We start from the raw sequence: 232,832 nt of genomic DNA, 5'->3' as shown, positions 1-232,832 counted from the left end.
ACCTTATAAATGTCTCATTAGCTTTGATGCTTGGTCTGTCTCTATCCTGAAGTCTCATCTCACACACTTCAGACTCTCTTCTATGCATAAGGAATTGAGGACGCTAGCCAACAACCATTCTAACAAGCCCTCTTGGCAGATCTTCTAACTCCTTCCAAAGACTATCGCCCCAACCAACATTTCCACTGCCACTGCCTGAAAACCCCTGAGGCAGAAGCTCCCAGCTGTGCCACGCCTGCACACTGAGGCTCAGATAGTTCCAGGACCGTGAATGGTTATAGTTTTCAGCTGCAAAATGTGTGGATGATTGGATTTGCTGCAATCAATAATTCAGATGTTTTTAGAATAAGATAGTAAAGTTAATCACAATCATACTGTGGATTCTAAGAGCATAAAGGTGAATGCCATGCTGCATCCATGCCTGACTTAGGATTCTTTTATCTAGAGTTGAGAAACAATAATAGTAGGGCCCAGCATGGTGGCCTAGCAGCTAAAGTTCTCACCTTGCACCTGAATGAGAGACCCAGAAGAAGCTCCTGGCTCCTGGCTTCAGATCAGCTCAGCTCTAGCTGTTGTAGCCACTTGGGGAGTATATCAATGGACAGAGATCTTCCTCTCTGTCTCTCCTCCTCTCTGAATTTCCAACAAAAATAAGCAATTTTTAAAAAGAAGTAATAGCAAAACAATTATCTACCTATATTAGAGGCTAATAAGAAACTGTCAGATTTTAAGAGAAGACATCAAATTTGTCTGTAAACCAAGGGTTCTGGAGAGACTCTGCATTGGGTCTTTGGCTGACCCCCAAGCACTCATTTTCAGATCTCATGTTCCACTGCTACTGCAACAGCAAGGGGACACTCCCCTGCAAACCGGAAAGACCTTTGATCTGGCATTCTGCAGCCCGGATATGAACAAACACAACCCTGCTGCCCGGCTCCGCTTACACCTAGAGGCGATAGGAAGGAAAAGCATGTGCTTCCAAACAGAACAAAAACCAGAGAGCAGCAGCGTTTGCCGTTCTGAGTCACTGCTCCTGGGGAGGTGGGAGAGGCAGAGTGAGGGAGAGGGAGAAAGATGAGCAGGACAGAAACGAAACACGGACTCTGCAGATACCAAGGGAACACTCCAGAACCAGGTGTCAGAAAGATGCAGAGCAGGCTGATCAAGCAGGCTTGACGGGGAACAAGAAGCTCTCTGCTGCACACCGCTGGGGCAGCCTGGGAGGCAGCCAACAGCCCAAACCAGCAGAGTCTGGGGGGGCGGGGGGTGCTTGTGCAGCTCCGGAGGCCCCCCAGACTTTCTGAAGCCAGAAACAGCAGCATCCCCCTCCCCTTCAGGACAGGAACTAATTGCTCACCAGGAAGCCACGTGAGCTGCTGGTGGACACAAACCTGAGGGAGGCTCACCAAGAAACAGTCACATAAAAAGAATTTGGGTCAATGATATACAGTTAGCCCCTCCTACCCACGAATTCTATATCCAGCTTTCAAGCAACATAGATCAAAAATACCTGAAAAAAAATTGCATGTGATGTGAACGTACAGCCATTTTCAGCATAGGTCAAAAATGGGTAAACAGCACCTTTCCAAAAACAGAAACCCTACAGTATGAGCCAGGAGCAGGAGACAACTGAGGGCAAAGTCTGCATGTGGTATTTGAAAAAGTTCATGGAAAGTCAGACAAAAAGTTCATTTTTGGTGGACAACATGAGGTGCCTGCTTAGCATTTCCATAGTACACATTTTCCGTTAATTTCTTGAAAACTGCATGTAGCTGTGGAATGTGAAAAGGGGTAAGCGCCAGTAGCTGTAAAATCAGTCAGCCAAGAACTGAAGTGATAGATAAATGCTGCACTACGAAAATGCCTCTGGGCCCTGGGGTGTGCCGAGCTTAGAGCTCCTCTGCTCCCTGGGTGCTTTTATTTTATCACAAAGAAACAGAAATTGCCAGGCAGCGTGAGATAAACTGGCAAATGATTTCATTCTCGCCTCAAAAGCAATAGTGTCTCCCAGTAATTTGTGGGTAGGATTCTCCTGGTTGGTCAACTCCCAGGAGATCACAGGAATGTCCCCAGAGCAGCAGAATTTCTGCTGCTACCTCCTGCCACCCATGCCAACCACCAGCCATGGGTGCTGTTTTCTGCATCATGATTTTCTTACTTGTGACTTCACCCCGCCCCCCCAGGCCTTTAATAGCATCCTCCGTAATTTTTAGCCTTATTTGGGACAAGAAGGGACACGCATTTTAATTTTTTTCTAGAGTTTTTGTTTTTGAATTGGAAAGTCAGATTTATAGAGAGACAGAGAGACAGATCTTCCATCCGCTGGTTCACTCCCCAAGTGGCCACGACTACCAGAGCTTAGCTGATCTGAAGCCAGCAGCCAAGAGCTTCTTCCCAGTCTCCAATACAGGTGCAGGGTCCCAAGGCTTTGGGCCATCTTCGACTGCTTTCCTAGGCCACAAGTAGGGATCTGGATGGGAAGTGGAGCAGCTGGGACACAAACCGGCACCCATATGGGATCCTGGTTCATGCCAGATAAGGACTTTAGCCACTATGCTACCGTGCCAAACCCGCCCACATTTTCTTAATTTTTGAGAAACGTAAATAGTAAAAACAAAGTTGACCAGATGTTCAAACAAACAAGGGCTTTCAGCAGAAAGCCCTCAGCTGCAGCCTGGCACTCCCCATCACTGCAGAGCTGTAACCTGTCTCCAGGAAAGGACAGGAAACCTAGGGATTCCCTCCTCAAGAACAGAAGTCACGGTCTAGCGGTGCCAGCTGCTTTCTTTAACAACTCGTAATGCTGCGACCCCAGGCAATGCAGCTTTCCAGGGGTCTCTGACGTGGCTCAAGCAGCAGTTCTCTTACATGTGACCTTGGAATTGTGGTAGGACGGGGCAGACAGCTGGATGCACTGACTACGTTGGCACAGGATGCAAATGAAAAGGTACCATCTGTGCTACTGCTGAAAAATGATGATGCATAGCTGTGACTTGTTAAATGTTTCATCTGGGTATAATTGAGTTGCCTCCTTAAAATAAAAAATAACCGTATTTGACATACATCCTTTATTGTAATGATCTCCATATATTTTTTTTGTTATTTCTACATAATATTCACTTCACTGGAAGCATAACATAAACTATTTTACAAACTAAGAACCTTGGATGATAACCGGGATATTTTTGTTTCGCTGGCTGCCTTGATCGTGGCTTTTTTGTGATTTCAGTAGCAATTGCCATCTGTAAAATTCCATCGCACCTCGCGAAAGGAGAACGCCCTGACTGAGCACATGTGTACACAGGCAGAAGGAGGAAAGGGGGACATGAAATTGCCAGAATAACAAGTTGCCCACATTTCCAAACCAAGGAAAGCTACAATCAGTTTTCATTCCTAAAATCTCAGAGCATTCTGAGAATATGAAAAAGGGTAATTATAGGCACAACTTGAATTCAGAGTGACTGGCTTCTGATGCGTTAAAAGCATGAGAACAAAAATACACCAAGGGGACTCTAACCTGCCTCTCTCCATGTGCAATTATAAATGGGAACTCTGCTGGTACCTTTCCATGGCAACCTTCTTACCTAATTCCCTGAGTGTTGAATTTCTGTCATCCCACTCCTTTGGAGGAACCCTTCAACTACTGTTTTTGCTTGAATTTATGCTATTTCGTTGTCTTCAATATTTAATAAGCCTTCGAGCACATGCAAGGAGCAAACTTACTTCCCCAGGCCTAGAATACCAGACACCAGAAGGATTTGACTATGCCCCCCAGCAAAGTATTTAGATGTGATCTTTTTCATTGGCGGAAACCAGCTATTGCATGACCACCTAATCTCTGAGTCAGGTTCAAAAGCAATCCACTGGCCTTTGTTCTATTTAGTTTTAATTAAATATGTATTAATTCTCTTCTGAGAGCTTTGAGTTACAAGGCATGGGCAAAAGTCCTCACCTTGCACACACTGGGATGCCATATGGGTGCCAGTTCGTGTCCCAGTTGCCCCATTCCCATCCAGCTCCCTGCTCGTGGCCTGGGGAAGCAGCCTAGGACAGCCCAAAGCCTTGGGACCCTGCAACCGCATGAGAGACCCAGAAGAAGCTCCTGGTTGCTGGCTTTGGGTTGGCTCAGCTCCAGCCATTGTGACCACTTGGGGAGTGAATCAGCAGATTGAAGATCTTCTTCTCTGTAAATCTGACTTTCCAATAAAAATAATCTTTTAGAAAATGATTCAAATAAACAGTATTGTCTAATCCCACCAAGTTTATAATACAGTGGAGGAATGAGCTCGAAGTAATTACAAAGCATTTCTCAGTGTTTTCTCCTGGTCAGCAACATCTATGTCACTTGGGAACCTGTGAGAAATGTTGATTCTCGGGCTCCATGGCACAGCTTCTGAATCGGGGTCTCTGAGAACACAGCCCAGCAAAAACTGTGGGGAGCTTCTGATCCTGCGTAAAATTGGGGAGTTGCTGTGAAAGCAATAGAGCACACACGAGGATAGAAAAGATGGCATCCATTTGGGACGCACCCCACGGAGTGATAGTATTTACATGAAGCTTTGTAAGCTAGCTAAGATACTGAAATATAGGGAGCGAAGAGAAAATGAGAATGTTCTTGTTGACAAAAGCCTTACCCACCAAACACAATGAAGAAAGCAGAAGGAAAATCGGATGATCTAGATTCAGCAGCAGAAAAAGAGATAAAGATTAAAGTCAGAAGATAGGGTACTGCCTCATGTATCAAGACCCAGCAACGACACTACCTACATCAGAGGATGAGGCCATGCCACCAAGCCTTAGCAGCTGAGGAACCAGAGCAGGGCTCTTGGAAGATTTTCCTCGAGATTTCTACAGCATATGTTCGAGCAGGGGAAGTAAAGAAAACAACTGAGTTGGTCATTGAAATTGAGCAGGTGACAAGAAAAGTTTGAAGTAGATAATCTGTAGGAGAAACATAAAGAGAAGAAAAATGGAGACATTTGTGAGGACTAGATTAGAGGATTCAGCAATGGTCCAGAGGAAATGATGGGGAGAATCAATACTGGTAAATAATCAGATTGGTTATATTATAAATCAGAAAATAAGGAAATTAGAAGTTGGCTTTTTGAGGTGTTTGCTGTGGACATCATTGATTTTATCCAATTAGATGCGCACTGTCATTATGAATGCAATCATAGAGTTTATAACAATAATATTATTGTTTTTACTGGATAAGCTATGCCTGGCATGGAGATACATTCACAATCTACATTTTATCATGTAATCTTACACTATAACCTTTTTAACAAATTATATTCTGTTGCATGTAATCAAAATTCAAAGTAAAATTGGTTCAACACCCAGAGTTCATTCTAGTATATGGAAGACAGCAGGAGATACAGTCAGGCGGAGCACACGAGTCCTCCTGGGCCGTGTTTCCCACAGCATCCTTCTTCAGAACTCACCCCCAGTGAATGCCATCTCCAAGGCTCACTCAGGGCTGCTGCTGGAGCTCCAGCCTTCAAGGAAAGGGTAGCTGCGGATACGGCAATGGTTGTTTGTTGCCAGAAGGAATATAAAGAACAGGAGTGTGGAAGAAAGAAACTTGCAGAGTGACCACAAAGAAGGGTCTAGAAGGTTGATAGGAAAGATAGCAGAAGAAACGTCCAGGAGCATGTCAACCAAAGGAGATAAAAGCATTGGTTCAAGTGTCACATGACATGCCAACATCCCATACTGGACTCCCGGACTTTAAGTCCCCACTCAACTTACTACTGCAAGGCAGTACATGCTGGCTTCAGTATTCAGGTTTCTACTACTCATGTAGGAGACCCGAACGGGGCTCCTGGCCCCTGTCTTTGGACTGTCCCCAACTGTCATGGACATTTAGGGGAGTGAATTAGTAAGAGAATGAGAGTGAATTAGAGAGAACTTTTGTCTCTGAGTCTGTGTCTGCCTTTCAAATAGAAAATTGCTTAGAACTTGAGAGTGGAAGGTGAGGTTGATAAATCACGTCAGATGCTGCAGTCCTTTATGAATGAAAAAGGCTTGTTGGGCAATAGAACGTGAAGTCCTTGCTGAGCTTCCGAAGAGCAGCACCGATCCAATGTTCTGTGCAACAGCTCTTGCGGTTTAGAAGTTTCAGATGGCAGAGCCATAGGGGCCATGGTTTCTCTCCTGTGAAATTCGGTGATATAGGGAAACCAGAAAAGCGTGGTAACAAGTGAGCTTAGTCATATTGAGGTAATGATTTCACAGACTAGAAAATCTAAATACGCTTTCCCTTCATGATGTCAGGTCTCTCCAGAGACTAGATTTCAATCAGCTAGTGTGTGGCCTGGGATAGCACTTCTTCCATGGTCAGCAGTTCAAGGCCAGGCCCTCACAAGGAAAGAGAAACAAGTGTTGGGTGATACCATGTTTAGAAACTGATATTAATGTTTTAAAAGGATGTCTGATAAGATTCATTACTGCATTTTTTTTTAAACTTTGCCTTCTGAAAGTTGGATGGAAACTCATCCAGCTCTGGCTTGGGTTCTTCAAGAAAAACGATATTGTCAATCTGAGGCTATTTCATTAGCCTTGTGCACCCCCAAGGGCAGCCAAGTCTCCTCAGGTGTTGTGTGAGGCTGCGTAGTCAGAGATGGCAGGACCAGTGCGCCACATTGCAGCAAAAGCCAATATCAGATTACAACACAGTGTTTTTGCAGCTGCCTGAGGTTTTAGCATCATGGGTCTTTCATTCTGCAGTAAATGGAGAAGTTGTTGGCAGGGCAAAGTGTGGTGTTTGCACCATTCCTAAATGAAGCCATTTTGTCCCCTCACAGAGAGATCTCCAGAGGGTTTTGAGTGCCTGACACTCTTGCAGTGTCAGTATGCCTGACTAATTCTGGAATCTGTTAAAATAGATAGTTGGATAGGTTTTCTTAATATTTTCATCCCTTTTTCCCTAACTTTCTGTGTCCACTGGTTCACTGCTCCCAAGTGGCTGTGACAGCCAGAACTGAGCTGATCTGAAGCTTTGGATCGTACTCAACTGCTTTGCCATCCCACAAGCAGGGAACTGGATGGGAAGTGGAGCTACTGGGATACGAACCCACACCCATATGGAATGCTGGGTACATAGAAGGCAAGAACTTCAGCCACTCAGCTACCGCAATGAGCTCAGGCCTGTTCAAATTAAATGTTTTTCATTTTTTAGGTGTGAGAATATATTAATAAAAGTACGCATTCTTAATTTTCATGTTTTTAAAATTTTTTGTATTAGTATTATTAATTTCCACAATACAGTTTTATAAGGGGTCTTCCTCCTCCTCCCTCTCACCTTCCTCTTCCTACTGTTTTCCCCATATATTCACAGTAGGATAGCCCTTAGATAGCAGTTACAAGTTCAACTTTCTGCTATTTAACATCTTTTTCCTTCTGGAAAGAAAGCGTGTTTGAGGGATGCTTATTTTCCATGTCCTAAATTAACAAAGAAATTTGAATGCCAACGTAGATACTAACTTAATCTGATTATATTTTCTATCTATTGATTAGGATTCATCCCACTTAAGACTTATTTTTTCTTTATTTGAAAGGCAGAGTGGTGGGAAAAAAAAGAGTGAGAAAGAGATCTTTCTACCATTGGTTCATTTTCCCAAGTGGCCACAATAACGAAAGCTGATCCAAGCTGAACTCAGCAGCCTGGAACTGCCTCCTGGCCTCCCATAAGGCTGGAGGGGATGCAAGGACTTGGGCCACCTTCTGCTGCCTTGCTAGAGAGCCGAGTTAGAAGCTGGAAGAGCTAGCTCTTGAACCACTGCTCTGAAATGGAATGCTGATGTTGCTTAAATCTGCCTTTTGGCCTGCAGGTAGAGTGCTGCTAATCCAGAATGTTTGGAATCAAAAGTATCTCTGATTTGGGAGTTATTTTGTAAGGCAGGTAATTTTGGAAAAAAAAAAATTTTTTTTAAAGATTTATTTTTATTATTTTTTCATTGGAAAGGCGGATATACAGAGAGGAGAGACAGAGAGGAAGATCTTCCGTCTGATGATTCACTCCCCAAGTGAGCGCAACAACGGCCGATGCTATGCCGATCCGAAGCCAGGAGCCTCTTCCGGGTCTCCCACGCAGGTGCAGGTTCCCAAAGCTTTGGGCCATCCTCGACTGCTTTCCCAGGCCACAGGCAGGGAGCTGGAAGGGAAGCGGAGCTGCCGGGATTAGAACCGGCGCCCATATGGGATCCCGGGGCGTGCAAGCTGAGGCCTTTAACCACTTGCGCCACCGCGTCGGGCCCATTTTGGAAAATTTTTTTAAGTTTTATTTTTATTGGAAAGGTAGATTTACAGAGAATGGGAGACAGAGAGGTCTTTTGTCTGCTAGTTCACTTCACAAGTGGTTGCAATGGCTAGAGCTGAGCCAATCTGAAACCAGGAGCCAGGAGCTTCTCACAGGTCTTCCATGTGGGTGCAGGGTCCCAAGGCTTTGGGTCACCCTCAACTGTTGTCCCAGGCCACAAGCAGAAAGCTGGATGGAAAGTGGAGCAGCCAGGACACCAACTAGTGCCCACATGGGATCCGGTACATGCAAGGCAAGAATTTAGCCACTAGGCTATGAAGCAGAGCCCAGAATTTTTTTATATACATAATAAAATACCTTAGGAGTGAGACATAAATCTAAACATGAAAGTCATTTATACTTCATATATGTATTTTATATACTACTCTGAAGGTACTGTTATAGTACAATATTTTTAGAGCACCTACATTTTGTACAGATTGCCACATGAGACTGTGTTGGGTTTCCACTCAAGGTATCATTCCGGTGCTCATAAAGTTATGCATTTTGGAGCATCTTAAGTCTCAGATTAAGGATGCTCAACCTGTACTGATCAGGGGAGAGAAGGAAGTCTTATTCAAAAACACCTACTGTGGCAGCTGTTGATCTCACTGAAGACCTCCAGGAGATAGTTTAGAGCTTGCAAGGACATGTCCCACCTGAAGGCTAAAAAAGCCTGCACAGTACCAACCAGTCTGAATCAGCCTTCAACAGACAACTCTAGCCAGACACATCCGTCCTTCCCAACCTCATCCATCGATTCAACACCAGCCAAACCTTAGCAATTATTTGATAAATATCAAAGAGCAATCGCAAAGGAAAACACATTCCAAAGAAGTTTGAAATGAGTAACACACCACCAAGAATGAGAACAGAGTTGGAGAATACAAAGTGTCTGATTTCAAACCTTAGTGTAAAGCTACAATGATTAAGACAACATGGTATCCAGTGGGGGAAAAAGATGGTCACTGAGTCAATGTCATAAAATAGAGATCCCAAAAATAAACTCATAAAATAGGATCAATTTACATACTTTCACAAAGGCTGCAAGGTAATTCAATGAAAATGTGTCATTTTTGTTCTCAAAAAACAGTGCTGGAGCTTAAATGTACACCTTAACTCTTTTACAAAAATGAACTGAAAATGGATTATATACTAAGTTATAAAGTGTTATAGAACTTGTACAAGAAAAAAAATGAGAGAACATTTATTTAAATTTGGGTTGGTGATGAGTTTGATATAATGCCAAAAATATAACCTTTAAAAGTGGAATTTATATACAACTGTTAAAATTAAATGCTTCTAATCTACAAAAGATGCTGTTAAGAAGATGAAAGATTAAGGCTGCTAGATAAAGCCACACTACCTGCAATGCTAGCTTCTCATATGGTTGCTGGTTCCAGCCACTTCATTTCTGATCCAGCTCCCTGCTAATGCACCAGGGAAAACAGTGGGATGACTCAAGTCCTTGGGCCTCTGTACCCATATAAGAGACCCGGAAGGAGCTCCTTGCTCCTGGCTTCAGGCAGTCAGGCCCAGCTCCAGCCTTTGTGAACATTTGGGGAGTGAACCTGAGAATGGAATCTCTCTCTCTCTTTGCCTTCCCTCCCTCCCTCTCTCTATAAAACTGCCTTTCAAATGAAAATGTTGTAATGGAAGATTGGCTAGGAGGAAATAATTGCAAAACACATATGTACTAAAAGGCTTGTATGCAAAATATTACAGAGGATTTGTAAAATTCAACAATGAAAGAAAAAGATTCATTTGCAGAATATAAAGATCACCAGATTGAATAACAGCAGCCATAGAACATGATCCTAAACTTCTAAATCATAATCATTTTTAAAATTAAGAAAACAGGGCCTAGCGCAATGACTAAATCCTTGCCTTCATGCACAGGATCCCAGATGGGCACCGGTTCGTGTCCTGGCTGCTCTACTTCTTATCCAGCACCCTGCTTGTGACGTGGGAAAGCAGGGGAAGATGGGCCAAAGCCTTGAGATCTTGCACTCATGTGAGAGCCTAGAAGGGGCTCCTGACTCCTGGCTTTGGATTGGCTCAGATCCAGCTGTTGTGGCCACTTAGGGGGTGAATCAGCAGATAGAAGAGCTTTCTCTCTGCCTCTCCTCCTCTTTGTATACCTACCTTTTCAATAAAATGAATAACTCTTAGAAGAAAATAACATTTCGATTGCCAACACCCTTTTTCCTCCCAGTAAAAAAAAACAAAACTAGACATTCCACTTCCTGGTTCTTGTTTGTTTTGTTAACTTGAGCAGAGGATTATATTATGTGAAAAGCAATCATGGGACAGGAAGAGCAATAGGCAGATAAAGAAAAAAAGATTCCCCGATTGAAGGGCAATTCTCCGTGACAGGGAACCCAGGGCCTGTGACCCAGCACCTTGGACCGACTGAGACTTTCCCACCATGAGCAAAGCTGTCTGGGCCCTGAATCGGTAGAGTCTCCAGTTTCCCGAAGCTCTGAACATCAGGCAGTGATGACGTTTACTTTGCTGTGTTAAAGATGAAAGGTCTTGGGCCTGGCGCAGTGGTGCAGTGGTTAAAGTCCTCGCCTTGCACGCCCGGGATCCCATATGGGCGCCGGTTCTAATCCCAGCAGCCCCGCTTCCCATCCAGCTCCCTGCCTGTGGCCCGGGAAAGCAGTCGAGGACGACCCAAAGCTTTGGGACCCTGCACCCGCGCGGGAGACCCTAAAGAGGCTCCTGGCTTTGGATTGGCATAGCATCGGCCGTTGTTGCGCTCACTTGGGGAGTGAATCATCGGACGGAAGATCTTCCTCTCTGTCTCTCCTCTCTGTATATCCGCCTTTCCAATAAAAAAAAAAAATGATAAAAATAAGTCTTAAAAAAAAAAAGATGAAAGGTCTTCATCCGTCTTCTAAGCAACACATACATCCCCATTTTCCTCTTTGACCCTAGGGAAGGACAGGAGCCCTAACACAAGAATACCCATAACTTAACAACCTCATAGACTTGACTACACAGAGAAATTTAATTTTATTTATTGGAAGAAAATAGAGAAGTGTGGCATTTCTTGTACAACTGAGTTTGTTTATGAACTTATGCTCTGCCTGAACCAAATCTATACATCCCTCAAAATTCCCAGGTGGAGGAGCAGGTGTTCTGTGTGACAGGTAAGATGGCCACATGCAGTAGTAGAGTGCCTGGCATTGAGGCCCAACTCCACTCCTCATTCCCGCTTCCCACTCCCACAGACCCCGCTCCAGTAGGCAGGCTCCTGCCACCTGCGTGAGGTCTGAACTGAGAGCTCAGCTCCTGGTCATTTGAAAAAGGAGCCAGTGGATGGGGGTCTCTCCCCCTTACTTCTCTCCCTTCTCTTCCTCTCTCTTCTCTTGCTTCTCAAATCCAGTCATTGATTACCATTAAATGTTTCTATATGTTGAAAAAGGTTGTAAAATGAAAACAGAGTAACAGATAGTCCAGGTCATTTAGTATTTTTTTCCTAAAATTGTTCATGGTGTAAAATGCAAAATAACATGTTGTAAGGAACATGATTAAGCAAAGGGCACTTGAAAGTTGCCTTTTCCTTCCATTTGATTTTCCAGCTTTCCAGGGTCTGCTGCTCAGTCCATCTGTGGCTCTGTTTTGATTGCTTTTGGCCAACAGTTGGAAGAGGAGCGCTATTACTGTTTCTGATTTACATAACCATAGAGATACAGACATAATTTTAAATGAGTGTTCTTTTTCAGGGAAAAATTACAGAGATTGAAATTCATCCAAAAAAAAATTCCTGGATATTTTTAGTGTGGAACGTAGATGTTTACTAACATATCAGATTATCTAACTCAACGAGTTTTTTTTTTTTACAATTCTATAAACTGTAAATAACTATAAAAAATGCAGATGACTCAAAGGTATGCAAATATCATTACTTAAATCTGAGCACTTATCACTTTATGTGCATGGGGCAGCCACTGATTTCTGCCTTTCTCCAAGCCTTTCACATCCATTGATCTAATTTTTCCCTTTATGGATTTGTCTAACCTGCGAAATGCAGAGAGAGTCATGCAAGGTGTGGCCTATTGTGACTGCACCCTTGGATGGAGCACGATGTTTGCAAAATTCATGCCTATTGTGGTATGAGTGAACCCTCATCCCTTGCATGGCAGAGGAGTATTCCATTGTGTAGAGATACTACCTTTTGTTTTTGCATTGATCAGTTGGTAAACATTTGTACTGTTTACATGTTTGGATTATCACGAATAATGCTGCTATGGAATAAAAGAGAAATGCAAGTGATTCTTATCCACAAATCTGCAAGACAATTTATTGGAGGTTCAATTCATTTTTCCCTCCTGTATTTGTGGAAGAGGTCCTTTTGGTGACAATTAAGCAAGTTCAAATTCGTTTCAATATTTCTGATAGTCTACCCATTTGTTTTCCCTGGAGTCTCCTTCAAACCACTTGCGAAAGGTTCTTACTGATTCTGTCTGCAGCTAGTGGCTTCAAAAAAACGTTGACATGTGTTCATTTTATCATAAGAGTTTTGAAGTTACTTTCCCTTTTATGAAAGCAGCCTTTAACACTTTCTTAAGTTGGTTATTTGAAGCTTGTAGGAGACCCAGATAAATTTGATTCTTCCCAGAGTTTCCACTGGATACAATAAAGTGGATTACTCCTCTGGAGTGAGAAGCAGCAGTGGTAGAGAGCAAGGTGGGAGCCACAGAGCTGAATTGACCTGCGGAAACCTCACTCAAGAGTCTGTTCTGTGCTCACCTCCAGCAAACCCAGGGGGACCTAGTCAGGATCTATGTGACATTTTTACCTTTGACGTTCAGTTTGACTTTCAAGTGTCACACTTGAAAAATATCAACAGGAATCTAAAATGAAACTGATAATATTTTCCAGCATGACTCTGCACCATCCAGTCTAAAGTGAAAGACAATCTGTGTCGGCACAGCACTTGCCTGCTGATGGGCGTGAACTCAGCTGTGCTTCAAAGGTTCACCTCTCTGAAAAGCAGGTGCAGTTCTAGTTGTGAGCCAAAGGCAGATGGAAGGGTTAGAATTGTCAAACTGTGTGTGTGTGTGTGAGTGAGAAAGGGGCAAATTTTTAATGCATGGATTTAACATACTCTGAACAAATACTTTAATATTCATATGTGAAGGTAAAGGGAATATCAGAGAAGTGTGCTGGCCATTTTCAGTGGGCAAAACACCTGCCATCTGTGATGGATTTTGCTAAAGGTCCATCCTATCAGAATTAGAAGCACAGGATGGGCCCGGCATGGTGACCCAGCAAGCTAATCCTCAGTCCTGTGAAACCCATACGGGTGCTGGTTCTTGCCCCCCAGACACCCCACTGCTCCTTTTTTACGGCCTGGGAAAACAGCAGAGGATGGCCCAAGTCCTTGGGACCCTGCACCCACTTGGAAGACACAGAAGAAGCTCCTGACTCACAACTGGATCAGCTCAGCTCTGACCATTGGGGCTATCGTGCCATTTGCTAGGGTGACACAGCAGATGGAGAACTTCTCTTTCTAGTGCCCCCTCTCTGTCTGTAAAGCCTGACTTTCAAACAAAATTAAATAAGTCTAAAAAGAAAGAAACACCTGGCATATGAGTTCTACTATTGCCGATCTTGAAGCCATAATCGCTTTCAAGTAGCTTGCAATTTTACCTTGAGATTCTCACATACAAATGTAGATAAATTTATACAATCAATTAATGCTTAGAAAATACATAAGCACGAGTTTTAAACTACAAGTCTAGTACAATCCAGTCCGTAATATTTCTTTAGAGGGTCCATCTCCTGTAGTTATCTAAGAGGATGCGTGTGAACTGCAGTCACTTGGGAACTTTGCTCCCTGGTTCCCAGCTGCAAAAGTGGGAGTAGGCAAAATGTCATCTTAAACCCAATTCAAAGAAGTCGACTTTGATCAGATTTTATACAGACTTTGATCAGATTTTATAGGTTATACACAGGGCTGAACTGCAGCCAGTGCTCACAGTTTGTTGTGTAAGTACCGTGCGCTAACCGATTGTCTCACTGGAGCCCCTGGTGCTCACAGTTTAAGACAGCTGTGTCACCGAGCCACTTAGCTTTATAAGCCTCAGGTTAACCCAGCCTCCTCCCTCCAGAGCCCCCAGGATCAGTCACCACAGGAGAGTCTCAGGCAGAGGGGAGAGCCAACACCGTGTGGAGGGTCCGCAGTGACTGGCTAGTGCCCAGAGCACCGAGTAACTCAGATTCAGTCATGCTGGAGTTCCTGGCCGGTGGTGTTGCATCTTTTTGTGTGTTTGCTTTGCTTTCTGGCTATCTCTTTTCTATGCTCATTTAGGATCAAGTGTCATAGGAACACACATTAAAAAAAAAAAAGTAACTCTAGCCTTAGGGATTTTTCAACAAGAGGGGAAACCCACTGATGGGGCTGGGCAAGCGCCAACGATACACTTTTCAGCACCTCTCCAGGTGAAGCATGAGAGGGTTTGACTGCTTTTCCCCTTCAAATCTCATGTTGAAAGTTCTCGGGCAGCATTAACAGGTGGAACCTTTAAGAAGTAATCAGACCCTAAAGGCTTCTGCGGTCCTGCGGGAAGAGGATGCTCACTGACAGGAAACAGTTGGCGCCTCTCTCTTTCCCTTCTGCTGTGTGATGGCTGCTGTGAGATTGGGACCCCGCAAAAAAGCTCTCAACTCATGCGGCGTGCTGCTCATGGACTTCCTGACCTCCAGAACTGTAAGTCAGCAGGTTTCTGCTCATTTCTAATAACCCCGTCTGCGTGATTCTGCTAACACGATGTAAGATGAATTAACACACATCAATGGCCTGCTACTCTGACAACTCCCTGCCCCAACTTCTGATAATAACTGCTTTCCTTTCAGCTCAGTTTTAGAATTCTAATTTTGTAGGCTTATAGATCGTTAGTAATAAGGCCAAAGTTGATGTTCTTACAGAGTATCAGTCACCAATGTTTTGAGGAAAGAAATGCCTTGTGCTTACTTATATTCTTAATTGGTCAAAGGTTGGGCATAATCAGAACTGTTCAAGAATACAGTGAGCCGAACAACAGATTTCTACTTGGAGTACTTTAGGGAAGTTAAACAGAATTGGGAAATATTGGGGTGTGCGTGAAGTTAGGGAATTGAAGTAAGAACAACGGCTGCTTGGTTTGCTTTTTCTCCTGAGTTTCTGGTTTGCCCTGGTATGTTTTTCCACCCGCAGGCAGTGGGAACAGCTGATTAAGTTAGTGGACTAATGAGAAAATTGAAGCTATTTTCTACTACAGGCCATAGTACCTTCTAACACCGTCTTTAAGATCAGCCAAATGCTATAGAATATTCTATTAGAAAAGGCTTTGTCCATCACTTGATACTGCACTGAGCAACTTAAGAACTTGGCAGGGGAATTGGGGGTGGGGAGGGACACAGGGAAGGAGCAATGGAGGGTCACCTGTTACAGTGGAGCTAAGATAAACTTCTGGAACCAACAACCCAGGTCATTCGTTCAGATCCCAGCTGCACCAGTGACTGGTCTCAGGTGCCATCTGGAAGATAAAGAAAATGACACCTCCCTCATTACTGGCATCAAAGAATATGAGGTGGGCATCATCCATAAATGGCATTGGTCCAACTTTGAGCTTTGCAGCTCTCCTCCCTTCCTACGTTTCTTCCTTTGATTGTTCAGACTTCTCTAATAATCCATCCAGATTTCCCAAAAAAGTCCTTTTCACACTTCCCCAAAGCAGGAAATTTTATTTGGAAGCCAATAATTTCTTGAGTCGAGTATGTGCTGTCCTCCCGCGATCAGGAATGCAATGTTTTATGTGTGTTTCTTAACATTATTTGGTTCACTAGTGACTGTCTGTGATGGTGTTTCTCATATTTCGATTTTTTTTCCATGTCTCTCCCATATCAATTTCAATATATTCAAAGATAGTGTATTTTCATTAAAATTATAATGCCAGTTGTATTCATCATCTATGGTTACACAACGAATTTGCTCCAAACTGCGTATGTTTAAGAAAGCAAACTTATTTGTGCATTTCTGGGTCTGTCATGAGATAACTGTCCAGCTATTTGCTAGGGCTACTGTTATAATTTTTTCCTATTCTTGGCTCTTACAATGTTTAACCTACTCCTCTCTCACTTTGAGTTTAGCTTAACCCTAAAACAAATGCCAGAGCCAACTTACTTTTGAAACACTGCCTCCCACCCCCTGAAAATGACCCTAAAGAGGCAGTCCGTGTTCCTTTCAAGAAATGTGACACAGTTAAAGGCCTATTCAAAAGCTAGAAGGGGCCAGGTATGATAACCTGGGGACTAAATGCTTGCCTTGCAACTGCTGGGCTCCCATATGGGCACCAGTTCATGTCCCCACTGCTCCACTTCCCATCCAGCTCCCTGCTTGTGGCCTGGGAAAGCAGTGAAGGATGGCCCAAAGCCTTGGTACCCTGCACCTGCAAGGGAGACCTGGAGGAAGCTTCTGGCTTTGGATCAGCTCAGCTCCAGTCATTGCAGCCACTTGGGGAGTGAACCAGTAGATGGAAGATATTTTTCTCTGTCCTCTCTGTAAGTCTGATTTTCCAATAAAAAAGTAAATCTTTAAAAAAAGACTAGTGATGATTTTGGGCTTCAAATAAGAGATGTTGTGTCAAAAATTATATAGATTTACAGCACAAGAATTATATTCAACTCATCCCCATAGACTCCATTACTCGCAAGAAGCAGTCCCACCTGACGTTGACCAAATAACTCACTCTCCATTAGTGTTACGGCAGGGGCCACTTTGAGAGCTTGTTTTTCCATTAATTTACTGTTGCCAGATCAAATTTGTATTTGTGGAACTTAAATACATTTGTGATTTGACACTAGCATGTTGGAATGTAAGGCAGTTTTCTGATTCATCTGTAAGCACCACAGTATTCTTTAGGAGCTGTTTTACTACCTGAGACTTTATCCACTTAAGAGCCTTGCTCTGCTTACTGATTGATGCTAACTCGGCAGGTTCTGATATCAGAGCACCTGGAAGTGGCTTTTCTCAGTATGGTGGAAATCAATTCTGTAGTACAAAACCATGGCTGTCGTAAGATTGTATCAGCTAGGATTATTAAATTTAACGAAACTAGTACAGCATGGAAGGCCATAAACGAGCAATCACAAGAATATAAGCTCCAATGCATGCATACTTTTTTGAAAGAAAATATTTATTTAACTTGAAAGTCAGAGTCACGGAGAGAAATAGAGAAACAGAAATTCTTCATCTGCTGGTTTACTTTTCAAATGGTTGCAGTGGCCACAGCTGGGCCTGCCTGAAGGTAGAACCAGGAGCCATTTATTGGTCTCTTACCTGGGTGCAGGGACCCAGGTGTTTGGGCCATCTGCTGCTGCTTTTCCCAGGCCGTAAGTTTGGAGCTGGATTGGAAGTGGAGCAGCTGGGACTAGAACCAGCATTCATGTGCAATGCCAGCAACGATGGTGGAGGCTTAGCGTTCTACATGCACACTTTTGAATGAAGTTATTTCTATTTTTTAAAAAAAGATTTATTTTTATCGGGAAGGCAGATATACAGAAAGAAGGAGAGACAGAGACAAAGATCTTCCATCTACTGTTTACTCCTCAAGTGGCCGCAATGGCTGGGACTGAGCCGATCTGAAACCCAGGAGCCAAGAGCCCATATGGGATCTGGGTGAGACGAGACTTTAGCTACTGATCTGTTGCGCTGGGCCCTGAATCAACCTATTCCTTACATGATGCTTTCTCAATGACATCCTTAGTGTGAGCTGTGTCTAGCGCATGGTTCTGTGGTGGGCATAGGTACAAATGCAATAGGATGAAGGAGAAAGCCCTGAGGAAGCTGGCATGGTCTCTGCCCAGAGGCAGCTGGGATGCAAGGCCCTGGGATCAGGGACTTCTGGCATGCTCCTTCCTGTGTGCCTTGAGAAGTGCCTGACCCATAATTGATGACCACTGAATATTTGCCAAGTTGTTATGACCGAAGCAAGCGCTTCTGTCCCATGAGCTTTAATGTATGTTTTCATGCCTGTACCTGTGAGGCTGTCTGCCAGGGCTGCTGTCAAAACAAGAGGAATGCATTCTCTCACAGTTCTGGAGGCCAAATATATAAAAAAAAAAAGGGGTGTCGATAGGACCACCCCCCTTCCAAAGGCTTGAGGGGAGACGTTTCCTTGCCCCTTCCATTTCAGAGGAGGAGGGGGGGGGGAGCGATGTGGAGAGGGTTCCAGGAGTCTCCAGGCTCAGATTCATAATCCCTACCTTCGTCTGGCTTTGTTCCATGTCTGTTTTTTCTCTTCCTGTGAGGACATTAGCTACAGGATTTAGGGCCACAATGACTGTGCGTCCAAGTAAGATTATGTTCATGCACACCCTGAACTGAACTTTGGATATATACTTTTGGTGGCCACAATTCAAACCACTGACATCACCAATTCTAAAACAGCTACAATCTAGTCCCTTAACACACTTTGATACGGATCTGTGACTTTCCAGGTACCCAAAGTTAAAAATGAAGCAGTATGATATCGCTCCTGGCCTGCCTTATTCAGTCAACACCATATCAAAGGTTTTTATTGTAAATCTCTCAGCAGTAAGATAGATCTTAAACTCCTACAAGAGGAGAGCTTATCTACTCAAATATCCTCACATTAATTTTTCAAAAGTTGCCAATGAACTGTCTTCATTGATGTTGATTTTTTAGTTACCCTATTATTCATCATTTCAGATCTTATTCGTTCAAGGTCATTCCTTTCAGAAAAAAATTCCATGATGGGAACCAATTTTCATTAGCTTCAACATATCTTCTTTCACCATAACTCAGGGTTGCCTGGGAACATTAATCCAGTGAGAGCCCATTTATCCCTGTGCCACTGCATCAATGGGGTCCAGCTGAAGCTCACAGTATTTGTCTTAGCCAAGTAAGAAAATGCAGAGTTCATTTCTGAATTCGCTCCAGAGAGTAGAAATAGGAGAGCGGGCATCGGGACAAAAAAAAACAAAAACAGAAATAGCACTGTTGAAAGAGCCACCACTACACAAAACTTAGCCTTTTGTCAGATTTTCTGACAAGGCCTGTGAAAATAACTTAGCAGGGGATAAAAGGTAGCATTTAATCACTTATTGGCTCCATCCATCACTAGTCGATGGTCTGGTCCATGCCTCACTCAGAGAAGTTCCTGAAGGAATCCACAAAAGGGCTGTGGCTGTTGTGAGTGAGGTGTGGCTCTTCAAAACTGGCCTAGGTGTATTCTGAACTGGCCACTATGCCAATACGCAAAGCAGGAGATGGGCCAGAAGTATTCATTATGATTAGAAGTAGTGCCTGATGTGCTTTTACTTCCCCATTAGGATTTCTTCAGTCTTTTCCACTGGGTTACTCCTAGTTTATGAGCTTCTATGCACTTCAGAATAGTACAAGGGTACCTCTGAAAGTTCATGGATATTAAAAAGTACATTTATTTAGAAGCAAAAGGGTCTCAAAATCCATGTACCTGGGGGTTGGAGGATCTTCAAAGAAAACAGAAAAATGTATAGTAAAAAAAAAAAGTATGCATGGATTTAAATTTTTTTGCACCAGATACTTTCTTTCTTAAAGATATATTTATTTTTTTATGAGAAAGGCAGATATACAGAGAGGAGAGACAAAGAATTTCCATCCACTGGCTCATTCCTCCGGTGGCCAGCCACAAAGCCAGATCTGAGCCAATCCAAAGCCAGGAGCCAAGAGCTTCCTCAGGGTCTCCCACTTGGGTGCAGGATCCCAAAGCTTTGGGCCATTCTCTGCTGCTTTCCCAGGCCACAGGCAAGGAACTGAATGGGAAGTGGAACAGCCGGGACACCAACTAGCCCATATGGGATCCCGGTGCAAGCAAGGTGAGACTTTAAGCCTTGAGCCATTGTGCCGGGCCCCAGATAAGTATCTTTTAATTCAATTTTCTCATGAACTTGTTGTCATCATGTCATAAGTCAAATCATTGGATTTTGAAGTGAAGAAATTAGGCTTCTGACTCAGGAGAAACCAACTCCTATGTCTTTGAGTTTTTTAATTTTATTTTTGACGATTTTTACATAGCTGATTAGTGTGCGAAGGGTCAAGGGCTAAAGGAAGGTGAGTGAGCCCATTCTTTTCACATTCTCTTTTTTATCTCCTGTACTTGGGGGAAGGAGGAAGATAAAGGGAGAAGCCCCACCCAGCCTCCCAACCATCCCAGGGTCCCCGATGTGGGACATACTCCGAGGGCGCTGCTCAAGTGATTTTCATAGGACAGCAGTTCTAAATTGCTGCCCATCTCACCACTCCAAGCATGATGAGATCGCTCCAGAATCTACTGGTTACGTAGTCCACCTTAGAGTCTCCCTTTGCCCAGATATTCACTTGGCTAGAATAGTTGATCTTTTAATTTCTTAATTCATATAAAAGGATATTGATAATCATGCTTCCTTCATAGGCAAAGTATAAGAAAATAAACAATGTGTTTAGCCCTGGGGACGGATGGTCTGATATCAGATTTCTATTACCAATGCCAACTGTAAGTCTTCCATGTCCCCAAACCATGCATGCCTCTGCTCAGCAGGCTACAAACTGGGAACTTCCCAAAAAAACTAGATTTAGTGATTCATAAGTATGTCTCACAGAAATTTTCTAATAAGAAATACAACTGCAGGTGGACAGCCTATATTCCATATCAGACTATCCAAGTTGGAATCAAAACTTCGCTCTCCGGCCTAGATTCCTGTTACTGCACATCCTGGGAGGAATCAATGCATGGTTCCAGGATGTGAGTCGGTCACCCCTATGGCAGACTCAAGTTCTCGATTCCTGGCTTTAACCTGGCCCAACCTTGACTATTATGGATGTTTGGAGAATGCCCCAGCAAGTAGAATCCGTCTGTCTCTCCTACCTCTCCTTGCCTTTCAGGGAAATAAAATATTTTTAAAATATTTTAAAATGAAATGAAAGATATAAATGGAATCTTCAGAAGGAGAAATCTAAGTGGGCAAGGTTGCAGAGGTTGCTCAGCATCAGCTTCTGCCTCCTGCCGGACTGGTAAGATCACCCACACTGGCTCTCTGCTCCCTTCCCCTCCTAAGCTGTGGGGTGGCGCCTGGAGTTCTGACCTGCAATCACGTGAGTGGTCTTTCTAGTCACCAGCATGCATTTTGAAGCTATCCAGGGGTGCTGCCTTAGTGTACCTGCTCAGCACAATGAGATTCGTCATGATTTACAAAAAATGCTTTCATCACTGAGGAAATCCCAAAGGCTCCTGACATTCTGTGCCAGGAACTAAGGACAAAGTTCAAACACGTTTATATTATAGCAAGATAGGAAAGAAATGCTCCCTGAAGTTGCCAATTAGCATGCCCAACTATGGAAACTCCTATCTGCCTGTTGACAAATGTCTTTGTCAGAGTGAGAAGACGGAGTGAGACATACAAGAATAGTCCACATTCACTGGTTTGTTCTCCAGATGCATTCAGTAGACAAGGCTAGCCCAGGCTAAAGCTCTAAGTCTCTCTCAAGGATGGCCACGATCCAACCACTTGAGCCATCACCTCATGCCACCCACAATGCTTAACAATAAGCAGCTGGAATTGGGAGTGGAGCCAGAACTCAGACTTGCCCTTTCAGATAACAGGATGTAGGCATCCCAAGTGGGAGCTTACTGGCCATACCAATGGTTGCTTTACTGTAAAAGTAATTTTTTAACAAAGCATTTTGTGGGCCCCGTGTGGTAGCCTAATGGCTAAAGTGCTTGCCCTGCAAGTGCTGGGATCCCATGAGGGCTGGTTCATGTACCAGCTGCTCTACTTCCCTTTCAGCTCCCTACTTATGGGCTGGGAAAGCAGTGGAGGACAGCCCAGGGCCTTGGGACCCTGTACCCATGTGGGAGACCAGAAGGAGGCTCCTGGCTCCTGGCTCCTGGCTCCTGGCTCCTGGCTCCTGGCTCCTGGCTCCTGGCTCCTGGCTCCTGGCTTTGGATTTGGCTCAGTTCCAGACATTGCAGCCACTTGGTGAAACAGCAGATGGAAGATCTTTCTGTTTTTCTTCTCTGTAGAAATCTTTCCAATAAAAAGAAATAAATCTTTTTTTAAAAAAAGTATTTGTGTAGAAGAGTTAGAAATGATTGAAGAAGTCGAAGATTAACAAGATTAACTTTCTTAAAAAAAAAAAAAACTTTCAGAAGTAACTATGTTCAACCAATGTGTAAAACAAAAATTAAGAGCAACTATTCTTTGGTGGTCTCCTAAAGTAGCCTGAGTAGAGTGGGATACTGAAAGGTATAACCAATAATTACTATCCAGGAACTACAATATTCTAGGCAGGGAGAAATAACATTGCTATTACACTGTGCTGAATGAGAAATAACTAAGTGTTCAAGAGAACAAGCAATGTAATGCTGCAAGGTAGCTGCTGAGTAAATACACGAATTCCACAAATAATAAATGCCGGTGAACAGTGACTCTACACCTGGAATATTAAGGTGTTTCAGGCAAGTTGTAATACCAGGATTGATAGAATTTAGAGCTTGGTTGAGAAGATGAAAAGACATTAAAAAGAGAGTAATATAGGAAAGAGAATCTGAAGACAAGAAAAAAAAAAAAGCTTTGCTCCTGGGGCTATTAGTTCAGCCTTGCCCCATTTTTAGGCTTGGAATGAGCATCACAAATCTAACAATAGCAGTATCAAGTCTATAAAAGAGCTCATGTTTATTCATGATCTTTTCACTATGAGCAGGTTGATGCAGATCTGTCAGGGAGTGCATCGTAACGAAGGAGGGAAAGCTATTGAGGTCAGTGTATAAATGCAATGTGTGGAGTCATGAATTCAGGTCACCAAGACCTTATGAAGAAATAAATAATAAACTGAGCAAAAATTACAGGTAGAGCTAATACTGGTTCTCCAGCTCCGCTTTGGAACCAAGATCATAAAGAAGAAAATTGAAAGGAAAGCATTATTTAAAGATTTATTGATTTTGATTTATGACGTGAAGGAGAGACAGAAATATCTTCCAACCACTGGTTCACTCCCCAGAATGACCATAATGCCTGGAGCTGAGCCAGTACAAAGCCAGGGGCCGGCAACTTCCTCTGGGTCTCCCATGTGGGTACAGGGCCCAGGGATTTAGCATCCTCCACTGCATTCACAGCCCATAAGCGATGGTACTTCGGAACTGGAGCAGCTGGGACTCGAACCAGCTCCTTGCAGGGTGGGGGTGGAATGGGAGATGCCAGCACTAGCATGAAAAACCATTGCACTGGTCAGAAAAAAAAAATTATTTATAAAAGAGCTAAACCTAATTGCTTGAAAGTCCCTGGACCCAAGAGACCTTGGTCAGAAGTAATCAATAATGAATCAAATATTGGCATATCTCCATGTCTGGCTTGTTTTCCCACTGCCATTGCTTCCTGGGAAGGTTAAAGCTGGGAACTGGCAAGCTTATTCATCTCTGCTGGAAAGGCTGACTTAGGATCGCGGCTTCTGTACCAACCTCTTACTCAGGAAGGTTTTGTCTGTTCAAGGTGGGATGGTGGGACTAGTGCAAGAGTCAATACCAGTGACTTTCATTCCACCACCACAACCTCAAGAGATAAGAATTGACATTGGGCCCGATGCAGTAGCCTAGTGGCTAAAGTCCTCGCCTTGCATGTGCCAGGATTCCATATAGGCACTGGTTTGTATTCTGGCTGCTCCACTTTTCTTCCAACTTCTTGCTTGTAGCCTGGGAAAGCAGTGGAGGACGGCCTGAGGCCTTGGGACCCTGCACCCATGTGGGAGACCCAGAAGTTCCTGGCCCCTGGCTTCGGATTGGCTCAGCTCAGCTCCAACCGTTGTGGCTGCTTGGGAGTGACCAGCACATGGAAGACCTCTCTGTCTCCCCTTCCCTCTGCGAATCTGACTTTCCAATAAAGATAAATAAATCTGACAGAAAAATAATTGCCTTTAATCCTCAGAAAACAAACCCAAAGCCCCAGAAAGATTACACAATTTTTGGTAGTGAAATTCATTCTAAAAGTTATAATACAACAGGTGTTTTGACTATAAGAAGCAACTCAATGAACCTAAGAATTCAGGTTCTGCATTCAATCCATGAAGAATTTCTGCCACATGTTCTGTTTTCTGTATTTAATGTGTTACAGACTTGAACAGAGGCCAGACCATCTCTCAGAAAGCCCACTGCATTTTTCACTCCCCTAAGTAATATTTCATTTCATTCTGTCTGATCAATAGTTCATTTCTCATTTCTAATTGAATAAAACAGAACTCTTCTGCCCAGACAATGGGAATTCTGAATCAACAATAACAATTTTATGAGCAGAGATTCCACAGAGGGATTCGGGCTATGAAATTGCTTTGAGAAAGCTCAAGCTTTATAAGGTTCTGGCAATCTACGGAGAAAGAAGAAAAAAAAAAGCTGGTGCAGGGATCGGAAGCAGGAATAATGGCTTTACACTGTACATGGTTTTCTGCAGTTAAGCTCCATTCTAACAGAGAAAGCTCTGGATAGAGACGGTGTCCCAAAACCTTAAACAGAAGCCTTGCCTTGAGTCCTGTTTCTTTTCTTGACTAGCCGTGCGATGATGGATGGGCCTCTGAGCTTTAGTTTCATCTTTAATAAGCTTGAGGATGATAAATAGTAACAGTTTCTTTGAAAGGTGCCAGAATTATACCAGATTCGTCAGTTTCACCCGAGCTTGACAACATCACCAGCAACAGGTCATAATGAAGAGCAGGGTAAAATATTTTCAAAACAATACTGTGATCATCTCAAATATTTAATTTTTTTTACCCCATCAAATTTTCCTCTGATTCATTTATATGTATTTTACAATACTATGAATCAAGTATGTGGTATCTGTTGGAAAGGTTCTTGCGTTCTAAGTTAGTGATAACTTTCATTGTGAAACAGAAGCACTGGGGATAACTATAAAAATCAAAGGAAATAAATAGATGTAGTTTTGTGGTCCTTTTTGCTTCTGCTTTACAAAGTGGATTGCATGGTCGATGTGAAATGGAACCATTGAGCAAACAAATGATAAGTAGAAGCTTGAGAAGCAAACTAGCTTTGCCGAGGGAGAAACGCATTCGTCCTCACGCTAACTCCAAAGTATATAACATCCCTGGAAAGCCATGTGACCATCCTGGGCATTTCGTTTAGAATAATTAAATACCTGCAAAGTCACAGAAATTTGGAACCAAGTAATTTGGTATCTACTTAATTTAGACAGTCTGGGTGACATTTGAATCAAGAAGTATAAAACCCAGCCAATATGTCTTTAGTGAAGGAAAAAGTATTTGTTCCAACTTGATTCCAGAAATTCTTTTCCCGAACTGAAATGTAGACAAGAATGAAGGAATTCATTAAATGAAGATGTTTACTTATATCTGTGGCACTTGGTCATCTAATTTGCTTCTTTTGTTTAAAAAAAAAATCTCAGGACCAGAGTTGTGGCACAGTGCATTAAACCACCTCTCCTATAGCCAGCACCCCATACGTGAGCCAGTTTTAGTCCTGGCACTTTTACTTCCAATCTAGTGCCCTGCTAAGGCTCCTGCAAAAGCAACAGGAGGTGGTCCAAGTACTTGGGTCCCTGCCACTGAATGGGAGACCCAGATGGATCTCCTGGCACCTGCCTGAGCCAGCCCAGCTATGGTAGTCATTTTGGTAATTAACCAGCAGCTGGAGGACTTTTCTCTGTCTCTCCATCTGTCTGTGTAACTCTTCCTCCAAATAAACATTAAAATAAATCTTAAAAGAGGAAGGGCTCAGTAAGGACTGACGATTATAAGAGAATATAATCTCTTGGTTGCAGGTGGTAAAATTGCCTTTTTAGAGTCAAAAGGAGCAGCAGCTTTGCAAATAAGCTCCGATCTTGGTATTTCGCAAATTCCTCAGGTGACAAGTCTGAAAACCCTGATGATTTGGACTGAAATACCTTAGAATAATACTCCTGAGCTTCGTCACGTTGCCACAAAGATTGGCCTGATGCTGACTAAGCCCTTTCTTTCTCTGGGCACATGTGACATTAATTTTCCAGCAATTCTCAACCTGAAGCTGGAGCCGTGTGATGGACTCTAATCCACAGACTATATGGGTAGAGGTGATGTCATGTGGCAATTGTACAATCTCTTCATCAGCCATGGAAACCATGGAAGACACAGCTTATAACACATAAAAAAGGAACAATTGACTGGATCACTGCTCAAAGCGGACCATCCCAGGAGCGAACAGTTAACTCTAAGGCTGGGATGAGAAGCAGATCTTTGTTGTTAATCACTGAATTTGGAAAGAATGGATTTTAGCAGTTAATGTCATTTATTCTCAGTATGGATGAACTCCATATAATGAAGGTCTCCTGATTTGTAAATAAAATTTGTATTACACGTTGTGATGGTTGCTGTCATGACCCTCAAAGCCCACAATACTTATTACTTGATCTTTGAGAGAAACATTTTCTGCTGCTTAATCTAATAAACAGGTGAAGTATAATTTAGTCCCAAATTATACAACTGGTTCTTGTAAGTTTAAATTTACATAAAGGTATAACTTAAATCATTCATCAGACTATTCAGACAACTTACGAAAAAGGAAAAAATCAAGTAATAACCACATGTTGGCAAGAGGGTAAAACAACCCTAAATGAAATAACTTGGGGAGATCAATTAGGTAATGGCAAGCAGGTGAGTAAATCATGATATTCCGTGAAGTTAATGGTATACAACTGGTGAAAGAAATGGCTAGAGCAAGAGGCATGCACAGAGATGAATCTCACAAATACATTGAATAAATACTGCAAATTGCAAAGGGTTCCATAAAGTATCACCATGTAAGTAAAAATGTCTTGAATCTTGAAATACCAAGCAGATGTCACATATAGAACATAAATGCATAGAAAGGTCAATCATGAAATTCAAGACATTGCTTCTTGCCAGGAGGAAGCATTGCAATTCTGGAAGAGCGCACAAAGGTTTCAAATGTGAAGGTACATTATATTACTTCGGCTGGGCCATGGGTATTTGTTACAGTTGTGTGTCTTGGAATGTCATGATTTTTTTTCTAAAGATTCACTTATTTGAAAGAGTTTACGGAAAGAGAGAAAGACACAGAGCAATGAGATCTTCCAGCCAGTGTGCTCATTCTTCAAATGACCTCTCAACAAACCAGTGAAGGTTGGGCTAAAGCTAGGAGCCAGAATCTTCCTCTAAGTTTCCCACAAGGGTGTAGGGTTCCAAACACTTGGGTTACCGGCTGCTGCTTTCCCAAGCACATTAGCAGGGAGAGGATTGGAAGTTGACATACTGGGACATGCACTGTCTCCTAAACTTACTCACTTGGTTGGTTTTGTTATCTTCAGTAGCTCATGGACTCATTCAATGTTTTAAAACCAAATGTATTCATAGAATTTTTTGTGTTTAACAAAAAGTGCTGCTATTTTGATCTTAGATTTCTTTTTTCCCAAATATTTGTAAATTGGACAATTGTCTTGAGGTTCTGTGTCTTCATTCACGGTAAAGAGAATATTTTGTAAAAATATTAAGGTAACTGTGTGATAGCTCAACTATATATTTATACTATACAAGTTACTCAAATAGTTTGCACTTGAAAGCCAACCACTCCGTTGCCATAGTGCAGAAAGGTCTGCACTTTGCTTGATGTTTCATTGCTAACTCTGAAATCTACTTTAGTCATCTAACTATATTCACTGTTGTTGGTTCTGAACAGCAGTCTAGAAAATACAGATGTAAACAAAGCCTAGAAAATACAGATATAAAAATAAATCTTGAGATTTCCAACTTGGTAGGTAATGAGAATGACACATGACTGGATGCTCTTCTGCATATCCTACGTGCAGATGAAGATGTCTATGGCTCATACGCATTGATGTACTGACACCTTCCATGGTAAAAATTCTAACAATAGGTTTATAGAATTTTACGGAAACAGTAACTAACAGATGTTGGCATTTTAGTTTCTATTGATGCCTTGTTTTGATTTTAGGAAGACCTAAAAATAGTTTCTGAGCTAAATTATTTAAATATAGTACTTAATATGAGAAAACCAATGAATAAAACATCCAACTGTCAAGATGTGAAAACTCAAGCCACAACTAATTTGGCTAGTCAGGGCTTTCCTCTTTGCTTACCTATTTTCTGCCCCTAGTCATGCAATGCAGAGAAGGATGGCAAGTGGGTTTTTTTAGACCTCCAAGTTGCTTCCGTAATGACAAAAATGGGAGGTAGAAGTGATAAGAATATCCTTCCCCTGATACTACTAGTACTCTATTTTGCAGAAAGCATGCCTTTTTAGCTTAATAAAGTGGTTGTTTTCTTCCTCTTGCGACAAATAAAGGTGAATAATGACATATTTCTTCCACAGTAACTTTAGTATCTGGAGGTGAAGCAAACTTTTAGATAAACAAAAACAAAATAATGCTGTTAAATGGAATACAAATATGTGTAACCGTGCGAACAGAGAATATGTGTAGCAGTACAAAGCCTTCCAATGTTTGTCAAATCAATTCTTCAACTCATTGTACATTTAGACATTTAGAGGGTTTCTGCTTTAAACATTCTCCCATTTCCCAGACATCTTCAGCACTTTGGCAGGGATTTCAGGTGTCTAAGTCTTCTCTGGGTGCCCTTCACACAGCTTGATAATACAGCTCAAATGTGGGCTACACTACCACGTGTCACTGAGATGATGCTGGAATTGCCAAAGCTGGGAGAGGATTACAGTATTTTGGGGAGAAGACATTCCTGCAGGCTTCAAAACCACAGTCCTTTCATTATTATTACTATAATTTTATAATATAGTTTCTTAGGTCCTGGGATTTCCCTTGTCCTTATCAACAAACCTTTTCCCCTGACACATTGATTTTTCCTCTATTATTACAATAGTATAGTTCTTTATAAGTAGTTATAAGTCCATCATTGTGGACATGGACAGAGGCAGAGAGTCAGGCATCCCAAAGTGAAGATAAATTTAACAGTTTCATTGGGAGTCCATCTTTGATCTGGAAGTAGAGATGCATCCTACATTGTATCCTCACATCTGGATATGATAGTCTCCATTACACAGTTACTGTACATCCCCTTAAATGAAAAGCCACAAAACAAAAATCACTAACAGGAAGAAAAATAGAAATTTACAATGCTATGAAGTTAGTTAACATGCTAATGAATGACTAATGTGTTGCTGAAAAAATAAAAATCAAGAACCTTCTTGAAGAAAATGAGACTACTGTATGATCTATGAGTCAGTGAAGAATTTAATGAGGAAAAACAACTATTTTGAAGAAATAAAAATAGAAACAAAAACATCAAAATCCATGAGATACGATTTCTGCTGTCCTTTGTTGGTGAGATATGTCTCCTCTAGGTGACAGATGGGTTTTGTTTTTTTTTTAATCCAGTCTACTAATACATGGCATTTGATTGATGGGTTTAAGCTATTTATAATCAGGATTAATATGAATAGGTGGTTATTCAGTCCTGTCATATTGGCAATGGGTTGTTCATTGTTTGATTTAGTCTTCTGTTATTGTTGTACTGGGTTGTGCTTCACATTTGCCTTGGGTTTTGAAGGATGCTCTTCCTTTTCTCAGTCAAGAGAACATCTTTAAGTATCATTTGTAAGGCAAGTGTGGAAAAGGCATATTCCTTGATCTTTCCTTTAAACTGTGGAAGAATTTTATTTCATTGTTGGTGACAAGGGAAGGTTTTGCTGGGTACATTATTCTGGGTGGACAAATTTTTGTTTTTAGAATCTGGAATATGTCACTCCATTCTCTTCTTGCAGAGTTTCTTCTGAGAGGTCAGCTGTGAGTGAGTGCCATTCCTCTTTGGTCAACTTTTTTTTTTTTTTCATGTGCACATTTAAGATTCTTTTTCTTATGTTCAATTGAAGAGAGCCTGGTTATCATGTGTCGTGGTGAAGAGTGCTTTTGGTCAACCCTGTTGGGAGTTTTATACCCCTCCTGAACGTTGCTTCCCAAATCTTTCTCCAGATTAGGAAAGTTTTCATTGAATATAGCTTTAAACCCAACTTCTATTTCTGCGACTTCTGCAACACCTAAAACTCTTATTTTTGGCCTTTTAATAGTGTCTCTTAATTCTTGAACACTTTTTTTAGCTTCACACAGCTCTGCTTCCAGCTTTTTGATTGTTTCCCCATTGTGACAGGAAATATCTTCCAATTCTGAGATTCTTTCTTCTACCTCTTTCACTCTGTTATGGAGACATTCCACTGAGTTTTTAATTTGTTCCTTTATTGCATCCTTCATTTCCAATAATTTGGCTTGATTTTGTTTCAGTGTCGCTATTTCCTGTGTGACATATTCCTTAAATTTCTTGAACTCCTGTGGGTGCTTCTTGTTTAGAAGAATCTTTTTGGGGGGTGGGGGACTGACTCTTCATTTATAAGATACTGTAAGATACAAAATTCCACAGAAATAAGAAACCCAAACTTCATATAGTATGTAGAGTTTGGAATTGTTCAAGTATAGCTTTGTTGTACAAGTGCTACAGCAACAAACCATATTTAGAAAGAGGTCTTAATAGAGAAACAAAAGACAAGCTTTTACCAAACATAGTGCACAATAAAACAACATATGCCTCAGCTGTAAAACTTAAAGTTCAATGTGCCTGGTGTAATTAATAAGTGTAACCTTCAGAGGTAGCTTCTGATACAACATTTTGAGCTTCCTCTACAGAGAAATACACATGCAGATTCAGCAAGGGACTGTTTAAGGCAGCACTACACTATCAAAGCCCTAGCTGCTGACAGGTGAGAGGCCCATGCATTGCGGAATGCTGAAGTGACCTATGTTGCAATAGGGAACTGCGAGGCAACGGAAACAGTTGAACTGCAACTTATGGCAATGAAGTAGATGGATGGTCCAAATGCAGTGTTAACCAAAAGAAGCAAAACAAACAAATTAAAAACAAACAAAATGCATGTGTGGTCTTAGAAGTTTGAAGGTGTCCATCCTTGGGGTGGGACCACAAGGAAGGGCTCCTGTTGTGTTTCATTTCCTGGCCCTACAGCTGGCTTTACTGTCAAGTAGCAGGTTTGTCCCTTCTGAGCCCTGGCACATAATAGCTAAAACCAGCAACAGAATCATTTGGAAGAGAGAACTTCTTGTACAAGGTAGCCATATAAAGAGATAGGAGACCAAAATCCATCTGCCTGTTTGAAAAGTCATTTGAGGATTTGTGGAGTTGGGATAAATGGGACCCAGCAAGTGAAAGGGACGTGGGAAGACCCCCAGACAGGCTCATTAGCAGACATTGCTTCTATGTTTGTCCCCTCTTCAAGAAGGCCTAGGAAATGTTATTGGGGAGGGGGTGGCAATATACTGAACTCTAAGATAACTCTCCCACATACGCCATGTGCAGTGGAGGCTGTAGCCTATTCCATCCATTTTTGTCAGAAGCTCTCCTAAAGATTCAGTGAAAGTTTAGCAAGAACTATTACGGGATAACAGATTAATAGGCCCCATGCTGGCAGATGACTAATACGTACTGCTATTATGCTAAGCAGCAAGGAAGCTTACTGTTAAGCAAGGGGGAGGAGAATGTTTTTACTGTCCACAATTTCAGTTACAGAAAAGGTGAACTCTGAAAAGTCACTGAAAAAAGAAAACAGCAAAAATACCTACTATGAGGCCAGCAAGGTGGCCTAATGGCTGAAGTCTTCACCTTGCGCGTGCCAGGATCTATATGGACACCAGGTCTAATCCTGGCAGCTCTACTTCCCATCCAACTCCCTCCTTGTGGCCTGGGAGAACAGTCAAGGACGGCCCAAAGCCTTGGGACCCTGCACCCAAGTGGGAGACCCGGAAAGAAGTTTCTGGCTCCTGGCTTCGGACTAGTGCAGCACTGGCCATTGTGGTCACTTGGGGGAGTCAACCAGTAGACGGAAGATCTTCCTCTCTGTCTCTCCTCCTCTCTGTATCTGACTTTCCAATATAATAAATAAATCTTCAAAAAAAAAATACCTGTTGTTCTAAATAATAAGAGCATGACTGATACTAAATGTGTGGATTTTCCACACCAAACAATTCACTGATTTGGATACAAGTTTGGTGTCCTCCAACTAAACTCCGCTGCTAACTACCCAGAGTCAGCAGTAGAACCACAGGACTCCCTCCCAGCCAAGTCCCTGGTTCTGCCCTGTGCTTACGACCAACCTGCTAACACTGGATTGGCTCCTCCAGCAACCAGCCCCAGGCTGAAGCTATGAATGGACTTTTAACCACCAGTCATCTTATTAACTTATAAAAGGATATTGTCTTCATTTCAGATATTCCAAAACCTTACAGTCCTTGTGTCAAGACACTGGGACTAAGTTCAAATAGTATAAGCACCCCTCCCTATCTCTCCCCAAATTATAAGAGCTTTAGAAGCTCTAGAAGCAGGAACTAAGGAACCAAATATGTGTGAATTATACAACAGTATCTATTGTTTTTTTTTCCTTATTTATTTATTTGAAAGAATATACAATCTAAATTAATCATCTGTATGCTGACTCACTCCTCAAATGTCCATAACGTCCAGCACTAGGCTGGGTTAAGGGAGCCAGGAACTACATCCAGGTCTCTCATTTCATCTAAGCACTTGAGCCATTATGTGCTACTTCTGGGTTCTGCATTAGGGCGTGGATAGGAACCTCAGAAAGATGGACCCAGCATGGTAGCCTAGCAGCTAGGGTCCTCACCTTGCATTATCCAGGATCCCATACAGGCCCTGGTTCTAATCCTGGCAGCCCCGCTTCCCATCCGGCTTCTGGGAAAGCAGGCAAGGATGGGCCAAAGTCTTGTTATCTTGTACCCACATGGGAGAACTGAAAGAGGCTCCTGGCTTTGAATTGGCACAGCTCTGGCCTTTGTAGCCACTTGAAGAGTTAATCAATGGATGGAAAGTCTTCTCTGTCTCTCCTTTCTGTATATCTGACTTTCCAATTAAAGAAATAGCCAAATAAATAAATCTTAAAAAGAAGAAGAAAAGAAAGAGAAAACAAACAAGCACAGAAAGATGTTAGGCACCCCAGGCACTCAAATCTGACCCAGGCTGTGGGGGAGGGTCCCAGGTGTCCTGTGATGCTCTTGGGCCATGTGTCTTCCACTATGGATTTCCCACAATGTGTGTTTTTCTCGGTAGCTATACTACATTGATCAAATTTATATTACAAAATCCCATACCTCTCTTAAGCTTCTAAGATGCTTTGTTTTTCTATTTGGTGAAGCAGAAATAATTTGCATAGGAACATTTAGCTCCTGTTTGATCTGACTCATTGCAGCTTTCGTTGTCTCGAGGACGAGATCCAGAGGAAAACCCTTGGGAACAGGCTGAGAAAGCAGGCCGCAGTGACCCGTTTCCTGACTTTGTGTTTACCTGCTGGGATCCTGGAGCAAATAATTCAGCTTCAGAGGACCCCCAAGAGATGCTTACTTGCCTCTGTAAGGAGGCACAGTCAAGGAGCCTAAAAAATATACAAGGACTTTGGGTGCAGAATTTAGAGGAGAGAGCAGGAGATTTCTAAAAGGCTGTAAAGAACAATGGGCTCTCGGGGGTGGGCCAAAATGTCCAGAACCACCCACTACCAAACTGGTTGGTGCAGATGAATTAAAAGAACAGGGACTATAAAAGGGAGCCAGCCAGCTGTAAACTGCTTGGGGAATGAGTCAGAGTGGGAAAATGAGCCCACACGTAGGAGGCCAGCTCTAGGTGCTCCCAACACTCGCTCCTCGTGCTTGCCTTTGTTCCTTCCCTTTCTGTCACTCCATCTCTTGTATTGCACAGGCTGCTGGTTGGGGTCCTGAGCCTGCGCATGGAGGGCCAGTTTTCACCCAGATGCCGAACTTTCTAGAATGCGCACCCCTGCTGTTGTTCATTGCTTCCCTTCAGTTTCTCCCAGTCGAAGCTCCTCCTCTTTTGTTTTTACACAGCTACTTGCACAGGGTGTCCATAATCTCCTGTCCACACTACCCAAAGAGAAAAGCTCTGCAAACTAGATGTGACTCTTACATGTAGTGGCAAAACCGGTCCTCACGCAAGAGTTACTGATGATAACTAAGCATCTGGTCAGCAGTGAATTTTTTTGTGTTTGAGATTGAAGCTTTTTCAGTACTTTCAGGTAGCAGCGTGGTTTGTCGTTGTTTTCTTTGTCAGCAGATTGGTTCCATGGGTCTAGTCTGTCTCAGTTGGTTTTGGTTGAGAGGGTGTGGGAAAATGATTTCCACTTGTTTTTGTTTGAATTTGAGACACAAAGAGACAGAGTTGCAAGCTGCTTATTCACTCAGGACTACAGAAGCTGAAAAGCAGATCTGCATATCCTGCACTGGGGACTTGGTGACACAACGACTTGACCCAGTTCCTTGGTCATACTTGTTAGCTCCCAGGGTCTGCACCAGCAGGAAGCCAGCATCTGAAGCTGGCACCAAGCTGAGGTGGTACCCTGACATTTTAAGCAGCATCTGAACCTCTAAGCCTGACATTTTAAAGATTTATTTCATTTTTATTGGCAAGTCAGGTATACAGAGAGGAGGAGAGAGAGAGAAAAAGATCTTACATCTGTTGATTCACTTCCCAAATGACCTCATTGGCTGGAGCTGAGCCAATCCAAAGCCAGGAACCCGAAACTTCTTTGAGGTCTCCCATGCAGGTGCAGGGTCTTGACTGTCTTCCCAAGCCACAAGTAGGGAGCTGGATGGGAAGCGGGGCTGTGGGATTAGAATTGTGCCCGTATGGGATCCCCGCACATGCAAGGCGAGGACTTTAGCTGCTAGGCTATCGTGCCGGGCCCCACCCTGCTTTTTGATAGGAGTAGTGTTAATGCCACATTGTGAGCTGCTTGCATAGCACTGAGGGGGAGTAATGGAGCCATTTTTCTAAGAAGCTGTCACTGTATGGTGAGACTCTAAGGTACCGTAAGGCACTTTTCAGGTCTCTGCAATTTGCTACTGAGGCTTAACGTCAGAGGCTAATGGTTTCCATTCACCGCTTGTTGCAAAAGTTCACTTTGTTGAACTATTTTACCTTTCACTGGGAACTACAATTCTCCTTTCCAGTCTTCTCAACCCCAAGACTTTAGATCATGTGACGTGAAGGAAGCTGGTTATTCCAGTAACTCCTGGGGTTCCCAGTGGAGCTCCCCTCCTACTATCCCTCCAGTAATAGCTTTGACACTACAAGGTGCCCTCCACAATTAATATCTACTCATCCTGGCAAAACCTAATTTTATATCTGTCAAGAGACAGAAGCAAGGTAAAATGTGACAGGGGCTATAGAAACTGTGAGACCCATCCCTATTTAACTGTTCAGATACCATGTCACCTTTGCAGTTTCTCCAGCAAAGAACAAATAAGGGGGAAAAAAAAGTATGTGAGGTGTCATGGATGGCCTGAGCTACCAGCACCACCTCACGCTGAGTCCTCAAAGAAGACAAATGACCCAGCTCCCCAACTTCCCTGTTGCACAAAAGTCTCCGTTTGACCTTTGTCAAAGAACAAAACAAAGATAAGCAGAGCTTTATATTTAAAAAAACAAAAGTTTTAAAAGCAAATGTGTGGTTTTTAACCTGGGCTTGGGAATATGAAAACATTCAGAGTAGCTGTCATGGGGGGTAACCTAGTACTAAGAGTAAATGGGAAGTAGGTGGTTTTCTGTGGTTGTTACACTAGCTAAGGCCTCAAGGGGATCACGGTGGGTAGAACGGAAGGAGGGCAGCAGATCAATGTCATTGGTCAGGAGAGTCTGGAATCAGGTGCAGTTCAGGCACAGGATCCCTCGAAGACCCTATGGGTCCAACTGGCAAAAGACAATTAGAATGAAACACTGCTTTCAGTCTTGGAATCTTCTAGAACAGGGCAACTTGGACTTCAAAATAGGTGTGTTACCTGGGCATCTTACTGAAATAAAAGTCCTGATTCCTCAGCTCTGGGACCAGACATTCCTAACCTGCTGTTGGGTATTTTTTTGCAAGGCCAGGATTTGTAAACTTCACCTCGAGGGCTAAGCTCCTGGTCGGCGTTCTGATTCTGCAGTTCTGCCTGAAAAATCTATGGATGGATTTAAAAAATTTTTGTACCAAAGTCAACTTATATTTTAATTCTATTTTCCATAGACTTTTTGAAGTCCTCACGTATAAATTCATGCTTATTACTGTAAGAGTTTAAAATACAATTGTGAAAGTGATCAGATTGTGCAAATGAATGATTGCAAACTTTCATGTAGCTAAATCAGTAAGGAAATAGATTATCAGCTAACAGGCATATATTAAGAGGATGTCCCTGGTAGATAACTTTAATAAAACATCTGTCCTTTATGAGCCAGCAAATGCTTAAACAATTTTCAGTAGCAGTGGAAATAAGACTAAAAGCCGTAACACATTATAAATATTTTCGTCTTTGTGGAATTATTAGGTTATTATCATTCATGATATTAAATAACTTTTAAAACCAGGTTTATGTTGCTATTGCTATGTATTCAGGCTGTGAGGTTTGTTTTAAAGCTCTAGTTTTTATTTGAAAGGCTGTTACAGAGAGAGAAGAAAGTGAGACTCCCATCCACTGGTTCACTTGCAAACGGTTGCAGTGACTGGAGCTGAGCTGATCCAAAGCTGGAAGCAAGGAGCATCCTTTGGGTTTCCAAAGTGGGTGCAGGAGCCCAGGGGTTTTGAATCATCCTCCACTTCTTTCCTAGGCCATAATCAGGGAGCCGGATTACAAGTTGAACAGCCAGGACAGGAATTGTCCCCCATATGGGACCGTTGCTGCCACAGGTAGAGGCTTAGCCCACTAGACCACAGTGCCACTCCAATACTTTATAAATGTAATGCTCTGCAACTTCCTAATATTCATACTATTATAATGCCAAGTAAGTAGATGAGCATACAAGACACAAGAGAGTTGGGCATTTTGCCCAAGGACACTCAGATACTAGGCTGTGAGGGTTTGCTGCTGCTGTTAAAGATTTATTTATTTTTATTGGAAAGGCAGATTCTACTGAGAGGAGAGACAGAGAAGGTCGTCCATCTGCTGGTTCACTCTCCAGATGGCCACAATGCCAGAGCTGAGCTGATCCGAAGCTGGGAGTTAGAAGCTTCTTTCAAGTCTTCCATAAGTACACTGGAGCCCAAGTGGAGCTACCAGGACATGAACTGGTGCCCCTATGGAATGCTGTCACCATACGGTGGAGGATTAACCTAGTATTCCTACATGCCAACCCCTGGCTGTGAGTTTTTCAAGTTAACAGCCTACCCGAGAAGTTCATTCCAAGTTGATGGTTATGGCTTTAATGTAATGTAATATATTAACACTGGTCCAGTTGTCCAGAATGAGTTGTTGTTAGACCTGCAGCGTGGATCTTGAGAGCTGAAGCAGGGACACTCTGGAGTGCTAGGCCATGCCATGTCCAGGGCACTTGTAGCCCCAGTGAATGGTCAGCTCACATCCCCCTGCCCAGTTCTTCCCTGGCCCTCTGGTGTCTGGGAATCCGTGCCAAGTAGGAACCTGTGTGCTACGCCTGATTTCCATTTTCCCCTAAGAATTAGATGAAGTTAGGGTTGTCATGTTGAATGCAGGATGCCCTTCTAAATTTGAATTTTAAATAAACAATATATTATTTTGCAGACTAAATATGTCTTGGGCAATGTAGGAGATGTTTCTGTAGTATTATTGGCTATATCAGGCAATATTAGGTAATGTTCTGGCTGCAAGAAATTTGTCACAGAATGTTCCCAACACTCAAAATTTCTTCCAACTAACATCAGATGGGTAGCATATGGAAAAGATGGACCAGTTTCTTTGAATCTACAAGGCATAGTTTAAATCAATCAGAGAAGGTCTCTGTTTATTTTTAAGAGAAAATGGCACCAATTATTAAAATAACTGGTTAAAACTGTGTGAGCCTTATTCCTGTCCAAGGATTCACTCCCCAAGTGACCGCAATGGCCAGTACTGCGCTGATCCAAAGCCAGGACCAGGAACTTCTTCCAGGTCTCCCACGCAGGTGCAGGCTCCCAAGGCTTTGGGCCATACTCGACTGCTTTCCCAGGCCACAAGCACGGAGCAGAATGGGAAGCAGAGTTGCCGGGATTAGAACTGGTGCCCATATGCCATACTGGTGCATGCAAGGCGAGGACTCTAGCTGCTAGGCTACTACGCTGGGCCCAAGTGGTTAACCATTTTAAAAGACTGGAAGCTACTAATGATTTTTTAAGTGTTATTTTATTTGTGAATTTAAAATGTCTTCCTATTGAATAAGCATTTTTATGGTTACAGTTCACCAGCCTCCACTGTTATTTTAACAGAAAGCACCTAGCTCTATGAATTTATACTATCCATCCATCTTTCTGTGCATCAACTTACCCATCCATTCCATCTATGCATCCAATAATCCACTCAACATATATTGAATATTCTATGCCATGTACTGGGATAAACTTGTGAGAACATAGGGATAAGGTGAAGAAAAGAAGAGGAAGGAGAGGGGAAGAGAAGTGTGCTTTATCACTGTCTTTGCTCATAAAATCCAAACACATAATGCAATGTTGCCTTACATGTCTTTTTTTATGGTTTATTTATTTTACTTGGAAAGGTAGATTTTATAGAGGAGAGACAGGGAGAAAGATCTTTCATCCACTGGTTTACTCCCAAAATGGCCACAAAGACTGGAGTTGGACCGATTTGAAACCAGAAGCCAGGATCTTCTTCTGGGTCTTCCATGTGTGTGCAGGGTCCCAAAGACTTTAAACACAGAGCTGGATGGGAAATGGAGCGGCCTGGATATGAACTGGCACCCATATGCAATACCAGTGCACACAGGCTGACTAAGCCATGGTGTGGCCTCCACCTTACATCCCTTTAAACAAACCTTGAAGTAATACCTAACTGAGTAGCATGCCCTGATCACCAAGCTGCTACCATCCAAAGCAGCGGATCTCAAACTTGAGCTTACACTTGCATCACCTGGATAATTTATTGTAGGCACCCTGGGCTCCACATCCAAAAATGCTGATATAGAAAGCATGAGATGAACCCGACACCATGGCTTAGTGGCTAGAGTCCTCGCCTTGAATGCACCAGGATCCCATGTGGGCACCAGTTCTAATCCTGGCAGCCCCGCTTCCCATCCAGTTCCCTTCTTGTGGCCTGGGAAAGCAGCCGAGGACAGCCCAAAGCCTTGGACCCTGCACCCGTGTGGGAGACCTGGAAGAAGCTCCTGGCTCCTGGCTTCGGATTGGTGCAGCACTGGTTGTTGCGATCACTTGGGGAGTGAATCACTGGACAAAAGGTCTTCCTCTATGTCTCTCCTCCTCTCTGAATATCTGACTTTGCAATAAATATAAATAAATCCTTTTTTTTAAAAAAAAGAACCTAGGTTTATTGTCCCATGAATTGTATTGCAGTACCAAATCATTTCTAGTGAATAGTATTGGACAAACAACTTCTCTGGGCCTTGGTTTTCTCATCTGTTAGATGGGAGTCACAGTGGCTACCCCAAAGGAGTGCTGTGAAGACTGAGTGAATGATGTGTGTAAGCTGCTGTACCAGCTTCAAATGCAGGAAGAACTCAAATATTTCTTGTTAGCACTATTAATAATATAGCAATATAATTCCATTTCAGAGTTGATTTCTGATGGGACTCAGAATTTAATGGATATATTGCTTTTTCTCTTTACAAAGAAACTTTAACAACAAACAGGAGTCCTAACAGAATTATGTGATTTTCATAGTAGAGCCATCTAGTTGCATCTTTATTCTGCAGTGTGTCTCTTCAACAAACAGCACCAGGGAGGAAAGGTTGGGAAGTCGGAAGTCCACTGATTTAAAAGGGATTTCGGAGCTACAGCAATCAAAGACAACTTAGAACTATGGTTGGATTTTGAATCAAAAAAAAAAAAAACTAAAAATAAAACAAGAAAATGAGGAAAATTATAGTATCCCCTATTTGATGATATTAAATAATGTTCACTACATTACACTGGTGGTACCATGGCATTTAAAAACCTTCTATAAAAAGTGTGTGTTTTGAGTGTGTGTGCGTGTACATTGAAGTTATTTACAGGTGAACCATGTCTGGGATTTGCTCTAAAACCATCTAGTGGTTGGAGAGAGAAAGCACGTAGAATATGGCTGAACGAAAAATCAACCACGGTTGTTGATACTGTATCATGGGGACATGAGAGTTTATTTAACTATATCTTTCTTTTAAAAAAAAAGATGTATTTATTTTTATTTGAAAGATTTACAGAGAGAAGGAAAGATAGATCTTCCACCCATTAGTTTACTCCCCAACTGGCTGCAAAAGCCAGAGCTGAGCCAATCTGAAGCCAGGTGCCAGGTCTTCTACATAAACCACAATCAGGGATCCGGATAGGAAGTGGAGCAGCCAGGACATGAACTGGCATATGGGATGCCAGCAGTTGTAGGTGGAGGATTAGGCTCTTGATCCAGAGCATCAGCCCCTATATCTATTTATGTATGTTTGCATAATGTACTTTGTTATAAGAGAACAGTAGTAGTTTATGAAGTTCCCATGACTTAGTATTAGATAAGTTCTATTTTTGTTATTGAAGTCCATGTTAATTTCCGACAATAACTTTGGAATGAACATTTTAATACAGCACACAGTAATATCTCTTACGAAGTGCATTTATAACCTCATGAAGTTCCAAAGAACATTTTTGGGCACTTCAGCTCAATGCAGGTGGAGAAAACATTGAAAAGTGGAGTCCTGATTAAGAAATCTTCAAAAGGTCTTAGCATGATGAGGCTCTCAAATGAACATAATTTAATTGAATTTTGCACCTCTTGATTGGAGAGTCAGAAAATGAAAGGGGATTTCAGAAGAGGCTCACATTGAGAACATTGAAATTCTGAAATGTCATCAATAATATTCATCTCATCAAAGGATTTGCCTCAGTCTTCCTTTGATAGCTGCTTCCACTTGAGCACTTAAATTATCTAAATTTGATTAGCACACTCATTTTGAAGAACTCACCCATTAGGCAGGATACCTACACACTACTGCATTGCTTAAGACTGAGACACCTTCTGAGAAATGCACTTGCTGACTTCACTTATCAGCGGTCAAACCAATGGGGCCACTACAACTGGCACTTGGATTTTCCAAACTATGAGCTAATTAAATCATTTCCCTTCATAAGCTATTGCCTCAGGTGTTTTGTTGTAGTAATACATCTATCAGTCATGATCAATGCATACAACAACCATATGTAATGCAATCAGTTTATCAGCTACCACTTACTCAAAAGACCATTTCTTTTTTTTTTTAATCTCCCTGAAATACACTATATGTCCATGGTTATTGTCATAGATCAGGTGACCAAATGTATCTGTGAGCAGAATTAATTTGGGGTTATGTTGCATACAACCTGAGCCTCTTCCCAAGAAGGGCAAGCCAGACAACTCTGTTGAGCAGCAAAGTTTATTGAGGAGGCAGACAAACCAACCGGCTGGGGTCAGCTCTCCTTTCTTTTGGGGTGACCCTGAGCTGAGAGTTAGATGAGTTTTTACAGAAAGTATGAGTTACACTGCCACTGGAACTAGGTGAGTTGGTCAGCCACAGGAGGTTGCCATGGGGACAATGGGTGGACAAAGGGTGGGCTATAGCAACCACAGGAGGCTGCCATGGGGACAGTGGGTGGACAATGGATGGGCTTGAGCAGCCATAAGAGTCTGCCATGGGAACAATGGGTGGGCTCAGGCAGCCACAGGAGACAGTCATAAATAAGGAACAATAAGTGAATAAATCACACAATATTGATTCCTGGAACCGAGGGTTGCAAGCAGGGCATATTAGCCTAATGCTCTGACCCCAAAAGCAGGAAACTGACAAAACATTTTGTACAGAAGCATAAAGAGCAGACTAGCAAACTTACACAGGCCTGAACCAAAGTCATTCCACCCAGAGTCTGTCATGCAGCTGCAATCACATTGCAGCCAGGTCCAAGCTCTCCTGCAGTCTTCCCCATTCACATGTCTGATCATTGATGCCGCTGCCCTCCACCACCTCAGCGTAAGACTGAGCCCTTTCAGGAGAGAGAGAGAGAATGAGAGACAGATGGCTCTTCCATGAACTGCTTTACTCCCCAGTGCCTGAAAGACCTGAAGCTAGGCCAGCCTGAAGCCAGGCGACCAGAACCCAAGTAGGTGGCAGGATCCAATGACTTGGGCCATCAGCTGCTCCTTCCCAGAGTACGTTTGGCAGGAAGCTGGAATCAGAAACAGAGCTGAAAACTTGAACCCGGACACTAAAATGAGGCATGTGGACACTTCAGACACTTGATCTGGCTGCTGTGCCACATGACTGCCCGCCCCTCCATCACGCTTTCTCATGGATGTATACATGGAAAAGGCATCGCAAGCTGTGTCCCCTCTCCACACAGACCCTGCCCCATATGTGGCTGCATTTGACTGATCCTGATCTGCATCCTTTATAGTAAAGCTGTAATTAATCATTCTAACAATCTACCAGACTTGAGCAGGTCATGGGAACTCCTGATTTGATAAATAGCTGTTTAGAAGTGCAGCTGTCTGGCAACCCCACTTGCAATCAGCATATGAAGAGGGACAGTGTCAGAGAAGAGTAGCCCTTGGTTTGTGCTGTCTGTTCCAACTCTGGGTGGGTGATTTAAGGACTGAATTGCACAACTCCTAGCAGAATAGGTATCAGAACAGTAACATCTATGATACCAGTTCTTATTAACCACCAACTTTCATTTTTAAGATTCTTCTAATTTGTCTTAAAGGGGGATTTTATGTAGGTGCCACCTTCCCACATGCTGGAAATGGCTTACAGTTAGCACAGAAAGCTCATAGAGCATTCTATTTTTATTACCACATCTCTTTCTTACTTTCTCCTAAATTCCCAAGACAGCCAGTGCACATTTGTAATTTCCACTCCAGAGGTTCTCCTATCCTGTCTTAGGTTTTAAGGATCATAAAAGCTCGGGAAGCATGTCTTTCTGACAGGTTAGAACATTCTGCTCTGCTAGAGATAATTACAACAACAGCATTTTCAGGACTCAGTTCCTGGTTCTTTTCCACTTTGATTCTTTTTGGTTGATTTCTGCCTGTATCCTGACTTTAAATTCCAACTGCCTGCTCCTATCCAGCCATCTCTCCAGATGCTTCTATCTAGCTGCCTAGTCAATTTACATTCATCTCTAACTCAGCATATGCCAAACTTAGCTTACAGGGATTCCCCCAAACCCTGCCCACCCCCGTTTTCCTAGTCCCAGTTAATGACACCTCTATTGACCCAGCTGCCATCCTTGACCCTTCCTGTTATACCACTTGCCTGATCAATGACTGTTCTTGAAGGACTACACTATTGTAATAATATAGGGGAAGCCAGTGTGGAAAAGGGATTTAGACAAGGGGAGGTGAAATCCCAGAACCTATGGAACTATATCATAAAATAAATAAACTAATTAAAGACAGTCATAAAAACACAAACTTCTCTCCCCCTCTCCTTCCTCTTCTTTTCCTCCTTTCTTTTATGTGCCCTCTCTTTTCCTCTCCTTCCCAGGCCCTCTCTCTTACCGCGTGCTGTGGTGTAGCATGGAACCCCTGCACAGTGAGAAGTGAGCCCTCCATGTGATGGACATGCTCTCAGCACGTCTGTCTAACGCTGATCAAACAATGAGTGGTTCAACTCCAGGACCCAGCCCAATGGGTGACTTGGCCTGGATCTCCCACCCCCCACCATTTTTCCCCAGCAGGAGTTGGTCACAGCCTCGTTTCTGTCCTCCTGGTGGAATATGCCCACACTCCAGACCTTCACACAAGCACTTACCACAGGGCACTACTCTACCTGGTATGCCAGTGCCTGTTCCCTGAACCCCACCAAGGCTCCTGGATTTTGAAAGTCTATCATGTTTTGGTCTGTCCCTTTATCCTGGGACTCCTATGTCTTAGCACACATGGGTAAAAAACAACTGAACGATTGAAATGAACACTTACAGGCCAAGGCTGTGGGATACCAGGGTAAAGCAGATAAATGGTGTGTGGGCTGTGGACAGCTAACGGCAAAGCTCCCTCTGTGTGAGACAGCGGGACCTGATCATTCGGGCAGACTAGGCCATAGGAGAGTGGCCACACGGGAGGCAGGCTGGTCAAGACAGGAAGCAGCACAGGCGCTTCTGCAAGATGCGCTAAAGATTCCACCAGGGGAGTTACTCTGCCAGCTCCCCTCTTAGTACTGAGTCCTGGTGCTCGAGTCTCTTTCTAAAGGAAGGGGCAAGCAGAGTGGGGAAAGCTGGGATACAATGATTTTATTTGTAATTCAGTAATATTTGCCCAAATTTTAAGTCTAGGAAACATATTTCCTATTGGCTTCAATATACTTCCTTCAAAAACTTAGTCTTAAACATTATGTCAACAATGCGTGTTCATTCTGCCTGATTTTTCAAATATAGAAAAGCTAAAATTTGGGCCAGTGCCATGGCCAGCAACCTATATGGGTGCTGATTTGAATCTTGATTGCTCTGTTTCTGATCCAGTTTCCTGCTAATGTGCCTGGGAAGGCAGCAAAAGATGGCTCAAGGCCTTGGGCCCTTGCGCCCAAGTGGGAGACCTGGAAGAAGTTCCATGCCTTAGAGCACTCTAGCTCAGGCCGTTACAGCTGTTTGGGGAGTGAACCAGTAGATGAAAAATCTCTCTTTCTCTCTCTCTCCTTCCCTCTCTGTAATTCTTTCAAATGAAAATAAAGCATTTAAAACAAAAAAGAAAATCTGAAATATAATCAAGCCCATAATCACCTAGTGAAAATTATGATTGATGTTTCTTAGATCTGTGTCTATAAAGCTTTGCCCAGTAACTTAATTACATATTACATAGGTACAAATTTTCTAATCATCTATATTTACACCCAGTGAAGTGATTGATATGCGATTGTCCTGTAACATATGGTTCCTATAATTATTGGTGACCGGAAAGTATGACTGAACCAACTGAAAGTTGCTTGCTGTATAGTTACTGTATAGTTGCTGTATAGTTACTGTATAGTTGCTGAGGCTAAAGAATAATATCAGTCATTTCATAATTACAAAGCCTATATATTTTTGACTGCAAATATTTGATATTTTCTCTTTGGAAAGTATTTTATTCTAGAAGCACATCATGCATTATCTATGGAGTGGCCAGGCCAAAGTCTTAGTTTGGTTAATTTTAACATTAAATGGAATGAAACTTATGTAATTTGGGAGGCAAATCTGACAGTTCTTAGCCAATCAAAATTGTCCACATTAGTGGGCTTTAGGTTACCCCTTGAATTCAGGCCTGTGGAACAAGTGTGTGGTGTTCCATGGGGCAGGTTTATTTTTGTAGTGATTGGAAACATAAATGTGGGACAAAAGCGGTGGTTTCCACTTCTCTGAAAATAAAAGCAATGCTTCTTTTAAGAGCAGTAATCGTGAAACGTCACATTACTACTCTATTTGGATGGCAAGCTGTTATTAGCAGGAAGTAAAACACTATTTGTAGCCCATGCTACAGGGGAGATCATTAGCTATGAAACACCAGACTTCTGCAGCCAGTTCTGCTTGATTTATCCTATTATTTTTTTAAACTCACTTATGTTTTAATATGTAAATCACAGGCAAAAAAATTATTCAAAAAGTTTCTTATTTGGCATTAGCAAGTCCATGTAATATCAAAAAGTTTTTTTTTTCCGGAGAATCCCTTAAAATAGTAAAACTTTAGTGTTTTGAAATTTTAGCATGATGAAATTAAGTCTCAAATGAAATTATTTTATACACTGCTGACTTCCCTAATGGTAGACACATTGCAATCAATACATGTTTTTCATTCTCTATCCCAATAGACATATTTCTTAGCTGGAAGAGGTTACATTTGTAAAAGTTAGAAAATCAAAAAAGCAAATTCCAACCAGCCAATTGCTTGTTCATATTTCCTGGCAGCCATAGCCACTGCAGTGAGGCCCCCAAAGAAACAAAGGTATAAAATAAGAAGGTCTAATAGAAAGAAGTTGGACTCACAAGCCAAAACATTGCTTGCAAGTCTCTTGTAACTAACTGGAAAATGTGTCCTAGAGACTCCACTCACGGTACGTGAGAACCTTAGGTCTAAGAGCAAACTTAGCACAAGGAGCATGCAGAGCATATGACGAAATAAATCATAAGATAAAGACAGCCTACAGGAATGATAGCATGGATTATTTTTGGTGAAAAACCAGGGGCACATTTTAAGTATATGCAAATCATGTAATTCCAGTTAAAATGGCAACCATTTCATGGAAGCGATTGGATTCTGAAATGCGTATGAATCCCCTAGAACAGTGACTGACACATGGTAGGAGTGTGACACTTACGTGTTGATCGAATAGATCAGTGAGTCAGTGTTAATAACCCCTTGCATGAAAGTGAGTCGCATATTTACATTTCCAGTCCAGAGCTGTCTTCTGATCTCTCGACCTATGCATCTAATTGATGTGTTAATCTCTTTACTTGATTATTAAGGAAGCAATTCAGGCTCCTTAAGTTCAAAATAAAACTGTTACCCCTCTTGCAAACCCTACAACAGGGAGTTCCCACAAACTACACAACTTCCACTTGCTGTGTTTGAAGTCATTTTAACTCTTGTTAGACTTACCTGTTTATGTTTCTGGACTCCAGGCCTCTCTTCTGGATGGAAGCCACTCTCTTTCATAATTTATTCTCTCTTCTAGCGAATCATTTCCTGAAAAGTGCAAAATCCTGAGGGTGCAAAATCATTAGTTTTATTAAGAAGAATATCTTACAAAGTCTTGAGTTGTGCGCACATGTATACAGAAAGGAGGCAGACACAAACATCTCCTTTCAAGTTTCCCTGGCAAGATGGTCTCTCATCAGGGCTGGGAGCAGTTCTCCAGAAAGGAGGTGTTTGTAAGCTCTAAGTCACCCATATTCACCTAGGGGCAGCACCCCACCCCCCAGGCCAGCAACGTGGATCCGAGTGAGGCTTCAATGTTTTCCACCAAAAACATAAATTAGCTTTCCTGCCATGGACTTACAGACGTTTCTGGAAAAAAAAATAGCAAATGAAGTATAGAAAATGATTCTATTTTGTTGGGTTTGGGAAAACCAGTATATAAAAACCACCTGTGAACTTCTTATACAAACTACATGAGCGTAGGGAAAGCACAGACTGGACCATCCATAGATGACGTGATAGCAGGTTCAACAGAGTAAGAACGAAGATGGTGCAGAGAAATGGGAGTAGAGAGGAACGTTAGCTGGAGGATGACATGGTGAGAAAACTGGAGACAAGAAACACATCCTACCAAAAATACGATTATAAATTAGAGAATTCAGAAATGACTTGAAATGTTTGCTGGTAAAACTTGGCATCGGTGCCTTCTGTCCAAGCAGGGCACATGAATCCTTTACCTTCTACTATGCAGCCATGGCCCAGAGGAAGGAAGGTTTTACATCTTAGCTGCTTTTTCCCATCTGTGGCCAGTTGAGGATGCCTTGCACTTCCTGCCCCACCCTAAAAAAGCAGCTCAGTGCAAGGCCAAACTCCTGGAACCTTTAGTGCCATCTCACTTGGAATCAGGATCCTTGCCACTGTGGTCAGGTAGGCCTATGTCCAATCGCTGTGGAGGAAGCAGAGGTGAGGCCTTGAGAGAGCCGCTGCCAGTGAACCTAAAACCGAGGCTCACCAGTGACCTCAAGAGGCTGCAACAGACAAATGACCTTCGTCCCCCAGAGACTTCAGATGCTCCTAGCGCTGCCAAAATCTTCATTTTGGATGTTCAGCTTCCAGAACCTTGAAAGGAGTGCTGAGTGATAAATCAACAGAAACTGTGCCATTAAGAAAGCACCATGGTCAGCTTGGGGTTATATATAACTGATTAACTTGAGACCCTGGACGCTATAATTTAAAAATGTGCCTAATAATACAAATGTTTTATGATATATATGAGAAAATAAACATAAAAATGAAGTATGTGAGAAAGAATATTACTGATAGAAATGAGAAGGCAGGGGTGTGGGGGCGGCACCATGGCATAGTAGGTTAAACCCGGAGCTCTGCCATCCGATAAGGGCACCGGTTCAAGTTTCAGCTGCTCCATTTCTGATGCAGCTCCCGGCTGATGTGCCCCAGAAAACAGTGGAGGACGGCCTAGGTTCTTGGGCCCCTGTACCCACGTGGGAGACCCAGAAAGAAGCTCCAGGTTTTTGGCTTTTGGACCAGCTCAGTCCTGGCCGCTGTGGTCATTTCCATTGAATGGAAGATCTCATTCTCTCTACAAATCTGCCTTTCAGATCAAAATAAATCCTAAAGAAAGAAAGAAGATGCTGAAGGGAGGAGTCTGTGTAGTGCAGTCACTGAGACGCAGCTTTCGGTGACTGTGTCCAAAGTCAGAGGGCCTGGCTGCCCAGCCAGTTCCAGGTTCTCACAAATGCGTATCCTGCTGATGGCTCAAGTGCTCGGGGCGTTGTTGCACTCATGAGAAACTGAGATGACACAGAAGTTCAAGTTCCCAAGCCTTGGCCTGGCCTGGTCTTGGAGGCATTGGAGGAGAAAACCAGAGGATGGCAGTGTGTGCTCTGTGTTCCTTTAAAAGTGTTAAAGTAATCTTAAAATATGGATGGCCTATTAAAAAAGATTTGAAACAACCAGTGCTGTGCCTTAGTGTGTCCAGCTACCACCTGCAGTACCAGCATCCGATATGGGCACCAGTCGATGTCCTGGCTGCTCCACTTCTAATCCAGCTCCCTCTTCACATGCCTGGGAAAAACATCAGAAGATGACTCAAATGCCTGGGTTCCTGCCACACACGTGAGAGACCCAGAAGTTCTAGAATCCTAGCTTTAGCCTAGCCCTGTCTTGGCTGCTACAATCATTTGAAGAGTAAACTAGTAGATGGAAGAGTTCTCTCTCTCTCTTCTCTCTGGAAGTCTGTTTTTTACATACATACACACATGTATGCATACATTTTTAAAAACATTTGACCAAAGTTCATTTTCAATGGACAACCTTTCTAGCTGTCCCTCCGTGTCCGTGACCCATTGGTGCCAGGACTCCTTCAAGGAGACCCTAATCTGCAGCTGTTCTCAAGTCCTTTACGTAAAGCAGAGTGGTATTTACATAAAATCCTTGCATACTTTGTATAAGCATTGGACTACTTACAATACCTAATGTAAATTTTCTGTAATTAATTATATTGTATATTTTCAAATATTTTCTATCCCTGAATTGAATCTCTAGATATAGAGGTCTGGCTGTATATTGCCTAAGGGTCTTTCAGCTGTCACATTCCGATACATCCACCACAGTGTGCCAAAGTGCTTATGTTCTTGAACTTTTCCCAATACTAGCTATTAGAGATTTTCCCTGTTGCTTCACTCCCACAAATGGGCTCTGCTGAAATCAGGAGCCCAGAACTCCATCCGGGCAAGTGGGTGGCAAGGACCCCGAGTACTTGGGCCATGTTCCCTCTAAATTCTCAACATGTCATAGGTGAAAATACTCCAGTGTTTTTAGTGTACAAATCCTTTCTCCAACAAAAGCCCTGAGAGACATATAAGGACAGGGGATTAAATTCTATTATGACTATTAGTATATTCTTACAGAAGAATCTAAAACAATCCAAAATGACAGGCTAACATTGGGTTTAGATTCATCTAAAGTTGAATGTTATGGGCAGCAAAAGTTTTCAAGTATCATGGGATACCATGATTACTAAATGCAAACTTAACTACATTAAAAATATGAAGATATCAGATAGTAAAAACTAGCTTTTCTCTTAGATTCAGAGATAGATATATTTAGACAGCTGAAAACAGTGCCCTGTAAATGATGTTTAGTCTTTTTGACTATTTCCCCTAAGGGTCTCAGAAAGGAATAACCCAATTAGCGGGATGTTTTGACAGAGTGATTGATTGTAAGAGTGATTTCTGTACATAATATTTTTTTGAGATCTATTTTATTAATATTGAAAAGTCAGATTTATAAAGAGGAGAGAGAAGAAGCTCTTGCATCCAGTGATTCACTCCCCAAGTAGCCACAACGGCTGGAGCTGAGTCGATCAGAAGCCAGGAGCCTGGAGCCTCTTCCGGGTCTTCCATGCTGGTACAGGGACCCAAGGCTTTGAGCTGTCCTCAACTGCCTTCCCAGGCCACAAGCAGGGAGCTGGATGGGAAGTGGGGCCACTGGGATTAGAACCGGCGCCCATATGAGATCCTGGTGCGTGCAAGTTGAGGTTTTAGCCTCTAGGCTACCATGCCGGGCCCTGTACATAACAACCTGTATAATTCAGGTCATTATAAACAACGTTATATTACTTTAAAGTTGGCCAAGGAATTGTTCGGCAGACCAAGAGAGTAGGAAGGCCTGAATTGGAGTAATAAAACATTCTTTGATCATATGAATCCCTAACATAGTTTTGATTATACTAATTAAATGAGTCTAAGAATGCCAATACCAGATATTAATGATAACAAAAAATGCTACTACCATCTGACTCATCTAAGAGTTTGAATTGCATAACATTTACAGACGCTACCATAATACAAATGGAAGAATTAAAGAGCAGATGTCTCTGCAAGGCCAGAAGTTCTCGCAGTGTGCCTGAGTTCTTCACTTTTCCCTTGCTGTGTATGTCCTGGCCCCTTCAGCACCACAAGATGCTCATCCCGAGAACTGCTCTGGTTCCGCAGGACAGAGGCTGCACATGCTACGTCCTCCAAAGCGCTAAGCGGCTGTCCTTGACTTCACCGTCTTTGGCGTCACCCTCCCTTGCCCGTTTTCATGGCTGTCGGGTTTCCTGTTGTGTCCCCTGTGGTCCTTCATCATTGCAACATTCAGACCTCCATCTTTAGTCACGACACAGGGCCTGAGGCTTAACTAAGCTGCTGCCTTTCCTTGTCATTCCTTTCTGCCAAAATGAGATCCTCTGAAATTGTTTTCACTAAAAATTTTCATCATGATTTGAACTGTTAAATGGTTTTTTTTTTTTCATTCCCAGCATTTTAAAGTAAAGATTATATGCGACTTCAGGAAATACAAACAAGCTGAGGAAAATACTCTAGCAAATGTATGACATATTCAAAATGAAAACACTGATGCTTCACTGAGGAATCCATCAAATTTTATGGCAAAGCTGAAAATGACAGAGCTAAAATGGCTACTATGGAACATAGTCCTAACCTATTGACAATTATATGAGCCCTTCCTGGGACAATCTGCATGTGCTGGACAGGCCCCAGAAGGACCAAAGCAATTCGCATATTCTGTGTGACCCAGTTTCTTCAGCAACTGTAAAAACCATATAAATGTGTGAGTGAAAACTTTTTTAGTGATGGTAAAAGTACAAAGGCATTAAGAATGTTTTTACTGGTGCCACTCAGAGAATGAGAGGCTAAGCTTCCGTTTGTAATGCCGGCATTCTGTGGGGCTCGACGTCAAGTCACAGCTGCTCCAGTTCCCAGTTTATGGCCTGAGAAAGCAAAGAATGGCTCAGCTCCTCGGATCCCTGCATTGACTTGGGAGATTTGGAGGAAGTGGCTCCTAGCTTCAGATAGACTCAGCTCTGGCCACCGAGGCCAATGGAGAATGAGCCAGCAGATGGAAGCTCTGTCTCTCCTCTCTGTAAATGTACCTTTCCAATAAAAATAAATAAATACATAAAGGGAGAGTTAGAAGAAGAGACAGAGAGAAAGATCTTCTGACTGCTGGTTCACTCCATAACTGGCCACAATGGCTGGAGCTGAGCCGATCTGAAGTCAGAAGCTCAGAACCTCTGCCGGGTCTCCCACACAGGTGCAGGGTCCCAAGGCTTTGGGCCGTCCTCGACTGCTTTCCCAGACCACAGGCAAGAAGTTGGATGGGAAGCAGAGCTGCCGGGGTTAGAACCGGCGCCCATACGGGATCCCGGCACGTGCAAGGTGAATAGTTAGTGCCAGGCCTGTAACCCTCCTTTTTGAATTAAAACAAAACACCAAAGCTCTTATGTACTTGTGTAAGCCAATGTTCAGTAAGACATCGCCAGTCAACTTACTTCCTGCTTTTAATACCTATTGCTGTCCCACAAAATATCATTAAGATTTCACATACAAGAAAATGTATTATGTTGGGCCCAGTGCTGTGGCCTAGTGGCTAAAGTCCTCATCTTGAATGCACCACGATCCCATATGAGTACCGGTTCTAATCCTGGCAGCTCTGCTTCCCATCCAGCTCCCTGCTTGTGGCCTGGGAAAGCAGTGGAGGATGGCCCAAAGCCTTGAGACTCTGCACCCACCTGGGAGACCTGGAGGAAGTTCCTGGCTCCTGGCTTCAGATCAGCGCAGCACCTGCAGTTGTGATCACTTTGGGAGTGAATCATCAAACGAAAGGTCTTCCTCTCTATCTCTCCTCATCTCTGTATATCTGATTTTGCAATAAAAATAAATAAATCTTAAAAAACCATATTCTTTCATGGACTCTGTGGAGCGTGGAGCCAGTTCGCACCTTCTCTTGTGTTAGCAGGGAGCTGAGCCCTGGCGCCATCATCCTGGGTATCAGCGGGAAGCTGAACCGGAAGAACTGAAACCAGAATCAGGAAGTGGGCATCCCTGATGGGGCCCATCACCCACCCCGTCCTCCTAACTTAAACTGTAAAGAGAGAACACCGCTGTCCCCTTTAGTTACCATATAAGCTTACCCCTTTTTTCCTAATCACACATTTCCTCAAAGTAACACTAATGTGGAATTGTGACACAAACCTAGTAGGGGAACCAGGTTCTAGATGGTTCCTAAGCATGGTCTTAGATAAAGCATACAGCCAACAGGTGAGTTTCACTGAATGTGTGGTTTGGCTACTTATTTCAAATGAGCAATATGTACTTGATGCTTTGTGATGCTTTGGAATCGTATACTTCAAACATGTAGTAACTACCAACTAGAAAATATCACGAATATAGCCAACTCGAATATGGATGAAGAATTTATTTCTGTATGTCCCTAGAACGATGTCAAAGCAACAATAACCAAATTTTAGCACAGTGAACAGCATCACGGTGGAATTACTAAGATCAGTACAACATTCTTATTAACGCTGATTCACATGTTTATTCTGTGATTTTTCTATTACAGAATCATGCCTTCTGTTCCTTAAATAAGTCTATAATTTTCGGAATCATCTGTCCAAATAGACAAACACTGGGAGGAAACAATTGCATGTAACTATTTTCTTAAAGGATACCTAGTGACTTGGTTCCATAATAACAACACGCCCTTCTCTTATCAGTTTTTATCTTCAATGACATAAGAAAGGTCCAAAATCAAATTGGCTGTCTCTACAGCCACCTGTAGACCACCCAGCTTAGCAGTCAAACAATCCACGGTCAGGCTGCTGGCAGAATCTGGAGCTGTAGGTGGGAGGCAGGCGTGGGGTGCAAACGGAGGACATGCACTTCCTAAATAAGCCCAGCTGAGTCCTTCCTGGCTGCTGAGTAACCCACAGCCGCAGCGGGAGAGCAGCTCGGTCCAGCCGACCCCGGAGGGAGGATCTGCCTGAACCGACCAGCAGTGTCCATGCCTGGTATCCGTGAGAGTTCCACCTCCGTCGTGTTCCAGGGAGCTGGCGAGAGCCTCGAGGGCTCTGCAGAAGGCTTCCGCGACTAGCTCCAGCTCAGTCCGAGTACCCCCCTCGTCGCTGAGGATGCCAGCTGGCTCCTTATGAACCTAGGGTTAACAAACACACACACTGAGCAATTTCACGTAAGAACATGTCCGGAAGTCACCTGATTTAAAACCTAGTTCACAAAGCTACCACTTGGGCCCGGCGCGGTGGCGCAGTGGTTAAGGTCCTCGCCTTGCACGCCCGGGATCCCATAAGGGCGCCGGTTCTAATCCCGGCAGCCCCGCTTCCCTTCCAGCTCCCTGCCTGTGGCCCGGGAGAGCAGTCAAGGACGGCCCAAAGCTTTGGGACCCTGCACCCATGTGGGAGACCCGGAAGAGGCTCCTGGCTTTGGATCAGCATAGCATCAGCCGTTGCGCTCATTTGGGGAGTGAATCATCGGATGGAAGATCTTCCTCTCTGTCTCTCCTCTCTGTATATCCGCCTTTCCAATAAAAAAAATAAATCTTAAAAAAAAACAAAGCTACCACTTACTTTCACTGCTGGCCAGACAGCAATCCCTTCACCTGGGTTATGGTAGTAAAAATGCATGCAACCAGGTCCCAAGGCTTTGGGCTGTCCTCCACTGCTGCTTTCCCAGGCCACAAGCAGGGAGCTGGGATCAGAACCGGCACCCAAATGGGATCCTGGCGCATGTAAAGTGAGGACTTTAGTGAGGACTTTAGCAGCTAGACTACCGTGCTGGGCCCTATGCTAAGGGTGCATGTAAAAAAAAAAATAGAATTTAAACTGGCTTTGCTAAAAAGCTCATGACAGAAATGAACTCTTAATGACTTAAAAGCAGTGGTCACTTCCATTTGTGTTCAAGTGAGAGGTCTGACCCATGTGAGATAACATCTGGTACGTATTTCCCTCATTTCGTCCCTAGTGTATTGTTTCTACAAAGTCCTCCTTGAACCCTTCCCCTGTCCCACAGCCCTTCTCTATGTTACTCACTTGTAGATTATACTGTCTGTTCAGAATGAAGGCAAAACTTTGCCTTTCATGATGTGTATTCTGGTGACTTTCCATGAGCAAGCTTTATCCTTTAGCCTATTTGGGAAAGCAGGACTGGGATCACCTATGAAAGTCTAGTTTCTGTTATACCAGCCACCCGCCGGAACTCGGCAAGGCTCCCCGACGCTTCACCCCGCCCGCCCGATACATCTGCTGTGCATTTCTGGAAAACACAGCTCTCTGTACCCATTTCCAAATAAATAGATTAGTACCAGTGAAATAACCAATCAATTACAATGCACTAAATTCCTGTGACATTTGTCAGCAGTTTGGTCAAAACACTCTACCTAGTAGAATAAACATGTATCATACAGTTACCGGCTGAAAATTATAAACTCTGATTCTGGAATGTTGTACTAAATGAAAGTAATTATTTTCTTGATTCTCTAGAAGGTACTGAAGTATTTTGTAGAATCTCAGCCTTTTTTTTTTTTTTTTACATTTATTTTTATTTGATAGCCAGATTTACAGAAAGGAGGAGAAACAGAAAGACCTTCCATTTGCTGGTTTGCTCCCCAAAGGCTGCGACACCCGAAGCCAGGAGCCAGGAATTTCCTCTGGATCTCCCAAGTGTGTGCTGGGGTTCAAGGTCTTGGGTCATCTTCTGCTGTCCCAGGCCACAAAACAGGGAGCTGGATGGGAAGTGGGGCTGCCGGGATTAGAACCAGTGCCCATGTGGGATGCCAGCACTGCAGACAGTGGATCAGCTTGCAGAGTTACTGTGCTGTGCCTAACCTCAGCCTTTCCATTGTAAGCATCAGGTGTGTTGCAGCACTTAAGACCTGGGCACTCTTACCAGCAGAATGCAAAGTTCAACATGCAGTCCATGCAGACAGAACTCAAAGAATGTGATCATTTGCTAAAAGAGATTTACAGCAGTCATAGCAATGAAGGTATTACTTTATATTTACAAATGTTATCTTCCTCCAAGTAACGGATTTAGACTAAACATTCATTACTGGCGGCCCGGATACTGTTTGGCTTTATGACCTTGTAGTACAGAAGCTGCTGAGACCTGAGATGATCTGGACGGGGGCTCGCTTACCTCGTGTCTGATATATGCAGCCAGGTGAGTTTCAGTACAGCCGCCTCCTAGCAAAACCCAAGGCTCCTTGAGCGTCAGCTGCAGGACATGCAGTGCTGACTGACACGTGAGCTGGGAGAGAACCAGAAACATGAAGGAAACGGCAAACAGCACTGGGAACGCAGAAAGCCTGATCCCCGATCGCGAAGAACATTATCTGCTTTGTCAAGGCTGAGTCGTGATGAATACATTTTGGAATAATAAAGAGACTAAAGAAAGATAGTATATTTTCATGAAGCCAGTTTAATGTTTTCTTTCCTATACACTCAAGTCTTCAAATTGTGATTTAAATACATACGGCCTTAAAAATCTATGAATTTACAGCCCGTGGCACTTCAGTGGTAGGAGTTTGGCTCACAGGTCAAACCATTCCTTGGGGCACCTCCCATGTCTGAGTCCCAGCTCTGGCTCCTGACCCTGCCTTCCTGCTGATATATGCCCTGCAAGATACCAGCCCACATGTCCTGAAGTCTTAGCTTTGGTTCAGAGCTCCTGACCCCAGCCTGGCTCACGCCTGGCTGCTGTAGGCTTAGAGTCAACCAGCAGAGCAAAGAGCTCAGTCCTTCTCTGCATTGCTGCTTTCAAATAAACACTCAAGAAAAATGATTTCATTATCTAATTAGTTGTATAAATGCTACATCATACATTTCAAACTGTCTGGGGGGGGGGAATAATACAGCTACAACGAAGCACTCATAAACATAGACCTCTAATGCTCGCCAAGGATGTCGCTCTGAGTATATGTGAATTTTCAAATTGTTACCAAGACCACAGACTATCCCTTATATTAACAGTGCATGTGCTACTGTTGGCACAGAACAAATCCCCAAAAGAGGAATGATCAGGGCTGACTTGGGGAGCTCATTTTCATGTTTTAAACTTTTTAAAGTTTATTTGAAAAGACAGAGAAAGAGAAGCAAAGATCTTCCATCTGCTGGCTCACTCCCCAGATGGCCAGAAGAGCCACAGATGGGCTGGGTGGGGCAGATCCATGAACCAAGAGCCTGTTCTAAGACTCCTACATGGTCAGTAGTGGGTCCAGGACTACTACTTTGGCCCATTTTCTGCTTTTCCCAGGCCATTAGTAGGAGGCTGAATTGGAAGTAGAGGAACAAGGACTCACACTGGCACCCACATGGGATGCCAGCATTGCAGGCAGGGTCCTTACCTGCTATGCCATCACCAGCCCCAGGGAGCTCATTTTCTAACTGAATTATTCATATGTTAGTATAAAAGAATAGGTAAATCAAGCTAATTTCTCTATTTTACATGCAAGAATCTATTAGATTGTTTGTAAATAGCATGTGAAGTCTGCTGATTGACTTCTCCCATTTTTGCTTCTGCTTTCTAAATCACTGTGGCACCGTGTTTTAAGCTGCCACCTGCTTCGCCGGCATTCCATAGGAGCATGGGTACAAGTCCTACCAGCTCCATTGTCAGCCCAGCTCTCTAATGCCCCTGGGAAAGTAGCAGCAGCAGGTGGCCAAGTGGCAGCACCCCCATCACCCACTCAGGAGGCAAGGGTGAAGCTCCTGGCTTCTGCCTGGCCCCGGCTTTGGCTTTTGCAGCTACTTGGGGAGTGAGCACAGATCTCTTCCTTTCTCTCCCTCTCTCTGTAACTTGGCCTTTCAAATAGAACAAGGCATTATTACAGTGGCTGTTGAGTGATGACTGACTCCCTGCCTCAGGCCTGCTGATGGAACTTAGGGCTGCTCACGTACCTTCAACTCATCCCAGGCACTGTCATTCCTGTTGCCGAGAAGCAAGCTGCAGACGGTCGCTTCATCAGGAATAAGGTGAAGAAAATGCTTGGAGCCAAACTGAGCAGGGCACACATTTTTCACACTTCCGTAACTACTGAGGGACACGTGGCCTAGGGAACCAATAGGCTGTGTTCCTGTTTATTGAAGTTCAGAAAACAAAATGTATGAATGAAGGTGGAGCAAACAGTCCCTTAAAGCCAGCTGGCTTACACCTACCAACGTAGAGTTGGCTTAAACAGACCATGGAACATGAAGAAACCACAAAGCCCATCATCCTAATCCTATGAAATCTGTACTATCCTGCAGTCAAAATGATATGCAATCCAGGACAAGGACACAGGCCTCTTCCACCACCTGCCAGAGAAGCTAGCTTGCACTGTCTTCTTAGAAAGACACGAACTTGTCTATTTTCAGAGTGTCCAGGGAGTCTGAAAGCCCATTCAAGGGTCTGAGACCCTAAATCTCAAGTTTTCACTAGTCTGGAAAAGGACAGTGTGGGAGGGGGCAGCCATGTTACAAATCAGCATTTTGTAAAACAAAGATGGCCTAATATTTCTGTAACTGGATTCCTCCAGGGCTCTTGTGAGCATCCAAGTGTTTTTTGTTTTGTTGTGTTTTGATGCTGCATGTGAATGGTTACCTTAAGTTTTCCCAAACAAAATACAGCATTTCACTGTTATTTTTTGAGATGCTGTTTTTTTATCCTCCCAGCAGCAAAGGTAAAATTATCCATTTACAAGTTAACAAAATGAATAAAACAGCAGTTAGGATGATCTGAATGCTTCTAATTATACTAGAAAGTCACCTAGATTAATTTTAAGAATCAATAGTGCTAGTTTAGGTGAAAACTGTGTTTTTGTTGTTGTTGTTTTTGAAGATTTATTTATTGTTATTGCAAAGCTGGATACACAGAGGAGGAGGAAAGACAAAGATCTCTGCTGGTTCACTCCCCAAGTGGCCACAATAGCCGGAGCTGAGCCAGTCCAAAGCCAGGAGCCTGGAGCCTGGAGCCTCTTCCAGGTCCCAAAACTTTGGGTTGTCCTCCACTGCAAAGAGGGGCTGCCGGGATTAGAACCGGCGCCCATATGATATCTGGTAGCGTGCCAGACAAAGACATTTTTAGTTACTAGGCTATAATGCTGGGCCTGAAAAGTGTTAATGAACAATTCATCACTCTGAAATAATTTATTTTCTTCCAAATTAATTGAATTACAATGTCTAAAAACTTCTCTAGCTCAAAAAATTAATAGAAACTAATCCCTGAAGAGTCTCATTTGTTTATTGTTTCTTCTATATACATGAAGCCTCCAAAGCTAGGGACTGAGTAGTGACTTAACATTTAAGAAAGGGGTGGGTATGTGGTTGCGGTGGCTGCCTGGGTTACCAATAAGCTGCACTGGATACTTGAACTTCACTCCCAGCCTCCCTCCCTGTGGCACCATCCTGCTAACAGGCCCTGGGACCCTAGCATTCACTTTGTTGACTTCTGGGGTCCTGCCTCGGGCCTGGCCTAACCCTCACCGGGGAGGGCATTCGGGGATGAGCAACAGTCAATAAAAATCTGCTTTCTTTTCTCTAATACAGTACAGATGCACAGATGGAAACAGACACTGGCCTGAATTCTGACTGCTTAGAAGTTACTGGCCACTGAGCAGGTTCCTCCTATTGAAGCTTTTTGATGGCATCTTGGGCCATGTGCATATTCCTCTTTACCTTGTCTCAGAAGTCTCACTTCTTCCAGGAACCCAGACAGAATCTGGAATTACAGCTATGTTTTGGGTACATATGGATAAAGTAACAATTGTGGGTTGATGTGGAAGCCTAGTTCCTGATTCTGTTAGTGTTTGTGTAGGAAAATGTTCCATATTCTGAAAACTAACCTGGAATACCCAATAATCACAAATTTTCAATGGCCAGATTCATGAAAACTATCATATACACAAGGCTGAGTCTGAGCTACAACATCAACTCTAAGTTCCAAAGACAATTTCCAGTATTTCTTAATAATTTTCCACTGTGCCATATGACAGTTGAATAAAGGTAGGGCAGAAGCCCAAACGTATTATGTAGATAACAATAAAGCCATAGCGAATTTCTAAAAACATAACAGCTGCAATCAGTGTGGACCTAATCATCTTTCTGGTATGCTGTCAGTGTGGTTAAAGCTGATGAAAAGTGTCTCAAATCAGGAACTTCTCAGCTTAGTGTTTTTCTAAGTGTGTAAATATAAACCTTACATGTGCTTTTAATTTGCTGAGTTTGTGAAATACAGTGAGTGTCTTGCCTATGAATACATAATCCTGGATGCTATTAATGTAAAATGAATATTTTACTCAATTCAACCAAGTCTTTTGGACACGTGCTGGAGGCCAGGCCTGGTAAGGGTGTTGAGACCAGATGGTGCTGGGTACCAAGCTACGTTGGAAATATTTCTGTGCAAGATGTGCACACACAGATCCTCCCTCCCTGCCATTTCCAATAGTTACCCTTAGGCAGTGGAGGCAAACGAGCCTGCTGAAGTCATGATAAAAGCAAAAAGAGGGCTATTCTCATTGCAGAATTACCTTTTGCATGTTAGCATGATTTACACGGTTTAGCAAATTCAACTAAAAGAATTCTGTCATTTAAAGATTTATGATTATGAGGACATTAAGACTTCCTCTTGTAAATTACTTGGGAGTTAGATTTGTTATAGAATCTGCAGCAACACTGGGGGCTAAAAAAATACACAGACAATGGCATAATCGACTCCACTGGTGGTGAGTGAACAATGCTGCTTTTTCAGAAATATGCCTTGCGGCCAGAAGCAGAACTCACACAGCGTTGGGGTTGGCGGCTTCTAGAATTGTTCACCATGTTACAAGCGACACAGAGCCAGGCTGTCTGCTCACAGAGTGTGACTTATTAAGTGTAAGGGGCCAAGACCAAGAGGTAACTTTTACCTGTCACCATCCTCAGGGGTTCCATGAGAGTCACTCCAAGCCTGTCTATGACAATGATGCGATGTGAACTGAGAAGCTGTTTCAGAGACGGGTGAACGACTTTTTGGCACAGCACAAGATCCACATGGTCACAGACCAGCTGCCTTCCTAGCCTAAGCAACTGGTCCAGGACTGCCTGTTCAAGAGAGACCCCCTGACTGACCGTCACGGTTCCTTTTCCAGTGTCAGAAAAATCTCCAGATAAAGACATGCCAAAAAGAGCCACTTTCAGGACACTTGATTTTTTGAAAGGCAAGATTCTCCTGAACTGGACTTCTGACATTTCGATGAGTATTCCGGGTAACACAACAGAATCCATTACGCTGTGGCCTTTCAAAGGCACAATTATGGCCTTTCCTAACACGAGGTGGTCTTCAGCAGTTTCTGGAATCATGAGCAAAAAGGCTCTCAGAATCACAGAGCTGATGTGTTCTATTTCCTTTCTGGTGAGCATACAGGCAGGCTTGCTTGTTAGTACACTGCGCACCAAGCACAGCAGGATCTGGCTGCGACTGAAGTCTACCGGGATGCGGCAGCGGCAGGCCTCCGACCGGAGGTAATTGGTGCAGAGACTCAGCAGGCATTTATTTACCTTAACAACAGTGGCAGGGGTCAAGCCCAGCCGCTGATCGCTCTCAATCAGGCTGCAGCTGAGGATGGCTGTGAACAGGCCGCAGTCCCCGAAGCAGGCTGCCTGATTCTGCACAGCGGTCCTCAGGATCTTTAGCAGGGGGTGAGTGACGGCCAGGTGGCCGAGCAGGGCCGAGGACTGGGAGCTTGTGCACATGTAGCCTCCGTGGCCGTTGTGCACCTGCTTCAGCCTCCCCGAAGGGCCGTAGCATGATGCTGTGATGCCCTTCAGGACAGACAGAGCGGCCCTGACCTGCTCGTGCGCCAGTGGCTCACCTGTACACAGTGATGGCTTCTTAGCTTCTAAACGAGACATGGCACTTGAGGTGGTCACTTGTGGAGACAGTTTCTATTTTGTTAACCCTAGTTTTCTAGTTATTCCACTGACACTGTATTTTTAGCAAGGAGGAAAGAGAAGCTATCCTTTTGGAATGAAAGTCTGAGTATATAGCATTGAGACTATAAAATTAAATAGTTCTATGACTGTGAACTAGAAAGTACATGGAAAGACTTAGTGACATACTAGTGATTTCAAATATTTATTTTACTTCATTCTTCAATACTCTTCTGCTGGCTTCCAGACTGAGATTTTACGGACTGCTTGGCAGCCCTCTGTAGAAGGTACGTGCCCAGATGGACACCTATGAAAGCCACCCCGGCTACAAGAAGCCAGTTCTTCCTGATCCAACTGGTGTTTTTCATCTCTTCTTTCAATGTCACGGTCAGATTCAAAGTGGCTTCTTTCTATAAGAAATTAAAAATCAGACATTTTAGATGACTAACTCTAAAACATTTTATAGTCCTTTTTTTTAAAAAAAAGATTTATCTATTTTACTCGAAAGTCAAAGTTTGAGAGAGGAAGAGACAGAAAGACCCCCCATCTGCTGGTCCAAAGCTGGGAGCCAAGAGCTCCCTCTAGGTCTCCCACATCAGTACAGGAGCATTAGGCTTAGGGCTATCCTCCGCTGCTTTTCCAGGCCATTAACAGTGAGCTAGATTTGGAGTGGAGTAGCTGGGACTTGAGCTGGTGCCCATATGGGATGCCGGTGCTCCAGGCGGAGGATTAGAATTCTTCGCCATCACGCCAGCCAGTGTTGTTCCTTGTTAAGGAGCTACCAATGTGCACAAGCCTCCCTTAAATGAAAAAGGTAAACCAATCTAGACTTAAGATTTCTTTTTCAATGGATTCTCCCTAGAAGAAAAAGCATTTAGAAACTGGTGTCATAACACTGCATGTGGTATCAGCATCCCGTGAGTGCTACTTTGAGTCTGACTACTTCACTTCCAATCCAGCACCCTGCTGACGGTCTTGGGCCCCTACTCTCCAGTGGCGATCCAGACAGCGTTCTGGGCTCCTGGTTTCCGCCTTGCTTAGTCCTAGCTGGAGAGTGAGCAGTCCTGGGGAGTGACATGATAACTTGTGGAAGAATACCACTGTCAGGCCACAGACCTTAGCCACTGAGGCCCAGCACTTTCAAAGTGAAGGTTTAGCCAATTATTGTTTATTTTCAGGAATGTTAACTGTGCTGAGCTACTTGGAGTAGCTCACATAAATAAAACAACTTTGCATAAAATACTTCCTAAACTATGGTATTTACAGTAGAACAGAGTAAAACAGTGATTGCAAGATGCACACAGAAGAGGCGAGAAGGATGAGGGAAAGTTATGTAAAATGTTATTTTGGTTAGTGCTTTTGATTTAGCTAAAGGGCTATAACCATGGCAACCGGGTCCAAAGAAAGCAAAGGCAATGAGGGCCTGTTTCCCTCACCTCACAGCCCGCCCGCCGCCCACCAATGATACTGTAATAGTTACTGTTTTTAACAGCATGAGAAAGGCAAAACAAATCTGTTTCTCTTATGCCTACAGTTAAGGTACTTAAATCTTACTTCAATAGTTATTCCAGTTCAGAAGATCTGAAAAATATACTTAGATGTAGCCTTAGCAAAGTGACTTCTATATGGTAATTGCACATTAAAACTATAACAGGCACATACACCACAGCAGAAACCATGATCACTAAGATGAACTTTGTGGTACAAACTGTTCCCAACATGTACAACGCCAGGTTGGCCACTATCGGTCTGACGCTGTTGAGCCCGGTAATGACCTCTTCCAGAGAATATTTCTATAAAAAGAGAAAGGAAGAAACGACTGAAAGTCTGACATGCGGGCTGGCACCTTGGCACGGTAGGCCAAGACTCCATATCGGCATCCCGTAGGAGCTGGTTCAGGCCCTGGATGCTTCCGATCCAACTCCCCAGCTACAGCCCGGTAAAGCAGCAGGGATGGCTCAAGTGCACGTGTACCTGTACCCATGTGGGAGACCTGGAAGAGGCTCCTGCCTCCCGATTTCGGTTGGCCTAGTTGTGGCCATTGAGACCCATCTGGGGAGTGAACCAGTGCATATAAGATTTCTCCTTCTTTTTCTGTAGCCCTGCCCTTTTTTTTTTAAGATTTATTTTTTTAATTATTGGAAAGGCAGATTTACAGAGAGTAGAGACAAAGAGAAAGATCTTCTATCCAGTGGTTCATGCCCCAATTGGCTGTAATTGCCGGAGCTGAGCCGATCCCAAGCTCCTATATGGGACTGCGAGTGGTGCAGACTGATGTCTAGCCTACTATGCCATGGTGCTAGTCCCTCTACATCTTTATTTCAGTGACCTAAGAGTAATACAGTATTTTGTAGTTAAATATTAGTTGCTAAGGATTTGATACAACTATTTTTATTTTCTGGGCAAAAACAGTAAGTTTTGCCAGTTTCCGCCTTTTATGCTATGCAATAGGGTTTACAGCAAAGAGTCCACCGTTCCTTTGTACATATTCATGACCCTGCTGACACTGCTATCAAGACACCCCAGCCCTTTCCATTCAAATGCCTGCCAGTTAACTGTCAATGCTTTGTGCGCAACCAGCTTGTCTAGGAGCAAAAGAACCGTATCTTTGTCAGTGGGCACTAATAGCAACAGCAGGTAACTTCCTACTTTAGGCCTTTTCATTCCAGCCCTAGAAGATCAAGTTTCCCATTACTGGCTCACACTCACAGAGTGTGCTCAGACTGAATGGAGCTTACCTGCGGATGGCAAGTCTGCTATTTCCCCGAGGCTGGGCTCTTCTGTAGACCTGCGAGCGCCAGGCTGTCTGGCTCAGGACTGCCGTCTCTGCTTGGGACTTGGAAAATAGGGCTGCTTCTGATTCGGTGCCACCCCAGGTGTATGAGCCCGACCAGAGGTACCATAACAATCACAACCTTGTAGTCCTTCCAGAGGGTATGGAAGCTCATAGTCCTTCAGCGAAGGAGCCCCTGGGAGGACAGGAACAGAACAAGCACCGTCAGTGTGTCTGAGGGCAGGACAGGGACAGGCGCCCGCAGTGCCCTGGGAGGGGGACAGGGACAGGGACAGGGACAGGCACCGGCAGTACCCTGGGAGGACAGGGACAGGCACCGGCAGTGCCCTGGGAGGGGGACAGGGACAGGGACTGACAGTGCCCTGGGAGGGGGACAGGGACAGGCACCGGCAGTGCCCTGGGAGGACAGGGACAGGCACCGGCAGTGCCCTGGGAGGACCGGGACAGGCACCGGCAGTGCCCTGGGAGGGGGACAGGGACAGGGACCGGCAGTGCCCTGGGAGGGGGACAGGGACCGGCAGTGCCCTGGGAGGGGGACAGGGACAGGCACCGGCAGTGCCCTGGGAGGGGGACAGGGACTGGCAGTGCGCTGGGAGGACCGGGACAGGCACCGGCAGTGCCCTGGGAGGGGGACAGGGACAGGGACCGGCAGTGCCCTGGGAGGGGGACAGGGACAGGGACCGGCAGTGCCCTGGGAGGGGGACAGGGACAGGCACCGGGAGTGCCCTGGGAGGAGGACAGGGACAGGCACCGGCAGTGCCCTGGGAGGGGGACAGGGACAGGGACCGGCACCGGCAGTGCCCTGGGAGGGGGACAGGGACCGGCAGTGCCCTGGGAGGGGGACAGGGACAGGCGCCGGCAGTGCCCTGGGAGGGGGACAGGGACAGGGACCGGCACCGGCAGTGCCCTGGGAGGGGGACAGGCACCGGCAGTGCCCTGGGAGGAGGACAGGGACTGGCAGTGCGCTGGGAGGACCGGGACAGGCACCGGCAGTGCCCTGAGAGGACAGGGACAAGCAAGCCAGAGCATAAATGTACTACCAAGTCACGTGGACAGCATATGACACCCTAATACTAAATCAATAATCAAAAATCAAAGTCAACATTTTTAGTTCCATTGCAGTGTTAATTAACAAGAAGAGATATATGGACAAACACAAAAATGTGACTGGGATTCGGGCTTGGGAAACTTGCCAAGCTGCAGTAAACTTAGTCAACCACTAGGAAGAACGGCAGTGTCTGCTGGGGGAGAGCGCTGAATCTGGCTGGTGACACTTACCTGTGGGATGTTCTTTATAATTATCATTCATTCTATTCTCTCTGAACCACAACTAAGCTTGAATTTTTTTAGGGTTACATTTAGTTAAGATTTTAACAGGAGAATTAAAATGTTAGTTCCAAAATATACAGTAAGAATTAAGGTTCTGTGTTATGATAGAACGTAAGTAAAGTTCTTGCAACTGAAAACAGCCAACCAGAGATTCCAATAGAAGCATCAGACTTTTGGGTGTGCGTGCTGTGAATCAGAATGAATTCATGTTGTCCCCAAGGTATGTGCCCCATTATCAAATTTTTGAATGTGTTTCCCCAACTCCTGGTACCCCTCTGGTCCAGGGTTACGCAGCTTACACAGACAAACTGAGGCCAGAAAGTTAGCTGGAGGGGCAACCCTAGCCACTGCTGGCATCTGAGGAGTGAACCAGCAAGTGGGAATGCTCGATTTTCTCTGCTTTTGTCTCTCAATCAAGTAAATTAAAAATCATCACTGGTCTTCTTTCAGGAATTCTCAAAAGATACGAATTCGGTCCAGAGTGGGCAGTGCATGAGGGTGAGAACATTTAGGAGTGTCCCCAGGACACTCGGGGGTCCCGAGACCTAGCCCAGCACACCCCGACTGGCAGGGTCTTTGGATTCTCACGTCAACAGAGGCTCTGTGCCAACTCAGACAGATTAGAAGGAGTCTGTGTCCCCCGAAAGCACATCTGTCACCAGCTGAGCTCAGCGAGGTCCAGCTCTTTTCTTCAGTTTAGATGCCGGTGCACAGCCAACACCAAGAGATTAACCAAAGGGGAGAGAGTTGGCTGTGTTCTGGGTCAGGACATGCAGCTACATGCTTCTACAAACGCTCCTGCGCTGCAAGGCATTACTGCAGCCAGGACGGCAACTCTCCTCCACGGCCATTGGCCATGCACACCACCCGGAGGGGTCCCTTCAATTTCCCCATGAAGGCTCTGATAGGCTTTCTGCCAGTTATGACATCACAAGCTGAATCCAGGGTTCTTGATGACCGAGCTGGACAGTGAGGTGAAGGGTAAAAAGGCACCTGTGTTGCCTGGAGCCATCGGAGGGCTCCAGCCATCAGGAGTCCCCATGGAAACCATCAGGCCTGAAAGAAGCTGGAGGCAGGAAACATTTGAGAAGCTCTCATTCTGCCCGCTGGACGTGTGGCCTGTCGCTGCTGTAACTCTGGAGACGGTGGGAGGCAGGTTGTTAAAGCCTTCAGTGTCGTGTGAAAAACAAACAGCGGTCTCTACAGAAACTTCCCTGATGGCCACTTAACCACAAGAGCAGTGCACGGGAGGGTGGACAATGTGCACTTTTGCTTATCTGCTGGAATTACATCTTTTTTTTTTTTTTTTTTTTTTTGCAATGATCGTGTTAGCTTTAAGCATCTGTAGATCCTTCATTCTTGAATTCCAATCACTGGTGTGAAAAAATCCTCTTTCCTTTCAATTTTTAATACAGTCGCTCGGATTCTGGCATTTTTAATGTACACTGTCTTCAAGCGTATCTGACAGGCCGGGTAGAGAATAATAATTTTCCCTTCTCTTCCTTTTCTAACTGTATCACCCAAAATAACAGGCAGTCTTGCAGGAGTTTTTTCCAGTCTTGTAAAAACAGATACACACCTTCCTGTCAACCCTGCCAGCTCCTACATCACACCTCGGTTCTCAAATTTGCATCTTCAAAAACTCTCCCACTTTCCTGACCCCACCGTTCAAGGGCAACTTGCCCAGTGGTAGGGCTGCTGACCGGGCAGCAAGTCAGGAGTGGTTTTGTAGGCACGGAATATATAGAACTCATGGTCTTTGCCAGCCCCCTTGCCCACTACTGTGAATTTAGTATACATTTGTAAACAAAAATAAACTCTATCTTTAAAACATCATAAGTCTTACAGAACACACAGTCCAAGGTCATAGTAGACATTACTAAGTGACCAGCAGGCTCCTGGCAGCCTGGGGCTCATCAGGAAGGTGGTGGCGCTTTACACTGCTGTCTGGAAGCCTTGTGCCCCTCGCATTGTTTCACACCCTGGCTGCCATCTGATGCTGGGGACAAGGGCCTGCAGACAGCCAGACCGCTCCAGACTAGACGTCCAGCTGATGAGGTTGCTGCTGCAGTGACCTGTCAGTTACTGGGTGAAGCCAGGAGCCAGCAGCTTCTTCCAGGCCCCCGGAGCCCTTGGGTCACACTCAGTGCTTTCCCAGGCCATCGGCAGATAGGGCGGGAGCAGAGCAGGGTTCAGCCAGCACTCATCCTGGGGTGCTGGCAGCTTAACCCAGTGCCACAATGCCCGCCCCCTACAGTTCTTGAGGTTTTTTTCCCTCTTGCCTCAGGAGATAGCTGTGGCCTCTTGAGTGTTCCCCTTCCTGTCCTGCATCCATTGCAAATGCCCTCCTTCCTACTGTCTCAAGAGGAAGACCCGGTACTGTTACCTGTGGCCAGGCCCGCTTCCTGTCCTCTGGATTTTAACTGTACTTGTCCCTTCTCCAACATTCTCTCTTACAGGTCTCCTTTCTCTACATAACTCAGTTCATCCTGAAGGGAACTCTCTTCCCAGCCTCCCTTGTAGGCACTATACAGCCATTCCCTGTACCTCTCCATTCACTGCTTAAGCCTGTGCCGTCTGCTCTTGCTCCATCCTCCTGGGCACGGGCTGCCTAGAAAGCTCGCCGGCCCTCACCTTGTCTGAGCCTCTGCCTTGCTGAGAGGGGCTTCTCACAGGTCCCCTGCCGGCCTCCTTTCATGGCCTCTCCGTTTCCATCCCCATCTCTCCTCACGAGGGACCTGTTATTGGTCACCTTCTCCTGAAGTCTGCTTGCCTGGGTGGCGTTGCTCATATCCCACTGTCAGAGCTAACCAGGACCTAACTTCCCCCACAGCCTGTGACACGAGCGCCCCAGGGTCGCAATCCAGGCCTCCTTATCCCACGCCCGGCCTCCTCGCTCCAGCCCTCACAACCCCGGCAGGGCTTTGTAGGAAACAGAAAAGCTGTAAGGCGAAGTCTCAGAGTGCTGTACTCCTCTCTGGGTAGCAGGGAGGACACACTGGAGAACAATCATTCTATCTGACTCCCTACAATTCCACTCTACACTCTGAGCACGGAGTTGTTACTGCTTTCCTTAGAAGCCTTCAGTGACATAGTGAGGTAGAAACTGAAACTCGAATTTCTCACTAAAATTAAAATGAGAGCTAGTTCTTGCTGACTAGCTTTCAGAAAGCCAAGCACTGCCACATTTGAGGGATGCAGCACCACACAGCTGAGGGGATGAGATGTGTGTAGCACTCAGCCTGGTCTGAACCCTCCCCTGACCGTCCTGCAGCCAACTACGGCCTCGGTGAGCTGTTTAATCTCACTAAACATTAGTTTTATCTATAAAAGTAGAATAGGGGCGGATGCCGTGGCATAGCACATAAGGCCAATGCCTGCAGCACCAGCGTCCCAGATGGGCTGCTTCTGCTCCAGCTTCCGAACTGATGTTCCTGGGAGAGCAGTGGAGGATGGCCCAAGTCCCTGAGCTCCTGCACCCACATGGGAGACCCAGAAGTCCCGGGCTCCTGGTTTTGCACCAACCCAGCTCTGACCACTGTAGCCATCTGGGGAGTGAAGCAACACATGGAAGCTCTCTGTCTCTCCTTCTCCCTTGCTGGAACAATGCATTTCAAATAAATATCTTAACAAAATAAAATTAGTACAGCAGTAACTTGGTAAGGTTGTGGGGCAGTTGACACTATCTGGCCCTCAGCCTAGCCTCAAGCAAAGGTTATCTATAATTGTTTATTTCTTAAAGAAAGGTGCTGCTGGAATTCACCCAGAGTCCAGCAAGCAGAGTGGACCTGTTGCCCAGACGAAGGGAAGAGCTCCCCAGAAAGCAGGGCCTTTTCTTGGGGCAGTTTCAGTTAGCTAGCAGTCAACACACTCAGATTGTGAACACTTTGGGGTTTCTGACTAGGGTAGAGTGAATCTGTAACTGGACCCTAGGAATTGTTAAGTTTCACGTTCCTAAAATGCAGATAGGAACATCTGAAACAGCCAGAGCAGCACAGCGGGTGCTGTAAAATGATTTCATGTTTGTTCCACTTCATCAAGTTAAGTCGTCAAGTGAATAGAGGTGTATATGACATGGGCTCAGTGTGCATTTTCGCACACACTGCTGGTGACTTCAGCGCAAGTGCTGTGAGCCGCAGGCACCTGTGCTCCAGAGCGAGTGCGTGTCTGAGCAGGAATGGGATTCAAATCACACCCCCATCAGTTAGGATCCTGGGCCCATCTCTCTGCCTCAGTACTGTACTCTGTGACCCGAGGCCGCACTCTGGAGATCACTCTATATCCACAGCTCAGTGCTGTGCTCGGGCTGTGGAATGGAGGGGCTGCGTAGCTGCTATCAGCACTATTGTAAATGTGTACCCTTAAATTCAGAGCATGTGTAAAAACGGGCCCCTCTAGAGAGGCCTGCTGATAAAATCAATGATACATCAGCATCCACTATTTTGACTAGCAATTGGTTGTAATTCATAAAACTAAGAAACACTGTGAGGCTAGTTACAAATGCAGTCACATCTCGAGTGTACGAACCACTAAGGGCTTAATTTTTATCTCCTTTTTTTTCCTTCCTACTTTCATTCTTTCTTATATACATTATATTATTTATTTACTTGAAAGGCAGATTTTTACAGAGAGACACACAGAGAGAAGGTCTTTCATCTGTTCACTCCTCAAATTGCTGCAACAGCCAGTGCTAGGCTGCTCTGAGTTTCCCACATGGGTACAGGGGCTAAGGACTTGAGGCATCCTGGGCTGCATTCACAGGCCATAAGCAGGGAGCTGAATTGGAAGTGGAGCAGCTGGGACTTGAACCAGTGGCCATCTGGGATACCGGCATTGCAGGCAGTGGCTTTACCTGCTATGCCACAGCAAAAGCCCTTCAATTTTCACTTTAAATGCACACAAGATCAACTGTAATCAAATGTTCACATGATGTCTGTGCGCAAGATGAGCAGGTGTCTGGTTCACGTCTTCAAGAACAAAAGCTTGGAAAGAGAAACGAACATTCCCGGCAACCCAGAACTACATACTACACAGGTGCAGAGCCAAGACCAGGACACAGCTGTGTAGAGCCAGCCTGCGCCAAGTGACTCACTCTTTGAAACCCTGTTTCTCATTTCCTCCTTGGTCATGCTCGGAGGGAGCCTGTTTTTCCCTACTCCATCTTCGGGAGATGGCATCTGGCAGGTGCAGCCCCTCGCCCCGAGTCTCTGCAACATTCCCCGAGGACAACGTGAGATCAAGCACCTCGTCGCCCGGCCCCCACTCTCGGTTCAGCCTCTGCACTCCTGAGGGCACTTCCTTACACCGTGCCATGGAGACTGGCCCCCAGCCCTTCCCCGCTCCTGGAACGGCAGCCCCGGGCGGACAGGCCGAGGACTCTCAGGACCAGAGCACAGCCAACTGTCTCCATCCTTCTTTGCCGGTGTTGACCCTAACCCTCTGAAGAAACATCCTGCCCACTGCTCCATGGCCAGTTTCTCAGGAAACCCCAAGTGGGACAATCTAGAATCATTCGGCCACTTCTTCCCCATCATTGCAAGCTAAGCCCATGGTACGTGGGTGGGGCCATGTCTGTCTGCACTCCTCAAGCAGCATGGCAACAACCCCCGCCCCCCCCCCCCAGTTTGTGGTGTGGCTTGCAGCAGCAAATGTCCTGAGGCTTCCTGCTGACTGCTGCTGTCCGAAGCTCCTAGAAGACACTTCACCCAGATAGTGCAGGTCAACCACCTGACATGGCCTCCTGACCCAACCAGAGTAAACCAGGAAAGGTATACTCTAAAATAATGAGAAAAAGTATAGCTGGGTGGGGGTGGGGACGGAGTGCTAGTTGTGGCACTGTAGGTTAAGTTGCTGCCTGAGACACTAACACATCACCTGTGTTCTGCTTCTAGTTCTAGTGGCTCCACTTGTGACCCCGCTTCCTGCTGAGGTGTCTGGGAGAGCAGCTGTACATGGCCCACATACCTGGGCCCCTGGGAGACTGGGATGGCACGTCTGGCACTCGGCTTTGGTCTGGCCCAGTCCCTGGGCACTGCAGTCATTTAGGAAATAAACCACCAGGTGGGTGGAAGAAATGTCTTGCTATAACTCTACCTTTCCAATTTCATATATGGTAACACAGTCACTTCCTGTCAAGTGTGAAGTAGCACACGACATTGTATGTGCTACACCTGTCCCTGCCAGGCAGCCCAGCGGTCTGCTTACACTAGCAGCAACACGTGCCAGGTACCGCAAGGTGCAGGAGAGCTCCTGCAAGGAGCTTCCCACGTCTCCTTTCAGACCCTCTCGGGGTCACCCGCATGTGCGGTGCACGGAGACCCCATGGGTCCTAGCCAGGGAAGGACAGAGCCACACGAAGCATCTGCCGCACCCGGCTCAGGAGGTGGCGTGGACCCTCGAGGGGTGAAGGTGGAGGAGTGAGGGCGAAGCCCCGGGGTGCAGCGCGCACACACACGGGTGGACCCCGAGCAGGAGGCGGCGCAGCCGCCAGGTCCTCCCCGTCCCCGCCCCCAAACATCCTTCAGGGACACCGGCGACCTCTGGGGAGGCCACAGCACGCGGCCTCCCCACTCCTGGGCCGTGGCCGCCCGGCGCCCAGCGTGCTCACCTGCCCACCAGCCGCTGGCCTCCCCGGGCGGACACGCCGCCAGCAGGGCCCCCAAAGCCGAACCGCCCTCCGCAGCCGCCGCTCCGGGCTCCGCGCAACCTTTGCCCCGCGCTCGGCTGCGGCGCATGCGCGGCTCAGCGGCGGACTCCCAACCAGCTCCGCTTCCGCCCGTCCCTGTTTTCAGGGAAGTTCTAGCCAACTAAAGTTCCCGGCGGTCACCGGCCAGGACAGTGTCTATCCGGAAGCCGAGTTTACTTGGTGTTAGTCTTAGAATGGAAATTATTCAGACTTCAGGAACGTATCACGAGCGCACCTCTGCCTACTGTGTACGCTCAGCGAGTGTTTGTGGGATAAATGAGAGGAGGTCGGCCTCCCAGTCTGGACCAATCCCAGAGCGCGGAAAGCTGTCGTTCAGCGCCAAGGCCCGCCTCTACATCTGGCTGCCGCCGAATCAGGGAGGAACGGAGTTGTCAGAGCGGCCTGCATCCGGTCCGAGGGCGGACATGCGCAGGGGGAGTCGGCACTGAGCAGCCTTCACTTTCCGACCTTCTTTAGACTCTTCGCGTCACAGATACTGTCCATATTTGGTTCAGTAATCTTTCCGTATCGGAAAAGTAGGTTTAGATCTTTCTGTCTAGTTCTCCGGCTGGTAACCGTGATCTGTCATCTGCCAATCACGTTGCTCGCGTGCCAAATCCTTCAACGCCATTTTTGTTTTGGTCCCCGAAAACCGCCATGTTTCTTTAGGGCATGGTCCTCGCAGACTTACGGCTTCGCCTACGGCTTTGCCGCCATCTTAGATCCTGGCAAAGCTTCAAGCCGCCTGCGAAGCGGTCCCCATCATCTTGCATTCGGGCGGTAGCTGTGCTCTTAAATGCGCGAGGAGACCCTGGGAAAAGGGAAATGAGCACGAAATTTGAAATCGCGGAGCTGCCGCAGTTTGACCGGAGAGCTTGCTGCCTGTAGTTTGAATTTCCCCAGCCCAGTACTTCTCCACCAGTGACCCTGGACAGTCCCAAAATACAAATGCTGCTGGCAGCGTAGGTAAGCACATGGAGCTAAGTGCCGCCTGAGGTGTGCTTTCACTTGAATCCAGCTGTCGATCCACCCTCCTCCCCCTGTTTTAGCCTCCTCCGAGTTCTCCCCGCGCTTCCACCTCTCGGTGTTTTGGAAGGACTAAGAAGGTGTGTTGTACGTCTGGGTACGCAACGCCTGAACGGTCAAGTGGAAATGTGCAGAAGTTTTTTCTTTCTTTAGGGTCTTTTTTGGAGCACACGGGATGGGCCAGGGGTTTGTTTTAAATGACGGTTGCCTGCAATCGTGCCCGTGCAAATGAAGTGTTCTTCCCAGACGTTTTTGCGATTCATTTATCTATCCAGTTTGTTTGTTGAGTGTGTCCAGCTGGAAAAACCCTAGGGGGCATGGAGCTTCTCTGATGTCGATAGTGCGATAATTGGGTGTTCTGTGCTTGTTAGCACTGCAGGTTTAAGTTGCTTTCTCCCTTGGCTAACCAACCCTCCCACACCCCACCCCCCTTTTGCCTGCACTAGAAATGTATTCTTTTGGTGTTTAGATATAACCGTATTTGGAAGCCGCTGGCCGACAGGAACTAGTGTTGAAGGTGCTACGGGCGTCTTTGCCTGGTGTGCCCTGCTGGCAGCCCCTGTGAGCTTACTGGGCTGCAGGCTTGGTCCTGCCCCAGGTGTACCGAATGAGATCCCGCCCCCGGAATTGCGCTGAGTCGGGACACCTGCCCAGGCAGCAGCGTGCCTGGGTTCTACGCGAGCTTCTTCACCAGGTTCTGTGTATTGCATGCTTTAAAGGCAGCGCATGTTTGGCATGCATTTATGTCCTGTAGGCTACCCACTTGACGTCATCCAGAAAGTGAAGTGTTTTTGCCAATCCAGTTCACGTTGATGGCCTTTTTCTGTTATGGCAATATATCCATGATAGACTTTCATCCTGGAACCCTAACAGGAGTTTACTGCTGGCTTGCATTTGGAAAAAAATAAAAAGTTGCTTGTTATACTTCGTGTGACTTGGATGTATTTTTTAATTCTTTAACGGTTGAAGTCTGAATGTGGACAAGATTGTAATAATGATTTGGGATACATTGGCAGAGGGTCACGGGATCTTTAGAGGGACTTCCCATCCTACCGTCTCTGGTTAAACAGCGATCTGAGTCGGGACTTCTTTGTTGTGTATGACTGTGTCCTGGGGAGCTTGGGGAAGCTTCCGGTCCAGGAGAGCTGCAGGCATTCTAAGCAACCTAGCCACTACAGGATACAGTACACCGATTTCATGTTTCCGCATGTTTCTGTTCTAGAATAACAGGGTTTTGAAGTCAGTGGGATGCATAACTGGATTGGGAATGAAGTGAGCCACTCTCCCAGGACCTTGGTGGCTTGCCATGGCTTCTGTCCTTAGCAAGACGCCCCATCCTTCCTGGTGCTGCTCTCCGTGTGCAGAGGAGGAGGAGGGGAAACCAAATGACTGTTGTTTCTTTGCTTTGTCTCCTCTGGATGTGGCACGTTGTGCTGCAGCCATATTCTGAGAATGTCAGAAGTATAAGTGCAGTCTTCATGGCTTCTGATTTTCACAGGCTGTGTGTGTGTGTGTAGAACACGGTGGGCAGGGAAATGAATCTAGAGCCAGACTTCTGCTTTCAAATCCTGCTCCATGCACTTAGCAGCCGCGTGACTTTGAGTCTAGAGAAGTGAAGACAAGCCAAGTGCTTGAAGCGGTGCCTGGCTCATCGGCACCACTGTCAGTGTTAAGGAATGGTCGTTACCTTTATGTTCAGCTGCGCGTGGTTTAATGTTCTGTTTGAAAGCCGCGTTTGGGGAAATCAACTGTAGTTCTTTGACTCTTTAGGATATGCACCTGTTTGACTTTGGAAATAAGGTGGTCTAGACACAGTGTATCGTGGTAGACTTTTTTTTTTTTTAAAAAAATCAACTTTAAATGCATTTGTCTTAAAATAAGTCTCAAGTCCTGGAAGCAGAGTTCGCTTTCTTTCACTGGATTTCACAGGGAAGCCACCACCGCGGGAAAGCTCCCAAGTACCTTCCTCGTGCCAAGTTCCCCCTCACCCTTTGAAATCCGTCCAGCTGCCTTCTTGCTGGCAACCACCTGCCCATCACTACGGAGAAGGTGCTGTTGTCTAGGTTTCCATCCAAGAAGAGTGTTGCAGTATGTGCTTCCTGGGGAAGAAGGAGGAATCTGGCTTCTCCCACTCCCCCTTGTTATTTCCGGTCCTGTCTGTGAATGCAAGTATCAGTGGCCTGTTCCTTTTTCATCGCTAAGTAATATTCCGGTACGTGGATGGGCTGTCATTTGTTTATACCATCCCCACTTGGTGGAAATTGGTACTTTGCTTAATTTCACAAGGCTGCTATCCACATTGCTCTGTGCCACACTTGCTTACCTTTACAAAGAGCAGCTGTTTATCTGGTGCCCAACTTTTCTGCATGCAGTGAAAGCAAGGGATGAATATAGGAAAACTGTGTTTGTGTTGGGACTTCACATGTTTACCATTATGCTATTTATGAATTAGTGTCTTATGAATGAAATATATAACTTAAATGCCAACTAGAGGCATTGATGTAGATTTAATTTTTGTAGATTTCTTTGCTTTAGATTGTTATCCCTTGATGCATGCATGTCTAATTATTTTGAGGGTTCTTTCAAGTTTTATTTGTATATTACTTTTCAGTGCCTCATTTTTATCCTGTGGTGTTGACATTCTGTACTTGATTAATCAGAGATGTTTTAAGCTTGGACATGAGTTGGGCCAGTGTTATGGCTTAGAGGGCAGAGCCACCCCACCTGCAGTGCCCACATGTGGGCAACAGTTGGAATTCCTGGCTTCAGCTCTGGGCTAATATGCTGGGAAAAGCAGCAGAAAATGGTCCAAGGCCTTGGGACCCTGCTGGCTATGTATGAGACCCAGAAGGAGCACGTGGCTGCTGGCTGCCCGGTTCCTGCTGTGGTGACCTTCTGGGGAGAGAGCCAGCAGGTGGAGGATCTCTATCGGTCTGTCTCTCTCTGTGTAACCCTGCCTTTCAAATAAATAAATCTTTTAAACAAGCTTGGATATGACTCATGTTATACAATAACATAAAATATAGCTCATATAGCATCTTGAATGTAAAAGTTGGTTGTGTCACTGTTTTGATTTATTCTTTAGTTTAAATAGATTGAAGGGGTTTTTTTGGCAATCGAAAAACATTTTTGTTTAAAGATTTTTTTTTAAGTGAAAGGCAGATTTAGAGATAAGGAGAAACACAGAAATATCTTACGTCTGCTAGTTCACTCCACAAGTGGCTGCAACAGTTAATCTGAAGCCAGGAAGCAGGAGCTTCTTCCGGGTCTCCCACACAGGTGCAGGGTCCCAAAGCTTTGTGCTTTTACTGTGTTCTTAAGCACAAACAGGGAGCTGGGTGGGAAGTGGAGCAGCCAGGACACGAATTGGCATTCATATGGAATCCGGCTCTTGCAAGGTGAGTATTTAACCACTAGGCCATTTTGCCAGACTCGGTTGGAAATCATTTTTTTAAAAACATTTATTTTATTTTTATTGCAAAGTCAGATATACAGAGAGGAGGAGAGACAGAGAGGAAGATCTTCTGTCTGTTCATTCACTCCCCAGGTGGCCACAACAGCCAGAGCTGAGCCAACCCAAAGGCAAGAATCAGGAACTACTTCCGGGTCTCCTATATGAGTGCAGGGTCCCAAGGCTTTGGGCCATCCTCGACTGCTTTCCCAGGCTATGAGCAGGGAGCTGGATGGGAAGCGGGGCTGCTGGGATTAGAACCGGTACCCATATGGGATCCTGATGCATGCAAGGCAAGTTCTTTAGCCGCTAGGCTGCTGTGCCGGGCCCAGTTGGAAAACATTTTTAACTGTCATTCAGTAAAATTTACTTTTAGTGTTGAGTTTCATGATTTCTAACTAGTGCACTGAGTCCCGTGACCACCACTGAAGGTAAGAATGAGCCTTTCTTCTCACTTCCCTCTGGTAAATGCCTTCTTACTGAGACATCATGGTCACACCTGTCACCTCTCCACGCTTAGCAACCAGGGATCTTAAATGTTCGATGGTTGCCTTAATGATAATCGGAAGGGTGTGTTTTCCCAGGGTGAGGGTGACTGCAACACTGTATTCGTTAGAGTGGCTCTTACATCAAGAAGCCGAAGGATGCTGGGCTGTCTGCCGTGCCCTCTGTAAGGAGCACCTGCTGGTGTTAGCCCCACACCAAGTGATGACCCACCAGGGCTCATGCTGTCCTCCCAGGAGTCAGGAGCAACTGTGGCTCCATTCCGTTGCACAGATAAGAAAGCCAGAGATTTAGGGGAATGGAATTGCTTGGCTGGGGTCACATGAGCAGTTGTGCTGTGTCTTATGGGAACTTGAGGCTATAACCCCACCACGTGTGGATGCTTGAGTCGTGATGCATCCCAGGTAGGACCTGGCAAGGATTTCCTGTGGATCCAGCGGGAAGGCAAGGCCTAAACTGATGGTCACCTGATTGGTGATTGAAGGCTAAGAAATGTTCTGTGGGATTAATCTTGATCCATGATCTCAATATTTGATCTATCTTTAATGATAAAAAGAAAAAAAGAAGAAAAGGCCTAATATTTTGCCATTTTTCTCTGTGTTGGAGTTTGTTTTACTTCATGTTTTATAAGCAGAATTTGACATTCCGTATTATCATATGACTAATAGGAAAAGCTGATGCTTTTTTTTTTTAAAGATTTATTTTTATTATTTTTTTACTGGAAAGGCGGATATACAGAGAGGAGAGACAGAGAGGAAGATCTTCCGTCCGATGATTCACTCCCCAAGTGAGCACAACGGCCAGTGCTATGCTGATCCAAAGCCAGGAGCCTCTTCCAGGTCTCCCACGCGGGTGCAGGATCCCAAAGCTTTGGGCTGTCCTCAACTGCTTTCCTGGGCCACAGGCAGGGAGCTGGAAGGGAAGCGGGGCTGCAGGGATAGAACCGGTGCCCATATGGGATCCCGGGCGTGCAAGGCGAGGACCTTAACCACTGCGCCACTGCGCCAGGCCCCTGATGCTTTTTTAATACCAATGTGGCCTTTCCAAACTTAAGGCTGTCTCCAGTAAGACCTGTGTTCAGGTTGTCCCTTGGTCTTTTGTTAAACTTTGTTTCTTTCCTTGTATTGGGGTTCTTTGATGATAAAATCACCAGCTTCATTGGGGTGAGCAGCCGAGAAATGATTTCCCATGCTTGAGTTGTCCATAAGTGACAGCGCCTTTGCCGGTTTCTGATTCTGCTCCCACGGCTGGTGAAAGTCTTTTTATTTTTTTTTTTTAGATGATAGACAAATAATAATTTTCTAGATAAAATTTGAAATCCAGAGATTAGAATCCTGGAGTTCCTCTCTGGCCTTTTTAATCATAGTGGTCGCTTTCACTTCGTGACACGGACCAGCTTTGCTAAAAGGAAGACAGATGGAATTTCAGAGTGCCTTGATTTTCCCACACAGTAATCTGAAAGGTCACTGACTTTCTTTATTGGAGTTTATCTCTGCTCTGTATTTCAATGACAGGACAATCATGTGATTTTTTTTTAATCTACTTCTCTTCCAAAATTAATATTCTTAAGGGTCTTAGGGTTTTTTCCTCCCGACTGAGGACACACAGGCTCACATGTTTTCATGGGATCTGGAGCTAACAGAGGCTGCCCCTAGTGCTAGAATGCCGGTTATCTGGCCAGGGGAAGCGGAGTGAGGGTGCGGAGTGAAGGCTGCAGGGTCATGTGTGAGCTTGGTGTGCCTCGCCTCCCCAGCGCGCTTGGTGCATTGCAAGCCTCCAAGTGCTTGGGAAGTTCATCTATGGGGAGATTGTCTTGAACTTCTTAAAAACTGGCAACAAAAATCCAGACACGTACTGGCAGCTCTGGTGGCAAAGCTGCTTTCCCATTCATGCTGTCATGCTTTGGCTCTGCCCAAAGCAGTTTTGACAGTCTAGGAAAGGAACTGAAAACATTTACTCACTTGCTTTCATTGTGTTTGGAGGGCAGGGAGAGAGTGATCTGCTCCCCAGTCGCCTGCCTGCCACGGACCAGGATCCCACAACTCCCAGTCTGCCATGTGGACGGGAGGCAGTCCAGTACTCAGGCAGCAGCCACTGGCTCCCTGGAGGCACACTGGTAGGAAGCTGGATGGGCAGTAAAAGTGCCAGACCTTGAATCAGGCATCCCACACAGGCTATGGGTGTCTCACACAGCATCCTGCCTGCTGTGCCTGACACCCACCCACCCCTTCCAAAGGAACTGTTTTGCCGTGTGTGTGTGTGTGCGCGCGCGCGCATGTATGTGTCTGTTTGCTTTCAAGTGGTCAGGAAAAAAAAAGTTTTAAAAAATCCATTGTACCTAGATTTAAGCAGAAGCTAATGATACCTTTTGGCATTCAAATTAAACTTAGAGGGCCGAGTTTAAGGTCCTCGCCTTGAACGCCCCAGGATCCCATGTGGACGCCGGTTCTAATCCTGACAGTTCCACTGCCCATCCAGCTCCCTGCTTGTGGCCTGGGAAAGCAGTCAAGGACGGCCCAAAGCTTTGGGACCCTGCACCCCTGTGGGAAGAGGCTCCTGGCTTCAGATTGGCTCAGCTCCAGGCATTGCGGTCACTTGGGGAGTGAACCATCCTACAGATGATCTCTCCATCTCTCCTCCTCTCTGTAATCTGCCTTTCCAATAAAAAAAAAAAATCTTAAAAAAAATTAAAGTTAGAATGTCAGTATTTGAATACCCTCCCAGACCCAGTTTATGCCTGAACAAACTCCTCATCATGGTGAAAGCTGGAACCTGGGAAACGTAGCGGGAGAAGCCCAAGTCCCTTAGCCCTGCCGTAGACATGGGAGACTGGGTGGAGCTCCTGCTTTCTGTCTTTGGCCTCACTAAGCCCTGGTTGGTGCAGCCCTCTGGGAAGTGAACCAGACAATGGAAGGATGCACGCCCACGCGCGCGCTCTCTCTCTCTCTCTGTAATTCATCAAAGATAAATTTCACTCCATTTGCTGTCAAGGGTTCATATGGGAGCCATATTTGGAGCAGAGAATAAGCCCTCATCAGACTCCCAAGCTGCTGGTCCCTGACTTTGGTCATTCCAACCGCTAGAATTATGACCAACAGGGGCCAATGTGGTGGTGGATCGGGCTAATCCTCTGCTTGAGGTGCCAGAAATGCATATGAGCACTGGTTCATGTCCTGGCGGCTCCATTCCTGATCCAGTTCCCTGCTTATGGCCTGGCAAAACAGTAGAGGATGGCTCAATTCCTTGGCCTGCTATCGCCACATGGGAGACCTGGAGAAAGCTCTGGCTCCTGGCTTCAGAATCGGCTCTACTCCTGCCATTGTGGCCATTTGGGGAATGGACCAGTGGCCAGAAGACCTCTCTCTCTGTCTCTGTGACTCACTGTTGCAGGTAACAGGCCTTGTGCCTGCAGGATGGAAGGAGAGCTTTGGAGCATCTCAGGGTTTAGAAACCCTGAGGTCAGGGACGTGCCCTCACTGGCCCTGAGAAGTGGCTCAGCTCCCGATTGGTTTCTGGCTGCGGGATCAACTAACAGAGGGTGCGTTCTGTTTTTTGAGTCTTTTTTGGAAAGCCTTGTTAGAAGGAGAGAGTGAAATCTTCCATCTGCTGGTTCAGTCTTCAGATGGTTGCAGCATCCGGGATCTGGATACACTGTGTGGGTGAAGGGACCCCAGCACTTGGGGGGCCGTCCTCTGCCCCCTTCCCAGATACTCCAGCAGGGAGCTGGATGGGAAGCGGGGCAGCCTGTACACATACTGGCAGCCAAAAGAGGTGCTGGTTTCACAGGTCGCAGCTCAACTTGCCGAATCGCAATCCCGCCCCCAGTCAGTAGCGCGAACTAGATCTAGTCAGTTTTGCACACTTTCATTTAGATTTGTGCAGCTTCCTTTTTTCTAATATTTATTCTTGTCACTGACTGCACAATGAACATTTGGAACTGTTTTGCTGTCACGTGTCCTTTCCTGCCTCCTCACAGCCACATGCTTCCACATTCCCAACCACTGGCAGCCTCTGATCTCCTCTCCATCTCGACATTGGTTTACAAATGCTTTCTAAATGAAATTAGGGCCTGGCGCAGAGGCCTAGGGGCTAAAGTCCTCGCCTAGAACGTACCAGGATACCATATGGCTGCCGGTTCTAATCCCGGCTGCTCCACTTCCCATCCAGCTCCTTGCTTGTGGCCTGGGAAAGCAGTCGAGGATGGCCCAAAGCCTTGGGACCCTGCACCCATGTGGGGATACCTGGAGGAAGTTCCTGGTCCTGGCTGTGGATCGGCATAGCATCGTTCATTGCGCTCACTTGGGGAGTGAACCATCGGACAGAAGATCTTCCTCTCTGTCTCTCCTCCTCTCTATCTGACTTTGCAATAAAAATAAATGAATCTTAAAAAAAAAAAAATAGAAAGAAAGAAGTTATACCTAAGGGTCCAGCACAGTAGCCTAGTGGCTAAATCCTCACCTTGCACATGCCAGAATCCCATATGGATGCTGGTTCTAATCTCGACAGCTCCACTTCCCATCCAGCTCCCTGCTTGTAGCCTGGGAAAGCAGTTGAGGATGGCCCAAAGCCTTGGGACCCCGCACCCGCATGGGAGACCTAGAAGAGGCTCTGGGCCTCTGGCTTTGGATTGGCTCAGCTCTGGCTGTCGTGGCCACTTGGCCTCTCTATATAACTGACTTTGCAATGAAAATAAAATATTTTTTTAAAAAAGAAATTATGATATTGGCATCCTCCATTCGATATCACTTCCTTAAGTTTTATCCAAATTGTTGTAGGACTCAAATAGTTTATCTCTTCTAAATGTTGAGTAATAGATCATTGTGTAAATTAACAAGGTTTGGGTAACGGTTTACCTACTGAAAGCTGCCTGCGTTGTTTCCAGCTTGGAACTACAAGTAGGTTTCTGGTTAGGCCTACATCCTCAACAACATTTGGGGTTTTTGCTGTCTGCTGTTTGCCACTCTGGTATTTGCATATCTGTGTGGGTTTAGTTCACATTTTCCTGATGGATGAGGATATCGTGTATGTTGTCATGCAGTTATTTGCCATCAGCACATTCTCTTCGGTAAAATACCTGTTTGCGACTTTTGCTCATTTTCTGATTAGGGTGTGTGTGTGTTTGTGTTCGTAAAAGTTTATGCGAAAGGCAGAGTGACAGGAAAAAGCAGAGCTCTCTCTTAGCTACGGGTTCACTGTCCATCTGACCTGTGGCAGGAGCCAGGCTGTCTGTCCTGGTCTCGGAGGTGGGTCACTGGGGCCCAAGCACTTGGGCCATGTTCTGCTCTCTTTCAGTAAATTCCCAGGGAGCTGGATCGGAAGTGGAGCATCCAAGGTTTGAACTAACATCTGCAGCAGCAGCTTCATACACTGTGCCACCACACCGACCCCTAACTATTGAGTCTGTGAGTGAGCTCTTTGTGTATTCTAGATATAAATCTTTTTTGGATACGCAGACTCCAAATGTTTCCTCCAAATTTGTAGAGAAGTTTTGATTTTAACATGAGATCTCCGATTATGGTTTGGTGTTTTTTATGTGCTTGGTTTAAAAAAAAAAAAAAGGAAAGAAAACTTCTGGGGCTGGCATTACGAAGTAGTGGGTAAAACAGCCAACCGCAGCGCTGGCATCTCCTGTGGGCACTGGGTAAGCTCCCACTGCAGTGCTTCAAGCCTAGCTCCCTGTAATGCGTCCGGGAAAGCGGTGAGAGATGGCCCAAGCGCTTGGACGCTGTATCCCTGTGGGAGACCGACCCCAAAGAATCTTCTAGCTTCAATCTTGGCTGCTGTGGCCATTTTGGGAAGTGAACCAGCAAATGAAAGATCTTTCTCTTCCCCCGCTTTCTTTATACCTCAGCCTTTAATGTAAATAAATAAATCTAAACAAACAAAAAATGCAAAAGAAGTCTTCCTTGTTCTGCGTTCATAAAAATATTCTCTAATGTGTGTGTGTGTGTGTGTGTGTTTTCATATTTGAGTTTTTAAAGCATCTGTAACTGATATTTTTGCATTGCATGAGTTGTGGTCCAGTTTTCTTTAGTCTCCAAATGGATACAAGCTGCTACCTGGCCACAGTCCATGGGATGACTCGTTTCTTGGTTGATCCCTAAGTTACGATGCCGCACCCTCACATCATTTCTGCAGATGCGTGCACTTGTCACTGGTCTGTGCAGTGTGCACCTCGGCTAGTCCGTTGGTGTGTTGTGGTAGTTGTACTGTGTCTACAACCACCCTCCCCATGTGTCTGCTCCCCTCTCTCCTAGCAGAGTTTTGTTTTTGTGTTTTGGGTTTTGTTTTGTTTTTTTTTTTAAGCTATTCTGGATCATGTGTATTTCATATACTCTGTAGGTTTTTTTTTTTTTAATTTTTAAATGACTCATTAGGGTTTTCTGTACCAAAAGATGTTATTTGTGTATAGAGAGTTTTATATATTTTTTCTTATTCTGGATGTCTTCCTTTTTTTTCCCCCCCCCTTACCAAATTGCCTTTGTTAGTACGTCAAATACAGTGTTGAAGAGAACCAGCATTTATTCTATATATGCACGTATTCTTCATGTTTGGGGAGAAAGCTTTCATTCTTTCACCAGTATGTATGATTTAGCTGTGAACTTTCCATAGGTGCCTTTTATCAAATTGAAAAGAATTCCGTTCTATTCCTGTTGTTTTGGATTTTTGTAATGAAAAAAAAAAGACTTAAAAAATATTTGTTACAATACATGCTTTATTATATTACCACAACATGGATTAATTTTCTGATGTTAACCTACCCTTGTGTTCCTGGGATGACTCCAGTTCATGGTGTATAGTCTCGTTGAACGTTGATGGGTTTTATTGTTAACCTTATGTTGAGGACTTTTGTATTCTTCATAAGGGACAGTAATATATAGTTTTCTTTTGATATCATTAGCTGGTTTCTGTATCAGGATAATACTCATGATTGGATGCTGGGCGAGCTTCTCCTTCTGCTTCTATTTTAAATAGTTGTGAGGGTTGGCAGTATAGCAGGAAGGCCAACTGGGTTATGCTTTTATTTGAGGGCAATTTTTTTGTATTATTACTCAAGGCAATATTTGCTTAAGAACAATTAAATGTGAATTTTGGTCTCGCAAATAATTATTGATACTGTACTGTCCTGCTGGTCTAGTAATATCCACCTAAAACAAGTCCAGTATGCCTAATTATAGCTTTCTTTTTCTTTTCTCTTGAAGGTGGTAGAGTAATTCTTGAATCAGTGAGCCATGGCATCTAAGAAATTTGCTGTTAAAGTAAGTAATGCTTAATAGCTTTCTTTAAAATAGTTAACCACTTTCTAATGTTACTGAGTTCTGTGCTGACTGGAAACTGAAGTTATAAACTGTCTGGTCTTTACATTTTGGACTCTGAAATGTTTAAATGAACACATTGAAAACTTTCGTATTTTCAGTGTGCACTGAGCACATGAACCGTTCGTATGATGATGAGTAACTCCTTGTTCGAGCCTTCAGATACTTTTGCATTGTAACCTGGTCTTGAACGTTGACATTTGTCACTCCTATTGTGTGTCCATGGCATGGGCTCTGCTAATGATGAAGGCGATTCAAGGGCTAAGTAAAGCAGACAGTGAATGGTGCAGCTGGGTACCTGTGAGGAGGGGGTCCTCTTTCTTCCTCTCTTTCTTCTCTGATCATTGTGTCATCTCTTGGTGGATGGGGTTGACACTCCCAGGTGTGGAAGGGTGGGAGATCGCTGCGTGGGAGGTGATGGGGAAGGCGGGGGAAGAATGGATACAGGATCTTAGAGGTGCTAATCTTTAGGACAGTTGCTGAATTCTAGTGTTATCTCAAGTAGTAAGTTCAAACATGAACATATAGATTGCATTCACTGTTGACCAGATTAGATATCTTGTACTTTTATCTTTCTTTGTACCACATCAGTGTTTTCTTAGGCTTCCTGACACACTTACCGATTTTACCTTTTCCAGGTATTTCTTTTGTCAATATATTGTATATATTTCTGTGAACTTTCACTCTTTGTGAGTATATTTTGGTCTGACTCCAGAAAGATATCTCATTGGTTTTAGAATTGTAATTGAGTGTTACTTTCCTTCAGCACTTTAAAAATACTTTTCCATTGTCTTCTGGTATCTGGTTTTGCTACTATGAAATGCTTTCATTATCTGCTTAAAGACTACATTAAAACCTAGAGGTTTAAAGAAGCAGCCATTTCATTATTTCTCATAATTCTGCAGGTTACTAGGAAACTGTCAGAGGATTTCTCTCTCTCTCTCTCTTTTAAAAACCGTAGTGTTTATGAGACAGACACACACATGCCAAGAGAAAAAGAGAGAGAGACAGACAGACAAAGGAAGGAAGGAGAAGGAGGTGGAAAGAGAATGGGAGGTGCTCATGTGCTGTTTCACATCTCAGACAGCCACGGCGGAGCTGCAGTCAGGAGGAAGGAGCTCAGTGCAGGTTCTGTGTGGGGGTGGTAGCACTTTCAGCACTTCACCAATCAGATGTTGTCTTCCAGGTTCTGTGTTAACCTGGAGCCAGAGCCAGGGATCTAACCGTTACTCCAAAATGGGATGAGAATGTCTTAACTGCTGTCAAGTTCCTGTTTGGTGCTGCCTGGAGTGACAGATTTCTAGGGACTCTGTCTAGGATGCTAAGGACAGATACCTAGGATGCTAGCTGAGTTGTTTTGCTTTCAAGATTTATTTATATTTATTGGAAAGTCAGATATATAGAGAGGAGGAGAGACAGAGAGAAAGACCTTCTGTCTGATGGTTCACTCCCCAAGTGACTGTAAAGGCCGGTGCTTCCTTGATCTGAAGCCAGAAGCCAGGAACTTCCTCCAGATCTCCCACATGGTTGCAGGGTCCCAGGGCTTTGGGCCATCTTCGATTGTTTTCCCAGGCCACAAGCAGGGAGCTGGATGGCAAGTGGAGCAGCTGGGATTAGAACTGGCACCCGTATGGGATTCTGGCGTGTTCAAGGCAAGGACTTTAGCTGCTAGGCCACTGCGCCATGACCGCTAGCTGAGTTCTGAGGGCTGGTTTCCTAAAACAAGAGTTGCAAGGTGGAGGACATGCAATTTGTCATTCTCTGCAGAAATCTCAGCTGTGTTCTTTTGGCCAGTGCCCAGATCAAGGCAGTCTTGACATAGGTTTGATTTTGTGAGTGAGTGGCTTGGGATCCAGGGAGCATCTTAAGTCTAAAGACAATTTATCAATTTTGACAAATTCTTAACCATTTTTTTCCTGGAGGTATTATTTTCCTTATTTACTCTGCTGATCCCTCCCCTTCATCTGAAGTTTGTTGGATAGTGTCGTGTGACCGCTTCTGATTTGCTGAAAGAGTCAGGTTAACTTGTTCAGGGCTGATCTTCAAAGACAGTCTGCTCAGAAATGGACAGAGCTTCTCAGAAGACTCTTCTGAAACTGCATGGGGCCTGATAGCATGGACTGTCCTACTCAACCACTAGCTTGGAGGTCATGCCCCTGGTCAGGTCATAAGTAGATCCGTTGATTTCTAACCCATACTCATGGAAGTGGCAGATTGTGCTAATAAATGTCACATTTTAGATTGGCATCCACAAGGCTTGGAACCCAGTTACTAGATGGTTGACAGGCAAGGGAGCTGCCTCAACCGTGAGGTTCAACCAGGCAGGATGGAAATGTGTCTATTTTTCTCTCTAGATATTCTCCAGAATATTTGTAATAGTTGGTAGATATTATTATAGTCTATATTTTGGACCTACCAACTAAACATGTGGATTCCTGCTGGGTTCCTAGAATCTATCAATTAATAGAGTCCTTATATGAACATGAAGTATCCAGTCACTGTCTCATTGTTTCTTTTAGTTACAAATGGACACTTGGATATCCTTACGAATTCAACAGGAAGTCAGATGATGCAAAGAAAGAGAATAAAGTGAATGAACAAACTTATGTCAGAGAGATGCCTGGGAGCAAAGGTGAACAGTGTCATTATTTGTGTCTCTGACTAGAAAGAGGAAGATACTGTAACAGGGCTGTGCTATTATGACCAAGGGGTATTCCTGAAAACTAGGAAAGAACTTTTGGAACTTAAAAATATTATGGAAACCCAGAACTTCAATAAAACTTGGAAATTCAATCAAAAAATACAGCCTGGAAAGTAAACCAATCAGATGATTGATTTTTAAAAAAAAACATGGAATGAAAACATAAGAGAATTAGAGATGTAGACTTGATAGGAACATTTGGACTTCTAGAAGGAAGAGCAAGACAAAATGATATAAAGGAATACTATAAAAAAAATAATACAGCAAATTTTACCAGCTTGTGAGACACAGTGTTCTAGCTTGGGAGAAATAGTGAATGAGTTCTCACTCATCAACGAAAAAGTGTTTTACAAAGGCCTATGGTTTGAAGTTTCATAGAGAAGATCCTAAATAAAATTTGCATGCAGGTGACCCAGTAGAGAGCAGCCCTCTCCCACAGCTAGACAATAATCCAGGAATTTCCAACCCAGAGTCCCCAAGAGGCCAACCTTCAATCACACAGGATGGCAAAATAGAGATATATTTTTTCAGAGATTTAATGTCTAAAAAAATTCCTTCTGATACAGTAGGACTATAATATGGGGGAGGAAATAGAGAAAAAATCAGATACAATGTCCAGCCGACAGGGAATCCAACAAGTACGCGAATCCCACGGGAGGTCTGTGTACTGTTATCAGGCGTGGAAACCACCACCGTCGTTGGAAAAGAGCAGAGGCTTTCGAGAAAGATGACTTCAGCAAAAAGGGAAATGGATAAAATATCTTGTACATGTGACTGCATCAAGGAGGTTTTGTTTAGGCCTGTCAGAGAACCTCAGAATGATTTGGTCCTAGGAATATGATAAACTAAGTGATGCAACCCTCAAGTGTAAGTAAACAAGAGATTATACAAGATCAGAAAGCAAGCATCACACCCCACCAGGCTCATGTTGGAACAAAGGTTACATTTCACAGTGTGGTGAACTCCCAAGTTTTGGAAGGCTGGCAAAAGAGACATGCGGAACAGTTGGATGTAAGTGTCAATTTTCTTTTCCATAGTGGGATGTAAAGCTGAAATAATGAGAGATTGTAGTACAAATGTAGTGTTTAGAAATACGGTAGTAAACACAGCTCAAATAGCTAAGTTTGTTTGTCCTGGTGGTTAGAGGGTGAGAGTGGGATAGGGCAGAAGAAAGCTGTTTTTGATATTATCGTTTTAGTTTGTCCAGGCACTATCAAAAATGTTAACAAGTAAAACTTAAAGGAAATTAGTTTATATGTGTGTGTGTGGGTGTACATATGTATATATATATATCTATATATATACACACTTCATAGATGCATCTACTTTTGACTTCTTTGAGAAGACACTTGGTTAGAAAATAGCTTCCTAAACAAAACTGATGGACAACGAACAAGCTGCGATTTGCATCTGAGTTGGTATTAATTGTACAAGCAAACAGTTTATTCTTTTTCAGATGAAGAAAAGTCTCTTGTCTTCCGACTTACAGGGCGTGTTTTTCTCTCTGACTGTTGTGGCCTTGACATTGAGTTCGTTCTTCTCAGAGCGACCTGCCTAAGAAGAGAGTCCCTGGCCTTATGACTCCCAAGCTCTCCTGGCTTGTGCTCCGGCACAGCTTGTTGGCAGGGACGTTCGTCTCTTCTTCCATGACTGCTGTTGTAGCTGAGAGGAGTGGCAGCGGCAGGCGTGTACCTTGCTTGAAATCTGTAGCACTCTGACACCCAAGCCTTGCATCCTTCCGTGGCTTTTTTTTTTATCTCCAAAATTCTAAATTCCTTCTGTTAGGGGAAAGGGTTAGCTCAGAAGTGCACGTCGTACTGCCCACATGCCACCTGCTTGTTTCTGTAAGGAAAGTTGTTTCGGAGCACAGCGAAGAGGCAGAGTTGAGTATATCACACCGAAGATCTTACTGCCTGCAGAGTCTGAAATGAGTAAGTATACATTGAAGCATGTGCATCTGTATCTCCTACCCAACATCTCTATCCCCATGAGCCACATTGTAAATTCAGTTTGCAGAGGTGGCTGGTAGCAGGTGAAATGGAGAGCACACATTTAAATCATTGTTTCTTTGTGTGCTTTTGCTGCCTTGAGCCTTGCTAGAATAAGCATTTAGTGAAGTTTTGGGGTTTAAACTGATTGCAGGGATCGGGGTAAATTAGCAAGACCCTACGCCTGTCTCCTTTTCGTTTACAAGAAAGTAGTAGGTGTGGACACAATGTATTAATCATGGATGTTTTTGCATTAAAATACAGAACAATTTGGGCAAAAAGAAGAGAATTCTGAGTAAGAAATTACTGTTCAAAGTGTCGGATACATGATGTGTACTCTGGGGAAGTTGAGGGGTCTGTCCTCCGTGCTCACGACATCCAGTGGTTTTAAATTTTCAGCCTGGGTCAGCGGAAGCACTGCTGTGAAAGTTTTCTGTCTCATTGTCTGTCTCTGTTTGGAGATCATTTCCTCTACTTCCTGCATCTGTTTTCTGGGATTAGTTAGGTATTACAGCAAAGTCTAGAATTCTTTGGGCTACAAAGCTTGCTTTGCCGTCTCCCGTCTTCTCAGTCCTCTTTATTGTGGGTGGGAACATTTTTGTTGGGAGGACTTGATTAATGAGAAAAGATTCCTGGCTTCCCTAGTGCAGTCAGCCTGGGAAGATTCCAGAGGCTGGCTTGGTGACAGGCCAGTCTGCGTGCAAGGAAAAAGAGCAGCCCCATTTCCCTGGAATGTGGATCTGGCTTTGTCCTCCACAGGGATGTGTCATGACCCCCCTCCTCCTGCCCCTGTTAGCAAGCTGAAAGCTTTTACTTTTGCTGTTGATAGTGTGTGTGTGTGTGTGTGTGTGTGTGTGTGTGTGTGTGTGTGTGTGTGTGTGACAGAGAAGAGATTTTCATGTAGAAATTCTCATTTTCTAAAAATAAAGAGGTTTGCAAGTTTTACTGATATTAAGCAAGATAGGAGCAATTTTGTCCCTATATTTCAAATTCCTTGCGTCTTTACCATCTCTGTTTGTCTTTCCATTCCCTTAGTAGCAATTCAGTTAAAATAGCATAGTGTTCTGCGGTGGATTTCAGTTAACCTTAGTCTTTGCATTCCTTTGAACACCGCAGAAAGATTCATATGCCCCAAAATTGACAGTAATTTTCCCTTTATAGTGAAAGGAAAGAGAATCACTAAACTTGCAGAGACACTGACAGTTGAATAGCAAGTGCATGCTCAGCTCCCTGAAGGAGTCATTGAAATCCCCGGTCCTCGGTTGATTAGTTTACCTGAAAGGGGAGTGTGGCGGTTGGCCTGCCATCAGTTCCGTTTTACAAATTGTCACACTGATTTTATCATATCAAAAAAAGAATTAGGAAATTATTTTTATATCAGATGAGTCCTACATACTGATTTCTACTAAATTACAAGCAAAAATGAAATGGAAATGTCCTAAGGCAGCAAAAGCATCCCATTTCATTCCTCACTGGAGATAAATCTGAATGAAGAGTGTGCCACCTCTAACTCCGAGAATGGTTTTTAAAAAGACACTTGTGTTTGTGGAACTTTTCAAGATGAAAGAAATGCCTCTGTATTTCTTGTCCTGACGTGTAATCTCTTGCCCTTCTGGTTCCTCCTGGCTTCTACCTTTTCCTCCTAAAAGCTTTCATGGTTTGAGACAATGATGTGTCCTAATTACTTAATACAATAGTACAAAACTTGTAAGCATCCACCAGCAGCCATTCATTGGGTTCTCACGGAGGCTCACAGCTTCAGGCCACCTTGCATTTATTGTGAATCTTGATGTCTGAAAAAAAAAAAAACTTCTTGTTGCATTTGAAACTTCTTTTCCAAGTGTTCGCTCTGCCTTTCTGGCCAGACACTGAGATTTCTGGACTTTTTTTTTTTTTTTTTTAACCAGTCTTTCCCCCATGTGTATAAACTCATCTATTCTCTTACTGAAGAACTCTAAAACAGCTCGAATCCAGCCTTGGCTTCTTATCCACTTTCAGTCTCAGCTTTCCTCCTGACTCCAAGAAGTTTCTGCCTAAGTGGGCCTCTGACATGTCAAGCTAAAGTCTGAGTTTTGCTTTGGAAGTTGCCGACCACTGGGCCTTCCCCACTCCTTGGGCCTGCCCAGAGACGTCCTGGCCTGTAATCCACAGGGGCCTATTTAATGCATCCATCCTCTGCCGAGTGCCTTGGACTTGGGCCTTCTCTTTCCTTTTCTTTCGAATCCAGCCCATTATTGTCTTTGCTGTTTTCATTTCTCCATTAATCTCTGGATAATCTCTGCCTCTCTGGTCCTGCCTTTCCAGTTTCTCTAGACAAGTGCCAGTGCAGTGTTTTCTTAACACTGTTTTCATCATGTTACTTCCTTGCTTAAGTGATCAGAGTAATTCCTTTTGTTTAATCAGATCTAATCTAAACTCTCCAGCTACACGTAAGGCACTGGGATAATTACTCTCTCCTTCCTCTTTTATTTGGTCTCATTTTTTCCCCCATCTGGAACTTGGGAACAGGGCCCAAGTGAATGCATTTGCCTTTCCTGCCCTCGCCTGACCTGTAATTTTGTACCTTGTTATCTTACCATTTTCCTCCATGATCCGTGCCCAGCAGCTTTTTCCAATGAGTATGTCTCTTTTTCTTTGATAAAATAATCTAAACATTTCTCCTGTTGGTACCCGGTTACTTTCTGTGCTTTTAGATATTATATGCACCTCATGTTGTATGCATGCATGTTCTCCAGGTTTCTTTTCTTTTGGGGGGTTGGGGGAGTGTCAAATATATTTATTTTTATTTGAAAGGCAGATTTACGGAGAAAATGAAAAAGAGAATCTTCCAACTGCTAGCTTACTCCCCAAATGGTGGCAATGGCTGTAGCTGAGCCGATTCAAAGCCAGACAGCAGGGGCCTCTTCTGGGTCTCTGACCTGGGTGCAGGTGCTCAAGCACTTGGGCCAGCCTCCTCTGCTTTCCCAGGCCATCAGCAGGGAGCTGGATCGGAAGTGGAGCGGCCCAGACACGAACCAGCACTCATATGGAATCCCAGTGCCACAGGTACCTATTGAGCCACCGTACTGGCCCCTGACAATGCCATCTGGACACATTCTTTTGCTTACACCATTTCCCGCCGCGTTGCCTGAGAGGAAGGGCCTGGCCTCTGCAGCTGTTGTGTCCTCACAGGTCTGTCGTGTCCTGTGAAATATCCAAGGTGCCCAGCGTCTGTCCCTCACTCCCCTCATTCCAAAGATGGACAACATCCTTCTTGCTGCACAGAGGACAGGGAAGGCCTTGGAGCGTAAGTTATTGCTCATTTGCCAATTTCAATCAAAGAATGTCTTGCATTTATAGCATCATTTCTTCTTTGGGAAATATTTTATCTCAACCCACTTCTCTTTCTAAGGCTCCACTTTGTAACTATTTTCAGTACTTCTTTTGAACCAAAAAGACAAGCCATAAAATTTGCTTCTATGTCTTTCAGGGAAATAGGTTGTTTCAGTATAACGATTTTCATTATCTGATCACTACCATGGCTTATTGTGTTTAACTCTTTAGTTTTAGACCATGCAGGGTAATTATTTCCCCACTATAAAGCACATGCTTTGATTACATGCATTACTGATAGTGAAGATCTCTGAAGCCGGCTAGTGCCTTAGATTCCCTCTGAGCACTGCAGAGGGCGTCATAGCTCTGCAAGAGGGAAGTGTGCCGCGGTGATCCAGGGAAGTGCAGCAGCTAAAGCACGTTGAAAATCTGCCCATTCCTCAATTATGATGATGAAATTCTAAATGCGTGTTTGTTTGCCTACCCTTGTGTGTGTTTGCATCCCCAGCCTGTTGTTGACATATGCATTTTAGTTGCTTCTGCCTTAGGGTTACTCCTGCTCTGGTGGAAGACAATTCTGACAGCAAAGCCACAGGTGTCCTCAGCATTGCCCTAGGGCCCCTCATCCAGATTCAGGAACCAGGAATGACAGACTGAGAGCTTTGCCTCAGTCCTTGGCAAGCTTTGGGAGCCGGAGCCAGCCCTGGCCCTGGCCTGTAAGGCTGGATTGCGTCCCTGGGGACTGAGAAGTCCTTGAACTCGTGGAATATATTCTACCATGCTCTTCCTACTTGCTTTCCTTATTGTTGTCATTGGCATCTGTCTCGGAGGTGCCTGTCGAGGGAGGTGATGACTGCCAGAGCAACCTGGCATTCAGCAGCCCTTGGGACCTTGGTAGGAATGAGGCTCCACTGAAGCAGCCTATGTGTGCAGTCATCTGGTTCATGAGTAGGGCAGCGTGAACATGCTCAGTGCCCGCTGACAGTCCTTTCAGACACTTGGCTGGTGGTTGCCTCATAGAACACCAATGATGAAGCAACATAGGAAACCAGGCCTCTGAATGTCATTCCATCACATGTAAGTAGCATGTGACAGTAACATTCTGATCTTAAGACTGCTAGAAGCATTCTGTTACTGGTAGTTACCTTACACGCTCACATACATACATGCCTGTGCTATATCTTGCGAGTGTGATACGAAGTGAAAACAGAATGTTATAGGATTTATTTCACAAAGGTAAATAGCAACATATGTTCTTTGGAGGCATGAAGAGGATTCAACATCCGATTCCTCATTACCAGGAAAAGTCATTTATTATAACTTAATATAGAGAACATGCATATTTCTCATTTCTGTGGTTCTCTATGATCATGTTATCATTCGTCCTTTTGTAGTAATTTCTTGAAATTAGATCATCATGTTTCTGAGAACAGATTTTAAAGAATGAAATTAGCATCAGACTTTTAGTTTTCTTGAATTCATGGTGTGGCTTCCGTTAGGAAGATGGGGTACATTTGGGTGAATTGTGTCACCTCTATGACCATCTGCTTCCATGACTGTGTCCCAGGGTTTCTTTTGCATATTAAATTAGTAGTGAAAGACATAATGCTGTGGAAGTATTTATGAAAATATCATTTCATGTATGTCATACGCCTCCAAGTAATTATTTTATGGTGACATTCTATATAGTATTAGAGGGACTCTATCTTCACTTTTTATGCATTCCTGGGCTCATAATTCTTTGGAGTGAGGAAGAATGTGATTCTTTTCATACGTGAAGTTTTTGTTAGTAAATCTTCATCCTCCTGGAGCACCAGAGCCGCAGACAAGGCTGCTGCTTGCCTGTCTGTCTACTCCAGGAGCCTGCAGTGCAGTTTACCTGGTACGCTTTCTGTAGCAGTAGGCTAGTGAACCAGAGCACCCCGCATACCTGGATCCCAGCCGGAGAAGCACAGTGACTGTGTTCAGCTCTGAATGGGATGTTACGGCAAAGCCCGAGGTCAGTCCACCTGTTGGGCGCCCTGTGTATTTGCCTGTGTACGCTGTGGGCACTCTGGCAGGTGACCAGGACTGGAAAATTTTGGATCATAGTCCTAGCTATTGATTGCCGACTAGAAAAGGTCAGCCAACCTCTTTTATTTCACCCAACATTGATCTCAGTGACTTGAGACTTTACAAACTTTGATGCTCATCTATAAAATAATAAGGGTAATATTCATTCATTTCTAGGATAATTATGTGTCTTAGCAGATAGTGTAAGCACAGCACCCTTCCTGATGTCTAAAGTGGACATCAGGTTAAGCTGGTACCTGAATCAACAGCATCCCATATGAACACCTGTTCAGGTCTCAGCTACTCTAGCTTCGATTTGGCTCTCTGCTAAGAGTGGTTGGGAAAGTAGTAGAAAATGGTCTGAGCACTTGGGCCCTTGCACCCACCTGGGAGACCTGGATGGAACTTTTGGCTCCTGGCTTCAGCCTGGTGCAGCCCTGACCAGTGTGGCCGTTTGGGGAGTGAACCTGCAGATTGAGGTTTCTCTCTCCCTCCCTCCCTCACACCTGCTTCCATTCTCATTCTCTATCTCTCTCCCTCTCCCTCCCTCTCTCCCTCTCCCCCTCTCTCTCTGCCTCTCCTTCTCTTTATCTCGCTGTAATTTTGACTTTTAAATGTATAAATAACTAATAGAAAAGATGTTCAGGGACTTACGATTCAGTGGTGCTACAATAAGTTTTTAAGTTGAAATCAGACTGTTAATGTTTTTGTTATAAAATATCTTTAGAACATCGCTCTCTTAAAAAGTCAGGCTTAGACAGAACTGGTTTGGAAAAGCATTTTGGTCTGTGCACAGCTGTGCTATTTGGCATTTCTGGTAAACTTTTTCTGGCAGAAAGGAGAAGCCGTGTGTTGGGTCCAACGTTCTGCGTTGGGCCTTGGTAGTACTGATTTGGTCTCAGCAGCCACCTGTGTGGGAGAACAGGGAAGCACTACAGCAGTCTCTAAAGCACCCATTCTCAACAGGTGCTCCTGGGACCAGCAGCATCAGCACCTCCTACACTAATTGTATTGTTTTATTGTTGTTCGCGTTGTGAGTGGGCAGGGGACAGTTAAAGGAATAACACGAAGGGTGCACAGTACCAAGTAACTGTTTTCATGAATGTTAGGCCGTATCAGTAATGCTCATCATCATAAATATTGCTCATTGTGATTCATATTTTCCTGCCAAGATGTTTCAAACAGCTTATTTTATAGCTCTTTTTAAAGCTACCAGAGTTCTGATAATCCTTTTCACAATCTTGCGGATGATCTGCTGGTCTATTAATGGTTCAGCTTGACGAGGAAATAAAGTCTGAGGATGTTTCTCATACTTATTATTGAAGACTGAGAGAGACACGGAGAGCTGCATGTGCTGGTTCAGTCCTCAGATACCTGCAACAGCCAGCAGTGGGCCAGGCCAGGCCAGGCCAAACACAGGAACCAGGAACTTAATACAAGTCCAGGATGGTTGCAAAAGGGACCCATCAGCTGCCTTCTGAGAAGTTAGAATCAGTAATAGAGTCAGGATATAAACCCAGGAGCTCAGAAATGGGATGTCAGTTTCAGAAGTATTAACAGCAGTGCCAAATACCTGTTCCCCAAACTCAATATATATATATATTATTATCAGCAGAGGGCTGGTCCTTCCTGAGCTCCCGTGCCTGCGCTGGGTCAAGCTCCTTGTTTTGCATGCAGTGGGATCTCATATGGGCACTGGTTCATGTCCCTGTTGCCCCAATTCCCTTCTAGCTCCCTGCTTGTGGCCTGGGAAAGCAGTCGAGGATGGGACCCTGCATCCATATGGAAGACCTGGAAGAAGTTCTTGGCTCCTGGCTCTTGGTTCCTGGCTTCTTATTGGCTCAGCTCTGACCATTGTGGCTGTTTTGGGAGTGAACCAGTAGATGGAAGATCTTTCTCTCTGTCTCTCCTTTTCTTTATAAATCTGATCTGCCTTTCCAACAAAAATAAATAATAATAATAAAAATATTTGAAAGGCAAACCTACATAGCCATGCATAGAAACAGAGAGAGATCACCCATCTGTTGGTTCACTCTCTAAATGCCTGTTGTTGGCTGGGACTGGGCTGAAGCCAGGAGCCTGGAACTCACTCCAGGTCTTCCATGTTGGTGACGGAGTACTTGAGCTACCACCTGTTCCTTCCAGGAACCCAAGATCTGAAACCAAGCTAGTTCTGGAATCCAGGCACTGTCATGCAGACTGTGGGTGTCTTAACTGGAATCTGAGCTGCTAAGCCAGATGTGCACCCTCTAAGCCAGCAAATTCAAAAGAGGGTGCTCTTCAGAGTAAAGCGACATGGAGAAATCTTGTAACACGGTTCTGCAGCTACTACATTCAAAGCCTTTGTGGGAGGGATTCATGCCTTTTAATGAATCCCCTGACGGCGTCTGAACTCTGAGCCATTGTTTCTAGAACCATCTTTCTTTATTGTAGATGGAAATGTCCTTTGTTTAAGTCTCTATATGGAGTATTGTTCTTTTTCCTTTTTTTTTTCTTTTTGTCCTTTTAATGTGCAGTCAAACAGGGATCATCCTTAGCCCCAAAAGGAAGGCCAGCTGGGCTGAGGGGGAGGGGGGCCCCACATTTCGGTGCCTGGGGTGGGGCTCGAGTCTTTCCACCTCCGCAGCTGCCTTGCTCACTTCCTCTTTTCCCTCCCTGACAAATATGCTTCAGCCAAACTCACAACGCACACAGCAGCTTGTTCCGCCTTCGGGGCCTGCTGGGGGCGTGGACGCTGGGATGACGCTCTTGGCTGCAGAGCCGTCTGCCATAGCTTTACCTTGGCTTGTCCCTGGAGCCTCCCTGCAGGATGCGCAGACCTCGCCTTCCTAAGCAGCCTGCACTGGAGTCATGCTTCTCATCTTCTAGTCTCCACTGTCCTTTTAAGAGCAAGTGAAGGGCTCCTGGGGAACCCTCGAGAGCTTCAGCTCAGTTTCTCCGTATTGCCCTGACCTATGTTCCAGGAGAGGCGGCACCCTGAGGGGTGCAGGTGCCAGCAGTTTTCTGCATGACAGTGTAGCCTAACGTTTTGGGAAGCACACGGAAAAGCATGGTGTAGCTCAGCCTCTTCCGGGATGAGATCCGCATCCGTGTGGGGTGGGAGATGAACTCAAAGATCTCCCAGAGGGACTTGGCAGCATGTCTAGAGACCTATCACCTTGATTGAGTCAGTATCACTGCTAGTTGGGGTTCTCTGGAAGGGAGTAGCAAGCAGGATATTTGTTCAGCACAAGTACCTCGGAGTATAGCTGTGTAAGGTGCCATAGAGCTCCGTGGAGTCCTGGGGACAGCTTCAGGCTGCCTGGTGGCTTGGTGCCCAGGTAGCTGCCCGTGGGCCCCTCCTGGAGGAGGGAGGGACATCCCCTCCCTGATGATCCTCCCTCTGCCAGCCTCTCTCTTCTGGGCATGTTGTAGAATGTCATGGCTTCTCACCTCCCAAATGACAACCTACCCGAACACTTCACTTTCTGTCCTAATGGGAAACCGAGGCAGTGGCACTGAAAGGCGTTCATCTGCGCTGCAGGGGCAGAATCCCCGAGTCCATACACCTGCTTGTGACCACTGTTGGGCAGGGCAGTTGTCAGAAAAGGGGACCCAGATTTCCCCCAGAAGCTTATTAGAACACGAAGTTATGGCTTAGAGCTGGGCCTGTTAAGTTTCTTCTCAACACTCCCACAGACAGTTCCTCACTTCAAGCCTCAGAATGAGTCCTTAGCATTTGTAGAGTGACCTCAGGAGTTCCCAAAGGTAGCCAGAGTAACCTGACCCCTGAGAAGGCTCTCTTGGTAACTGGAATAAGAACAATCATAATTACTGCTTTGCTTACATTTAGGGGGCTGGCTTTATTATTGGTGTGTATATTGTAAGGTTGTTCACATCCTGCACCAAAATATGGCAAAACTCAAGGAAAAGTATCAAAGAGAAGACGCTTGTCCTGGCATGAATGACACTGGGGTCAGGAGAGGACTCAACCTTCAGTGGCATGAAGCTGGTCTTAAAACTGACCTTCCAGAGCACTGAATACGTTGTCCAGAGCTATGAGTCTGTATATTTGCTTTTGACTCAGCATTCTTTTTGTACTTCCTCCAGTGAGAAACAACAAGACAAGCGTTAGTATTTTTAACTGTCACCAAGTAATGCTACTGGCTGCTGTGCCAAGTCACCCAACAGCTGATGAAATGCTGCAATGTTGTAAAGATCGTCTGGCCGAATCAGATGTCGCTGTATCAGACCCGATGCCACTTGGGTCTCTGTTTCACTTCCCGACTGATTCTCCACCTGCCATGACAGTGCATTCCTGAGCTGCGGCCCCCTGCCTGGGTGGGTAACTGGAATGTCTATTTTTAGGAAAAGTTAAAATTATCCCAAGAAAAGTGTCTCTGTAAAGATGAGTAGGACTCAACTCTCACTGCAGGTATCAGAGAAGGATATGTGCATGTAGGCTTGAGAAAAGATTATCTATGGAAAATTAAAAACCTGTAAGAAGGATGTAATGTAACGAACACTATTGCTAGTCTTTGATATGGATGATTTTAAAATTAAGTAATATTCAAGCTAAGAGTGTTGGCATTCAAAAAAGCAAGTGGTGCCAAGTAACTCATATTTAAGTGCAATACTCAAATTTAAGATGGAGTTGCCTGTTTAAGCACTGCTTGTAATTCAAGATCTTAGCTCTTCCTTCCAGTCTTCCATATTTCCATAAGAAATACTGTTACAGACACAGTATGAGGTATTATCGGGGCATTAATGTGGGTTTCCCCTTGACAAACACAGCCACTGACATTAACTGGAGCATCTTGGGTTGCAGAGGTGCCACTGTTCCTTTGATTTCTGGCTTTATTTTAGAGGGGGCCCTCTCGGGGTATGGCACAGCAGTTGAATGGACCCACCTGGGATCTTAGTTCCTGCACTGTGGGGATGGCAAGTGTTGTTCTTCATCAGACTATTGCACATCAAAGGAATTAACATAGAGCCAAACAGATTAGCTTTAGCTTGTTAGTAATCACAGTGCAGATACCAACTCAGAAACAGACCAACTTTACGACTAGGTGGGTCCCCTCTTCCCGCCTTCAGGCACTCCAGTTCAGCTGTTTAAGATGAAATGCAGTGCCATAAGGTCTCATAAGGTCTCTCTGTGATAGTAAGAAGAGGACACTAGCCCTTGTTGGCTGTCTCCTGGAGTAGGTGCTTTTTCACATGCCAACCTATTTAATTGTCAGCACCCTGGGAGCTACCTCCTGGTGTTGACAGGGCAGTCACAGGGGGGGCTGTGAGTGTGAGTGATGTGTGCAGTCAAGAGAGAAGATGTGAGAGGCAGCTTTCAGTGAAGAAATGGCCAGCGACAGTTTTGTAAGGAATCCCCCTTGTCTAGTTATAACTCCCCGTGGTATGATGGCTTATGATTTTAAACATTTTTTGGTTAACCTTGGAAGTAAGACAAAAATCATTGTTAAAGTGGAGACCCTGGAACTCCCCCATGGTTTTTGTTGATTGCCTGCCTCTGTGCCTTAAAAAATCATTTCAAGGGATAAATGCATGGACCACTGTGCTGGTTCAAGTTCAGTTCAGGGCCCCGACCCTGATGTACAGTTGTGCACTCTGATTTCTCACTATGTTGGGCATGTGTTCATTTCTTATACTGTACTTTGAGACCCAGTGAAAGCTTGCCCTTTGTTTAGATCTTGATTTCCTGTGGCTCTTTCACCTGTTCTGTTTGTTTTGATACAGTAAGTACTGTTTTCATGTTCTTCCTGCAGTATATGAGGCAAGGTAGACTTCCTTGAAGTTAAGATTTGAGGATGGGGCATGTCTGGCAAATGCCCTTTTCTGAGGCCACAAAGGCGGTTTGAACAGCAGAGCCCAAGGGCCCTACCCTACCCATCGGTGTTACATCAGGAGCTCCTGAATCAAAGCTCACTGCTTGTTGGGGAAGATGGGAGGCCTGGATGTAGATGTGCGGCTTGTTGTTGACCGTGTCACTGAGACAGCCGGTGCCCCCCTTGCTAGGACAGGAAAGCACGTCTGTGTAATTGGGCCAGCGGGCTCCAGGAACGATTTGGGCATGATGGAAATGGTCCAAAGCAGATTGTGGTGACAGTCATGCAGCCATGTACCATTTCTAAAACCCGTCAGCCTGGAAATTGGCTGAGTTGTATGATTTTCTGACATACGGCCTAATGTTTTCAAAAATGCATGTCTGGCATGGGCATTGTGGTACAATACGTTAAACCACTGCCTGGGGTGCCCAGATGCCATATCAGAGGGCCTCATGTGAGTTCTGGTTACTCTGCCCTTGCTGTCCAGCTTCTTGGTAATGTTGCCGGGAAGCAGCAGATGATGGTGGCAGTACCTTGGGTCTGGCCACCCACATGGGCTACTGGGATGGGTCCTGATTTGGGCATGTTCTGGCCCTGTCTATTGTGGCATCTGAACAGGAGTGAGCGAGCAGATGGGTGGAGTTTCTGCCTATGTGTGCCTGTCTGCACAATGCTGATGTTCCCCAGAGAAGGGCTGTGTTGTGCAAGTTCATTTTGATTTCTTCAGTTCTTTGTGTGTTATAGGTGTTCCATGAATATTTATTCCTGATGTAAATGAAAAGAGTAAGTAAGACATAGTCCTCGTTATGTGTAGAGGGGTGCCTGCTGTGGCTTAGACAGGACTTGTGCCCACCAAATCCTGTTCTGAGGCCTGATCCCCATCACAGCAGCTTTGAGACATGGACCTGCCGGGGGAGATGTTTGGTCCCGGGACACATATAGTGTCTGTATGTGTAGATGAATGCTTTTCTCCCAGGAGACAGAGCCCACTCTTATAGGACTGGATTAGTTAGTGAGAGCTGGTTGCCCAAAGCAAGGCTGCACTATTCCTTTCATCGTTTCAAACACCCTGGCTTACTGTCTTGAGGTGAAACAACATGAGGTCCTCATCAGAAGCTAGTCAGCTGCCAGTGCCATGTACTTGAACTTCCAGTCCTCCAGTTCCATAAGCCAAAATAAACCTCTTCCCTTTGAGCATTATCTAGTCTTAGTCGTTCTGTCTGAGCAACAGAAAATGCATTAAGGCAGAGATTGAGCCAAACACATATGAAAAAGATGCTAATAATACAGAGTGCCTTATAATCCCAAGTATTCAGATTGTCCACCTTGTTCCTGAAATAAGGGGATGCTGTTGGCATGGACAGCTCAGATAAGCCTGTGGAGTTGGTGGTACGCAAGTGTCCACATCTGAACCCCTAACAAAGGCGTTACATGTTTGGGCATGGTGGTTGCCAAAGACCCGATGGGTAGGAATGAAGGTGACCAGCACTGGACACCCAGGGACACAGGACTGACTGGAGCTAAGGGAAGTTCTGGGGAATAGATTGGTTGGAAGGAGTATGCTGTCCAAGGGCCCAAAACCCAAAAGAGAAAAATTGAGTTTGTTTTGGTGGCATTACGTGATTAGTAGACTATTGGACCCAGCAGTGAACAGATTGGAAAAATATGTGAACTCATTGTTAAACTTACGGACTTAAAAAACCACACAGGTATTCATTCATTCATTCATTCATTCATTCATGTGAGGGGGAAACAGAGAGAAAGATAGAGACACACTGAGAGAGGGAACGACCAACCAAGCAAAGAGTGAGGAGTACAGACACCTGACTCATCATCCAGATACCTGCAAAAGGCCCTAGCAGGTACAAAAGCCAAGAACCAGAACTCACTCCAGGTCTCCCCCGTGAGTGACAGCAGTCCACTTCCAGTCGCTTGGGCCGTTACCTGCAACAACAAGGAGCTGACCAGGAATCAAACCTGAAAAGTGAGCCCAAGGACTCCAGTGTGGGAACAGATGTTGTACCCAGCATCTTATCTGCTACATTAAATATCCTCTCCAGGTTTTTGCATCTTATATGTATAAAATGCTTTACATATTTAGGAGAATCTGCATATTTTTTACATTTTCTATTTTTTTTTTTACATTTTAAGCGAATTAACTTTTAACTCTTTTAAACAAAAAGTTTCACAAGTAAGAGCAAGAATGTTTTATTTAAAACATTCAGACAGGAGTGGTAGTGAGTACTTGCTGTCTGTATACAAGACAGGAGTTTCTGACCCTCTGAGAAACGCCATTTGCCTCACCACTGCCCTGCTAGAAACGGGATGGGGAGATGCTGCTGGAGTCGAGAGGATGAGGCAGTTCTGCTTTCTGAACTCAGAGACAGGCCCTCCGTGGCAGGTGCTTTACTTATCTCTTCCTTTATTCCTGGTAAGATTTCCCTTTTTTTTTTTCTTTTTTGATGATTTATTTTTATTGGGAAATCAAATTTACAGAGAAAAGGAAAAACAGAGAAAGATCTTCTGTCCTCTGGCCCACCCCCCAAATGGCCACAGCAGCCAGAGCTGAACCTATCTGAAGCAAGAAGCCAGTAGTATCTTCCTGGTCTACCACATGAGTGCAGGGTCCCAAGGCTTTGGGTCGTCCTCGACTGCTTTCCCATGCCACAAGCAAGGAGCGGGATGGGAAGTGGAACATCTGGGACTCATACTGGTGCCCATATGGGATCCTGGCCCATTGCAAGGCAAAGATTTTAGCCTGTAGGCTACCATGCTGGACCCAATCCTGGTAAGAGTTTTAATAGCTGAGTACATGGGAGTGAGGCTTAGGGATATGATTTATATCAACAAGAATGTTTAAGTGATAGGTCTGGATGAATTTTTTAACAGAATGTAGAAAACAAAAGCAGTTAGTTCATATAAAATACTTAAGCATTGCTTGCATCTTCTTGGGTCAAATATCAGGCCAGCTCAATGTCCCTGTGAACAAAGTGCTAAAGTCGATGATAATTAACAATCCCTTAAGTGTTTCTTGAAATCAAATGTTATGCAAACTTCAACCCTAGCATTCCTTAGAATATTTCAAAATTATCCTTTTGAGAGGATGCGACAGTAGGGGTTGGCATACGGTTCAGTGGCATAAGCCCATGATCGGTGATGTTGGCATCCCATATTGGAGAACCTGTGTGAGTCCAGGCTGCTCCACATCTGATCCACATCCCTACCAATGTGCCTGGGAAGGCATCAGCAGAAGGCCCAAGTGCTTGAGCCCCTGCTACCCATGTGGAGAACCTGATGTGGAGTTCAGGTTTCTGGCTTACACTTGGCCAAGTCCCAACCATGTGGCCATGTGAAGATCTTAATCTGTTTTTCCCTCTCTTACTCTCATTCTGTCTTTCAAATAAATATGAAATCTTAAAAAGATGTAGCCTGGAAGAAAATTCTCATTGCAGTAAATGCCAGAATCATTACATTCAAACTTGCTTTTGTTATTTTTATACTGTCAAGGGAGTGTTGATGGCTTGCCTCATCATTGGTTATGATTCACTCCGTTCTTTGGGTCTTTAGCAACCTACTCAATAAACAGAGTGTCTGAATTGGAGTAGCCCACACGACCTTCTAGCTCCAAACCTTCCTATCCTCTGTAGACAATTCTTTTTAAAGCTGCAGCTCTTTAATACTTAAAGAACCAAAACAACCATAAAGATAGCATCCAGCCTAACCCTGATTCTCTCTTGTTTATTCATTTTTCTGGAACTGTAATCACTCATCCGAGCTTGTGCAGTAATACCGTCATCCCTAATTTCCCAAGGCCGGCTGTAGGTCAGGAGTTTGAAGGCCGCAATGGAAAAGGGTGGGTAACGCCTTTGTTAAGAGGCCGCCTGGAGAAGTAGGTTCGGTGGTAATGTTTAATACAGTTCCTGGGACCTTCTCTTGATGACTCACTATTAACAGATGTCATTACCGTATGATGGGAAATCGTGAGAGTGACAGTCACCTTCAGGCACGTGCATACTCAGGCAGCTGGAGGAGTGATGGCTGAGGAGTTGGAGAAGAGGCTACCTGAAGTGCACTGCCAGGGTGCAGCACCCAGGGGGAGCGCTAACGCCCCAGCTCGCCTGCTGGCCTCAGCGCCTCTGACAGTCCTGGCCACGCCAGCCGCTTGGGCAGCGAAAGAAGATGAAGCCTGTTGGACATCCAGGGCCCTGGGCCTGTCCTCTCAGCACAGGAAACTACTTGTGGGTGCCGTTGTGGGCAAGTGAGAGAGGTAGACTTAATATTTTTTAAAGGATTTATTCATTGTTATTGGAAAGCCAGATATACAAGAGGTTAGAGGAATATCGTCCCTCCACTGGTTCACTCCTCAAGCAGCCGTGAAGGCCAGAGCTGAACTGATCCCAAGCCAGGAGCCAGGAGCTTCTTCCGGGTCTCCCACACAGGTGCAGAGTCCCAAGGCTTAGAGCCATCCACCACTGCTTTCCCAGGCCACAAGCAGGGAGCTGGATGGCAAGTGGAGCTGCCGGGATTAGAACCTGCACTCATATGCGATCCCGGTGCATGCAAGGTGAGGACTTTAGCCACTAGGCTACTGGGCCAGACCCAATTTAGTATTTTTTAAATGAATTTTTTTTTTTCATTTTAATTTGTAAGGCAGAGAGACAGGGATTTTCCATCTGTTGACTCACTTCATGCTTGTCAACAATAGCTAGGGCTTGAGCCAAGCCAAAGCCGTAAGCCTAGAACTCAAAGTGGCTCTCCCATGTTGTCATCAGGGATGCAGTTACTTGTGCAGTCGCCTGCTGTGTCCCAGGGCACACACCGGCAGAGTGCTGGAATTGGAAACCTAGCCTGGACTTGAACTGAGGCAACCCACACTCACAACTGGATCATGGGCATCTAAAGTGGCATCCTAAGCACTGTATTAAAGGGAGACAATTTAATTTTCTCATCCTTTGAAGTTTGATTTCCCTGTCCTCTTTCTCCTCTGAATAGTAGGCATTTTAGAAACAAGGGCAGACCCATCACAGAAACATTGCAGGCATTGTGAAGTTAGACTCTTAAACACTGGTGATCGGAAGGGCTGCTGGTCCCTTTGCCTGTGTTTGATCTTTCGTTGTCTTTCATGGGAGAGCAGCTTGCTGTGGGTGGAAGTTCACATCTGACTCTGAGGAGGGTCTCCACCATCCATGGCAGCCGCAGAGAATGTAGCGAGTGAGAAAGGCTGCTGGCGGCCACTTGGGTTGTGCTCAGCAGTGACTTGAGTCGTGTCCTCCAAAACAGCTGTGGTGACATTTCTAATCCCTGGGGTTGAAAGGGTGTTAGTGTGGCCCTCGTCCAGTGTGGCCAGTGTCCTCATGCAAGGGGGAAGCGCCGAGTGCGCGCAGAGGAAAGGTGTAGGAAGACGTTGGGGAGGTGCCGTTGACACCCCCGGGGGACACTCGGGGCTAGTGTCACAAGGAATCCGGCCCCCACAACTGTAAGACATGAAATTCTGTTGACTAGAGCCACCCACTAAGGCCACTACTCTGTGGTAACCCCAGGAAATGCACACAGTCTGATTTCCCAGAAGGTAGGAAGTGTGGAACGAATCGCTCAACTTCCTCGACTTCTACTTCCTTATTTGCAATCGACAGTTCAGTGGATGACGTCAGAACCTTCCCTCCCCGACATCTGATGATTAATACTTCAAAGGGCACGCTCAATTTTCAGCAAAGTGATTATATTTCCTAATTTCACACAAAAAAATGCACAAAGATTATGCTTTTTTTCAGTTCTCGATTCTATTCCTTTTATTCAGGAGTCATTGGTGAGTTACTCCCCTTATGTTAAAATATTGGGCAAGGCTGTCCCTTCCAAGTTAACGCAGGAACATGGCTGCTGCCTGTCTGATCTGTATTTGAGTATAATAAATAACTAAAGAATATTATCGCCTAAAAGCAGATGGCTCTGTTTTACCAGTTTGAGATGAGCATATTTTGGATGGGGCTTCGTGAACTTGGCTAGATTTGTATAATGAGTCCTTTCAGACGCTTACAGGCTGGTTGTGGTGTCCCCAGAGGGATCTGCCCCATTGGTTCAGGCCTAGATAACCCGCCCTCTGTCAACAGTCCCCCACGGGGTCTTCTGCACCCAACCCAGGGTGCTCCCCATGGGCTGGTCTTGTCCCTTGACTTGTCGGCGGGGTACCGTTGAGCCCCCCTGAGCTTGGTGCTGCCCCAGAGCCATGCAGGGAGGAAACGGTTTCCCACCACCCTCCTCCCCGGGGCCTCTCCTTCCGGGCTGTGCAACAGGGCGTCTTTACAGCACGCATCCCTCTTCCCTCCCCCCGCCCCTCAGTCCAGGGATTATGGAGGCTAGTTTTTTTTAAAAATGTGTCTTCAACATTTTGAGGGAATATAAATAATAATAAAAAAATGTTTCTTTAAAAAAAAAAAAGGATCAACACACAGAAAGGAAACCGTAAAACTAAATTAGGAAATGCTTGGGAACATCCGCTCTCCCACCTGGGGTGCCCCTAATTTCTGCGGAGCCATTTTGTACTGTCTTCCTCTGCTGATGTGTTTCCTCTGCTCAACCCAGGCTGGGGTTAGGGAGAGAGTTTAAAGGGGGGCTGGGAATAGCTAAGGTGGCATTTGTCTGGATGACCCAGAATGGTCCCTCTGTTTTCTCTGTCTTCCTTGGTAAGAAGGCTAGAGAAATGGTCAACAGTAGGACAGTGTATTCCGGTAAATTAAAGCTATGCTTATGTTTTTATGTTCACTGAGACAGACCTTTCTGACCCCCTAGGAGTTGCTATCTTCTGATGGTGTTTTACACACATGTAGTATGTTAGCATCCAGTCTCTGCTTTAAGTTTCCTTTTTTGTTAAATTCTGTGCCGTGCATATTTCTTTCATAGGTTCAAGCACAGGAAAATATCTAAAAGATGACCTTAGTATTAACATCTGACTCTAAGGATAGACCCAAGTGAGTCACCTGTATGGACTTTGAACAACACACCTTGGAGGAAAACACACACACACACACAGTATCACCAGAAAATGCCTTAAGAATCTCCATCATGACAACCTAAAAACATGTTTGAAAGGAAATATTTTTAGTCATTAAAGTAGTACAGATATCTTCCTTTAAAAAAGGAGAAACTGAACTTTTCCAAGTGGATGTTAGATTGTTTATGGCTATTTGTAATTTCATTTGTTCCTTAATGAAATATAATCATGAAAATTATTCCTTTCCTGGATGTGTGCCTGAATCTTTTTTCATGCTAGTTCCAGGGTTTGATGTTGATTGAGCAGAGCAGTCCAAACAAAGAAGTTATCCAGTCATATTGACCGTGTTTTTCCCGTAAGGTTTTCTTTTTTTTCTTATGGTATCAAGTATGGACTGAAAATGGATGCCCCCTCCTTCGCCTCAACCCAAGCTTAAAATTCACACCTTCCTACAATCTTCTAACATCACATTGTTGGGACGACTCACTCGATGGGAGAATTTTCACAACTCTAATTTCTAATTTCATTGCCCCCCCCCCATGCCTGCCATGGATCTGTTGTTTCTGCATGTTACTCCTGCTTTTGTTCTTTTTTTCCATAGGACCTGGGGCGGGGGGGCGGGGGTGGATGGAGGGAAGCAAAAAACCCAGAGATGTTGCTGTTAGCTAACACAAGTTGAAAATGTTTGGTGGGCCCAAAGTACAGAGTGAGTGGCCACATAGTGCCTTCAGATTCATTGCTGTTGCCGTTCACTTATTTCTGTGAGTGTGTCAGGCCATGTTCCATCTCCCTGGGAGCAGAGTTCTTGGTGGTGAAGAGCCAGTTTCTATTCATTCTTTGATTTGAATGCTGCAATTCAGTGGCTCTCAACTTGTTTTCTGCTACAACACAGATGGCTTTCACATGCCTCACACACTCACAGGGGTGTGTGTATCCAGGGTTATGCAAAATTGCAAGCAAGCCACTTGTAATTCCACCCCATCCTTCCCTATTCAGGGTAGTACAGTGAAAAGCACAAGGAAGACAATAGTTTTGTCACATTGCCACCAGTAGGTTCCACTTTGGGGCGGGGGGGGAAGCCCCACAACAAGTGGTTACACACTTTGTTACTTGAATGTTGTCTTGCTTTAGTTTTTCGGAGACCGACTTGATGTTTCAAAATAATTTACTTGCATTTGACATTTAATAAGGTAGATAATGACAAAGGGGCATCTTTGAGCTAGTATCCTAATTTAAACATTTTGTAACATTTTACCCAACACAGTGCCTTTTCATCAGCTCCTCATAAAGAAAATGAAGAAATTAATACCTTTTAAAAGATTTTTTTATTTATTTGAAAGGCAGAATGACCGAACGATACGTATCTTCCTTTAACTGGCTCACTCCCTGAATTTCTAACATCTGGAGTTGAGTCGAGCTCAAGCCAGGAGCCTGGCACTCCACCTGGGTCTCCCAGGAGCCTGGTATTCTACCTGAGTCTCCCAGAAGCCTGGCACTCCATCTGGGTCTCCCATGGAGGGGGCAGAGAACCAGGTACTGGTACCATCATCTTTGGCACCTAAAGCTATGCATTAGCAAGAAGCTGCATCACAAGTTAAGGTAAGACTTGAACCAGGCACTCTGATAGGAGTGGCGGGCATCCCAGGTGAAGGCTTCGCCAACCCGTTGTAACTGTAACTCCCACCGTGTCAATGCCTTTATCTTCTCGTGTCTCAACTTCAATGTCCCGGCTTTTTCTCACATTACTGTCTCCTGCAACCAAGCTTATCAGCTCCTGTGGTCACATTCATGACATTTTGGGGTCTTGATTCTTTCTGTAAATAAATTCTTTCTGTAAATTCTTTCTGTTTTCTGCTTCTTCCTAATTCTATTATCGTTCCCACTGCTACTCTGCTTGCCCCTCCATAGGCTGCATCCAGAAGCATCTTTGAGAAGGTTCCCATGTGTCCTCTCTGCTGAGAGCTCTTGTATTCCCCCCTGTGACACCTGCCTGTGTCCTCTCTGGATGCTACAACAGCAGCTGTGTGCAGTGTGTCCCTGTCTAACTCTTGAGCAATTCTTAGCTTCTGGATTTTCCACCTTTGTCTTCTCGTTGGATCCCTGTGAAGAAGGCACTGAGGCCATCTCAGGGTTCCCCCTTTGCTAATGGAATTTTCTATAGTTTTGATTGGAAAGTTCTGTGCCCTAAGACTCTTGTAAGCAGTTAGTCTCTGTGTCACCTTCCCCCAAAACATGAAGTATCATTAATGTCTTAAGTTCTACCTATATATATTTTTAATTTCAGAATTGATTTCTTTCATTAGATTCTTAAACTTTCATGAAATAATTTGATTGATAGAGAAGACCGTATAATGCGTAGAAGTAAATTAAAAAACGTAATTATTTAACAGAAAAATGTGTGTGTCCATCTCCCAACCTAGCATCTAGTACATTACCAGTGTCCTATTTAAAAAAAAAAAAAGCAAGCCTCTTTGAATCTCCCAAGCTCATCTCTTTTCCCTCCAGCTCTTTACTGCAGAAATAACAGCTTTCATGGGTTTGGTATTTATTGTTTTCTGTACATGGTTTTGTGCCTTTTTAAGGAGTAAATGTGTCTGTAAACATTTGGTATTGATTTGCACGTTTTCAAACTTCATCTAAATGGGACATGCTGTGCTTGCCGTTACGCGGTTTGCTCTTGTCCCTCGTTGCTGGGTTGGCGGCATGGTCACGTGAATCCACATCCTGGATCCTGTGTAGCTGTCCTTTTGTGTCTGAAGAGGGAGCTTCAGAAAGTTCACGGAAACATGGAGTTATAAGAGGCATTACTGGTCTAGCAGTTAGGATGCCTGTCTTCGGCATTGGAGCACCTGTTTTAGACTCTGATAGGTGTCACTCGTCAAATCAAAAAAGCTTCCTGCTTTGTTTCCTACACTTGATCTGAGCCAAAAAACCAAGAAGCGATTTTTTTTTTCTTTTGTTTTCTCCTTGACAAACAGATGTTGAATCTTGTTGAAGATTCTTTAACAACACTGAGTTTAACTTTTTTTTTTTTCTGTAACTTTTCGCTGTTGTAAATTCTATGAATAGAGCTGGTCAGTTTTGTTATTTGTGCAATAAACTCTCTACTTTTATTTGCCAGTACTTTAGAGTTTTTACATTTGTTTTTGTAAATGAGCCTTATCGTTCATTTTACTTTTTCTTGACTGTCATTTTTATTGATTCTGTGATCTTTTTAACTCTTTGCTTGTTGAAGACTTAACCTTGCTTGTGAAGTGTGGGGGTCTGAGGTTTTGTGGATGAAGGATGGGAACCTAGGATTTTGATTATTGGTTCAGTTTCTTTTATTCTTACTGCTTTTTACACATTTTAATATTTATTCTCACTAGTAATTATTTTTCTAAAAATAGTCATTAATATTTTCAAATATAAATAATTTGAGTTACAGGTATGTTTTATGTTTCTTTATATTGTTGCGGAGTGTGAGAGAGATCACACTGGACCCAAGTGTAGGATGTTAGGAGGAGTCTGTTGCCCAAGCTTAGTGACAGCAGCTCTGGCTACACTCCAGGAGCCACTGCGCCAAGCAGCAAAAGTCAGGAGTTTTTAAGCTCTCATCCTCCAGTCAGATTTAGAGCCACACAGTACAAAGTTTCAGGCAGGCAGGAAGTTACCAGAGCCCAAAGTTTCCTTGTAGTTACCCTAATCTAGTACACTAGCAGGCAGGAGGGGCCGGGTGCCCTTTCTGAGGCTTCAGTTAACTTGAACGGCGCAAGAGGAGGTAGGAAGGGCGGAGGGCGGAAACTCCATTTCCATGCCCTGGCCACTGTCAATTAACCTGGCCAGCGGGTGCGAGTGTGAGCCATCAGTTGTGGTGCCCCATTACAATATCTCCTCTTTATGTACTGTTGTTGGTTTGTATTAGAGATTTGCCTGTGCAGGCAGCTTTTTTTCTGGTGATCAGAATGTGACTGTATTTTCCATATTCTGTTTAAGTTCCACTTTTTTTCTCCCCCAGCCCTCCTTCCTGTCTCCAGTGCTTGTCATTCTATTTCTTTTCTTTATTGTGAAGTGAATTTGTTTTGATTCCTTCTGGGTTCCCTGTTGTAGGATGCTAGTGGTGCAGACAGCAGCTTAATCCACTGTACAGTACTAGACCCTCCTTGAACATTTTGAAGACTTGTATGTATGTGTGTGTATAAATTTACATTATCTTCTTTTTTAACATTATCTTCTAATTCTGTGTTTTAATGAATTTTTGAAGCTACCTTGAATATATATTGGCCTTTTTTTCTGTTACTGTACCAAAGTACTTGATGCTAGAAATCTTATCAAGAAAAGGGGTTTGTTCAGTATGCAGTTTTGAATGCTGAAAGTCCAGATGGTGTGATGCTGGCTGTGGTGAGGACTATGGTGAGGGTGCCAGGTGGTACTGTCACATCGTGGGGCATCTGGTGTGGGAGGCAGGGCTCACGTGGTGAGAGGAAGCCAGGGAGGGGAGAGACCAGTCTTGTTCTTTATATGGTAACACACAAGATAAACTAGCCTAGGTCCAGCAAAAAAAAAAAAAAAGCATCTGTTCATACTCAGGGCAGTGCCCCTGATGACTTAACCAATTTTCATTCCACCTCTTTTTTTTTCTTTTCTATAGAGTATGCAGAGAGATGGGGTAGGGGTGGACAGAGACTGAGAGCATGGCCAGAAGGGAGGTGGAGGAACACTCCCATTCATGGGTTGACTTTCCACATGACGGCAAGGGGTTGGGGCTGGACTTGGGCGTGGGGCACTCGGGCCATGGAGCCTGCGTGTCTACCTCCCAGAATCTGCATTGGCCAGGACAGTGCAGTGTGGAGCCAGAGCAAGGAGTTGAACCCAGGCACTGGGATGTGGGGTGCGGTTGTCCCAACCAGTGTCTTAAGTACTAAGCCAAACACTAGCCTTATGGCTCCTCTTTTCAAAGCCCCACTGCCTTTTACATCACCACACCAGGGACGGAACTTCCAACACATGAACCTCTAGGCGATAAACTATAGCTGAACCATTGCAAAAAACCCTCTTCCCCCGAAGGTTGTACTTGTCCGCTGCTGGCTGCCAGAGAGCTGCTAGACATCCCGGTGATGGGGGACGAAGGGGCAGAGGTGAAGCGCCGTACGGTAATAGCCTTCCTTCAGAGCCTGAGCTGCTGAAGATAAAGGCTTCTGCTACCACAGAGGCCTTTTTGTCCTCTCCCCTGTGCTGCGCCACTTGGTTCTCGAGGCCGGCAGGCAGGGCTGCCAGGGACTCATTGTATGGTCACAAAGGGATAGCAGTCATGCCAACTGGCGGCTTTCGCTTGCTTTTGCTTATCGCCATCAGACTTGGAAAAAGTCTAGTGCCAAATAAAAATTCTCACCAACCAGAAAAATTTATGTCCCAATGCAATCATTTTTTCTCATTTTCTTCTTAGTCACAGACAACTTGTAAAAACATAAATAATATTGTGTTAGATCTTTTAGAAAATATGCTTCTGTTCTTGTTTGTTTTTCTAAGATTTGTTTAGTTCTGTAGTAGGCAGAGGCAGAGACAGAGAGAGGCATCCTGCACCTGCTGGTTCACTTCTCAAATGCCTACAACAGCCAGGGCTGGGTTAGGCCAGAGCCAGGAGCCCAGGGCTCCAACCAGGCTTTCTCAGTGAACGGCAGGAACCCAAGTCCTTAGGCCATCACCTGCTACCCAGCAGGATGCTTTATTTAACAGGAAGCTAGATTGGAGGCCGCAGCCAGGCTTGATCCTGGGAACTACAGCATGGAGTGAGGACAGTAGACCCTGCCGCCTTCAATACAGTAACTGGGAAAGTGATGCGTATTTTAGCTTCACTGCACAAGAAGTGGCCAGGCTTTTCATGGCGTGTGGCCAAAGTGGCAGTCTGTGAGTTTCTCTTTTTAATACCGGAAGAGGTTTAACTAATTCTGTGCAGGTACTTGGCAGAGTGGAGGAGCCACACGCATTTCTGTGCTGGGGGTGTCTGGTCTCTGTGCCCTCGGTAGCAACTGAGCAATCCTACTCTCACTTGGCTCCCTTGCTCAGGGGCTGGAGCATAGATCTAAGCAGTGCATGTATTCTTGCTGCTGTCAGGGCACGGGAGAATTTCTACACTCAGGCTCACAAGCCAGCCTGCCTGGAAGGCTGCAGCCCCTGTCTCACAGCCTTTGCCTGAGCTGCTCCTGCTGCCTGGAGTGCGTTTTCTCCAAGGACAGGGAATACTCTGTCCTTCAACAGCATCCTTTTCTTTTTTCTTTTTAATATAACAGGCTTTGTAACTGTCCTGTTTCCCAATGTTTTCTATTCTGTTCTCTACTTTGTTTTTTTTCCCTAGTGGAGGATGGTGGTGATGGTGTTTTAATCATCTTCATTGCAATGTAAATTTTATGAGGACAGGGATTTTTAAAAGTGTATTGTTTAAAAGGCAGAGTTACAGAAACAAAGCTCTATCTTCCATCTGCTGGTTCACTGCACAAATGGCTACACCTGCCAGGGCTGGGCCACGCGGAAGCCAGGAGCTTGGGTCTCCACGCTGGTCTCTTACATGTGTGGCAGGCACAAGGACTTGGGCTGTCTTCTGCTGCTCCTCAGGCATGTTAGCAGGGAGCTGGATCAGAAGAGGAACAACCAGGACTCAAATCTATGCTCAAATGGGATGTTGGCCTCATAGGCCGTGGCTTATCCTATTCTGCCACAGCGTCAATCCCCAAGATGGGAATTTTTGCGTGGTTAGTTCTCTGCAGTATCTGTGATGTCTAATACCTGGCACAGAGGGAGTGTTCAGTGATTGCTTGGTGAATTTGCCAGTGGGTACTGATTACTCTTTGAATGGGCGTCTGGTTCTTCAGACTTGTTGATTTGTGCTGTCTTTCTTGCTGATCTTGACACTGGTCACCACGGGTCTAGTTTTTCTTCTAGTCTGCCTTACAGAGACACCCCTGCAACCTTATATGACTATGGGCCACCTGGTTACAATCTATCCTGCTGCCTGTCCCCTGCCACATGCCCTTCTGTCAATGGGACTTGTGGTGGGTATGAATGAGCCCTTCTGCATGCCAAGGTTAACATGGGACACACAGGATGCCATCTCCTTTAGTGTCCAGCTCATCTCCCTCCCTGCTGGCATGTGGCTGAATGGCAGGCAGACTGTTGTCTCTGTGTTGGGAATGAGTTGGATGGACCATTGAGACAATTCTAGGAAGCCTGACGTCACAGGTGGTGACTGTTCCCTTAAGAAGCAGCCACAGTTATTGTCTGTGAATTTGCCCCCAAGGCCTGCCTGCTGATGCCTTACTGTGGATTTGGTTTGTATGCTTTTTGTTGAAAGCTGTTTTGCCTTGATCTAAAAGAGGTGTCCATCCACAAAAGTCATGGCTTCTTTTCTGAGTTTTAAATAAGAATTGTTCTTTGTATGATTCTAGGAGCCTGTTTACTAGGGTTCCTTTGCAATGTTTCCATAAACCAGGAAACTTCAAGCCACAGAAACATGCTGTTTCCCAGTGCTGGAGGTCAGAAGTCTGAGTAGAGCCATGCTTTCTCTTTCTCTGGCGGACCATGCTCCCCTCTAGTTTCTGGGGCGCACTGTCATTCTTCAGCATCCCTCTAGTGTGTAACTGTCACCACACAGCCATCTTTATTGTGACTCTATTCTTCATTCTGATAAGGGTACCCGTCCTTTTAAACAAAACTTTTATTTATATAATGTGAACAAGTTTTATTTATATACTTTATTTCATGAAATGTACCTATAAATTATATTTCATATACCTTTAAGATTTAAGCTGTATATATGAAATGAAGGTTTAACCTTAAAGAGCATATGATACTTCTCACCCTACCCTTCTTTCCTTATTTTTTTAAAATAATGTGCTTTCAGTTTACTTGATAATCACAAGCTTAACCCTCCAATGACTGAAGAATTCAGCAAGTTGTAAGTGGAGAAACCTCTGCTCCTCAAGAGTATAGGCAAAAGCTCTAAACAATAATCAGATCCCAAATGCCAATTTTATTCACATACATTATTTTGTACTCTGCATATTAGGTACCACAAATCAGGGAAAACATGTGATACTTACCCTTTCGGAAATGGCTGATTTCACTAAGCATAATGGTTTACCATTGTATCCATAAAAGAATTCTTTTTTTTTTTTTTTTACTGATGAGAAGTATCATATGTGTGTGTTTGTGTGTATCATATATAATATGTATTATATATGTACATATAATTTTGTACAGCAATCACGTTTTCTCTATCCAGTCATCAGTTTATGGATATTTGGATAAATTCATTATCTTAGCTATTGTGAATGTGTGAGTGTAGCTGCAATAAGCATGGGGCTACAGGTAACTCGTTCCTAGATTGGGCAAGCTGCCAAGAGTGGGATGGCTAGTGCCAGGTCTACATTCAGATTTCTGAGGGGTCTCCATCCTGTCTTTCCTAATTGTTTTACTAACTTAGATTCCCACTACAAGTGTATTAGGAAACCTTTCCCCCAAATCCTGGCCAGCATTTATTGTTTTTAGGTTTTAGGCTGATAGTCATTCTAACTGGGATGAGGTAAAACCCCACTGTGGTTTTTTCTTTGTGTTCCCATGATGGCTAGTGATCCCAAACATTTTTGCATGTGTCTTTTGGCTGTTTGGTATTTCATCCTTTGAAAAACGCCTGTTTGTACCCTTTGCCCGTTTCTTAGCCAGAATGTCATGTTGTTTCTTGCTTCTGGGTATTAATCCTTTCTCAGTTGCATAATGTGCAAGTATTTTCTCTCATTATACTGGTTATTCACCTGACTAAGTGTTTTCTTTGCAGTACAGAAGCGGCTTAGTTTGATAAACTCTGTTTATTCTGGGGTCTTTAGCAAGAAGTCTTTGCTACGCAAATGTGCTGATTCCCCTATGTTTTCCTCTAGTAAGTTGGTAGAATCACTACAGAGTTAGATCCTTAGCTCATTTAGAGTTGATTTTTTAAATATAAGGTGTAAAGTATGAGTCTGATTTCTTATTAAGATTTATTTATTTTTATGGGAAGGTAGATTTTACAGAGAGAAGGAGAGAGAGAAAGATCTTGCACCTGCTGATTCGCTCTCCAGATGCCTCAATGATTGGAGCTTGACCCAGTTCGAGGCCAGGAGCCAGGAGCTTCCTCTGGGTCACCTACATGAGTGCAGAGACCCAAGGACCTGAACCACTCTCTGCTACTTTCCCAGCCCACAAGCAGAGAGCTGGATGAAAGTGGAGCAGCTGGGACTCAAACTGGTGCCCCTATGGGTTTCTGGCACTTGCAGGGAAATTTACCGATTAAACCAGTTATCCCAGTATCTGATTTCCTACTTCTGCATGCATAAATCTATAGAACAGACTGAAGGATACCATTCTTACTAGCATAAGGAACGATCATAATGATTTCATCTTAATTCTATACCTATTTACAGATAAGGTCACACTCGCAGGTTTCGTATCATTTGTGAACGCAGATCAACTCGCTCACTGCTGGCGAGGAAGGATTTACATCCATGAAGAAAGCGTGACTGTTTTGTAAGGGTGGAGAGCAGACTTCACCTTCCCAGATGTTCTTGAGCTTCCTGAAATAAGGCTGTGTTCATTGACTGGCCTGTCTGGGGTCTCAGCACAGGGAAGCGTCACACTGGACTTGACACTGCTCTCCTGGGGGCACCAGAGGTCGTGTGTGTGTGTGTGTGTGTGTGTGTGTGTGTGTGTGTGTGTGTGTGTGTGTGTGTGTGTGTGTGTGTGTGTGTGTGTGTGTGTGTGTGTGTGTGTGTGTTTAGGTGCCAGTAGTTCCACAGGACCTCTCAGGCTGATGGGACTTTCCTGGCCAGAGCAATGGCGGCCACAACAGAGGCAGTCTGCCTTCGGTGGCCATGATCCCCTGCCTGCAGGGGCGAGAGTGCAGCCCACGCCCAACAGGACTTAGGGAGCCAGAAACATGTTGACTCTATACCCCCAGAGTGAATTTCAAAGTTGAATTATTTATACTGTTCTCATAGCAACAGGAAAACTGTCCTGACCTATAGCCATAGAAGACTGTAAAAAAAACTGTTGGGGAAAAATAATATAATAACGCCAGAAAAAAAAGAAAAAGCTTAACGAGGTACCATTCTTTCACTTAGTCAACTGAGCATAACACTTCGTGCACTTGGCAAGCCAATGGGAAATGGCATTTCATATTGCAGTATGAACCTGCTTGCATTACGTGATTTATTATCTTATCATTATTATTATTTTGTTTAGACACAGCATACTGATAACTTTCTTTAAGCAGAGAACTAGTAAGAGTGTGAGGGGCGGCAGTGCTCACTACCCTGAAGCACTTGGGGACTTGGAGGGATGATGAATGCAAACAGCCTGGCTGGAGCCCTGAAACCAGAGCTTTGGAACTCTGGCAGTGTGTGTGTGTGTGTGTGTGTGTGTGTGTGTGTGTGTGTGTGTGTGTGTGTGTGTGTGTGTGTGTGTATTCAGTTAGTTGAGTGTAGATAATTTTCTTTCTGTGAGGTCTCTCACTTCTATCTTGTCTGGACAGGGTGGAGCCCTTGCTTAAATTCTATTTCTAGCTTTAAGAACAAGCTCAATTATTGTGCACCAGAGCCAGTGCTACTTGGAAAGACGGGACCAACGTAGGAGATGAGGAATTTCTTCTCCTTTGGCCTTACCGTGCCCTGGGGGCCCCTCCCCTGGTGGGCACTGCTGGGAGGTTGCGCAAGGCCCATGCTAAGCGCCTGGCCAAGCCAAACGAACGCCTCTCGTCTGGGTCGTGTTTGTGCCGAAGGTCCGTGTTTGGTAACCGTTTCCTAGATTTTCTTTTTCCTGCCACTTGAGTCTGGCGCTGCAGTTAAAGTGCTGTGCTCATCATGTTTCTGCATGAGCTTGACCAGAAATGTGTGTGCCAAAGACCTTGTGAGCTAGTCTGTCCTCACTCGCTCTCCCCTTCTCTCTCTTTAATAATATGTTTTCCTATACTAGGTTGGTATAAACAGAGCCCAGTTCTATTGTTCTTTTTCTTCCAAGCTGTTTTACAATTGGATTTCCCAAAGTGCTTTCCCACTCCCCATTCACCTGCCCGTTTGTATGTGCCTGCATGGTAACATCTCCGTCCCCGCTTTGCCTGTGGAGTTACATAAACGAGCATGTTGCATGCTGCTGCACTCCGTATTCCTGGTTATGATATTGAAACTTCAGGACCACACACAGATAGCAAAGTCTCTGGCCACTTAAGCATGTAAACGTCTGGCTTTTTATAAAGTGGAAAAATATTTCTTGTGCAGTATTTTAACATGATCAGCATGTTGAAACTTGGTGTGCAACTGTGTCAACATTTCTTTGGCTCCTAAGAGCAAACCTGGAGAGAACCTCATGGTAACACAGAAGAGGCAACGCTGGTTTGTTTACTACTGGGATTTAGGCAGCAATTACAGCCCGAAGTTGACTTCCAAATTTGGGATTCAGAACAAGTGTAATTATTTTTGCAAAATGATTATGCTGGTTGAAATAATGATGTCCTTTTCAGATGGCTAAGATTCTTCTAGAGAATCAGAGAAATGTGGGCAGCTGGGTTGTCATGAGGTCCCTTTGTTGAAAAACTCACATTAAACCCAGAGTGACAATGTTGTCTTTTGCTTGGCACCAAATGCCAGTGCATTACCTGCTGAGTGTGTGGGTTAAGGAAGAGAGTGGCTGTTGTCTTGGTGTTGCATGTTCTCATTCTGGCCATCTGGGGGGAAACAAATAATAAATATATAATCTGATAACTAAGCAAGAAGATGTCTGTGTTGGCTACAAAGTGAGTTTATCAACATTCAGTGTACTGAAGGATTGGGTGGAAACCCTTTGGCGCTATCAATGAACAAAACCAAGCATGTTTCTCTTCTTTTTTTTCTTTTTAAGATTTATTTATTTTTATTGGAAAGAGAGGAGGGAGACAGAGAGGAAGATCTTCTGTCCCCTGATTCACTGTTCAAGTGGCCACAATGGCCAGAGCTGCGATGATCTGAATCCAGGAGCCAGGAGCTTCCTCGGGGTCTCCCACATGGATGCAGGGTCCCAAGGCTTTTGGGCTGGCATCCACCACTGCTTTCCCAGGCCACAAGCAGGGAACTGGAAGGGATGTGGGGCCTCTGGGACACAAACTGGTGCCTATATGGGATCTCAGAGCATGCAAGGCGAGGATTTTAGCCACCAGGTTTCTGCACCAGGCCCATATATTTCTCTTCTTATGGGTGTAGGAGGTAGGTCACAAGCAGTAACTGGAACAAATATACTAGAGAACGTGTCTGCAGACGCTAAGTACCATCCTATAAGAAAAGACACAACAGGGTGAAGGGATCAGCAGGGGTGAGGCAGGGGGATGGAGCAGGCAGCAGTTTTTATTTCTATTTGCAAAGCAGATTTTATGTAGTTTTTGGTAATTATTTTGATAATCTCTACATAGTTGATCAGGGCACAAAGAGTCAAGGGCTACAGGAAAGTGAGTGAGACTATTGTTTCCACATTATTATTATTTTTTTTCTGTATCTGGGGTAAAGGGGGAGGTAAAGGGAGAAGCCCCCCACCCAGCCTCCTTACCCATCCAAGGTCCCCGATGTGGGGCATGCTCTGAGGGTCCTGCTCAAGTGGTTTCAATAGTTCAGCAGTTCTGAATTGCTGCCAGTCTCACCATTCCAGGCACAATGAAGTCGCTGCAGAATCCACTGGTTGACACAGTCCACCTAAGAGGTACCTTTTGCCTAGATTTTTGCTGCCAACACATGGCTGTGTAGTTGATTGATTTGTTCTGTTCTCCATCCTCTGTTGTGGTACCAGATGTCCTCTGTAGGTTCTGATGGACTGCCATATCCTCCATGCGCACCTGGGTATGCTGTCCACTGCTTGTTCTGAGGCTCTGAGGAGGCTCAGCTTTGACACTTGCATTCCATGGCAGGCCATGGAACCTGCATTCCTCTTCATGATCGGGGTTCTGAGTCCGGCAGTTCAATTGGAGAGATCCCCAAAGGAATTTCATCTGAAGTGATCCCAGATCTGATTCTTGTGTGTGCATGTCAGTACAGGGTCCGATACAGTCTGTCGCCCCAAACAGCTGTTGGTTGCAACTGCTGGGTCAGTTCTGCTTCCAGCCGTCTTCCACATGAACCAATGGGTGTTACAGTCCAGCCTGATTCTGCCCACCACACATTCGGCTCTCACACAAACCAGTGGGAGCTGTAGCCTAGTCAGAGCAACCCGCAAAACCCCAGGCCTGTCCCATGCCCTGGTTCCCGTGCTTGCCAGTATGTACAGCAGACTAGTCCAGTCTGTCCCACATCCCATTTAGCTCTCCTACATGTTAATGGGCATTGAAGCCTAGTTCAACCTAACCAGACCCACTATGCAGCCCACACACATGCTGGTGGATGCCATTCTGTTCAGCCACATCTGTGAAAAGCAGATTTTATATAGAGAGAAGGAGGGATGGAGAAAAATTATTCCATCTGCTGGTTCACTCCCCAAATGGCTGCAATGGCCAGAGCTGAGCTGATCTGAAGTTGGGAGCCAGGAGCTTCTTCTGGGTCTTCCACGTGGGTAGAATCCCAATGACTTTGGTAATTTCCTGCTGCTTTCCCAGGTTACTAGCAGCGACCAGGGTCAGAAATGGAGCAACTGGGAACAGACTGGGGCCACAGAACTGAATATTAACCAGCACCATTCTGCCAGCCCCTATGGTTTTGTTTTTATTTATTTTTCCAGGTTTATTGGGGTATAATTGGCTAATAAAAATTATGTGCATTCAAGGTGTTTAATGTGATGATTTGATGTATTCATACATTGTGAAATGATTACCACAATGAAGATAATTAACACATTCATTATCTCATGATTACCCGTGTGTGCTTGTGTGTTTTTATGTGTGTCTGTGTATTTGTTTATGTATGTGTCTGTGTTTATTTGTGTGTGTTTATAGTGCGCGTGTGTATCTATGTGTGGTGGGATGACTTTGGATATCTTTGTGCATTTCAAATTAGACGGTGATATTTTATCAGGTAGCCCAGGAAAGCCTCACCAAGAGGAATTGAAGAGCTGAGTGAGTGGCTCAGTCTCATCCCAGGGAGTGTCTAGGTCTGGGGGCGGAGCAGCAGTGTGTTTGACATGCCCAGGGACAGGTATGGCTGGTGGCCAGAGAGTAGGGTAGAGCAGGGACCCCAGCATGCACAGCAGAGACAGATGCATAAGCCACTGGGGGTGTGGCAGCGACTGCAGCGAGTAAGGCCTTTCGGCCAGGTGCTTAAGATGCAAACAACACCTGGAAGCACAGGTGCTGGGAAGTTAGGGCGGAGGATTGCAGGCAGAATGGCAAGGAAGAACGAGGCCGCTACATCCCGCAAGAGAGGAGGGAGAGGACAGTGGAGACAGCTGGGGTCAGCTTGTGACTCAGGGCCAGGGGCTTGCGATGTCCTCAGTGGGAGCCATGCAGTGTGAGATTGACACACCTTTCTGCTTGCCTTTCTCGTGAGAGCTCAGAGAAGTGAAGGGGAGTGCATGACTGGAAGCTGCAAGAGGGAAGGGACCTGTGACGGTCACCACAGTGTCACAGGCATGGGCCAGGTGCTCGACCCAGTGAAAGGACAGGCACGTGCGCCATTGGTTTCAGGACAAATCTCCTGAGGGCAACCCATTACTTAGTTTTGGAGTAAATGGGAAATCCCTCCCACCCCAGAAAAAGAAACTCCAGAATCATATAACAGCACTTTTATACAACCACTCAGTATTTGTATCATTTAAAATTTTGTCATATTTGATTCCAGCTTTTTTTTTTTTTAATTCTGTGCATATGCTGAAAAAGCATACTAGGAGCAGAGGTGTATATTCTCCTTTATTTTACATAATGTCAATTAAGCTTCTTTTTCATTGTCACCTGTGATTGCCATGCCCACATGGCCCCCAAGTGGCGAGCCTGTGTCACGTTTTGCTTGTTGTTGTTACTGTTCTGTATTGGTTTGGTTTGCAGATCTCTGTTATTGGTTTGCATTCAGGTAAGAGAGGGAGGTAGAGGACAGAGTGTGTGTGATCTAGGGAGCCACATGGTACACACTACAGCCCCACACGCACCTGGCTGGACTCAGCCAGCTCTGCACAGACACCACTACACCTGCAGCACTGGCCCTGCTCATCAGGTGCTGCAGCACCGGGCCAGCGCCTGGCCACCCCGAGCCTGAAGCTGCCAGTGCCCGCACAGATGAACCCCACAGCTCCTCACAGCATCCCTCTATGTGACTTGTCCTGGCCCAGTTGCCGTTGCCCCAGGAGTCACCATCAGCAGATGAGACTCCGTATGGGTGACTGTTACAGAAAAGTAAGACTTAACCCCCTTTTAATTTGAAATGCTTTTGATAGGAAATTATATCATATCTCATAGCTTTAGTTTTGCCTGTCTTTTTAACTGAGGCCAGTTAGCCATTCGTGTGGTTCAGTCAACATTTTTGAAACACCAAAAACGTCTCCAGGAGCCAGTGTGGTGGCATAGCAGGTTAAGATACCACCCGTGACACCAGCATTCTTATGGGCACTGGTTCATGTCCCAGCTGCTCCAATTTTAATCCGGCTCCCTGCTAATGGCCTGGAAAAATCAGCGAAAGATGGACCCAGTACTTGGGCCCTTGCAACCACTTAGGAGATCTGTAAGAGGCTCCTAGTGCCTGGCTTTGCCCTGGTCCAGCCCTGGCCATTGCTACCCTCTAGGGAGAGATCAGTGGATGGAAAATTCCTCTCTTTCTCTCTCCCTCTCCCTGCCCCTCTCTTTGTAAATATGACTTCCAAATACATCTTAAAAGAAAAACTATATCCACTAATGCTCCCACATAAGTGGCCCTTTTTTCTCCAGTAAATTGCTGCACATTGCTTTGCTTTTGCTTAACCTTGGCCATTCTCCCTTTCCATCCACCAGCAGCTCTCGCTCTTCCTGTTGTCAGCCAGTTGGCTTCTAGCCTTCCATTAGTCTCACTTCCCTCTTTTTTGTCTTAACTTACTTAGTTGAAAGAGACAGAGCTATCCCCAATACACTGGCTAACTCCCCAAGTGTCTGCAGTGGCCAGGGCCACACAGGACAGGAGGCAGGGCCAGGAACACAGCTGAGATTTCCCATGTGCATGTCAGGAAACCCACTCTGTGAGCCAAAGTACTGGTGTGAAGTGGGAACCAGGATATAGATAGGGGAATTGAACCCCAGTACTCTAGTATGGAACACAGCTGCCAGTGTTTCTTGGAGCTTGGGAAAGCAGATAACCAAATTAAGTGCATTGTGGGTAAGGCCTTGGGACCCGATTCAGGGTGTTTTTCAGACTTCCCAGCGTGATGTCTTGACACTGATTGACACACATACATCTGGAATGCTGTGCTGTTGTGTGATGCTCCATGGACCTTCCCCAGTGCTCCACAATTGGCTCATTGCCTTCCTACTCCAAGGAAGGGCTTCGTTTCTCCTCACTTGGCACTCTTCCCATTATGTCTGACCTAGCACTGGGGAGCACTCTCACACCTACCATGATAGTTGGCATCAGATTGTAGTTCAGCATGAGAGGCATCTGTACAACTGCAGGGGAAAGTCACTGCTAGGTCTGTGAAACTTCTTCTTTTCTAAAACTAGTGGTTCAAGGGCTAGCAGTGTGGCATCGTGGGGTTAGCTACCACACGCAGTGCTGGGTACTGGTTCATGTCCAGGTTGGTCCACTTCTGAACCAGCTCCTAGGTTATGTGCCTATGAAAGCGGCAGAACATGACCCACATGCTTGGGCTCCTGGTAGACAAGTGGGAGTCCCAAATGAAGCTCAGGCTCCTGCCTTCAGTCTGACCCAGTCCTGGCTAAGGTGGTCATTTGTGAAATACATTACCAGGAAGAAAATCTCTTTTTCTCCTCTGTCTCCATCTGTCTCTCGTTCTGTCTCCCCCTCTGTGACAGTGTCTTTCAAATAAATTTTTTTTCAAATAAGATAAAATTACTCATTCAGTTATAAAAGGTAATGGGAAACATGGAGATCATCTTCCTCCTGGATGGTCTTTTACAGCTAGAGAAACTAAGGCCACCAGTGGAACATGGCGTGAAGGAGATCAGAAAGTTGTCGGTCGCCATCAGTGCTGTGTTCCCACCGTACAGCAGTCTGGACATGGTGGACCAAAGTGCTCTGTTTCTGTGTTGTGACATTTACCAGCACAGTGACTGGTCAATGGACAAATATAGCAACCATATGAAGGCAGTGGTCTCCTCTGTGTCTGGCTTCCCATGTTTCGTGGGCTATTGCCCCAAGGGGTACCACATATTCTACTGGGTCGGAAATCTGTTCATTGTGTCAACAAGAATTTGTACAGAATTGTTCATTGCAGTTGATACTTACAAAAAATGAAAATTTGGACACAGCTGGTCCAGTGTTGGGTTGACAAATTCTGACTGACATAATGTGATAGAATGTTATGCAATCAAAATTCTGTGCACAGAATTGATCATAATAGTGCCATGGACAAAGTTGAGGGTCATTTTGAGCCTTCTATCAAGTCAGGAAGAATTTTAAAGTAAGGAGCACATTAGAAATTCTAAAATTTCTTTCTCGAAAGAAGAGAAGGGTTGGTGTTACTGGTATGCTTCTGTACTCCTCCAAGCTGAGGTCTTGGAATCCCTGCCCTTGTATGTTGCACATTGCAGGCCATCTGGAGACAAGGGGAGAACAGGAAGAACGGGGTGGGAACGATGGAGATTCAGCCAGCACTTGGTAGAGTTGGAATTTATTCAAAGGGAGTTACTCAAAGTTAGAGTCCTCAAAGGGCAAAGTGCAGATCATTGGTCTACCTTAAGACATCCCTCAGCAGTGAGGGGGAGAGCACGATGGAGTGTGAAGATCATGGGGACTGCATGGTTTCATAGCCCCATCTCTTCTCATTGGCCTCACTGCCCAGGTACCCTGGCAGAGAAGGCAGGCCTGGAGCAGGGCTCAGGAAGACTCCAAGAGTCTTGCTCATTTTTCTACAAACTGCTGAGATAACTGATGAGGGTCCACCAGGTAGCAGTGAGAGCATGGGCCAATAGAGGAGGTGTTATAGGGCAGAAGAGGCAGGGCCTGCTTGAGAGATCCTTTAGGAAAAGTGATCCTTAGAAAAGCCAGCTGCTTTTCTCTTTCTGTTGAATCAAAGATGGAAGCACATCTTGCTGACAGACCATGGTCCCATGATGGCCTCCACCTTGCATCTGCGTCCTGCAGGAGTCCAGGGGACCTCTGTGGTAACCAGACCTTCTGGCCATGCTGCTTGTCCCTTCACTTGCCTCCCACTCTGACCATCACTCCTTCCTTTCTTCCTCAAGACTCTCTGGCAGTATGGCTATTTCTTGCTATGTCCCCCGCCACTGATGTGGACTGGGTTTTGGAACTCTTTCCCAAGGCTGGTACAAACCTGCCTCCAGCCATGCCCCAGGTTTTACTACCTTGATGCCCTCTTACCTGCTTTCCGTGCAGCCTTGAAGAGCAAGAAACACCCAGAGATCACACTGCCGGCCAGCCTTGCACTTGGCTCTTCACAGTTCACTTTGCCTCTCCAACAATGATTTACTTACATTCCTTGAGGTTGACCTGAAGTCTGAGGAAGGAACTGACATTTCTGCCTTCCTTTAACCCCACCTCAGCCTCTTCTATCCTGAGAATTCCAGCATCCAAAAGTCGTCATAATTTGATCATAAAGGGTGTTGGGTTGATCCACTTTCCACTTGCTAGCCTTGAGGCATTGACCAAATCCTCCTCCTTTTTAGAACCTCACTTTGTTCTGCAAAAACAGGAGCAGATCAGCCCAGAGTATCAGCATCTGTAAGGGTCTGTGACTACCACACAAAGGAGCAGCACTCGGTATGTGTCTCCCGGATACCTCTCTGGTCTGGGAGAGCACTTAAGAAGACATAATTTGAGAATAATTTTTAAAAACGGGCTGTGTATATTCTCACGGTACACTTGGATTTGTCTATCCTCCCCTCCCAGGCTGAGTGGCCTTATCTCAGTGTTTCAGCTGTGATTTTTTAGCAAGCACATGCCTTCTCTTTCTCCTCTTCCTGCTCCTACATTTGTGTAAAGCTCTCCATGTGTATTCAGACTCTGAACTGCTGACCCTGGGGGCCTGAGGGCACAAAAGAGTGCAGTCTATACTCCTTGTGGCCACACATATCTTCCATCCCGGATGACAGGCAGCTGGGGCCACAGGCCCATTATGTAGTCAGCTTTTTTTTTTACCCGCTGCCTGCCGCAATCACTGTGGGGCTTGGAGCCCTCCTGTGGGCGCCTGTCCAGCTCTGCTGAAGATAAGGCAAGCTGTAGCAAGAGGGAGCCTAGGCGTGGCCTCAGGCGCCTGGCAAAGTATTAATGGGGCAGGCTGAATGGACCCAGCGTGAATTGGGCATAGTATACCTCTGAAGGGTGCAGCCTGCCAGAACCGCCAGGCTTTTGTCTGAGACTTGGAGCTAATTCATCCAAGTACCGTGGCTTTGGGCCTGTGTTCTTGCCCGTCCGTTTAACTCACTGGCGAAAGGGAACTGGCTTGTTTTCTTACTCTATTTTTAGCTGCCAGTGGTTCTTTAAAACTCAGAAATCTTGCATTGTGGTACATTGTCCTCCTCATCTACTGATAGGCACTTAATCTTCTGTATCTCACATTTCCGGACCCTTATGCTTCAGGCCATACTACGACTTACATATAAGAGGTTTGTAGAGAGAAAGGCATTGAAAGTGGTTGAGTCAGATTCTCAGCCTTGTGTGGTCCTTTATGCATTCTTTGCCTTGGAGTCCGACCACCTCTGGGATTATGGCCAGGGATTTTGAATGCTCCCTCTAACAGTGTCACTCACCTGGCTGCCAGGCATGCCTTGAGGTGATGAGTCTGTTGGCTGTGTGGAGCAGAAGTCTGCCTCCATGAGATCTCTGTCTAGTTGCTTTAGTTTTGGCAGCAGAATAGATCTACCATGTCCTCACCCTTTGCAATAACAGTGCAAGCCACAACAAAAGCTGGCTGCTGTCCTTGTGTGATGCTCTTCCACCTCCCTGAGAGGAAAGGACTGGTTACAAGCCCGGTTTGCAAATACAACTTGGGGAAGGTTAAAGATGAGGGTTAGGTAGCCAGACTGGAGAGCAACCATGAGTCACACGTTCTGCTGACTCACCAGTTCATGTGACAGCCTTTACCCTGAGACCACAGTGCCAGCTTTCCCAATCCCACAGCTTGCCTTCTTCTGTATTAAAAAGTTGAGTTCATTTGACCGATCCACATATAATATGCCTAGACGTTACATTCAGTTTTTCCAACTGTTTTGGTCTTTTCTAATGTGGCAGAATGAATTCTGGATATTTGGCTTTTGTGGGGAAGCATATTTTGATAGATTATAGTTTAATTTTAGATATGGCTCTACTCTGTAGTAGACAATCCATCTTATCATGAGAGATGATTTTTTGTTTTCTTCTTCTCAAAAAAGAGCATGCAGATATGACAAGGAAGAGAAGGTGGTGTCTCGGTGTTACTCCAGGTTGGAACAGGAGTTGGCTCTGAGGACCCTAGAGGTTCTGTTGCATGAAGCTAGACATAGACAAAATACAGACAGGTGAGCATGGATGTCCTCATCACCTTGTATTTACAAAAACCCTGGATCATAGTTCATACGTGGATTTTTCTTGACACTAAGTTAAGAGGGTGCTAAACAAATGGTTTATTTTTTGTGGCAAATTTTAAATTATATTTTACTATTTTAATGCAGGAAGAATAAAAAAATACTTAAACTATTATCATTATTACTATTTGAGAAGTGTGGAGAGAGAAAGCGAGCAAGAAAGAGTGTGAGAATATACTCCAGTCCACTGATGCACTGCCCAAATGCCCAGGGCTCGGCCAGGACCAAAGCTGGGGCAAGGAACACACGTTGGTAGCAGGTATCCGATTACTTGAACCAGCACAACTGTCTCCACGGATGCTCATCAACAGGAAGCCAGAATCATGGGCTGGAGTTAGGTATTAAATCCAGTTACTGTGAAATGGGATGCTGATGTCTCAACGGCTAGGCTAAATGTCTACTCCTGACATAACTGTTAATAGCATCCCTTTTGGTTTTGAAATTGCTCAGTCAAAAATATATTGTCATTCTATCAGTAAGTATTGAATCACTAAGGTAAAACAGAAATTCTGGGTTTGGCCCTTGCTGCAAAGAAGACTTTGCTATATCCAGTCTGCTTTCAAGAGGCTTCTATCCAAGAAGAGGGCCTGGCAGTAGAGGAAAGTCTGGGAGGATGCCCTCAAGGGGTATCCATGGCTTGTCTTCCAAGAGTCGTTTCTGTATGCTGGGCACTGTAGCAAGGGCTTTGTGTGGTCTGTCTCGGGAAGTACTCACTAATCCTGTGAGTTACCTAGGACTGTTGTTCACTTGTTACTAATGAAGAAAACTGAAACACAGGTCAGGAAACCTGCCCTGAATAACAGAGCTAATAGCTGGGTTAGGAGTTACCTGGTCTGCCTGAGCCCAGATCCCAAGCTCTAAAGCAAACTGAGTGTGAAATCATTAAATCTAATGCATCAGTCCAATGCAAGAAGACAGGGATGAGACGGAAGCGCTGGCGGACGTTATCTGCCCCTTGGTCCACCTCAGGAATAAACATCACAGTGATCTTGGAGTGCTAAATGGGACCTTTCCATGGAGCAGTGTCATTATGAAATCTCTAGGTCCTGATGAAAGGAGCCTGAGGGTCACCGGAAGGACTTGAGGCCCAGCGGTGCTGGGTGGATGGACAAAGGCATTCTAGATTCTGAAAGGGATGGAGGCACTAAGGAAGGACCTCAGTTGACGCTGGAGCTGCCTCTGATGTGTAGAGGACTCTGGGTAGCTGGGTTGAAGAGTCAGAAGGTGGGGGTGGGGAGGGAGGGTTCCTGTTTTGCTCCTCACCAGCCCCAGCCCTCTGCAGCAAAGACTTCAGCGTTGAGCACAGCAGCTGCCTGGCATTAAGATGTGCATCTGCCCAGGACGCCTGTAGCTCCCAGCAAGAGCAGAGGAGGGGGTGCGGTCCACACTGGACTCTCTGGACTCTCACAGCATAGGACCCACCAACCCCCTGACCCCCAATACCTCTAGCTCAGTGATTTAGAGAGAACGCTGAGTTGTATGTAATTTTCAAAGGGAGTTGCCTTCCATAGATAAACCTGTGCCAAAAGGAAATCTTTCAACATAATTCCCATCAGCTCTTATTATTTCTGGGTGGTATTTTTTTGCACAGTTTCCAAAGCAATGACCCTAACCACAATGAGGACAGTCATTTGGAGCTTTTGCAAACTCCTCACTCAAAGTGCAAAAAAAAAGGGGGTGCCTGTGGGTTGGGTTCCGAGCTTCTCCCCAGAGGGTGGTTGGCAGGGGGATAGGGGCGCAGTGAACACACCTCCTGGCCCCCAGCTTTCTCAGAAGCACCTTCGAGGTGTGTTCTGTCTGGTGTGCGTCCCCAGGTTCTGAATCTGCTCTAGGTCTACCCAACTCATTTTGGCATCAAGACAAATGAGAGGATGTTTCCTGTTTGACTCTTGCCCCAACTTCTCTCTCGGTTCTCTTCAGCTCTGGGTTAAATTCTTTCCTCTGGTATTCCACATTTGAACTGATGTCAGGGCACCAAGTGAAGAAATCTGCAAACAGTTAGCTTTCATGTTGGAGCGTTCTGGTCAGAGCACAGTGAAGTCAAAGTTCTCATAGCACGGAAAGATCACCCTCTGTGTAATGCATTAAACATTTAATAACTGTACTGCTAATCCCAAACACTTTTAATGGGCCACACGGGAGCCTTAATGTGGTAAAAAAATAAATAAATAAAAATAAATAAAAAATAAACTATTTCTTCACTGTCAAGTTAACTTACGTCAAATTGAGAGAAATTCTTCGAAGCAGCTTAGTGGGGTCGGAGGTTTATAAGACCAACAAACCAGCAACATTCTGAAAGGCTTTTTTTTTTTTTTAGTGTAGAAAAAAACAATAGAAATAGGGTAAATATGAACTTGGTTCTTGGTGCACTTGTTTGTAGTCTAATCATTTCAGGTTGGGGAGAGGTGTCCCAGCACTCTGACACATCTGCTCCATGTGAGGTTAAGTGATCATGAGCCCTCGACCGAACACAACGCCTCCTTGGCTTCAAGACCTTGTTCTTCGATTGGGAGAGTATAGGCCATTTATATTTGACCTTTGGAAGCATTTTGAAAATAGGACACTCACTGCTGCGGGGGAAGAAACTCAAAGGCTGATGGATTTCTGTTCAATTGAATTCATGTTTATTTCTGAGTGGAAGCATTTTTCGGGGAATTTGCCTCTCACGAAGCAGGTGTTCATTTGAAATGATGCAATTGCACTCAGAAGCTCAGGAAAAAAAAAAAGGATCACAAAAGGACAAAGTCCAGTAACAAAATCACTGGTTTTGCTTTTTTGAAGTTTGTTTTTATTTTGTTTTTTAAGATTTAGTTTTATTTTTATTGGAAAATCAGATATACAGAGAGGAGGAGAGACAGGAAGATCTTCTGTCTGCCGATTCACTCAGCAAGTGTCGGCAATGGCTGGAGCTGTGCAGATCTGAAGGCAGGAACCAGGAGCTTCTTCTGGATCTCTCACATGGGTGCAGGGTCCCAAGGCTTTGGGCCATCCTCGACTGGTTTCCCAGGCTACAAGCAGGGAACTGGATGGGAAGTGGGGCTGCCAGATTTTGAACTGGTGCCCATATAGGATCCCGGTATGTGATGGGCCCCAAAGTTTATTTTTAGTTGACATGTAATAACTGTGCCTATTTATGGGGTGTGGTGTGATATGTCATTACGCAAATACAGCATGTCATGATCAGATCATTATGATCGATGTGTCACGTCAGACACTTGTCATTTCTCTGTGTTGGTAACATTCAGTATTCTTCTAGCCATGTTGGAATATATACTGAGTGTTGTCAGCTATGGTTAACCCATAGAACATTAGGAATAACTGCTTCTATCCAGCTGCACCCCTGTACCCATAAGGCATTTTTTCTCCATCTTCCAGCTCCCCTCAACCCTTCCCAGCCTCAGCAACCACTATGCTTCTCTCTACATCTGTGAGGTCAATATTATTTTTAGCTTCTGCAGGTAAGTGAAAACATGCTGAATTGGTCTTTCTGTGCTTGATTTACTGCACCTCCCATAATATACAACAGGCTCATCCATTTCAGGTTTTGGCTTATTTAACATAGTGTTAACTTCTTACTCCAAATGCAGCCCAGTCAGGACACTTAAGAGTTATAGCATGCATGCATTGGCTTAGGGTATGGGCATTTCTCAAGTATTTGTAAGGAAATAAATATGTTCTGGGCAAAATTCATGGCATAAGTACAACTCATCAGTTCAGTGAGCCCAAATACTGTCACTGAATTACACGGTTTTAGAATTTAAACACTTCATAAGAAATAGTCCTTGTACTTGGCTTTGCCACATGGTCACCCGCTGACATCTCTTGCTTGCTTCTCATGGCTGTTTTTATCTGCACTGTGGTGTCTGAGCTACTGCCACCTTCTTTGGCATGGTCAGGTACACAACATGTAAATGCTGGCTACGTTCTTACTCTTAAAGGGGAAGTTTCATTTTTCCATCTAGAGTAAACAGCAGGCCGCTGACTTTTGTGGCTGAATAAGCTGGTTAATGTGACTGAGCAAAGTGAAGGTATGACTCTTAAACACATGAAGGCTGTTTTCCTCCGAGACGTAGAGAGAGATTGGTTGTATAAACCATCCCAACAGCTGCAGGAGCGTTGGCAGCGTTCAAGAGCGAGTCTTCCGCCTTCTGAGAGGTGTGTTTGCTAGCATCAGTTCTGGAGCGTGTATTTCATATTCATTGCTTTGTGGCTCTTGTCCAGTCGGATGGTTCTGATGACAGGGAGCATCTCACCCCGTCAAACAAAGCAACACGTAAGAAGTTTCTTGTTCTGTGTCATGAGAAGGAATTGATTATTAGACCAAGGAACGTTTCCGAAGTTGTTGAGGTTGTCTCCATTGGCCTTGATTCATTTTCTCCCCACAGCAGAATGAAAAGAATATGAGCAGTTACAGCTTTGTTCTAGTGGCCCGTAATTTTGTCTGTGTTTTACATCTCAGTAGATTCCTGAGTCCAAATACGGTCTTGCCTCTCAGAGCCTTCTCCCTTTCCTTCTCTTCAACCTATGCAGTATTTACTAGATTTATTTTGAGGTCAACATTATTTCTCAGCTCAACGTGCAGCTCACAGCCTGATAGACTAATGTGTTTGAATGAGCATGGAGAAACTCTGTTATGAATATTCTGATCATTTTAAACTGCCAAACCTTTGCATTTGACACAGCATGAGAATTTAAGAAATTATTGTAAACTGGTGTTTTTTTGCTCAGCTCCATGCTCTTGTTTGCGATTGACTGGTTCTTTATTTCCATTTTTACCACACAGAAAAGACCATCTGTAATCCCTGCCTTCACAGGGCTGATGTGATGTTTGGTTTCATTGCATGGCTCACAGCCAGGAGTACTGTCTGATCCTTGCAAGGGAAGAGAGATCCAACACGGGGGCCATACAAGCCAGTGCTTTTATGTGTGGTACAGGGAAGCAGGTGGTCCTAACGGAAATGATGTTGCAAGTTAAGTACCACCCCATGTATTAGAAATGTAAAGTGACAGCATTAATTAAAAAAAATAGATTTATTTATTTATGTGAAAGGCAAAGTTACAGAGAGGGAGGAAGTAACAGAAATCTCCATCTGCTGGTTCACTACTTCCCAGATGGCCATAACAGAAGGAGCTGGGCTTGTTAGAAGCCAGGAGCCGGGAGCTTCTTCTGGGTCTCCCGTGAGGATGCAGGGCCGTCTTTGTTGCTTTACCAGGTGCATTTGCAGAGAACTGGATCTGCACCCACAGGGGATGCTGGTGCCACAGGCGAAGGCTTTACCCACTATAGCACGGCGCCGGCCACTGACATTTATTAAGTGAATTGAAAACATGAAGCAGTTACTTCAGGGAGGTTGACATGTCTTATTCATTAGAGGTTTAGGTTTTGGCGAAAGATTGACAGCCTGAGACGGGACTCCTGGCTCCATGCATATGAGCTTTTTGACTGCGGGTTGCTTACTAATCGCTCACTAATCTATGACTGAAGATGGGGTAAAATAGTCTTTGCTTCATAGACTCCGTAATGAGGACTAGGTGAGGACAACCCTTGCCCTTAGGGAGCCCTCCCTGCATGCTGGTGGCAGGGTTCTGATCTTCGGAGGCACAGAGAGGGGGCTGAAGCTGGGCCTGGGGCTGGGACTCAGGTCGCAGCCCTGTCAGAATACCCATCCCTGGGATGCCGAATGAGTCTTTAACTTCTCCAGGCCTTCATTGTACTCAAGCCCAGGACAAGACCGGATTTGGTACCCAAGTTCCTTCCAGAAGGAATGTTTTGTGTTTCTTAAGGTACATGTGTATTTCTCCCCAAAAGCAAACTGAGGACAAGTTGTACCTTAAAGCTTAGAGTTCTGTTTAGAAAAATTAACGGCTCTGCTGGGAAGGCATTCTTGCTAATGACTTCAGGAAGAGGTTGATTCAACTGACATTGCTGCTTTCCTACTGGAAAGAGTTTTGTCACTACATGGCTATCTTCCAGCCAGCACCAGCAGCTTTCCTAATGAAGGCAAAGGGTAACTTGTTAATGCAGATGATTAACACTGGCTCTGGACAGGTACTCACAAGTTTAGTAGTCTTTCCTGCCTGCTGTTCTGAAAGTCACATTTGTTTAAATTCACTGCAATAAAACCATTGCTTTACAAACACTGTTTTAAAACCTGCTTTGTTGAACAATAATTCACTTGAAACAAAATATACCACGTAAGCATACAGTTGGATGAGCTTTTGATAAATATGAACTGCTAATATCCCTTGCCTTATGGGCTTGTAAAGGCAGCGATATTGAGATACAGCTCACATACCCTAAGGTTTTCCCATGTAAAGTGGGTAACTCACTGGTTTTTCTTATAGTCACAAATATGCAGTCATCACAGCCATCTAATTTTAGACCCTTTTCATCACCCCCAAATGAAACCCTATACCCATTAGCTAGCAGTCACTGCCCAATCCTCCTTCTATCTCCAGCCCCATTCCTACCTAGTCCTAGGAAACCATGGATCTGCTTCCAGTCTTGGTGCATTTGCCTGCCCAAGACATTCTTGTGAGCAGTTATTATGAGATCTGCCGTGATCGGCTTCTTTCATGTAGTAAAGTGTAGTACGTATCGGTTCATCATTCCTTTTTTATGATCAGATATCATCCTAATAATATCGATGTGCCATCTTTATCCAATCATCCCTTGGTACACATTTGGGTTGCCTCTGCTTCTTGGACAATTGTGATTAATGCTGTTATCCCTCTCTGTAAAACTTTTTGTGATTGTTTTCGGTTCTCTTGGGTATATATACTAGGCCCTCAAAGCAGAGTTGTGGGTCATGTTGTAACTCCAGGTGTAACTTGTAGAAGAGCTGATAAACTGTTTTCAAAGGGGCTGAATAATTCTGCAAATTCAGCAGCAGTGAACCCATGAGCTCTAGGTTCTAAACATCCTTGCCGGAAGTTAGTACTGTTTGTCTTCTTGTCGACAGCCATCCTTACAGTTTGAAGTGATTTCTTACGGCAGTTTTAATTTGCATTTCTTCAATAGCTGATGGTATTGAGCAGTCCCATGTGCTTATTAACGATTTGTTTGTAATTCTAAAAATCACGTATTATGAGACAGATGAAAAGAAAGAAATCATACACACATGTAAAGAGCTCTAATCTGCTGATTCATTGCCCAAATGCCTGCAGTGGATGGCCCTTCTTTAAGACCCAAGTCAGAAGCCATGAAGACAGTGTAAGTCTCCTGCCAGTGTCACAGGGACCTCCTCACCCCCACTGCTTGAGTCATCACTTCTGGAGTCAGGAACAAAAACCAGGAATTGCACCAGGCATTTCAATGTGGGATGCAGCTGTCGTAACTGTTAGACTGAGTATCCACTGCCATTTGTTTATTCTTCGCCCCCCCCCCAATTTGTTTTTACTTAAAAGGTGGAGTAACAGAGAAAGAAAGATCTGCCACCTGCTGGCTCATTCTCCACATGGCCAAAGGCTGGAACTGGGCCAAGCCAATATGAGCAGCCAGGAGCCTCATCTGGGTTTCCACATAGAAGGCAGGGGCTCAAGTACTTGGGCCATCTTCTGCTTTCCTAGATGCAGCAGCAGGGAGCTGAATTGGAAGCAGAGTAGTCAGGACTTAACAGTGGTCAGCCATGTGGGATGATGGAATTGCAGGTGATCACTTAATCCTCTATACCAAATACCAGTTCCCAGAATTCTTTGAGATATGGTGATCAGTTAAATGATTTGCAGAAATTTTCTCCTGTGGGCTGCTTCTTCATTCTCTTGATGGTACACTTTAAAATCCAAAAGCTCTTCGTTTTGAAAGTGAGGTGCTTTGTCTTTGTGACTTGTGCCGTGGTTCCTTACCTGAGGAACTGCAGGCCAGCCAAGGTGGAGGTTTTTGTGCATGTTTTCTTCTAATGGTTTTGTGCTTTTAGCTCTTGTACGTTAGGCCTGTGATCTCGTATGTAAGTGTGCGCTGATTTTTGTGTAGGGTTTGAGAACTGGGTTCCAACCACTTTGAGTCTTTGCATGTGGTTATCCAGCTGTTCCAGCACCATCTGGGTGAACATATGTTTTCTTTCTTTCTTTTTTTTTTTTTAATTATTTCCTCCCTTCAATTCTTGAGTCACATTAGAGACTTTGAAAGAACAATAATAGTTCCCTCCTCCATTCCTCTTCATCTCAATTCCCATCCTCTAGAAGTAATGACTGTAAACTCTTCTGGCTGTTTCTTCTGCTTTTTACCTATGCACTTCCAAATAGCAAGCTTGGCAATTTCTTAAGAATTACTTAGAACTCAGTCTATTTAATTCTGGCACATTTTTGCATATGTCTCGATGTATTGTCACCACGGCAGTGTTTACTGCTGAGCCAAGCGCTGCACTCTGATTCCGTTTCCGTTCTCTCTGAGTTAATGCCCCCACTCTTTTTGCTTCCATTTGTTTCTCTCCAGCAGTCTCACTGATCTCCCACCCTTTAAAGTGCCTGCCAATCCAGTGTTCTACCCCATCAGACCTGGCATATCATCTTTCTGTTCCATTTTGCCTGTTGTCGGTGTGTTTTTGTGCTGTGAGTCATCCCTGCCAGATTTCCTTCTTGTTCCTTCCGTGCCGGCCTGGTTGCTCACCATCAGTGTACTGGGTTGCACGGGCTGCCTGGTGCTCCTCTAGGAGCTGTTGCTCTGTCTCCCCTGCCTGACTCCTGAGCTCCCCACCTTCGCAGAAATGTTTCTCCAAGATTCTTTACATCCCGTGGAGGAGCCCCTTGCCCAGAACTAATGAAGTTCTTAATCTAAGATCCTTGAGCTCATTAACATATTTCTTTTTCCTGCTCAAGGCTTCCAGATTGAACTAAAAAGTTGAGTCAAGAAGCCCTCACTTAACCCACAAAGGCAGCCTTGTTCATCACTGGGACTCGAAGCCAGTGGTTAGTTACCGGGAAAAGATTGTCCCCAAACATGGCTACTGACACTCAAGGGCTTAAGGACTGAAGGATACACATCACATAATATTATCACAGGAAGTCCTGTGGGAGTCAGGTCACATGGGGTATCACTTTATTTTGTTACTCTTCAGTGACCCAGCTCTAAGATGTTTATGAATAACTCTTTGTGCTAGGTATTGTGAAATTAATGTTGAGGTCGTTACTTTCTTAAAGGAGTAAATTTCTATTACCTAGGTAGATTTTCTATAGGATAAACTATCTCTCAGCATTACAAATAAAATAATTATTGACTTCTCCTGTGGGAATAGAATAGCTGCTAAAACCTGAAATTAATAATTTAATCCCAGAGCCACTGTGCCCCATGATGCAGAAAGCTAAGCCTTGCCTACAGTACCAGGTTTCTGTGTGGGTGCTGGTTTGAGTCCACATGGTTCTACTTTCAGTCCACCTCCCTGCATGTATAGCCTGGAAATGCAGTGGAGGCTGGTCCAAATTCCTGGCTCCTGGCTTTGGACTGGCCCAGACAGACCATTTTGGCTAATTGCAGAGTGAACCAGCTGATGATGAAAGATCTTTCTCTCTCTGTTGTCTCTCCTCTCTCTGTAACTCTGCCTTTCAAGTAAAAATAAATATATCCTTAACAACAACAACAAACTTAGTCACTTTTATCTGTTTGTAACATTTACTGATTGATTTTATTTGAAAGACATACACACAGACACACAGGGACCAGGAGAGAGAGCATCCTCTCCTATGTTTTAGTTAACACTTCAAATGCCCACAGCAAAGACAGAAGCCTCCAACATGGAAGCAGGTATCTCGAGCCATCACCTGCTGCCTCCTGGTGTGCACATTAGTGGGAAGCTGGAATTGAGAACAGAGCCAGAATGTTGATATGGGATGTAGGCTTCGTTGGGGTGGTCTAGCCTTTGTGCCAAATGCCCATCCCACCTTACCAGATTCTTTTGTTTAAAAAGTATTTGTTTATTCATTCAAAAGGTAGAGTCAGGGCCTGACTGGGCTAGGCTGCAACACCCACCAGTGAGAGCTGAGGCTGCAGGTGGGCTATGCCAGGCTAGATTAAAGCACCTGGCAACACGCACAAGATCTGGGGATGGGAATGAGCCTGGTAGGGGCACTGCAGATTCACTTGCTGGACTGCAGCTCCCATCTGTAAATGTGAAAATTGCGTTGGGGGCAGTCCAGGCTGTGCACAGCTGCAGTACTTGTTGACATGCCTATGGGCTGGGTCTGGGGGCAAGCCTGACTGGGTGAGCTCTAGCACCTGCTGGTGATCACAGGCTGGGCTAGGCCATGAAACCCACCTGGTCACATGAGAGCCAGATCTGGGAATGGGCCAGACTGGGCGAGGCTGTGGCACTCACCAGTGAGAGCCAGAATGGATACGGGGCAGTCAGGCTGAGGTCACAATACCTACTGGTGAGTGGCAGGACTTGGGGCTGGCCATGTCAGTCTGAAAGCAGCACCAGCTGGCACACGAGATCCATTGCTGGGAGCAAGCCTGGAAGGAGGAACTTGGAGAACTCCCCTGCTAGGTACAACTGCTTCTGGTGAGTACAAGAGCCAGGGATGGAAGCAGGCTAGAGTCACAGCACATATTAGCATGTGTGTGAACCAAGTCTGGGGGTGGGTGAAGCAGGAGCAGTCCACAGCCACACTCACTGGCACGAATGAGAGGCAGAGTAGGGTGCAGGCCAGCTTGGTTGTACCACAGCACCCAGCAGTTCACATGAAGGCTGAGAGTGGACCAGGCTAGGCTAAGCTGCTGCACTCACTGGTAAGAGCTGGGATTGGGAGCAGACTGGTCTGAGCCCAAGTATAGCATATGCCGGAGAATGGCAAGACTAAGGGACAGACCATCTCAGGCTGGGTTGTAGCACCTGCTGCTACACACAAGATTTGGGGTTGGAAGCAGGCCCAGTAGAGGAACTTTGGATTTATTTACTTTCATTGGAAAGTCAAATTTACACAGAGAAGGAGAGACAGAAAGATCTTCCATCTGCTGGTTCACTCCCCAAGTCACCTGAATGGCCAGAGCTGAGCTGATCCAAAGCCAGGAGCCCGGAGCTTCTTCCAGGTCTCCCACATGTGTGCAGAGTGCCAAGGCTTTGGGTTGTCCTCTACTATTTTCCCAGTCCATAAGCAGGGAGCTAGAAGAGAAGTAGAGCAGCTAGGACATGAACTGGCATCCATATTGGACATCAGCCCATGCAAGGTGAGGACTTTAGCCACTAGACTACCACACCAGGCCTGATAGGGGAACTTTGGGACTCCCTTACTAGGCTGCTGCTTCCACTGATAACCATGAGAGCCGGGACTGGAGCAGGTTAGACTTGGGGCAGATCAGGCTGGCGTAGGTTGTCACATCCGCTGTCAAACACAAGAGCCAGAGTGAGGGCAATCCAGCTTGGCTAGGCCGCAGCGCCAACTGGCAAGTGCCAGGACTGAATCAGTCTGAATCAGACGTGAATCACGTCAGACTGAACCACAGTATTCCCTGCTAGGTGCAAAATCTGTAGCTGGGAGCATGCCTGGCAGGGGAACTGTGGGTAGGCCCCTGTTAGGCTGCACCTATTGCCAGTGAGACAAGAACCAAGGCTGGGGGCAGGTCAGGATGGACAAGGCAGTGGCACCTGTCAGCATACATGATGGTCTGGAGGCTTAGCTGGGTTGGGTTCAGCTAAACCAAAGCACCCACAAGCATGCATATCCATGAGAGTCTGGGATACAGGCTTGGCCACAGTAGAGGCTGACATCTGCTAAAACTGGGGCTAGGAATGAGCTTGGTGAGGATTATCATAGGTTATCCCAGTGGGCCCAGCACTCACTCCTACGCATGAGGACCTGGTCTGCGGGAGGCTGGCTGGAATGGACCACAGCACGCATTGGTTCAGTTCACATGAGATAAGGAGCTGGGATGGAACCGCATCCACTGGTGTGTATGTTGGCTGGCACAGGTATCAAACCGAACCTGACTCTGCACTGGCTGGTGCACACAAGGGTCAAGTCTGAAGTCACACCAGGCAAGGTTTCTTGGGAGAGTCTCCAATTAGACCACTGGACTCAGACCCCAGCCACACGAAAAATCATGGGATGTGTGATCAAACCTTGGAGGGCATGTATTGGGACTGGGCCTCCTCCATTGCTGATGGCTATTCAGTGGACAGCATGTCCAGATGCACACAGCAGACATGATGGCCAGCTCTCCTAGACCAGTAGGGGATGCCAGTGGTCTCATCTGAGGATGGGAAGCAGAACAGGTTGGACAACCTTTGCAGCATGGCCTGGGACTGTGGATGCCCTAAGGTGGACCTTGTCAACCAATAGACCTTGGGAAGATTTTCTCAAACCTGGAGCTATGAAATTAACATCTCAGAACTATCAAAACCACTCTAGTTACGCCCTCAGAACATTCTTCCCCACACGGGGTCTCTAAGGCTTGTCCCTTAGAGACTCTAAGGAGACTGAGACTGTCCTATCCACAGGTGCTAATGTAGTTTGACAGCAGAGAGCAGCCCTCCCCTCCCCCTGAAGCACCAGAGAAGAAAAAAAAAATACTGAAACATTTGTCCCACTCATTTTTTCTTGTACCTAAACCTCCACACTCTAATCAGAGGCCCACATCCCTTTCAACTATATAAACAATATTGCAAAGAAAATTTTTAAAATTAAAATACATTGCAATGACTGTCTCTATGAATGACATTTATGTATATAAAAGCTATGGCCAGTAGGTTAAAAAAAAAGTATGTGTGTGTATGTATGGTATATGTGTATGTATTATGTATGTACAGGCATTTCAAAAGGTTCGTGAAAGATAGAATTTTTTTAGTGCATTTTTTTTCTGAACTGCATTCTAATGAAATGCTCAAATTGTACGGAGAATGGACATTATAGAAAAGTTAAGCATCGATGGTGTGTGTGTAAATCTGTTTTATTGTTGTCACATTGCCTTAGCTAACCAGGAAATCTGTTATTACAGCATGTGGGAGTTTTATGTAGTATGCTTAACTAAAAACATACTGAATCTGTATGTTAGGGCACTCTCTTGAAGCCTGACCACTTCCTTAGAATAAAAAATCTGGAAGTTGTCTCTGCCATGATCGAGACCAGCCCCTCCTGGTTTTCCAGCAGAGACGAGAGTTAAGATTTTTTTTGAGCAAATACAGGCCTGAAGTGGAACCAGACCCTACCCTGATGTGCCATCTCTCCCTGACTTCAAGAAGAGACAGCTTCCTCCTCTGGGCTGATGGAGCCCTTGCTCGGTAAATGGAAGCAATTAGAGTGTCCATTAACCACAGCCGTGGAACATTAGCGACGTGGCAAGTGCTGGAGATCGGCAAGATAGAGCGGAGGCAGCTGGAGGCTGGGAGAGGTGGGCTCTCCGGGACCGAGACGCTGGGCAGGGGTTTGATTAAATGTGTTGTGACATGCAGGCATTAGAGATTATTATTAGTGAAATAACACTGGAAAATGTCTGTTTTGATCTTCTGATGTCAATAGAAAATGCAGGTTGCGTAGCGGTTAATGTGGTGGGATTATTACTTCTTTAGGCCTGTCTTCTCCTTGAGAGCTTGGATCTTTTTGTAAAGACTTAGGAAAGCCCTCCTTACAGTCTCAGCGGCATAAATCTCACCATTTTTCAAACCTCTCCCTCTTCCTCTTTTTGAAATTATACGACCGGGCCCGGCGCGGTGGCGCAAGTGGTTAAAGGTCCTCGCCTTGCACGCCCGGGATCCCATATGGGCGCCGGTTCTAATCCCGGCAGCCCCGCTTCCCTTCCAGCTCCCTGCCTGTGGCCTGGGAAAGCAGTCGAGGACGGCCCAAAGCTTTGGGACCCTGCACCCGCGTGGGAGACCCGGAAGAGGCTCCTGGCTTCGGATCGGCATAGTATCGGCCCGTTGCGCTCACTTGGGGAGTGAATCATCGGACGGAAGATCTTCCTCTCTGTCTCTCCTCTCTCTGTATATCCGCCTTTCCAATGAAAAAATAATAAAAATAAATCTTTAAAAAAAAAAAAAGAAATTATACGACCTTCCCCCTTAAGTGATACATGGAAACAGAGTGTGCACGCCCCGTGTTGGCGGGGGTCATGCTGCTCCCCGCCCTTCCCACACTGTTCCAGGCAGCTCAGGAGTGATGGGGGGAGTGAGGGGAATACATGCTGCAGGGCCTGGGGGGTGCTTTGTTGTATTCTCACCCAATGTGCCTCAGCCCTTTGGAAACCTTGCCTCACCCGGTGTCCCCTGGGAGACGACGGTCTGCTCGTCACCAGTCCGGGAGGCTGCCGCTGAACTGCACCGAGCGCCGAGCTTGTGCTTCTCCTTAGCCAGTGAGGCTCTGCCCCCAACAGAGCCACGGCAGCCAGGCAGCAGCACTGGCCGGGGAGCTGCCCCTGGGTGCTGGGAGCATGCCAACATAGGTTCCCCAGGCCCTTTGTGACTGCAGCGTGTCACGGCCGCCTCACTGGGGGCCCAGCTCCCTTCGCCGCCGCTCAGGGCTGCTCCTCAGCATTCCTTACCCTGCAGTGTCTTCTTGCCTGTTAGACTCATTCTCCCACTCCTCGTGCTCGTTTTTGCTGGACCTGTGTGTGATTATATGAACCTCAGGTGCAAACAGGATTCAGGCTTTCCCCTGCATCAGACCTGTTGGCACAAGATGGACGAGTGTTGGTACAAGTGTGTGCAGAAAGGGACAGTGACCACCTCCCTGGCCAGAGGGCTGTCAGGCTCAGCTCTCTATGAAAAGACACTTCCTGTGATGGTTGTGCACGACAGCCAGCTCCTTCTGCTAGAAGTGTTGGTTAGATTCGTTTAAGATTTATTTGGGGTCCAGCGTGGTAGCATAGTGGCTAAAGTTACTTGAGCCATCACTTGCAGCTTCCCAGGGTGCCCCATTTGCAGGAAGCTAGAGTCGAGAGCCAGGGCTGGGACCCCAACCCAAACAGTCCAACAGGGAATGCAGGTGTCTTAACCAGTAGGTTAAAATGCCCATTGCTGCGCTTGTATTTATTTTTCCATATTTAGGGACAGGTGATGATGTGGAAGAGATATTCACTAATTAGAGGAAAATAAGGTAATAGCGCCTCCACTTTTTCAAAACTCTTAAATCTTACATATATATATATATAATGTAAGCACCTTGGGAAGACAGGAACCAGGGCAGTTCATTCACGCCTCCTGCGCTTCTGGCAACAAGCTCCCAGTGCTTATTTAGCAAGTGAATGAGTGGAATATTCCAGGAGAGAAGGACACACTGGAGCTGTCTCCGCTGGAGGATGCATTACGTGAGAAAATGCGTGGAAGCTTTAAACCGTGGACAAACTGAGAAATGTCACTGTGCATACACAAAGTCATTGCCATTTAGCTTCAACTGAAACCTCACTTGAATCCATGCCACATGTCTCTTAAAGAATGAGAAACAGCAGGTGAGAAAGCAGTGGTGTTGGGTGGTTTGTTGCTGTCCCTGCCTGGCTTGGGCCTGGCTTGGGCCTGGGAGGGCTGGGCAAGACTGAGCCGAGACTGGAGCGCACAGAGCTGGCTGCTGGGCAGCAGGCCCAATGCCTGATGACTCTCGGGTTGGGAGGTGCAGGAACAGCAGCCGCCTTGGGCTCAGCCCAGGCTTGTGCAAGGCAAGAAAGCTGTGGGCTTCGTGGGCTTGGCAAAGCTGGCGGCCGGCTGTGTCCATTTGGAACTGATGACGTAGTTACAGGGACAGCTCATGACGTCTTATGTCAGCCTCTCTGGGAGCCAGGCCAGCTCTCCTCCAGCTCCATTGCAGCACCCAGGTATCCATATGACAGGCCTAGCCGTGCAGGGAGGCACCTGGCCTGCCCTAATGTCTGTGTTACTGAGAAAACAAAATGCTTGTGCCATGACCCTCGGCCAGGCCTGGGATGAAATCAGAACACGCATGCTTCCCAGGGGCCCGCTCCCTGGTGAGGAGCGAACAGTCATGAGAAAGGTTTCATTGGAAATTCAATTTACTATACAGGCAGAAGTGCTTTGATGTCTAATGAATATTTGTGTGTGTTGCTTTCAAGTTTCCATGAGGTGTGTGGGGTGGTGGTAGAGCTACACAAGCATTAGCCAAATGATGTGTGTACAGAAGACAGCAACGTTGTAAAGGAAAACTGCAGCTTCTGCCAGCTGCGTGTTTCAGAGCCTCAGTTTACAGGATCTGAAAAATGGGATGACTCATCCTTTCCCACATCTGACGCTTAGCACACCTATTCTCATCTACCCTGTCACTACGGTCTGTGTCTTGGACATTTGCTCCTCCTCTCTTCTGTGGCCACTGCCCGAGTTCAGGCGGGACTGGGCAGCAGCTACTGGGCCAGCACCATTGACTCAACACTCACTCTGCCTTTGGAACTGGGAGTAATCCTTTGACTCTGTGTGTGTGTGTGTGTGTGTGTGTGTGTGTGTGTCCGTCCGTCCTATGAGATAAAAAAGACAAGTCCTTAGCAAAATTATTTTAAGAACAAAAATAAAGATCGGGGCAGGCATCGCTCGGAACGCACACATGCCATGTCAGAGACGCTGGGTTCAGGTCGCAGCTTTGCTTCTCCATCTGCCTTTCTGCTGTTGTGACACCAGGAGGAAACAAGTGATGGTTGAGTGCCTGGCTCCGTGCCAACTGCCTCAGCGACCTGGATTGAGTTCCAGCTCCCGACATTACCCTGGGCCAAGCTCAGCTGTTGAATGCTCTGGGTAGTGAACCAGGGGATAGAAGATCTGCATCTGCGTCCGTCTCCCCTTCAAATTAATTAGATAAAAAATTTAAAGTACAGAGCCCAGCACGATAGCCTAATGGCTAAAGTCCTCGCCTTGCATCCGCTGAGATCCCCCTATGGGCACTGGTTCGTGTCCCGGCGGCCCCACTTCCCATCCAGCTCCCTGCCTGTGGTCTAGGAAAGCAGTGGAGTATGGCCGAAACAAAGCCTTGGGACCCTGCACCTGCATGGGAGACCTGAAGAGGCTCCTGGCTCCTGGCTTTGGATTGGCTCAACACCAGTCATTGTGGCCACTTGGGGAGTCTATCAGTGGGCAGAAAATCTTCCTCTCTGTCTCTCCTCCTCTCTATATAGCTGACTTTCCAATAGAAATAAATCTTTTTTAATAATTTAAAATACAAAGGAAACACAATAAAATCTTTATAATTTTGCCTAACCTACCTCTTTTTCCTCCTCTCCTCTTCCTCCTCCTTCTATGAGATTTGTTTTATTTGAAAGGCAGATTTGCAGAGAGAAGGAAAGCCAGAGATCTTCCATCTGTTAGTTCACTTCCCATATGGTACAACGGCCAGAGCTGAGCTAGTCTGAATCCGGGACCTGGGAGCCTTCTCTGATTCTCCTACATGGATGCAGGGGTGCAAGGACTTGGGCCATCCTCTACTGCTTTCTTAGGCCATAAGTAGGGAGCTGAATCAGAAGTGGAGCAGGTGGGACACAAACTTTTGCCCATGTGGGCTGCCAACACTTGCTGGTGGAGGATTAGCCATAGTACCAGCCCCACCTGCCTTTTTCTTTCGAATACAATTTGATTTTTATTATGATGAATAACATCACTTCGTAGATTGCATTTACTTTAAAATACCATGTTTTGTGCTACAACCATTTTAATGAAATGCATATTCTGTCTTTACTTCTCTATCCTGAACTCCAGTATCCCCAACAATACTTTTTTAGAAGTTTTATTACTTTTCTTTTTCTGAATTTTAGTGTAGTTTATTGAGTTCTAGATGAAAATTTGAATCTTTGTCCTCTTCCTGTTCACCCACACATCAACTTGCCCTCTTTTAGGCTTCCACTGTAGTATCTCAGTGTTAAATAAATCTGTCTTTAATGCTTGTAACACTCTGTGTAAGTATTTTCAATGCTCAGCCAAACCATATACCATGGATGCATTGTGTTAGGGTAATAATGGTGTGCTTTTATGGAATTTATAGAGTTGCCTCTTTTTTTTTCTTTTTCTTCTCTCTGTTCTTTCTCTTTCTCCTCCCACTTCCCCTACCTTCTATGTTTTTTGTTTGTTTGTTTCTATAACTGTTTACCTCCCAAATTTTGAAAAGTGAGCTATGTAATATTTCCACCTAGAAGCTAGCTTCTTTGTTTCTTTCTGGGATTGTCATCATGCAGCCCAGTGGACCAGCCCCTTTCCATACTCAGGGCACAAATGGCTTCCTTTGTTGGCCTATGTGTCCTGGTCACCACTGGGTTCTCATTCTCCTGCATCACACCTTCCTTTTCCTGGGCTCATCTGTTTGTGAGCACACACTTCCAGAAACTCAGTGAGGATGTGATGTGAGTATGGGGTGAGGACTTGGGTCTTGTGGTTGCCTCACTGTCAGCATTTTGGGAGCCAAAGGACAGCAGAGTCTCCCTGCTGACTGTAGCACCCACCCCTATTCCTCGCCGGCCTGTGAGCCTCTTTGTTTTGGTCTGTGTTCCAAGCTCACATTTCCCATCATGTCTTCCCTCCATGTCTTTTCTCACCTCTTTTCTCAGAATGCAGGATGCCTCCCCAATTTGCTGGTGGTTAAAAGTGTAGCCATAAAACCAGGAATCTAGTCAGGTGAAAAAAACTACAGTTGAAAAAGAATGCAGGTTCCACTTTGGTTTAGCCAACTATGAGAAGTCAGTTTTCTAGCGGGTATATGAGAATTGGGGTTTCTGAGTTTGTCAACTGCCAAGATCCTTTTTGGAAGGAGATAAGGAGTAATTTATTAACAAATAGAAGCAATAGTGTTCCCACAAAGAAAACAATTTTTACAATAGTGTTCCCACAAAGAAACAAATTTTAGATAATAGTTAGCAAACTAACAAATACTGTTTGAAATATGTCTTCAACTGGTTATGAACTGCACTACTGTAACAATATGGAGGAATTCAATATGGGGAAAGGGTTTGGGGAGTGCCTGGAGGAATCCCAGAGCCTATGAAGCTGTGTCATAAAATGATATTAAAAAAAAAAAGAAAGAAATATGTCTTCAAGATTCCCACTCCAGTGTTTCTACCAAACATTTTTTTGGATCTCGCTTGAAATGCTTTCAGTATGTCTCTTTGGCTTTCATAGCAAATGACCCACAAACTGGGTGGGTTAAAAACAGCAGAAATCTATTTTCTCACAGTTTTGCAGGCCAGAAATCTGAAATCAAATTGTCGGCTGGGCCACACTTCTGGATGCAATAGGTGTGAATCCTTTGCTTCATCCAACTTCAATTAGTTTCCTTGACCACGACCTTTTGTTTTGTCTTTGCATCACTTTCTCTACTCTGTATCTATCTATTTGAATGAACACTTAAAATTGGCAGCTTCAGATACTACAAGATAATCTCTTAAGACCTTTTCCAAAATATTCTGCAAATGACAGGGACAATGAGAACCACAATTCAACTCATAAAATCCATCCAGAACCCATTGTAATTTTTGTGGCTAATCAAAAACTACCTTCTCCCTTGCTTCCATCCGTCCATCCATCACAATTCTTTTCCCCCATGGAAAACCAGAGTTATACAGGGAGAGGGAGAGACAGAGATACCTTCTGTCCACTGACAACCCCTCATCCCCCGACATACACACACACCCAGGGCTGCAAGTGACCAGATCTGGGCTGGTTCAAAGCTGGGAACCAGTAGCTTCTTCCAGATCTCCCACATGAGTGCCAGGGTTCACTTGGACCAACCCAGGCATGCCAGCAGCGTGCTGGATTGGGAGACACGCGCACCTGGGACATGACCCAGCTGTATGGGATGCCAGTGCCAGTAGGCAGAGGATTACCCTGTTACGTTACTACACCAGCCTCCAAAACTACATTTTCATACATGGCCAGTGGTGATCATCCATCAGTGGAAATTTTTCTATTCTGTTTATTCAGTTAACTGATAAGCACCACCAACCAGGCCATATCGTAGCTGCTGTCTTTATAAAAACTAACAATATTCTACTCTTCCAAGCTGGCTTTTCCGGAGGGTTCCTATCCTGTTATTTGAATACATTCTTGATTAGCCACATAAGGGAGGAATTAAGATTACAAAGAGAAACTCTGGCAAGAATATTAGACACGTGGGAATAGTGCAGAGGGGACTGGTCAGAGGATTGGGCTAATGCTGGACCATCCAAAGGTGGTCTAGCAGACATCTGGCTGTGGTGGGTGGCTTTGTGATGCAAACGGGAGCCAGCCACACTTGCAGCTGTCTACAGATTCTTCTCAGTTCATTCAACATGAGCCCCTTCACTTCTTGGCCCAGAAATTTACCCCATCCCCAAGGAAAGTGCTTTTAGCAGGTGGAAGGCACTCTTTCTCCTCCCTTCGAATTGCTGGAATGCGTTCATTTGGGCTGGAGTACTTAATCGCACTCAAAATTATTTCTCTAGGGGATTCACTTAAGGCTCTCTTGGACTGGAATAATATGGAGGAGTAACCCAGAAACCCCAACTGCTCATCTCTGTTGGCAGTTCTCGTCCCAGGTTGACCCCTGTCACCCACTGCAGAATGTTTTCGATACCATCTATATCACTGATGAAGTATCACAGTTGATGAGTGATGTATTGCCCAAATAAAGAAAATAATCATTGATAGTTATTTAAGGTTATCCATTAATGTAATTGCTCTCTTTCATTTATATTGTATGCTGCTTTTTTGTTTGGGAAAGCAAGGGGGTAAAGGAACAGCTGGTGCCTCCGTAATTGCATATAACCCCCGGCCTGCTTATCTGTGCCCTCCTGGGAGCAGATCACACATGTTTTCCTCTCTCTTACGAGTTCCAATTCAAAACAACAACAACAAAAAAGTTGACAGGCCTGATGGTTCTACATTTCCCAAGTAATTGGTCATGATGGGTGCTGTACAACTTTTTATCAGGCTACTATGGAGAACATATTTCTGTTTTTTATTTTTGGAGTTAGTTTAAAAAAAACAACTCTTAGAAATTAATTCTAAATGTCCTATTAAAAAGTTTCTTAACTTTGCACCATTTTCACAACTTTTTTTTAAGTTTGAACATCAATAAACACAGAAGAACATCAAAGCATTAAAAAAAAGGAAAGAAAGAAAACTCCATGCTTAAACTGGGCCTTTCATGGGAACATGTCATTAGTTTGATAACCATCATCATGTTTGAAATGTAATTAATTTTCATGGTGAGATTAAATCGTTCGTGTGGGATTTGCACCTTCTCCAAGCACTCATGCCCCTGCTCTACCTGCCTGCCTTCCTTCCTCTGATACTCATGACAAAAGCAGCAACTAACAAGGAGTAGAAAGCAGGTGGAAGGCACTTGGGAGTTAAAAAGACTTGTGAGGGTTAAGCTTTACTGGCCTGTTATATTCTTAGAATTTTCTTCATCGTCTTCTGGTTTTTTTTTTTTTTAAACTCCTACGAGTGTGCTGTCATTCTACCAGACTAGCTCTTTGAGAAAAGCCCTCGGTGTGTCTCCTATTTGCCAGGACAATGCAGGGGGCTGGCTCTTGTCACTCGCAGCCTTAAGACCCAGAAGAGAACATGCTTAGTATAGGTAAGATGGTCCACTCCCGACCAGAGTGATTGACCAGTCTTTGCCCCACTCAACACGTGGCCCAGGGCTCAGCATTGTTTGACAGGCCATGTTTTATGTTTTTTGGATTTGAGATTTACCTTGAAAACGTAGCCGTGTAGACATCTCATCTCCAAGCATGTCACTGAATACAGTCCAGCTCAAAGTTGAAGCTGCCAGGGGCTCCTGAGGCTCACTTCCTTGTGCATGTCATTAAAGAAGGGGCAAAGAAATAAATGAGTTGGTACATCATCACTGAGTTTTGTTCAGATGCAGAAAACATTTAATGCAAAGTGGATTCAGATTTTTGCATACTGCTTTAACACTATTGAAAACCCAGTTTTAGGAGAAGTCGGTAGATGTACTTGTCCTGTCATACTGCTAAGAGATGTTTGATTTTTCTAGCCTAAACCTTGCTTCTTATTTTTTCTTTAGCCTTGTGGTAAAAGGTAAAATTCATGCCTTGTTGCAAAGCAATCCTGAAATGGGGTTGGGCGGCAAGGGAGGTTATCCATGGTACTAAGTTTCGGTTAGAGGAAATAAGTTCTGGTTTCTACTGCGCAATGCAGCATCCATCATCATGAACATTTTGGAGGTTTAAAGCCAGCAATATGGTGATTGCTCATTGCAGTTTTGCTTTTTGTTTTCAATGTTTCTGAGGTCTGTGGACACCATTGCCAATGCCAGTGAACAGAGTGCCATCGGTATTGTGCCGATTGTAGCTTTTGATTTTCATCTGAAGCTACTGCGGTGCTCTTTGCCTTTGATGAAGTCAGGCGCATCGCAGGCAGGAGAAAATGATTCCAGCGGTTAATAGTGTCCTGATGTTGAGGAGTTTGGGAAGAGCGCCCACTTCGCTGCAGCAGTCTGAAACTTGACGTGCTGAGAAGTTCCCTGACCACATGTGAACTGAGAACTAGATCTCGGAATCAGTTTTGATTAACATGGCAATTTGAGCCGGCTGCTGAGAAGCAGCATCCTGCTGTAAATATCCCACGGCACAAGCAGCAGGATTTGCTGTGCAGGCCGTCAGCTTTTCTTCCATCTTGCTTCAAAACTGGCTTGATTACAAAGAGAAAATAATTCATGTGAGGATTGAGACAAATTTCTAAAGGGGGTTTTGGTTCCTAAAGATGGAAAATACAGAACACTTACCCGTACGTTGGGAAAGAACCAAGATTGTAGAACCTGTTTCATCTTAGCGGACCTGTGAGTGTTTTTTGCCCTGAGTCGCCTGGGGAACAAATGTTTTGGAGCCCCTATTCTTAAAAAAGGTTTTTTATCTTTTCTTTTTTCAATTTCTTAAATATTTACTTATTTGGGGGCTGGTTCAGTGGCTCGGTGGCTAAATGCTCTCCTTGCAAGCACCAGGATTCTACATGGGCACCTGTTCATTTTCTGCTTCCCATCCAGCTCCCTGCCTGTGGCCTGGGAAAGCAGTGGAGAACAGCCCAAAGCCTTGGGACCCTGCACCGGCATGGGAGACCCGGAAGAGGCTCCTGGCTCCTGGCTTTGGATTGGCTTAGCACGAGCTGTTGCAGCCAATTAGGGAGTGAATCATCAGATGGAAAATCTTCCTCTCTCTCCTCTCTGTGCATCTGCCTTTGCAATAAAAAATAAATGAATCTTTAAAACAGAAATCTTAAAGCATTTTTTAAAAGCTCTAGTAAGATTTATGGAGAGAAGCAGAGACAGAAAGATCTTCTCTTGCTGGTTCACTCCCCAAATGGCCACAATAACCAGAGCTGAGTCCGTCTGAAGCCAGGAGCCCGGAACCTTTTCTGGATCTCCCACGTGGGCACAGGATTCCAGGGCTTTGGACCATCCTCCACTCCCTTCCCAGGCCACAATCAGAGAGCTGGCTGGGAAGTAGAACAGCCTGGATACAAACTGATGCCCATATGAGATCCCAGCATTTGCAGGGGGAGGATTAACCAGTTGAGTCATTGTGCCAGGCCCAGGGAAACCTCAGTTTGGCAGACATGGTTAAGTTTGTATGTTTACTGGGTTACATCATGTCTGCATTGGAACTTACATGAATGTGCACTGAATAGTAAAGCGTGAGAATGGAGTGGCGTAGTACACACACCTGGCAGGTACTCCTACTCCCCCCTCCCGCTCACTCACTCACTCACTCACTCACCCTCAGACCCTCACTCCACTGCCTTAACAGAGATGTTCGGATTCATTTTGGGATGATGCCTATGGAGACGCTTTCCTGAATGTTTGTTAAGTCAGTGTGCTTCTTTGCTTTCATTGTATGGGGCTTGAGATATAGTAACTAGATCAGCTTTCTATATACTATGTTCTCCATAATCTTACTCCTTAAAGGGCCCAGCACAGTAGCCTAGTGGCTAAAGTTCACGCCTTGCATGCACCAGGATCCCATATGGGCACCGGTTCTAATCCCAGCAGCCCATTCCCATCTAGCTCTCTGTTGTGACCTGGAAAAGCAGTCCAGGATGGCCCAAAGTCTTGAGACCCTGTACCCATGTGGGAGACCCAGAAGAGGCTCCAGGCTCCTGGCTTTGGATAGGCTCAGCTCCAGCTATTGCGGCTGCTTACGGAGTGAATCAATGGATGGAAGATCCTTCTCTCTGTATATGTGACTTTCTAATAAAAATAAATCTTAAAAAAAAATTATTTACTTTTGAGAGGCACTTACAGAAGGAGAATTGGAGAGAATACACACAAGAGCTTTGATGACTGGTTCACTCCCCGAATGCCTACAGTGGTTTGAGCTGGGTCTTCCTGGTCTCCTACATTTGTGCAGGAGCCTGAAAACCTGGGCCATCTGCCTTCGCTTTTCCTGGCCATTCACAGGGAGCTTGTTTGGGACTGGAGTAGCTGGGACTTAAATGGGCAACCATATGAGATGCTGACACTGTAGGCCAAGGACTAACTTGCTACACCACAGCACCAGCCTCAGTCTTACTCATTTGTGTCTCCTTGATCTGACATTGACTGAAAAAAAAAGTGAGCTCAGGCTTGTTCTACTCCTGTATCTCTCTCTTTCTAAAATTTGCATCCTGGCCCGGTGCAATGGCCTAGCGGATAAAGTCCTCGCCTTGCACATGTACCAGGATCCCATATGGTCGCTGGTTCAAATCCCAGCAGTTCCACTTCCTGTCCAGCTCCCTGCTTGTGCCCTGGGAAAGCAGTCAAGGATGGCCCAAAGCCTTGGGACCCTGCACACCCACGTGGAGACCCAGAAGAAGCTCCTGGCTCCTGGCTTCAGAGTGGCACAGCTCCAGCTGTTGCGCTCACTTGGAGAGTGAACCATCAGACAGAAGATCTTCCTCTCTGTCTCTCCTCCTCTCTCTCTATCTGACTTTCTAATAAATATAAATAAATCTTAAAAATAAAAACAACTCAGCTAGCATCCTAGGTATCTGTCCTTAGCATCCTAGACAGAGTCCCTAGATAATCTGTCACTCCAGGCAGCACCAAACAGGAGCTTGACAGCAGTTAAGACATTCTCATCCCATTTTGGAGTAACGATTAGATTCCTGGCTCTGGCTCCAGGTTAACACAGAACCTGGAAGACAACATCTGATTGGTGAAGTGCTGAAAGTGCTACCACCCCCACACAGAACCTGCACTGAGCTCCTTCCTCCTGACTGCAGCTCCGCTGTGGCTGTCTGAGATGTGAAACAGCACATGAGCACCTCCCATTCTCTTTCCACCTCGTTCTCTAAAAGCCTCCTCTTAGAGGGAACCATGGGCTGGAAGTCGGAAGAAAACAGGGAGGCAGTTCCCCAGGGGTCGAGAGGCAGAGGTTCCACAGAGGGCACTGCCCCTGTGACAGAAGCATTTCAGTGGCACGAGCTTTTCCTGCTCTCTCTTTGCGCTGTGCCGTACATCAGAATAGTTTTAATTTCCTTTTAAATTTTCACCTTCTGTCATTTTAGATAACAATACTTCCCCTTAGTTAATGCTGATTGCTCAGATTTTTTTTTAAAAAAAAATCATTTTTATAGCTCACTTATTTGAAAGAAAACGAGATCCTCCATTCGCTGGTTCAATCCTCCAGTGTCATCAACAGCGAGAGCTGGGACTGACAGCCTGGAACTCAATCCAGGTCTCTCCCATGCGGCAGGTGTGTGGCAGGGATGCATTGGAGCCACCTTTTGCCTCCTCCTAGCATGCACATGAGCAAGGAAACAGGTCAAAGGTTGCTGGGGTCCATGCAGTGGATGTGGGGGAGATGGAGAGAACTGTTCCATTGCAGGCAGGGCCGCAAGGAACTTCCTGCTGCATGGCAGGGCCTGGTGGATGCCTCCACAGCCACCGGAAGGCAGTTCCACCTTCCTTTGCATGGACACTGGACCACGCCACTGAAGAGTTCTGTAATCTATCCAGGCGTTGTTTGCTGCTGCAGAATTGGTTTTTGCTATCAGTGTGAGCTTGGAGGTTAATGTCCCTGATAATGTCTTGAAAAAGGGCCTTTTATTATTCATGCAGTCTAGGCTGCCCCCATGGACCTTATGCTAATCAAGGGATCTGTGTTTAGGGTTTCATTCTTTCCTTGATCTTTAGGTTCTCCTTTTCTTTGTGGTATATTTCTTCCCTGAACTGATTCAAGATTGAGTTGTAAAGTATGAACTACAGTGGGAATGTGTTACTGATTGATGTGCACCGTCTATTAAGAACTTCTATTTTGAGCTTTAAGATGAAACAAATGGCAGAATTATCCTTGGACACACCCACATGACCATGATGTCAAAAATCTGTGCCAGAGCTCCTGAGGGCTTCTGTATAAATAAAGGGGACAGCTTTCTTGCATTGTCCATTATGATCCTGGAATTGTAGTGGTCCATTTCTTTTCTCTCTATTCCTACTCCATATACCCTTCTCGAGTTCTGAACTCGGCCAGAGCTGGACTCTGGCTAAAAGTGGAGTCAGGACTTGGACTGAGGGACTCTGATACGGGATGTTGGCACCCCTAGCTACATCTTGGCCACTGTGCCAAACTTAAGTTGCTCTGACTTGTTTCTGATGCCGTGTCCCTGACACTGTTTGTGCTTGCTGGCAGTATTGGGTCCTCCAAATGTTTTGGCCAAGGAGTCCCCAAATCTGTGCATGAAATACAAGGATGTTTAGATAGACTCAGTTTATTTGGCAAACAAAAACAGTAATGCAAAAGTTGATGTCACCGTGTAGAATAGTTAGTTTTGAGAGGTTGCATACATTAATAGGTTTGATTTAGTGTATGTGTATGATCTCACGTTGTATAAATAAATGTATCAATTATAGTTTGCCGTACAAATATCTGATGGCAGCTCCTTCCTCCCCAGAAAGGCTTGCTGGTGGGTCCTGTGCCTGGGCAGGAGGGGAGAGGTTTCTCCCATGTGGGTATGCAGGATAGCACAGCATTGTCCCTTCCTGCTGGCTCACGTGCTACAGGGTGTCACCGGTGTTGTGAATAGGGGCCAGGCCAGCGGTAAAGCAGCTAAAACTGTTACCTGCAACACCAGCAACCTGTATGAGTGCCGGTTCATGCTTCTGGCTGCTTCACTTTCAGTCTAGCTCCTTGCTAACATACCTGGGAAAGCAGCAGAACATAGGCCCAGTGCCCGCCGCCCACATGGGAGACTCAGATAAAACTCCTGGCTCCTGGTCTTTGCCTTCCCTAGCCCTGGCCATTGTGACCGTCTGGGTAGTAAACTAGCTGATGGAAGATCTAATAAATAAATAAATAAATCATATATATATAAACACATATACGTGTGTGAGTGTGTGCGTGTGTAATCCGTCTTGCCTGTGTCTCACACAGAAGTATCTGGCTTCCATAATCTCATTTTGGCTTTGAGTTCTATCTTCCCTAGGCGACAGTGGTGTTGGCTCAGGTACTTGGAGCCTTGCCATCTCTTTGGGAAACTCGGATTTTCTTCCTGGTTCCTGGCTTCTGCCTAACACAGGAGGCATTTGTTGGAGGCATTTGGGGAGTAAACCAGGGAATGGGTGCACGCTCTCTATTTCTCAAACTAATTAATTAGAAATATGTAGCACTTGTGTCTAGCCTCCACCCCACTCTCTGACTCCACCCTTTGAAGATGATTCAGTGTCTTATATACGGGATTCCGTTCTTTATTCCTTCTCCCCAACCTGGGTGCACACATCCCAGTTCAATTTGGATTGTGAGTTTTTAATTCATCATGGTTAAGAGCTGAAGGGAAAAAGGGAGGGGGGATTTTTTATGCCACATGCAGTATTTTTCTGTCGAGAGGGAAAACTTCAGAATTCCCTTGGGAAAAATGTGCCAGTGAGCCCTGTGTTCGTGTTTATAAAGCAGAGCTGCAGTCTGAAATGGAGAGAGAGCTGAGACAAGCAGCCGAGTGGGAAGAGGTATTCCGTGGGAAGCCTCGTGACACGTATCTTACCTTTTGTCTAAAGCACCTCTTCATTTCTTTCCATAATTTTCTGTTTCTGTCAGTCCTCAGTGGCCCAGTTTTTCACCCTGCCATGCCCTTCTCCCTGGGTCAGGGTCGGTGTCTCCGAGCAGATCTTCCTCCAGCCTTTTGCTGGGAGTGAGAGTCTGCAGGGCACAGTGTGGTGGTTCAGCAGAGAGGAGTGTGAGCTGGGAAGGCAGTCTTGGCTCCCTTCCAGACCTCTGGGACAGCTTGGAGCCTTCAGCAAGGGCAGTGGCTGAGGTCATCAGAGGATAAACCCCGGGCACCCTTGACTTGCTCTGGGACCCAGGAAGCAGAAGGGCCCCAAGAGAGAGGGTAGATGTCCACCTCCTCCCCACCTCTCCCTCCCTCCCTTTCTTTGGTGCCTTACTGCCACCCTAGTTCTACAGGACAGTCACTGAGTAACACTGGGTCATCAGTTATCAGCACAGAGTGACTGAGAAGCAGGAAAAATTGCCATTCTGAACCACTATTTTTGAAGAGCACCATAGGGTGCTGATGACAAGATAAAGGTTGGGTCGTCCTGGAGCCGTGGGTGGCTTCCATGGAGGAGCGACCTAGAGCAGTCCCCACATTGGGCCTAAGTGAAATGGGGTGAAGGTAGGGGTAGGAAGGTCCTTTCCTGCGGCACCTTGCTCTGTGTGCTCAATAAGTGATGAATGAGAGAATTTACAAACGCCAGGAGGGGTGGTACAGGGCAGAGAGCACAGACTTCAAGGGGGCTTGTAGGTGAAGAAACCCTGTAGGTTACCAAGAAAACGGACAGTTTTTTAGAGCAAAAAGAAGTGCAATTAATAATTATGTCAGGATACTAGAGCATAATAATGCAACTGACTTGGGCAAACTGGGGTGTATGACCAGCCTCCCGCAGGCCACACATGGGACTTTGGCCTTTCTCTCAAGAGCAATGGGAAGTCTCTCGAAAGGTTTTCAGGTGGAGTGGGAATTGGGGGTGGAGGCAGAGGTGTGGCTTGACCCCTTGGTAAAGTAGCAGGTAGAAGGTAAGTTGATGCAGGAGATCCTGAAAGACTGTTGTGGTGGGCCAGGCAGGCCTTGGTCGTGGCTTGGACTGGAAATGGAGGATTTAATACTAGCATGGTGAAAGGTTCATGTAATAGCTACTTTGAAAAGGAGGTTCCAAGATCTCAGAACTCAATGGCTGGGATAGTGCAGGAAAAGAGAAGCAGGTTTGAAGAAAATACATAGTTGGCAGCAGGCTGCAAAGTCCTTGCATGAACATCACAGGTTCCTCCTTAATCTAAAGAATGCCCCTACCAAGAGAGAATAACTTCACCTGGGGCTCACACCTCTCCACCCAGGATCCGCTTACATCTGAAATCAGGTGTCTTTCATTAGAAACGACATTTCTAGGAGTGTGCCACTGTCGTATACAGGATAGCTATAGACACTTGAGCAGTAAATACATGACTTGGGTTAACTTTGCACCTGTGTCAGCTTCATTGCACTAATCACAGAGTTGAAAACTCAGGACTTTACTGGGTTGATAAGTGAAAATTGAAGAAACTTGTGCAGTTAGGTGAGTGCTTTGTCAAAGGGTGTAAGAAATGAAAGAGTGCTCTGTCAAGACCCAAAAGCCCTGAGCTGGAAGCCCTAGTGAGAGAAGGCAGCAGGACCGGAGCTGGAGACGCTACCAGAGGGGCCTGGAAAGCCAGGGCGCTCGCAGGAAAACCTGAATCTGATGGTGTCTGCAATCGACGCCTTCTTCTGTTCTGTTTACACCATACTTCTCCCATCCAGGATCTTCAAAGCACCTCGTGTTGCAGGATGTGAAGAGTTTATAGCTGGTGTGACTCTGAAAAGGTGGAAATGTGTGATGTTTCAGCTGCCTGTTCATTCACCCTGGAACAGGAAGGGCAGAGAGCCTGGTTTCTGTGCACGTGTGGCACTCAGAAGCGGGCACTTCAGTAGGTTGTGTCATGCCCTTTGAGGCTCTTGGCAGGTGTTCATTTGACCTCAGGTAACTGCATTGTGAGGCGTGCCAGTCTGGCCACCGTTGCCCTCTTCTGGTAAGGGGCTAATGCTACAAATGTACTGAATTTTACAAGGAAGGAAAGCTCAAACTCGTTTTTCACTTGAGTCAGCTGTGCTGTGCCAGCTGGCAGAAATCCCCATAATGAAATGAATGTTTGGTTTAAGATGTTGTAATGTATACTCAGACCTTGGAACCCTGGGCCGGTCTAACCTTATTTACAATTTTGGCTTGTGGGGACTACCTTGGATATCATATCATTTCCCACATTGGGCCACTTTCTGTTTGGCAAAAAGATTTCTTTCAGACCCCCCCCCCTTTTTTTTCTGCCTGTGAGACCCTGTCTGCTTCGTTAGCTAACACATGTGTGAATTTGTATCACTGATAATGGCAGCAAATAGAGGGAATGTGGTTTTAATCAAATTTTAGTATCTAATATCTTTGAAGCATTAGGGCAGAGAACATTATAGGCCTGGGATAAGCAATTTATATTTGTTAGGGACGTTTTAGCATTTCTTGATGATATGTCTACACAATTTCTAATTTAGACGTGAGCTTATGTTTCATGGTAAAACTTCAGAACTGAAGTAACCGCACTGAGAGGAGCCAGTGGAACATTGGGAATCCTTTGATGGTCTGTGCGGTGACAACTTCGGGCTGGTCCTCACGTTCCCAGCTAGCGTTGAGCCCTCTCCCTCCCCAGCTGAGGGCAGGTATCAGGCGGACTCCCGGAGCTTTGCTCTTAAATCTTACGTGAACACTCAGAAGGGAGAGATATTCTGTAAGACACTTAGGCATTTCTTTAATATACTCCTTTTGAAATTTTAGCTTTTCTAAAAGAGATTGACACAGTGATGATGCCTTCCTTCTGTGCCAGACTGCTGGTTCACCTGGTTGGAGTCCTGCCTCCTGTGTTTCCCACCCTCTTCCTAGTGCTGCTCAGTCTGGGAGGCAACAGGTAGTGGGGCCCCTACCACCCAGACTGAGCTCTGGGTTCCTGGCCTTGTCGGCAGTTGAGGAGTAAACAAGCAGGTGAAAGATTCATGGTCTCTCTCACTCTGTCTCTATCTTCCTGACAAAATGAATAGGAGTACAAAATCTTAATTTGATTTTTTTTTTTTTAGCTGACCTATTACGTAGCTATTGAACATTTCAGATCTGAAGAGTATCACAAATAGCTGGCTATCGTATTCATTTTGATTATTAAGGAGCTAAATGCATAATGCTGGTTTTTTTAAGCGTTATATATTTTTATTGGCAAGGCAGATTTATAGAGAGAAGGAGAGACTGACAGATCTTTGTTCCATTGGTTCACTCCCCAAATGGCTGCAACAGCCAGAGTTGAACCTTGGTTCTGTGCGAAAGTGCCTTATGGGGTGGGGAGATTCTGCCACTTGGCCAAAGTGATGAATCGCGGCAGACATTTGCTTTAGTTAAATTAAGCTTCTCACTCCCTGAAGAAAGCCATGCTGAGCTCTCCCGGCATGGTGTAGGAGACCCTTGCTTGGAGTCTCTTGGTAGTTGAGCAGATGAACCTTGTTAGTACTTCTTGGACTTAAGACCCTTTGCCTCCTGCTCCTGGCCTTAGGTCCTTGTGTATTCTCCTGTGCTAAGGGTCTCTCTACATACAGTAGCGTCTACATCATTTACTTTCTCCATGTTGGCACAAGGCCCCAGCCGGTTCTTGGCGGCAGGTGCTGCGCATACACTGTGGAATGTTCGGTAGCATTCCTGGCATCCGCCACTAGATGCCAGTTGTGACAGCTCTAAAGATTTCCAGACGAATCAGTGTTGCAGAACTCAGAGATGTAGTCCTTGCTCTTGAGCAGCATCGATTTGGTGCAAACTGGATTGTCGTGCTCATCTGAGGCACACAGTGTAGTTGATTAGGATGCTCATAGAACACTATTTTATTCCGTGTTTGTTGAGTGACGAACACACAACAGCAAACTGTCCCTTCATGACTTTAAACTCCTTTGGCTGTATTAAGGCAGAGGTAATGAGGGCAGGACATAAGGAGGCAAACAACAGATGAATAGGAATGACGGGAAGTGGAAACTGGTTTGGAAAGAAGGAAAAGGAATTCATGGAGGAGAAAATAGAAGATTTTAAATGTTTGAAAAATCATTACCTGCTACTGCGCTAGTGATGGGATTTCCCTTTCAAAAGGAATCATTTGTTACACACTATGTGAAGGAATTAGCAGATGTATCAAGGCCTGTTGATAGTTCTTCAGTTGCTCTCGTTAGCAAATCTGTAGAGAATCCTTCAGAGTGGAGGGTGGCACTCGCTCGCATAAGGAAGGTTCTTATATGTTTCTTTAAAAAAAAAAAAGGTCCACGGAAAACCAAATAGATAGCAAGACCTGCCTCCTTTTGTCTATAATTTGTAAGGGGAAAACGAGATGATTTTCTACATCCTTTTTATTTGATTACTTCAAAAGGTAAGGGCTTTGCTTGTTCAGGGTATATGTACCCGCCAAATGCATGTGTGCAGTGCGTCTGCTCAGTAGCCAAGTCTGAGCCTAACTCTGCTTTAAGAACCCTACAGAGAACCTTTCAAGTAACTGAGGGCCAGGCCCCACCCAGGAGAGTCTACTTGAAGCCATGTAGGATGATTATTCCTTACAAAACTCCCCAAGTAATTCTAATGTGCTTCCATGGCTGCAAACTGCTGCCCTAAAGCGGTGGTTCTCATCCCAGTGTCTGCCAGAATTGCAGACTCTCAGGCCCACCACCCCATGTCTTAAAGGCTGAGCCTTAGTCATCTGTGTTCCTAACCAGGCCTCCTAGGTGATCTGCCACAGAAACAGTGACTCAGGACATGGGGAGTGATGCTTAGGAGCCACGGGATTCTGCGACCCAAGAGTCTGTAGCAGTGGGTATTGGAAACAGGACTCTGAGGCCAGCACTAAGGGCATCAGAGTTCAGTGGCTTCTGGAAACTGTTCACCTGTCTAAGAGGAGGGTGCTTGGGAGTCTTCCCACCCTGGGCCTTTTAACTGCTCATGTGTAGGCAGCAGCTGATACTGAGCTGTCCCTCCCACTCCTTTCTGCTAAGCTTTCAACCTCCTCTCAATATTCTTAATTAATGATCTGCAGCTTCTCAAGCCGTTTCATCAGTGGTCTCCTGTCCCAGCACGTTTCTGCTGTGAGCATTCCTTGAAGAGGGTGTTGTTACTCCCAGCAGTCAATTAGAAAAAGAAAGTCGGGGTGGCTCTAGACAAGTCCTGTGATCCATTGGCCATCCTCCCCTCCCCCACCCTCACCCCTGATTCCTTTTTGTAGTTCTCTAAAAATGGGTCAGGGGAGGAAACAACTCTGCTCTCACCTATAGGCCTCGCCTGTGCTTATCTCATACTTCTGTCCAATGTGGGATTCCATTTTCCTGTCTGAGACGTGAATTGGTTGAAATGGCCTCAGAACTCTGGTTCAGTTTATAGAAACTTTCCCAGTGGAGAGAGTAACTGCAGGGCTGTATCCTGAGCTCTGAGAGCCGCACTTTCAGATTGCTCTCGGCAGGGGCAAAACCAAGGGATTATCAGACAGAAGCTGCATGAATCATTTGAAGAATTCCGCTTACACTCTGTGTTCTGATTTGAAACAGCAGCATCCGGAGTCCGGGTGAAAGTTAAAGGGAAACTTAAAAACTCCTTAATCCCCTAATTGCCAGTAAGTTTTTATTGCGTCATTTTCTACTTACTAGGAAAACACCTCTAAGTGAAATTGTCCTATTGGATCAGCACCTGCCTTGATAAAGTTCATACAAATTTCTCAGGGTAGTCCCTGTCACTCCCTCACATGCAGTCCTGAAGAATCTTCTGGAATTCCCTGCAGGATGGGAATCCCCTCCACTCACTGGGCACTTCCCACTGCGAGGTTCCCAGTCTGTTCTCGGTGGTTTTAGTCTGTCGCTGAAATAGTAGAACCAGGATTTCTGAACAAGGAGTCACTTTAGGGAAGTAGCGGCATGGCCCGGGAGAGAGATCACTTAGCAACCAGCAGGCCTTGAAATTTATGTGTGAATTGCTAATTCCTCATATAGATTTAAATCATTTAAATAGGATTGAAAATGTGCACTAGCCTCTTTTTTGTCATTCAGTAGTCACGTGTGGCTTGAGGCTAAGGAAGTGGGCAGTGTAGACATGGCACATCATCATAGAACGTCAGTGGACCATCAGTTGATTGTGTCACTTGTTTATTAAGTACTGATATGTAATTCCTATTTGTCAGCTACATTTTCTCTTGAATTCACCTGAAGTAATTTCTCTGCAAAGGGCAGGTGTTGCTGCCCTCATTTTCCAGAGTAGAGGACTGAGTTTCAGAAAGTCTTGAGAAATTTACCCAGTTGGCATAGCTAAGAAAGGAGCAGCTGGTGTCTAGACATGTGCGTGCGTGATTCCAAAGGCCGTGCTTTGTGGGGTGACAACATCTCTTAGAAGATAAGTCCCCTCGTTCTTGAGGTCCAACACCACACATTTTTAAAAAAAATTTTCGTTTTAATCAACAGCAAGTGATGGCCCAGTGAATGAAGCATAGCCCATCCTAGCAGTTATTCTGGCCTTACTACTCTCGAGGTACCCGAAAAGTAATTTAATTATTGCTCACAGCATTGCGGTGTGCACCTGTGGCACTTTCTCTTGGGTAAGGGCACTGCTATGTTTGGGCTGCTAGCTTTTTTTTTTTTTTTTAAAGATTTATTTTTATTATTTTTTCATTGGAAAGGCGGATATACAGAGAGGAGAGACAGAGAGGAAGGTCTTCCGTCCGATGATTCACTCCCCAAGTGAGCGCAACGGGCCGATACTATGCCGATCCGAAGCCAGGAGCCTCTTCCGGGTCCCCCACGCGGGTGCAGGGTCCCAAAGCTTTGGGCTGTCCTCGACTGCTTTCCCAGGCCACAGGCAGGGAGCTGGAAGGGAAGCGGGGCTGCCGGGATTAGAACCGGCGCCCATATGGGATCCCGGGCGTGCAAGGCGAGGACCTTTAACCACTTGCGCCACCGTGCCGTGCCCCGGCTGCTAGCTTTTTAAGCTGGGAGTTGGCACTAACTGATCTCACCTTGCTTCTGGGTAGATGTTCTCTTGAGTGATCCAGTTTTAGATCCCCTCAGCCTGCCCCCAGGACACAACTGTCCCCTTCTCTGTAGCATTACCCACCTATTTTGTGCACATGTCCACTCTATTTTCATCCATGATACAGCTAAGCATATAGGACAAGATCAAGGGAAAAGGTCTTATCTCCCACCGTGGTAATGCTTTGATGTTAATGACTCCTAGGGTCAAAGCTGTTCAACTGGATACGTGTCCAAGGATTTGCTGGGGTTTTTTTTCCATTTTTTTAAATTATATTTTTGACAATCTTTACATAGTTAATTAGGGTAGAAAGGTTCAAGGGCTATAGGAAAGTGGGTAAGACTATTATTTCCATATTGTTTCCTTCATGTATCTGAGGTATAGGGAGATACTGAGGGAGACACATCACCCAGTTTCCCACCCACCCCAGGTCCCGGATGTGAGGCATGCTCCGAGATTCTTGCCCAAGTGGTTTTGATAGTTCACCGGTGGATTTGCTGTTTTGTCCACCCCGTTTTTCTGTTTTTGTGGGAGCTCATTTACTCAATTGTAAATTTATTTTTTTCATATTTATTGAGCTCCTTCTATGAGCCAGACTCAAATAGAGTTGTTAGGATTTGTTAATATGTTAGTTTTTGACCAGAACAACTAGAAGACTAGAGTTGGCGTTTACCTAGTCAGCTGACTGGAACTGGGGCAGCAGGTGTGGGAAAAGATCAGGTTTGAGTGTAAGACATCAATATGAAAAGTACTTCAAAATGTTATGGAAAAATTGAAAGATAAGTTTATTTTGGTGCCAACACATTTTGAAACTAATGCAGTACATTTCCCATGAACTTTTTGAAGACTGTTCATGTAGATGGATTTAAAAAAAATTTTTTTACCATCAGAAAAAAAAGCCCCTTATCTTTTAATTCCATTTTCCATGAGCTTTTTCAAGCTCCCACATGGTCTCGGTTTGAACTTGCAGATACCCATGGAACATCCAAGTGAGGCCATAGAGAAGGCAGTCAGCTGCGTGGAAATAGTTACAAAGGGAAGGCAGGTGCAATCTGTTACAGAAGCAAGAGGCTGAACTTTGAGTGCAGCAGGTAACCTGTCCAGGGCTGGAATGGTGAGGCTGAGAGAGGCAGGGAGAGGTCAGAGGCTGTGCAAGAGGTGTGTGTGACAGGGACAGGCCAGCAGAGGGAAGTGAGACAGAGCAGCCAGGGGAAGGAGGGGAAGAGTCAAAGAAAAGAACACACATTTTTAGATGGCGCTAAGGCCCTCTAGGCCACTGGAAGAGTCTTGGGAAGCTTGACGAGAGCTGTGTTGGTGGGATGGGTTGACCATAGGCACACCGTGTGGAATCTGGATCCCTGACTGAGGGTCGCAGGTGCTTTGTCAGCCATCTTCCTCTGGTCATGGCAGTCAAGGCACATTGTCAGGAGAGAAGAGGTCAGTTTTTCCTGACGGGGACGTTCTTCTCCATGCTGGTGGTATTTGTCATGGGGGTAATACTGGCGTTGTAAGCTCTCTGAAAACTTCAGTGGCTCTGCCCCCTCGCTCTCTTCATGCAGCTCCTCTGCGCCTCCCTCTGCTCTGCTCCCTCCCAGGGTGGAGCTGCCCTGCAGTGTCCATCTTTTCCAGGCTTGGGATGGAGATCCCTGGAACCCAGTGACCTGAACTCATGAAAGCATTTAAGTAGTGCAGTTGTAGAGTTTCCCAGAAGTCCTGTGCTCAGGGACCGAATCTTTTTGTGTGTGTGTGTTTTTTTTATCTTTAGGCTATCCTTTCTTTTTCTTTGTAGGACTCTGCCTTGGTCCCTCAGGTTAATCTCTCATTCCCTTTAGATGCCCATCCTAATCTGGGGATGAGTGAGTAGGATGTTCCCCAGGCTGTCACTTCCCTGTGATTCTCACTCCTGGCTACACACATTTACTCCACTTGGAAGGTTTGGGTTTGTGCTTTTAGAGAAAGCTCAGATTACACTAGGGGAATTGTCTTTCTACACTAGTGATGAATCTGCAATGTTCTTGTGCATTTTAGGATTGGTTAGTTGCTTTCTTACATTGTATTCCCTGGTGAAACCTCACCAGATGATCTTTTTTCTTTTTTTTCTTCCTTGCTGTTTGCACCTTCAAAACCCTTCCTGTCTTGTACTGAGAGTGCCATGAGCAGGCTGAGGGATGCATGGGGACCTAGTGTGTTGGCTCTTAAACTTGAGCATGCCCCACAATCACCTGGAGGGGTTGCGGAAACACAGCCTGCCTATCACCATCCCTATAATTTGCATAGGAGACTAACTACAGGAGATATTGTGGCTGGTACTTTGAGACTCCAGTGCGTAAATGTCTTTGGGAATGTGCATACAGAGAACGTTTCTTAGCTGGCAGAGCCAAGATGCGGAGTGTCTGAGGCCTGACCCTGTTGGGCTTCACTCAGGCCTTGGTATCCCTGGGCCCTGCAGCTGAGGAAATGCCTTAGGTATTATCGGCCCCCCCAAAGTTCACATTCTCAGGTTGTGCTTTGTTTTGCAGCCATATGCCTGGGGTTCTCTGTGGCTATGTCTTAGGCCTGTCAAGGCTGGCACCCAGTTTCGAAGGGCAAATGTAACCCCCTTTCTCAGGAGTTCTTAAACAATGTTATTAGTTCAGAAAAAGTTAAACGGCAACTGGACTGAGCAGGGAGTACCTGTCCCAGCTTTCTCTGGTGAGTCCTTTTTTATATTCTAGTTACAAAGTTAGTTGAGAAGATGGCAGAGAAGAAATAATGCTGACATGAGAGATTCTTTAAATAATTTGCCATCAATCAAACCAAATTCTCTCTGAGTCATCTAGAATTCCAAGTGTCCATCAAGGGCTCTGGTCCTGATGAAGGAGATGGGAGGACGTGCCACCTGGCTTTCATCCCTCTTCCCGTTTCAAAGCATCACCCTGAGGACGGCCTCCCTTGAGCACCGCCTACCCGTCCTGCCCATCTTGGCATTCACAGCTTGGGAGTATCAGCAGGGTTTTCCTTTTCTTTGACTCACACATAATTCACCATCAATCCTGCTCATTCTTAAGCTGAGCTAGGTTGTATTTATGTCAGGAGTCTCAGGGGCTACAAAAATATATCTTCTGACAAAGGTCCTTTTTAGAGAGTTTAAATTAAAACCCACATGCCAAAAGCTCCATGCTTTATCACAGAGGTCAGATTAAGTTGTGGACAAAATTTGTGGGGACCCAAACCCCTATTGTTTACCCAACCCCCTCTTCAGTTGACAAGTGCCAACGTTGATCCTGACCATGCTCCTGCCAGCCCGTGTGTTACTGAAGATGGATGACGCTTGTTTTCTAGTCCCTGGTGACCCTCTCAAGTCAGGGTCCCTTCAGACAGCAAATGCGTAATACTTTCCATCAGGTTATCTTTTCGTGGTCTCTGCTGCAGAAGCGTGGAAGGGGAAGCTCGGTGTTTTTGCCATGTCGTGTGGGTTGATTACAGACCATCTGCTCCTCCTCTAGGCAGCAGTGTGTGGCCAGACTCCACTGCGCCAAAGAGTTATGAGGCATTTATTAGCTCTTAGTAAGAACGGGTGAACAAACCTCTGCCCTACCTCTTTGTAAATCTTAGGAACTGACAAATAGAAATTCGTTTAGAATGCCCTGGAATTTGGGGCAAATTCTACCTTGAGGGGGCAGTTTAAAAAAACACACAGATTGGTTCCCAGGGTTTCGTCTGTTGAGCCCTTTGTGTGCTGACACCTGCAGAAATGCTTGTCCACATCTCAGTCCTCCGCATAACTCTAGGAAGCACTTTTTCTTGCATTCCTCCTTGTACCGAGAATCCCAGAGCCAGAGCAGTCCAGGGCCAGGGTTTGAAGTCAGGAGTGTCCGAGCCCAAGCCATTGTGGTGGTCATGGCCATGTGCGCTCTGCACCTGTGCTGGGTCAGAGTCCGTCAACTAAGCAAAGAGGCTCCATTGAAATGGGTAATTTCCTGAAATGCAGTAGGGGAAAACATCTGAAGAAATCAAGCCCATTCTCATTTTTTAAAGGAGGCTGCTGGTAGCCTGGTTCTCACTGCATTCTTTCTTCGCTCTGTGGTGCATCTGGGGAGTCTGGCCTTCGGCCTCGAGCTGGCCCCACTGGCATCTCTTCTTGACACCACATGGGTTGACCATTGCTTTCCTCCCGGCAGCACTATACTTCCCTCCCAGATCTCAGTCGGGTGCTGTACTCCACCCCATCAGCACTCTTAAGTAACTTCCTTCTTAGAATGTCAGAGGCCTCTTACTCTGTTCTTTCCCTGTCTTTTAGAAGCCGTCCCCAAACTCATTTGTCTGCTTCTACCTCGTCTTTCTCATTCCTTTGTGATTTGCTATCTATCTTTAGAACATTCTCCCAATCCTGGTCGTAAGTCTGTTCTGAACAACAGTTGGAAAATTGTTCATCTCTGACCTGGGGTTGGAAGTCTGTGACATTACAGGTCAGAGAGGCCCCCTCCTCCACCCTGATTCCTGCATGCACCAGAGGGCTCACATTCTCACCTGCATCCTCTCCAGTCAGAAAAAACATGAGCTAAGAGCATCACTCACCCCATTGCAACCAAGGGCATTGCCTCTGATGGACCTGGACTCCCAACGTCCGTCAGAGTTTCATCCTTGCACCTTGTTCCACCTGATTGCTTGGGTGTTGAGAAAAATCACCACTTAGCTTGAAACAGTGGAAATCACTACCCATCTCAGGAATGTCAGATCTGTATACATGTGAGGATGAAACAAGGCTAGTTGTAGGACATGAGCTTGTTTCCATAGTGGAAGACAGGGTGCAGGTGAGAGAGAACTTGACAGCTGCTTGAGAGATTTTCATCACTAATAGATACCTTAATGATTTGTCTTCTTGGAGGTGATTTGTGTGCCAGACCAGAGACAGACATTGAAAACGCAGTCACTGAAGGATGCTTTCCTCTGCAGGACACCTCATGGGAGAGGGGCATCTGGAGTCAGGTGTTTGGACCTTGATAGAAGTCTTGTAACAGAAGCAAGAATCAAGTGCCACAGCAGTACCAAAGAGATCCAGGCTGGGTCGAATTCCATTATAAAGGTGATGGAGGTCTTATTGTACCTGACCTGACAAGTATTCCCAGCTAGGCAAGCTCTCACACCAAACAAAACCCTACTGTGCCTTTCTACAAGAGAGAGTGCTCTTAAGTTTCTCCATGTCTCTAGAACGCTGAATGCCAGTAGTGTGTGCCTCTCTGCACTGCTGTGAGTCTTCAATGCAACACCATATAGAGAGCATAGCATGCAATGTCTGGCACATAGTAAGTTTTCCGTGAGCCTCAGCTCTTCTTATTGCCAGCTCGCTTGCCAATGGTAAGTTTTTACAAGAGGACAAACATACCATATGTTCCAGCAGAACAACTCTGTGTTCGCCCCTCCCCTGATCTGTCTGCTGGTTTCTTGTATATGCCATCCAGAAGGTATGCTGTTTCCCTTTCCTCGCTGTAAACTCCAAGCTTGGATTTTCTTGCGTATTTTACACCACAGGGAGTTCGGGGCAGGGGAGAGAGGATAATGACTTGGCTTCAGCTTTTACTCTAGGTGGAGATTTCAGGAGACCTCTACTCCTCCGTGCCCTGGTCATTTCACCCTTTCCCATCTGATTTATAGCTGCTGCATTCTTTCTTTCCCATTTTATTCTGCCTTTTTCTCCACTGATCTCTCTTATCCCAGTCTCCCTGCTGTGGAGCTGACCAGCTTCATTGCCCAGTTGTTCCAATGAAGGACCCCATAGCGGCCACATCAGCATATGAGCCCTCAGTTCTTGGCTGAAGCACAGAGTCCTACTGCTCAGGGAGGGAGTGCTGAGTAGCCCTGCCCAGCATCCTTGGCTCAGTTACCAGGTGGTTAGGAACGGGCGTCTTACCAAGTTGGGGTGGGGTGGGGGGAGTGGCGCTGCAGGCCCACCCCCCAGGCCACTAATCCCACTGGTAAACATGAGAGCTGAGATGGGGGTTCATTAACAGGGAGCTGGGTCAGAGGTAGAGCAGCAGGAATGTGAACTGGTGCCCACATGAGATTCAAGTGCTGCAAACAGCAGCATTATCCATTATGTCATGACATTCTTTTTTTAAAAAAGATTTATTCATTTATTAGAAAGGCAGATGGGAATTACAGAGAGGAGGACAGAGAGAAAGATATTCTATCGACTGGTTCACTCCCCAAATGGCCACAATGGCCAGAGCTGAAGTGATCCAAAGCCAGTATCTTCTGGGTCTCTTGTGTGGGTGCAAGGGCCCATGGTCTTAAGCCATCCTCCCTTGCTTTCTCCGGCCATTAGCAGGGAGCTAGACTGGAAACGGAGCAGCCAGGACTCAAACCTGCATCCATATGGGATGCCGGCACCACAGTTGGAGGATTAGGGAGCTGTACCACCTTGCTGGCCCTGCCTTTCATTGTTACTGATAATTTGGAAACCTGGAGTTAATTGTTGCAAAGACTTCTTTGGACAATGGTAATTTCTTGTTGTACCTCACACTTGCTTTATTTTAAGTTTTTCCCCCTTGTTTCTCTGACTAGGTCTCCCATTTTTAACCTTTCCCCCGTTGCCTGAGGCTGCATGAAGTCCTCAATGCCAGGTGGATGTGAACTGTCGGTGACAATTTTTGCTGCTTCATTACAGCAATCACATCCTTGTGCACTGCCTCTGGACAGGCCCGGAGGTGCAGGAGAAAAACACACACCAGGGTCTCCCTTGCCTCCCCCCCGCCCCCCACCCCCGCCACATCCAACAGCCACAAGCTCCTGTTTCCGTCCCTGCACAACGCTGGAGCCGGCCACCGTGTCTTCCTCCACTGTCTCCCCTTGGGTTCTTGGCGTGGCTTTGAACTTACTGCCTGACCCTGGTGACTTCTCTCTGTTGAAGGAGCCCTTCTTTGAGCCTCCCAGGCTCCGGAGGGCCCCTCTGTGGCCTGCATTCCCCCCTCCCGCCCTGCTTGTGTGATTTTGCCCTGCGCAGGCGCAGTTTCAAACACTTTTCTGGTCCCCAGAGTGCTGTGCACTCAGGCCTCGTGCTCTGTCTCAAGGCTCTTGGTGTTTCTGCTCCTGCTGCTCCCCCTGTTCCTTGGGTGCTAACTGCGCATGCCCACTGCTTGCCCTGTTCCTTGGGCGCTCACCATGCATGCTCTCCTCTCTCTCTGCCTGACTTCCCCTGGGCATCGCTCCCAGCCCAGCTCCTTCTGGTCCTTGGCTGCACGCCTTGGTCACGCACGCTCCAGTGCTTTGCTGCTGCCTCGCCCCCTCTCAGGGCCTGGCCCCTCTGCAACTCAGCAGGCGTTTAATGAATGAATAAAGGAGGAAGGGAGTGGATGTGGGAAGCCTCCTACTTCTTATTTTGAGTTATGAATCTGCTGCAGCAATGCCTTTGTGCACGACATGCCCACCTGTATTTCATACTTCACGTAAAGTCAGAAGACAAGGTCACCCACCTTGGAGGACTTGGAAATAAGGCCAGGGAGTTGCAGCCCTGGGACTCTTACAGTAGAGCTGGAAAAAGTCACCCACAAGCTTCGCTGGCAGTGAGCTTGTGGTGAAGTAATCCTAGAATTCTCTTTTTTCAAATATGAAACATGACTAATTGTCATTGATGATGCCCTATTTGCTGCCATTCTAAAATACAGACAGAGGAAGTGTTATACACTGCGCCAGTGCCATGGACTAAACAGGAATGACCTTGTCATCCTAGGAGAGGACTTAAAGTCCTCCCTTGGCAAGTAAGGCAGCGACTTGCCCAGAGCTCACGACTCAGCTCTCTGTCATTTTCTCATTCCTTCATCCTTTCCTAAGAAATGAAGCATTGACTGAACCGCTGTTGAGCTCAGAGCGACTGCTGGCATTTGCTTGCACCTGCTGCTGTAGACTGAGGGGTGCTCATGGTCCAGGGAGGCGGGCCTCCTGCAGGGACACCATGACTTCAGTGCAAAACTCTCTAGGCACCGAGAGCATGTTTGGTCCAGGAGAGGGAAAGTAGACAGCTTAAGAGGTGGCCCCAGTCTCACCAGGCATTGAGGATGCACAGGTATTGCCCGTGTGTGGAAGCAGGGAGGTGGGTTCTAAGCAAACGGTCAAAGATTCTCAGATGTGCTCAGGAACAGTGGGGGCGGTGGGCTAGGCGTGGCCTCACAGGAGACTTGCTGTGAGGATTTGTGTGACTGATTTGATGTGTAATTCCGAGATTGCCCTGGCAGGGCAGGAGGGCTCCTCTGGTTCACCAGCCACAGTGGCCTCGCTGCTCCTCGCTGCAGGAGATGGTAGGAGCAGGGCAGGCAAGAAACAGTATGCTGGTAAACTCTTTGAAATCACAGAATCCACAAGATGGCGATGGCCGATCCTGAAGGGTTAGGGGAGAGGGAGGATTAGAGGTGAGTCACAGGTTTCTGACAGAAGGTCTACTGGACTCACCACGGTGGCCTGACTCCCAGCTCATTGCATGGGAGGGGGGTGGCTCCAATAGCTTTGAGGCTGCTAAAGTGGTAACAGGGCCATCTGAAGAATGATCAGCTGTGGCACAGCCTGAGCAGCAAGAAGCACTTCTGTTGCTTCTGTCAGAAGCCAGCTAGAAAGTTCCTCTTCTCGGGTTGTAAGTCACCTTATTAGAGGCAGAGGAGACAGGGAGGCTGTGCCGCCCTCAGCGGTAAGAAGCTAGGCTTCTGTCTGTCTGTGCTTCATTTCTGTTTGCTCCTGACAGGAAAGCAGAGCTTCGAGAGCTAGGAAATTTCCAAAAGCAGACCTCTGCTTGGTGTGGGATTTTGGGAAGATTCTGTGCTAGAAATCTCAAAACTGTGTCATTCAAAGGAAGACTCTTGGGAGGGCAAGACGGCATGGGCAGGAAGGACAGGACCTGCTCAGCAGCGAAGTCTTCCAGAAACTCCACGCACGTTTGACTACCAGAGTCAGATTTAGTGATTGTTTCTAACAGCTGTACAACCATCATGCAAAACATAAGATCAGTAGATATGGGCCCAGCATGATAGCCTAGCAGCTAAAGTCTTCGCCTTGCATGTGCCAAGATCCCATATGGGTACCAGTTCCCATCCCGGTGGCCCCGCTTCCCATCTAGCTCCCTGCTTGTGGTCTGGGAAAGCATTGCAGGACAGCCCAAAACCTTGGGACCCTGCACCTGTGTGGTAGGCTTGGAAGAGGCTCCAGGCTCCTGGCTTTGGACTGGCATAGCTCTGGCTGTTGCAGCCACTTGGGAAATGAATCAGCAAACAGGAGATATTCCTTTCTATCTCTCTTCCCCTCAGTATATCTGCCTTTCAAAAAAATAAATAACTCTTTAAAAAAAAAAAGACATAGAACAGCTGGAACACAAAGCAGCACCCATATACCCACATGGAATGCTGGTGGTGCTTGCAGGTGGAGGGTTGGCCTGTGAACCACCAAGCCATATCCTATAAATCTGACATTCAGTAAATAAATAAATGAACTTATGTATTTATTTAAGATGCATTCTAATCAGTCTGTTTATGGTCAAACAGACCAGGTTATTTGTAATCAACATCAGAATATGATAAGAGAAATATCAAATTAGTTTTTTTTAACTGTAATTTTTATTTTGTCAAATAAATGTGTCCTTCTGTTTGTTTTTCTTATTTATTTTTTATCCTCATGAGAGGCAGAGAAACAGAGTGACAGAGATATTAAGAGAGAGAGAGATCATTCATCTGTTGATTCATCCCTGAATGCCCACCACTGGGGCTGGGCCAGCGCTCAGAGCTCAGTCTGCGCCTACAGTGTGGCTGGCCAGTGAGTACCTGCGTTCTGAATCCGGCACCTGCTGCCTCCCGGGACGCTGAAATTGGAAGCGTCAGGCATTCTGATATAGGAGGTGCCAGCGCCACAAATGTGGTCTTAAAGACCGCACCAAACTTTAATCCTTTCAAAAGTGACATGATATTATCGAGCTGTTCGAGCATCGATATGTTTTTAAACTATTTTAAGGATCAGTGTGCAAATGAAAGTGTAGCAGAGAACCTGATTTAGACTGAGAAAGCGGGGTAGGAAATATCAATAAGGAATTCCAGGAAAAAAAAAAATGTGTGAGGTGCCTGGCAGCTGGTTTATAAGGGTTACTCTACCATACCTGAACAAAAGTGCACCTGTTATACACTTCAGAGGATTGTCTGACTTGGATGGAGAAGGAAAAAAAGGTACCTTTCTTTGGGCTAAGCTATCATTTATATGTTTTGTCCTTCATGCAAGTAGGATTGAAACTGTGTGTTACAAATTGCTGGAATGCACAGCTCTTTGCGGATTGTGGTTATTTCGGATGCCTGAGAATATCACAGATGCTCATCACTGCCTTGGCTTTCTAGAAGCCTCTGGATCCAACATCCTGTGATGTGATGCTGTGATTTCATAAACAAGTACATATATTGTATCACGGATCTGGGGGAACTTTGGTAACTGTACTTCAGTTCAGTCAGGCCTTTTTTTTTTTAAAGTATGTTGTCTTTTATGCATTTAAAAACATTCTGAGTACATTTCATCAACTTCAGAACTAGCTAAAGCAGAGGTCCGCAGCACACTAAAGGTTAATATCCCGGGGGCTGACACCAGGTCGTTGTGGCGTACACCCTCCACCTGGTGGCAGCAGACGCCTTAATGGTTGAAACTGTTATCAGAAACTAGAAATAACAGTACACTGGAGTAGGATTTCTAAGCTCTTTTGACCTCAACCCACAGTAGGAACTGGGATTTCCATCATAACCCAGAGCATGCTATCAGTGTTTCCCAAAACTGATCTGAACCTTATCTTGTAACAGATTGGTATTTTTTATTGCATTGTAGTATTCTCTTTCATTAAAAATGAAATGCTGTTTGCGACGTACCAAACTATTCAGTAGGTTAGGATGCGCTCTTTCACATCATGAGAGAACGTCCTCCACCATTCTTCATGGATTATTACCCAGCAAACTTCATTTTGGTTTCCCACACCTGTCAACAAAATGGATGTATTTAAAAGTTATTTGGGCATGAGCATTGGGCTTAGGGATTAAGACATCTGCATCCCTTACCAGAATGAGTAGGCTTACATCATAGCCCCAAGCCTCATCCCAGCTTCCTGCTTATGTACACCCCAAGTAGACAACATGGCTCGTTCGTTGTGTCACTACCACCCGTGGGAGACCTGCAGTGAGTTCTTGCTACCAGTCATTGGCACCATTTGAATAGGAACTAGCAAATGGATATGCATTCCTTTTCTCTACCTCCCTCCCTTTTCCTACCCTCCCAACTTTCAAATCAAATAATTTGCAAACATTATTTTGTGTTTCCACTTATCTACACTAATAGGAACCAATCTTAGCTGTGTGCCAAAGATGCCACATCAAGATGTACAATATTACCATTGCCATTGCGCATAATTTCCTTGTGCCAGTTCTAAGCCAGTGCCACCCTGGGCAGTCACGGTTCTGATTTCATGCACTGTGCATTGGTTCTGCCATTTTAGAATTTTACGTAAGTGGAATTGCATGCTGTATCTTCTTCTGACTTCTTTTTCTCAATGCAATGTTCTTGAGAGGAGTTCACACTGCATGTGCCAGTAGGCTGGGGTGAACAGCATTCCACTGCATGACTAAACTAGAATTTCATTATTTTCCTAATCCATCATAATTTGTTTAATCTCCTGTGGATAGGCTTTGAAGTTGACTTTGGTATTGATTGTTAGGAGTAAAACGAGCATTTGTGTGTGCACCTTGGTGTGCATGCATGCATTATAGCTCTTGGATAAATACCCAGAGAGGAATTGTTGGTACTGTAAATAAATGATATGCTTAACTGGCAAACAGGCAAATTATTTACCTGCCAAAGTGGGAGGGCCATTTTATCCTCCTGCCAGCACAGTGTGAGGGTTTGCACTGATATGTATCTTTGCCAACGTGTGGTGTCGTTGTCCTTGTATGTTTTCATCATTCTGGTGAGTGCCGTGGTTTTATCTCTTAGTGGGTCAAATTTGCCTTTGCCTTATGATGTTGAATCCTATTTTTTTTGTTTTTGGCTACTCATTTATCTTGCTTGTGAGACGTCTATGTAGGCTTGTGTTATTTATTTTTTAATAGCCATTTGTAGGAGTTCTTTATGTATTTTGCATACTAGTTCTTTATGTTCTACACAAAAGCAAACATATCTGTGTTAATACATTTTTCCCAGTCTATGGTACACATATGCATTTTATTAATGGTGTTTTATGGTGAACAGAAAGCTTTAGTTTTGACAATGTCCAATGTAGTGATTTTTCTTCAATATTCAGTGCTTTCTGGGTCCTAAGAAATCTATGCCCCGGAAGATTGTTTTGGCTTTTGTGTTTGAGTCTATATGATCCATCTCCAACCCTTTCTTCTTTCTTTGTTAGTACAGATTTCTGAGATGGTAATACTAAGAGCTCCCATTTACACCTCACTGTACTTCATGTTACTGTCCTCATATATCATGCGTCTGTCCCAATTCATGAGCCACATCTAGTTTCCCTATTTCTCCCACGTGTGTGTGGTTTGCATGAGGTGTCAAGTCTTTCCTCTTCATATTAACATATAATGCTCTGACACCGTTTGTTCAAACTTTCTTTTTGTCCTCTGAGTCACCACACAGAAGTTTCTAAGCGTTTGTTCAACCAAAGGGAGGCTAATGTGACTTTTCCCTGAGGCCTGCAGATTGAACCCCAACCTGCAGTCTTGGTCTTCAATTCCTTCCCAGATTGACTCACCCTCTGTGTCCTGTGACTATCAGAAATTACTCATGAAATGTGAGGATTTATAAAGCTGTATGATTTTGCAGGAGCCACAGCCATACTATCAAATAAGGAGCTGCCTGTGGCTATTTAAATTAAAAACCTAGATTGTCGAAACAGCCATACTGCAGGGACTCAGCTGCCACATGCAGTCATTAGCCATGCTACGGGACTTAGCAGATAGCTCCATGTTCCCTAAAATGCTGGCCACTAGACTAAGGACAGAGGCAGGCTCTGTGGCATTTGGAGGCGTATTTATTTTATTTGAAAGAGAAACAGATCTCCTTCTACTGGTTCACTGTCTCAATTGCCTGCAACAACTAGAGCTGAAGTCAGGAAGCTGGGCCTCAACCTACTGGCTCTCAGGGTTTGCAGTAGCAGGAGGTTGGAGTTGGAAGCAGAGCTGCTTCTCACAGATATGAAGTGCAGATGTCCCGACCAGCACCCTCGGTGCTGCCCCAAAGACTGCCTCTTACAGCATGTTCTACTGGAGCTTGAATTGAGATGGCAAACACCCAGGTTCGACTACCTTCTCCTTGATTCTTTCTCGTTCTTTCTTACCTTATGTGTGGTTCCGGATGTCTGCACCAGCCAATCCTTTCGTCTACCCAATAAACGCTATGATTTATGTCTGTTCTTTCCTGCTTAGAGAAAAGAAACCCCCTGGCACAGGATCATCTCAAGCGTGCTTCGCGCTGACCTACTTCACTTCTCTGTGTTTGATGATCCTCCAACTGCCAAGGGGATGTCTGGGCATCCCCTTGCCAGGTGTGGCACAAAGATGGCTTGTTGTTGTTCCTATCCCGATGAACCTGGCCTTTTGCTTTAGTGTTTCTACCACAGGTTTTACATTAGGGAAGGGAGTGAGTGTTGACCTGTGGCCCTGTCCCATAGGAAGATTTCTGTCCATAGTGCACTTGGCTACTGTTTCATCATGAGCAACCACATAGGAATTTGGGAGATTTTTCTCATTGTTTGCCGGCTGTGAGCTGACTGACAGACACTGACTCTGCCACTGATGTCTTTCAGTGTGGGAATTTTGCTGTCCTGGTGGATCTCCATGTATCACCGCAAGATTCAAGCAAAGATACCAGCTGGTTTTCCGAACAGAAGAAAGAGGTACTACAGAACTTTCCACTATTTCTTACAAGTATGCTGCTGTATGCTTGTGAATGACAGACAGCACCTGAGGCAGATACGGAGGTTAAGACAAGGCTGCTCTCTCACAGCCATCTGAAGTCCTCATCATAATCTTCCAGCGACCTTCTGTCCTCCTGAGCTTTGCATCAGGATGCAGATGTGGTTCCTTCTGCTACGCTGGTCATTCATGGTCCACCATGGGGAAAGCATATCTGAGCTCCCTGAACCTCGGCCTCCTTCCCCATCTGCAGGGAAGGGACCCAATGGCACGCCGGAATGCTCTGGGCCAGCTTCTAGAGGTGATGATAAACTGCACCCCGACCATTACCCCAAAGGGGGCATCAGCAGGCCAAGGCAGGCACTGTTGTCAGCAAAACCTGTCGCCCTGAAGCTGACACAGGGCAGGCACAGGGTTCAGCAGGGTGGCATTTATCCTTCAGGTAAACAGCCTGGGCTCTTTTCTTCGGAATTCATTTGGCAGCCATACATCTCCTGCTGCCGCTTACCTTCGTGCAGTTCCAAGCTTTAGCTTGCCCCGTGATTCAAATCAGTTCATTCATTTCTCCAAAATGAGTAACAGTCACCTGAGGGGACCTCACCCGAACATCTTCTGACTCGAATTCTACCACCAGTCTTGTAAAATCCCCCATTCCAGGTCCAGAATTTCCTCTCTTCTCTCCCAGTTTTCCCATCCCAGCCTTAAGCCTTTTGTGATGCTCTTTAATAATCCGTTTTACCCCGGGGAACATTGCTGTGGAATGCTTTAACATAAAGCTGTGGATGTGTGAATCACATCCTAGCCGAAGCATGAAGCTACCTTTTCTTCAGGGTGCCACATGCAGCTGCGTGACTCCACATAGTACCTACTTGAGGGCAGCAGGGCATGACTTAGCAAAGGTGCACATGCCCGAGAGGGCTTGCTGCAGGAGACAGACCATGCCAGCAAGCCGAGCGTTCCTTTCATGGCGAAGTGGATGCTTTGCTGCTCTGCCTTCACGTTGCCCCCCTTTAACATACGTGTCCACTGACGTAAGCATTGTGCTCAGGTGGTCTCTGTGTGTGTCTAAGAAAGGAGAAAGGGGAGATGAGGAAAAGATGTGACCTGAGCGTATGTCTGCTGTTTCAGTACTTCCCCATCGCCCTGTCTAGCCTCAGATGATCCGGGGAGTGGGACTCAGGATCAGCCAATTCGATAACAACTGCAGTCATTTTATGTAATGGAAGTCCGGCCAATCCCCTTTCTAGATCAAGGAGCCATTACATGCGTTAGGCAAACATTCATTTGTTTGGAGTGCAGCCGGAGTAGTCTTTGACTCAGACTGTCACACTGTCCAGTTTCTCACCTAGGGGAATGCACATAGACTCTGCTAACCTGGAGGTGACACCTGTGCCTCACTTCCTTTCTTGCCTGCGGATTTTCTCTTGGTCTTCCTGTCTGTCCAGGTACGGCTGGGAGTTGGCATTTTCTTTCATTTCCGTGGTTCTTGGAGCCGGTTTCACTGAACGCGGTGTGGGCGCTGAACCAGGGTGTCCTGACCGCACTGCACACAATCTACCTTTCATCCATCAAACCCGACTCACAGAAGGAAAGCCCCATAAGCACAGGGAGAAAGTTTGGATGGGCCTTGGCTTTATTTTTGTCACACTATTTTTAGTTCTGGCCTTATAGGGCGTTTATAACCAAATTTTAACAATCCTTGTTTCCATGTATGTCTTTCACATATTTTCTAGCTAAGTCATCATTGAACCCTGCATGTGAAGCGAAATTCTTGAATTGCTAAAACAACAGTAGGAGGCAAGCCTGACTTGCTGTTGAGTGAACAGTGCCAAGACACCCACCGTAAAGGGAGAGCTCTGTCTTCCACAGGGCATCTTGGAAAGCAGGAGAGGGGAGAGCTCGGATGGATGAAGTCCATTGAGGGTTTTCCTCAGTGTTTGAGCTATTGGCTTGGGAGAAAGGATTTTATCCCCACTGCCCCCTCAGAGCCCCTGGAAACCTTTATACTTTTAACTCAGGAAGATTCTCAGAGATCGGCAGAGAGGGCATCAGCCAGCAGCCAGTGAAAAGGCGCAGGTGACCTGGACAGCCCAGAGTCTGTGGCCGTCCTTGGGCTGTAAGCTAGGAGTCTCAGCCTGTACCGGCTGGTTCTACATTGAAACAAAGAAACAGATTTCTGCAGAATTTTCCCCCTCTTTTCCTGGTAATCTAGGTAAGGACACACAGACTATCTTCCTTTTCTATGGTTGGGCTTTTAAGTTTTTGTTTTCCTTTTTATAAATAGCATCAATATAGAAAGTTGATGTGTTTAGAGTCAACTTTTTTTTAGAGTATGTTGATTGAAATTGAATTAAAACCATGTGTTTCTGTTCTGTAATAAGTATTAATCTACAGAGGTAAGATCACTTAAACGGTTTTCATTGTTAGTAGAGATTTTGGATACAGTCTTTACAAAAGCAAGCAAGGCCGCATTTACAGTATCATCAGCAAGAGCAGGGAAGTTTACTGATGTCCAGTCCCCTGCTGACCCTCTTCCTCACTACTATTTCTTCTTTCGCAGATTTACAAGCCTGCCCTCAGGAACTGCCAGATGAGGAAATTTAGATTCAGAGCTAGAAAGAGACAGAGTGCTTCCCTCTGCTGGTTCACTCCTCAGATGGCTGCAGCAGCCAGGGCTGGACCAGGCAGAAGCCAGGGGCAAGGAGTATCCGTCAGGTCTCCCATGTGGATGGCAAAATCCCAAATGCCTGGACCATCTTTTCCTGCCATTCACAGGTCACAGGGAGCTGGATCAGAAATGGAGCAGCCAGGACATGAGCAGTTACCCATAAAGGTACCTGGTGTCACAGGCCATGGCTTTACTCACTATCCTACAATGCTGGCCTGAGGATTAGGACTTTTTTTTTTTAAAGATTTATTTTTATTATTTTTTTATTGGAAAGGCGGATATACAGAGAGGAGAGACAGAGAGGAAGACCTTCCGTCCAATGATTCACTCCTCAAGTGAGCGCAACGGCCGATACTATGCCGATCCAAAGCCAGGAGCCTCTTCCGGGTCTCCCACGCGGGTGCAGGGTCCCAAAGCTTTGGGCCGTCCTCGACTGCCTTCCCGGGCCACAGGCAGGGAGCTGGAAGGGAAGTGGGGCTGCCGGGATTAGAACCGGCGTCCATATGGGATCCCGGGCGTGCAAGGCGAGGACCTTAACCACTGTGCCACCGCGCCGGGCCCGAAGATTAGGACTTTTTAAACTAAGGTGAAAAATGTGAAATTATTATATCAAAAGCACTCTTTCTGGCTCCTCTTGAACTATCGGGGGGTCTTGGCACGCTGGGTCTGCATGTTTGACAAGAGTCGTTGGGCTGCGAGGTGGGCCCCTGACCATTTGCTGGATACTGTACACCCTGTCTCCCCTGCAACCCGCTACATGCTGGGGGTGCCTGCAAAGATCATCGCTTGGGGCCCTTGCTGCCCGATCAGCATTGGCTGCACTTGCTTCTTTGCTTTTGGTCACAGCAGTAGCTGGTACTTAATCCTCTGCCTGGCTAATCGCACCGCCTCCTCGCTCTGACACATGGATGCATTTCTGCGGTTCTTTTAGAAATGTGAAACTGAGGCAGAAACAACAGAAATCAATTTCCCAGATTGTAGAGTGAGCCAACCTCCTGGTTTCCAATGCATCTCAGCAACAAATTTAAAACTGCCCGCTTGTCCATGAGCCCATGGAACATTCCTTTCAACATTCATAGCCAAATGAGCATGCAAACGCAGTAAATTGTTCGTTGTTGACCTTTTAGTATGTTCTATGCTAACTTTTTTTCATCACATTGAATTAGAAATTTATATCCAACTTTTTGCGTGTTTGTTTGCTTTAGGAAGTCTGTTTACTGTTAAAAGAAACCATTGATTCAAGAGTTAAGGAATACTTGGAAGTTCGTAAACAACACAAGCCGTCAAGTACCGAATTCACAAGATCCAATCCCTTGTCCTTAAAAGGTAGGCACAGAGCACTTTGATTTTGCACAAAGAAAATGAAATTTCTGCTTTGTAGATATGGCAGCCGTGCTGGACTCTGATTGTCGTGTTAGTTGAGTGATACATTTAAAAATATGTTGTAATGAAAATACTTTGTTTGAGTAAAGAAAATTAACCAGAGAGCCCCAAAGGGCTTTTAATGGTAGAGAAAATAAATAAAAATAGCAAATAAAACATTCCAAAGGAAACTGAATTCTTTAAGGGATTTTTCTGACATGTAATCTTACAAATGGATTCATGTTAATGCAGACTAAAATTGATTTGGGGCCTTGGACTTTTAAAAAAAATGTTTTCAAATATGCCAACCTAATTCAGAGTTTCTCAAATGAGGTCACTCTAATCCCCTTGGGACATTTGATAACATATGCAGGCAGTTTGGGTTGCGCTAACTGGCATAAGATGGAACAGTGGAGGGGTACCTCCTATCGAAAAATTCGCAAGCCCACCCTCCAACTTGAAGGGCAACGTGGTTGAGGTCCTCTTCCTGTCCTGTCTGCATGGATGGCAGCCACTTTAAGTTATAGATGAGGATGCTGCGAGTGAGCCAGGTGCACATCATCTTCCAGAGGACAGAGGCCATCCTGTGTGCTCAGTATCCCTTCTGTCCTGTGGCCATGCCCAGTCCCAGGCCAGGTTCAATGACATGTTGCACAAAACGGGGTGCTAAGCAGTAGAACCTGAACCCAGGCCTAACTCTTCTCACTGCCACCCTAGTGTTCTGTCTCCTGTGCCAGTGTTGGGGTTTTCAGTTCTTCAAAGTGTAGGGCAGCATTTCACACCACTGTTACGTGAACGCAAGCAACCCAGTTAGCTCTCAGAAGGTAGTGTCTGGGCTCCTGTGAACCAGATCACACCAGTACAACACTGTGTGTAAAGAGCCCCCTCCAAGGGAGTCCAGGATCCCCTGTGCTCGCTGCTGGAGATGAGGCAGGCAGAACAAAGTTAACCCAAATTGGAAGCCTTGAGCAAAAGGAATTTTCAGTCCAAACAATTTTGCATTATATGGTACTTTCTACTTTGTCTCCCATTAGTATAATGGGTCTTGAAAAAAAAAAGATAGGAATGCAAGCCTTTTGTATCCCAGGACATCCGGCTGGCCTCCCTTCCTGTTGGGAGAAGGACTGGGGCCAGTACCCCTGTCATCAGTGTGGCAGGCAGTGTGCTTGGTCAGCAGCAGTTCTCCCCACCCGCAGTGTGGGAGGTAGAGATGCCTTGCTAGTAGCAGTGCTCTCCATCCCCAGGGTGACGGGTGATGCGGCCATCCTAGTCCAAAGTTGTCATCCATACCTGCAGTGTGGTAGATGCTAGTTGGCCTACTCAGTAATGATTCTCAACCTCACTGCTGAGTAGTGAATGCTAAATAATCCATTTCCCACACTTTGTCACAGGGAGGAGACTTAGTCTGGTCCCAAAATGAAAAATTAAAGTCTTTCTTGGACTTACATGGGAAAGAAATTTTATTTTTAAAGAGAAAATTATCTTACTGTGATTAATGTGCATATTTTGTGAACCACATTTCCCACCTAATATATTGAAGAAAAAAAGTTTCAAAAACTTTTTTTAAGGATTTATTTATTTATTTCTATTGGAAAGTCAACATTACGGATGGAAGGAGGGGCAGAGAGGAAGATCTTCCATCCTCTGGTTCACTCCTCAAGTGGCCACAACAGCCAGAGCTAAGCTGATCCAAAGCCAGGAGCTTCTTCTGGGTCTCCCATGAGGGTGCAGAGTCCCAAGGATTTGGGCCATCCTCAACTGCTCTCCCAGGCCACAGCAGGGAGCTAGATGGGAAGCGGGGCTGCGGGGATTAGAACCGGCGCCCATATGAGAACCCAACATGTGCAAAACGGGGACTTTTAGCCTCTAGACTACTGCATCAAGCCCGAAACTTTTATTGTAATAAAATAGACATAACAAATTCTGCTATTAGTCATGTCCAGGGATAGACTTTTAGTAATATTGAGCACTAAAGCATTCATCACCACCACCAGGATGGGAAGTGGAATAACCGGGACTCCAGCCAGCACTGTGGGCTGCCAGTGTCACATGTGACAGCTTTACCCGTTATGCCATAGCACCAGCCCTGGCCATTAGTGATGTTTGTTTGTTCTAAGAAATAAAACAAATATGTCCTCTACCTATTTTTTAATTGGACTGTTTGTTCTTACTTTCTTGTTTAAAGACTTCATTTTTTTTAAGATTTATTTATTTTTATTGCAAAGTCAGATATACAGAGAGGAGGAGGGACAGAAAGGAAGATCATCCGTCCAATGATTCACTCCCCAAGTGGCCACACCAGCTGGTGCTGCGCCAATCCGAAGCCAGGAACTTCTTCTAGGTCTCCCATGCAGGTGTAGGATCCTAAGGTTTTGGGCCATCCATGACTGCTTTCCCAGGCTACAAGCAGGGAGCTGGATGGGAAGTGGAGCTGCCGGGATTAGAACTGGCACCCATATGGGATCCTGGTGCGTTCAAGGCAAGGACTTCAGCCACTAAGCCACCGAGCCGGGCCCAAGACTTCATTTTTTTATAGTAATCTCTTTGTCAGTTGAAATGAAAGCCTCTTCTTTCATTCTCTGTGTTGTTTTTACTCTCATGGTAGGTCTCCTGACACACAACAGTGATTAGTTTTAACATAGGCAATTTATGTGGTTTTTTTTTTCTTTCATCACCTATGTTTTTCCTGTCATATGACAGAAATAATTGCTAAATGCAATGTCATGAATCTTTCCCCATTTTTGAAAATTGTATAGAATTAGCCCTTACATTTAGATATTTGATCTGTTTTGAGTTAATTTTTATATATGGTTTAAAAGTCTGGTTTTATTCTTTTGTCCTGGATAGTCCGTTGTCCCAATATCATTGTCTGAAAAGCATGTCCTTTTCTCCAAGGCGTAGTCACATCACGCAATGGAAGTCATTTAAGTGACAGTTTCTTTCGGAGACCTTTTTCTGTTTGACTCATTGTGTGTCTGTCATTGTACCAGTGGTGCACTGCTTTGATTACCAGAGCTTCGCAGCAGGTCTTCAAATCACAAATGTGTGCTTTCTCATTTTTCTGTTATTTTCCAAGATTGTTTTGACTCTTTGGGGGTCCACATTACTGCTTTGCATAATGTGCCATTGAATGTCTGTACTCTAAATTTATTGGTGGGATATGTTTAGATTGCGTATAATAGTTTCACTGTGAACATTCCAGTTATATATATATGTATAAAATATATGCACATACTTTAAATTCTTCATGATATTTCTAGATCATGTTTTTTTTTCTAGCTTGTGATTGTTCTTTAAGGATCACAATAACATATACCATATATGACATCATTCTTCTCAGCTTGTCATTTACTTTGCACTTGGCTCGTTTTCCAGCCCATGGAGAAGCCCTCTTTGCCCCAGGCAGTCTCCAGTGGTCATTAGTGGAAGGAATGCTGGGATTCCATGTGGTGGGAAAAAAAAAAAAAGAGCATAGTCGTTTGCCAGAGAAAACAGTCCTTTGCAGCATTGGATAGGGCACTTGGAGAGAGAGGTACGTTCCGTACATCCTCCTCTCGAGCAAACCTGGTGCCTTCCTGCTTCTGTGTCATGATGTTCACTTCTCAGAATGCCACCCACCAGTTCATGCTGCTGCCCAGCCTTGACACAGGGACAAGCACAGCATCCCCTGACTGGCTTCGTGTGCACCTGCTCTGGCCGAAGGCACACCACCTTCCATCCACGCTTCATCTCACCTGGTGTCGCTCTACCTGGAGCCCTTCAGCGTCATCCCCTGAAGATGCGTGTGTCTGCTCCTTGGACCACTCTCTCCTCCTTCCTTAGTCTAGCCACAGCGGATCTGATTCCTTTCTTCTGAAGCCATTCTTCTGGTCAAAGTGTACTCCCTGGGGAAGCTTATCCTGTCAGTGTACCCCTCTGTCACGAGCCCCCAGGGACCGTGGACCTCCTTTCACATCACTGGCCAACATTGTCTTCTCCACAAATGTGTCAGATCTGCAAGGACACAGGTGACCCCTTATTCTTTCCTCTATCCGCCATGGAGCTCGGTTCCTGGCCAGCTGCAGGTGCTTAAAAACAGGTGACATTCCAAAAGGAATCATGTTTTTCCCTTTGCTGGGAAGATCAAGGATCGCCTTATCTGCCCTATCGCCTCCTATTTCCTACGATCCCATGTCCTTCATACCACTGTGCTTTTACATTTATGAGGTCTTGCTTTGCCTGGCACACTTCTATCTGATTGATAAGATGCACTTTCAGTATTAATTCTCCATGGTCTTCCTCAGGTTCACTTTTTCTCTGTTCCCAGGTTACTTGGCACATCATGCTTTTCCAGCCTTTATCACGTTGTAACTGTTTTATTATTGATTTTCCTGCCGTTCTCACTTCCCTTAAGGATGAGGAGTGACTCTTTGTGGCAAGGCACATTTGAACTTTTTTTGTCTGCATCGCCTTGCTGTGTAACCCAGCGCCTGGCTATGAATGTTTGCCCTTACAGCACATGACAGTTTCTGAAAGATAGGGACACTGTTCACCCTCTACCAGCCTGCTTTTCATAGATGACCAGGGACCATGATGCTCTAGGCCATGCAGACCAAGACACCTGCAAGAACAAGGTTTTCACACACATTGGCATACCACTCTCTTATACAGCAATGGCATCACTGGCAATATACCCTGAATGCATCTTTTACTTATTCCTTGGTGTCAGATACCCTTATCGGACTGCCTGTTCTCAGCCACTCTCCAAGTCTTCCTTAAATGTTTTTCTTTAGTTTTATCAAAAGCTTGATTTATTTTTGTTGAGAGGCAGATTTACAAAGAGAAGAGGAAGAGAGAAAAATCTTTCATCTACTGTTTGACTCCTCAAATGGTCACGTGACTGGAGCTGAGCTTATCCAAAACCAGGAGCTTCCTCCAGATCTCCCACATCAGATTCAGGGGCACAAGGACCTGAACCATCTTCCATTGCTGTCCCAGGTCATAAGCAGGAGGCTGGATTAGAAGTAGAGTAGCAAGGACTTAAACTGGCACCCATACTGGATGCCAGCATTAGCAGGTGGAAAATCAACTTGTTGAGTCACTGCAGCAGTTCCAGATGTCTTGGATTTGATGGCAGCTTCAAGGCCATCAGCCACAGGACTGTGCTTATTTTCTCCTCAGTAAGCGCCGTTAACATGTAGGTGGTTCGGATGAACTTGGGTTATGATTGGTGGGAACTGGATATCTTCTTACATTCATACGTATTTCTTACATCCCTGGAACTGTCATGGGCCTTAGCTCTGATAGAAGTACTTGAGTACAGTCCAAATGAACTGATGTCTCCAGCCCGGTGACATTGTTCACTATCCTAGCACTCTTAGTCTTTTTTATGCTTTTGTTTTCCTCATTAAAAACACAACATAAATGACCTTAAGACTGTTTTCTCGATCATTGCACATGAATAGATACAAAGATCCTTTATAGTAATGTTTCTAAATAGTTTAGTACATATATTTGCCAGTAGCACCATTCTTTCTGTGGATTTTTAACTTTTTATTTCTGTGCTTTTCATTTTATTTGAGATACTGGTGGGGTCAGGCGTTGTGTAATGGTGGGTTAAGCTCCTGCTGCAGATGTCTTCGCCCCATTGTGGAGCACTGGCCTGAGTCCCAGCTGCTCCACTTCTGATTCCTCATAGTGCACTTGAATTTATCAATGGAATGATGGGCCTGCCAGCACTGAGCCCCTGTTGGCCTTGTGCGATACCTAGATGGAGATCCTGCCCCTGATTTCAGCTTGGCCAGCCTCCTCCTATTGCAGGCAGCTAGGGAATGAACCAACAGATAAAATATCTGTGTCTGTCCATCTCTCTGTCACATTTGCCCTTCAAATGTATAACTAAATAATGCTTTGCTTAAAAATAATTGAGAAACAGGTAGAGATATTCTATACATTCTGTCATTCACCAAATACCCTCAAAAGCCAGAGCTGGACCAGGGCAAAGTCAGGAGCTCAGAATTCCGTCTGAATCTCACATGCGAGGAGCAGGGAAGAAGGCTCACTAGCCGTCAGTCACCCTGCATCAGAAGGAAGCCGCATCAGAAGAGGAATAGTCAGAACTCCAACCAGGCACTTTGTTCCAGGTGGGATGCAGTGTCTCAGTGACTCAACTGCTGCATCAGATGTCCACTTCCTCATTCTTTTCAAAGGTCACGTAAAAATGGATTCAGCGAAATATCTGATATGAATGTTTCTAAAAGGTGTAACTCTCATCCATTCTACCTCATTAATAACTTCCCTCTCAGCTTTGCCAATACTGGATGTCACTGATGCTTTTACTTTTACCCTAATGGGCAAAAGTAAAAAAAAAAAAGAATTGTATTCATTTTTCTAGTTTTATGTGTTTACCAACTAAACTACATATTTACAGTTTGGGTTTATATTGGGTTGTTTGCCTTTTTTCTTCTCATTTTTTCCTTTCTTCTCCTATTGTTATTTCCTTGGCCAACTCTCTTTTAATCAGCTCATGAAATTTTGCCAAAGTCCTTTGATTTTCCCTCCAGCTCAGCCACACCTCTGCTCTCAAAGTGGCTTTTTGAAAACTAAAAAGTGATAGTTCCCAGCTTGAACACCTTGATGGTCTGGAATCATGGTTGCCTAATATCCTTTGATAGGTGTCATTTGTGCTTGAGATGGCCAGGTGGGTCTGAGTTTAGAGTGGAGAGGAGCTGGTTAACGACATTAACTAGCTCCTAAGATCTCGGGGTGGGTCAGCAAGTCCCATTCTGACACTGACAGCCATGCACTGGGCACAGCTTTCATCCATGCAGCAAGCCCACTGCCCGTGGAATGCTCATGACCAGGAATCCGAAGCCTTGCCAGTCTCAGGGTCTCCACCTCCTGTCGATCCTAAATGCCTGGAGCATGGCCACAGAGTCAGACACGTGCTGAGGCCACTGTGAGGCAGATTGCGTCTCATGGCTGTTAGAAACCAGCCAAAAATGCAGTGTTTGATTATTAACCTTGACAAGGTGAGCTTTTTTTTTTTTTTTTTTTTTTTTTTATGTGAGCACTTATCAGAACCTATGGGGGTAGTTAAAACTCTGGTTGGGCCCAGTGTGGTGTCCTAACAGCTAAAGTCCTCACCTTAACTGCACTGGATCCCATATAGGTGCCAGTTCTAATCCCGGCAGCCCCGCTTCCTATCCAGCTCCCTGCTTGTGGCCTGGGAAAGCAGTCGAGGATGGCCCAAATCCTTGGGACTCTGCACCCACATGGGAGACCTGGAGGAGGTTCCAGGCTCCCTGTTTCAGATCAGTGCAGCACCAGCCATTGTGGCTACTAGGAGAGTGAATCATTGGACAGATGATCTTCCTCTCTGTCTCTTCTCCTCTGTATATCTGACTTTGCAATAAAAATAAATAAATCTTTAAAAAAACTACTTCTGGGGTGAATGGACACAGTTTGCACATTTCCACTAACATTTTTTCTTCGGACTTCCTTATTTCATGAACTTTCAAGCAGTAACCACAAGCTGTTGCCTAACAACACAGCTTTGCCAACCACAAAGGGTATGCACTCATCATTTCTTCTCAATGGCATGACCCAGAGACTCACATCCTGGCTCCAGGCAAGGATTTCCCTCTAGTCAACTCACATGTTTGTTAACTTGTCAACTAAAAGTTAAATGAAATAAAAGGTTGGGGCAGATGTCAGGCCTAGCATGAAGTTACCAGTTGAGATAACTACATTCCAGATTGGAATACCTGGGTTGGAGTTTCAATTCTACTGAGTCTTAGCTTCCTACTAATGCACATCAGGTCAGGGCACACGTTGGATCTTTTGGATTAAGAACTTAGCCTGTTCTAGAAGGTCCTGTTTCTCAGTTATATCCTCACTGAATTTTAATAGACTTTTTCCACCCATGTGTGACCAGATACACTTGAATATTGCTTAGTTGTACACGTGTACTGCCTTATTTTGTTCCCTGAAAAAGTGAGTTGCTTTGTAAGAAGCACTGTGATGGTGATGGTGAAAGGGACTTTCCCGCAGTCCAAGAAGGATGTGGCTGGGAGAAATACAGCACATCTAAATCCAGAATAAGGGCCCGTTTAGTTCAAACAAGTACTGCCTTTTGTGTGAGAAGAGGTTTAGTAAAACTCACCACCATCACTGGCCCATCTCCCTTTGATATGAGAGATGTTGAGAATACTCAAGACAGCGGCTGCTGGCAAATTGGGTACTTGGTGGATCTCAGCCGAGTCCCTGAGGCCAAGCAGGATGTCATCCTTGCCCCGTGACCACACTGGTCACAAGCCCTTCACTCATGTACTCAGGCAACCCCACACTCCTGAGCTAAGTCATCCTGTCCAGCTCATTACAAAAACTCCTGAATAGTACCTTTGGGAAACTATTCGTTTAAAAAAAAACAAATATTTCCTACTCTAACTTTTCTTCTTCATCAACAGCCCTTTTGAGTTCCTGACCATCTTTCCAAAGAGTTAACCACTGTGCATAAATGTATATTCATAGCTCAGGATCTCTCTCCCTGTGGAACAGATGGACTGAAAATACACTGGTCAACATTCTTTCCTTTTTCATCCATCAAGTGAAATTATATCATGTACAGTTCACTTCTGGATGATACCATTGTACTGGACAGAACCATCAGTTGACCAATCGTAAATTTCTATCTACTGGTCATTCAAGGTTCACCCTCTTGATTTACTTACAAACTTAACCATTGAAGGCTATGTTTATTCCTCAGTGAGAAGAGGGGCTTGGTGTAAAATCTTGGCTTTCTTTTGGGTAAGCTTTTCAAACACCCTAGACCACTGGACATCCAGAAACTTTGTTTTGAAAAGTTTTGTCTGTTATTACTTGATATGCCAATGTCTTAACATGATATCCAAAATATGTGCCACTTACTGTCCAGCCAGCGTTGCTACAATGCCTTCAGTGTAGTAAACCTGAACAGTATCCTTCAAGACAGTGAGAGACTAAAGGAGCCTGAGGCCTGAATGGTGTCGCTGAAGCAGAATAGTAACAGTGATGAGACAAAAACAGTGAAACTATACAGCTATCTGCCAGCAGATAGGATCTGTGTCTGTGCTTGTGGGCCTTTGGAAAGGCAAAAGGAACAGATGTTTCCAGCTCTGGAGTGCTGATGCTCAGTGCTATAGTGCTGGGCTCTGGAAGAACACTGCCTCCTTAAACTCAAATTAATCACTGTCCTTGTATGAGACCCATCTGTCTTCTTCTTAGAACAAAGGAGTGTATTAAATAAGGATATGTGAAAAATATTCCTGGATAGCCCTTTATTCCATAAAGTTTAAAAAAAAAAAAGCTTTTATTCCATAGTACATTTGGTTTACAATTTTGATGGGGCAGGGGAGCTCTAGAGAATTTGATCTGGTCCTTCATGAACTTAATACCGTTCACTCCAAGACAGAAGTGCAAGCGTGGATTCCCTCCCTTGCAGAGAAAATCTATCCCAATTACACACTCAGAGACTGAGAAGACAACCAGAGGAAATCCTCCTAGAACGGCTGTGTAAGATGAATTTAATTCTTAATTCTGTTTTTATCACCCTCTGGCAAAACACAGCGGCAATCAGGAACCCTAAGGATGATCTCATAGCAGATTTCTAATCAGCCTTACAAGTTTTCATATTTTCTGTTTGTCATTACACAAGCATCCTTGATAAACCACTGCAGGTCCCTGGAGGAAGGTTTATAGGATGGCCTCGCAGCGTAACTTAAGAGATGCCTGACTCTGTGGTCAAAAAGATAATGCATCTGTGACCTGATTCAAATCTGCGAACTGGCTGAAAGGCCTTCCGGATGACTCATGTCAGGCCCCTATTCATCAGCTCTTGATTTTTTTCCCATCACACAGTGTGTTGGTCTGCTGGAGCAACCACAGTCACCACAGACTTAGGGACTTAGTCAGCCAGCATTGATCATCCCACAGTCTGGAGATCAGAAGTCTGAGCTCAAGGTATCCATAGAGTTGGTTTCTCTTTGATTTGGTAAGAAATTGTTTGTTTATGAGTGTGGAAGGTAGAGTAAGAGAAAAAGAGAATCTCCAATGCTGTCTGGTTCACTCATGAAATAGAAACAACACCTGGAGCTGGGCCAGGCCGGTGAGGAGCCAGGAATTCCATCCTGGTCTCCCACTTGGGCCATCCTCAGCTGCTTTCTCGGGGTGAGGTGGAGGGGAGAGTGTCATCCGCAAGCTAGATCATGAGGAGGGGTAGCTGAGACTTGAACCAGTACTCTGACATGAGATACAGGCATCAATCCCAAGCAGTGGCTTTGGCCACTATGCCGTGACACCTGCCCCAGAGTTGGTTTCTTCTGAGGCCTCTCTCACTAGCTTGTAGACGTCTTCACGTGGCTCTCCTTCTGTACATATCTGCATCTCTTCTTGTAAAGACACTGGTCATGCTGAGCTAGGACCCATCCTAATGACCTTGTTTTAACTTAATCACACGTTTCACGACCTGATCCTCAAATACAGTTATGTTTTGAGGCTTTAGGAATTACTGTGAAATTTAAGGGAATGCAATAACCTACACTTTTAAGTAGGACCTAGGTTTGCTCTCCATCTTATTTGGAATTGTGATAATTAAGAGAGAAACTGGAGGTGTGCATTGGTCAAATCATTTGAAGGGTTTCTAACATGATTACCCCTGGGTGGATCGTGGCCTTCCAGCCCACCAACTGGTTTGTCTTGCAGTGAGTTTTAATTGACTGCAAATTTCCAGTTACTTGGTCACCAGGTAACTTGTGTCCCTTTTGGATCTTGTTGGCCCACAGATAGCCTGTCTTTTATGGAGCTATTCTTCCCACAGCAAAGTCTCACTCAATCAGAGTTGCCCCTCCCAGGAACAACCTTTGTAGCAGCGTTGATTAATTCCCACAGCTTTGGATAGGGGGTTTCAAGAACCTTGAGGAGGGTGGCGTTCCTTGGCATGTGCTGCCCTCCCGACACAGACCACATGCCTATAGTCTGCTCCTTTGGCATTCTGCAGCAGGCTGTGCTTGCCCAGAGTACAACAAAAGGTCCCACACAGCTTTGTCCCTACAGAGGGAACCCAGTTCTCCCACAGAGCATCCTTGTCTCTGGGTAAATACGAAAGTCTTCTCTTGGGGTAGGGGTGTCAAGTGTTTTAGTCCCAACTTCAGGCTGTTCAGCTAGCCACTCAGTCCCTGGAGACTTTGACACCTCTAACTAGACCTGTAGGGTGTTCGGTTCAAAGTTAATTTGGACAGCAAACCCTGAGAGTGTCCATGTCACTTACTATCTCCCATAACTGATTCACTGACTCCAGAATGTGACTGTCTCCTGTCCATGGGCCTTTGCACCTGCCTTGTCCTCTCAGCCCTGGGGCCAAATGTCCCTTCCTCAGAACAGTATTAGCTGATTCTGCCTGTCTTCTCTGCCAGGGAGGGAGCTTTCTCTCCTGCTGCACCATCTCTGGCAGTGACACTGGAAGCACTTACTTGGCGGCCTCCTGAGTGAACTGTGTGGGTGAGGGTGGCAGGCTCACCCTGCTCGGCCCGCGTGGCAGAGCCTGTTTTCCTGGAAAAGCACAACAGGTGTTAGAGGAACTAAAGGAGCCACTGCTGCCTGCCACACTCATAGTTTTCCTTTACAGATTTGTTTGTTTGTTTATGAAAGGCAGATTTCACACAGAGGAAGAGAGAGAGAAGGCCTTCTGTCCATTGGTTTGTTCCCCAAGTGGCTGCAACAGCCAGAGCTGAGCTGATCTGAAGCCAGAAGCCAGGAGCTTCTTCTGCATCTCCCACATGGGTGCAGGGTCCCAAGGACACTGGGCCATCCTCCACTGCTTTCCCAGGCCATAGCAGGAAGTGGAGCAGCCAGGACACACACTGGCACCCATACGGGATGCTGACACCACAGGGAGGAGGATTAGCTTGCTCTGCCACTGCATTAGCCCCAATGTATGTTTGTATGCCCCAGGGCTTTGCAGCAGGACTCTGTTGCAGCATCTTAAGCCTTTCAGCAAAAGGCAGAGGTGGAATGGTCGGTGAATTAGTGATCGTTAGGTAGATTTTTGTGTTTACCGTTCAGAAAGTCAAAAGCCATATCCTACCCAAGTGTAAGATTAAACTGCATCACCTTTCAGCACCAGAAGGGGTGGAAAACCCTTTGCTCCAGATCCACGCTGTCCCGTAAGTCCTTTAGTGCTGGTTACCTGTCGGCTGGCGTCAGCCCACTGAGTACCGGTGCTCAGGTCGGCCTTCCACGTACCCATGGCAGACCCTTGGGGACAGGACTTTGAACTTGCATTCTTAACCCTGGTTCTAAAGAGCAGAGCCACACTTGGAGTTGAAGTTACTTGCCTAACAGATCACATAGCTGGTTAGTGCCCAAGGCAGTGTGAAAACAGGGGTGTGTGTGTGTGTGTGTCCTGAAAACACAGCTGTCTTGAACCAGAAGCTCTATTCTGCTTGACCTATCCTGTGGATATCTTCAACATTTTATTTTCCTGCTCTCTGGTCACCAAATGCAAAGAGAAATATAGAGCATCCACACAGAACTCATCTTCCAGCTCCAAGCACATGACTCAGCGCATTGTCCAAATGGGGTTCACTGCGTTTTTCTGTCCATTCAGCAGTAAGGTATATAATACATATTTCCTATTATTCTATTTGGTACAACCTTTACTTGTTAATTGACATCCAAGAGATCCAGTCCTATGGCAAACGGCCCATAAAAGAAATAGCGTTTTCCTGGGCACTGTAGTTTCACTCTGCAAAGGCTTGCTCTCTGACTTTCCTTCCAGGCTGATGTCTCCTCTAAGATCTTGGTTCAGGTCTCCAGCCAGCAGGGCCGTGGTCTCAGCAGGCCAGCCTTCCCGGGTATCTTGTGCAAGGCTTGTACGAGGTTCCTGAGGCTTCCTGTCTATTCCTTGGTGCCCGCCTCCCACACAGCTTTCTGGGGCGGGGCCCATTACCACCATGTGAGGAAAGCAGTGGGTGTTCACAGCAAGCGGAGACAGAGAAGACAGCAATCGCCAAAACAAGCAAGTTCTTCCTATTCTTCTGTCTGTCTGAGAAATGTTCTGCTCCGTTCCCCAGCGCCCCGTGCACGCATGCGGCCTGCCAAGGAAAGCTTTCTCCCGGCTGCACAGACACAGGCTCAATTGTGTGCCCCACTCCCCGGTGTCCCCAGGAGTGCAAATTTGTATATGGGATGTTTTGTTGTGTATTTATTTTCCCAGCCCATAGAAAACAGGACCTTTTCCTATTGAAAATAAATGTTGGAAGTAGTTTTTTTCCCCCCGTTGCGCCCACGGCCCTCGTAAGACGTTTCCAAAAAGGATTGTGAAAACTGGCTCGGAAATGTTATACCTCCCTGTAGTTGACATTTTCTTGCACATTTGTTAACAACTGAAAAAAAAAAATGCTATACCTCCAACAACCATTAAACCTGAGTAAACATGGGGCCCTATCAGATGATACTATTTTTAGCAATCGCTTTGTGTGTGAGTCAGCTGTTAGAGTGCAGTGTGTTTGTGCCTCCTGAGCACACCCCCAAAGGGGCAGGAGGATGGGAAGGAGTGGGACAGCCCACAGCCCTGGATGGAGGGAGTGGGGAAGCCTCCTTGCCCAAGCACACCTGGAGGACAGTCCTGGGATTTTCATGAACAGTGAAACAGCACAGCCCACTTTGCAATGGCCGCTGTTTCTGCTGAATGTGATCATAGGCGTCTTCTCCCCAGAGCCCCCAGGCCAACAGGAGCGGGAGCGGGCTTCCCTGAGTCCATCCCAGTGAACAGCGGGAACATGTGTTTCCTCTTTACACATGTGTTTTAATCGCTTTGGTTATTGTTTACATTTCTTCCCATAATGTATTCAATCAAAACATTTTATAGGCTTTCATCCACACATGAAAAGGCCGTAATGAGAGCAAGCAGCTAGAAGCCCTTTGGTGGATGGGCCACAATTTCAGCAAGGATTATTTTTCCAGGAATGGGGCAATTTGTAAAAAGTTCGAAGTCTTATACATTCTACCTAAGTGTTTGCTGAAACCACAGTGATAGAAGATGGCTTTGCTTTTTCAAATATCGAAATGACCTCTCTATCCTTTTGTGTGGTAAATGGAAAGAAGGCAAAATCTCTTGACAATGTTGTCACCTGTTGGCAGTGCTAATCCTTTGTCCCCCTTTTAATCTTATAAGAAATTAAAAAATAATTAAAAAAAAAAAACCCTCCCTGATGTACAACCTCAAGAGACATTCAGATTCTCACCACTTGTAGAGGTTTGCCTTTCATCTTGGAGAACCTTCTCGATGTTGGCATAAACCTCATTAGAGGGATTCTACCATCGTTGATCATAGCCGCTCCCCTCTCCCGGAACATCGGAAACAACAGTTTTCCTCCCCTGAATCACAGTGGCAGTTCCAGTGAAGTGTGTGTGGTTGCACCTCCACGTCTGCTTGGCATTTGTTCACTTTCACAGCTGGGTTTTTCAGTTGTTGTTGTTGTTCCTAAATTTCTGCATATCTTGGAACTGGAAAGTCCACAGCGTTACTCTCACCAAATCCCCCCAAACTCCTGAATTCTAGAAAGATCTTTGTCATCCACTTCTGATTTGTAAGACACATGTAAGAGCTGTCCCAGTTGGCCGAGAGCCCTGCCCTTTGGCCAGTTCACAAAGACTGATGATTTATTACTAGGTAGGTATTCCAAAGAAAATCCTATTTGGGGAATCAGGTAGAACTGGTTGGCACTCCTGCCCTGCTGGGACAGGGAAGAGAAGTAAAGGGAGAGAAAGTCACTCGCCTTCACATTGATGGGGAGGTGAGATTCTGTTGTGTCACAATATTTCTAATGGCAACAGCTGGCTGGGAGGCCCATGGCTATCCAGTTTTACCCAGCTGAAGTCTGTCCTACCAAGTGAAAGGTGTAGCTTATCCCACACATGGGGAACCAGTAGCAAGGGAGCTGGGGCACTGGCTTTATGGCTCATGGCCACCTAACAGATGTGTGTGTGTCTGTGCTGAGGCGAAGGAGACAGTGAGATCCCCAGGAGGATGTGCTTTCCTTTGACACATGCTGGCTGAAATCTTGGGCGTCGTGACATCTCTCCTGTGTTGGACAGATGCTAACAAGTTGGGGGCCTTTCCTCCTAGGAGCAACAGATCACCCCCTTTAATATGTAGGATGACAAGCTTTAGCAGAAATGTTTACCCTGGCAATTACTGCTGCTTGCCTGGAGTTCATATCCATTACACCTATTGCACTAGCTTTCCAGTATCCTGTAACATTTACCAACTTGTCTCCTTTTATTCTCCTCCTCTTCTCCTGCCCTCAAAAACCCCCACTCTGGCCAGGACCTCCTATCATAAATTCTTGATAACTAAAATTCACATAACTTAATATTAGCCTTTATAAGAAAGTTTGGAGGAGAAAATAAATAGTAATCTAACAGGTGTTAAGAAAGAAACCTATGATTTTGAAAAGGATAAAGGAACACTGAAGAGGCCCTGGTATTGGGAAAATACCCCATGGCATATGACTTTGGGACTGAGACTTGCTAACGAAGTATCTTTGGAATTTTGAGGACTGTACCCCAGAGAGGTTGGCTTTCAGTTTCCCTTCCATGGCACTTTCATTATTCTAATCATTCAGAATAAAAGTGAAGAACCTGGAATTATTTTTCCTTTATAGTCAAAATGATTTCATATTGACTATAGTAACTGAGAGTGGCACTGTAGTCATTTGCATTGTCTGTACCTGAATTTGCCCTTAGATGATCGAGAGAGGGCGGGTATGTGTGAAGCAGGGAGTTGAGTAAGATAATATTTAATAACTGCCCAGGTGTCACTCATTATTTAGCTTGTTTTATATTCATTGGTCCACCAAGGTACTGTCATTAGTTAGCACCGAAGACACCAATCAGATTCAAATTTATTTTAAATGTTTGACCACGAACCATAGAGTTTGATGGGAAATCCATCTAATGTATTTTATTTGGAGAAATTATCTGTGATTTTTAAACTAAAGGCAACATGACTCCACACAATCTTGAGCATAAAAATGGACACCTGGAAAAGACATTGGTTTTTAAGTTTTAGGATAAGATCAAGTTGTAGTGCTAGGGATCCAGATGGATGCATATCCAAATAAAAGTGCACATCCAAGGAAAGGTGTATTTTGTAAATATATACATAGGCATATGGCCACACATATAGGTTAGTGCTAAAGAAAATCAAAGTGACAAGTCCTGAAAGGGGACACCGAAAATATGATTTCCTTACAAATATTTGCAGGAATTTTTCTTAATTGCAACCAGCAGGCTGACCTGGAAGTGTAGTGTTTTGACCCCCTAGCTGTCTGGTTTCCTATTTGCAGTGTTTTGCTGTCCCAGAACTGTGAGAAAGTCTATTTTGCACAGTTTTAACCCTGTGTATTCTTAGAAACACCAAAGAGGAAAGTATTCTCCTGGGGGGAAAGAAATTCTCATTATTCACAAGACTGACTTGTAAAGGTTTCTCTTAAATAGAAAACATTTTTGAAACACTTAGCAAATCTTTCTCTATGAGATCTATTTAGAAATAAAACAACCTCAGGGTTTCCCTTTAAATTTTTTAAATTATTAATCATTCTGTAAATTTACCCTTATTTTAGCAAAATACTGCCTTGTTAACAACCAAGTGGTACAGAGTTTATACATAGTCCTCTCATGCACAGGTTTTCTTCATGCTTCAACCTCTCCCCTCTGCCTCTTGTTTTTAGCTTAACGAATGAATATTTTTTTTTTCTCTAACCTCCTAGATGAGTGCAAATCAAGCTTTGTGAATTTTGGGTGCCTTAGTAAGGATAGTATTCTGATGGACTGCATGGCACTATGAAATATAATTGGGGTAACTATTGGATATGGAGACCAACTATAGGAAAAAAAAAAATAGAGTCTTCATCTCTCAGCTCCTAGGTGCGCTATGGAATACTGTAGAATGACTGGGAACCTGGCTCTCATGCAGCCTTTTGCAGTTTTCCAGTGTGATCGGCCGATCCTACTTCCCGTTTAAAAAGACTGCATTTTCAGTTAAGGAAAGAATTATTCTTCCGAATGGTTTGGCTCAGAGACCTATAAGAATAAAGGAGTGCTAACAGTTGAAGAACTGTCTCCCCATTCTTTTTTCTTTATAATGATAGATTTATTGGGGCATATGTCGCATTCCATATAATCTGCCCTTTGAAGTAAGCAATTCACTAGTTTTTATGCATACATAGGGTGGTGCAGCCATCACCAGCATCCATTCCAGAGCATGTTTATTACTCTAAAAAGAAATTCTACACCCATGAACAGTTACTTCCCATCTTGCCCTGGTAGCCTCCTCACCCTCACCCCTCTTCATCAACTCGCCTGCTTTCTTTCTGGATTTGCCTGTCCTGGACACTTCATACCGAAGGAATCATACACTGTGTGCTTGTGTGTAACTGGCTTCTTTCATGAAGTACGCGGTTTTTAAGTGTCATCCATGTTGTAGGATTGGTTTGTAGGACTTAATAGTTCTTTATGACCCACCAAGTTCCACATGCCACATTGTTTGTTAGCACTCTGGCTGCTATGAATAATGCTAGTTTGTGCATTTGTTTGCAGGGTTTTTTTTTAAGATATTATTTTCATATGAAGGGCAGTTTTTTTTCCAGAGACAGAAGAATTAGAGAAGGTCTTTCATCTGCTAGTTCACTTTCCAAATTACTACAATGTCCAGAGCTGAACTGATCTGAAGCCAGGAACTAGGAACTTCTTCCAGGTCTCCCACATGGCTGCAGGGTCCCAAGGATCTGGACCATCCTCTGCTACTTTACTAGGCTGCAAGCACAAATCAGGATCAAAAGTGGAGCAACCAAGACACAAACTGCCACCCATATGGGATGCCATGCATCACCACACCGGCCCTTGTTTGCAGGTTTTTGAGTGGATATTTGTTTCTGTTTCTCATGAGTGTAAGTGTAGGAATGGAATTTCTGGATTACTTTGAAACCTGTGTTTGTTGATATTTTAAGTGGCTATTCCACTTTATACTGCTGTGTGTAGCAATCTGTGGGGATTCCATTTTCTACCCCTCGTTTATTGCTTGTCTCGTTGATTAGAAGCCATCACAGTGTGTGTGAAGTGTGGCAGTTATGACTTTTTCATTTCCCTGTTAATTAATGCTGTTTACCTTGAAATTTTTAGCTTTTCGAATCATAACAACTGGACCAGAAATCTGTTATAGTATTTTGAGACTCGTTAGAACAAATTTTAATAAGGGATAGGAAAAAAAAGAGAAAGTTCTTAAAGATGTCAGATACTTAGTCCATTTCCAGATTCTCAGAATATTTCTTCCATCCTTTTGTAGTTGAACTGTTAAGTCAGGGTCCAGATGGGGCTAGTTCACACTTGCATTGCGTTTGGGTGGTTCTCCTTGTAACAGATGAACCTTTTTTTTTTTTTAACTTTGTGGTAACTCCCATTCCATTCCCCTCCCCTGTTTATTTATCAAAGAAAGCAGATCAAATATTTCTGAAATTTCCCACGTTTGCATCTGGCTGGCTGCCTCTGTAGAGTAGCAACGAGTTCTTCCAGATGTGATATTTTCTGTAAACTGGTAGTTAGATCCTTTCTTCCTGTTGGGTTGTTTTCACGTGTATGAGGGAGTACCTGGCAGTAGGTGGGAAGTGTTTCATGTTGCATCTCATTGGGCAGCAGTTAAATTCTGGTTCTATCTTGCATAATCACATTAACAGTGTGTTTGCAACGACTATGAAGTTTTTGCTGTATGATTTTGTATTAATCAGTATTTTAGATTTAGTATTCTTACGAGGTACTATTTAAGCAAAACAAAATTTTAAAAGTTTAGATATCACGGTAGTGTTTTGGAAAAATACCTGCATATTTATATTCATAGTTCATTTTTTAAAATCAGTCTGAGTGCATCTTAATGTCTTAAGTTGATGCATAACTGTCATTTTAGGTTTTACATATCAGTGTGACATGAATTTTCTAAAAGCCCTTAAAAAGTTTCTGTAAGCCCTTAAAGAGTTGTAGAATAAAAATAAAGGTAGGGGCCCGGCGCAGTGGCGCAGTGGTTAAGGTCCTCACCTCGCATGCCCGGGATCCCATATGGGCACCAGTTCTATCCCGGCAGCCCTGCTTCCCTTCCAGCTCCCTGCCTGTGGCCCGGGAAAGCAGTCGAGGACAGCCCAAAGCTTTGGGACCCTACACCCATGTGGGAGACCAGGAAGAGGCTCCTGGCTTCTGATCAGCATAGCATCGACCATTGCGCTCACTTGGGGAGTGAATCATTGGACGGAAGATCTTCCTCTCTGTCTCTCCTCTCTGTATATCCGCCTTTCCAATTAAAAAAAATAATAAAAAAAAATAAATCTTTAAAAAAAATAATAAAGGTAGAGCAGTTAGCAGTCAAGAACAAAAGAGAAGGTGAAATGGGTGGGGGTGTGGGACAAAAGCTGAGACCTGCTCTTTGAAATCCTTCAGAGCTGTGATAACAATTAAGCTAATGTGTGTTGACTTCTTATAAATTGCTATGGTAGTTTGGACCTTGAGTGCCTTAAAATCAGTTTTCTCAACCGTGCCTTTTTATTGTTAAAGACATATTTGTGGCTCCTGGTGGCATAGCCCAGTAGCTAAAGTCCTTGCCTGGAACTCGCCAGGATCCCATATGGGTGCCAGTTCTAATCCTGGCAGCTCCACTTCCCATCCAGCTCCCTGCTTGTAGCCTGGGAAAGCAGTCGAGGACGGCCCAAAGCTTTGGGACCCTGTACCCACGTGGGAGACCTGGAGGACTATAGTTCCTGGCTCCTGGCTTCGGATTGGTGCAGCACCAGCCGTTGTGGTCACTTGGGGAGTGAATCATCAGACGAAAGATCTTCCTCTCTATCTCTCCTCCGCTCTGTATATCTGACTTTGCAATAAAAATAAATAAATCTTTTGTAAAAGTGTTGTTTAAGACACATTTGTGTTTAAGCCACTAGAGTAACTTCTCTCTTACATTCGCTGACAGAATGTACATTTTGTTTTTACCTTCCAAGAACTCTGTTGAAGGACCACCTTTCCTCTCATAAAACTCTAACCAGTCATTTCATTAAGACACCTGAACAAATCATCACAATAGAGCTAAACGCATCAGAACTTCCTGCAGCTCTGTAGCAAGAAGGCAGTTCTCTGGCACCCACACCGGGTTCACATCATGTCTTGGAGATATCTGAATCTGTAAGGTTGGAAAAGACCTCAGCCTTGGAGATTCAGATTCACTGTGTGACTCTGGAGATGGTCACTTCATTGTAGTTTATTTAACCAAAGAAAGTATAGAGTTGAAAAACACAGCAAATGTTTAGTACTTTCATATGCATGAATGAATACATCGAAAATGAGGAAAGGACCCAACTGAAGTGCTGAGCTACATGCCTGCTTCCATTGGTTCACTAAGCTGCTTGCTGGCGCTTCATTCAATTGGGATCCTGCTTCTCGCCTGACCACTCACTGTGGGTTCCTCTTTCCCAGCTAACCCTCCAGAGCTGGTTCTATCCTCTCTTTTCACTTGCCCTACTACGGCTCTTTCTCCATTTTAGCCACAGGTGCCTCTGTTTCTCCAGAATTCACCTCTGCCATGAATTCCATACCTTGTTTCTATCTGATTTTCTGACAGCTTCACTCAAATGTCTAGTTGATCGTTTCTAAATCCTGGTTCATTACCTTATCAGCTCCTCACCAACTTTGTATCCGCGAAAGCTGTCATTCATCTAATCAACAAAGCCATGTATATCACAATAGTGAGTACTGCTCTGATCACCACTAGTTGACAGCCAAGTCAGTCTCTGATCCTGTCAGAGATGGTATCCCTTTCTCACTAATCCTGCATCTGCCAATGTTCTTATCTTCTCCTACTTGGCTTTAAAAAAAATCTTTGGACAAAATGGAGTGAACCATTAGTGAATCATCCTGCCATCAAGACTGAGAGGGCTCAGTGTGGTAGCCTAGCAGCTAAAGTCCTTGCCTGGCATGTGCCAGAATCCCATATGGGTGCTGGTTAGAATCCCAGGGGCCCCATTTCCCATCCAGCTCCCTGCTTATGGCCTGGAAAAGCAGTAGAGGATGACCCAAAGCCTTGGGACACTGAACTCATATGGAAGACCTGGAAGATGCTCCTGGCTTCAGATCGACTCAGCCCCAACTGTTGTGGCCACTTGGGGAGGGAATTAGACAGAAGATCTTCCTGTCTGTCTCTCCTTCTCTCTGTATATCTGACTTTGCAATCAAAATAATATAAATCTTTAAGCAGAGCGATACTGGACCCTTACCAAATTCACTGCAAAGAAATCTAGGACTTAAGTGGAAGACCTGAGAGCAGAGAATGCAGGGGGGATGTTCTCCGGCACTGTTCTCGGAAGGACAGGCAGCAAAAGCAGAAATAAGCAAGTAGGGCTACAACACTTACAAATCTTCTGCATAGCAAAGGAAGCTTCAGATGTTACAGACAATGTGTGGAATGGAAGAATTTCCAAATCACACATCCGACTTAGTAGTCAAAACAGTGGTAGATGCTGTGGTGTGCAACAGGTTAAACCCCCCCTTATATCCCATAATAGGTATGCTGAGACACTCATATCCCATGTTAGGGTGCTGGTTTAAGTGCTGCCTATACCGCTTCTTCTCTGACTTCCAAATAATTTGCCTGTGAAGCAGGGGATCATGGTCCCAATTACTTACGTCCCTGTCTCCCCCATAAGAAAGCCTGAGTTCCTGGCTCCTCCTTGCCCAGCCTCAACTGTCGTGACTGCTGAGAAACAAAATCAACAGATGAGGAGTCAGTGTTTCTCTGTGTGTGATTCATTCATTCATTCATTCATTCATTCTTCCTCCCTTTCAAATAAAATGAAAATAAAATTGTTTTTCAGCCAAATTATTCACAACAGCCTGAATATGTTCATCAGCAGAGGAATGGATAAACAAAATGTGGTATATGTGTGTAGTACTTAATAATGGAATATTTTTCAGCCACAAAAGAAAAAAAAAAAGAATCTTCCATTTGCAGCAGCATTAACAAACCTGGAGGACATTATGCTAAGTAAAAGAAGCCAGACACAGAAAGACAAACACTGTATGATCTCTAACAGGTGGGATCTGAAAAAGCTGAACTCAGAAACAGATTAGGAAGGTGGCTGCCATTGGCCAGGGCAGCCACAGAGACCAGCTGTTGGGGAGAGAAGTGGAGACAGGAAGAGGAAACGTTGGGTCAAAAGGCATTAACTTTCAGTTATAACATGATTGAGTTCTGGGGGTCTGACACAATGTGTGGTGACTATATAGCTACTCCTTGACTTCTGCATCCAAATAAACCTGAATATTTGCTGAACTGAAAAGCATTGGCTGCACCTAATCTTATAGCGTAGGAGCACGATGCACCACCATGTGTCAGTTCACCCTTGTGAGTTCACGGCTCCCAAGGCAGGTGCACCTCATCACTGCTACCATTATCATAGAGAAGCACCCCACATCTACCAGCCAGGGAAGTGCTCACCTAAATTACACTGCCTGATGAATACGTACAGCTTTCCCACTGCTGTAACATCAAAATTTGTCTGAAATTTAACTCAGGAATCAACTGCAGTTAACACTTGAAAATTGATATGAGATTAGATCTTTTTTCATTGCAAGAAAAAAAAAAACTAACTCTATGAGGGGAGGCATTGATGTGCTGATCGACTGTCATGTTAATGGTTTCACAGTTGTGATTCCATATGATTCAATAATCACCGCATTGTGTCTCTTAAGAAATCTTCAGTTTTTATTAATTCTATCTCAGTAAAGCTGGAGAAGTTTGGAATTGGTGCCATGGCACCACATGCTAATCCCCTCCGCCTTGTGGCATGCACATCCTGTATGGGTACTGGTTTGAGTCCCAGCTGCTCCACTTCTGCTCCAGCTCTCTTGTTTATGGCGTAGGAAAGCAGTGGAGGTGGGATGGCCCAACTCCTTGGGCTCTGCACCCCTGTAGAAGTCCCAGAAGAGACTCCTGGCTCCCAGTTTCAGATGAGCTCAGCTCTGACCTTGACAGCCATTCAGGGAGTGAATCAATGGATGGAAGGCCTCTCTCTGTGTCTCTGTAAAATCTGCCGTCCAAATAAAAGTAAATTAATTCTTTTAAAAAGCTGGAAAAAGTTTAATAGGCTTTTCAGCTGACTGCCTGCAGAAGTCAGTTGGAAAATATCATTGTAGGAGGTAACATTTTTAATAACAAATAAAAATTTGAAACTACAAACAGGGTATCTCATAATAACATCAATAATATATCGGAGATTAACAGAAAAATATTGATTTTTATCGAAAGTGGTTAAGTTTCTTAACAGAATTTGGAGCTTTATAGTGCTACATACGTAGGAAGTATTGTTATAACCAAGAATGAAGGTTTCTTTAAATTGATCTTTAGATTCGAAGTCTCTCATAGCAACCAATGAATGGGCTTTTTCATGCAACTTGGAGAGCTAAATGAATGGATACCAGGTAGGACCACCTCCAAGACTTTAAAGAAAATATTGTTGGAAGATCAGGACAGTAGTTTAACCCACTAGATCAGAATATTGTAACTAAAACTTAGGTGCTTAGCACAGGATATATTGAACAATAGATCAACAGAATGAAAAAAAAATCTAAAGCGAGGCCTGTGTGCCAGAACTATACTGGGATCGTTGCCTACCTTCTGAATGTTTGATTCATTGATTCAGGAGAGTGCATAAAAATAAATTCTTAACTCATCCCATGCACAAAGTCAAGTTGGATTACAAAACAACATTTATCATGATTCCAGTTTTATAAAAGTTCCTATGGAAGTAAGAAATTATTATATGTCTTGTGAAATCTGGAAAATTTTTAAAACATATCTTGGGATACGGTGAGTTGTGGTTTAACCTACTCTTTACACCTTTTTGGTTTTTGTCTAGATGGTAAAAATATAAAAAGAATACATTTCATTGTGTTACACATGTTAGTTTTACTAAGCAAAAAACTTTTCAACTATTCTTACTTTCTTGACTCTTCTGGATTAACTTTTAGAGTTATTTTTGGCATCTAACAAACCACCTCCTCCCCACCCACCCACACACACACACACATACACACAATAACAATTTCATTGTAATTTTGACTGGAATTGTCTGCTACATAATAGGCACTCAGTACATACTTGTTGAGTAAATAAATATGGGAGCAGTTCACATCTTTGAGGTTAACCCTTCCAATGGAGAGCATAGTCTGCTACTCTTTTTTTTTTTTTTTGTTAAGTCTTCTCTTTATTAGTGGAAGCTTTTTAATAGAAATCCCACACAGTCATGTAGTTAATGATTTCTAAAATTGCATATTCTTTCCATTTTACCCCCACATTGAATCAAACCCTTAACTGAATATCCTTAATGTGAGGACTTAAAAGAGTCAGAAGGATGATTTAAACATGGAAAAACATGCCCCTATGTAGCGAGGTTAAGGACCTGGGTTTATTTAGCTCAGAGTAAATGGCTAAATTGAAACTAAATACCTATCTTCCAGCCTTTGGAAGTTGCTCGCTCTCTTTGAGTCCTGTAGAAAATGCCAAAAAACAGGAACTTCCAAGTGTGATTAATTTACATCAGAGATTGCAAACTGGCAGTGAATGATAGCTGGCACTGAGCCGCCAGCATCCCCCTTCAAGTATCCCTGAGCGCTCTCCAGATTCTTTGTCAGAACCAAATGCTTTTCCTGCTACCTGCCTTGTCCCTTAAGCATTAAGTCTCTCCGTCCATCCCCTCATCCCCTTTTCCCCAAAGGTAAAGGAAGAACTGAGTTGCATGGGGGAAGACATGTCATTTTTTTCACTTGGTGTGTTTTGCAAGAATGGTCGCTCCTGGTGACAAGTACAAGTGTGCCAAGAGGACTTCTCAAGGTCATTGCTTGCCCTGTGAATCTAAGACCTTGCTAGAACCGCCCAGGGGTTCCCAGCTCTCATTGCACACAGTCCTCGAGTCTGAGTTGGACTGCACCCAGAGAGGCCCCCCGAGGCTGGCTCCAGCTGGTGTTTCTCCTCAGGCCCAGGCAGTTGGGAAGCTGTGCTGAGGGGCCTGCTTAAATTAACAACCAGCACCAGCTACCTCATTTAGAAGATTTATGAAAAATCTAAGTTTCTTTTATGTGTGGCTATTTAAAGATAAGTGAAGAGTTTTTGTCGAGAACATTGAGTTTCATAAGTACACAGTATTATATCTTGTTCATCATGGTGCATACTCTGGCAGAGTTACGATTGTGGGAACTGTAGTTTTGAGTATCGTTTCATCTGTGCTTGTGTATTATCTAAACATACTTTCCATATTTAATATGGAGGGCATATTTTTATATAAACAGAGAGTGAGAAAGCAATATGGAGAAGTAGAACTCTGAGGTGAGAATTTCTCAATTTGTTTTATTCTAATTGTTGTCTGTGCTGAGCAGCTTTTTCTAACAGGCTCCGTCAATAAAGTTAACAGCCCGTGTGGCTTTGATATCACCTTTAAAATCAGCAGAGTGACAGGTAGAAAATCGGGGTTTTTTTCTAAATGTATTTAATTTAAAATAATTTTATTTTACTCACAATTTTTTTTTCCCGCAAAATGGACCACGTTGCCCCATTTGTTTTGGCATCACATAGACATAGCTTTATTGTGACTCAGAGTCTGGTACTGTCCTTATTTAAAGACATGAAATATTATCTCAAGGGAACCTTTTTGGAGTCTCTAAATGTCTTTGAGTAACAAGTAAAACTTTTAGCCCTGGGCTAAATGTTCCACTTAGCCACCCAAATTGTTTCCCAACTGTGGCCTTAGATCAGGATCCTGTGTGTGTGTGTGTGTGTGTGTGGGTATTCTTAAACTTACGGCAGGTCTCTTGGTGTTTGGTTCCCACAGAACAACCCCTTTCTTCAGGCCCTCCCATCTGCAGCAAAGGTGACGGTCATGCTTGGGCCTGTGACCTGTTTCTCAAGGCCAACACAGAAGCCTTATTTCCTGCCCGTTCCTTCCGAAGGCCTTACTTCGTACTTGCTGTGTTTTCAGTAATGGTGTCAAAGTCAAGACGTCTCTACCTCCACTCCTTAGGCCTCAGGACAAGGACACGTATCATGTGTCCAAGGGACCCAGTGTGGAGAATGCAAAGTTATCACTTCGTTTGCCTTGAATGAAGCAGCTGCAAAACACGTAGAGCTTGCCATTGTTGATGCCCTGTGCTCCTTAGAGAGGCTAGCACCCAGGACACTGCCCCAGCGTGGTAGATATAGCTTCTTACTTTCTACCCTCTTTTGAAATTGCAACTGAGTTTTCACATGGAGAATGAGAAAGGACTGACAATCCCAGACTGTAAGCAGTCACGTGTCAGAACCTGCATGCCATACAGAACTCCTTTTGGGTTGATGCATTGTGGTCGGGTGGACACTAACGTCCCTTCCTGAAACCACTGGGAGACCACTTTCCAGCCGATTTCAGTAAGGTCATCGTGGCCAACACTCCGAGCATCTACAGGTTGCAGATGCAATTATCTTCAGAATTAAATCTTCAGGTCACCGGTGTTCTAGATTTTGAATTGTAACTACAGCTTTAGTTTGAACCTGCCTGTTGCTACAGCATGAAGATTAAAACTTTGTATTTAGGCAGTAGAGATTTTCTAAGAACTTGAAACCTAGAACGAGAGTCAGTCCATAAGACAGCTCGCCCAGCTCAGTCTCTTTAAAAGTTCAATGTTACAAAAAAAGAAGAAACTTACCTTAGCTTAAAGCAAAGAAAGACCAAGGCCAGCAGTGGCATCGCATGTTAAGCCTGTGATGCTAGCATCTCATGCTAGGTACCTGTTTGTTACCCAGTTGTTCCATTTCCAATCCTCCTCCTTGCTGATGCACCTGGGAAAGCAGCAGAAGCTTGTTGTGTTTGGACACCTGCAGCGTGTGGCAGACTTGCATGAAGCCCTTGCCTTCTGTCTTCAGCCTGGCCTAGCCCTGGAGAGAGTAACCTTCTGGGGAGTAAACCAATTGATGGCTTCTCTCCGTCCCTCCTTCTCTCTCTCTAATGCTGACTTTCATATTTTAAAAAAAGTCTTTTTTAAAAATGAAGAAGTGGGTCTGTCTCAATCTTTGATTGAATTCAAGCTTGAGGGAAGATCTGGCTTATACATTTGAGACAGTTGAAGATTCTTGAATGTGGATAGTATATTTGAGCAATAATACTTTGCCCTGTTGCAGTAATACCCTTCTGCAGACAGAATTCCTTATTATTTGGCAGTCTGCATTCACATATTTAGAAGTGAAGTTCCATGATGCCTAATTTGTGTGTGTGTGTGTGTGTGTGTGTTTGTTAACCTTTGTATATTCTCTTTGTACAAGTCAAAGTTACAGAGCCAGACTCACAGGATTACTGTATTATATTTTTTCTTCTTTTCTCTCAGATCACAAAGCTTGTATCATATAACTGAAGGTGGGGGTCAGGGGATTGGAGTTGTGGGGATTCCCTCTAGTGATTTCCTTTAAAACAGACCTAGAGGGTGAAAGTGAATACAAAACAACTCAACAAAGCAAAAAAAAAAAAAAGAATGTGCTTTAGCTGCAAGTTGTCTACACATCTGTAAATCTCTGAATTTCATAAAAAAAAAAAGGAAAAAAGAAAAACAGAGAGACAGTGAGCGCATGAGCCTGCAAAGGGGAGCACATAGCCTACAGCCATGAGCAGACAGTAGCACCAAGGACCGCTGCGGGGCCGTACACTGATTCTGCGCTCGCTCGCGTGCTCTCTCGCTCTCTCTCTCGCTCTCTCTCTCTCTCTCTCTGTAAAAATGACTGATGATGTTAATAAGTAAGGTATGTATAGATACATAAAGCTAGGCGAACTATTCCCAAGCAGGCAGCTGGGGCGGGGGAGGGCAGTAGAGCCGGGTGGGGAAAGGGCTGGGGCTGGAGCTGGACTTGTATGGAAAACTTCTGGCCCTTACAAAAAGTCTTTTGAGGTAAGAGTTTCAGTGTCTGGGAACCCGCATGCCGCCCTCTCTACTGGGCCACATCCCCAAAGGCTCAAGGCTGGAGTGTGGGGAGGCCAGGTTGTTGGGTCTCGGAGCGCACACCCCCGACCTTGGCCCCCTGGCTGCACCAGCCCTGTCGGCCTCCAGGCACGTGGTCCTGTCTGTTGGTGGCGTGCGCCTTGAGGCATACCCGGTTACAGGCTCCTGCTCCAGGCATCCACTCCTGGGCTCCCATGGGAGCTGGCGCCTTCTCGCAAGCCTGCTGCCCACCCAGGACCAGTGGCCACCTGGGAAAGCAAGGCCAGAAGAGACCATAACCCTGGAAGAGAGGCCGGCACATTCCGGAGCGGAGGTGTAGTCTAACCATAGTGTCCCGGGCGCTGGGCTCTGGTGGGCGCAGCGAGCCGGGAGCCTCCATCCACTGAGGCCAGGCCGTGGTCACTCTGAGCCGCTGCTGTCGGAGCTGGAGCCGCTGGAAGGAGGAGCTGCTGCTAAGCCATAAAGCCCCCTCCCCAAGGGTGCCGGGCCAGACTTCTCTGTCCTGGCCGGCTTCTTGCCGCTGCCCAGCTGCCCGCACACATCCCGCAGCTTGCTCTCCAGGTCCTTCTCCTGTGCCAGCTTCTCCTCCTGTGCCAGCTCCTCCTTCGACTTGGCCACCTGCTTCTTCCCGCTGGCCGGGATGCCTAATGCAAGTGTAGATATGACTTGGCAAAATGCTAACCATCGTTGAATCCACATGGAGAATTTGGGGGGGGGGGTGTCTGTGGCACTATTTTTCTACTTTTCTGAGTGTTTGAACTATTTCCTGACTGTGCGAGTGGTGAAGCGAACGCCGATGTCCTCTTAGGGAAGGCAGTGTGATAGGACCTGGTAAATGAGCCTGAGCGGGCCTTGTGGTTGGGGAAGAACCCGCAGGTGATGGCGGCCCCTGGGAGCACTGCTCACCTGCCGGGCCTTCCTGGCTCCCCCCTAGATAGTCCTGCAGGAGCCATGCGGGAGGATGTTGTACCAGCAGTGCACCACTCCACAAATTCCCTTGGACAGCCAGCTATGTGTGTGAGGGGAGTGGCAGGGGAGAGTTCCACTGCAAAAAAAAAAAAAAAAAGTAAGGCTGGATACGTTTACAGTAGAGAAAAATCTGTTGGATATTTGCTGTCAGTGTCTCGGGATTGTGAACTATAGCAACCTAAATAAATGACCACTCCCTCATTACTCATTGGAGCACAGTATTACTTAAAAGTAATCTACTGTCTTACTGTAGTCAGCTCACACTTGTTTTTGTTGTAATTTTTGTCTGTTCATAAGGCCTCTATATTTTTAATAGTTATTTTTGAGAAGTTACTAATGTAGAAGACAAAATAAAATAGTGAACAGAACCTTTCTATCATAAGCTATTACTGGGCCCTCCCCACTCCTTTTTTTTTTTTTTTTTTTTAAATCTGGCAAGCAACCAGGTGAGCCAGAAAGAAGTTAATGGGATAACAAATCATTTTCATTGAGGCTTTGGAGATAGTTGAAGGGTGGATGTGAAGCAACTCTTAACAAAGTGCAGGAGGCGGACGGCTTCACGGCAAGTGGACACATAGGGCTGCTTCCAAGGCCCGACGTGCTCTTAAGCAATGTAGAAGCATATGTTTTTTGTTAAAATGCACACACCTGAAGACTCATGGTTGAAAGATGCTTTTCTTGCAAAGCCACTCACCCTCTCACTCATCTCTTCCTGTATCCCAAAGCAGCCCTGTCAGATTAGGAGGCCCGTGATAGCCTCCGAGCACACAGGCACGCTCACACGTGCCGTGTAGTGTTTGAATGTCATCATTGGGTAGTTTTTACATGGGAAGGTTCCCAGTTGAAGATGTCCATTTGCTTCTCTGCCCTCCCCCTCTGCCCCTTCAGTGCCCTGACTCCGGTTTTGGAGTGTGATAAGCTGGGAGCTAATACCCCAAGTCAGGCAAGCAATGGACTTCCTTGGATTCTTTGCCAAATGGGTTAACTTTAGAGAGAGCCCAAGGTTTTTACTGTAGCCCTGGGCATAAATGAAAAAAACTCCTAGCGGTCTGTTGAACTCTGTGAAGTGGATTCCCTGAGAGCGGAGATGAGAATGTGGTCTTTATCAGGGCCTGTTATCTGAGCACAAATGAAGTGCATCTCCCTGAGGTTTCCGCAGCTGTACTTTTCTGTTTATGTATTGAATTTGGTTTGCCATGAGAATTGACACAAGTTCCTATCGTGTTTAATCTCTCTTCCTATTTCTCCAATAATCATGCCTATGACCAATGGAACTGGTACTAAGCAGCTGCTAATCTCTTTTACACATTACATTTGCTGGTTAACTTGGAGGTGCTGTTGGGCCAGGTTATTGTTTTCCATTGAAACCACTAATAATAAGATGCCAGTTTGGGAATGATTTTAGCAAGCTTCTGTCTTTGGCACTGGGGGCGGGGAGGTAGGAAGCAAGCAACTCAGTTCTCCTGGTAATTTCAGTAATAAATCATTAAGAATCGATGGTTTACTGTGGTTCCTCCCATCCCACCCCAGTAGGAGAAGGTGTCATCTTGAGAGTTCATTGTTGCGCAAACCAAATGTGATATTTCTGAAAACGCTATCTGAATCGTAATCACTTTAAGTTGTTGATCAGTAAAAACAATGGCTTCATTAGATGCCACACGGGTCTTGCAAGTTATTGTTCCATCTTTTCAAGAGTCACATAAGTTGTGACTTGAAAGCTACTTTTAAATTTTGAAATGTGCGTTTGTGAGTCCCAGTTGCCAAGGACTCCTCAGCCCCTCACCCCATCCCCAGTGGTAGGACAAATAAACAGATGGAAAAGTGACTTCCACTCTCTGAGTGACCTAAGGAATGAAATATTTGTTTTAAAGCTCTCTGTAATGCCAATGGTGTGCACATTTTGTTTGACATTTTAAGCAGAAAAAAGCCACATGACCATAATGCAGTGCATTTTCAAGTGTGTTGGGGGAAAAAAAATATATTTCATCTCAGTAAATCTGGAGATTATCCTTTCATAAATGTCACTTAGTTCACAATCCGCGTGACCCAAGCAGTTATGCTGTCGGAGTGTAACTTGTTTAGACAGAGCCTCAAGTCTCTGCTCGCTGGTGACCTGGATCCTTCTGCAGGAGTGTGAGCCAAACACTACGGGAACACTTCAAAGTGTGTCCTTTGGGTGTCTGTGATTTCAGAAAAACCGTAGCCATGGACCTGGGGGGCTCCTGCTTCTCTTTGAGTGATCTGATGGTCTGGGGGTCGCTTCATTCAACTCTTACCCTCTCCAGGACTGCACTGGGGAAGCAGTGTCTCCCTGGAGTAGTCTCCCTGCCTGCAGCCCTAGCCTGTCCCTTGGGTGTCCCTTCCAGTTCTTCCACCCAATGCTCGCCAGTGTTACCTGAGAACATCCTCATTCGACCTTTCCAGAAAATCATGGACAGATCGGTTTATACTTGTAGAGAAACTGGAAGAGAGAGGGAAGGAGAAAAGGATTTATGCTGCTGCTTTCTGTGAATCATCCTATAAAATGAATGGTAATGTGTCACACTTGCACAGAAGCCTTCGGCCCTGGCTTCTTTCCCTTAATGTGGTGCTTGTGAGATTTATTTCTGTTATTGCTTGTAGTTGTAGCTCATTTTTTTAGGGGTGTTGTCATATTTCACTGCATAACTCTCTTCCGATTTTGAGACACTACTGATGAGCATTTGCATTTGTTCAGAGACTGGTGGGAAGAGTGCTGTTATGAACACCGTAGGTGTCTACTTAATGCTCAGGCACGTGGTTGTACCAACTTGTACTCCTACTAATAAAGCATGAGAATTCTAGTTGTCTTACTGCCCTGGCAACACTCTGTGCTCTGGTTGGTTTTTTGTCTTTTGTTTTTTTCCCCCTTTTAGGCTATTTTGGTGAGTTGAGGAATTTCTGGTTGTTGTTGACTCATGTAACATTTCTTTTCATCTTACGCTATATAAAGACTTGGCTCTACTTGAGTTGGAATAAATTACTGACAGGCACGATACACTTATCTTCAAAATATTAATGATTCTTTTCATGAGCTAATTAGTATTGGATATCAGAAGGTGGCCAAGTTCTGTGCAGCAGCTCAGACTGAATTACTCACCCTACCTGGAAGCCCTGATCTTTGGGCCTGGTACATGTCCTCACTGACACCATTCTGCTGATGAAGTAACTGCGTCACTTCAGGAACTAGGGACCATGCTAGGGTCATGCCTTCTGCAGGAACCAGGAGAGGCATGCTCACCCTTTCCTCCCAAATGATACCCTCTAGCGAGCCTTTTATTCTTTTATTGGCTAAACCATTGTTAAATGTATATTGGATGGTAGGGTGGGCCTCTGGAGTTCAATGGTACATGAACTTATGGGAGGATGTTCTCTCTTTTTTTTTTTTTTTTTCAGGTTACGGCTTTCAGATCACAGCCTATTTCCTCAAGAGAGGCATACGCCTGCACTGTATCAGAGGTTCAGCAAATTCTGGTAAGAAACTGAGCCCTTGGGGCCCCAGGCACCTCACACACTCAGCTTGTTCCCCTTGCAGCATCAGGCAGCTCACACACTCAGCCTGTGCCCTTTGGAGAATGAGGCACCTCTCACACTCGGCCTGCCCTGCCCTCCTTGTTATGCCAGATACCTGACACCATCAGCCTGCCCTCCTTGGAGCACCACGCACTTCCCACACTCGGCCTGCCCTAGAGAAGGGAAGAAAATTAAGGAATGGAAATTCCTACTTGTTTCATTGCTTTTATGTCATTGAGGGTTTCCAAACATCTGTAGTTCCCCTCCTACAGCTTGTTCTGTTTTTACTGCTGTTTGGAGAACAGTGAGCAGGGCCACACTGTGCTTTGCTTTCCTGATGCATTTCAGCACTTTCTTTGGGTTTCCAGAGTGACTCGGCACACACCGCCGAGCCGTGAATCATTTCCTCGTTCTCGATGCGCACCAAGGACCTGGGGAACAGAGCAGGTGGGCACATGAGCAAACACTTTGCCAGTCCAGATCTAACAGAGCATTCCCTAGGTGTGAGCCAAGGCCAGTCCTCCCCACCCTCAACTTCCCCCAATCAAGATGTCCACTGAGGGAATGAAGTCAGACTTGTCCGGCCAACAACAATAAAACCAGAAGCTAACGACTATCGTCTGAGTTGATCTGAGCGCTGGAAAGAAAATGTAGCTTAATTCCTTGGACAGCTTCAGTCTGGGTGTCAGCTATGAACCAGGGACTGAGAATTCCATAAGATTTGCTCGTAGAATTGTCACAATTATCAGCACCTTCTTCAAGTGTTGCTCAAATGTATTACTCTCTTAATGAGGCCTTTGAGTTTGTCCAACTCTTAACAAAGTCAGTTAAATGTGTGTCTGTTAAAATACGAATTACTTACTCTTCATGGCAGGAACTGTCATTACCAAAATCTGCAATTTCTGTAAATATTAAAATAATGTAACTGTCAATCAGTGTAGGAGTTGCTTTCTGTTCAACATCTGCCACCAAAATGTCTAAAAAGCTGCTAGCATTTTTCAGAGGAAGAAATGGAAATACAAAGCATGGAATTTTTTGATGGAAGTGATAACTTTACTGTTTGATTTGCTAACGAATGGTTTTTGTTTTAGTTTTCTGATTTCTGTTGAGGGCAGAATTCTTTGGTTTAGTTTCCCCTTCCGTTCCAGAAAGGGAAAATCAGGCGAGGCTACCTACTCCCTTATCTCGATATTTTAAGAACTAATGAATAAATATTAAATGCCTTCATAGTTTTGTTCTTTTGACTTTTCAAAGTCCATGCTCGGTCTCATAGCCAAATAGACCATTCACGTGGCGTCATGGTCCAGGCACACCCAGATCCCTACCTGACGTAAGGGCTTGCCACACGAGGGGAGCTAGCTAGGGTAAGACTGGAGCAACCAGTAAGGCCCACTCATAGGGATTTTGAATCTTTGCACCTTGCATGTTGGGCACCAGGGAGCCATGATAGACTTTTTTTTTAATGTGGTGTCAGTGAATCTGTTTTTTGAACTGTTGATTTGATGTGCTGAGTTGGATGGATGACTTGGAATAAGGAGAGTGTTTGACAAGCGGACAACAGTTAAGAGTTCAGGAGGAGAGTTGTCATTGGAACAATACGTCAGTCTTTAGTCTTTTGGCATGATTTAACCTGCATGACTAATGTAAGGCATTAACTGTATTTAAATTGTGCATCTGCAAAATTATTGTACTCCATCTTTTTTTTTTTAAGATTTATTTGAAAGAGGTACGTGGACAAGGGAGAGAAAAATAGAGATTTTCCACTTGCTCATTCACTCCTGGATGACGAGAATGGCTGGGGCTGGGTCAGACCTAAGCCAAGAACCGGGATTTTCTTCCAGGTCTCCCACATGAGTGGCAGGGACCCAAGTACTTGGGCCATCTTTCCATTGCTTTTCCCAAGCTGTTAGCAGGGAGCTGGACCGGAAATGGAGCTGCCACGACATGAACCGGCACCCACATGGGATGCTAATGCCAACAGGTCCCAATGCACTCATTCTTAGCTGCTGAGTACATCAACTGGAGTGTATAATTACCGTATCCAATAGTCTCATGTACTGTCGGTAGAAGACCTCATTGCATGTGCTTCATAACTTTGTGTTTTAACATTCAAGAAAGTTTATTCTTCCAGACAGTTAAGTTTATTTCTATCACAAGTATGAAAGGTATATATTATAAAAATATTCAAGCAGGGATGGACACTTGGCTTAATCACTGCTTATATGCCCGAATTGCATATAGGTGTGCCTGGCTCATAACCTGATTTCCCCAATTCTGATCCAGCTTCCTGCTGATGTGCCTGGGAAGGAAGTGGAGGACAGCCCAAGTGCTTGTACTCTTGCTACTCATATGGGAGACACAGATGGAATTCTGGGTTTCTGACTGTCTACGTATTAGGGGAGTGAACTGGGTGATGGAAGAAGTCTGTGTCTGTTTATCTGTATGTTTCAAATAAAATGAAAATAAAGGTTCATTTTAAATATGTCTTTACTGGGCCTGGCACCATGGCACAATGGTTAAGGTCCTAGCCAGGCACGCCCGGGATCCCATATGGGCACCAGTTCTAATCCTGGCAACCCCACTTCCCATCCAGCTCCCTGCTTGTGGCCCAGGAAAGCAGTCGAGGATGGCCCAAAGCTTTGGGACCCTGCACCCGCGTGGGAGACCCGGAAGAGGCTCCTGGCTTTGGATCGGCATAGCATGGGCCGTTGTGGTCACTTGGGGAGTGAATCATTGGACGGAAGATCTTCCTCTCTGTCTCTCCTCTCTGTATATCCGCCTTTCCAATAAAAATAAAATAAATCTTTAAAAAAATATATGTCTTTACTTATTGGAGAAACAGAGTGATAGAGAGAGACCATTCATCTGCTGATTCACTGCCTAAGTGGCCCGCCAACAGCCATGGCTAGACCAGACCAAACCAGGAGCCAGAAGCTCCACCAGGGTCCACATGCAGGTGCTAGGAACCCACTTTCCTAAGTACTTAGGCCATCACATGCTGCCTCCCAGGTATCTTAGCAGGACAGACAGATGATACGTTGCGGGATAGATTCAGAAGCTACCACCCTTTGTATTTCTCTCATTGAGTGATGAAAAATGCAATCCAGTGATTCATTTAATCACCCCGACTTAGAGGTCAGTGGTTTTCCTTTAAGAAGCTGTAACAACAGAGCACAGGGACTGTAGTGTAGTCGCGTCATCTTTGCTGATTATTTAACCATTTCCTTAATGGCGTGACCATTAAATTCGAAGAGAAGCTGCTATTTCATAGCCTGATTCAGATGAAGAGTTTGCGCTGCAGCCTAGAGAGCCTCGAAGACCAGCTGTCTAAGGAGACGATAAGTAAGCTAGCCAAAGCGTTGATGGGTCACCATGGCAGATTTTATCTGATACCTTCCCTCCTCCAATCTGCACATCATTAGCAAACATTGATGTCATTGTCCGAAACAGAACACTGACTCAGAGCGGAGGCTGCAAAGGTTCTGCCCAGGAGCGTGCGATGGTGCGATGCAGTGGTCCAGTGCTCAGGTGGACACATCTGCAGTCTCCCTTCACTCTGGGGCTTTGTGCTCATCCTGCCTTGTTCGTAACAAACACTGGAAGTGTGGGGGGCGGGGAGGAAGGAGTCAGGTGTGTTGTGTGTCTCCTTAACACCATGTGGGCTCTTCTGTATTCTTGGTTTTTCGATGCCTTAAGTAACTTGCTTTTCTTCATTTTGTACAGATCTCCGCGTGTTTCCTGACAGATTTGTGGTCTGTGTAAGTCAACTTCCAGTGGGCCGTGATCTTTTGCTCAGTCAGAAGGAAGAGCTGGTATGTATGAAAAGTTCCATGAATGAATCTTCTGAAGTGCCGAGTTATCCTAAAACAATGGAGAAAAAGATTTCTATTGTTTTTCAATGGTTGAGCATTCAGTGCGTATTTTCAAGAAACAAAAATAGCCTACCTATTTTGCATGGTAGAATTGATTAACGTGTGTGTTGACTGTGTTTCTTTCGCAAAGACCCCTTGAGTATTTAGTTTGATCAGCAGTACTTTTCTCATTTCAATGTTAAATGCGAAAATAACGTATCATGAAAAGTGATGGTACATTTGATAGTAGTGAGATGAAATGAAGCAAAATCCGCACATTTTCACTGCAAGCCTTCAGTGGGGTCAGTAGCTTTAGAATTTTATCCTGTGGTGAATCACTGACATTTTCGTGAGAACCAATGCTTCTCCCTAGGGAATGGTGTCATCGTTGATAGGATTCACACATGTACGCGTATGTTCTCTCTCTCTTTCTCCCTCCTTTCACCTCCCTAAACCTTGAGCTCTATTAGGACCTGTTTATATCTCATTGGAATTTTCTATTCAGAAAGACAGAGACATTTTGCCTGGGATATCATTGCTGACAGCCTTGTTTTTTGAACTTAACATTCTCTGTGTGTGTGTGTGTCTCCTTGTGCCTGTGTATCTTGCTGCAGCCACAGCCCTATCTACTAGAACTTGCCTCTGCACAAACTTTTTGGACACATGACTTAAAACTTTTACAAACAAGAATTAAAAAAAAAAATCCAGCAGGCATTAACCCGGCCATGAAGGATGACATGATTATTATGCTTCTAAAATAATTTATAAGGATATTAAATTACCCTTGGTGTTTATTATTTTTAAAATCCATATGAAATTTGAAATTTGGCCCACATAGTCTAAAACCAACTTCTTATCTCATCTTAAATAAATACATAATAAGAGTGTTTCAGAGGCTACAAAGGGTGAGCACAGACCCAGGAACCAACAAAGAACAGAGAACTCATCTTTACATTGAAATGCCTTCATGTAGACCAGGGCAGTGATTGCAACAATCTCACTGCAGAAGCCAGTGTGACTCACATTTCTTCTTCACCCATCAATAAAACTTTTCATGTACACATTACATTAAATAAATGGAACAGATTTGGCAAAAAGCATTTAAAGTCTAGCCTTTGAAAATTCTCAAGGATGTTGAATTATCTTAGTAAATTAGTAAATCCTAAAGTAGTAATGCTGTTGGCATGTGACTGTAATGTAATATAACTTAACTGATTCTCAGAGCAAGGGAAAAATTGATGTATGGTTTAAGGAGACAGCAATTAACTGTACCAGAACGTATTATTGCTTTCAGATGGAAAACAGGAGAAATTAAATCTTGTATCTGATATGTAATATTAATATTTGGTATCTTAAATTATTAAGGGAGAATTGAAATATCTCAATACAAATGAAATGTTATCCTCCGCTGGGGCCCTGGTATTTATACAGATGTAAGTTTTCTCTAGCTGCTGTCGTATAAATCTTATAATCTGGAAGACTTCCTAAATGGTGAGAATTTTCATGCTGAAAAGTTGACCAGGCTGAGAATTTTCTCTGAGCGAGTTCAGTTTTCTTATCTTTAAAATGTTCGAGTATCTAGCAATACCAGTTTGTGTTCATACTGGCCAAAGGGCAGGATCCATCTCATTTTCTCTGGGTGATGAGAATCAGGGAGCTTCTGTGTGGGCAAGGCCATTTTTCCTGTGCAATTGGCTATATCGGAGATACTTCTTGAACAATCAACTCCCCTTTTTATTCTGTGATGACTTATTTAACTCATTTTTGCATGCCAACAGACGTGACAGAAGACACCCAGGTCCTGAGTGAGCATGGATTCCTTTTCCTCCACTTTTTCTGCCCCTTTTTGGATCCACACTGTGTAACAGCTTATTAGGAAATGCGCGAGTGGTGGTTCAGAACCACTCTGCCAACGGCCTCGTGGAGCCTGTAGACAAGGAGGCCAGCTGTGCTTAGCTCCTTGCTTCCTCACAGTGGCTGCACAAAGGATCCTTGGGCACCCACCAGAAGGGACAAAGGGAACCCTCTCCCGCCCGTGCAGAGCCGGTGCCTGTGGCCCGGCAGCTGCTGTTCCCCGTCCGCCCAGCCCTAGGAAGGCCTGTCTCCAACTCAGCGACATGGCGCGGGGAGATTGTTGCAATCACTGCCCGGAGTACCCAGGCTGCAGGGATGTGGGAACTGAGATGTGTACTTTGGGAGGAAAGGGCATTATTATGAAGTGAGTCATTGTATTTTTCTTACTAAAGTTTCTCATAAGAACTCTGCAAACCCTTGCAGCCCCAGCTTCTGACCCAGTGCTGGATATGGAACTGGAGGTCGATTGAGAGTCTTTACATTTAGTTTTTGCTGCTGTTTTTTTTTTTTTTTGCCCTTACCTGTTTTCCCTTAAAAAGTATGAAGAACTTAAGTAGTCAGTTATGTTCCATTTTAACAGTAGTTTATTTCTTTTTTTTCTTTCTTTTTTTTTTTTTTACAAACCCAAGTCCCTAGGTACCGACTGTTTTCCTTCCCAGACAGAAAACCCTGGAGCCTCTGGGAAATTATAGATTATTTATTGTTTCTATTATTTCCTTATTAACATTGTATAGATAACCGTGGGACAGTTCAGGAGTAGCACAGAGCCACTCCTTCACCGTGTCTTGGGTGCAGCCACCCATGTCGGCCCCGGGAGAGCACCCCACCACCACCACCACCACCTTCCATTTTCCCATCTGTTCTGATGGCTGCCTGTTAACATCATCTGCTCAGTACTGGCTCTGTGTCAGAATCTCTGACAGGCACTAGGAAGACAAAAGTTTTCAAATGCTTTTGCCCTCAAGTAGCTTGCAGTCTGCAGGTCCGTGTGAAATCGGGGACGTCCCACAGATTGAAAAGTGCAGTTCCGTTACTTCCAGAGATGAGCGCACGTTGTGCTGGTGCCTTTCATAGCTCCCTTAGGGATTGCGTGCTATGCAGACGGAAAGTCCAGAATTCTAGACTGACTTTGTCACTTTTAAGCTTACACGGTCGAAGTCGGTGACTCTTGTGGAGTGTTAGCGCTGCCTCCCAGTGCGTAGGTGTGTTAACATGCTTGGAGCTCTTCCTTTTGCTTTGTTTGCGATGCGGCTGGGAACAGAACTGGGGAGGTTCTGGAGACACAGCCTGGTGGGGGGGGGGGCTGGGTCCCTTCTGTGACGCCAACGGGGCGGGGGGGGGGGGGGGGATTACCAGCACATCCTGACGAGACCACGTGCAAGCAGAGTTGAATGCTTCTGTCAACTCAGACTACTGGGTGGCCTTGAAGAATTCTTTCAGTTTATGAATATAAAACTGAAGCGAAAATGAGTCTGGAGCAATAAGCTCCTGCCTGCCGGCCGGGTTATTTTTAGTTAAGCCATTGTATTCCTCAGCTGTGTGTAATCCAGCCTCTGTGGACTTTGGTCCTACTCCTGTTGGGGGGCGGAAGTGGGAGCGGGGGGGGGGGGGGCTATCAAATTATCTCAAGACTTTCTCATGCAGAAATTCTGTCAGAGGGAACAGGCAGAAAATGTAGCTAAATAAAAACTCCAGGGATTTTCTACAGAATAACTTTACTTGTATATTTTCAAACTGTCATTAAGAAAAAAAAAAGATTGAGGGTGGAGTTATATTCTTAGGAAAGCTAAAAAAGAAATTATAAGGAAACATTTCGGGCATTATTTAATGCACTTAGCAGTTTGATGACGCAGTAACTGTTGTACCCGAGGACAGCTTCTTTCACTTTTATAAGGGAGCTTTATCAGAGCTATAAGTCAGTCCCTTCCAGAAAAGGTCTCTAAGTGGTTGTTGGTTTGTTTTTTTTTTTTTTATGTACTAGAAAGATTGCATAAGTCACAGGTGACTGTTCCAGTGTCGTAGACTTTACAAATCCAGGCTCCTCGTGTGTGTTGTGCGTCCTGAGCCATGCTGCTTTATGCATCACACAGAAGCCCCTAACAAGACAGTCCTGCAGCCTAGGAAAAGTTCCTTAAATGAGGGAGAAACTGTTCCCATATTTCACATTTCCCAGGGTGTTCTGATCTTAGTATTTACTGACTAGCTCATTACCAAAATTGTACACGTTCACTGTTGCAAAATTGTTTCAATCCAAATATATACATAGAAAATAAAAACTATCTTCAACTCCCAACCCAAAGGTAAAACCTCTGTCCCTGATATAATCTGTGTGTGTCTGCTAGAGCATGCTTCATAACTGGTCAGCGTGCACTTACTGTAACCAAGACCCCATTCGTGACTGTGTACCCAGATTTCTTGTTGATGCTTTTTTATATTTCACAAATTCCATGTTACGTCAAAACTCCTTGTATAGCAAGGAAATCCACTCTGAATGAGTTGAGTACTTAACCTTTCAATTATGTTTTACTACTGTATGGTGGAAGTCTGTATCCCCAGATTTATGCTTTCCACAATGATTACTGGACAATTTGGGGGTTATGTTTTTCAAAATTAGATTTTTGCTTTTGCTCTTATGCTATTTTTTATGGGACTTCATTTAGTTTATAGTGTGAGATCCTTCTTATTCTAGAGCAATCTGCATTGTACAAATTATGGTCTTTAGGCTTATGGGGCAGCCACGCTTGTGTGTGCCCACCATTGTGTCCTCCCTGATGAAAGTGAGGATCTCTAGGGACCAGGCTCCCCTTTTGTCTGTCAGCAGAAGGCCTTCAAAGGTGTCTTGAAGGGTGGGCCATTGTTCTTGGAGAAGGGCCTTCCCACCTGCCTTCATGTGCCTTCGTGTAGTGAAAAGATGGGATGGAGGAATGGAGGTATTTTTGCAGCACTCTCCTTTTCTGTCTCCACTTGCCAACTCAGCTTCATTTTGTAGCCGTCAAAACTGAATGATCAGAGATGGGTGTTACGGCTGAGCAGGTTCCCTGCATCCCAAATCAGAGTGCCTGGGACTGAATTCCACCTCTGCTTCTGATCCAGTTTCCTGCTAATGCACCTGGGAGGAAACAAGTGATAACCCAAGAACTCGGACACCTGCCGCCCATGTGGGAGACCCAGATGGAGTTCCTGACTCCTAGTTTTAACCTGGTCCAACTCTGGCTCTTTTAGGAATTGCAGAATGAACCAGCAGATGAAATAATTCACTCTCTCACATGCACTCCTTTGCCCCCTCTCGTTTTTTCTTCCCCTCTCTTCCTCCCTCTCCTTTTCTGTTTCTCTCCCAGTCTTCCTCCCTGCACCTTTCTTTTTGTCAGTGTGCCTTTCAAATAATTGATAAAAGTATAAACAGAACAGAAAGAACCCAGTTAAATGCTGTCACTTCCACACACTGCCCTAGATATGCTGAGATATGGTTTTGTAGGAAGGACCCAGTCAGTTCTCTGAGATACATCTGAATTTAAAAAAAAAAAAAAAAAAAAAAAAAAACCAACAGACTGCTCATGCTGTTCAGAATACCTCCGGCCTCCAGCCTTAGCTCAGGCAAAGTCGGATGTATGAGTGGATTGTGTTTGAAAGTTCACTGGGAAACAGATGATTTAGAATTCAGTACCCATTTTCCCAAGGAAACAATGTCATCATTGAAGATGAGGTTCCCAGACTAGGCCACAAAAGCTGCTACTATCGTGAGATCTGAGTCTTGGAAAGAGGGGCTCTCTGTTCAGGGGCGAGGGCGAAGGCTGTTGCTTCCATGTTGCTGGGCCAAGGCCAGCACGGAGCAGAGTGCGGAAGGAGACCGTCAGCTGTGATGTCTTGTCTCTGGCCCTCCTCCCTCTTTCCCACCAGTGCCCTTTGCTCCTGGGACTCCCTTAGAATAGCCTTGTCACTTGCATGACTGTACCAGTATCTTAACCCACCTGTCATCCTTTCTGGACCCAAATGCTTGGTCCTGTAAGGGGTAATGAAAGAGATGACCACCCTGAATGAAGGGCTTGGCTGTCTTCCTGCATTGTCGGCATTTTTATTATTATTATTTTCAACCACAGGCCTTTGTTGGGGGAAGGGGACCCCCAAGGGCAAAACAATGCCTTGGGTGGTGTCCATGAAATCTCTCATTTTAACAAATGTTTCCCTTCTTCTTATAAACTGAGGGTTATTAAGCTGTGATTCATGAATTCCCTGAAATAAAAAAAATAGTTTGTATATTTTATAGTTTCTTTGATCAAACTTCATTAGGATTCACCCAGTTCTCAGGTCATCCCAGTGATAAGCAATGGTCCAGACACATGGAGTCTCCAAGATGCCCCTAGTGCTGTCACACTTGTATGCTCCCAGCGACTCAGCAACTTGAGGCAGGGGCAGTTAGGTCTGGATGTATGTTTAGATTCTTAAGAGCAGGTGAGTCCAAAATGAAAAATCTCTGTACACTTCCTGTAAAATAACCTACTTGACTTTTGTTTTTACTGCTTGCGTTTTTAAGGAACCATCTTTTGTTTTGTTTTGTTTTGTTTTAATTTTTTTTATTGTTATTAACATTGTATTATGTGATACAGTTTTATAGGCACTGGGAAGGAACCATCTTTTGTAACTACATGCTGCTGCTTCCCTAGATATATACAACAGTTTAAATTACAACTCACACCAGTGTGAGTTGCTGCAGCAGCAGCTGGCTCCTAGCTCTCCTAACTTGTAGATTCCCATCTGAGAAATGAAGGCCTGAGACATGGGGTCAGAGGTGGGTAGAGTGGACAGCCTGCCCCTCTTGGTTGGAATCCTGCAGTTGGGAAGAGTGTGGCATGGCATTTGCCAGGTGTAAGCCCCAACACCCAGCCCTGTTCCCACTACATCTCAGGATCAGGCGTGCACTATCCTGAGCTATGGAGCAGACACCTGCAGTCCCAGGGGCATTCATAAGCCCCTGCTCTCCTTCGCGCTTCTCCGCCTTGGGGCTTCTGTTCCTTTGAGTCCACTGACTGTACAGCTCTAACCTTCTTTCTCAGTTGTCCATTACCATTCTGTTCCACTTGTTTTTCCCTCTTTAAACTTCCCTAACTTATTTTCAAATAATTGAAGAATGTATTAGAAGTGAAATTTGAGAAAGAAACTCCTTCCTCATTTTAAAGACTTGTGGCTTCTGCGTGGTCACATCGTGGTTGAGGACTGTGGTCATCATTGCATTTAGGTTCTTGGCTTCGTCTGTCACTGTAAGTCACCCATACCTTCAGGCCTGCCACAGCAAGAGGACAGTCATTCTTTTTGCCTTCTTATAATGAAATCATAAAGAATTGAAAGTAGTTCTACTTTTATATCTTATTATTCAGTGCCTCAAAATAAGCTAACACGGCATTACACTTTTGCTCTGCTTTTATTGTTTGCAAAAGGCTGTAATTGTTTGCAGAGTGCAGAGGCCTGTCACATACAATAACTTATTCAGTGTAACAGACCTGAAAGGAGATTGTATCAGTCTTGAACTTTTTTCATTTTCAAAGGACAGGAAGGCCAACTTTAAAATGGCTTAGGGAAAAAAAAAAAAAAACAAGTTTTGGCTCATGTCCCTGAAAAATCCAGTTCAGGTACAGTTTGATCAGAGGCACCAGATTATCATTCAGACTGTTTCTAACCACATCTGGCCCTGCCTTCCAACCGTGTTGACTTCGTTCTCAGCCCGTATGAGGTGCTTAGTCCAGGAAGCTCCGGGTTCATACCTGCCAGGTGTCTGCCCAGGACAGCTGTGCCCAGGCTTGTCTTTGAGGTTCCTAAATCCAGTCTCTGTGCTCCTATTGGCTTAGACTGGGGCATAGGCTGCTTTCCACAGTCAGCTGTGGAGACAGATATCCCGTACATTAGCTGATCCTTGGGTGCAGGGCGAGAGCATGATTCCCCAGGTAATATTTGAGTATCCCTTCTCCAAAAAATCATTAAGCTTCCAATATAGAAATATTATCTTCATTCCTTATTTATGGATGAGAAAACTAATGCTCAATGAGGTTAAGTTTGTTATTCAAATTTTCAGTCTTGTGTTTCCTGTCAAGTAGTGGCAGTACCTTCCTGCTGAATACACATGCAGACAGAGGAGAGCTTTGGAATAGGGGACGTTGAGAGCCACAACCCTGTATGGCTTGTGAAGATATCAGATTTTCTCTTTCAATAATTTCAACATTTTTTCAATCATTTCTGCTCCCAGTGTATGCTTCACATACCCACGTCACTGTATTTATGTTTTCCAATGAGTCCAGAGAAGTAGTTAAGGAACCATCAAAGGGTGAAGAGACTGGCCTAGGAACAAAGCAACAAATGACTGTGAGACCCAGGACACTGCTGCCTCACCTCTGTGCTCATTCTGCAAGTGTCAGCTCAGGGTTTCCTTCTCGGTGCATGTGATCATGAAGGATTGAGAGTGATAACGTTTTGAATATACTCTAAGATTCTGTATTCCATTATTCTGTGAATAACCCACTTTTAAAATATTATGGTTGAGTCATTGTCATCTGAGAGAAAATTAAATGTCTTCAGAAGAACAGCACATGCGTAAACATACATTTTTAAAAAAATAGAATTATATCTCACAAGATGAAGAAATGAGAATACCACCTATTTACATTAAGTGTTATCTTGAAATTATCTTGATAGCACTGAAAAGCTTTTCTGCCTTTATATGCTTTGCAGTCCTGAAAATGAGAGTTTATTGTGCTAACTCCTGTTACATGCCTCTGGAAGTGATGGCAGCAATGCTGGGGGACCACAGAGAGTGGGCCAGGTGAGGAAGATCAGCAGTGACTGGCTGGTACACCCACAGGGCTCTTGTCATGATCGCCAAGGATTGTACCGTCTCCCCCAGTATCAGTTGAGTCTACAGGGTGGTGCTGGTATGCCAACTGTAGATCTTTTCAACACAGACCAGTTTGTCAGATGAGTAGTGGTATTGCCCACCCAACTTGTTTGTTCATGTTGAAGCAGGTCTCGGTGGGCAGCATCCAACTCTGGGCTGCATAGTAATACCAAAGGTTTACCAAATCTCATGGAAAATGCGTATTAGGAAAAAACTGTTTTGAGCTTTACTATTTTTTTTTTTACCAAAATATACTAATGTGTTATAACATGTCTGAACAGGATCTAGTTTGAGGCCGTGAGAAGGATGAGAAGTACATTTGGAAAGAGACTCAGCACAACAGGACTTCTGTTAAAAATCCAAGCAAGAAGAAATATCACATTGATTATGAAACATGGGTAGAAAAGTGGTGAAATCATTGATGCTGTATGAAAAGCTTATGTCCCAGAGAAATCAGCAATTTAAGAAGTGGTAAGATAATTTTGAAGAAGCAGCCTGCAGCAACAGACCATCCAGATACATTTGTTTAGAAAAACAATAAATCTTTTTTCATGCCCCAGTTGAAGAGCAGTAGTTGACAAAGCAAACAATGGCTAACACCAATGAGTATCTCATTGAATTCCACTCACACCAAAAATAAAATTGAACAAACTTTCTGCTCCAAGAGTGCCAAAACTGATGCATCCACATCACCTAGAGGCAAGCAAAACTTTCTATGGAAATTTTGAACACAGAAAATCAAGATTCCGAAGCCTTTCTTCCAGGAATTATAATACCAACTATGGCTTTACCAGTACAATCCTGAAACGAAGCACAACCAAAACGATGGTTACCAAGAGTGCCCTGGCCATGCGTATGAACAGCACTGCTCATGTCAACAGTTCCTTGAGGTGCTTTAAGGGTCTTGTTTCTGGCGTTGCTGGAGTGCCAGAGAATAATGCCATCTGCTTATTAGGAGAGTGTTTTGACAATGCTGAACTTACAGCAGAAAAACTCTCCAGCAAAGTGTTACCAAAGAGTCTTCTACCACACAGCTTATGCTCACTCCTCCCACCCAACAGGGGCGGTTCTGCCAACGTCTATGGAAAATTGTTACACATCCACCTCACAGTCCTCATATGGCTCCCTCTGACTCATTTTTGTTGCATAATTTCAAGTAAAGGTAAATCACATCCATTTTTCTTCGGATAACAATGTAAGAGATCATCCTGTCATAGTCAAATCCCCAGGACCCGCGGTTTCTCAGACGTGGATTGGATGACCTCTGTTATTGTTGCTTACAAAGCTGTCTTGAATTTGATGGAGGTTGTGTTGAAAAATAAAGTTTGTATTTTTATTTTTATCTTTTTGTATCATGTTTGCACAAATAGTTTGAAGTCCCTTCATACTCTGTGTTGAAGGTGACATTAGTGCGTGCTGCTCCATCTCTGTCATATTTCAAAAGTCTCCTAGATCTGTTCTGGCCGGCACTGAAGCCTTTGACAACATTTGGCTATGCAGCATTTGAAATATGAGTCAGAAATTATGTACTGTTAGTATAAAATACCCACCTGACTGGCAGGCTAGTATATAAAATAGTGACCACATATGATGACAATTTTTTAAGTGAAGTTTAATTTCACCAGTTTTCTTTACCTTTGTAATGAGTCTGTAGAAATTTCAAGTTACTTAGGTAGTCTACTCTGTGTTTCTGCAAGTGCGTTCTGGTCTGTAAGTCCCTCCTGACTCCTTCTCGGGTTGGGTCCCGATCCTCTACTGAAAACATATCTTCCTTACTGAAATGCCTGTCAGGGTCACCTTCCATCTAGTGGTCACTTTTCATACCTAACAGGTCAGCAACATTTCACACAGTTGTCCGTTCATCACTTTAATTTGTCTCTTGCCCCTGCAGAATCATGTTATCTTGATTCTATTTCCAGTCTAGCCACTTCTTCCCACCGCCCACCTCCTCCAAGACCCATCATCTCTGAGTGGACCATTGCCAGGGCCTCATTCCTCATTTCCATGTTCCTACCCTTGTAACGATCCTTTAAAAATGGCCATTTTGCTGCTGCTGCTTATCATCATCACAGCCACACGTGTCTTTCCACAAAAGCCATAAAAGATCGACCGTTTCTATCACCAGTTCTCTCTCCCTCTCCTTCCTTACCCCTCTTATCTGTCCCCTGTTGCTCCATCCTTTCGGACAGGCCTTGGTATTCGCTCTTCCTCCTCTGCTGAAGTTACTTGTCCTGCACTCGGGTCTCTGTGGAAAGCTCACCTCGATACCAGCCACAGCCTTCCCTGAGCCTGTTTCTAACTTGGCGTTCAAGGTGAGCCTTCGGCCTAGTGGCTAAAACACTGCTTGGGACAGCAGAATACACATCAGACTGCCTGGTGTTAAAATCTGGCACCACGCCTAATTCTTGCTAATGTATTCCCTGGGAGGCAGCAGCGAGGGCTGAAGCTGTTGAGTCCCACCCTTGGGGGAGATTGGTTTGGGTTCCTAGCTCCTATTTTCAGCCTGGCGCAGAGAACTATTGCAGGCATTTGGAAGTATTCTCGCTTGCTCTTTATCTCTTTTTAACGTAAATAACAAAATAGCATCTCATGATCTTTGACATTTATTTGAACACCATTTAACACCTAACATCAAATGTGGTTTGTCTAAACTTGGGAGATAGAAGCTCTAGGAAATCCAGACCTTTGGTCTGTGGGTTTTTGTGCTGGCCTACGGGCCTCAAGCAGTGCCTAGTACAGAGTGCAGGGCTGCCTGGTTGAACACGGCCACACTGACTGCCTGTGCCTGTGGAATGCAGGGTCCCTAATTCAGCTGGCAGTCGCAGCCCCTAGAGGTCCAAATTCTGGGGAAGAATCTGAAAACTTTCTCGTAAACTCTCCAAGTGACTTTGATTTTCACAGGGCTATGCTTTATATAGTGCTGTTTCACTGTGTCAGTGTGTGTGTGTGTTTACCCTTTACCTTCTCTAGTGTTCCTTCATACATACCTCTATCAGAAATTCTTAGGCCTGGCGTGGTAGCCTGGTGGCAAAATTCCTTACTTTGCGCGCACCGGGATCACATATGGGTACCAGTTCTAATCCCAGTAGCCCCACTTCCCATCCAGCTCCCTGCTTGTAGCCTGGGAAAGCAGTGAAGGATGACCCAAAGCTTTGGGACCCTGCACCCATGTGGGAGACCAAGAAGAGGCTCTGGGCTCCTGGCTTTGGTTTGGCCCAGTTCTGGCCATTGCGGCTGCTTGGGGAGTGAACCATCTGATGGAAGATCTTCCGCTCTGTCTCTCCTTCTCTCTGTGTGTCTGATTTAAAAAACAAAAAAGGAAAGAAAGAAAAAGAGGTCATTAAAAAAAAGTTCTGAGTCACCTGGGAAGCTGTACATACCTCCTGGAGCCCCACCCTCGATGTTGTGAAGTAGAACTTCCAGGAATTCATCTTGGGGATCTTGTTTTTAAGATTTGTTTATTGTTATTGGGAAAGCAGCTTTACAAAGGGAAGGGGAGGCAGAGAGAAAAATCTACCATCCACTTCCGCAGTGGCTGCAACAGCCAGAGCTGAGCCAGTCCAAAGCCAGGAGCTGGCAGCTGCTTTCTAGTCTGCCACACAGGTACAAAGTCCCAAGGACTTGGGAAATCCTCCTCTACTTTCCCCGGCCATAAGCAGGGAGCTGGATGGGAAGTGGAGCTGCCAGAACCTGAACTGGCACCCATATGGGACGCCGTGCATGGAGGTGGAGGGTTAACCACTGGAGTCATTGCGCTATCCCTCCCACCCCAAAGAATCTGTTTTTTTTTAAAACTCCCACAGCACCTTAATGCAGCCATCTTCCACTTGCCTTTTGGATCTAAGCTGTGTTTTACAGATTCCTTAAAAAGTAGCTGGAAGGCCTGGAGTGTTTGTGTGTGTGTGTGTGTGTTATTTTAAGCCAACTTCTTTTCCCAGCCACCATTAACTCAACATCGTTCTATTCAAAACTGTCGTTCAATAAGTCATAGAGTAAGCTCCTGGGTTTACTCACAATTTCAGCATGCATTTGTGAGTTTTGAAGTGAACATCAGCCCTCATTTCAAACCAACCCACTGTCTGTTTACAGGCAGGAATACCCATTTATTCTGGTCTGGATTCTCTTTGTATTCCTTTCTGTCCAAGGATTTAAGAGTGTGTTTGCCAGGTCACCCACCATGGTATTCAAACACGCCCCACCTTCCCCTGGGATCTGTACTAGGATACAGGTGAGTCGGTCGTCAAGCCTGGGGTGCGTTCCCAGGGGAGGAGAAAAGGCCTGACACCTTGCTCCAGGGTCTGCAAGGGCTGGTTAACTTGCCTGGGAATGGTGTCTTCCTGGACTTAAGCTTTTGGGGCTCTGCATCTGTTAGGGCTTGCCCTGGAACTGCATATCGGCACTCTATAGGTAGTAGTTTTAAATCTGAAATTTTTACAATATCATTAAAATGGGGCTAGGACAGGGATGAAGTGGGTGGCCAAGAATGGAGTACCCCAAGGAATGATGCATGCAAACCAAGAGCCAGTTTCCAGGTTGTAACGAGTCCTTTGTAAAGATCCCCAGAGATGCTGCTGATTAATCTATTTCTTAAATACCTGGGTCCCCATGGGGTGCTGACTTTGCACTTAAGATGACCAGGCCAGAGGTTTAAGGGGTGTGCTGGACTTATTTATAGTCTCTGCAGATGGTGACTACAAAATCTCGAAAGCTGGTGGCGGCGTCGTGTAAGCCCAGGAGGCACCTGCAGCCTTCTCAGGGCGTGCTGCATATGTGCACCTTGGAGTTGAGCCTTGGAAAAAGCTGCAGATTGCATTTGGATGCCAAATGTGAGGAGCCATTAGTAATCAGGACAGCTCCCATGGGGAAATGCTGGTTTCAGATAATAGCTGTGTCCTCAAGATTGCTTGCTGCTGGGAGGGGAGAGGGTGACACGTTGGAAACTGGGTTTAGTGACAACGGGAAGCGAACTGGCCCTGGAAGTGTAAGAATAAGAGATTTCTAATGAGACCTGACAGTTCAAGAGCTGAAGGAGGCTACTTTTTTTTTCTTGCCCACCCAGTCTTCATACAAATGTAAATATGCCTCCTTGGACAAATTGCCAAATGTGGTTTTAATTTGTAAACAGGAGATCCTGTCTGGTCTCCCTGCTTCCTTTTTTTTTTTTTTGTTTTCACCAGAGTTAAGTCACAGGTTTTGCAGCTTTTGAAGTGGACCTTTCTCCTCTGATTGCTCTGTCACCTTTTCTGCTGTCCCTTTCTTCTGAGGACACTTCTCCCCTAGTGTGGTCAGCGGAATTTGGGATGAGAGATGAATGGCAGCCCTGTTTGTTCTTAAAGAAGTTTTTGAAGTTACCAAAGGAAATATAGAGAGCTCTTTAAACTGAGCTTGAAAGATAAATAAATAAAGGCAGTGATTAAATCCAATATGAGATTGGAAGCGAGTGTCACTGTCACGGCATCATACTTTATGTGGTGTGTGCAGAATCCATTGTTGTTATTTATGACCCTGTCTGTCTTCCATTGTGGCCTTCTTCCAGCCTTGGGGAATTTACATCATTCCTAATAGCAAAAGGCTTTCTGGTTCCCACAGAGTTGTTCAAAGCCTGACTCATGCTCCTTATGTTAATTGTTCAGCTCTGAAAATACAGCACTTACTGGGTGTGGTTGTAAGGGGGAAACTACTGCATTTACAGGGCATGTTTAGAAGTGTTTCACACATAAATCGCCAATACTCTCATATTTAACTTAAACTGTCACTCTTTTTGGTCAGCTAGTACGTCTTACAAGATGGGAGAATCATGAAGATATAGCATAATCCAAAAACAAAAAAAAAAGTATAATCTTTTCACTAAATCTTAAACTGGGCTTAGATGATAGCTGGGTCCGATTTTGACATTTTCTGTAGTCAGAGGGCCAAGGCATAGTGAGAGAGCTAAAGGCTCCTCTAACCCTGGTGCAGGCATAATGAATAAAGCTCACCACCCTGGTCTGGGAGATGGGCGTAAAACTATTAGCTGCCTTCTACCTGAATGGCTGTGGATCCCAAAGTAAACTTAAACCAAGGACCTACTGATAACTTACCGAGTTGTTCCTTGTGTTAGCAACAGCTTGTTGGCGGTTGCTGGGGAAGAATCCACAGAGTCCCAGAAAATGAGTGCAGGGAATACTGTGCAGTGTCTACCTGCCAACTGAAAAGAAAGGGTCCCCAAATGTCGGGTCAATGCTAGTACAGGTTGAGAGGCTTTTATTTTTTTATAATTGCTTCCTAAGGATATTTTTATGAGAACATAATAGATAGGTAGATAATCTATGAATTATATAAAACCACGGTAGTGATTAGTATAAAAGAAACTATCTGTTTTGGTAGGCAACAATCCAGTTTTCAAAACACCGATGTTAAATATTTGAACACTTGATGTAGCCTCGAGGATTG

General features: G+C 45.0%; 2 protein-coding genes across 3 annotated transcripts; one reads left to right on the top strand and one right to left on the bottom strand.

Moving 5' to 3' along the window:
* Nucleotides 1-53,247: 53,247 nt before the first annotated feature.
* Nucleotides 53,248-61,727, bottom strand: MKKS (MKKS centrosomal shuttling protein). 2 transcript variants are annotated; one of them, XM_040980968.1, is made up of 5 exons: nt 61,014-61,727; nt 60,740-60,815; nt 57,756-57,931; nt 55,996-56,106; nt 53,248-53,998 (listed from the first exon to the last, which is right to left on the bottom strand). In XM_040980968.1, exons 1-5 carry the CDS (start codon nt 61,722-61,724, stop codon nt 53,558-53,560), a joined length of 1,515 nt encoding a protein of 504 aa, XP_040836902.1. In that variant the 5' UTR covers nt 61,725-61,727; the 3' UTR covers nt 53,248-53,557. The 2 variants fall into 2 exon arrangements, with proteins under 2 accessions (XP_040836902.1, XP_040836901.1); XM_040980967.1 differs by having other exon boundaries at nt 60,740-61,727.
* Nucleotides 61,728-73,388: 11,661 nt separating this feature from the next.
* Nucleotides 73,389-226,857, top strand: LOC121157013 (SLX4 interacting protein). Its single transcript, XM_040980965.1, has 7 exons — nt 73,389-73,516; nt 84,734-84,790; nt 177,112-177,201; nt 181,094-181,214; nt 213,699-213,776; nt 217,539-217,627; nt 226,682-226,857. The coding sequence occupies exons 2-7, from the start codon at nt 84,764-84,766 to the stop codon at nt 226,691-226,693; spliced, it is 417 nt and encodes a 138-aa protein (XP_040836899.1). The 5' UTR covers nt 73,389-73,516; nt 84,734-84,763; the 3' UTR covers nt 226,694-226,857.
* The last annotated feature ends 5,975 nt before the right edge of the window (nt 226,858-232,832 follow it).

This window comes from Ochotona curzoniae, unplaced genomic scaffold (assembly GCF_017591425.1).
Source record: "Ochotona curzoniae isolate NIBS_2020 unplaced genomic scaffold, NIBS_Ocur_1.0 contig_3520, whole genome shotgun sequence".
Classification (NCBI taxonomy): Eukaryota; Metazoa; Chordata; class Mammalia; order Lagomorpha; family Ochotonidae; genus Ochotona; species Ochotona curzoniae.
This window is presented reverse-complemented; position numbering and strand designations above follow the sequence as displayed.

Coding starts and splice junctions, on each gene's coding strand:
- MKKS (XM_040980967.1), bottom strand. CDS start 61,724: ATGTCTCGTTTAGAAGCTAAGAAGCCATCACTGTGTACAGGTGAGCCA. Junction 56,107..57,755: donor GTGCCTGGGATGAGTTGAAG/GTACGTGAGCAG, acceptor GTTCTCTCCCAG/CTCACGTGTCAGTCAGCACT. Junction 53,999..55,995: donor CTGCATATATCAGACACGAG/GTAAGCGAGCCC, acceptor TGTTAACCCTAG/GTTCATAAGGAGCCAGCTGG.
- LOC121157013 (XM_040980965.1), top strand. CDS start 84,764: ATGGCATCTAAGAAATTTGCTGTTAAA. Junction 177,202..181,093: donor TTTCCGAACAGAAGAAAGAG/GTACTACAGAAC, acceptor TGTTTGCTTTAG/GAAGTCTGTTTACTGTTAAA. Junction 181,215..213,698: donor CAATCCCTTGTCCTTAAAAG/GTAGGCACAGAG, acceptor TTTTTTTTTCAG/GTTACGGCTTTCAGATCACA.